The 265,048-nt window shown below is 40.0% G+C and overlaps 1 protein-coding gene, 1 long non-coding RNA gene and 1 pseudogene across 2 annotated transcripts; 1 reads left to right on the forward strand and 2 right to left on the reverse strand.

The window, feature by feature from the left end:
* Window positions 1–27,122: 27,122 nt before the first annotated feature.
* LOC108350991 (uncharacterized) lies at window positions 27,123–214,062 on the reverse strand. The gene is made up of 7 exons (XR_001837981.3): window positions 214,006–214,062; window positions 213,087–213,223; window positions 195,263–195,327; window positions 192,068–192,131; window positions 114,664–114,690; window positions 92,864–92,948; window positions 27,123–27,638 (listed from the first exon to the last, which is right to left on the reverse strand). It is a non-coding gene; the product is annotated as an uncharacterized LOC108350991 (long non-coding RNA).
* On the forward strand, window positions 55,406–64,999 carry LOC120102902 (protein PRRC2C-like; annotated as a pseudogene).
* LOC134479002 (uncharacterized) lies at window positions 162,636–165,955 on the reverse strand. The gene is made up of 2 exons (XM_063261304.1): window positions 164,748–165,955; window positions 162,636–164,561 (listed from the first exon to the last, which is right to left on the reverse strand). The coding sequence occupies exons 1-2, from the start codon at window positions 164,755–164,757 to the stop codon at window positions 163,882–163,884; spliced, it is 690 nt and encodes a 229-aa protein (XP_063117374.1). The 5' UTR covers window positions 164,758–165,955; the 3' UTR covers window positions 162,636–163,881.
* Window positions 214,063–265,048: the final 50,986 nt, after the last annotated feature.

The following is a 265,048-nucleotide window of genomic DNA, read 5'->3' on the forward strand; positions in this document are numbered from 1 at the left end:
GTACATTCATTATCTCTTGCGACATTTTCTCTTTTTTGTCTTACAGAGCCATGGTCACATCTGTTTCGTTGTTGTTACTGTTTGAACAGAATATCTTGTTTCTAACTATTTGCCTGCAGTCTATGCATATCCTTAACATAGTAGGAATTGTTGTGGACAGCATAAGTAGTATCTTGATGTTTTAAAATAAAAATTCAGTCATTTGGTTTATTCTTAAAAATTAAAAGGTATTTATTAATTTTCTGTAAATGGATGTTTTGCCTGTGTGTATGTCTGTTCCATATGCAGGCAAACAGATATACAGCATTCATCTGCACCAATGCTATTGCATCGATCCTTGGAAAGAAGGAAATGCTACTATATGCGATAATATGGAGCAATCTTGATGAGATTATGTTAAATGAAATAGGAGAGCCAAGAAAAGAGAAATATTGTATGATTTCAGTTCTGTCATGGAGCTTAAAGTAGTTAAAATAACTGAACCAGAGGCTAACATGGTGAAAGCAGGATCTAGGGTGAGAAATGAGTTACTATTTAACCACCAGAACATTCTGCACACTGATAAGGAAATCCTGGAGGCCCGATGTCCACCACTGTATTACACTTAGTCATACTGCACAGACAACTGCGCTTGTTAAATCACCAAATTCAATGCTGTCAATAAGATGGCTAATACTAACTGTTAGCTAGAAGACTCTAGAATCATCTAGGAGACAAGTCTTTCAGTATGGCTCTAAGGTGTTAGATAGATTAGCTTGGTCTCTGGAGTGTGCGTTGAGGATTTTAACTAAGGTAAAAAGATCCATCTTAAAATGTAGGCAGTGCCCTTTTCTGGACTGGAGTCCTAGGTTTAGGAAAAAGAGAACTGAAACTGAGCACCAGCATTCATCTTCCCGACTGTGGACACAATGTGAGCAGCCACCACAGGCCCCTGCTACCACTACCTCCTGGCCATGATGAAATGTGCCCAGAAACCGTGAGCCAAATAAACCAGACATCTAATTAAAGTAATAAGGCAAGCTATAGCTGTTTTATCTCTTTTCCAGATACTCATTTCGTGAATATTGACTCAATGCTCTGATTATATTAAATCTGTGTTCTCTAATTTCTTTTATTTATTTAGTATGTCACTTTGATCACAGAAAGCACTCTAAAGTTCTTTGGAATAAATTAATTTCTATATTATTAAAGGAAAACTCTATTAGTGTTCTCCAGATATGACCTGGTAGTTAACTTGAGGACTCAGTTGTAAGTAAGGCTGAACTCTTCTATTGGTGATGTTCACTGGAAACTCAGAGCAGCATGTTTCATATTAGAAATATTTTGGAAATAAACAAAGATGTTCCTTTTCACTATTTTGTGCTTCAGGTATACTGATGAACTACTGCTGGACACCTCCCTAGAGGGTGAAACTAGGCTCTCAATAGCCAGACAATATGTAATGAAGTAAAAGACAAAGAAGTTAGAGGATGTGTTCGTAACGCAACTAGGAGCCATCAATGTGCTAGGAACCTGCGAAAGGCTTTATATCTAATTGAATTTTAATGGAACAATAAATGTGGAGCAGATAACAAAGAAGTTCTACAGGCAAGGAAGCAATATGATCAAGGGAACAAACCTATTAATTAGGAAAGTTATAAAAAGTGCAGGAGATGTGAGGTTCAACACTGAGTTTAATAGAGGAAGAGTATATGCAGTGGTCAAATTGGAATGAGCTTAAGGTCTAGCCTCAGGAACTTAGTGAAACACAGATAAGTGAGAACCATTTCTACTTCACTGCCAGTCTTACGTGCACACAATACCAATAACAGCAACAAAAGCCTGTAGTGTGTACCTCATCTAGATCCTCACACATAAAAGCTATGCCCAGTGTAGAGGAAAGGGTATTTTTAAGAGTCCCTGTGCTTAGGGAGTATTGTAATTAAGTCCTACACAATGTACAGGATCTCAACATAGCATCTCTCCATTTTATATAGATTTTCCAGCATTTTATACTGTTCCATAATTCTTATTGCTTCACATCTGACTGTAGTCTGCACAGACTTGAACTGCCGTGCATGCCAACTGGTGGTATAGCCTCCTGTTGTATCTACAGAAAAAGTTGGGTGACTTGAATTACACAGATGTGAACTAAGGCATTATTTTTCATATTCTACAAGTTCATTTATGAATAGAGTCATAGAAAAGATAGCTTTCACAATATAACTAACTTACCTTCAAAGGAGAAGAATAAGAAAGAACGTAGTAAGTATTAGGTTACTGACACCTAAGTCTTTGTTTTCTTAGACTTGAGTCAGCAGAAACAAGAGGCCAGGTAAGAATGCTTGTGTTTTGGTTTTTGTCACCCTTGTTAATTTCCCTGACCTTTGTAAACTCTGACCCACTCATGTTCTTTTACAGCCTTTATTTTGTGAACCATGGATGAATTACTCCTATTTTGTAGAAATTTTGGAGATATGGATAACAGACATAGGATAATAATTTGCATTTCTTCTTATGAAAACCTTTCACTTTCATCAAGGTAATCTTTCCAAGTCCTAATCCAGATAGGAAGTGCTTAGTCTTCATGGAACTATTAAGATAAAGGATATACTTACCTCATGATCAATTACAGGATAACTCTCAAACTTGTATATACTGAGTGATTCAAATGGCTCACTGTAAAATACATATTACATGCTAAGTGAATATAATAATTACATTTGAAAAATCAAAGACAGATTTTAGATCGCATAGTAGTTTGAATGAAAATGACAACCATAGGCTCATATGTTTGGATATTTGGTTCCTAGGTGAAGATTTGCTCTTGGCAGTCTGTGCCAAGTGCTACAAATTTCAGTATTATAATATGAAAAGCTTGTGTCCCCAAGATACGGGCACGGAAGTGATGTTTGGTTGGAGGGTGAAGACAATGACCTTCACTTGGAAATACCATGCAAGAAAACACATGCATGCATGTATGCATGGATGGATGCATGCATGTATGCATGGATGGATGCATGCATGTATGCATGGATGGATGCATGCATGTATGCATGGATGGATGCATGCATATACACATTAAAAGAGGAAGAGATGGAAGGAGAGACAGAGGAAGTGAGCATATGCATACACACACACACACACACACACACACACACACACACACACACGAGCAATGGAAGTAACTTTCTGAATTCTTACGACCAAGCCTTAGATGGAAGACACATTTCAATGGCACGGTTTCCAATGCTAATCTGAAAAATAAATGGACCTCAGCTGAGGAGCCGTACAGACCATGTTCTAATTACATCATCTTCTGGGTCCTCTGGGTTTGCAGCATGAAGTATAATGTAACACACCCCGAGGCCAGAGGATGAACAGGCTTGAGTTACCACTGCATTATTTGGCTGCCCTCGTGAGAAACATAAACCGTCTCCACAATCTGCAAGATAAAACAGGAGAGGCTGATCGTTTGACTCAAACAAAGTCATCTTGGAAGCAACCGCTGTCTTCTACCTGACCCTGGGGTGACTCCTCATCAGGTCCAGCTGGAGACTGTACCCAGAAGGATTACAACTGGATTTTCTGAAGCTGCTCTTTTCCCTGACACACATATTGATATGACCATCTTGTTTTTGTTGAAGTGATGTGAGACAAATTACAACTAGGTGTTGAGAAATTCATCCCTGAGAAGTGCCACTTCAGACAATCCCTGAAAGACAAACGTCTCCTGGAGTTTACTGCCTGTTAATAATATTTCATCTAAATCTCTGTGGCCAAGATCAAGCCAAGCGATTTTCAGAGCATTCATATTTTTCCTTTCATGTGAAAATACAGTGGAAAAAACCATGTAATGCATTTGTTTAATGAAACATTTGGACATTTCTTTATAGAGATGACCACACATCTGTGACCATGAAAATACCTGAGCTTTGACATTTTTATTTTCTGTCTTAATATTGCAATCACTTATTTTTTCTGTTAATATTTTATTGCTCCACCTATTTTGTGATCTCAATGCAGAATAAATCAAATCTCCAAGCACACCATGTGTGCTTATCTAACAGTGTAAGCATGTACAAAAGTTTAAGATTCACCTCCCACTAGAAAAGGAGAGGTTATAAAAACAAAACTAAGAGAAAGATTTTCTAGCAGCTCAAGTTTGCAACCACTGGTATTTCAAAAAAGGGTGCATTTCCTTTTGCAAATATTTTAAGCTGAAAATATGCTTATTGTTCCAAAATAACATAGAAGTATATATGTTAGAAAGAGATATAGATGATAGATAAATTCATGCTTATTGTTATAAACAGTATAATATAAATAATTGATAGCTTAAGAAAAATACATCGATATGTGGGTATATCTAGCTATTCAGATGATAGAAGATATATGATAGAGATAGACAGACCTAGACAAATGATAGACATGTGATATATAGATTACATAGAGAAATAGATTATAGAGATAAAGAAATATGGAATAGATGATAGATAGATAGATAATAGATCAGATATATACTCACCAAGTCTAATGAGTTATTTGTAAAATTCAGGGGAGATAGTGATTTACTTCATTTTCTTATAACAACTATTCTAATGGTTTTTGTCCAATTAATTATTTGTTGAATGCTCATTCTATCCTAGGGCTGTGTTGAAAAGGATTATTATAATATTAATGTACTTAAATAATTAATTCAAATGTACATACATATTTATATCTGGATTTTATCTACACGTTAATGCACTCTCATATGTATATGCATGATAACAAGTGGGAAGACTGGGACAACATGTGAACAATAAGTCTTCTACGTGATTAGACTGATTAGGTTTTTGTGAGCTTGACACAGCAAAGGTCATTTGGGATGACCCTTAAAGGGACCTCAGATTGATCTGTATGCAAGTCTAGGGCACATTTCCTTGATTAATGATTGATGTGGGATAACTGAGTTAACCTGTGGTGGAACCACCCCTGGGCAGGGTTGTGTCCTGGGTTGTGTAAGACAAAACAGGCTGAGCAAGCCATGATGAACAAGCAGGCAAGCAGCGTTCTTCCATGGTCTCTGCTTGAGGTCTGGCCTCCAGGTTCTTGTCCTGACCTCATTTCATAATGTACTATGATGTGCAAGTGTAAGCCAAATAAATCCTTTTTGCTCCATAATGTTTTTTGTCATGCTGTTTATCATAGCAACAGAAAGCAGATGGCCTGCTTGACCTAGAACTCTTGCTGGTATTTTCAGACACATGAAGGATTCAGGTTTCCCTTTGTGCAGAGTTGAGAAAGGGTACTGGGGAATTCTTACAAAAGTAAATGAGATAATTAGACTGTTCATCTGCTCTGGTCATTTCTAATCTTTAGTTAAAAAATAAAACTCAAAAGAAAATCAAGGCAAACACTAGTGATTGGTAATCCTGTCTTTTATGTGGATTGATCTGGTGGTGTATTGACAATGTTATTAAGCTTTGTGGACTGAATTCCACACTGGACCATGACATTGTTTGTGGTAGGTCCAACAACCCCATTCCCCTAAATCCTCACTTGGCTCCTACTATCTGCAAGTTTTGCTGAGCCTCTGGTGTGCTCCAGCCAGGGGCATTAGGAAGGGGCCTATGGGCAGGTCTGGAGTCAGGTATGTGGGGTTCTCAGTGTCAACTGCCTCTTCCCCAAGAAATAGAAATTATTGGGAAAGAACAACCTCAGCATTCTTCCTAGAAAATATACAAAAGAGAAAAGCAACAGTCAACCATGGGCATATGCTTTAGAATCCCATTTAGAACTATCTCTGTCATGAATCAGTAAAGGTTTGCCCTTACCATCCCCTCTTCTCCCAACCCTCGCCTTGTGAAATAGCAAGCACTTAGTCTGTCTCTATTTTTCATTTGTGTATTTGAGATCCTACGGCATTCAGTATTCTGCACAAAACACTAGTGGAAGCAAACTGAAATGTTCCGAAGCTGTTCAGAAAACTTGCACGAAGAAACTAATCTGAACAATTAAAGTAAAAAGAGTCTTCCACCATCACCATTTTTCTTCTTAGTCCATTTGTTTTGTCTTGGCAATACTACATGAACAATTTTTTTTAATGCTCAGAGTACACCAAAAACTAACTGTAGTGAGTGATTTTTTTTTACTGTGAAGAATAGAATTTAATGTAAAGTCTTTTCCTTGTGTTGGAAAATATTTTGGAACTATTTTGTTGAGTGCCATGGCTTTACATTCTCTTAGTTTGCATACAAAACACAATTACTTCGTGTTTGTGCAAAGTAAGGCAAAAAAGGTGCAGTGAAAATTTGAGAATTTCCAAACCTTTAATCACCAGGGCCCTTTTCAGAGTTCCCTGGTTCCTGTTTACCTAATGGAGTCACCCTTGTCCTCCTAAAGTGCAACTCTTCATCAGATAAATACATTGTGCATTCCCTGTAGTATAACAGGGATTTGATACAATTTCTCCTGGGAAGAATACCTGCTATTTTATGCCAATTGTAGAACATGACAAGTGTTTGATGTTAGAAGCTCTGTATTAATTAAGTTTTGTATTTAGCAATGGCAATACATTCTACTATGTACAAAGAAAGCTCAACTGTGTGTTATTTACACAGAACACTTGCTGTTCTTGCTAGTAGTGGTGGCTGTTGATAATGGCTTTCATCAGGGCTGGGGATGCTGTGATGAAAATTGATATGATCCCTTACCTCGTTGCTGAAAGAAATCTGGGTCATTATGTAGTAAGCCAGGCAGGGGTCAGGAGTAATGACATTTCTGGGCTTTCTGTCTATCTTGTCCTCCCTCTCTTTTCTAACAATCCCTTTGTTATTTATCCCAGCTAATGTACTTCGGTGGAGTTGATAAATATTAGTATCCCCTTCCTTATACATAACCTTCACTAGGCCGAAGTTTAGTCCTTCTGAATGCCATGCAGTACTCTCTTGTGAGAAACTTTCCAGTGGTAACACAGAGCCTCTGATACAATTACACAATTACAATGGCAGGAAACAAACATAGCTCTCAACCTGCTCCCTACTTGTCTTCTTTACCTTTCACTTTATACTCTAGGAATGCAAGGTCAGCGAAGCTCTATAACATACACCAATGATGGATCATGACACTGTTGTCTACGGTATTTCCTCAGCTTGCAACAACACAAAAATTCACTTTATAGCTTGCAACCTACTTCATGAATTATTTGTCCAGAAAGCTCCTCATGAACCCTGACCTGTTTACACAAAACCAGGGCCCCTTCTTGATCCCATAGCACCCTCTGCTGTCTTACACTATAGAACATAGTACAGTGAGCTTCTTTTGTTCTCCTTAGAGAATCAAGGCTGGGAATGTCTTAAAGTCATGGGCAGATGTATGGAACAATATTTGATTCATTTTTTCCCATATTCCTACTAGGTTCCACCTTGCAGGATGAAAAGACTGAAGAGCAAAGGACAGGTTATAGCAATGAAAAACAGGAGTTTCTAGAGAAAGAATGACCGTGTTGGGTGGGAGGCTCTTAAGAGCAGATGAATTTCCTCAAAATAAAAGAGGCCCCATTACAGGAAATAGACTGTGTACTCTGCTGGTTGCAATAAGGAAGAGCAAAATAATAAAACATTATGTGTCTGTGGAGTAGCTTGAGATGAGTGACACGCTCCAAACGTCTTTAGCAGCCCTGCTACATCCTCCTAAGCATTTTCTTTTTTGGAATGTCTGCTTTGCTCTTTGGTACTCATTCACATCCCTTTAGGCCTGAGCAAAGTTCTTAGTGTCTATGAAGCCTTATCCAGTGACCAGAGGAAACATTTTTAACCTGTCTGAGACCTTAGAATATTGACTCATTCTTGACATTTGTAAATATTCCAGGGCTTTCTTCCTTTCATGTTAATTTAATCTCAAAGAGTGCTGTCTGGTTAACCAGATTGCTAGCTATATTGTGGCTGGCACACTAAGGCCTGTCCTTGGTATTGATGATAAATAGAATGGACACTTAATTGACTATTTCTGTTTTTCCTAAATTCACTCTTAGGCCAAAATATTTAACAAAATATATGTCTACAAAGAACAATTATAAAAGTTAAAATGTTTAAATTTGATTAGATCTGAACATATTTTAAGCATTTTAACCAACCATATGTTCTTATTAACAAACAAACAAACAAACAAACAAACAGACTCTTGCCATTCAAATGTCTGAGAATAGATAAAGGAGTTGATTAGTCCATAGAAATGTTACCTTCACTAAAATAATTGTAAGATATTTTCTGTTCAAATTTACCACAAATGCCTGACAATAAAAAGTTCTACATATAAGTGCTGAAATGTGTAAATTCATATTTTTATTAAATTGGTGATATGGAATATTAAATGCCTCTATTCAAAGTTACTGAGCACATATCATAGATTCGCATTTCAGCTCATAATTCAAACATCCAAGAAATATGTTTATTTTCTATATTCATGCAACGTAGAACGATTTCTACCTCGTGGAAGTAAAACTTATTTTTAACTAATTTGAGATTTCATCCTTTCTTTTTTTCCCAAGATGTGTCTAAGTCACCGAACTTAACAGAGTGGCAAGCCGTGAGAGCAAAGTGGGGTTGGTGCTCAAGGATGGCTCCCTACAGCTGTGCCTTACAAGATATCTGGCTAGCTTACTTTATCCCCACATACATGATTATCACTCATCTCCTACCTGAGATCTGCACACAGAGGGCCTCTTCCCAAGTCTCAGAGTGAAATGTTCTACATGGCACTCTCACACCCAAATCTTTGTGAAAACTCAGGTCTCTAAGCCATCTGCTCTTTTTCTTTTTTCTTTTTTTTAATCTTTTATTTTTTGATATTTTTATTTACATTTCAAATGTTATTCCCTTTCCCGGTTTCCCATCCATAAGCCCCCTATCCTATTCCCCTCCCCTTCTTCTATAAGGCTGTTCCACTCCCCATCCACCACCCTTTCCCACCCCCTCCCATTTCCCTACACTGAGGAGTCCACCATCAGCAGGACCAAAGCCTTCTCCTCCCATTTGTGCCCAGCAAGTCCATCCTCTGCTACATGTGCAGCTGGAGCCATGGGTCTGTCCATGTGTACTTTTTGGGTAGTGGTTTAGTCCCTGGGAGCTCTGGTTGGTTGGCATTGTTGTTCTCATGGGGTTGCAAGACCCTTCAGCTCCTTCAATCCTTTCTCTAATTCCTCCAACAGGGACCCCGTTCTCAGTTCAATGGTTGGCTGCTAGCATTCGCCTCTGTATTTGACATGCTCTGGCTGTGCCTCTTGGGAGACATCTATATCCAGTTCCTGTCACCATGCACTTCTTAGCTTCATCAACCTTATCTAGTTTTGCTGGCTGTGTGTTTGTGTGTGTGTGTGTGTGTGTGTGTGTGTGTGTGTGTGTGTGTGTGTATGAGCCACATGTGGGGCAGACTCTGAATAGCCATTCCTTCAGTCTCTGCTCCAAAATTTACCTTCATATCCCCTCCTATGAATATTTTTGTTCCCTCTTCTAAGAAGGAGTGAAGCATCCGAACTTTGGTCATCCTGCTTCTTGATCTTCATGAGGTCTGTGGATTACATCTTGGGTAATTCAAGCTTTGGGGTTAAAATCCACTTATCATTGAATGCATACCAAGTGTGTTTTTCTATGATTGGGTTACCTCACGGAGGATGATATTTTCTAGTTCATTCCATTTGCCTATGAATTTCATGAAGTTATTGTTTTTGATAGCTGAGTAGTACTCCTTTGTTTAGATGTACCACATTTTTTTCCTTTTCCTTTTTTTTTTTTCGGAGCTGGGGACCGAACCCAGGGCCTTGTGCTTCCTAGGCAAGCGCTCTACCACTGAGCTAAATCCCCAACCCCGTAGCACATTTTTTGAATCCATTCCTCTGTTGAAGGGCATCTGGGTTCTTTCTAGCATCTGGCTATTATAAATATGAACACAGTGGTGCATGTGTCTTTGTCATATGTTGGAGCATCTTTTGGGTATATGTCCAGGAGAGGTATAGCTGGGTCCTCAGGGAGTGGAATGTCCAATTTTCTGAGGAACCTCCAGAGTGGTTGTACCAGTTTGCAATCCCATCAACAATGGAGGAATGTTCCTCTTTCTCCACATTCTCGCTAGCATCTGCTGTCACCTGAGTTTTTGATCTTAGCCATTCTGACTGGTCTGAGCTGGAATCTCAAGGTTGTTTTGGTTTGCATTTACCTGATGACTAAGGATGTTGAACATTTCTTTAGGTACTTCTGAGCCATTTAATATTTCTCAGCTGAGAATTCTTTGCTTAGCTCTGTACCCCATTTTTAGTAGGGTTATTTGGCTCTCTGAAGTCTAACTTCTTGAGTTCTTGTATATTTTGGATATTAGTCCTTTATCAGATGTAGGATTGGTAAAGACATTTTCCCAATCTGTTGGTTGCTGTTTTGTCCTAATGACAGTGTCCTTTGCCTGACAGAAGCTTTGCAGTTTTATAAGATCCCATTTATCAATTCTTGATCTTAGAGCATAAGCCATTGGTGTTTTGTTCAGGAAATTTTCCTCAGTGCCCATGTTTTCAAGACTCTTCCCCACTTTTTCTTCTATTAGTTTGAGTGTATCTGGTTTGATGTGGAGGTCCTTGGTCCACTTGGACTTAAGATTTGTACAGGGTGATAAGAATGGATCGATCTGCATTCTTCTACATGCTGACCTCCAGTTGAGCCAGCAACATTTACTGAAAATGCTATCATATTTCCATTGGATGGTTTTGGCTCCTTTGTCAAAAATCAAGTGATCATATGTGTGTAGGTTCATTCTGAGTCTTCAATTCTATTCCATTGATCTACCCGCCTGTCTCTGTACCAATACCATACAGTTTTGTTTTGTTTTTTTTTATCACTATTGCTCTGTAATACAGCTTGAGGTCAGGACTGGTGATTTCCCCAGAAGATCTTTTATTGTTGAGAATAGTTTTTGTGATCCTGGGTTTTTTGTTATTCAAAATGAATTTGCAAATTGCTCTTTCTAATTTTATGAAGAATTGAGTTGAATTTTTGATGGGTATTGCATTCAGTATGTAGATTACTTTTGGCAAGATGGCCATTTTTATAATATTAATCATGCCACTCCATGAGCATGGGAGATCTTTCCATCTTCTGAGATCTTACTCAATTTCTTTCTTCAGAGACTTGAAGTTCTTGTCATACAGTGTGGGATGATGTCATTACACAGGTGTAGGCAGGTACAAAATAGAACAAGGCCTGTCAATGGACAAGAAGGAAGGACAGGTGGGAGAAAAGTTTGAGGGAAGAGGAGGAGACTGGAGAAGAAGCTGCAGAGAGAACATTGAGGCTGACATTAAGATTCCACTCTCTGTATTTACAGGTTGTTATGAATATTCTTAAGGGATGAATGTATATAGGGCTTTGTATGTTTAGGTGGGCAATTTTATGTTACCAATTGCATCAGAGGTTATTGTGTTGTGTGTTCTTTCTTGTGGTGAATTAAGTTTAAGAGTGTATGTGGCAGCTGGGACACTAAGTTGCCGTGGAATTGAGATGTATATTTCTGTCATGGTGGCTGCCTGTCTTGGGAAATGGATGGGTAGAGAGATTGTTGCCAGGCTCAGAAAGAGGTCATCAGCAGTGTTATATGGAATGGATCAAGGTGAGAGGCTTTGCTGACTGAGATTAAGATATCTATCAGATATCTTAGGGCACTACAGTGGCAGACTTTGTGGGGGTAAAAGACAGCCATATATATATATATATATATATATATATATATATATATATATAATTTTACAACAACAATACAGATCTTTTACTTGCTTGGTTAGAGTCATACCTCGGTATTTTATATTATTTTTGACTATTATGAAGGGTGTTGTTTCCCTAATTTCTTTCTCAGCCTGTTTATCTTTTGTGTAGAAGAAGGCTACTGATTTGTTTGAGTTAATTTTATACCCAGCCACGTTGCTGAAGGTGTTTATCAGGTTTAGTAGTTCTCTGGTGGAATTTTTGGGGTCCTTTAAGTATAGTATTATATCATCTGCAAATAGTGATATTTTGACTTCTTCCTTTCCAATTTGTATCCCTTTGACCTTTTGTTTTCTAATGACTCTGGCTAGGACTTTGAGTATTATACCGAATAATTAGAGAGAATTGACAGCCTTGTCTAATTCCTCATTTTAGTGGGATTGCTTCAAGTTTCTCTCCATTTAGTTTGATTTTGGCTACTAGTTTGCTGTATATTGCTTTTACTATGTTTAGGTATGTGTGGGGAGTGGGTGTGGCGGCAGTCCCAAGGTGGCGCCCGGGACTGCAGCTAAGTCTCTAGATATATCTTTTTTTTTTCCTTTTTTTTTTTTTTCGGAGCTGGGGACTGAACCCAGGGCCTTGCGCTTGCTAGGCAAGCACTCTACCGCTGAGCTAAATCCCCAACCCTGTAGCTAAGTCTCATGACTAGCACCTGACTTCCTCACACCCCAGAAACTAGCCATGTCCATTGTGAGAGCTGCGCAGGCGCACCATGACGCAAGATCAGGCCATGTGATGTGGACCTATGAACTGAGATTACACAGTCTGGACTGAGGAGGCGGAGTTGAGGAAGGATATAAGGGAGTGTACTTGGGGACTTGAGGGAGAGAGAAGAAAAGGAAAGAAAGATTCCTGTTCGCATGCGTTAGGGTTCCTGAATAAACTGCTTTGAGAAGAACGTCGTGGTGTCGCTCCTTTCTGCGAGACGGAGACGGAGACGGAGACGACAGGTATGGGCCTTGAATTCCTGATCTTTCCAAGACTTTTAACATGAAGGGGTGTTGAATTTTGTCAAATGCTTTCTCAGCATCTAATGAGATGATCATGTGTTTTTTTTCTTTGAGTTGCCATCTGTTCTTAAGCTCTGGGTTTCAAGTCCTTTGATGACGGAGAGACTCTTTGACAAGGGTCACTTAAGACCATCAGAAAACAAATATTTACATTATGATTCATAATAGTAGCAAGATAACAGTTATGAAATATCAGTTAAAAAATTTTACAGTTGGAGGCACCACAAACTGAGAAACTGTGTTTAAAGGTCCATAGCACCAGGAAGGTTGAGAGCCACTGATCTAAGTACACGCAGCCTTTTTTTTTTTTTTTTTTTTTTTGGTTCTTATTTTCGGAGCTGGGGACCGAACCCAGGGCCTTGCGCTTCCTAGGTAAGTGCTCTACCACTGAGCTAAATCCCCAGCCCCAACACGCAGCCTTTACTAGCTTTCCACCCCTTTGTTGAATATCATCCCTTAGGAAGACTCACCTCATTTCCCTATATTGAGACATATCAGCTCATGGTTCCCTAAAAATCATGGCTACATGTAATAAACGGTAAACTCCATACCCAAGCTGGAGTCTACCCCACCCCACTTTTGCAAAGGAACATCATGTTTGCTTGTACATAGACTCACTCATTTACATTCACTTTTTCTGTTCTCCTTTGTCTTCTTCACAATTTTTCTCTTCTATTCCCTTAATGCAGATTTTGTTGATACCTCCAGTGATTTCCTTTCCATCCAATCTTATCTTAAATCGACTATTTTAATTATTTATTTAAAATAACATAGGGATGCAGAAAAAGTCAGGGAAAAAACATGTAATAAATCCCATTAAGCAAACAGATAAACCAGGAAAGGAAACAGCATTTATAGTCACCCAGAAGTCCTACTTAACTGTTCTACCTTAACCTAAATCTTTCTTTGATTTGGTGACAGTGAGCAGTACAACCCTGGCCCTCCCGGCATTTGTTGTTGTTTTCATGATGCAAGTGTAAGTCCTTAGTCACTACCTGTTTTATACCATCTTGTACTTATGGCCTTTAATATAATTTAAAAGTTCTTTTGTATCTTTTCCTTTTTGTTATAATTTACCTAATTTCTCTCTTAGGGCTGGGGCAGGGCTCAGTTGGAGAACCTAGATCACAGGTACAAGGCTTTCCTTTTGACATATGGGTTCATTATACCAACTTGGCTCATAGTATCCATTCAAAGTTCTGAAACTACCTTTTTTCCCTAACAAAACCCCAATTCACAACCATTATTGTTCTTGGTTGTTGATATCCCTCCTTTTCTTTCAGGGTCATTCATTTCTTAGTCATCAGTGTTTTTGAAGACTTCAGATTATTGTAATTTAAAAAAAATTAACAAACTATCTTGTAGAGTTCCTTAGGTTTCCAGCAAAAAATGATCAGAAAGTAAGGGCATGAACTCCCTGCCTCCCCTTTAGCAATACCTCCCATCAGAGCAAAAGGTTATTGTGCACCTCTCCTAAGAACACCAGTTATGTTTCTTCTCTTTAAAATAATTAAGTGGTTACCCTAAAGTTTATCATGTAAACAATGGGAACTATCACAAGTCCACTTTAAGCAATGCTGCAGAAGTATAAGTACCCAATTAAAACACAAGCGATAAATATATATTGTAGAATGAACATCTAATTGGTTAATAGTGCTTGGATTTCAATTCAGAACAAAAGAAAATATGTATCATACTTTATCTAAAGTTAACAATTTAGATTCATTATAAATTATCCTATGATACAAAAGGCAACACAAAGACAAGCAATACTGGATGCTGCACAAGACCAGAACTTTATAGTTTATATTTAGCTATGAAATTTGATTTCAGAAAAGACTCATTCTTGGCTTCTTTTCTTCATATTTAAAAGCTTCAGGAAAAGGGCAGATTTTAACAAATTGCTTTTACCCAGAAATCCCCTAAGGAAAAAAAGTGGGTTATGTTCTTGTGTTGTGTTCCAGGATCAGTAAGTCATGGGTCTGGGTGACACAGGAAGTAGGAAGAATGAACATATTTGTTTGAAAGCTGTCTGTGTAAAATTTTCCCTCTTTGCTTCAATATTCAGTTTTAAATTTTTGGTGTGGTCCTTGGGTGTCAATGCCAAGATCTAAGTCTCATCACAGAAAGTGAAAATAAACTTCAGTCAAGCTGGTAGCTGGAAGAAGTGATGACCCTGAAGCCATTACTTTTTATTCTGTGATGTTCATTTTCCACTTCATGGGAACTGGCACAGGGTGTGTCTGGGTTCCATCCCTATGTCTTACAAAACTCTTACAGGAGTACAATTGGCTGATTTATTAGAAAGATTTAAGATTCTTATTTATTGTTTCTCTCTGGTTGTGGTTTGTCAAATAAGTCTCTATTACTTAAAACAAATTCAAGAAGTTGACTTAACAAATAGTTATCTTAATATAGTCATTATCTTCCCTTTTGCTGTGAAGATATACTTAACAAGAAGCGAGTTTAAAAGGTTAGGATGTACTTTTGCTTATAGTCTGAAAGGAGGATGCAGAACATGCTGGTAGAGAAGGCATGATGCCATGAGCATCAAATGGCTGCTCCCACTGCATCCAGTGGACAGGAAGTGAGCTAACAGTTAAAACTCATCAAGGCCTGTCCCTTATGATCTGCTCCATCCAACAAGGCTCCACCCCTTATAGATTCAACAACCTTCTGAACAGTTCCCAGAAGACTGCTTAAGGATCACATGTTCTACCAATTGGCCTTTCTTTTCTTGTAGGGTCAGTCTCCATACTTCTGCTTCTACTCTACCCACTTCTGCCATCTGAGATGAGTCATGTATACCTTCCTGACTCATGATGATAAGCCGTGAGAATCTTTTGACTCCAAAGAAGCTTTGCTTCTCAATATAGAGGTGTTACCTTGTCCCTGGACCACTTCTGATACCAAATTCAAACAACACTGGGTTACGCCAAGACTGAGTTATAAGCCCTGTTGAGCTGCTCTACAATCTGACAAGTTGGGATAACAACAAGCAGATCCAAATACTCGCTGAACATAAGCAAGACCAGAAATCCATACTAAGAAACAATACCAATCCCATCATAAAAACACAAACACCATGAATACCCAAGATAACATTTCCCCTCTAAAATTTAGTGTTCCCTGAGAAAAGAAACATTGATGAGTTAGAAGACATACATTTCAAAATAGTAGTAATAACTATGTTTAAGTGAATATGTATATATGCAGGATAATTCAAGATAAGAAAATAGAATTTAATAATGAGATAGAATATCTAAAGAAAAGCCAAGGTGAAATAAAATGCAAGATGAAAAATTTAAGAAGTCAAATAAAAAGTTCAGAGGAAACCTCATCAGTAGAATGGATCAAGTGGAAAAGAGAATATCAGATCTTTTATACAAGGTAAAAAAAATTGGATCACTCAGTCAAAGAAAATGTTACATCAATTTAAAATCAAACAAAAAAAATAAAAAAACATACAAGAACTCTGGGACACCATAAAAAGACCAAACCTACTAATTATAGGCATAGAAGGGCAAACTCAGGACAAGGCACAAAAAATAATTTCAACAAAATAAGAGGAATCCAAGGAAAGTGATGCATATCAAGGTGAAATATGCAAGCATATAGGGCACCAAATAGATTGGACCCTTTCAAAAGAACTTTCCATTTTATATAATAGTCAAATCACTAACTATATAGAACAAAGAAAGGCTATTGAAAAACTGTAGGAGAGACCAAGCTACAAATAAAGTAGGCCCATTAGAGTGACAGCTAATTTTACACTGAGAATTTTAAAGGCCAGAGATTTGGACTAGTATTTTACCAGTTATGAAAGACCATAGATAACAGGCTGGACTACTATACTCAGCAAAAATATCAGTCCTAATTGAAATAGAAAGGAAAATTGTGTAGGATAAAAACAGATTACAGGCATTGTTTAGCACTAAACTAGTTTTCCAAAGGATACTGAAATGAATTATTTGGCCCAAAGAGAAGGTTAAATACATCTAAGAGGATACTGGATATAAATAAAGAATTTTAGAACAGCTAATCAAAGGAGATTTAAAAGTCGATTATAATACAACAAAGTGACAGGAAAAACACATTGTTCAATAACTTTTCATATTAGTAGTATTAATCTTTCAATAAAGAAATAGAATGGATTAGAAAACAGAATGCATCTTTTTCTATATTCAAGCAAGGACTTGAGAGATATATACAAGAAAATTTTTAAGATAGTTGAAAAAAGAAATTGAAGATAGCAAGAATATAGAAAGACCTCTGATGCTCATGATTTGGTAGGATTAATATTGGTAAATAGACAGTCTACCAAAACCAGTCCATAGGCTCAACAAAATTCCAGTGCAATTACTCACAGAAATGAAAAAATTATCATCAATTCCATATGTAAGCACAAAAGATCTTTTAAAACATCCATAATAATATTTAAAAAAATCAACTCAAGGTACTACTATTTCAGATTCTAAGTTATAATATAAAGTTATAATAATAAAAATTGCATGGTACTGGCATAAAACAAAATCACTGATAAATGAACTTGAAAGCCTCCACATAATCTCATACTCCTAGAGCCTCCTGAGTTTTGATAAAGAGGCTAAAAAACGCATATTGAAGAAAAGACATCCTCTTCAGCAAAGGATGTCAGCCTAACTGGATAGCTCGGAAGAAGGAAACTAGATTCTTATCTCTCACCCAGTTCAAAACTTACCTCTAAATGGATCAAGTACCACAATCTAAGACTTGATATGATGAATCTGATAGAGGAGACAATAGGAAATAAACTTGGACCTAAAGATACAAGCACAGGCTTTCTGAATAGGATCCTAGTAACAAAGGCATTAAAGCCAACAATGATAATTAGAATTTCATAAGACTGAAAGTTCCTGTGTTGAAGGTACCATCGTCCAAGTGAAGAGGCAGCTGGTGACTAGGGAAAAACTGTGTACCAGCTATATGTTTAACACTGTCAGTCAATATAGAAATACATTTAAAAACAATAAATATTAAGAAATCAAATGGCTTGATTTAAAAATGAGGCATTGAACTAAACAAGCGTGTGGTATGGTCAAACATGCCTTTAATCCTAGTATTCTTGTGGCATAGGTAGGAAGATGTTTTAATTTGAGACCAGCCATGTCTGCATCATGAATTCTAGGAGAGATGGAACTACACACGGAGACTCTATTAAAATAAATTAGATACTTTTTTTCAAGTTTAACACTCATAGACATTGGGGAAATGAAAATTAAAACTACTTTGTGATATTATCTTATTCCAGTCACATGGCTAAGATAAAAAACAAGTGATTACCACAAATGCTGATGTGGGTGTAGGGAAAGGAAAACATTTATTGATTGCTGATGAGAGTGCAAATGGTGCAGTCATTATGGAAGTCAATATAGAGTTTCCTCAAAAAGCTAGAAATATATCTGCAAAATACATTTGCCACATGATCTAACCATACTACCCTTGGACTATTGGGCATATACCCAAAGAACTCTATATTCTGCTACAAAGATACTTGTTTATCTATATTCAGTGCTATTCTATTCACAATAGAAGGAAGTTGAAAAATCTTAATGCTTATCAGCTGATGAACGCATAATGAAATTGTGAAATGTTTACAGAATGAAATATTATTCAGCTATGAAAATTTCAGGTAAAATTGATGGAGCTTGAAACAAACATTCCGATTGAGGTGACAAGAAAGATAAATATTTGATGCTTTCTAGCTCTGTGACAGCTAGCTTTGTATCTTTAGATAGATGTGTTTTGTTTGTAATATCCATAAAGGTCATGAAACATGAAACATGAAACCTGGGGGCATGGTTCAGTGGAAAGGATATAGAATGCGTTGTTATAAGGAAGGAAAGTGGAATAAGGGAAGAAGACTGGTTGACTAGGACAGGAGATGAGACAGCAGGGTAGAGAACAGAATATAAGGAGCAATAACTATTTCTAAAGACCTTTTGAAAAAGCCATTTGAATGCAACTGACAGGGGTGCAGAGTTGATGGACACCCAACTCTAGGGCAAGACAGAGACCTGGCATAGGGGAGACATCCAAGAACCAATGGTCATAGGATAGCAGGGATAGCTTCCTACTATTAGTCTGCTAAATATTAAACTACTTCTTTTTTAAAATTTTTTATTAGATATATTTCTTTACTTACGTTTCAAACTTAAACAACTTCTAATGATGTAATGTTATATGCATAGATTAGTGTATCTGTGAACACGCACCAGAGGAGTATCTTGTGCTGGATGGCCATTAACATACAGCTCTACAACTTTTCAATATGGAGAAGATACAAACTAGGGAGCGATAAAACTCTAAAATGCTCATCTATATAATGCCCCCTCTGTCCCAAAGCAAGAGACCATCCAGGAAGAGGCTGGGATAAAAAAATTTAAGTCAGAGACAGCAGTGGATGACTAAAGAGAACATGTTTCTAGGAATTAATAAGGCAGTTGCACAAACTCAGAAAAGTTCTGACAATATGCACAGGACCCATCACATGCAAGCTAGATAAAAATCCCAGCATGGCAGAGAGCAGTTGTACACCAAGTTCCAACCAGAGATGAGAAGTGTGGCGAATGAAAATTCCCAAGAGAAGGAGAATCAATTATCTTTAAGGCTATAATGCCTAGTAGGCCAGCCGTTCTCCAGTGGATAGCCTCATAGCCAAAAGTATATGAATAAAACAATTTGAACTAAACAGGATTAAAAAAAATAAAATGATGTAGGCTGAAATACAAACCAGTGTTTCTCTTCCTATTTTGCAAAGGAACATTTTTGTGGTTTACAAAAAATATCAAACCTCTGGTCTGTCCGATTTGTCACTCTAGGTTAATATTGCCTCTGCCATTCATTTGGCACAGAAATAGTCATTTATATGGCTTAACCTTTCTTCTTCAACATTCCTCTTTAATTGCCCATAGGAATTTCCCATAGTTTAAACCTCACTTCATTCAAGCCACATTCTTTGGTTGGCCAAGGTTGTTTTTTCTGTTCTCTGTTTCTTCACATACTTTCTCCCCTGAAGCTTTTCCGAGTTCCCTCCTAGGCTCTCAAACACTGGTTCTTTTATTTTACAGGGTAAACTTGAGGTTATCTCTGAGTATGGATGGATGAGGTATGAGGAAACCAGAAGAGTGTTCAGAATAAGATGATAAAATCCACATTGGTAAAATTCCAAAAGTCTACAGGTAAATAAAAGAAATATTTCCCACAATTATGACTTCTCTTTTTTATGTATAAATATTTAAGCTGCAAGTGATGTTATTATACATTGACAGCCAAAAGCAGATCTCTAAGTTTCTAACAGGCAGACTTCATAAACATAGTATTTTAAGAATGTATGAGCATTAATTACGTGTTAGGCAGATAGAATATTGGTTAATAATGTATTTACAAAAGCTACAACAGCAAACATATCAGTAGAATAAGTGAAAAATAATGGCATGCAGACTTGGGGGGGTTGGCTATCTCAGCTAACCAGATTTTGGACACATGAGAACATTTACTTTGGTGTTTGAACCTTAACTTAGCTTTTATTTTTCTCCTCAATGTTTAATGGGAAAAGGCATCAACAACTGAGATGTGAGATAAAATCAAGGAGACACCTGACAAATCACTGCTCATCAAACCAACTTTGATAGTCAAGATTACTATCTCATGGAATTCAAAAATTGGTTGCAAACAACTTTCCAATGGAGAATATTCTTTGAAGATTATGGTGCCATTTAATAACATTGCTATGGCTGTGAAATACAAACAGAAAATTTTCAAAGGGAAGGTAACAGTGGGCTGTTGCCTTAGTTAGTTTTCTATTGTTATGACAAAATACCACGATGAAAGAAGCTGATAAATTGTTTGTTTGTTTTGTTGTTTTGATTTTGTCTGTCTTTCGTTTTGTTTTAGTTTTTTTTTTTACAATGACAGAATTAATGAACATCATGGTTATGAATAAAAGAGGGAACTTTTCTATGCCCTCCCTTGTTCCTGAATAATGACATGGAGGCTTATTTTTCTTAGGATGCTTTTGATCTTAGCTTAGGCTTGCTCCCCAACTAGGTAGTAACTCAATTATCCTACTAATACTAATCTAAGTTCTGTCATATGGTTAGTTTGTTACCTCTCCTGAGTTCCAGACTTTGACTTCCTCTGAGTCTGGGTGGCAAATCTGCTTCTCACTCTTTCCCAGAGTTCTCTCTGCCAAGTGCCCCATTTTACTATCCTTTTTGCTACAGACCAGAGGATTTTTATTTTAATCAATCAGAAAGTGCCTTAAGCAGACAAAGAAACATCTTCACACAGAGTACAAAAACATCACTCCAACAAGGAAGCAGCATCATGGTGCTGTACTACCTGAGAGCTTACATACTTATTCACAATGTAGGAAGCAGAGGGACAACTAATTATGAATTGGGTGGGCTTTTAAAAACACTAGACTCCTCTCCCAGTGAGATATACCTTCAACAAGGCCATACCTCTTAGTCCTTCCCAAATAGTTCTAGTAACTGGAGACCCAGTATTGAAACATTGAACCCATGGGGGCCATTCTCATTCAAACCATCATAGTTGTAAATGTTAGTTTTTTTGTATCTATGAGATTAATAACTACTAATAATGATACAATGTGATGCAGGAGTCTTGCACAGATTCCAAGGGTAAAGAGGGTAGTGAGTAGAGGCTAGTGATCAGAAAAGGACTTGTGTTGGGACATCGGTAAGATCAATGGAGATTAGAATTTGACTGCAGCATGTAGGCTCAGTAATACAAGATTCATATGCATCAAGGGATGATTCAGAGCCACTAAATTTCTGAAAAATAGATATACTAGCTCATAACAAAAGTAGACCTTTGAGGGTGACTCTAGTTGGGACTCCTGGGAATGGGGGATTTGGATCCTGAAGTGGCAAGACTTGCAGTAGAAGTATAAGGACAGTAATTCACCTACAATACCTTCAACTCAGAATGTGTCCTGCCTACAAGATTGTAGGAACAAAAATAGAGCAGAGAGGGAGAGTGTGGCCCACCAATGTCTGGCTCAAACCAAGATCCATCCCATGGGCAATAACCAATCTCTGATACTGTATTATGCTTAGAGATAGGAGCCTATCATAACTGTCCTCTGAGAGACATTGCTTAACAGCCAATGGAAAGAGATGCAGAGACCCATAGTCGAATACTAGATTGAGCTTAGGAAGTCTTGTGGAAGAGTTGGAGGAAGGATTATATGACCTGAGGAGACCAACAGAGTCAACTAATCTGGATCCTTGAGGACTTCCAGAGACAGAACCACCAACAAAGAGCAAGCAAGGGCAGGACCTAGACCCCCTGCAAATACGTAGTGGATGTGCAGTTTGGTCTTCATGTGGGTCCCCTGACAACTGGAGCGGGGCTTTCCCTAAGTTTGTTACCTTCCTGTTTGTAGATCCTGCTCTCCTAACTGGATTGCCTTGTCTGGCCTCACGGAAGGAGACTATGCCTAGTACTGCAGTAACTTGATGTGCAGGGCAGGGTAGGGGTACCCACAGGTGACCTACCCCTTCTCAGAAGAAAAGAGGAGGGAGAAATGAGGAGAGGATCTGTGTGAGGGTGTACAGGGAGAAGGGGAGGCTGATGTTGAGATATAAAGTGAATAAATAAGCAAACAAAACAAAGCAAAACCAAAAATGCAGGATTCAAAGGAATACCCTGATTTTTGAAGTTTAATTTCCTATATGGTAACTAAACTTCATAAGAGGGAAGCAGTGGACTTATCTTAAAAGAAATATTTTGACACTGTGAAGCTGATGAACCTATATCTGCCTTTGGAATTGACTTACGTACGACCTTGGGCTTAGTACTCTGTGTTCCACCATTTTTCTTCTCAAAGTTGGCCAGTTCTCTTCCACTGTCATATTTTCTTCATCCCTCCTTTCCTTTTTCATAGCATTTTAAATTTTAAGGAGGAGCAAGTATGTGATTTCATACCCCTTTCATATGGTATATCAAATTTTCACATCTAAAATTAGTATAAAATGTGTGTAGGTCCAAAAGCTGATTTCAAGGAAAAGGTAGAGTAAGCCTCCGTGCTACAGAACTGCTCATCAAAGAATATGCCTTGTGCCATGTGACAAAGGATTCTGTAAGCACAGGACTCACCCATTCATTACCCCTAAGACTCTTGACACATTTCCCATTTGGAAAATTGGGGATATATATATATGTATATATATATATATATATATATATATATATATATATATATATATGTATATATATATAAATACACACACACACACACACACTATGTCCCCCCCAACCTGAAATGGCTTAAAACTATCTCATCTTGCAGTCTCCTGCAGTCTCTCAGTTTAGATGTGGAAGGTAGTTGGATCTCTAGAGTGTGATAAGTACCACAGTTGGAGTTTTCGGTTGTACAAACTTTTGAATATGAGGGAACATTTCATTCTTTCTTTTCCTTCATCTTTATTAAATTGGGTATTTCTTATTTACATCTCAAATGTTATTCCCTTTCCCGGTTTCCAGGCCAACATCCCCCTAACACCTCCCCTTCTATGTGGGTGTTCCTGTCCCCCTCCTCCCCCTCCATTGCCACCCTCCCTCCAACAATCCCATTCACTGGGGGTCCAGCCTTGGCAGGGCCAAGGGCTTCCCCTTCCACTGGTGCCCTTACTAGTCTATTCATTGTTACCTATGAACTTTGAGCCCAGAGTCAGTCCATGTATAGTCTTTGGGTAATGGCTTAGTTCCTAGAAGCTCTGGTTGGTTGGCATTGTTGTTCATATGGGGTCTCAAGCCCCTTCAAGCTCTTTCAATTCTTTCTCTGATTCCTTCAATGGGGTTCCCGTTCTCAGTTCAGTGGTTTGTTGCTGGCATTTGCCTATGTACTTGCTGTATTCTGGCTGTGTCTTCCAGGAGATACATATCCGGTTCCTGTCAGCCTACACTTCTTTGCTTCATCCATCTTATCTAGTTTGGTGGCTGTATATGTATGGGTCACATGTGGGGCAGGCTCTGAATGGGCATTCCTTTAGTCTCTGTTCTAAACTTTGCCTCCCTATCCCCTTCCAAGGGTATTCTTGTTCCCCTTTTAAAGAAAGAATGAATCATCCGCACTTTCGTCATCCTTCTTGAGTTTCATGTGTTCTGTGCCTCTTGGGTAATTCGAGCATTTGGGCTAATAGCCACTTATCAATGAGTGCATACCATGTGATTCCACCTCACTCCAGTCAGAATGGCTAAGATCAAAAACTCTGGCGAGAGCAAATGCTGGCGAGGATGTGGAGAAAGAGGAACACTCCTCCATTGTTGGTGGGATTGCAGACTGGTACAACCATTCTGGAAATCAGTCTGGAGGTTCCTCAGAAAACTGGACATTGAACTGCCTGAGGATCCAGCTATACCTCTCTTGGGCATATACCCAAAAGATGCCCCAACATATAAAAAAGGATACATGTTCCACTATGTTCATAGCAGCCTTATTTATAATAGCCAGAAGCTGGAAAGAACCCAGATGCCCTTCAACAGAGGAATGGAGACAGAAAATGTGGTACATCTACACAATGGAATATTACCCAGCTATCAAAAACAATGACTATGAAATTCGTAGGCAAATGGATGGAACTGGAAAATATCATCCTGAGTGACATAACCCAATCACAGAGGGAACATTTTATTCTTAATGTCTGTAAGATTGAATTTTTTCTTAATCTACTTTATTTAGGGTTCTAAAATGCTTCAACCTCTCTTTTAACCCACTGACCAGAGGAAGGAGAAAACAGAAGGTTAATAGGAAAAGGGTGTTGTGGACCTATTTAGAAGTAGTTCATTAGAGCAATTGAACTCTTTGCTATTAGGATACCAGCAATCCAGTTCAATAGCAGACACCAAACCTGAATGTGGCAACATATCCAGCAGAAACAGGAAGGCCCTGTCTAATTAGCACAAGCCAGTGGAAGTAGCCAGAATCAGCCAGAATGCCACAAGTAGTTCATTGGGCATTTCTCTCTACAAAGTGAAGACCAATTAAGACTATCGAAGATGATCAAAGCCTTGCATGTCATAGCAATGTAAGAGCATCCTCTCACCCTTTATGAGATTCATTTTATATTCTTCCTAAGCATTACACACACACACACACACACACACACACACACACACACACACACACACACACTGTTTTCAGCAAAATGTATGTCCTCTCACAAGATCGTTTCCAGAAAAACATCATGTGATATAGCTAACCTGTTAAAGAAACCAGACATTTCCATTTCATATGACCTTCAAGTCTACTAATGCTTGACAAGCTACCTGGTACCATTCCTTGAAAAGAAGGGAAAAATCACACGCAGATGGCAGTAATACATTGTTGCTAATTTAGTTCAGAATAACTAAAATTTACTCTGATGTTAAGGAAAAAAAATCAAACATTCCTGAGCAACAGATCATAGAAGCTAGGGTCACAGTGCTTTAGGTGTTAGTCATATGTAGATTATTTAAACTGAAGCCATAGAATTAAAGTATCTGGTTTCTAAGCCACAATAATGGCATTCCAAGTTTTGCACAGACACATGAAAAACATAGACACATAGAGACATAGACATCAGCTACAGTCCTAGACAACACATGCTTATCAGAACATCATATTCTCAGGTAGAGTAGAAAAAAGATTTCTACAGTTTCTCTTTAGAAAACAGATTATTAGGTCTGGGACAGGATAGCTGGAGAATTTCTCATAGTCTAGGAAAACCCTAAGGTGCCATCTATGGTGATTGTCCTGGTTGGATTATTAGACATGGAAGAACTGCCCACTGGGGACGGTAATATTTCTTGGCTGGAATCTTGGACTGTGTAATTGGAGAAGGAGAACTGAGCAGAAGTAGTTTTTCAGCCTCCCTTCCTTCTTGACTGTGGGTGCAGTTTTATGGGCAATTTCAAGTTCTTGCTACTTAATTTCACCACCATGATCATGTAACGTTAAATTGTAAATCAAATTAAACACTTTTCCCTTAATTTTTTGAGCCAGATTATTTTATTTCAGTAACAGGAACAGTAAGGTATCTACCCACAACTGTCACATAGGGTCATAGGAAAGGAGACATTTTAGGAAAAGAGTAATACAGACAAGAAAACCTGCCATTGGTAGATAGCTGCTCTCAGAACAATTCTATCCCAATAGACAAAAAAGCACAAAACCTTGTTGACTCACTTCCATAAACGCCTGAGATCCTTAGAGAAAGACTGTTGAGATGCAAACAAATGAGTTTGGAAGCCAAAAGGACCCTGCTTCTTCATTGTTCAATTCATTTCCTCCTGTCTTGGAGTTGAGAACGAGTACTATTTCACTCAGACATATCAGAAACTAATAAACCTAGTAGAACTAATATTATGTATAAAAACTGGACCTCATAAAACTGTACATCTTTTTTAATACTTAAAACTATTCTATGAGTAAACCACAGGCATTTAGGATTAGGAAATGTATTTGAAGTTTTACAGTCAGATAACCTAGACACTATGCCATGTATGAGACTTATAACTTGAATTTTTCTAATACAAATTTATGTGATATGCCTTTCTCCTATATAACACAATCACAGATACATTCCAGAAGCTACTGTCAATGAAAGATAACCAAAGGCAGGTCGTGCTTCAGTCTACTGGTTTCTGGACTCCAACCCAGAAAGATGGTTCTCTGTCAGCATGGCTCTGCTTTATGACTAAGAACAAGTGTTACGGAATCCAAGTTTGTTGATATGTGGGACAAGTACCCTGGTTTGTAAGTGACCAGTATCTCATTATTCCAACTATTCAGCCTAAATCTGGATCCTCAGCTACATCTGGGACAGAAAAATGAATAATGCCCTAGGCTGGATCTAATCAATCCTATTAATATCCTATCCTATCCTATCCTATCCTATCCTATCCTATCCTATCCTATCCTATCAATGATTGCAACCCCTACATTTAATCCTAAAGCTAAATATCAGAGATTCTCAGCGGCCAATCCGGACGTCTGCAACTGATTAGTAGGCTGAAGGAGGAACTTAGATCACACTGCTACCTGCAACAGCCTGGGGAAGTGTTTGGTTTTTGGGTTTTGGTTTTTTTTTTTTTTTTTTTTTTTTAGAGATTACCACTCAAGTAAAGCCTGATAATCTTTTATTGGGGGGGCAACTTCTTACACGTATTTGATGTATTTTTAACACATTTATATTCACTACCCTCTTTTGTTTTCCTCCTGATGAACCACTTCTTCCAAAATAGTTTAGTCTTTTCCTCCTCTACTTCAGGTCTTTGTGTGTTTTGGGGGGTGAGAACATGAGAGAGAGAGAGAGAGAGAGAGAGAGAGAGAGAGAGAGAGAGAGATCGTTCAATTCGTTTACCTGCATGAACATGGATAACTGGTTATTTCTCAAGCATGTATAGGTCATCCTTTACATCATCAATGAAGTCTCTTCCTCTCCCGTAGACCAACTTCAGGTAATGAAGTTAAACTTAGTGAAGGATATCACTTCATAATCTACTCTCCTATGCCTGGAAGGAATTCGAAAGGCCCAATCTTGTGCAGATCACCATAGTTCATGAGTAGAATGGCCATGTCATGTCCAGAAGACAGCATGCCAGAGCATTCTTCCCCACCAATAGCTTAACATTCTTTCTATCACTCCTTCCTCAGCTTCCTGATTCTTATAGGCAGTCATATAGATGTTCCAATTAGGGTTGATCACTCAACAGTCATTACTTCTCAGCATGTTGGCAAGTTATGAGTCTTTGCAGTAGTCCCCATGCACTGAAGAAGGGGGCTTCTTTGGCTTTGGCACATAATGGAATGAACCTATAAGCATAAATAAAAATATTTAATAAAGTTGATGTCGATTTAGCAAACAACAGTAGTGGCTGTGGCATTATGGCTTATGGTATGCCTTGGACTCTTGACCAGATTAGCAATTCCAGTCATTAACTCTCTCCTGTGCAGTAGGTCTTAAATTCCATCAGAAATCAGTTGGTTAGTCTCATAACTTTTATATCATTATTATGCCAATGGGTACATCATGCCTGGCAGTTTAGCTGTGTAGCATAAAATCATGATCCTTGATCTCACCACAAATAATTTCACAGATACACAACAAGCCATTGTGAAACAGAATGCACTGAAATTTATTAAAAGGGAGTTTTAACATATTTAATAGGGAAGGGGCTATAGAAAGAGAAGTACTCAAAAGAAAGGATAGGACATATTCAAGTGTACACAGGTCCTCTTTAAAGACATACACATGATTGTCTTCACAATCTCCAAAGAGTCCTGGTTTGGAGATTAATATCTCCAAATAAGTTCAACTGTTTTGAACTTAGTATCTTTAAAGGGTTGCGAAGGAATTTAAATGAGATCATGGAGTGGTTTCTGAGGTACACCAGGGAGGATAGTGTAGATAAGATCGAACCTTCATCACAAGAGTTGCCTGGACACATCACACACTTCCATTATAAACAGAAGTTAATACCCTTCCTCGTGAGCTTCCCAGAAAGTGTCTGGGAAAGGGTAAGACTATACTTAAAAGCTGCACAGGCTTAGAACTTAGCATAGTTCATCGGCTTTTCAGAATCTTATTTGAAAATATCTTTATGTAGAAGGAGCATTATCTCCATGCAGACAATCTTTACATCAACCAAGGCTAATGATGCTGAAATACTTGATTCCCAGCTCTAGAGAGTCTTCACCCAGACACTGGAGCAAGAGGCTCTCATCCCTTATCCTGTCCCCACAATTCATCCTGCCATTCCGTCTTGCCTCAAAAGTACAGACATTGTTCTCTGTTGTCTGTCAACAGGAATCACTTTCTACTCTACCCTTTCATGTCTCAAATTATCAAGGATTAGGTTAAGATTACAGGATATACTTTTGATTAAAAATAGACTGAGAGGATTAGTGTGCTGGAAAACGAAACACAATATAGATGCTTAGTGAAGTTGATATTCGTTTTCTAAACCACAAAAACCACATTGCATTTTCTAAAAGTTCCAGGAATTTATGTTTATCTATAACTCACTTTTAATTATATTTGAATTTAACATGCTCATCACAATACTTCATTAAAACATAATATTCAGTTGATTTTCTTATAAACTCTACATAAAGTGTTGTATATAACATTAACAGACTTGACGGGACATTGTAACAAAAGCCAATAACATTGTAGGAGGCCTGTTATCTGATTTAGAAAACATGAATTACCTTTTGCTATTAATAAGACAAATTTAGATTATTTTGAAAAATTATGGAAAAGAAAAGGCGATATGGCCTCACCAAAAGGAAACTGTTCATGAACATGAGAGATATTGCTGAGAGAGGAATTAAAAATGAACTGATATATTATGAATAGGAATATGCTACATTGTGAAGATTATTAATAGGTATCTAAATCCTAAAGCTCAACAGATGATTAAATATTGAAGAACGTTATCTAAAATAACTTATCTATATGTAACTTACTATTATTTAATCAGTTCTTTCCTTTTTCTATCATGTGCTTATTTCTTCTTGTTATCTGTGTAAGTTCATCAAATCTACCAATTGCTGATATATTATTTCTCCTGGGGGAAGGAATTCATAGATATTCTTGTTGTCAAAGTGATTATAAGATTGTTGAGATTGGAAAGGCCGGGAAAACAGATACTTTAAAACATGGATTAAAAAAAGGAAGTCGATGAAGTTCAGAGTGTGAACTGATGCTCTGGAAATGTCAAACCAAGTTAAAGATTACACAAAACTGATTGTATATTAATGCACATTCATGATTGTGGTCAGCTGAAACATTACAGACCCAGAAACAAAGTTATCCTAAGCTATCTTTAGGTCTTTAACAGTCATCCATTGTCTACCTCTGTGCTTGACCTATTGTTCTTTTAACAATTAGGTGAAACTTTAAGAGAATGTATGCACTTAATAGAAACTAGCTGAAGCAGAGGCCGTGCACAGACTCTGTTTATTGTCTTCTCTTCATTACCCCATGCCAATTGCATTCTTATTCAACTCAGGACCTTCAAACTAAGGGTAGATTTGCCTTTATCGAGCTAGGCCCTCTCACATGAATCCTTAATGAAGAAAATGTCCCCAAAACATGTCCATATGCTTATCTTATGGAAACAATTCTTCAGGTGGGGTACCCTCTTCCCAGGTGAATGTATTTGTATCATTGGACCCCTTATCAGTTTGACATATAAACATGGCACTATTTAAACAATAACTTTTCATTTTTCTACTTATTTACAAGATCTCATGTGTCCAATATCCAACACTCATTCATGATATTCTTGGCTGCAAAGAACTTGGGTAGTCCCACCTCTCTGGCTCAACATCTACAGTGCACACATACACACACACACACACACACACACACACACACACACACACAGAGAGAGAGAGAGAGAGAGAGAGAGAGAGAGAGAGAGAGAGAGAGAGAGTTTGTCTTGCAGGCTCAGGTCAAGGTAGCTCTACTTCACACCTGCTGCTAGTCTTGGTGAGGATTTCACAGTCCTGACATGTCCAATATACAAGAGTATCCACTGGAACTTAATCTGCATTTTGACTAATGGCCTCTATGGTCATTTTAGAGATTCTGACCCTGCCACATGGTATGAAGCCTAAACACCTCTGCATGACGCTGTCAATCTGTGGGTATCAACTGCAACTGAGGTTACACCTTTACCAGTGGCTGCTCGTGATACCAAATCTCTAATTCTCTCTGTAATTCCTTTAATCTTGTATGTTTCATGTCAGAAAACCTAGTATTATTGTAAGATAGAGACCCAAAGACTACTCAGTACAACCAAAATATAAATTGAGAGTCTGAATTAAGTCATGTGGTGATGGCCTAGAGAACCCTATGAGAATACTCCCCATGGAGTAGACTCAATTGCATTTTACAGTGAGCTTATATAGGCAAAGAACACAGAAAAATGAAATCTTGGTTGGCATTTGTGAGTGAAGGAGGTGAGTAAAGCAAGAAAAGTTAAATCAAAGATGGCTTCTACTGAGACCATATGGAGGAATTTTTGCTCTGTCACATTATCACATGAAAGATTCTTACATTAAGCTTGGCTGCCAACTTGAGATGTACACTTACCACCACCATGCCCATGACCACTAACACACACACACACACACACACACACACACACACACACACATACACTCCCATGTGTTCTGGGAAATAATTCTAGAAGATTTCATTTTGGTCAATCTGGTCTCCTGCTGATCAGAGCTGATGTTTTAGCCCCCGCTAACCAGCATCAATTATCACATTAAAGCAAAGATTTCACTTCAGTGCTACTGATCTCTTATTAAACATAGCTAATTCTTCATCCCCAGTTGACCAGAAATCAGATGTTTCATTCAAACATGTCACATGTGTAGCCCTGGTAGAGTCTTCGGAGGTCTCTCCAACATCCCTCTGAAACTTCACAAGGCAAACTTCCATCATCTAAATTGTTCTTAGCATTATCTTCCAAGTTCCCATAGGGTAACCAACTAAGCTCTAATTTTTCATCCAAACCTCTAATATCTAATATCCATACTCTCCTTGCAGAAAACATAGTCAGTTCCATCACAGCATGACTACATTTCACTGCCAATTTTTGTATTAGTTTGTTTTTGTTGCTAAAATAAAATATTGTTGGGAGATGATGGTTTATTTCAGCTTAAAGGTTATATAGTCCATCATCCGTGGAAGCCAGAGCAGATAATGAAGAAGAGACCATGAAGGAACACTGCTTACAAACTTTCTCCATTGTTTGCTCATTCAGTTTTCTTAGAAAACCAAGGACCACTGCAAAGAAATGTTACTTCCCACACTGAGCTGGGGCCTCCCACTGGGCCCCTGGGCACTCAATTACTAATTAAGAAAATGTTCCTCAGACATCTCCACAGGCCAGTTTGATGGGGGGAATTTTTCAGTTGAGTATCTTTCTTCCCAAATGAGTCTAGTTTGTGTCAAGTTGACAGACAGCAACTAACCATCACATGAAGCCTCAGTATTTAGCAATATTAATTGCAAAGACAGATTTCCCTGATTAAGACTGAATGTAGCATCCATCTATGGGAATAAACATAACTAATTTCAAAGTAGTTTGATGGACTGAGCTTACATAGTCTTATTCAGCAGATATGGAACCAGTTTATTCAAATTTATTATCTATTTTTATTGGAATAATGGTGAAAGGGAATCAGGAATTTGTGGTCTAAGACTACTAAACCAAACCAGTCTTCCAAATGGTTATAGTGGCCTAAATTAGGAGTTGATCTGGTAGGTTTTCGCTTAAAGATATATAACTGGAGTTGCTTGGAAAATGTAGTTCCTGGAGCTGTGGGCCTTTTCCTGGATGGTAGTATTAGTATAATCCTTCTCCAAACTCAACCAGCCAAGCACGTAAAGCCCTTCTTGTGCTTAGAATCTAATTTTTTTCTTACTTCTCTATCACTACTTGGAGAAATTTTTCAAATTTTAATGTCTTTTGAAGTTGGATGGGACCACCTGGATGATCTCCTTTCCCCAAGGTCAACTGTTCAGTAAAAAAGGAATACAGCTGCAGATTTCCTGCCCCCCCACACACATAGGCAGGTTCAGGATGATGGGAAATGTTAACTACTTGGAATTAGTTTCTATTTAAAAAATATTGAAATATTGGACCCTGGTTAGGGAAATGAGCAAAGGAAAGCCTGCAGTGTAAGCTAGACAGTAAAGTAGCATGAGACCCAGACTAAAATGATCCCAGGAAACACCAGGTAGGCTCTAACTGTATGAAATAATATGTAGATAGATTTTTACATACTGAGACTTTTAGAGAACAGGGTTGTAAGAACACAGAAAACAAGTCAAAGGAGAAAGAAAAATACCTGAAAGGACAAACAAGTTTAACAGGCACTGAAATGTACAATCAGAACATGATCAGATCTCATGAACAATGGACCACATTTACATAATCACAACCTGGAAGATGTTGGGTACTCACTTTATCAAAAGGATAGCCTATTTGAAAAATGGATGGGAACAAAGTTTGGAGCAGAGACTTAAGGAATGGCCATTCAGAGCCTGCCTCACCTGGTATCCAGTCCATATACATACAGCCACTAAACCCAGACAATAGTGATGAAGCCAAGAAGTTCATGCTGACAAGAGTCTGATATAGCTGTCTCCTGAGAGACTCAACCAGAGTGTGACAAAAACAGAGGCAAATGATAGCAGCCAGCCATTGAACTGAGAAGGGGGTCCCCATTGGAGAAGTTAGAGAAAGGATTGATGGAGCTAAATGGGGCTTGCTACCCCATAAGAACAACAATACCAACCAACCAGAGCTCCCGGGGCTAAACCACCATCCAAAGACTACACATGGACAGACCCATGGCTCCATCTGCATATGTAGCAGAGGATGGTCTTATTGGGCACCAATAAAAGGAGAAGCCCTTGGTCTAGCCAAGGATGGACCCCCAGTGCAGGGGAATGTCAGAGGGGCAGGAAAGGGGGGGTATGGGGAGGGGAATACTTTTATAGAAGAAGGGGGATGGGGAAGGGATGGGGGCCTATGGATGGGAAACCGGGAAAGGGAATAACATTTGAAATGTAAATAAAACATATCCAATAAAAAAATGGATCGGAAAAGTGCATTTGTGCTATATGGTAAAATGTAATTCACAAAATAAGTAGAAATTGGCAAACAAACACATATGATTTAAAAATATAAGTATAATGACAAGAACTAAACAAGTTTAGCAATGTGACAAAGATACAAAAACTAACAACTGATAAAGCAGGGCAGAAAGCTTCTCCTTTCTTACTAACTTTATAGGTTTGAAAATCTAGACAGTAGAAATGCATTAACTTCCAAAAGTACAAATTACTAAAAGGATAACACGTTGATGGAATTAGTCTGTTTGCGCAGGTGATCAAATATCTAATGTGAAATCTAAGCAAAAAGACTTTTTTTTGGTATTCTGATCTTAAGGAATTATATTAATTTTGCTAATTTTGTCTCATTAATTTAATCTTCTCCACCTTTAAATATAATTCAAATAATTTAAAGTTATCAAATAAGATTAACTCTTTTGTTTCATTTCTTCTTTTCTTTTTTCTTTCTTCCTCTTATTTTTGTTGTTGTTCTCCCCCTCCTCCTCCTCCTCCTCCTCCTCCTCTTCCTCCTCCTCCTCCTCCTCCTCCTCCTTTTCCTCCTCCATTTTTACAGTCATATTACTTTATAAAGGTGTGGGGGCAGGATAAGGTGAGCATCACAATTGCCTCAGAACTACAGGATTACCAGGCTATTAAAGCAGACCTACAGTAATGTGAAATGATTACCAAGAATTCACAGTGAAAGAAAGAACATATTGGAGGCTTGATATTTAAAGTAAAATATTAAGAATTACCCATATTCTGAGCCCTAAATGGCAATTTTCCCTGTCTTCTATACATACCAATGAACATAGAGGCTCTTTACCTTATGGCTTCAGAAAAGCAACACAGGATTTGTTGAGTAGAGTATTAATGTCTTCCACTGTCAAAACACAGGTCAAGAATGGAATTGATTGAGGGGAATTCTGAGTGTTTGTGAGAAACTAAAAAAACAAGACAAGAATTTTGTGAGCTCACTGTCTTTAAAACTCAGACTTGTTCTTTGAAAGTACTTTGTGCTTCTCCCAGGCATAGCAGATAGGATTGAGTTTACTTCAGCTGTTGTTATTCATATGCTTCTATGGAAAAGTATGTTTTTGCCATGTGTGGCTTGGTTTTTTTTTCCCAGCAAAAACTTCACTTTTTTTTGAAACTTTATTTATTTTTCGTTAGATATATTTCTTTATTTACATTTCAAATGGTATTCCCTTTCCTGGTTTCCTGTCCATAAGACCCCCATCCCCTCCCCCTCCCTCATACAGGTGTTACCCCCCATAGACGCCTCTTCTGCCCCTCCTCCAACATTCCCCTGCAGTAGTTCAACCTTGGCAGGACAAAGGACTTCCCCTTCCACTGGTGCCCAAACAATGCTATTCTCTGCTACATATGCAGTTGGAACCCTGGGTCAGTCCATGTATATAGTCTTTGGGTAGTGGTTTAGTCCCTGGAAACTCTAGTTGGTTGGCATTGTTGCTCTTATGGGGTTGCAAACCCCTTCAGCTCTTTCAGTCCTTCCTCTAATTCCCCCAAAGGGGGTCCTGTTCTCAGTTCAGTTCAGTGGTATTTTATTCAGGGAAATTTCCCCAGTAACCATGTGTTTGAGACTATTCCCAAATTTTTTTCTATTAGATTGAGTGTATGTGGTTTGATGTGGATGGAAGTCCTTGATCCACTTGGATTTAAGCTTTGTATAGGGTGATAAGAATGAATCGATTTCCATTCTTCTACATGCTGACATCCAGCTGAACCAGCACCATTTGTTGAAAATGCTATCTTTCTTCCATTGGATGGTTTTAGCTCCTTTGTCAAAGATCAAGTGACCATAGGTGTGTGGGTTCATTTCTGGGTCTTTAATTCTGTTCCACTGATCTACCTGCCTGTCTCTGTACCAATACCATACAGTTTTTATCACTATTGCTCTGTAATATTGTTTGAGGTCAGGGATGGTGATTCCCTCAGAAGTTCTTTTATGGTTGAGGAGAGCTTTCATTATCCTGTTTTTTTTTTTTTGTTGTTATTCCAAATGAATTTGCAAATTGATCTTTCTATCTCTATAAAGAATTGAGTAGGAATTTTGATGGGTTGCATTGAATCTGTAGATTGCTTTTGGCAAAATGGCCATTTTTACTATATTAATCCTGCCAATCCATGAACATGGGAGATCTTTCCATCTTCTGAGATCTTCTTCAATTTCTTTCTTAAGAGACTTGAAGTTCCTGTCATGCAGATCTTTCACTTGCTTGGTTTAAGTCACACCAAGATATTTTATATTATTTGGGACTATTGTGAAGGGTGTCATTTCCCTAATTTCTTTCTCAGCCTGTTTATCCTTTGAGTAGAGGAAGGTTACTGATTTGTTTGAGTGAATTTTAAACCTTGACACTTTGCTGAAGTTGTTTATCAGGCTTAGTAGTTCTCTGGTAGAACTTTTGGGGTTACTTAAGTATACTATCATATTATCTACAAATAGTGATATTTTGACTTCTTTCTTTCCAATTAGTATCCCTTTGACCTCATTTTGTTGTCTGATTGCTCTGGCTAGGACTTTGAATACTATATTAAATAAGTAGGGAGAGAGTGGGCAGCCTTGTCTAGTTCCTGATTTTAGGGATTTCTTCAAGTTTCTCTCCATTTAGTCTAATTTTAGCAACTGGTTTGCTGTACATTGCTTTTGCTATGTTTAGGTATGGGTCTTGAATTCCTGATCTTTCCAAGACTTTTATCATGAAGGGGTGTTGAATTTTGTCAAATGCTTTCTCAGCATGTAAAGAAATGATCATGTAGTTTTTCCCTTTGAGTTTGCTATATATTGAATTATGTTGCTGGATTTCTGTATATTGAACCATCCCTGCATGCCTGGGATGAAGCCTACTTGATCATGATGGATAATCATCTTGATGTGTTCTTGGATTCGGTTCACGAGAATTTTATTGAATAATTTTGCATTGATATTCATAAGGGAAATTGATCTGAAATTCTCTTTCTTTGTTGGATCTTTGTGTGGTATACGTATAAGAGTAATTGTGGCTTCATAGAAGGAATTTGGTAGTGCTCTGTCTGTTTCTATTTTGTGGCATAGTTTGGACAGTATTGTTATGAGCTCTTCTATGAAGGTGTGATAGAATTCTGCATTAAACTCATCTGGTCCTGGGCTGATTTTGGTTGGGAGACTTTTAATAACGACTTCTATTTCTTTAAAAGTTATGGCACTGTTTAGATGGTTTATTTCTTTCTGATATAACTTTGGTAACTTGTTTTTGTCCAGAAAATTATCCATTTCCTCCAGATTTTTCAGTTTTGTTTAATATAGGCTTTGTAGTAGGATCTGATGATTTTTTGAATTTCCTTAGACTCTGTTGTTATGCCTTCCTTTGGACAAACTCTCTGTGCCCTCTGGTTACTCTGGCTAAGATTTTATCTATCTTGTTGATTTTCTCAAAGAAGCAGCTGTTTCTGTTGATTATTTGTATAGTCTTTTTTTGTTCCTACTTGGTTGATTTCAGTCCTGAGTTTGATTATTTCCTGCCTTCTACTCCTCTTGGGTATATTTGCTTCTTTTTATTCTAGAGATTTTAGGTGTTCTGTCAAGCTGCAGATATATGCTCTCTCCTGTTTCTTTTTGCAGGCACTCAAAGCTATGTATTTTCCTCTTACCACACCTTTCATTGTGTCTCATATGTTTCGGTATGTTATACCTTCATTTTCATTAAATTCTAAGAAATCTTTCACTTCTGTCTTTATTTCTTCCTTGCACAAGTTATCATTGAGTAGAGCATTGTTCAACTTCCAAGTATATGAGGGAGTTCTTTCCTTATTGTTGCTACTGAAGACCAGCCTTTGTCCCTGATGATCTGATGGGATACATGTGATTATTTCTATCTTCCTGTGTCTGTTGAGGCCTGTTTTGTGACTGATTACGTGGTCAATTTTGGAGAAAGTACCATGAGGTGCTGAGAAGAAGGTGTATCCTTTTGTTTTAGGATGGAATATTCTATAAATATCCGTTAAATCTATTTGGTTCATAACTTCTGTTAGTTTCTCTATGTCTCTGTTTAATTTTAGTTTCCAAGATCTGTCCATTAATGAGAGTGGGATTTTGAAATCTCCTACTATTATTGTGTGAGGTGCAATGTGTGTTTTGAGCTTTAGTAAGGTTTCTTTTATGAATGTAGGTGCCCTTGTATTTGGGGCATAGATATTTAGGATTGAGAGTTCATCTTGGTGGATTTTCCTTTGATGAGTGTGAAGTGACCTTCCTTATCTTTTTTGATGACTTTTGGTTGGCTTCTACTTCTTTACTTGTGTTTTCCTGCATTTCTTTAAGTGAGTTATTTACATCCTTCTTGAAGTCCTCCATTATTATCATAAAATGTGATTTTAAATCTAAATCTTGCTTTTCCGGTGTATTTGGATATCCAGTATTTTCTTTGGTGGGAGAATTGGGTTCTGATGATGCCAAGTGGTCTTGCCTTCTTCTTTCTTTTTTTTTTTCGGAGCTGGGAACCGAACCCAGGGCCTTGCACTTGCTAGGCAAGCGCTATACCACTGAGCTAAATCCCCAACCCCGGTTTCTATTTTTCTAATGTGATGTTCCCCCCACTTTTTTTTCTTTTTTTTTTCGGAGCTGGGGACCGAACCCAGGGCCTTGCACATGCTAGGCAAGTGCTCTACCACTGAGCTAAATCCCCAACCCCATTGGTCTTGGCTTCTTTTGCTTAGGTTCCTGCACTTGCCTCTAGCAGTTAGGTTGTCTCTGGTGTTTGCTTGTCTTGCTGTTTCTGACAGTGGCTTGACCATCCTGTAGTTCTCTGTGTCAGTACTCCTATAGAATTGTTTTCCTGTTTTCTTTCAGCCATTTCTGAGAACAGGTGCTCTGATTTCAGGTGTGTCGGTGCTCCTGGTGACTGTCTTTTAGCTCGAGGTGTGGGCAGGAATCACAAAGTTTCTGCTCTTAATTCTTCCTAGGTCCTTGTGCCCGGGGGCCTCAGTTGGCACGAGGCAATTCCCTCTTGGGTCTGGAATGTGGGTATAGGGTAGTCTCCTCTGATTTCTCAGGAGTGTCCACACTTCTGAGGGTCCAACTCCCTCCCTCACTGAATTTTGATGCAGGGAGATGTTTGGTCGGTTCAGTTCAGTCCTGGGCTCAGACCAGATCCACGGGTACTGGCGGCTGACTGTTCCTATGTTCCTGTGTCCAGAGGCACTGTGCAGTTTCCCCTTGGACCCGGGATGTGGGCAGAGGTGTGCAGAAGTGGCAATCTATCATGCAGTCTCAGGATATCTGCACTCCTGGGTGGTCAGCTCTTTTCCCCACGGGATTTGTGTGTGGCTTATTCTTGAGATTGAATGCCATACTCATCTGATTCTTCTTAGCCCTCAGAGTCTAAATTGCCTGATGCTCTGAATAAAGTTTACTATTGCATTGGATTTTAGTAAGCCCCATTTTTAGGTCTTGCTCTCCTGGGTTGACACTGCCAAGTACAGTAGTGAACTCTCTTCCTGTTAAGGACATCACATGTCTTGCTGAGATCTAAATTTAGTCAATGAGTAAAAATGACTTTAGAGCATAGGAGAGAGATATCATCCCCTTTTAGTCCTCAGAAAGTGACTGATGACATTTTCCAGGCACACAATTCCCCATCTGGATCTTCTTTGTTAAGTTCTAGAGTTCTTGTTCATGTTCCCACATGCTTGTGATTTACTGCATAGATCAAAGATCTTGACCAATCAGCGTTCCCTCACCATGGATATGAGTTCCTGTCAGGTGTTATGAATGTTCCTTTCCTTCAGTTTTACACTTTCCCTCATTATTTTAACATTTTTTCATTTTTTGAAACTATCTTATAAGTAATTATGACATTTTTTACATATCACAATAATTTCTAATCACTTAGAAATTATCAGCTAACCTTGCATCTCTTTTATATATCATTTTACTTATTTTTGAGAATTTCATACATGTGTACAATATGTTTTCATCAAATACATGGCTTTGTTGCCTTTCAACTCCTTTCAGAACCACCCAATTATGTCTTATATTTAACTTCATGAACTCCTTTGTTTGTTTTTTAATTTACTGAGCCTAATTAGTCCTGGTAGGTGTGTGCAAGTGTAGGGCCATCCATACCAACATAGGAAATCTGCCAATGTCCATATCTCAGAAGAAAACAGACTTGTCCTCTACTAGTCATTAACTACTAAACCTTTACAGCTGGGATGAGGCATCTTAATCCTTTCCTGTATTCATTGGGTGATATCCTATGAAGGACTATGGTAGTATGAATTTTTCTGAGACTTATGTGGAAAGTGAAATAGAATTATATATAGTTAATTTAATAATGAATATTTAGTATGTACATATTAAACTAACTTAAATATAGTTGTTGTTTCTCTTTTTTGTTAAACTTAGCATGGATGAAACATCTATAGTCTAAGGCCTTAACAAACATTAAACAGAAATAAAACAATTGAAACCAAACTTAGCTACATCTTCTGAGGCACTTGCTACTACGTTAGGGGATGCACCTGTAGATAGTGACCACAGTGTATGAGTGTGTTGGAGATAGCTTTCTGAAGAGGTCAAAGACTTAAGTCTATCACCATTAAGCTACAGTTGAATAGAGAGCCAGACTTAGTCATCAGCCTCTATAAGTACCTCAGAGATATTTTCCTTGGAAAGTGTTTTCTAAATCAAAAAACAAACAAATAAATGCTCTTTTTTTTTATTAACTTGAGTATTTCTTATATACATTTCAAGTGTTATTCCCTTTCCCGGTTTCCGGGCAAACATCCGCCTCCCCCCTCCCCTTCCCTATGGGTGTTCCCCTCCCCACCCTCCCCCCATTGCCGCCCTCCCGCCAACAGTCTATTTCACTGGGGGTTCAGTCTTAGCAGGACCCAGGGCTTCCCCTTCCACTGGTGCTCTTACTAGGATATTCATTGCTACCTATGAGGTCAGAGTCCAGGGTCAGTCCATGTATAGACTATAGGTAGTGGCTTAGTCCCTGGAAGCTTTGGTTGCTTGGCATTGTTGTACATATGGGGTCTCTAGCCCCTTCAAGCTCTTCCAGTTCTTTCTCTGATTCCTTCAACAGGGGTCCTATTCTCAGTTCAGTGGTTTGCTGCTGGCATTCGCCTCTGTATTTGCTGTATTCTGGCTGTGTCTCTCAGGAGCGATCTACATCCGGCTCCTGTCGGTCTGCACTTCTTTGCTTCATCCATCTTGTCTAATTGGGTGGCTGTATATGTATGGGCCACATGTGGGGCAAGCTCTGAATGGGTGTTCCTTCAGTCTCTGTTTTAATCTTTGCCTCTCTCTTCCCTGCCAACGGTATTCTTGTTCCCCTTTTAAAGAAGGAGTGAAGCATTCACATTCGGATCATCCGTCTTGAGTTTCATTTGTTCTAGGCATCTAGGGTAATTCAAGCATTTGGGCTAATAGCCACTTATCAATGAGTGCATACCATGTATGTCTTTCTGTGATTGGGTTAGCTCACTCAGGATGATATTTTCCAGTTCCAACCATTTGCCTACGAATTTCATAAAGTCGTTGTTTTTGATAGCTGAATAATATTCCATTGTGTAGATGTACCACATTTTCTGTATCCATTCCTCTGTTGAGGGCATCTGGGTTCTTTCCAGCTTCTGGCTATTATAAATAAGGCTGCAATGAACATAGTGGAGCATGTGTCTTTTTTATATGTTGGGGCATCTTTTGGGTATATGCCCAAGAGAGGTATAGCTGGATCCTCAGGCAGTTCAATGTCCAATTTTCTGAGGAACCTCCAGACTGATTTCCAGAATGGTTTTACCAGTCTGCAATCCCACCAACAATGAAGGAGTGTTCCTCTTTCTCCACATCCTCTCCAGCATCTGCTGTCACCTGAGTTTTTGATCTTAGCCATTCTCACTGGTGTGAGGTGAAATCTCAGGGTTGTTTTGATTTGCATTTCCCTGATAACTAAAGATGTTGAACATTTCTTTTTTTTTTATTTTTTTATTTTTTTATTTTTTTTTTATTATTAACTTGAGTATTTCTTATATACATTTCAAGTGTTATTCCCTTTCCCGGTTTCCGGACAAACATCACCCTCCCCCCTCCCCTTCCTTATGGGTGGATGTTGAACATTTCTTTAGGTGTTTCTCAGCCATTCGGCATTCCTCAGCTGTGAATTGTTTGTTTAGCTCTGAACCCCATTTTTTAATAGGGTTATTTGTCTCCCTGCGGTCTAACTTCTTGAGTTCTTTGTATATTTTGGATATAAGGCCTCTATCTGCTGTAGGATTGGTAAAGATCTTTTCCCAATTTGTTGGTTGCCATTTTGTCCTAACCACAGTGTCCTTTGCCTTACAGAAGCTTTGCAGTTTTATGAGATCCCATTTGTCGATTCTTGATCTTAGAGCATAAGCCATTGGTGTTTTGTTCAGGAAAATTTTTCCACAGCCCATATACTCTTAAAGTAGCTATTATTAGACAATCAGATGGTATTATGACATTTTGATTATAAGGAATGTTTAGGGCTTTCCTTTCCATCTGCTTCCCAAACACTAGGAGTTATAATGACACTATTCCTAGGGATATAAGAATAAACATCTTCTCACTCCAGATAGGGACCCAATGACAATTCAATGTAACGATACCACCAAAGCATGCCTATTCAATGTCTTTATTGATGGTTCTTACACAAAATATGGGTAAGGAGTTAGTTAGAGAAGCAAAGAGAGCCACATCACCAAAGCCCTACCTAGCGTGGTTGAAAGTTCATGAATACTGGAAACCTGAGGAGCACAGAACATGCTCAGATAGCTCAACAGGACAGTGTTCTTTCCAAGTGGCTCAATGGGTTTGAAGTACTTCTTGGGAGTTTAGTAGGTCTTTGCTTTTTCTTGGCAATTCATCTGGCTTCCATGTTTGAGCCTCTCTTAGGCAGCCCAACCTGTCTAAGAATATCTTAGCAGTTTTACTGCTTGTCTATGTTAGTAAAGGAGGGACCTAGTGAATTTTGTCAGTTTCAGGGACTTCCTGAAACTATTTTGAGTTGATTACTTCCTGAGTAATCAGGAAATGGCTTCCTTCCAGGATTTAATGTTTCACCTCTCCTCAGAATAGCTTGTTGTTTCATCTCTCTGTAAACATTCTGTACTTTAATAAGCTTCCCTCCAGGATGGAAAGTTTTTAAGTCAGAAGAAACTACTTTGTTGCAAACAAATTTATTCTTAAAGGAAATTGCAAAAAATATGATTCTCAGACATCAATGAAAGTGCTGAGGAGCAGAGTTAAGACAGAAGTGGAACAGAACAGATTATGGAAAATCAAAAGAAACTGCTTGGTCCTTTCAGCTGTGAATCAGCATCAAATCTGCTTGAGTGCTGCAGAAACTGATGCCCAAGCATCAGAACAGACAAGGAGGATGAAACTCCTTATGTTTTGCTTGTGTCTGAATTGAATACAACAACGGAATGCCAGATGCGTATAAACTACCTTTATATAACTGAAAAAATGCTGTTCTGAATATAATGACTTTGTTAAAACAACTTCAAAGCCTGGCAAGATCATCCCTGCTGCTTCTCAGGACTTTACATTACAGTATCTAGGACCTATTAAGATTTCTGCAAGGGATTCTTGTATGTTTCTTCTACAGAACTTGCACATATGCTGTGGTCAATCCTGACAGGTTTACCCCTTTCTTTCCAATTAATCTCTAGTTCCCCTTCAGATATTAGGATTGTTGTTGTTTTGTCATTTTAAATTTATTTTTAGAAAGTAAATCATAATAAATGAAAATCAAACTCTCTCACTACAATGTACAATAAGTGTCTTAGGGTTTTATTGCTGTGAACAGACACCATGACCAAGGCAACTCTTATAAGGACAACACTTAATTGGCTTACAAGTTCAGAGGTTCAGTCCATTATCATCAAGGTGAGAACATGGTACCATCCAGGCAGGCATGGTGCAGGAGGAGCTGAGAGTTCTACATCTTTATCTGAAGGCTGCTAGGAGAATACTGGCTTCCAGGCAGCTAGGGTGAGGTTCTTAAGTCCATGCCCACAGTGACACACCTACTCCAACAAGGCCACATTTCATAATAGTTCCACTCCCTGGCCCAAGTATATACGAACCACCACAATAACCATTATCACAATTAGTGAAATAGAGTGACATGGACAATACTCAAACTCATCATTCCATTTGTTTGGAGTCAGGAGTCCCACCTCTGAAGAGTTGTGTGTTTTTGGACAAGTCATTGGGACTACCTGGTTATTATTGCTAGAATAGCATGTTATCCAGTGGCCTCTTTCTGGAGATCCCCAGCAACTTCTTGGTCAGTGATGATCTTATTTTGATCAGTGGCTATCAACAGTAATTAAGAGAGAGCTCAAGTCCACGAGGAAAATATACAGAAGCCAAACTGTGTTGGTGAGAAATACTTTCCATGGGTTATAACACCTCCTGAGAATTTTGATTCTTACACTGATGCTTTCAAATGACTTTGAATTCTAAAGAGGAGTCTTTCTCCTGTCCCTCCTGATGTTCTTAGTGCTGTTCCCTTTGGCCTCTTTTAAAAGAAACACTTTCTCTAGAGCCTTGAAAGTATGCCATATACCCTACAGAAAGTGATCCTAATAAAGTTTCACCTTTGCTGTTTTTATTATAGTTGAAAATTTTAAGTTGTAAGGATTTTTTGTGTTTTGTTGTGCTGTTGTTGTTTTGTCTGTAGTATCTTCTTTCTTCAAGAACCACTGATTTTCTTCAAGTGAGAATATTCCTGTTAGGTAACTAAGAATATTTTACAGTGCTGACATTTATTATTGTTGGGTACATATAAGCAAATGAAAATCACACACAATTAAAATGTATCACTAAACAATAGCAAATGAAAAATGTGTTTATAACTGAATAAATACATCGTCTTTTTGAGTCAGATGATATTGAGGAAAGTACACATCTCTGTATTCTACTTGAGAGAGGTGAGGCAACCCTCAGTGTTGCTGAGCGATGGAAGAGCAGGCTCACGGAACCAATACCGGAAAACTCAGAAGAGGGAAGGATCCCAAGTTTCCGCAATGACAAGGGTGTCTGGCAGTACCAGCCAGGTACAAGCAACCACATCAACAGGGTGTGGCTACTGAGGACAAAAGGTGTCCAGGAATTGAATTGCTGGGAATTTCTTCAGGCATTCATCTTAGTCTGATGTTTTCCTCAGATGGTAAATCTGCAGGACTGTGGAATTCAAGGAATGACACCAGCAGACACTCAGTCCAAGACAGATGTTCCTCCATAACTGCATTAAGTGTTGTGTAAACTATTACCCACATCAGATTCATGTACCGAATAGAAGTTTGTACATGAGAGTCTAAAAGGGAAAGTGCACAAGACAATGCAGAGAGGAGAGAAAAATGTAGATGTAAGAGACTTGGCCCTCTGAATCCAAGATTTGCATTCTTACCAGTTTAGTATGTTGCGTGTTTATGTTTTGATCTGTACCCAGCAGAATGAAGTTGCCACAGAAGCAGAAATGCTTGCCAGTTTTTGTACAGTGCTGCCTCGGCAACCATAAAACAGTGCCCAGCACCATAACATATTCACTAGAGCTTTGTTGAATAAAAATTAAGATTTTTATTAAGATATCACTATTATTCAAAATAAGCCTTTTTAATAAAAACATTTTCCAGAGAATATAGATGGTCATTTTGAAACATTACTCCTCAAATAGAGTCACATTCATACTCCTTAAGCACCAATCTTTGAATATCCATATATAGTCACTGTTTGTTAGTGTAGTAGAAAATGTAAACATTTATCTATTCTTCAAGTGTTTGGAATACCAGTGTCCTTTGCTTGTGGCTTCATCTTTCTATATTACTAAAGAAGGTTGTCTTCTCTTATAGTACCCAAGTTATTGCCTGCATAGTAAAAACGTTTATAAATGTGAGCTTTAATATACAAAATATACAAAGAACTCAAGAAGTTAGACTCCAGAGAACCAAATAACCCTATTAAAAGATGGGGTACAGAGATAAACAAAATATTCTCAGCTGAGGATTATCGAATGGCCAAAAAGTACCTAAAGAAATGTTCAACATCCGTAGCATCAGGGAAATGCAAATCAAAACAACCCTGAGATTCCACCTCACACCAGTCTGAATGGCTAAGATAAAAAACTCCGCTGACAGCAGATGCTGGCGAGGATGTGGAAAAAGAGGAACAGTCCTCCATTGTTGGTGGGATTGCAAACTGTTACAACCACTCTGGAAATCTGTCTGGAGATTCCTCAGATAATTGAACATTCCACTACCTGAGGACCCAGCTATACCTCTCTTAGGCATATACCCAAAAGATGCTCCAACATACAACAAAGCCACATGCTCCACTCTGTTTATAGCAGCCTTATTTATAATAGCAAGAAGTTAGAAAGAACCCAGATGCCCTTCAACGGAAGAATGGATTCAAAATGTGGTACATCTACACCATGGAGTATTACTCAGCTATCAAAAACAATGACTTTATGAAATTCATAGGCAAATGGGATGAACTAGAAAATATCATCCTGAGTGAGGTTACTCAATCACAGAAAAACACACTTGGTATGCACTCATTGATAAGTGGATATTAGCCAAAAAGCTTGTATTACCCAAGATGCAATCCACAGACCTCATGAAGCTCAAGAAGAAGGATGACCAAAATGTCTATGCTCCCACTCCCTCTTAAAAGGGGAAAAATATATCCATAAGAGGGGATATAGAAGCAAAGTTTAAAGCAGTGACTCAAGGAATGTCCATTCAGAGCCTGACATACATGTGGTCCATATATATACAGTCACCAAAACTAGATAAGATTGATGAAGCTAGAAAATCCATGCTGAAAGGGACCGGATATAGATCTGTCCTGAGAGACACATCCAGAGCATGTCCAATACAGAGGTCAATGCTAGCAGCAAATCATTGAACTGAGAAGAGGACCCCCGGGGGGAATTAAGGGAAGTGTTGAAAGAGCTGAAGGAGCTTGCAACCCCAAAAAACAACAATGCCAACTAACCAGTACTTCCAGGGACTAAACCACTACTGAAAGAATATACATGAACTGACCCAGGACTCCAACTGCATTATGTAGCAGAGAATAGCCTTATTGGGGCACCCGGGGAAGGGGAAGCCCTTGGTCCTGCCAAGGTTGGACCCCCCAGTGCAGGGGAATATGGGGGGCAATAAGGAGGATGTATAGGGGGAATACTCATATGGGGGAGGTGGAGAGGAGGGACTAGGGGCTTATGGACAGGAACCTGGAAGGGGAATAATGTTTGAAATGTAAGTAAAGAAATATATCTAATAAAAATTTAAAAACTAAACGTGAGCTTTAACATCTCCTATTGATTACTAGAGTTAACTTTTTTTATTTTTTTTTATTAACTTGAGTATTTCTTATATACATTTCGAGTGTTATTCCCTTTCCCGGTTTCCGGGCAAACATCCCCCTAATCCCTCCCCCTTCCCTTCTTTATGGTTGTTCCCCTCCCCATCCTCCCCCCATTGCCGCCCTCCCCCCAACAATCACGTTCACTGGGGGTTCAGTCTTAGCAGGACCCAGGGCTTCCCCTTCCACTGGTGCTCTTACTAGGATATTCATTGCTACCTATGAGGTCAGAGTCCAGGGTCATTCCATGTATAGTCTTTAGGTAGTGGCTTAGTCCCTGGAAGCTCTGTTTGCTTGGCATTGTTGTACAGGAGGGGTCTTGAGCCCCTTCGAGCTCTTTCAGTTCTTTCTCTGATTCCTTCAACAGGGGTCCTATTCTCAGTTCAGTGGTTTGCTGCTGGCATTCGCCTCTGTATTTGCTGTATTATGGCTGTGTCTCTCAGGAGCGATCTACATCCGGCTCCTGTCAGTCTGCACTTCTTTGCTTCATCCATCTTGTCTAATTGGGTGGCTGTATATGTATGGGCCACATGTAGGGCAAGCTCTGAATGGGTGTTCCTTCAGTCTCTGTTTTAATCTTTGCCTCTCTCTTCCCTGCCAACGGTATTCTTGTTCCCCTTTTAAAGAAGGAGTGAAGCATTCACATTCGGATCATCCGTCTTGAGTTTCATTTGTTCTAGGCATCTAGGGTAATTCAAGCATTTGGGCTAATAGCCACTTATCAATGAGTGCATACCATGTATGTCTTTCTGTGATTGGGTTAGCTCACTCAGGATGATATTTTCCAGTTCCAACCATTTGCCTACGAATTTCATAAAGTCGTTGTTTTTGATAGCTGAATAATATTCCATTGTGTAGATGTACCACATTTTCTGTATCCATTCCTCTGTTGAGGGCATCTGGGTTCTTTCCAGCTTCTGGCTATTATAAATAAGGCTGCAATGAACATAGTGGAGCACGTGTCTTTTTTATATGTTGGGGCATCTTTTGGGTATATGCCCAAGAGAGGTATATCTGGATCCTCAGGCAGTTCAATGTCCAATTTTCTGAGGAACCTCCAGACTGATTTCCAGAATGTTTGTACCAGTCTGCAATCCCACCAACAATGGAGGAGTGTTCCTCTTTCTCCACATCCTCTCCAGCATCTGCTGTCACCTGAGTTTTTGATCTTAGCCATTCTCACTGGTGTGAGGTGAAATCTCAGGGTTGTTTTGATTTGCATTTCCCTTATGACTAAAGATGTTGAACATTTCTTTAGGTGTTTCTCAGCCATTCGGCATTCCTCAGCTGTGAATTCTTTGTTTAGCTCTGAACCCCATTTTTAATAGGGCTATTTGTCTCCCTGCGGTCTAACTTCTTGAGTTCTTTGTATATTTTGGATATAAGGCCTCTATCTGTTGTAGGATTGGTAAAGATCTTTTCCCAATCTGTTGGTTGCCGTTTTGTCCTAACCACAGTGTCCTTTGCCTTACAGAAGCTTTGCAGTTTCATGAGATCCCATTTGTCGATTCTTGATCTTAGAGCATAAGCCATTGGTGTTTTGTTCAGGAAATTTTTTCCAGTGCCCATGTGTTCCAGATGCTTCCCTAGTTTTTCTTCTATTAGTTTGAGTGTATCTGGTTTGATGTGGAGGTCCTTGATCCACTTGGACTTAAGCTTTGTACAGGGTGATAAGCATGGATTGATCTGCATTCTTCTACATGTTGACCTCCAGTTGAACCAGCACCATTTGCTGAAAATGCTATCTTTTTTCCATTTGATGGTTTTGGCTCCTTTGTCAAAAATCAAGTGACCATAGGTGTGTGGGTTCATTTCTGGGTCTTCAATTCTGTTCCATTGTACTAGAGTTAACTTAATGCCATGTTTTGTGTTGGCTATTTGAACGCCTCCAGAAATTAACTCTACCTGAACATAACATGCTGAAACACCAACAAGAGTCAGGAATGGATGAAGATCAAGATTCAAGAAAATATGCTTCTATCATCGATTTCACTTTAACATTGCAGTTACATTTCCTACATTGAATGCGAACAGATCAACTTTTAAAGGCAAAGAGAATTTCATCTCTGAATCAGGAAAGAAGAGTAGCTAAAGTGTTACCCTGCTACAGGTGATTATATTATTTAAAGAGTACAAAAAATTCACCTTTCCCCTTAATATGAATTAGAATTAGCATGACGAGAAAGTTCTAATTCTGCACACATCTTTCTTTTAATGAAGAATAAATGAATAATGTAAATTTTCTAGCACATGTAAGCATTAATGAGCATTACACTATATGTTATTTGATGATAACTTGGTGAGATAACATCATTGCTATATCATACGTCTTTAAAACAACCTGTAATAAATAATCAGTCAAGTAATAAAATGCAATCAAGTCAATAAACAAGCATATAAACATCACAATTCATAATCAGCCAAAACCTTTATTAAAAACTCCTTGCATAAGTAATTAATAGCCAGAGGAAGGATTGTGGTAGTAATAGTGATATAAGTTTTGTTGTTTTGGTCTTTTGTTTCGCCTATATCAAAAGAGAGATGACAAGGAAGACAATTTTTGTAGACCTAGACAAAGCACCTTAGCTAAGGACATACTATCAGCAGCTGTGGAAACCAATGTAAGAGAAGTCAAGAAACCTATAGTGAGACTGACAGCTAGAAATATGTCAAAAATGTCATCAGATTCTATTGGGTCCCATGGTCATTTCTAGAACGGTAGTAACTCTGAGGCCATCCTGGGGTACTGATTTGTAGACTGCCGTGATAAAATATTGACTCTTTTTAACGAACATTCTAAATCTAGATCTGCTACCTACCTACCTTCCTTCTTACCTTCTTCCTTCCTACTTTCTTCTTTCTCTTTTCACTCTTTGATAGTTTCATATATGTGCAAGAACAAATTTTGTGATTTCCACCCCAATTCCCCTCTCTTATCCCCCTGCCTTTCCTATTGAAACACTTCTTCCTATCATGTTTCTCTCCCATTTCAAGCCTTTTTCTCTTTTTATGAATCATTGAGAATAATTAAAGTTCATTGCATGAACATGGGTGGGAGCTTATTTATTGGAGCATGAGAAACTAATCAGAGCTATACCAATGAAGGGAGTCCCTTCTTAAAGTCTTTACCTACTAAATACAAGCACCCTTCTTTGTACAACAAAGTGGTGGCTGGCCCAATAGCGTGAAGGTAACTACAGTTGCACTGAAGTGACAAATGCAGGAGTCGTGCTATGTGTGTAGAAGAAAGCATCCTCTAGCTCTCTTCCCCATCTTCTGTCTTGGACATTCTTTTCTCTTCCTCTTTCTCCATGTTCTCTGAACCTTGGAGAGGGCAATATAGATGTTTGATTTAGGACAGTGCTCTACCATGATTTATGAGTACTACAACCAGTTCTGAGTGCCTCTATTAGCCATTACCTAGGGAATAAGAAGTTTTTCTGACCTAGGCTGAGAATAGCACTAATCTATAAACTCAAATATTCAGAAAACAGTTGGAAAAAATGTGCAAAACAGTAATAATAGTCTCTCCCCTAACACCCATGATACAGGTTCTTGTCCTGGTTTATAATGTCAATTCTCTCCTGTGGATCAAGCCTCAACTTCAATCAGAGAATTGTGGGGCACTCCCATCATAATCAAATCAAGATAAATGCCAACGGTTAAGTCTCTTTTTTTCTATTTTGGTAGTTTTTGTGGTTTGATTTGAATAAAAAACAGGCACGCAAAACATCTATTCATTTTCTTCGCTGTGTAACCTGTCCTTGGGGTTGGTGACTCTGATGGCCAGCTGTGCTGCTCTTTCTATGATGCTTTTTCGGTTCTTAGAGGACACATCTTGAGCAATCTCAGCACAGTAAGATTTAAATCTTATATGTTGCAGGCTTTTGCTGTAGCTCTCAGGGTTCGGGGACTGCAAATAACTTTTCTCCATCAGCAGCTTGCATAGCATATTCTGATACAACAAAAGTTTGTTCAAGTAGGTTTCTTGCTCAGATATGGTTTGATTTCTCTCTATGACTAAGGTATGTGGTGGTTTCTGGAGCAGTCTTATAATCAAGTTCTGGTTAGCGACCAAGAGCAGTGGTGATAGTCTATATTGTTCTGTGAGTCTGCAGGTCTGTTTCTTCCCTTCAGCTAACACATCAAAGGGAGGTATCCCATACCTGGCACCTGGTATTTTTTATTTAATAATCACTGGATTCTTGGGAGAGCACCATGAACACATGCAGGGCAACACCATTTAAATTCTTTTCAAAATATTAAACACAAATGTTGGGGGGGGGATAGAAAAAGAATTTTTACTTACTCCTTGACAATGTACCCAAGGTACCTTAATCGTATCTACCCCTAGCTCATTTCTCCCTCTTCCCTTGGATCCTCCCCTAGCACTCCTCCCCCAACATCTCACTCTCTCTCTCTCTCTCTCTCTCTCTCTCTCTCTCTCTCTCTCTTGATTTCATGTCATCTTTCTTAAATTAGAACCCAATGGATCAAATTATAGCTTTCCCCATGAGCGTGGGTATGGAGCCATCTGACAAGGCATGTCAACCTGCTAGTAGGCAAACATTCCTCAAGTAAAATGTACTATCTGATATTTGAATGTGTGTATGCACTAGATACATACCAATCAGTCAAAAATTCATCACCTTTCTTCCGAACCTTAAAGTATACTGTGCATCATTGCTACGCAGTTAATATGTTGAGTTTGACAGAACAAAATTCCTTCCTTCCTTCCTTCCTTCCTTCCTTCCTTCCTTCCTTCCTTCCTTCCTTCCTTCTTTCTTTCCTTTCTCTCTCATTTTTAGAAGGTTCTCACTATGTATCTCTAGCTGTTCTGGAAATTACTATGTAGATCATAGTGGCCTCGAGTTCACAGAGTTCGGCCTGCCTCTGGCAACTGAGTACTAGGTTTAGAGGTGGTCACCAGCACGCCCAGATGCTGCTTGCTTCTTTCAGACTACATTGTACTCACCGATGAATTCCTCCTCTTTCTTTCCCAAAAGGGAAAAATAATCACCGCTTATAAATATTTGACATAATGGGGATAACACTATCATGAAAATGATTAAAGAAAGTTCTTAACTTTTAGACATATGCATGGAAGTATTTATGAATTAACTTATGAGTTGTTGAAAAATGAGTTAACAGAAATAGTTGAGATTTAGAAGAAATGAATTGGTCATGAGTAAGTCACTGTTGAGTTGAATGATGGACATATGGAGTCCACTTACCATTTTAATCGGAATGTTTGAAGTTTGCAAAACAAAATGTAAAAAAGAGCAAGAAATAAATCTATTTCTATCATAAATTGAAAAACACCTAAGGGGTTTCCCTGCTGAAGATGGTGCTATGAGGTGTGGGATGAGGGGAGAGTAGAACTTCAGGCCCCCTTCTACAAAATTAGCACTAAGATGTGAATTTCAGAAAGCTTTGCTGGAGTTGGCCAGTTTTTCTTTTGGTCCAATGTTCAAGAATTTTATAAAGCATCTGGAGTGCAAGGATTTGGCTGGCTTTTCACCCATTGTAATAATGAGACATTTATTGAGAAAAGATGTCAAACAGAGGAGCCGTCCATGTGATCAAATGCATACATTAGCAACCAGTACTCTTAAAGCAAGCCACAACCCAGCGTACAGAATGACCAACGCGAAGTGTGAAGTGTCAACTCTGACCAGTTGACAATGTGTAAAACCAAACTTTGTACTCAGTGTTTAGAGTATAAAGTGAAGCTAGAATTTGGCCAACTATTTACTTTTCAGAAATAAAAGAGTCTAATAAAAGGACAACAATGTGAACTCATTTTCAAAACTTAGCAGTAATGCAAGAAGAAACAAACCAGTCTATTTTTAAGGCAGACACAAATAAACAGAATGTGTTTTCTTTTTTAATTTGTATCTAGGGTTCTAGAGATTTTTGTTTTCTCCACAAATCTCCAAGGACCATATCAGTCCTCTGATTATAAACTCTGGTCCAGTAGCACAGCTGGTTTCCTCCTGTCTTCTCACTGTGATCCATTTCCATCACCAAGACAGACTTCCAGCCACCACATGGAGCAAGAAGCCTGGGAAGGAAAGGATGTTCAAATACTATGTCGATGCACATTTGGTCAGACAATATGCCATGCTCCTCCTTCATGAATGTTATACCCATAAATCTTGTGAACAATCTTGTGAAGTATGTAAATATTTATCTAAATTTTATTGGCAAGGAAATTACAAAATTATGTTATTTAAGCCTTTCCATTCAACTCAACAAACCTTTACTGTGTATTTACTGTTTTTTTAAAGCAATGCAGATGGCATTGAAAATTCAGGGAATATGGTGCAGTACCTGCCCACAGTTTGTTCTAGGCATCAGAGAACCCAAAACAAGGAGGTACTGACTGTAAGCAATTGGATGGTAAGGCTTGATTTTACAAACATGAGCAAGCCCAGATGATTTCTAATTCCTTCTAGGGTCAGAAACACTTAAGAATGGAGAAATGTCCAGCTGGACAGCAGAGAGTGTCCAGAAGTTTTAGTCTAAGAGAGAAGAGCCAATCAGATTACACTAACCTCTGGCTTCCTTAAGTATATTTAATCAAGTGAGCTATTTCCATGATAGACAATCTTTTTCTCTCTTCATGGCTCCAAATATCGCAAAACTGCTGGGCCTTGCTAATGGCCTTTGCATTCTCAAGGAAGCTACTACAGATTGCTCCTGGTGCTGAGCTCCACCATTTTGGACAAAACTTTCTGTGCGTTCTTAAGTTCAGGATCCTGGACACCTACTTTCTGTGAAATGAGCAGCATCTTCTATGTATCTCCATAGGCTTAGGACAGATGAAGCCAACTTTGCCTTCTGTCATCTGATAGTTATTTTTACCCACTTAGTAGGCTTAAGTGTATTCTCTAAAATGCTGGGGGAATAATGTGGTAGTGGAAAAGATGATTTCAATATTAGGAGGAAAAGTACAGTTTTTGCTGCCAACTGGATCCCCTAATAAAACTGGAAAGCAAAGCACTTGGCTGAGAAGCCAGGTGAGAACACTTGGGGGAAGCCGGGCCCATTGGAGCCTCCTGTGAGTCTGGCACAGAACTGTGCTGCCAGGACCCACATGTGCATCTCTGGCTCACAGGCTTACACATGCTTTTGGAAAAAGCCAACGGAAAAAGAGCAAAGAACATTTGACAGCATTTGGCATTCCTCATCTCTGGATTTTACCGGCTCAGTTCCATTATTTGGACAAGTCTGGATTGTTGCAATTCTTAAGCACAGTCACCAGGGCTGATCACATGCTACCTTCAAGTGAAACATGTTTTAAAGTATAATGAGATATTAATGACAATGATTCCGAATGCTTAGTATGCCTGAGCTTTAAGACATAGTATAATTCTGTCAGTTTATTTCAATTTGGTGACCAAATCTTAACAGATTTTTCAATACTGTGGAAGCAAAATATTAAGCAAGAGGAACACCAAAGCTTGATATTTTCCTGATCTTCTCAGATGAGAGGGTCATGAGCATGATGCTGTGTTCCTCAGCCGAGAGCCTAGCCACTGAGGTGGGAATGCTGCGTGGATGTGCCAGCATTTCGTGCTGAAGTCTGCATTCCCAGCCTCGTTCCCTGGAGTGTGCAGATGAGAGCTGGGAAGACAGCTTGCATTCAAGTTAAGGGCGGGTGGCAGCCATGAGTGGGGAATGTAATGACATGAAGCCAAAGAAAACAGAATGCTCAGACAGCCAATAAAGATGAAGGTCTAAATGGACAGGAAGGAAGACCCAGGGACACTGCTGGAGTGAAGAACAAATGTTTGATTTTCATGCCGCTTCAGGTCCAGTGTGGATTCGCTGAGTCTATAGCTACAAGCAGCAAAATTACTCTGCTGTGATTTAAGATCCAGGCTCACATGACACAAACTCTGGACCTAGGCAGAATTCTTCGTTGACTTAGCTTTCTGCCTTGGCAGGGCTCCAGGTCCATGTCTTCAATGGCCTTCTGGACATTATTCTTATGACTACAGATGACTGTCCAGTAACTGTCCAGGACACAAACAGCACCTGTAGTTCCCTTAAACTGGGGAAGACGAAAACCTCTCCCAGAAATATATTGTTCATATAGATACCTCTATATAGATCAGGGTCCCCGGCGACACTGGAACTTTACTTACATTGACCCATGCCTTTCTCATTGATCACTATCATTATCATCCTGCCTCAAAATGCATGAAAAGCTGACCATAAACATAAGAACCGAGGGCTCAGCGATGATGCTAAGAATAAACCTGTGCCTTCTGTGATGGGGTTATGGTCTCACACCCTCTCCTATTCCTGCTCTTCTGGGAAACAGGATTGAGCTAGAGCAAATTTTGTGGGTTGGGACTCACGTGGAGAGCTGAACTGTATCTAGGAAAACTTTTCCCACTGGGATCAATTAGGTAAGAATACTTGGCAGAGATGTATCCAGAATGTCCAAAAGCAATGAGGCCAAAATCTATAGTTGGGAAATATTTCAAGGGTCAGTTCCCATCATTGAGACTAAACCCCAATTGAAAATATTAACTAGCAAGAGGTAGCGAAAGTGCTTTGGCAGTTTGTACGGCCGTGGCTCGGGCTTTCCGGACCGAGCGGCCCTGCGGACGATCTCTGGAAACTCCTTCCCCTTCCTTGCCCCTAATCCGTACCCGGCGAACCTCTGGAAGCGTGCAGACTTGGTTCTCACCCATGGCGGACTACTTTTAAGGGGTGTGGCAGGAGGTTTTGGACTAGATGAGTTTCCACCGAAATGTCGGAGAAGTCAGGCCAGAGCACAAAAGCAAAGGATGGGAAGAAGTACGCAACACTCAGTTTGTTTAATACTTACAAAGGAAAGTCCTTGGAAACACAGAAGACTACAGCTCGACAAGGGTTACAAAGTCTTGGAAAAGTTGGTATTTCACAGTGGATGCCCCCACCTGCTAACCTGCCAAGTCTTAAAGCAGAAAACAAAGGCAATGATCCTAATGTGAATATTGTGCCTAAAGATGGTACAGGATGGGCATCAAAACAAGAGCAGCACGAAGAAGAAAAAGCACCAGAAGTGTCACCAGCACAGCCCAAACCTGGGGTTGCAGCTCCCCCAGAAGTAGCACCTGCTCCCAAATCATGGGCCAGTAACAAGCAAGGTGGGCAAGGAGATGGAATCCAAGTGAATAGTCAATTTCAGCAGGAATTTCCCAGTCTGCAGGCAGCTGGAGATCAGGAAAAAAAAGAAAAGGAAGCAAATGATGAAAACTATGGACCTGGACCCAGTTTACGCCCACCAAATGTTGCTTGCTGGAGAGATGGTGGTAAGTCTGCTGGGTCACCTTCCTCTGATCAGGATGAAAAGCAACTTGCCCAGGATGAAAGCACGGCTATAACATCAGAACAAAATGACATTCTCAAAGTGGTGGAGAAGAGGATAGCGTGTGGTCCTCCACTGGCCAAACTGAATGGACAGCAGCCTGCCCTTGCTTCTCAGTATAGAGCTATGATGCCTCCATATATGTTTCAGCAGTACCCAAGGATGGCCTATCCTCCTCTACATGGTCCCATGAGGTTCCCACCTTCTCTATCGGAAACAAACAAAGGCCTTCGAGGACGAGGTCCTCCTCCTTCTTGGGCTTCTGAACCTGCACGCCCATCCATCCTTAGTGCATCAGAATTGAAGGAGCTGGATAAATTCGATAACCTAGATGCTGAAGCTGGTGAAGGCTGGGCAGGCGCGAAACAGTCCATTAAGTACTTTGCACTGGTTGGCGTTTAGTCTGACACAAGTGGTGGCGTGTGTATGAGCTCCTCTAAGCGTGTGCTCTTTGGCAGGCGCCCAGACGGAAGTAGACTACACAGAGCAGCTGAATTTCAGTGACGCCGACGAGCAAGGCAGTACCAGTCCTAAGGGAAACAGCGGTGAGGATCAAACTTCAAAAACACCTGAAAGCACAGAAAACCGAGAAGAAGGAGATGAAGCTTCCAGCACTGAGTCTTCTTCTCAGACACCTGCTCAGCCTCCAGTCACAAAAAGTCCTTATGGGAAGGGCCCGCCATTTAGTCAGGAGCGGACCTCATCCTCACACTTGCCACCGCCTCCCAAGTTGCTTGCACAGCAGCATCCCCCACCTCCAGATCGACAAATGCCTGGAAGACAGGGCCCCTCTCCTTCAAAGCCTCCAGTCCCTGATACCGATGAAATATGGAAGCAAAGACGAAAACAACAGTCTGAAATATCTGCAGCAGTGGAGCGTGCTCGTAAACGCCGTGAGGAGGAAGAGCGGAGGATGGAGGAACAGAGGAAGGCAGCGTGTGCAGAGAAATTGAAGCAACTGGATGAGAAGCTTGGGATCATAGAAAAGCAACCCTCCCCAGAGGAACTTAGAGAAAGGGAGAGAGAGAAGGAGCGGGAGCGGGAGAAAGAACTTGAAAAAGAAAAAGAACAGGAACGGGAGAGGGAGCGGGAGCTTGAGAAAGAGCAGGAAAAGCAAAGAGAAATGGAGAGGGCGAGACAGCAAGAGAAAGAGTTAGAACAACAGAGGGAAAAGGAGCAGGAACTACAAAGGCTGAAAGAACAAGAGAAGGAGGGCGAGTTGAAGGAAAAGGAAAGAGAGGAAAAAGTTGAACCCCAAGAACCTAATGTAGAGCCTGCAACAGAAAACCAAGAAAGTGAAAACAACTGTAAGAAAGAAGAACAACCAGTTTTCACTAGACAGGACAGCAATCGAAGTGAAAAGGAGACCACACAAGTGGTACAGGAAACAGAACCTGAGTCAGGGTCTCAACCCCGACCTGCTGTATTATCTGGCTATTTCAAACAGTTTCAGAAATCATTGCCACCACGATTTCAGCGGCAGCAGGAGCAAATGAAACAGCAACAGTGGCAGCAGCAGCAGCAGCAGCAGCAGCAACAACAACAACAACAACAAGGCGTACTTCCACAGACTGTGCCTTCACAGCCGTCTAATGGTTCAGTCCCTCCTCCACCACACAGACCCCTTTATCAGCCAATGCAGCCCCACCCCCAACATCTGGCTTCTATGGCTTTTGATCCAAGGTGGCTCATGATGCAGCCCTATATGGATCCACGAATGATATCAGGAAGGCCTGCTATGGACATCCCACCCATACATCCTGGAATGATTCCTCCTAAGCCGTTAATCAGAAGAGACCAGATGGAAGGGTCACCTAACACCTCTGAATCGTTTGAGCACATGACTCGATCTGCGAGAGATCATGGAATTTCACTTTCTGAGCCTCGAGTGATGTGGGGGTTAGACCCCTATCATGCTGAGCCTCAGCGGGCAGCTGCTTCCAAGTCTACTGAAGAAACTGGGGATGCAAGGCCTGAAACTGCAGTGGACCATGAGCATATGACTGCTACTTATCCTGTAGAACAGAGTCAGTTAGAAACCCACTCAAAAACAGATGTTGCTAGAGACTCAGCTGAAACAGAAGGACAAAATTGTTTAAGCAGATCCGTGGAAGATGTAAGACCTCACCATGTTGATACAAACAGTCAGTCTGCTTGTTTTCATGTAATCGATCAAAAGAGCCTACCTGCTCCTACAGACGAGCGGATCTCTGCACTGGAAAGTCAACCTGCCCGAAAAAGAAGTGTTTCCCACGGCTCTAACCATGCTCAGAATGCAGAGGAACAAAGAAACGAGCCATCTGTCAGCATACCTAAGGTCACCAGCAGATGTACTGATTCCAAAGAAACCGTAGAAAAGCCAGAGGAGAAGCCAAGAAAAGATGGCTTTCTGCGATCTTCTGAAGGACCTAAACCAGAGAAAGTCTATAAATCTAAATCAGAAACTCGGTGGTGTCCAAGACCAAGCTCTAACAGAAGAGAGGAAGGTAATGACAGGCCTGTGAGAAGGTCGGGTCCCATTAAAAAACCTGTACTTAGAGATATGAAAGAGGAGCGGGAACAGAGGAAGGAGAAAGAAGGTGAAAAGTTTGAAAAGGTCACTGAAAAAGTTGTTAAAGCAGAAAAAACAGAAAAGAAAGATCTTCCTCTTCCTCTACCACCTCCAGTTCCAGTTCAGCCCCAGTCATTGGTCTCACCACCAGTACAGCCAGAACCAGAGAAACTACCCTCAACAGAAATGTCAGCTTTGACTCAGAAGCCATCTCAGGATGAGAAACCTTTGGAACCTGTTGTCAGTGTCCAGGTAGAACCTATAGTTAAAACTACAAACCAACAAACTGTTGCAGCACCAACAGTCAAAGAAGAGAAGCCACCTGAGAAAGTCATCAACAAAGATGTTGGAGTAGAAAGACCTCGCCCAGACTCTAGAGTGGCAGTGAAAAAGGAGCCGCCTTTACCTGCTAGGCCCTATTGGAAGGAGGCCAGAGATAGAGATTGGTTTCCAGACCAAGGGTACCGAGGCAGGGGCAGAGGAGAGTATTACTCCAGAGGTCGGAGCTACAGAGGCTCTTACGGAGGGCGTGGCAGAGGTGGTAGAGGGCACACCCGAGATTACCCTCAGTATAGGGACAGTAAGCCAAGAGCAGAGCATGTGCCTTCCGGACCTCCCAGACAAAGAGAAGAGAGCGAGACACGCAGTGAGAGTTCTGATTTTGAAGTTGTTCCCAAAAGAAGGCGACAGAGGGGCTCAGAGACCGACACAGACAGTGAAGTTCATGAGAGTGCAAGTGACAAGGATAGTTTAAGCAAAGGGAGACTTCCCCTAAGAGAGGGACGGTCCGAAAACAAAAAACCTGTCAAGCCACAGCCGTCTTTTAAGCCTGAAAACCATGTCCGAATAGATAATAGGCAATTAGAGAAACCTTACATAAGAGATGAGGAGAAGTCTAAACCAGGTTTCCTTCCAAAAGGGGAGCCTACAAGGCGTGGCAGAGGAGGAACATTCAGACGAGGTGGGAGGGATCCTGGAGGCCGGCCATCCCGCCCTGCTACCTTAAGAAGACCGGCTTATCGGGACAATCAGTGGAACCCAAGGCAGGCAGAACCTCCTAAACCTGAGGATGGAGAGCCACCAAGAAGACACAAGCAGTTTATGCCCATACCTGCAGATAAACGACCTCCAAAATTTGAGCGAAAATTTGACCCAGCTAGAGAGAGGCCCCGAAGGCAGCGTCCTACCCGACCACCAAGGCAAGATAAGCCACCTAGATTTAGACGGCTGAGAGAGAGAGAGGCTGCTTCAAAGACAAATGAGGTGTTGGTACCCACAAATGGCAGAGTTAATGTTGTTCAAGAACCAGTTAATCCACCTGTGGACATTTCGGGAAATAAGACACCAGATTTGTCTAACCAGAACTCTTCGGATCAGGCAAATGAAGAATGGGAAACAGCCTCTGAAAGCAGTGATTTTAATGAGAGAAGAGAGAGGGACGAGAAAAAAAAATGCTGATATGAGTTCACAAGCAGTTGTAAAGACTGGAGAAAGTGTTTTGCCTCCAAAAAGGGAAATAGCAAAGCGAAGTTTTTCTAGTCAGAGACCTGGAGTTGATTGCCAGAATCGTCGTGGCAACAATGGTCCACCCAAATCAGGAAGGAATTTCTCAGGTCCTAGGAATGAAAGAAGAAATGGCCCACCATCAAAAAGTGGGAAGAGAGGGCCATTTGATGAGCAGTCCTCAGGCACAGCTGGTGTTGACCCTGTCAGTGGTAACTCTGCACATCACCAAGAAGGGGTGCCTAATGGTGCAGGACAAAAGAATTCCAAGGATGCTACTGGGAAAAAGAGAGAAGATACCAAACCCGGCCCTAAAAAACCAAAAGAGAAAGTAGATGCTCTCTCACAGTTTGATCTAAACAATTATGCAAGTGTTGTTATCATTGATGATCATCCTGAAGTAACTGTAGTTGAAGACCCCCAGTCAAATTTGAATGATGATGGCTTTACTGAAGTTGTATCTAAAAAACAGCAAAAGCGGCTACAGGATGAGGAACGCCGAAAGAAGGAAGAGCAAGTTGTACAGGTATGGAGCAAAAAAAATATAGGTGAAAAAGGAAGAAGTCAGACTTCTAAGCTTCCTCCAAGGTTTGCCAAAAAACAAGCTACTGGGACTCAGCAAGTTCAGGCCCCACCCTCTGCACCACTTCCAGTCTCTTCCTCAGCTCCAGCCTTAACATCCCTGGCACCTGCAGTTCCTGCATCCACCCCAGCTCCAGTTCCTGTGCTGGCATCAGCCACAGCTCTAGTTCCAGTGTCAACCCCAGCTCCGGTTCTGACTTCATGCCCAGCTCCAGTTCCAGCCTCAGCCTCAGCTCCTGTTCCAGAATCCACTTCATCTCCAGTCACAGCCTCTTCCTCATCCCAGCCGTCAGTCCCGGCTCCGACTCCTATCCTGGCCTCAGTCTCAACTACAGTCTCCATCCCTATTCTTGCCTCTGCTTCGATTCCTATCCTTGCTTCAGCCCTAGCACCAGCTTCAGTTTCTTCTCCACCCCCAGTGGTCTCAGCTACAGACGTGCCAGCTATTTCAACACCAGCTGCCCCAGCCTCAGCCCCAACAGCCTCAGTGCCACTTGCCCCAGCCTCAGCTGCATCCACTGCCCCAACCCCAGCCTCAACGGTACAGACGCAGACACAGAACCACAAACCAGTCCAGAGACCACTTCCACCTTCAATACCATCTTCAAAGCAGCCACCACCTTCGATTAGATTACCTTCAGCTCAGACATCTAATGGCACAGATTATGTAGCCACTGGGAAATCCATGCAGACTTCACAGTCACACAGCTCTCTAACAGCTGAGTTATGGGATAACAAAGTGACTGCTCCAGCTGTGCTCAATGACATTTCTAAAAAATTAGGTCCTATTAGTCCACCACAGCCACCTTCAGTCAGTGCATGGAATAAGCCCTTAACATCATTTGGATCAGCAACATCATCAGAGGGATCAAGAAATGGTCAAGAGAGTGGTGTTGAAATTGGAATTGACACAACTCAGTTTGGTGCTCCAGCCTCAAATGGGAATGAAAATGAGGTGGTTCCTGTGCTTTCAGAGAAACCAACTGACAAAGTTCCTGAACCTAAAGAGCAGCGTCAGAAACAGCCTCGGGCAGGGCCCATTAAAGCTCAGAAGCTTCCAGACTTGAGTCTGGTAGAAAACAAAGAACATAAACCTGGTCCCATTGGAAAGGAACGATCATTAAAAAAGAGAAAAGTGAAAGATGCCCAACAGGTTGAACCAGAAGGACAAGAGAAACCCAGCCCGGCTGTGGTCAGAAGCACAGACCCTGGAACAGCAAAGGAAACCAAAGCAGTCTCAGAAATGTCTGCTGAGATCGGAGCAATGATCTCGGTGTCCGCTCCAGAATATGGCACTGATGCAAAGGTGCCCCTGCCCAGCAGCCTTCCCCTCCCTAAGAGGGAGGCCATGCAACAGAGCTCCAGCCTGACCTCAGTTCCTCCTCCTACTTTCAGCCTCACCTTCAAGATGGAGTCTGCGCGGAAGGCATGGGAAAATTCTCCAAATCTAAGGGAAAAGGGGTCCCCAGTCACTTCTACAGCACCTCCAACTGTGCGTGGCGTCAGCAGTAGTGCCAGTGGACCAAGCACTGCTAATTACAACTCATTTTCCAGTGCATCAATGCCTCAGATCCCAGTTGCCTCGGTCACTCCTACAACATCGCTATCAGGAGCTGGTACTTACACTACCTCTTCATTGAGTACAAAATCTACAACCACGTCGGACCCTCCTAATATTTGTAAAGTAAAACCCCAACAATTACAGACCAGCAGCTTGCCTTCTGCCAGTCATTTTTCACAGTTAAGCTGTATGCCTTCCCTTATTGCACAGCAACAGCAGAGTCCACAAGTTTATGTGTCTCAGTCGGCAGCAGCTCAAATCCCAGCCTTCTATATGGATACAAGTCATTTATTCAATACCCAGCATGCGCGATTGGCTCCGCCATCCCTGGCCCAGCAGCAGGGCTTCCAACCTGGTCTGTCGCAGCCAACATCCGTTCAGCAGATTCCAATCCCTATCTATGCCCCACTACAAGGGCAGCATCAAGCCCAGCTGAGTTTGGGGGCTGGGCCTGCTGTTTCCCAGGCTCAGGAATTATTCAGTTCTTCAATTCAACCATATAGGTCGCAGCCAGCCTTTATGCAAAGCAGCCTTTCCCAGCCTTCTGTGGTCCTCTCTGGTACAGCTCTCCACAACTTCCCAGCAGTCCAGCACCAGGAGCTTGCCAAGGCACAGTCAGGTCTTGCCTTTCAGCAGACTTCAAATACTCAGCCCATCCCTATACTGTATGAACATCAGCTGGGTCAGGCATCAGGACTAGGAAGTTCTCAGCTGATTGATACACATCTTCTTCAGGCAAGAGCAAATCTTACTCAAGCGTCAAATCTTTACTCTGGACAAGTACAGCAGCCTGGTCAGACAAATTTTTATAACACTGCCCAATCACCAAGTGCTCTCCAGCAGGTTACAGTACCATTACCAGCATCCCAGCTTTCCTTGACTAATTTTGGATCTACAGGACAGCCTCTGATTGCCTTGCCTCAGACACTTCAGCCCCAGTTACAGCACACAACCCCACAAGCATAGGCTCAGAGCTTGAGCCTTCCTGCCCAAGTAAGCCAGCCTTTCAGAGGGTTAATCCCTGCTGGAACGCAGCATGGCATGATGGCAACCACAGGAAAAATGTCTGAAATGGAACTAAAAGCCTTTGGGAGTGGCATTGATATCAAACCAGGAACACCACCAATTGGTGGTCGAAGCACCACGCCAACATCTAGTCCATTCAGGGCTACATCAACAAGTCCAAACAGCCAGTCTAGCAAAATGAACAGCATTGTTTATCAGAAACAGTTCCAGTCAGCCCCTGCCACAGTGAGAATGGCACAGCCGTTTCCTGCACAGTTTGCACCCCAGAAGAGAGCTGTGGGAAGAGGACTCAGCCACAAGACATTTGGTCCTAGGTGTTGGCAAAGCAGAGAGCAGAGGTTCTTCAGTCCACGCAGCGGTTCTTCTCTGAGCAGCAACAGAGCAAACAGATAGGAGGCAAAGCCCAGAAAGTGGACAGTGATACAAGTAAACCTGAGACACTGAGTGACCCTCCTGGTACCTGTCAGGAAAAAGTAGAAGAAAAGCCACCCCCTGCACCCACCATAACCACCAAACCTGTTAGAACTGGACCAATCAAACCTCAGGTGATCAAAACCGAAGAAACAAAATCATAAAGGCTGTGGTTTATTGAGGGTGGGTGGGCAGGGAAAGTGAAGTCAAATAATGCCAGCAGCCACGGGGTGAAGTGATCTGTGACACTGTCCTGTGAGATACACAAGGGGCATAGAGCATTTTACACTGACAGCTGCTACACCGATTACAACAAGGCTCCACAGGCTCGCACCTCCCGTGTAACATTTGCATCTTCGGTTGGTTTATATACAAGTGTGCAAACAGTCTGTAAGTGCGCACAGTTTAATCTTAAGGAGCATGAAACACCAGAAGTAGGAGAAGAGTGATAACCACAGAGTAGCTCAGCTGGACACTGGGCAGTCCCATTGCCCCATCAGCTGTGGTTCTTTTGCTCCCTTGTGTTCTTTGGATATGTCTATGGCATTTGTAGGCTTGAAAGTAAAATGATGCTATCTGGTGCTGGATAGAGGAGCCTTATTTTTTTATTATGGCAGCTTGCTATTTTTGTAACATGATGATTTGGTTGAACACAATAAAGTACAGTAGTAACTGATCTCCCCTTCTTCCTGGATAAGTGAGCAGATGATTAAATGTTGGTGTCAGCATCCTTGAGCAGATTCAGATGAGCTTCTGCTTCTGTTGAAAAGGATGCTGTGTTTGATTGTGGTCCGAAGCTTTGAAGCACTACTTGGCATCTCCTTCCTTGGAGGTCTCACTGTATAAACGTAACAGATTTGATAGCTTGTTGGTAAGGTGAGGTCCAGCTTGTCTCCACTAGGTCATCTTCATGTGAATCCGGTGGTTATACGGTTTTGTTTTAGGGATATTTCATTTTTTTAATAACGGTTTTAGCTGACATTCATGGAGAGAATGAATCCTTAGAACTGTGCCACTAGTGAAAGGAAATCCTGTCTAGAGTATGTTTCTTTACAAAGCTGTGTCACACACCATCCTTTGGGCCCTCTGCTGGAAAAGTAGAATCAAGTCTCAAATAATGCCTTTTAAATTGTATCCTCTAGTATTATAGATGTAGGACAGTACTGTATCATACCTCTGTGGATGTAAAATAGCTTGTACCTGCTTTATGATACGTAGTAGTGACCGTGCTTTATCAGAGCTGTTGTTTTTTTTTTTTTTTTTTTTTTTTTAGTATAGCCTATTCTTTTATTTTTTATTGGATTTTTTAATTTACATTTCAAATGTTATTCCCTTTCCACATTTCCCGGACATAAGCCCATTTCCCATCCTCCCCTTCTTTTACAAGGGTGTTCCCCTCCCCATCCCAACCTTCCCACCTCCCCCGGCATTCCCCTATACTGGGGGTCTAACCTTGGCAGGACCAAGGGCTTCTCTTTCCATTGGTGCCTAACAAGGTCTTCCTTGCTACATATGGAGTTGGAACCATGGAGCAGTCCATGTATAGTCTTTGGGTAGTGATTTCATCCCTGGAGGCTCTGGTTGGTTGGTATTGTTGTTCTTAAGGGGTTGCAAGCCCCTCCAGCTCTTTCAGTCCTTTTATCAGAGCTGTTTTTAATGATGTTGCTCAGAATGTTTTCTTTCCAGATGATGATTGAGAAGCTAATTTAAAAAAAATGGTGCCAGGTACCACAAGAGTAACAGAACTGTGCTGTTTTCTGGGGTTTTGTTTTTTTACTTTTTTTTTAATGGAGTGTGCTGGATGTCTCTACAGTTTTGTTCAGATGACTGCAGAACCTGGAAAAGCTGTTGCTGCTGTTGATGCATAACACACTGCTATTATTGGTCTTTTTATATAAATATAAATATATATACAGATATATAATTTGAATTTTTGGAAACTTTAGCTGTGCTGTCAACTTTGGAAAAAAGTATCCCCGTTTACTGTGTTGAGTTGGCACTGTACAGAAATTAACAGCCATATTGGTCTAGAAATGTTGAACTTAAGTTTTTTCCATCTGTACAGGGGTAACGCACTGTATTAAATATGTAAGGTCTTATCTACGTGGGTTTGATTACAAAAACTAATAAAGTATTCTCTAAATAAAAAAAAGAAAATATTAACTAGCATTTGAAGTTTAAAGGATGTGGTAGACTAGATCAAGTGGTTAGTAAAATGTTTTAATATTTTTTCCGTAATGAAAATATATAAGACAGCATTCTATCTAAATCTCATAATTCATTCAATCTTCACACTATTTCACTTAAATTCTGAAACTCAGTACAGATGGCTCAGGTAAGAAATCTGTTAGAAGCTTCCCAACGTCACTTGACAAGCAAGTCGTGGAGCTAAGACTCAACGCAGGCAACAGATTTCACCAAACATAACTTTGTTCCCAGTAATCAAGGCATCAGAAATTCTAGAGCACTGATGGGTGACCTCATCATTATGGTCATTGTGTGGCTGTTGAGTGTGTATAAAAAGCCAAGCATCATCAGGTGGTCAGTCCTAATTCTTCTATTAGAATGAATGTGAAACATTTAAAAACTTAATCTATCTTAATGGAACAGGGTCGGGGAGCACACTCACCTTACACAAAATATACAGATAGAATTTTAAACGAAATTCTTGTCATTTCCCCAAAGTCTTAGGTATGATTCCTAATCTAGACAGCATCATGGGGATACCCTGCCATTGCACCCAGAGATGGGTATGTAGGGAGTTCATTCTACCCACCTGTGGCATTTGGAGATACAGGAAAGTGAGCCTTTCACTCTGAATAGAAAGGAAATATCCTTGAGCCAAAGAATGAAAATGAAGCTGGAAAAAGTGATAAATTTGGTCTCATATTCATCATTGTTAATAAACCTTACACAGTGGATGAATGCTGGGTACGGTAGAGGTAGGACAGCAGTCTACAAGCCAAGAACAAATATGAAATAAGCCGAGGAATGAGAATGAGGGCTATGCTCCAGGAGACTGGCAATGGGATAGCAGTGCTTCCAGATGAGGAGGATGTTAGGCAGGAAGTGAAGCATTCCTTCTGCGGTCTTGGGGTCAATGGAAATAGCCAAGTAGCTTCTATGTTCTCATTTATGATCATGAGACATCGAATATTAATGAACCAGGAAACCCCCAAACCCAAGTGGAAATATGAGTGATCTAGTAACTCAAGTGTTTAAATGAATATTCCTAGGATAAAAAGACAGCTTAGCTGATAATATGCTTGCTATACAATTGTAAGGATATGGTTCATCTGGGAAACTGACAAGGTTCCAGTGGAAGTGATCTGAAAATAGAGCTCTGCGACTTTGAGAGTTAATTTATTAGAAGCAATGGAATCTTCCTAAGTTCCTAGACAATGGATATAAAGCTATACCTCCAATTTCAGCTTTACCTTCCTTGAAGATGCACTCTAAGGAATTGAACCAGAACCTGAATGTTTCCCAGGACTTTCACTGGGGAAAGAGGAGAGAGGGAGAGAGGGAGAAACAGAGAGAGAGAGAGAGAGAGAGAGAGAGAGAGAGAGAGAGAGAGAAAAGAGGCCAGCCATGAACACATGGGGGTGGGGTGGGGAAAGAAGGGACAGAGAGGAAAGAGGATAAGAGAGCAAGAGCAGGGGATAATATTTGAAACGTAAATACATAAAATAGCCAAGAAAAATAAAATTATTTTTAAAAAAATCTCAGGGTTCTATTTTCAGATAGCTTCCACTGGGGCCTTGTCAGTTTCCCAGATGCTGAATGCCCATGTGTAGAACCATAGATTCAATGACAAGCATCTGGAGCCTTGGATTTCCATGTGACATCGATGTAAATTATTAGAATATACAGGGTAGTACATCTCCTAAAATACACAGTGCTTTCATTTCTGGAAAGTTGTAGAACATGGAGAGTATGAACACACTATAAACAAATCATCAAGTGTGGACCAAATAGGAAACAAGGTCGTTACCATTGATAACAACCAACAGTGGTCACTAATTATTTTAAGGTTTTAAAATTTATAGCATTTTTTTCCAGAAGAAAATTTACACAGATGAGAAAATTTACTTAGGAAACGCAAGTTATCAACTGAAAATGATGCTTTCATTTAATTAGATTTTAATTTAATTAGATTTTAGTTACGTTTAGAAGAACGGGGTTTGGATTCAGCTCACCCTCCTTGTGGATCCCAGGGTTGCTATGAATATGCACTACTTGGCTGTAACTCTTCCTGTCCTCTCAATCCTTGCCATTCTTTAATGTGGGAAGAGAAGCATTCCCTGACTTCGGGCTTGACCTGTGGCTTTCAGTAACTCTGGAATGTCATGAGGAAGAGATAATCTTCCAGTTTCCCATTATGTAGATCTTCTCTCCCAGTGGGTCTCTTCCTCTCTCCATAAGGACAGCAAACAAAGGATATGGTCCACTCTCTGAATCTTAGTGAGGAAAGGGCACTGGGAGAAGAGGAACCCAACTAGCATCCTGGACCAAGGCTTAGCTACTTCCCAACAAGTACAAGACATGCAGAGTAGCATAGCCAAACTCACAGATCTGTCAACAGGAAATAATGCAGGAAGATTCTGAAGTTTTTCATGTGGATGCTGTTGTACCAAAAGTCTAGATCATACATCTTTAGAAAAACTCCTCAGGATCCCTGAACCACTGTTTTCTTACCTCTAGAATGAAAATGACAATGGGACATAATGTATAGATTAGTTATGGTTAGAAATATAGTAAAAATGGCCATTTTACCAAAAGCGATCTACAGATTCAATGCAATCCCCATCAAAATACCAATCCAATTCTTCAAAGAGTTAGACAGAACAATTTGCAAATTCATCTGGAATAACAAAAAACCCAGGATAGCTAAAACTATCCTCAACAATAAAAGGACTTCAGGGGGAATCACTATCCCTGAACTCAAGCAGTATTACAGAGCAATAGTGATAAAAACTGCATGGTATTGGTACAGAGACAGACAGATAGACCAATGGAACAGAATTGAAGACCCAGAAATGAACCCACACACCTATGGTCACTTGATTTTTGACAAAGGAGCCAAAACCATCAAATGGAAAAAAGATAGCATTTTCAGCAAATGGTGCTGGTTCAACTGGAGGTCAACATGCAGAAGAATGCAGATCGATACATGCTTAACACCCTGTACAAAGCTTAAGTCCAAGTGGATCAAGGACCTCCACATCAAACCAGATACACTCAAACTAATAGAAGAAAAACTAGGGAAGCATCTGGAACACATGGGCACTGGAAAAATTTCCTGAACAAAACACCAATGGCTTATGCTCTAAGATCAAGAATCAACAAATGGGATCTCATGAAACTGCAAAGCTTCTGTAAGGCAAAGGACACTGTGGTTAGGACAAAATAGCAACCAACAAATTGGGAAAAGATCTTTACCAATCCTACAACAGATAGAGGCCTTATATCCAAAATATACAAAGAACTCAAGAAGTTAGACTGCAGGGAGACAAATAACCCTATTAAAAAATGGGGTTCAGAGCTAAACAAAGAATTCACAGCTGAGGAATGCCGAATGGCTGAGAAACACCTAAAGAAATGTTCAACATCTTTAGTTATAAGGGAAATGCAAATCAAAACAACCCTGAGATTTCACCTCACACCAGTGAGAATGGCTAAGATCAAAATCTCAGGTGACAGCAGATGCTGGCGAGGATGAGGAGAAAGAGGAACACTCCTCCATTGTTGGTGGGATTGCAGACTGGTACAACCATTCTGGAAATCAGTCTGGAGGTTCCTCAGAAAATTGGACATTGAACTGCCTGAGGATCCAGCTATACCTCTCTTGGGCATATACCCAAAAGATGCCTCAACATATTAAAAAAGTCACGTGCTCCACTCTGTTCCTCACAGCCTTATTTATAATAGCCAGAAGCTGGAAAGAACCCAGATGCCCTTCAACAGAGGAATGGATACAGAAAATGTGGTACATCTACACAATGGAATATTACTCAGCTATCAAAAACAATGACTTTATGAAATTCGTAGGCAAATGTTTGGAACTGGAAAATATCATCCTGAGTGAGCTAACCCAATCACAGAGAAACACACATGGTATGCACTCATTGATAAGTGGCTATTAGCCCAAATGCTTGAATTACCCTAGATGCCTAGGGGAAACTCAAGACGGATGATCAAAATGTGAATGCTTCACTCCTTCTTTAAAAGGGGAACTAGAATACCCTTGGCAGGGAATAGAGCGGCAAAGATGAAAACAGACACAGAAGGAACACCCATTCAGAGCCTGCCCCACATGTGGCCTATACAGCCATCCAATTAGACAAGATGGATGAAGCAAAGAAGTGCAGGCCGACAGGAGCCAGATGTAGATCTCTCCCGAGAGACACAGCCAGAATACAGCAAATACAGAGGCGAATGCCATCATTGAACCATTGAACTGAGAACGGCACTCCCGTTAAAGGAATCAGAGAAAGGACTGAAAGAGCTTGAAGGTGCTTGAGACCCCATATGTACAAGAATGCCAAGCAACCAGAGCTTCCAGGGACTAAGCCACTACCTAAAGACTATACATGGACTGACCCTGGAGTCTGACCTCATAGGTAGCAATGAATATCCTAGTAAGAGCACCAGCGGAAGGGGAAGCCCTGGGTCCTGCTAAGACTGAACCCCCAGTGAACGTGATTGTTGGGGGGAGGGTGGCAATGGGGGGAGGATGGGGAGGGGAACACCCATAAAGAAGGGGAGGGGGAGGGATTAGGTGGATGTTTGCCCGGAAACCGGGAAAGGGAATAACACTCGAAATGTATATAAGAAATACTCAAGTTAATAATAATAATAATAAAAAGAAATACTCAAGTTAATTTAAAAAAAAAGCAAAAGGAAATAATAGTGCATTGAGGCTTCTGCCCACAAAGTGGTTAAAGACTATCATAGGGAAACATACCTAAGTGCAGATAGAAGTGTAAAATTAAACAGATGAAATCATCTATTCTTCTCATTGTTCCACATAACGTTCTGGATGTTCTCTTCAAAAAGAGGTTGATGGCTTTGTTTCTTTGCTTTTTCTTTTCTTGTGTATATGTGTGCACTCCTTTTTAAAATGTAGCTATTTATTACTTGCCTAGGTGCTCCTAAACTATTACCAATTTAGACTTATGGTTTCAGCAGATGGTTTAAAGGAAAAAGATGTTTTAAAAAAATCTATATGCTTGATAATTTACATCCATGTTTAAGCTATTGGACTGAAGGTATTCTATTAGTCACAAACTATACATCAGCAGCTATAACCACAATGATTGTATTATTAATGACTTATGACAGTTAAGAACATTTGGCAGTGTCTTAATTCAAGTTTCTATTGCTATAGTAGCAATAAGAATAACATCAAGATAAAATGATTTGAGTAGAAAAGCTTTATTTCTTCTTTACAATTTTTTTAGATCACATTTCATTGTTTAGGGTAGTAAGAGCAGAAATTCAAGGCAGGAACTTGGACAGAGGAACTGACACGAAGGCCATGGAATAATTCTGCTTACTGACTTAGTTTTTATGGCTTGATCAGCCCATCAGCCCAATGACAGTGTCACCCATTGTGGGCTGGGTTTGCCCATATCAATCATTAATCAAGAAAATGCCCCCACAAATTTGTCCACAGGCAATATGAGGTAGGCTTTTTCTCAATTGATAACTCTCAGATAACTCTAATTTGTGTCAAATTGACAGAAATTAATCAGGACAGAATGTCAAGCTGGTATCTCTTTCAAACCTGAAGTTCTGTATAAGTGACTATTCACTACTATCTGCCAACATTCTGATTTCTTTCTTACATACTCTGTACATTGAACCAATATTCATCATCAAGTGTCATGGTAGCTATCTTAGCTCTCATGAAGAGCAAGATAGTCACAGTTCTTACATTACAGACAACTGACACATCCATTAAATAAGTAGACATATTATGTAACATATTTCCAGGTCCTTCATTCCGTTCCCACAGGAATAGTATAAAACATTTCTCATGATTGACTTTAAGTGATGTTTGCTACAAAATGCCTCCTGTTATTATAACTTGAGGAAAAACTGAATCTGTCTTGGTTGTATAATAACAATTCTATACCCTCAACAGAGCTCCAACCTGCTATTTTATAGTTTCAAGTAATATATACCTATATGTGGAGGATAGGGGGTTAGTGTAATGGAAGGCATAGTTTTGTTTTGTTTTGTTTTTTAATCAGTTTTTCCTTTTGGATATATTTGGTTTTAAATGCTTGGATTTTAATTCAATTAGGATTTATTTCAGTGAAAATTATTATACTTGTCAAACTTTGAACCAAGTTTTAAAGTATCTTTCTAGATAAACTAAAAATTTCATTTGTCTCATAAAACTTTTATAGCCTGTGCTATTTATGTCAGTTGTATTTTTCTTTCAAGTCCAATTATAGTCCTTATGCTTTAGCGCTGTCCTTTCCCCCATTTATAGTAGTTGGATGTCTGAATTGTTCTAAGGCAGTCCTTAGCACCCAAAACAATGTAATATAGAGCTCTGAATCACTTGTTTCTCCAAGAGTTTAATACAAGCCATTGGTAAGGCCCATTTTATTTATTCCAGCAATAGAAATAAAACTAGAACAATGGACAACCCAAAAAAGATAGTTTTAGGAATCTCTCCATTTGCTAAGTTTCATTGCTAGCTCATTTAATAACATAAAAACAGTCTTATGAAAATTCCCCTTTAAGCTGTATGAAGAGGCTTACAACATTTCTTCTTAGAAGCTCAGAAGACATGTCTACCTCTCTGTTAGTAAAATGTTGTTTCTTTTAATTTTCCTTTCTCTTATAGAGGCAAGTGTAGTCATCAAGGATAGATGCTTTGACGGAAATGCACATAGAACCAAATCTCATGGCACTACCTATATACTGATTACTCTCTTTTCCATATGAAATGAGAGGAAGGTACTTATTACCATATAGAATACAGAGAATTAAATTATGCTCACCATAAAACATCTTCAAATTTCCCTAACACAAGATTTCATGATTCCTAGTGTACATATTTAAAAACAAGTTCTGTGTTCTTTTCTATTAATATTTTCTGAATTCTGAAAAGGTAAATGTGCTTTGATGCTGTCAATAGACACAAAATCGACTTATTTTTCTAGTTGAAGACAATTTTCTATATGTGTTATTTGGCATACAGTAGTAGCACATAATTATAGTGTCTGAATATTTAGGACAGAATTAGGAAGCATAAAAATAGGACCAGGGAGATGGCTCAGTAATTAAAGAGCTTACCATGAAAGTCTAGGGACTAGTGTTAAGAATCCCCAGAATTCCACTTAAATGGCAGGTGGTATGGCAGCATATAATTTCAGCCTTAGAAAGTGGACAGAGGATCCCCTGAGCAAGCTGGCTAGTGAGACTAGCCATATCAGTGACTCAACAATGGGCTGGACTGATAAACTCAAAGAATAAGGTGAAAGAACAATGAGAATTATCCTGTCTATCAACTTGGGTCTGTAGATGCACAACACACAATACGCCCACATGCACACAAAATGTGCATAACACACACACACACATACACACACATACATGGTCACCACAGACACAGGAAAAATAGAAATTTTAAAAGAATCTATAAATGTCTGCACATATATAATATATTTTCACCTTCATCTCTTGATGCTTAAGAACAAAATGTTTAGAACTGAATAGCTATTAAACGAATAAAGGTTTTCTGAAATTTGATAATTTGAATATGTGATAATTTCTTTACCATAATCTAGTGGGTTATAATTTTTATATTTGCCTATATATTTATTATTGTTGAGTCACAATGAGCATTATAAAGGTTGATGCGACTATTGCTTCTTTTAAATTTACTTGAGCTTAGTTTATTTCAAACCTGAAATAAATCAGCACATTTTCTCGTGTGCTCAGGCTCCATGCTTCTTCTTCTTCAGAGCAGGTTTTTAGACCTATCCCACCATTTACAATAGCCGCAGTTTCCAATAAAACAGCACTAGCTCAAGGTAACTTAGACAAGAAAGAAAACTTTTCTTCTTACATAGCCTCAAATCTGGATGCATTTTGTATCTTTAAGGGGAGTGATGTGATCTTTAACCATGTTCTGAGTCTTGATCTGTGGTCCAAGTTCATCTACTGTACAAACTCCCTCTTAGTGTTAAACTCGCTCTCATCAGCTGTCAGCTCCATGGCTGTCTCAAGCATATCCTCAGGTTATACCAAAGAGAAGGATCCCTGAATTTCTCTCTGCTTGGCAATACTCAAGTAGTATGTCTTCTGAACTAATTACCATATAAAAGAGATAGTTTTGCTCCCACAGAATAAAATGAAGCCATCCCATGTCAGAAGTAGAGTATAGTTGGAACCCCATGCAATGAGCATAGAAGCTTTGCAATAGTGGAGGATGGTCCTGGAGTCAAGTGAATTCATTTCTGAATCACTGCCACTTTACGTCTTGAGCTTCTGACAATAAAACTATTATTGTAAAAGATAAAGCTATTGTGAACTAACAGGAATAAGTATAAGTCACTTTACTAGTTTGTCAAGTCGTTCATTACTTTACAGCACAGGTATTTACTGAAACCTTTATGCAGACAGCCATCATTAAGCAGCACTGATTAGATGTAGCGGGGCATATTTAGAAGGAAGAGGAGGAGAAGGAAGAGGAGGAAGAGGAGAAGGGAGAGAAGAGGTAATAATCATGAAATTGAAATGCAGATGTGTTGGAAAAAAATCTGGGTGTAATTAGAGACATGAGGTGTATGTGCAACCATAATATGCTGTGTCTTTCTACATAAAATGTGTCCTTGAGGAAAAAAAGACCCCAGGTGGTTCGTGTGGAGAGGTTATGAAATTGCAGGAGTTTTGTTTGTATGCTTGTATGCATGCTTATCTTATAAGCATGTTGCTTAATTCAGTTCTTCATTGACCACAGCAAAATTTCCCAAAGTAACTTAATATAATCATGTCAATTTTTATCTTTATGAACTAAGTATTGTTAGATATTTTCCCATGACATATGAGGTCTATTCTTGATGGCATTTGAAGCCTATTTCATTCATAATTTAGCAAAAAATAAATAAAGATTCTAGATCTTAAAATTGAGAGTTCTTTATTTTCCATGAGGTAACAATGAAACAAATTGTTCTACATTTTTGCATGGCCATTACACTTGTGAACTCACAGCTACTATGGTCACCTGCACAGGATTAAGTGAGTCAAATTCCAGCTCTGAATGGGGTGGGAGACCTCAGAACTCCTTCCTTTAGCTGAAGGGCTATTGTCAGTTGATGGCAACTGAGGGAGGGAAAGCACTTTTCATTTGAGGGTGTGGCCACTGATAGGCTATTCATCTACCAGTGTTTATGTGCTTATGGGTAATACTAATTGGATGCAGACAAATTGGGGTATATTTTAAAAAAAAGAAGAGAGAGTTGAAGAGGAGAATGTGAAAATAGGAATCAAATGTATTAAGGAGTTCTTGAGGGAGCTCAAGACATTGGGGGACATATACGATCATCATACATTGTATATACATGTGAAATAATAAAAATTTAAAAATATCATTTACCCAAGCTCTTCCTTGGTCTCCCAAGTCCGGGGTTGTGTCTATCACTCAGGGGATTTCCATGAATACTTTCATATTTTGTCACTGTCATCTACATGCCTATCTCTACCTTGTGTTATCAATTTCTTTAGAGCAAGAATGCTAGGAAAGGTTAGCATTTGGGCAGAGGATTTCTAGGCTCCTGGCCTCTTGTTTAAGAATGAAATAAAAGTCAACACAAATTACCAAGTAGTAAAAAAATTTCATTTAAAGCACAGCAACTGAACCATTCAGAATTCATTGCAAGCAGTCACCAGGCACCAGGACACTTGACTGAATATACTCAAGTGCCTTGATTATTGTTCCGGGATTCCTTTTATGGGGTTCAACAAGAGTTTCGTCACCAGTGATGGAATTTCAGTGGTTCTCTATTTTGATTGACATGTCTGGATTATATAAAGTCTTGCTCATTGTGCATATCTTTTCCCATAATGCATCTGAGTTTAATTATCTTCATGTCTGTCATACTGCATCCTGCTTCTCCACTGGAGTATTGGTGACGGAGCGAGGAGAGCTGGGCGCTGCTGGCAAGTCGCTTCTGGGAAGAAGGGTAAGATCCAAATCAGAGGTCTACATTTCGTGTTTTCCTCCGCCAGATTGGAAGGGGAAACAGTGGAGTCTGGGAGGTCTTCTTTCTGAGTACCAGGGAGCCACCACTGTACCTCCATAGGTCACTTATCTACTTGTCCACTTGCTGCAACCAGGTGCGAGGGGAGTCAAGCCCAGGATGAGTAGAACCTAGTCTGTTTGGGAATAAGTGCCTTGAGTACTTTCTGGGAGTGGCTGGGGGGAGAGAGTCAGCCTTCATTCGAAGGCCTTCCCCAAAGTGATAATGATCTAGCTCTCTGAGAAGATCCTTGCTTGTTCATATTGGCTTATTTGATGGTGGATGCAAATACATACACTTTATTCGGGTAGAACCAGGGAATGAATACTTTTTCCAGGAAGGAATACTCAGGAAGGAGGCTCATTGGCTGAAGGTTCAGGGCTATCTAGATACCTCATTCGCTTGGAGAAGAACTCCAGGCATTATACTATGTGACTCAGTGCCTATGGTCCTCACTGGGGTGTCATGGTTTTGTGTTCCAGGGTAGGTACACAGGTAGGAAGCAGCTCCATTCCTACGGGTCCCAGATCTCTGAGGTTTCTTGGGTCTGATCTCAATCAACCTTGCCAGTTCTTATGTCTGTCTGGCAACCCAGTCTCACATGCCCTACACATGTCAAACCATATATAGGCATAATATAATAAATAAGAGAGTCTTCATATAAGTTCCCTTGGAAATACAGTGTTGTGCATGCATTCAAAACTAGTGTAGGCTGGATTGATGTACTGGATTGGCCTATTGGCCTGTAGTCTGATGTTTTCAGGAAATGTTGGAAGAGAAATAGTGTTATTGAGACATAACAAAGAGTATTAACTTGTTTCCCTTGTTTTAAGCTAGTATGTGCATTTGATACAAGTAGGAGATCCTAGGTCACTAGGTACATTATTTGGAAAGGATGGGGGGTTTTGGCCTGAGTCAAGTGGAGTGTCAGGTTGCTAAGGTATTCCTTAGACTTGCTGTCCCTCAAAACTATTTGAACTTCAAAAATATTATACCAAATAGCTTAATGTATTTTAGGGAGCCAATTGCCACAAAAAAAAAGAAAGGGAGGAAGAAAAAGAGAGGAAAAAATATTATAATAAAATTCATGGGCTATTAAGCATCTGGAATTGTAACTTTATATTGCACCTGGGAAAGTTATGATTTCCGAGAGTATACCACAGAAAGAGTCCAAGGGGATGAATCATGATATGAAGAGTGTCCATAGCTGACTGTATTTGCTCTTAATGATAAAGAAAAAAACTGCACAGCTGTTTCCTCTCTATGCTCAGACTAAATGAGCACATCAGGTCTATTCAATCCTCTCTGCCTTTCTTTCATTCTCTAAGTAAAAAGTGGCCCAAATGAGACTTTCTCTTGTGCCTATGCAAGGAAAGAACATCCGTGTTGCCTATTTTTAACTAGCATTTCCTGCTGCCTCATCCATTTCCCTTACACTTATCTTCTTCCCATCTCCCTTCCTTTCCCTATCTCTCTCTCTCCTTTCCCTAGAATCCCAGATTTCCACTGATATGCTCAACAGCATAAAGCCTCAAATTCCTAAAGGGAACTCATGCTGCTTTTAGACTCCCTTATTTCTCTTATACCAAACAAGCAAAATGTTTATTTACTTCCTATTTATCTTGCCCCAGGATAATTAATTTTTATCAACTATTTCGAAGGTCTCTAAAGATCAAGACTCCTGGTGGAGACAATTCTCTTTGTCACTCATTACAGTAATTACACAGCTTTCATTCCCTGTGTATACTGTAGTGTCAGGGCCTCTCAGCTCCCAATATATAAAGAAGCTTAGCAGCTCCTCCAGATGCTCTGGAGAACATCTTGCTGTTGTTATTTCTACTTACATAGTATTTACTCTGACATGACAAATCCTTGGAGCCTTTTCTTGCTCCCTCCACACATACCATATTTATGTATTTACAGAAGATTTTTACTGGTTCTACAAACTTGACATCTCCCAAGTTCATGAGAATAGAATGTTAGATTCATCTCTAGGAATCATTTTCAGGGTATTAAATCTCATATTTTCAGAAAGAACTTCCAGACTTTAAAAACCCTTCCCCTAATATAATCTTATGTTTTTGATGATTCAGTATCCCTTAAGACCTTGATGACCTCGTCACTGGTCACTTTGCTTCATACATCATCTCTACATATTTCAGCACGATCTCCTTTCCTCCCCTCAGTCTTTCTATGAAGACCCTAGCTAGATTATTTTTGTGTGAGTTTACCCTAGTTACTGCTGTGCTGTCTAGGACTTCTGAAAAGTCTAGGACCTGGGGAGTTAGGTGGTATCTAGTAATATATAAGTGTTCATAATCTTCAGAAAGGGAGGAGAATCAGCTTCTAACGGGGAGAAATTAAGCACTGTTGGAGCCCTAGAATCTTCATAGGGAGAAAACTTAAAAATTATCAGTGCATGGACTTGGACACTCCTCCATCCCAGATGCCAAGCATTCAACATTTTTTCCTACTTAGAATCCAGGAGGCCCTCTGGTTTTACATTTACTTTTATGTTTTATTTTATGCTGGTTCTAGAGATTTTATTTCCACTGATTCTTTGAGAATTTCATACAATTTAAGTTGCCCATATTTACCCCCTTCTTTTCAGTTTTACCAGACCCATCTTGTTTCTTTACCTCTCCAATTTTGTGTCCCCTTTTCTTTTGTCAAGACCAATTTTGCTGCCCAAATATTCTTAGACATGTGCCTTTTCACTCGTTTGGTTGGTTTATCAAATACTACACTTCTAGGGAAAACAAGCTCTTCTTTTCCCAGCAGCTATCAATTACTAGTGGCTTTTCAGGTAGGGTGAGATTTCATGCCCAACTCCTCTCTCCATGTTGAAATTTGGGCTGGCTTTGGCTTGCCGAGGTTTTGAACATGCTGTCACAACTTCTGTGCATTCATATGTGCAGCTGCAGCTGTGTCTAAAAGCTACTGACCCCTTGTAGCCTAACACTGCCTTGGGCTCTTCCACTTTCCTTACCCCTCTTCAACAATGATGCCTGAGTCTAGGAATGGGGTACATGCAATAGTTATGTTCCCCTGAGGGCTGAGCATTGCACCATCTCTCATTCTTTGTATCTTGGCTAGTTGTGTGTCTCTGTACTAACTAATCACAATCTACTAAAAAGTAAAGGCTTCTCTGAAAAAGATTGTGAGATGGAGTGATCTATAAGTATAACAATAATTCATTGACCTTACATTAACTTTTTCAAATGCTTGACTATCTTCCAAAGAAATCATCTGACTTCATACTCCATCTAAATGCCATTTACTCCAAATCTCTCAGACACACCAATTCCACTTCTATTCATTCTTCATCTCATGGTGACTCCACCTTTTATACATCATTGATAAAAAAATGTTGCTATGGTACAGCATGGTTTGTGCTGTTCTTGCTTTGTGCCAGCAAGTGGGCAAGTCAGATAAAAGTTTATTTCCTCAAACCATTTCTATGTCAGATGTACTGTCATGTTTGCAGAAAACCAGCTCTGGGACATGTACTCATGGAGTTGTATGAAAGAGTTCTCTAGAAGCAACACATGCAAGGAAATAAGAGAAGTAGACATATATTAAAAGAAATTTGGACTGCAACGCAGATGAACCAGAGACCGTATGTGTCTCCTGAGAGCACTCTGGAGCAAGGACAGACTTTCTTAATTGCTCTGAATTAAAACAAGGGAACTAGCTTACATCTACAGTTCAAAACTTTTTTAGGATGGGTGAACCTCTTCAAAGGAGCCAACATTGGGTACCAGTGACTACTAAACAGTGGAGAATTATTTGATCAGAACTGATTTTAGTCTATACTTCCAGTTAAACAAATAGTGAAGAAGTAGATTACAGACTGCAGCACACCACTGTTCCACCTCTATGAACTCTTGACAGGAGATGTAGATGGACTTAAAATCTAGGAGGAGTTGAAAAGGGAATAAGGAAACTTTATAATAATGGATAAATCACATGAATGTAGAAAGGTATTAGTGTTCTGTAAGAATAAATATGTTATTTACAATAATATGCCGGTTGTGGTGGCACACTCCAGTAGGATTTGCTGAAAGAGGCAGAGGCAAGAAGATCATGAGTTCAAGGCCAGCCTGCGCTATACAATAATGTACAATAAAATTCATTGCAGTCAAAGTACAAACAAATTATACCCAAAGTACAAGTGGGTACAAGGGAGAAAGGAGTTACCAGTGAGAAGGGCTATCAACACTAGAAGAAAAAAATGATTTTATTTAATAAGCAGGTGAAACTTTTCTCCTTTTCCTTCTCTTTTTCCTCCTCCTCCTTCGGCTTATCTTCCTCCTCCTGCTCTTCCTTCTCCACACTTTCCTCTGCCCATAACCCATATTATTTCAGTTGGAGATAACATAAAAGCAGGAGTCAATGCAGGTGACCTTAGACAAGATGCCTAACAGTAGGGACATGGAACGTAAACAGGCCACCTCCTGTAGCCAGACAGGACCCCAAGTGGAAGAATAGAGACATCAACTCACCCATAAAACTACTGATATAAAATTTGTCCTGTCTGAAAGAAATGCAGGATTGGAACAGAGACTGAAGGAAAGGCCAACCAACAGCCAGCCCAACTCGAAACCTATCTCATGAGAAAGCACCAATCCCTGACACTATTAATGATACTCTGTTATGCTTGCAGAGAGGAGCTTAACATCACTGTCCCCTGAGAGGCTCTACCCAGCATCAGATTGAAACAAAAGCAGATAGCCACAACCAAACATTAGGTAAAAGTAGGGGACACTTATAGAACAGTTGGAGGAAGAAGTGAAGGGCCAGAAGTTGATGGGAAACCCACAGGAAGACCAATAGAGTCAACAAACCTAGACACCCAAGAGCTCTCAGAATCAGAGACACCAACTGAAGAACATACACAGATAAAAATGCAGCCCTGACACATATGTAGCAGTCAGGCAGCTCAATCTTCATGGCTGTCATGTCTGGTCTCAGTGGAAATATCTGCCTATCTCAGGCAGAGACTTGATCTGTCAAGCTAGGGGGATACCCGGGCAGGGTTGTGTGTGTGTGTGTGTGTGTGTGTGTGTGTGTGTGTGTGTGTGTGTGTCTCATCTTCTCAGAGGAGAAGGGAAGGAAGGATGGGAGGAAAGGACTTGGTGACAGAGGGTCTGGGAGGGAGAGCACCATTTGTGATATTAACTAATTAATTTTCAAGTTTGCTGGCTGTGGTCCATTGTTTGCCTAGTATCAGTGGCTATCCCATTTAACAAATATTTTAGGGCCTGGGGAGATGGCTAAGCATTTAACAGTACTGGCTGTTCCTGCAGTAGAACTGGGTTTAATTCGCAGTGCCCACATGGCAGTTTACAACTGTTTGCCACTCCAGTTCCAGGGAATTTGATGCCCTCATCTGGTCTGTATATCCATGCATGCAAATGGTGTGTGGACATAAATGCAAACAAAAAATATGTATGAACAAAATAAAATACAAATATAAATAAATTTTATAAATGCTTCCATTGCTAAAGGCTACCTCTTCTTTCCTTTTCTGTGCAGGCTATACACTGCACACTTCCTTTGATAGCAGGCAAAAGAGCTGGAAAGGGAGCCTTGCATCGGAACAGTCTCCTAGGAGAAATATATTTGACAACATTAAATAAGCAATAACGTGTGATGATTTTCATATTGTTCTTCAATTATCTGAGAAGTATAAAAACCATTACTCGAGTCATTAAAGTTAGAATGAACATTGGGGAATTCACTGTAGGAAGAGAATGTTTCCGTTGGCAGAATGCTGAAACAGTTGATCTCATAATTATGTAACTGCTCATTTCTGTTTAGCTAAACTTTATTTAAATTAATGTGACTTTTGCCTGTTGCCTGGGAGTGTGAACCTCTGCAGACATTTGGTTGCTGCACAGTGTAATCCAGCAGAGCACTTATTGAATTCCAATGTCTCCTACATTGGCTGTTAGTCAGGGATGTGCTAACATAATGTGCTAGAATTCAATCTCTGCTTTCATTGGGAACATGGAGATAATCACCAAGTCTTTAAAAAAATGCCGTCTAAATGATAAAACAAAACGTGATAGTTTAATACTAAGCACTAGGAAAATACCCTTGGCAGCAAGTTTATCTTCTTGTGTTCATTTCTCATTAGTAGACCCCAAACACAATTTCAGTTGGAATATTCTACAAATTACCAGTTTCTATGATGCTTATTGATATTTTACCCATTTAGAACAAATTTCTCAGATCTGTGGCTCTCCAGATCTGTCACTGATGGGGAGATAATTTACCATTCTCAGACATCACCATATTACAGTAAGAAGTTGTCTATGTTGGTTCATTAACAAAGAAACAGGTTGCGTCACAGCCCTTCACTCTGAAGAACACAAACACATCACCAAGCCAGCCTGGCTCCCTGTACCTGGGAAGTCGGAGCAGGAATTTAATGAGATTGAGATTCGCCTGGGCTATAGAATAAGAGCTTCTAACAGCAAGATCAAAGCCAACTAAACCAACACACAAAAGCCTGGGTAGTAGCTCAGCGGTAGAGTTCTTCCTGGGCATGAAAAAAGTTTGACCTGGTCCCCAATACAGTTACAGAAACAAGAAGACTGGAACATACTGATGAAGTACAATGTTCATTTTCAAAGAAAAATGAGAAAGCCCACAGGAAGAGGGAGAAGCAGACTATTAGCTAAATGGGCAAGGCTTTGAAAGGCAGTCAGGAATACTTTGGATACTGAATTTACTGGTAGCAAATAACTTTCATTATGCATCTCATCAAACTAGCACTAAAGCAAGAGTGCACTCTGACTGCGAAGTAACCTAGACTCCAAGAAGCACAGAGCACATCTTGCCCTTTGATGACTGTGATGACACCCTGGAATGGTAAGATTCAGCGTTATTCCATTGAATGAAACCAATGGAACCAAAGTTAGCTATCCAAAATGAAACAGTGGGAGCCAAGTCAATGTGAAAGCCTAACTCCCTCTCCTAAACTGTGCTAATCTCACTCTGTTTTCTCTGCTCTTGATGGCTAAGCCATTTGATTGAGCTAAATTGCAAGTTACAAGAAAATAATTATCTCATAATCTATTCTACTCATAACTAGAGGGAAAGTCTTTTAAGGAATGACATGTTCCTTTTCATTATATCTTTAGTTACAAGGTTAGAGACACAAAGGTTCCCACCTTAAAATTAAACCCCCACAGATAATCACATAGCCCATGTGCTCTTCTTACCCACTGTGGTAGCCACAATTTAAATGTGGAGTATTCTTCAAACATCTGGACTGGACCTTTCGAATTTTCCACTGTAATTAAACACAATATAGAAACAATTGTTCTTGATTAGGGGAGAGAGAGAGAGAGAGAGAGAGAGAGAGAGAGAGAGAGAGAGAATAACTACATTAACTCTGTTACTTCCAGAAAGAGAGCATTTGTTCATCTATTTCTGCATTCCTAGATTCAGCCAACTGTTAATCAATATTTTTTTATGCCTTGAAATTAAAAAAAATCAAAACGTGAGCTTATCAGACATGGAGCTGTATGGAAATAATCCATGTGATATAAGTGAAGAAGGACATGCCCCCCTGCAGATGCCTTCATTCATGCCTCTCAGCTCTGTCCTTTACCCCATGTTGGAGCTCTGCTTGCCTTGCCTCTGGTCCCTGTGCTGTGCTGTGAAACCTGTCCTGGTTGGGTACACCAGGTGGCTTCACACACTTTTTTATGCCTTTTCTCCTTAGAATGCAGGACAGACCTTTCCCACCTAGTATTGACATTATATTAGCTGTCATAAGAAACATGCAGCTCATTAAAGTGTACTGGAGGGTGTGAGTGAGTTATAGTAAAATACCATGCTGCTTTACACAGAACCTGAGCCTCTGTAAAGTTCGGTATCCATCCACTCAGGGTCCTAAACTAATTATAATAACTGTTTACTTAGTAGCAGTAAAATAAAAAAAATGTTGAGGGAAACAAGGCTTAACGGAAAACAGAGAAAATGGAAAAGACAACTACTGTGTTTTGGTTTATCAATTTTTTATTTGTTATAATTCCATGAATTCTCAAGAGTGACTCCCACACTATCCATAGAAGTCATCCTTATCCCCTCCTCCCTGTCCCTCTCTGCTCCTGCGATGTCTGTTTTCTAGATAAGGTTTATATGGTGCTAACCATGAAATGAGGTGAGGAAAAACTTTGTCCCATGTTTCTCTAACTTGGGAACAACTGGAGCACATTAGCAGGCTTTCCTCACTGTACCACAGAGGTGTTAGATGACGCTTCCTCTCCCTTAGCATCTCTTTAGCTCCATTCATGTATTTAGATGTCTTTGTCTCATAACTGAGGAACACTGAAAAGAAAGACCTAGGTGAAAAAAAAGAAGAGAGGCAGAAGTCCTGCCAGGTTTGCCTGCTCAGTCTTCTGCTTTTGGATTTGACAGCTCCTAATAAGTGATGGAATCTGTAAGAGAAACTTTTCCATAAAGAATCCTTGGGCCCTTACAAACATAGAGTCACAGCAAGGAGGTGAGCTGCCCAGAGCAAGAACCATTTCTGGCAGCACCTGTATGCTGCATCATGGACTTCTGAACACTAATTTCAAGGAGAGTAAGCCTCCCCGAGTAAGGTTACCAGTAATGGACAAGGCAGATGGAAATTAGAGAAGAAGGAAGAGGAAAGGCATGAGCATGCAGCAGAGGCCAACAGCAAGACCCTGGGCTTAGAAGCTACTCCTCTGTGGTCCCCTTCAGAAGCCCTGCTTTAATTTTAAGGTGGGCAAATGACAGGACAATCAGCACACTGATGTCATATGGCAGGAACCTCAACCCTCTATAATGGCTGGCTTTATTTTTAGCTCAGACTTCCAATAGCAGTTTGCTCTTCTGACCAAAATAATTGCCTGATGCTTTCCCATGTCTGGAGAATACAGTAAATAGACCCTGCTGTGAAAATGTCTTCTGAAACCTGAAACATCCTCTGACACTGATTCATTCTCTCTCTCTCTCTCTCTCTCTCTCTCTCTCTCTCTGTCACACACACACATACACAAACAGCACACACACACACACACACACACACACACACACACACACACACACATATATATATATGAATACACATGGGAGGGGGACAACTAACTTAGTTGGGAAAGCAGAGAACTGCGTTCACAGACAGAATGATAGATCTAGCAAACATTTATTGATCAGCAGAACACAGGACAAAGAAAGCTCTGGCAAAGGAAACCACTGAGGGCAGTTTTGTGTGAAAGCAGTTTGCTCTTCTGACCAAAATAATTGCCTGATGCTTTCCCATGTCTGGAGAATGCAGGAAATAGACCGTGCTCACTCTCAGGTCAGTTGCCTGGACAGAAAGAAAGGACATCTGGGTTTACAAGGTACTTCCTAAAGCAAGATGGTGACATTCAGCCCAGAAGGAAAAGGAAACATGGACCAAGCTAGAACACAGCCACAGTCAGAGAACGAAGTCCTCTGAGAAAGGCACATATTCTCAGAGTCGGGCAAGATTCTCCTAAGGAAAGCTGCTCTGCCACTGTCTCACCCACACGGTCCCAGAGAACGTTAGGGCAGCTTCTGGTATTGCTATTTCCCTTTAAGATGGCTAGGAGCGCCTGCCTCATGATTTGCTGTGAGAAAAGTAAGGATTTATCTTTCTAGTCTGTGCCTGGAACAAGGTAAGAACTAGGCAATGACAGAGAGCTGTCTCAAGCATCATTTTGGCCTGAGGGGACAAAACCAAGCTTTAAGTAGCAACCTGCCTCCCTCCGTCTTTATATTCCTCCTTCTGTTTGTGGTAGGAATGCATTTTTGGAGAGAGGGGGGTCTAGTCTCTTTCTTCTACATGGTCTTATCCATATTCCCTGGCACTATTTGCAAGAGGCTGACTTTTCTCCAATATATATTTTTGTTAAGTAGTGGGTGGCTGTAACTGTACAGTGTGAATTTATATCTGGGTCCTCTGTCATATTTTATTGCTCTGTGTGTCTATTTTGTTATGTTTTGTTTTGTTTACCATGGCTCTGTAGTATAGCTTAAAATCAGGCATGGTGTTGTCTCCAGCATGATTCTTTTTACCCAGGATTCCTTTTTATTACCTGGAGTCTTTTGTGCTTTGACTTTTACTTTTAATATTTTTTCTATTTCTGTGAAGAATGATATGGTATTTTTATTGGGATTGTATTAAATATGTAGGTTACTTTTAGTAGGATGATTGTTTTTCAGAATATCAGTTCTTCCTATCCCGGAGTGTGGGAGGTCTCTTTGTCTTCTAACATCTCCCCTACTTTCCTTTCTTCTGAATTTCAGAATTTTGACTGGAGATGTCTTTTACTTGCTTGGTTAGATTTATGTCAAGGTATTGTTCTGGGGCAATTGCGGATAGGCTTATTTCCTTGATTTTTTTCTTTGCACCAGTCATTAGTATACAGGAGGACCACTAAATTTACGCTTTAAGTTTTGTAACTGTGCTGCCCAGTTCTTTCTCAACCTGACACCAAATAGAAGATAAAGTCTCAATTGAGAAAAATGCCTCATATGGACATTTTCTTGATGACTGATTGATGTGGGCAGATGCAGCACACTGAGTAAAGCCACACCTCCGCAGGTGGTCCTGAGTTAGGAAAGCAGGCTGAGCAAGCTTTGGGGAGCAGGGTAGTAAGCATTACTGCTCCATGGATGTTTCCTTAATTATAGACTGTAAGGTTTAAGGCTGTATAAACCCTTTCCTTCAGACATGCTTTTGGTCAGATGTCTACTACGGCAACTAAACCACGTACCATTTTGTGCATGTGTTTATCAGGTCTAAGAGCCTTCTAGTAGCAATTTTGGGGTTTTTGTATAGAATTCTATTATCTACAAAATGATACTTTACTTCTCTTCCCACTTGTGCCTCCTATACTTCTTTCTCCTGTCTTACTGCTCTAGCTAAGACTTCAAAGACTGGATTGAGTAAGAGACAAGAGACTAGGCAGCTTTGTCTTCTACTGATCTTATCAGGCATGCTATGTCCCTTCCATTCCAAATGTCTTTCCAGATTATCATGAAGGAACGTTAGACTTTGTCAAAAGCCCTTTCTGCTTTTATTGAGAAAAAAAATCATGTGTTTTATTCTTCTTTGTACTTGAATCTATATATGTGACACATTATATTTTATATTTGACTGTGTTGAACTATTTCTGCATATCTGGAATGGAGCTGACATGATCAAGGCAAGTTACATTTTTAATTCATTATTAAATTTACCTTGCATGTGGAATATTGATCAGTTTTGCTTCTCCGTCTATTAGGAAGTGTTGTTTGTAATCCCCCCTTTTTTCTTTTTTCCTTTGTTTTTTTTTTCTTTTTTTAGTTGATTTTGGTAGCAGGATAATAACACCTTCATAAAAGAATTTGGAATTGTACCTTCCTTTTAAAATATGTAGAATAGTTTGCAGAACTGCCGGTCAGTCTTCTTTAAAGACATGTAAAATGCTACAGTTAATTCATTTGAGCCTGAAATTTTCTTAGTTGAGAGAATATTTACTACTAATTTAAATTGATTGTTTCTTTGTTATAAAATGTTTAAGTTATTTATCTCATCTTGGCTTAATTTTGGTAGGTAAAGTGTTTATAGAAATTCATTCGTTTCTTCTAGACTTTTCACCTTAGTGTAATATAGTTTTTATGTTTATGGTTTTTTGAATTTTATTGGTGTCTATTGCAATATCTTTTTCATTTCTCATTTTATTAACATGAATTTTGTCTCTCTTTATTTTTGGTAGGTTTGGCATATTTTTATTTGTTGTTTTTTATTTCAAGTAATATTTTAACCATCATTTCATTGATTACATATAGCTTTCTATTTCATTAATTTCTGCATTGATCCTAACTACCTTTTTATGTCTACTGCTTTTTGTTTGCTTTTCCTTTCTTTACCAAGACTGTAAGCTATATCATTAAGTTATTCATTAGAGTTCATTTTGATTTCCTAATATACAGACATAGCTATGAATTATCCTTTGAGGACTACTTTCATTGGATCCCAAAGTTTTTGGTTATTGTGTTTTCATTTTCACTTGTTTCTATGCAATTTTAAAATTTTCTTTTCAATTTTCTAGTAACCCAGTTTCCATCATTCCATAACCTGTTGTGTAATAACTGTGACTTTGCCTGGTTTTGTAGCATTTCTTGCTGTTGATTTATGGATAGTTCTGGTCTTGTCTTTTTTGAGAGAAGTGGCTATTGTGTATTGTGGGTGTTTTTTCTTTCACCAAATTTCTTGGAGAGGAACTTTAATCTATCACCTTACCCAGAATTCCTAGAAGAGTATTTTCTGAACACCATAAGCTCTTTACTCAGTACAAATAGCAATATGTGTGATTTAGGACTAGTGTTATTTATAAAAATAAGTATAAATGATGAATGCTTCTTGTCTTCTTTGTATTAATATAGGTGTGCCTGACCACTCATGTGCACATGGAGGCCAGAGGCTGATGTCACATATCTTCCTTTTTCATTCTCCACCTTATTTTTGAGACAGTGACTCTTGTGAATCTGGAATTCACTGATTTCCAGAGTGTGATATTGGGGCAGAACACCCTAGAATCCATCTTTACCCTTCTCACCTCAGCACTGGCTTATAAATGCTCCCTGCCATGCTTAGCATTTTATTGGATACCAAAAATCCAAACTCAAGTCCTCTTGCATGCACAGCAAGCACTTTAATGACTAGGCAACCTCTCAGTTCTTACTTTAGTTTTTTGTAGGTGGTATTTTTTTATGATCTGATTAAGAAAGCATGAAAACAGTAAAAAAAACCCACAAATTATTAAACAATAACATTATGTCTTAGCACCTATATGTGCTTGATTGCACTCCTAGAAAACTCAACAAACATAAGTTCTATTGCAACCAAGTAAACAATTTGCCTGAAGACAGAACTGGCCTTTACAACTTGGGGGAAAAAATCTCTACTAAAAATTGCCTCAACTTAATTATCTCCTTTAAAAATGGCCTGTGGCTTTGCCAAGGGTATGATAACTTGCCACATGGAAACACAGATTAAAGTTAGGTAATCGTAGAGCTGACAATTACAACAGACTTGGTGACTTAAATCAGTAAGAATGTGTTCCCTCACAGTTCTAGGGCCATGCTCCCTATGAGGGCTCTAGAGAGAGGAAGCCATCTTTGCTCTTGAGGCTTCTTCAGTTGCCAAGCATCTTCAGCTGAGCATCTTTTATTTCCACCTTTGTCTTCCCCAGACCTTCTCTCTCAGTGTTCGTGTGTCTCCACTGACGCTTTTATAAGGGCACCAGTTATTGCAGTCAATACACACAACAAGCTACTATGACTTCAGTTTAACTTGATTGCCTCCACACAACCCTATTTCTAACTAAAGTCATAATCGCTAGTGTGTCTAAATTTTGGCAGAATGCTACTCAGTTCATAACAAAACGTATACCCAGTTTGCTTCATTGTACCGTGTACCGACTGAATCACTTGCACTGGTGTCTGGCTATTCTTGTCCATCAATTTCAATCAATATTCTGTACCAAAAACTCCATAATTTAACTACAGCTTTAAGAAAGACAGCTTTTTTTTTTCATTCAGTAATGAATGTTAGCCCTCACTTGATACTACCCTTCCCTCTCAGATTCTGATTCGGTGAGACAGGGTTGGCAACGAGCTTTTAATTCTAATATGTAGCCCATTTGAAAGTTGTTGTCTTTTATTTTTAACTGTGCCTCCAACACAAGATAAACAGAATGATCATTTAAGATACATTAGCAATGTGCTTTCACAGCACTGATATAAAACACATACAATGGACTCATGCACCCTATGCATAAAAAGACTACTAATTCTATGTTATGTTTTATATGACTCTTGAACATAAAGAGTTAATAATCTACTTGATAAATAAGTTTAATATAATAAAGAAACTAAATAACTAAGCCAGCATTTAAGAAATATGTGAAATATCCTGAGTTATTAGTTGGAAGAGAGGAGGCCACCGTTGATGTCTTCACTTCTCAGGAAGATATCAAGAATTAAAATTAACTATGGAAAACTAAAGAAGAAAACCTATAGTCATGATATTATAGGTGGTTAATGAAAACTTTCATTTTCAAATAAATATTTATTTCCTGAATGATTTACAGAAAGAATATCTGCCTTCTAGGAACTCAGCATACAAAGGGAGCCGATATACAATATGAAGCAGATAGGACACTACCAGACATTATTGCAGCCATATATAAAACAGATTACAATTTCAACATCTCTCTGGCCTAGAAATCCCAGTTAGGGAGCTCGAGCAATAGATTTTTATGTACAGATATACACAGAATGTTTATGTGCTCATTATTAGTAAAAGGGAAAGGGACGATAACAGAAAATTGAGAAAAAGATTATGTCTCCTGTGACAAGCTGAATATGTTATGGAACTTATCTACAAAACTAATGAGGTACACCTATAACACACTGATCAAAAGGTCAGAAAATTACATAAGCATGAAGTACAATGATGAATGTATTTTTGTAAAAAAATAAATAAATAAGAAAATCTCTGCCTGTATTTTAATTGATTTCTTTAATTAAACCAAATTGCCAGTGGTATTCTGATGGGAGGAAATATAAATGCCTCTCTAGCTCTGTCTTAGTTATTGTTCTATTCATGTGATGAAACACTGTGACCAAGAAAACTTGTAAAAGAAAGATGGGTGGGGGTGGCTGACAGTTTCAGAGAGTGAGTACATAACCTCCATGGTGGGGTATATGGAGGCGGGGCAGGCAGGCAGTAGCTGAGAATTTACATATTATCTGAAGAAAGGAGAGAGAGAGAGAGAGAGAGAGAGAGAGAGAGAGAGAGAGAGAGAGAGAGAAGGTCCAGTGTGGAACTTTGAAATCATAAATCCCATCCCAGTGACCCACTTCTTCCAACAAGGTCACACATTGTAATGCTTCCCAAACATTTTGACGAACTAAGTACCAAGCATCCAAACATATGGTGGTCATTCTTATTCAAACTACCACAGTCTCACTTATCTCTTTCTTCCTCTCCCTCTTTTTCTCTTAGGAGAATGAGCACAGAGAAGGCTAGACACTGACTTACTACCTAACCCTATGCTTTGGATGAATAGTCCCATCTTTTTTTAAAGTTTTGACAATAGTATATATTAGCTTTATAATGTAAATCGCTAGTAAAATGAACTAAAGTCTGAAAACTCAGAGTGAATTCCTTCAGCAAAAAAGTGTGCTTCGAAATATTGATCTTTTGTGCAAAGTTTTTCTGCTTCATATGGCTTCAGAGTGTTGTAAACACAACAACAAAATCAGAAATGAGTTATCAACTAAGAGAGATTGCAGAAAATGAAAGTGCTAAGCACCAATTTTCAGATGACTGCATGGCAGGAGGAAATGGAGCTAGAGCTAAGACTGGTTTACTCTCCTTATATTGAGGCAAATGGTCTTAGCTACAATACATGGATTTTGGTGTTGCTTCTTTCTAAAGACAACACTGAGTCTATCTTATTTTGACAAAGCCACTCTGCTGACCATTAATGATTAAAATGTATGAGTGGAGCCCTGACAAGTTGTTAGAGACTTGCAGATGCCTTCCAACACCCTGAAAATCTCCAGTGGTTTCAGCTCCCCATGTTTTGTGGGTAGCACCAGAACACCTATTCTATTTCACTGGCTAAGGCACAAACAGAGGAGAGCATCCTACAACCAGTCCTCCATGCAGGGCTCCAGTCTTGGCAGAGCTCCCATTGACCAGAGAGTACTTGATTGCACTTCAGTTAGTACCCGCCTGCCATTCTGTAATATGGCTATTCTAGAACAGCAGAAGGCTAGCACTCATTCTTCCTCTTAAAGAGTAGCTTTATGTTTCAGAGAATTTTGTTAGCTGATTTAGTTATTACTGTTAAATTCATCAAACTTTAACAAATATGAGAAAACCAAATTTAGCTAACAAATTATTTCTTGTATCTTATAGTAATTTTACAATCTTTATCTGGGATATGGGCAGAGAGCACTCTCCCCTTCCTCCGCCTTCACAAGTTGGTTTCTGCTCGTCCCTGGTGCGCTGTTGCTGTGCATCCTCTGTGGATCCAGAGGCTCTAACTTGATCAAGTTTGAGTAAGAGATGACACATACTTTTTTTTAATGGCAGTGGTTTCTGAGCTTTGAACAACCCAAAACCAAATTTGAACAAATAAACTAGTATTGACTTCTGGACAATTCCAAGAAGTAAATAGAGTATTTCTAGAAAAATAAGACACATCAAAAATTGGAATTGGCTTTCAAATTGAAGCAAGAGCCAATATCATGAGTTTAATTTTTGTTGTAGGAGGCCACAAACTTACAGTAAAACCAAAGGCTAATTTAAAACATTGAATCTGTACATGAACTTGAAAGAAACTGCACTAGGCTGCATGGTTTACGATAAAGACATTGTTTGCTTTGGAACTCCTTTTAGTACTCATGAAGTCTAAATTAAAATTATGAAGTCTAACAAATTTAATTTTGAGTGAAGCTGAAAATTTTCAACCATTTTTAGTATCAACTACAATTATTTCAGCCCATGTGGATCATAATGTTGGCATATACCAGAGCTGAAATTTACTTTTAAAGAAACTACATCATTAAAAGAAAATGCTTATGTTCAATTCAGGTTACAACTGGAAAGGTGGCTTAGTGTTTAAAAGCATTGGTTGTTCTTCCAAAGTACCTGGGTTCAATTTTCAACACCCACATGGTGGCTCCTAACCATGTTTAATTCCAGTTCAGGGGCGTCTGATGTCCTCTTCTGACCCCTGCAGGAAGGAAGCACATATATGGTACACAAACATACATGCAAGAAAACATTTATACACATCTTTTTAAAACCCTAAGTTTCTTCTCCAGGATCTATGTTACATGCACATAAACAGACAGTTGGATCTTGAGGAACCATTTTCTCTTAATTGAAACATTTCTTTCTGGAATGATGGACAAGGTCTTAGAATGCTTGGGAACTTCCTGAGCTTATCAATTGTGTTTATTTTCTAAGATTAATAATGCTCCTCTCAAGGTTATGAACAGAATGAGCAATTGCTGGAGAGAAAAGGCTCCAATAAGCCAAGCTACCTGCCGCTTCTGCAGGAATTCCTGGGATGAAGCCTTCTTGAGTTCCTGCCTCGCTGGAGTAGACTTTTTAGTGATGCTGCCTTTGAGTCACCTATGTACTTATGAACAATCACTCATGTTTCTCAGAGTAATACCTCAAACCTGGTTCGTCATGCTAAACTTGGAGGAAATCATTGCCGTGGTCTGTCACTGGCATCCTATCTGAAATAAGCAGATATTTGTTCACATCTCTCCAGGAAAAGCCACACACCATTTAGATACATACATAGATAATGGACGACTGGGAGATGAGACATGTATATACAAATATACACTCTAGTTCATCCCATTTAAAGGCAGTAAAAGACAATAGTCAATAATACTTTTATAGCGATATGAACATGAGAGATGATCACCTTAGATGTACTATCATACAAACCACACAACAATCTTATGAAACAGCTACAATTTCACTTTGTTTTACAGATAAAACCAAATTGAAGCCGGAAAATGTCAAGCATTTTCACATAAGCAAAAAAGCTGGATCATTCTTCTTTTTGACAGAAGTCTATACTTTCATTCTTAAGCTAAGAGAATCGCAATGATAAAGCTATCAGTCTAGGACAAGAGTGACTTTGACCCATTTTAAATGGAGTTGCTTATGGATGGAATGGCCAGTGACCTTACAAAAAGAAAAAAAGGTACACATCAAAAGTTCAATTCAAATATTATCTAAAACACTAGAAGCAAATACCCAGGGGAAAAAAAGAATCAGAAAAATTAAGACTTGGAAGAAATGAGCACTCTGCCCCTCTCTGTAGAAGATATAATTTTCTAAAAATATATGGAATGCTAAAGCTAAACTCAAATAAAATCTAACTTATCTTGATTCCATTTTAAACATTATATGCCAACTTCTTTCTATAAAGCAAAAATGTATACAATGTTTTGCTTTTCCATATAAAGAAGTTGAATTCCATCATATCACCAACAGGAGTATAAGGTATTTCCATTCTACTGGAAAGTAACCAGAAGCTGGAGAAAAAGTAGTCTTCAAAGGCCTCAATAACATTTGCAGAAAAGAAATAATTACTTTACAGTTAAAGTAAACCTTTGAAATCTAAGATTCTGTGAAGGTCTAACAAAAACAGAATAGATTCCTATGAACAAAATATCCACTCACATATAACCATTGGATGTTATACCAGTCAAGAATAGAAAGTCTCTCAGGCCTACTCCTGCAAATGCTTGAGCCAGAGAAGCCATATGAATCCTTGGAAGGCAGTCAGTTTTAAAGGGAAAGGTCACAGTAACATTTTCCCATTTTCCCTTCTAAATGAATCCAGCATGCTGCTCCGTCTACATTTTAATGGCACACATTCAGCCCCAAAATATGTGTTACTTCTTTGAAATAAAAACTTACAAAATATTTTGTTATGCAATTTTGGGCCATTTGATTTTCAGCTAGAGTTTTTGCAAATATAACCCATTCATTGAAAAAAAAATGAAGAGAATTTAGGAAATAAATTATGAAAGTATTATTAAATTAACTGTTCACTTGGGGAGCGACAAAGCACAATAGAGCACACACCCACTGCCAAGTCATCTACTGTAACTGTAAGTTGTTTTCTTGGGAAATATTTCTTTGTTTTCTTTTCAATTTTGGTGATAGGGAATGGGAATTAGGCCTTTCCGATAGAGGTCTACTTCACTGACAATTAGTACTCATACACTGCTCACAAAATACAGAGGGAAAGTTTTGCATCATCTTGAATAGGCTGACAGATCACTAACAAAGTTCGCAAAGCATCATTTGAGGGGGTATCCCCCAAGGGTCGTGTTCTTAGTTAATGCTGACTGTACTGTATTGCTGCATTCCTCAAGAAAGGGGGGGGGGAATTTGTCTCTATCCACAGCTCTATCTCTTTATAAGGGCATCATCTAATACCGAAATGTTGACAGATAAGGATCACAATATATTCTTTGGGTGGGAAAAGTAAAATATAGCCCATCATAATGAAAATCCCCATGAAGCGACTTAAAATTCCTTTTTCTGGGCTCTCTTCCCAATCTCAGCCCAAAGGCTGAAAAGTCTTCCTGGAAGCAACATTTTCAGAAGTAGCTACAATGACTGTGGAGATATGATTATATAAATTATGCTGTGGACACCAATGGGCAGAACATGTGGATGATACTATGCGTAAAAAAAGTACTGAGTATCAGTTACTAACCGATCAGAAATCAACCCAGTCAATTACCTCCATGGGTGGCCTGTCTCCTCTGCCTCAGTCTCGGAGACCTTCAGAAAGTGTGTGTGCACATACTAAAACATGAGCCCTACTACTCATGGTGACCACCCTGCACCCCTTGAGCTGATTTTGAAACAACCTCTGTGGCCTTGAAATTCAGTGTCTTATACTTGGATTCTCTCCTATTTCCTAATTCTCACTGTGATATTTTGTGATAATTTTAAAAATGTATTTTAATGTTAATGAAATTAACTGAATCTCACATTTTATTCACATGCTGAGAAAATAGAAAAATAATTGGTCTCCTTTTTGGACAAAATTAGATACTAAATTTGTGGGCCTGTTAGCATTATAGAGCTACACTTCCCATCTCATCTAGAACCCTGTTGCCCTGCCTTTACTTTAATCTTAACAGTTCCTACATTTCAGTCTCCTCTCTTTGTGTTCCCTCATTTTGGGGGCCTAGTGCTCAGTCCATTCAGATATACTGTTTTCTATATGTGTTCCCTCTCCTATGGATCATGGAGAGAAATCCACCAGTAACTAGGAATGCTCAGTGTTTGGAATCTATTCACCTTTCTAGCACATCTTACTCTGTTTCTTCCTATCCTCCCCAGGATCTCTCTGGTATATAGGAGTAACCTCTTCTCTCTGTTCCTAGAGTTACCCAGTACTGTAGTTGTCTCTGCTCAACAGAACAAAAAAAATCACCATAAAACACATATGAAATGAAAACTGCTGGAGCACAAACCTTTTCTCCTACCTCTGACACAATAGCATTCTTTCTAGCAAGCTGATATTGAACTTCGTCCTTTCTCTTTTGGACTTAAGCCCAGGGGACAGGTTATTCAGTTCTTTCCTGGCTATCCTGGTAAAGAATATGATCTCCCTTCTGTTCTCTATCACATACTACACAGCCTGTAACAAGTTCCTTATTTTCTTACATATCTCCCCTACTGAAGTACAAATTCCATGAGGGAGGGAAGTGGTGTATGTCTGCTCTTCACTACCATCTACTTGGCAACTATCCCTGTTAATATCTGTTGAGTAAAAGAAAAAAGAGTATTCACTGTGTAATTATTATGACCATTTCTATACATGTATAAGACATCTCAAAACTACAGCTGTTTATATTATTGTAAAAGGCATTTAAGGATGAAACTATATTACACTGAATATATTACCTTTAATCTTTCCTGTGTTAAAGTGTATCCGACTTACAAATACACACCTCTAATAAAGGCAATAATTATCCTCCTCATATTAATAATATGCATGAAATACTAAACATATGCTAATGTTTTCCCCTTTCTCAGAAGTAGTAAATATTTTAGCTAAACTCTTGACCTCCTCCCAAAAGCCACTTGGTAGTTCCCAGCCTCCTTTCTATTTTTGTGTGACCCATGTGACAAAGGCACTGAAAATAGTGTGTGTGTGTGTGTGTGTGTGTGTGTGTGTGTGTGTTTGTGTACACTCACTTTTCTTTCCCACCCTCTACTGGTTGAGGATTTGTTGGATTAGTCAAGCCAGAAGATGAAGAACTTTGCCAATCATGTATTAGGAAAGTCTTTGTTCCTCTGAGTTGTTACCAGAAAGAGAAATAAAGTAACTCCAAATCTTGTTTATGCCAATATTTTCATTAGAGCAGCTTTTCCTGTGCTGTGCTAAATGAACTTGCTAATGTTGCAGGCAATAAAATTATAGCATGAATTAACAAAACAAGGATTTAAGTCCATGTCAATTAAGAACTTGAATAATAGAAACCTTTTAACTACAAACAGTTTCTTTGTGAGACTGTGTACATATTGTGTCATTTACTCCTTATAATAGCCTTCAAAGGTAGGTTTTATTGTCACATTTTGCAGGTATAACTGATAGGGCTTGAGAAGTTTAGATTTTTAAAGATAGCACAGTCAGTTATGGAGTTCTGTAAGCACAGCCCAACGTTTTCCTCCTTTCTGTTCTTTCCATTAGAAGTATGCCCTCGCTCTGGACAACTTGGAATTTAAAATGGGAGCTGTTGACTAACCCTTCTACAGACACATCTCTGTCCCTTCCTCTTCACATTGCTGTTCTGCAGAAGTAATGTGGTTCAAAGCCCTGAGCTGTACATGGAATAACTATCAATTTGCGACTTAATCTGCAATTTAGCCATGGATTTCCAGAGTGAGATATTTAATCTGTCTGGACCTGGTCTAGTTGTCGCCATAAGCTAGCTCCAGTAATGGAGTCTGCTGAAATAAACTACAAAAGCACTGGAGTGAAGTGGAAATGGATAGCCCCAGACAGAACCCCCATTTACTTGAGTAGTCTGGAGTCCGAACAAAATCTTAATCCAAAAAGCATATGCATTGTCCAGGTTTACAAATCCCCAGATGTGGTTATAAAAGATATTCAAAATTCACCCTTTTCCAGCTAGGAAAACAGAAGGGAGTTTGTTCAAGAATTGTAACAAAGTGGTAACAACAACCAGAAACCCTAAACTTGCAGTCACCAGAATCACCAGGTCTTTCTACGCATGTATGTTCATATGTTATACATTTACATATTGATGCCCATGTGGCATAGGTCATCCCTTGAATGCATGCAAGTAGCATTCTCACAGGTTAAAATGGGATCTTTCTGTTCTTCAGTGGCAATGTATTCAGCTGACTTCAAATCAACAAAAGTGACAGAGATAATCAAGTCCTGAATCTGGGTGTCTTTCCTATTGGCAAGGGCTCACCTTAGTTTGCTGAGAGTATGAAGAAAAGACACATTACCTGACCTTTCAATAGCTATCAAGATCTTGATATTACACTTGATTAAGGCTTGTCACTTTAGCATTAGGCTTTGTATTCAGAAATGACACTCAGGACTGGAGAGAGGGCTCAGGGGTTAAGAGAGCATACTTCTCTTCTGGAGGACTCATGCCAGGTGACTCACAGGAGCTAAAGCTTCCACCTCAGGGCATCTGGTACCCTCTTCTGGCCTCTGCATTCACATAGGGCGCACACACACACACACACACACACACACACACACACACACACACACACACACCTCCAGTTCATCATACTGCTCCATTCACCAATTCAAAATTCTCTTTCCCAGCCATCATTTCCAAAAGTGGTTGTCCTTAGTTCCCTTCCCATATATTTACTTTCCTCTTCTTCTTTTCCTTTTTAGTCCAACTTGTAAAGCATTCCCAAATTAAGTTTTTCTTCCCCTATAGAACACACTTCACAAAAGAAATATGTTAAGAAAAAGCTAAGTACAGGCTGCTGGAAAGCTGGATGCTCAGGGCCTCTCCCAAGCTGTCTACGACTGGATAGCTAGCTTTACCTTCCCTAACCACTTTTAGGTTTATCTAAAACATTTGGAAAGTCAAACGTACTGTTTCATCTCCAGCCAGTGCTGTTCCTATCATTCCACACTGGAACATTCATCCCACACTGGTAAAGTATTCATGATTCATGTACTGCACAGCTGTCAGAAGGCATCTATAACAAATACCTCTTGGCTAATTTATGATGTGAGCTATTGTATGTGTTACAAGTAATGAGAACCTGTTAGCAAGGGAAACCACAAAGATGCCCTGAAGAGTAATAATGTGTGCAAAACACCCTTAAGAGTTTATTTTCTCTTTGGGGATTTTATCTTACTCTTTATGTGTATGAGTATAAAAATTATAAATCATTCCATATGTACTATTGGAAATACTGAAAAATGCAAAAACGACATAGGAATGCAGAAAACAGATTAAAATGTTTAAAGAATTTTTTGGAGGAAAAGATGTGCCTAAAATACATCTTTATAGTTCAGTCTTAGTATATAAATTATGACATTTTTCTGTAAGGTGTTTCATATGGTTTTTTTTGGTTGTAGACTTTAGATACATTGTAGCTGTTATTTTCTGAATGTGTCCAAAAATTGAGGTATGTTAGAGTTACCATTTGAGCGTGAATAGGACCTACTAAATTTGGCTTGGTTATCTATATAAAAACTTGTGTGCTAACATTTTATGGTATCTTTTACAGCATGCTAATTCTACCTTAACAGTTATGCCCATAATTTCTTAGTGCTCAGACACCACAAAAAGACAGAAGAGCAAAAAGAGTTAGTTGATTGTCTTACAGTTTATCACACAAGGCAAGAAACTCTAAAATTCAAAACCACTTCACATGTAGTAATTTCTATTGTCTTAAATTACTGAGTGACTGAATTACTGAGTTACTGAGTTAAGGCTACTACACATATTTGAACACACATACACCCCCTCAGCACCCCCTCCCCAATAAAATCTCTCTCATCGGTGGATGAGGAAGGAATGAGAAGCAGTATTTCATACGTAAATGTCCTCTGGGCAGACTTGAATCCAAGTGTGCTGCTTATGTCTAGATGGCTACAGATTTCTTCTGTTTGGAAAAAAAAAGACACTCTGTCTTAGTTAAGGAATTGGGGTTTTAGTGCTGTCAATAGACACCATGACCAAGGCAACTCTTAAAACGGACAACCTTACTGGTTCTGAGGTTCATTCATTATCATCATGGCGTGAAGTAAAACAGCATCCAGGCACGGTGCCAGAGGAGCTGGCGGTTCTACATCTTGTTAAGAAGGCAAACAGGACAATAATGGCTTCCAGGAAGCCAAAAGAAAGTTCTCAAAGCCCACCCCATAGTGACACACTTCCTCCAACAAGGCCACACCTCCTAATCGTGCCACTCCCTGGGCCAATCATATACAAACCACCACAACTCAAAGCCAGTCAATCAATCCATACAGCCATCTTCTAAGTCACATCTTCAAAAGCGTGGGCAAGCATTTGGTGGCTTCTCAGCAGCATTCATCACACTAGTTTATAGAACCTTAAAGAAAATCGTTTACCTCTTCATCCATAAGGAAATCCTGTTAAATGACTACTCTAAAAAACCAAATATGTACCTAGCCATACCGAGAACAAAAACACTCTTGTCAAATTTTGGCAGGTATTTTGTTGCATTTCAGGAGTTGAAATTTGTGTCCAGGTTTCAGAGGAGCACTGCAAGACACAGTGATTCTGCCTCAGCAAACATCTGCGCATTACATAAGAACTATGTTTTTGTGTCCCATTTGAGAAGATGATGGTGATTTGTGGCTAGAACTCTCATGATTCAGCACCTTTCTTGGAAGAAGAGGTTAATTTTTGACTGCAGGCAGCATGATCTTAAGAATCAATGGGTACATGATCGTAAGCAGTGGATACAGACATACAGAATTCTAGGGACAACGGTAAAGGAAGCTTTGCTTCTTTTGAGAACTCCTGGACAACAGAAGCTTCCAGACTTTTAAGCTGCTACAGCATCTAGATAAACATATCATTAGCAAAGAACATATGAAGACTTTAGGACATTCCCATTGATAATGCACAAAAATAGAATTTTTTCCTTACTGCTGTTACTGTACCTCCAGCACATGAAAACCACGAGCTGGCTTGACTCAGAGAAAAGGGGTTTGTTTTGATTTTCAGATGCTTCAAATTTTTGGTGGCCTTGCTTTAAATTATGAAAGAAAGGTTCAGCTGTCTGCAGTTACTGATACTGGCTAACTAAGACACACAGCTTAACTTTTAATTTTCTTGTTCCTGGTTACTATCAAGCTGTGACTTCACCACATTCTTTCAAACCTAGTCTTCCTTGCTCAAAAGATGCTCTCAACAACACATGAAAAATTTCTAAGCTTCCAACAGAACAAATACAAATTCTGTACATTTAAAATTGAAAGCTATTTTTATTTAAAAGGCATGTACCATACCATTACATATATCTTCACAGTAGGAAATATACATATAAAGAAAGAAACGCAAGCATGTCTTGGCTCTATTGTGTAGCTCTTTTCTTCAAGTCAAAACATTCCTTCTTAGAGAAAGGCAGTCCTCCCAAACGTGGGAAGTAAAGGAAACACACATACAAGGCCTAGGAAGTGATAAAGTTTACAAGACTCAGGAAAGTCCTGAAAGTTACAAGACTTACAAGACCCATCCTCAAGGCTACATAAACAGTGACTGTTGCTGGGAAGAGGAGACACTGCTAGGATTTCCTGGTGGGGACTCTAAGAATTCTATTTCTGTTTTCAATACTTTCCAATTTAGATTAAACGCATTACTTAATGCAACTACAGTATAGATTTCATTTAATTCCTATAAACAGAAACCTATTATAGCAATTATAACATTTTATCATAATGATAATCAAACAAATTATAAACTAGCTTCTTTGGAGGCATCAAAATTATTTAGAATCAACCATAATTCTGGTAAGATGGTTTGATTATAAAAACATCTTTTAAAAAGATTATTTTAGTGAGTCAGGTAAAATACCTTAAGAAAGAAATATATAAAATTAAATGTGGCTCAGAGAGCCCTAATTAAACACCTCTGGGCTAAACAGGACCGCAGTACTTCCATTATTTGGTATTTTAAAGGAAACCAGGCTTAAAGTTTTATTTTAACTAAAGTTCCCTCTGTATTCAAGAGCACAGCTGTGTATACAGAACATACTTCTCCGTAACTGAACCACACTGTGAACTGACTCTTCCCCAAACACTCTGAACACTAATCATTGATTACCATTATTTGTACTACATGGTTTCCAAATTCATAAAGACCACTGAATCACTGAAAGCATCGAATTATGCACAATTATGTAGCTTGGCCAGTCTTGTGACTTTGAATCTGCCTTGTACTTTCTACCAGTTAATGTGGTGATCATCGTAACAGCCAATAAGAGGAAGCGTGTCTATCTCAACACACTCGTACACGTGTAGATCCTTAAATCGTACTGGCTAGAAGACACTTTCTAGGTTAAGTGAAATTTGCTTTAATATTGCCCATTGGGTGTAATCTGTTGCATTGTCTTAATGTTCCGTGTTTATTTCATCAGCCAGTGAAAGGCTATAACCTACAGATCACATAAGAGTAGTCTAATCCCCCAATAATGTATGACCTTCTAGTTCAAGCACATACTGGCAGATCTTACCCTTTGAGATTGTGTTTGATAATTTTATTTTCCTGAAGAATGTGATCAGAATACATTTAAATTTGAAAAATTTTATAATAAATGTATAATAAAAAGCTGTCCTTCTCAACAGGCGCATCTGTTGTGCAGAGCATGTTAGTTTTACATAATCAGCCTCAACACAGTACTTGTTATCGCTTGTTTCTGGTCTTCACAATAGCTGTGCGACGGACCTAGGCTAACAAGTAAGAAGTCACCAGTCATAGCCACTCACTGAGGAGAGAAGGAACAGTTTATCAGAAACTGGAGAGCCACCTCAAAAAGTAGAGGAAAGCAGCCACGGCCGAAGCTTGATGGTTTTATAAGGGTATACAGCCAGGGGAGGCTACACAAAAGCTGGATCAGCCAGGCACTTGCTTGGGGACTTCCTCAGGCAGATGAGGTGCTGACAGTTGCAGTTAGCAGCATTCAGCCAGCTGTTAAGGGCTTCTGAGAAACACTTGCTCGGTTTCTGTTTCCTAGCAAAATCTAACTCAGGTGGGGTTTCAACCTAGCAAACCCCAGCTCTGGGAGGGGGTCTGGTTACTGCCATCAGCTCTGTCATTTTCTGGGCCCGCTTTATGACCTAACATGCAAGTTGCATGTTTCCAATTTATGCCTGAGAAAAACAAGGCTCGAACCTGATCTCAGATTCCTCTCACACAGACACCTCGGATCCTTATTGCCTTGGCTGCTCTGGTTCTAACCTTTCCTCATTCACTAGGCATATGGAAAGTCACAAAATGGATCTTCTAAACCACTCAGTAAAATATAGGATGATTCCTCAAGTGTTTGAGACTTAGATTCAAAATACAGTTAGGCCCATTGATGAAACATATGTAAAGGGTATAAGTTTCTACTTAGACTTTAAAAATCTTCAAATTAGACTCTTTGATACAAGGACCATACCATAGCCATGTTCTAGAAGCAGAGAGATGAATGGATATGCAGATCAATTCAAATTTTCAGAAAAATTTGAATTTTAGGGCTGTGACACATAGCAGAAGGAGAATCACACATAGAGATTATAGATTTAAAAAAGCACACGGCATTTCAAAAGGTTGGGCAAGGCTTGTTTAGCTTGAAAGAAAAGGCTGGAGAAGAAGCAGAAGACCTGGGAAGGGCACCAAGTACAGCCATTGGTGGACAGCTCATACCAGTGAGCATGTCAGAAAGAAAACTCTGGGAAATGAACTTGGAACTCAAGGATCAACTACATGCCTCGTGAGACCAGATGCCACAATAAGAAATTCACACTAGATTCTCTGTCCTCTTTTTTAAAATACTTTTTCTATTTTACAAATTTCACTTGAAAGAGTAGATTTTTTGATTGAATCTCAGTTAATCAAAAAAAAAAGGACACAGTAAATGCCCCAACATACATCAACATCCCAACATTTAAACTTAACTGATTATACCAAGTAGCTATAAACTATAGCCACATAAGTAAATATGCAATGATAAATATGTATAAATGTGTATGTACCGATAAGCTTATATTATGTTAAGATGTTCAGATTTAATGCCATCCATTGTTTTTATAGTTCTGTAACATAGGACTTATGGTTTGATAGCAGCACAAAAACATAATATAAAGAAAGGGCACATTTACTATTCAAAGAATCTTCCAGTTGGAAATTGTAGGTAGAGGGAAACAGCTTTTTAACTAAAATATGTTTCATGAGTTACCTCTAAAGGAAACATGCCATCACTCAGACTATCAGGCTTACTGGTTAAACTGAGAGCTAAGTTAAATGCCCTCCCCCCCCATTTGTCATACTGTGTTCTGCCTGTCTGCCAACAGGAAGAAGGCAGAGCAGAGGCCGGAACGGAAAGTCCACAACTGTATTTCCCTTTGGGGCGTTAGACATTGCTACTCCTCTCTGGGTACCTGGGTACCACTGGTGTACTGCCTCGAGAGGAAGTTAGAAACAGGGATTTCAGGTCTATGTTTCTCCTGAGGGTATCTACACACCAGTCAGGAAGGGGAAACAGAGCTGGAGACAAACAGGTTCTGGTCTGATTGGAAGAGAGTATCCAGTACCAGGAGAGGAGGGAGAAGAGAAAAGCCATCTTTGGCAGTCTTACGCATGGTTCTTTTAGGCAAAGGGTTTCACAAGGTGATCCTTAATGAAACAGATCCCAAAGATGATCCTTACTTCTTCATATTGCTTTATGAGGGGTGAATGTTGGAGTATACACTTTATTCAGGGTGATCCAGGTTTTATAAACCTCTTGGAGGAAGGGTGTGAGAGTATTCAGGAAGGGAAGGTCTTTGGCAGAAGGCTAAGACTACCTAAATGCCTCATTAGCATGGAGAACTCCAGGTGCTATGCTATCTATGATTGACAGCCCATGATCTGCTCAGTTGGTGTCCTCGTTGTGTGTTCAGAGATAGGAAGAGGCTCTATTCCTGCCATTCTCAATTCTCCATGTTTGAGCTCTCTCAACCTTACCAGTTCTCATTCCTGTCTGGTAGCATGGTCCCACATGCCCTACACCCTTTCTCTCTTGTCCTCACATTTGGTTCCAACTCCAACCAGTCCATTGTCACAAATTAGAAAATAGATTAAATATTTTTAAAAAGTCCAATTATTCTTAAATATTTTGTATTTACCAGTATACAATATCCCTATCATGCTTCCGATGAGTATATTCCAATAAGCACACATTTCGGTTTGTCGGCCATAACTTCATTCCATTCCTTTATGAAAATCCAAACAAGCAGCAACGGTACAATCACAGATGCAACTACTAATCCACTTTAATTTATAAAGTATCCAGATACAAGCAATTGAAGCCAAGCATTACCTCTTGGTGAAGTCAAATGCCACATCCCTGTGTCTTACAATGCACATTTCAAATGAGGAGAAATACTAAGGGAAGCTTGTAATTGTGGGTGATCCCATGCTTTCTTATTCTAGCAAAGCAAATAACGGGAATCTTCCAACCCAGAAAGGATCTGGAAAGGACTTTGTTAAATGGGGTTCTCTCCTCCTTCCACCCGAGTCCTTCCCACTCTCTTAGCTTTGCTGCCCTCCTCTGGAATCCTTGTATCGCCTGCTTCTCTTTTTCAAATGACAGGAAATTCACACTTGATTTCTGATTCTTAATACAACTTCTGATTGATGATTAGAGGGTGCTCTGCAATCATTATCTTTCATCCCTGTGTTCTATTCCATGATGGCATGAGTGGGTTATTTTATATGAATTGGTCCCTGGTGAACACTTCAGAAAACTATTTTTCTGAGTATTTCTGTAAAAAGAGAACTTGACTTTTTTTTTATTATTAACTTGAGTGTTTCTTATTTACATTTCGAGTGTTATTCCCTTTCCCGGTTTCAAGAGAAACATCCCCCTAATCCCTCCCCCTCCCCTTCTTTATGGGTGTTCCCTTCCCCATCCTTCCCCCATTGCCGCCCTCCCCCCAACAATCACATTCACTGGGGGTTCACTCTTAACAGGAACAAGGGCTTCCCCTTCCACTGGTGATCTTACTAGAATATTCATTGCTACCTATGAGGTCAGAGTCCAGGGTCAGTCCATGTATAGTCTTTGGGTAGTGGCTTACTCCCTGGAAGCTCTGGTTGCTTGGCATTGTTGTTCATAAGGGGTCTCAACTCCTTCAAGCTCTTCCAGTTCTTTCTCTGATTCCTTCAACGGGGGTCCCGTTCTCAGTTCAGTGGTTTGCTGCAGGCATTCGCCTCTGTATTTGCTGTATTATGGCTGTGTCTCTCAGGAGCGATCTACATCCGGCTGCTGTCGGCCTGCACTTCTTTGCTTCATCCATCTTGTCTAATTGGGTGGCTGTATATGTATGGGCCACATGTGGGGCAGGCTCTGAATGGGTGTTCCATCTGTCTCTGTTTTAATCTTTGCCTCTCTCTTCCCTGCCAAGGGTATTCTTGTTCCCCTTTTAAAGAAGGAGTGAAGCATTCACATTTTGATCATCCGTCTTGAGTTTCATTTGTTCTAGGCATCTAGGGTAATTCAAGCATTTGGGCTAATAGCCACTTATCAATGAGTGCATACCATGTGTGTTTTTCTGTGATTGGGTTACCTCACTCAGGATGATATTTTCCAGTTCCAACCATTTGCCTACGAATTTCATAAAGTCATTGTTTTTGATAGCGGAGTAATATTCCATTGTGTAGATGTACCACATTTTCTGTATCCATTCTATTGTTGAAGGGCATCTGGGTTCTTTCCAGTTTCTGGCTATTATACATAAGGCTGCAATGAACGTAGTGGAGCACATGTCTTTTTTATATGTTGGGGCATCTTTTGGGTATATGCCCAAGAGAGGTATAGCTGGATCCTCAGGCAGTTCAATGTCCAATTTTCTGAGGAACCTCCAGACTGATTTCCAGAATGGTTGTACCAGTCTGCAATCCCACCAACAATGGAGGAGTGTTCCTCTTTCTCCTCATCCTCGCCAGCATCTGCTGTCACCTGAGTTTTTGATCTTGGCCATTCTAACTGGTGTGAGGTGAAATCTCAGGGTTGTTTTGATTTGCATTTCCCTTACGACTAAAGATGTTGAACATTTCTTTACGTGTTTCTCAACCATTCGGCATTCCTCAGCTGTGAATTGTTTGTTTAGCTCTGAACCCCATTTTTTAATAGGGTTATTGGTCTCCCTGCGGTCTAACTTCTTGAGTTCTTTGTATATTTTGGATATAAGGCCTCTATCTGTTGTAGGATTGGTAAAGATCTTTTCCCAAATTGTTGTTTGCCGTTTTGTCCTAACCACAGTGTCCTTTGCCTTACAGAAGCTTTGCAGTTTTATGAGATCCCATTTGTCGATTCATGATCTTAGAGCATAAGCCATTGGTGTTTTGTTCAGGAAATTTTTTCCAGTGCCCATGTGTTCCAGATGCTTCCCTAGTTTTTCATCTATTAGTTTGAGTGTATGTGGTTTGATGTGGAGGTCCTTGATCCACTTGGACTTAAGCTTTGTACAGGGTGATAAGAATATATCAGTCTGCATTCTTCTACATGTTGCCCGCCAGTTGAACCAGCACCATTTGCTGAAGATGCTATCTTTTTTCCATTTGATGGTTTGGGCTCCTTTGTCAAAAATCAAGTGCCCATAGGTGTGTGGGTTCATTTCTGGGTCTTCAATTCTGTTCCATTGGTCTATCTGTCTGTCTCTGTACCAATACCATGCAGGTTTTATCACTATTGCTCTGTAATACTGCTTGAGTTCAGGGATAGTGATTCCCCCTGAAGTCCTTTTATTGTTGAGGATAGTTTTAGCTATCCTGGGTTTTTTGTTATTCCAGATGAATTTGCAAATTGTTCTGTCTAACTCTTTGAAGAATTGGATTGGTATTTTGATGGGGATTGCATTGAATCTGTAGATCGCTTTTGGTAAAATGTCCATTTTTACTATATTAATCCTGCCAATCCATGAGCATGGGAGATCTTTCCATCTTCTGAGGTCTTCTTCAATTTCTTTCTTCAGAGTCTTGAAGTTCTTATTGTACAGATCTTTTACTTGCTTGGTTAAAGTCACACCGAGGTACTTTATATTATTTGGGTCTATTATGAAGGGTGTCGTTTCCCTAATTTCTTTTTCGGCTTGTTTCTCTTTTGTGTAGAGGAAGGCTACTGATTTATTTGAGTTAATTTTATACCCAGCCACTTTGCTGAAGTTGTTTATCAGCTTTAGTAGTTCTCTACTTTTGGTGGAACTTTTGGGATCACTTAAATAAACTATCATATCATCTGCAAATAGTGATATTTTGACCTCTTCTTTTCCGATCTGTATCCCCTTGACCTCCTTTTGTTGTCTGATTGCTCTGGCTAGAACTTCAAGAACTATATTGAATAAGTAGGGAGAGAGTGGGCAGCCTTGTCTAGTCCCTGATTTTAGTGGGATTGCTTCAAGTTTCTCTCCATTTAGTTTAATGTTAGCAACTGGTTTGCTGTATATGGCTTTTACTATGTTTAGGTATGGGCCTTGAATTCCTATTCTTTCCAGGACTTTTATCATGAAGGGGTGTTGAATTTTGTCAAATGCTTTTTCAGCATCTAATGAAATGATCATGTGGTTTTGTTCTTTCAGTTTGTTTATATAATGGATCATGTTGATGGTTTTCCGTATATTAAACCATCCCTGCATGCCTGGGATGAAGCCTACTTGATCATGGTGGATGATTGTTTTGATGTGCTCTTGGATTCGGTTTGCCAGAATTTTATTGAGTATTTTTGCGTCGATATTCATAAGGGAAATTGGTCTGAAGTTCTCTTTCTTTGTTGGGTCTTTGTGTGGTTTAGGTATAAGAGTAATTGTGGCTTCATAGAAGGAATTCAGTGGTGCTCAGTCTGGCCCTGGGCTCTTTTTGGTTGGGAGACCTTTAATGACTGCTTCTATTTCCTTAGGAGTTATGGGGTTGTTTAACTGGTTTATCTGTTCCTGATTTAACTTCGGTACCTGGTATCTGTCTAGGAAATTGTCCATTTCCTGCAGATTTTCAAGTTTTGTTGAATATAGGCGTTTATAGTAAGATCTGATGATTTTTTGAATATCCTCTGAATCTGTAGTTATGTCTCCCTTTTCTTTTCTGATTTTGTTAATTTGGACACACTCTCTGTGTCCTCTCGTTAGTCTGGCTAAGGGTTTATCTATCTTCTTGATTTTCTCAAAGAACCAACTTTTGTTTCTGTTGATTCCTTCTATGGTCCTTTCTGTTTCTACTTGGTTGATTTCAGCTCTGAGTTTGATTATTTCCTGCCTTCTACTCCTCCTGGGTGTATTTGCTTCTTTTTGTTCTAGAGCTTTTAGGTGTGCTGTCAAGCTGCTGACATATGCTCTTTCCTGTTTCTTTCTGCAGGCACTCGGCGCTATGAGTTTTCCTCTTAGCACAGCTTTCATTGTGTCCCATAAGTTTGGGTATGTTGTATCTTCATTTTCATTAAATTCTAAAAAGTTTTTAATTTCTTTCTTTATTTCTTCCTTGAACAGGTTATCATTGAGTAGAGCATTGTTCAATTTCCATGTATATGTGGGCATTCTTCCCTTATTGTTGTTGAAGACCAGTTTTAGGTCGTGGTGGTCTGATAGCACGCATGGGATTATTTCTATCTTTCTGTACCTGTTGAGGCCCGTTTTTTGACCAATTATATGGTCAATTTTGGAGAAAGTACCATGAGGAGCTGAGAAGAAGGTATATCCTTTTGCTTTAGGATAGAATGTTCTATAAATATCTGTTAAGTCCATTTGGCTCATGACTTCTCTTAGTCTGTCTACGTCTCTGTTTAATTTCTGTTTCCATGATCTGTCCATTGATGAGAGTGGGGTGTTGGAATCTCCTACTATTATTGTGTGAGGTACAATGTGTGTTTTGAGCTTTAGTAAGGTTTCTTTTCCGTATGTAGGTGCCCTTGTATTTGGGGCATAGATATTTAGGATTGAGAGTTCATCTTGGTGGATTTTTCCTTTGATGAATATGAAGTGTCCTTCCTTATCTTTTTTGATGACTTTTAGTTGAAAATTGATTTTATTTGATATTAGAATGGCTACTCCAGCTTGCTTCTTCTGACCATTTGCTTGGAAAGTTGTTTTCTAGCCTTTCACTCTGAGGTAGTGTCTGTCTTTGTCTCTGAGGTGTATTTCCTGTAGGCAGCAGAATGCAGGGTCCTCGTTGCGTATCCAGTTTGTTAATCTATGTCTTTTTATTGGGGAGTTGAGGCCATTGATGTTGAGAGATATTAAGGAATAGTGATTATTGCTTCCTGTTATATTCATATTTGGATATGAGGTTATGTTTGTGTGCTTTTCTTCTCTTTGTTCTGTTGCCAAGATGATTATTTCCTTGCTTCTTCTAGGGTATAGCTTGCCTCCTTATGTTTGGCTTTACCATTCATTATCCTTTATAGTGCTGGATTTGTAGAAAGATATTGTGTAAATTTGGTTTTGTCATGGAATATCTTGGTTTCTCCATCTATGTTAATTGAGAGTTTTGCAGGATACAGTAACCTGGGCTGGCATTTGTGGAGAAGTTGACATTTTAACCCTGCTGCTAAGACTCCTCTTTCCTCATCATACTTTTCCTAATAATTATCTTATATTTTCTTAGCTACTGACTTCATTTTTAATTACATTACAGTTGTTGAACCATATGTTAAGTAAGATCAATAGTGTCAAAGATTCAAACAAATTTTATTCTATTGATATGAATTTTATATTTATTCTGACATATTTTTATATATTTTATATAACTTATTCAATGAGATAATGCATCTATAGCACATAGCTCAGGGTAAAAAGAATGTGGGCTCACAAAGACAGAAGTGACAGTCACAGAGCCTGCATGGGTCTGAGCTTGGTCCTCCGCACATACGTTATAGTCGTGTAGCTTGGAGTTTTATGGGACTCAGTAGGAGTGGGGGATAGTGTTTCTGACTCTTTTGCCTGCTCTTGCTGTTTTCTTCTACTGGGTTATCTCATCCAACCTTGATATAGGGTTTGTGCCATGCCTTATTGTAACGTGTTATGCGTGTTCAGTTGATATCACTGAAAGACCTGGTCTTTTCTGAAGGGAAACAAAGGAGGAATCAATTGGAGGGCAGAGGGCAGATGGAAGGGGTAATGGGAGGAGAGGAAGAAAGGGAAACTATGGTCCATATGTATTGTATGAGAGAATTACAAAACACAGTATTAATCAATGAAATGTCTGGCTGTATTACTTTCCATGATGTTCTATCCTCCTCTGTGACTTTTCCACCCTAAAGCAGTTCTCAACAGTTAAGCAACATACAACATACTTGAGAAGCTTGGTACAAGAAATTTTTTATCTAAGAAAACCACGTGTTCTTCACTTCACACAAGCTTCCAAGTAGGACTACCCTGCTGTTCCAAGGAGGAAAACTACTTTTGGAATTGACTCATAGCAGAGCTGTTTGATAAAGGATAGTAGGGGTTATATGTGCAAGAGAATATCTTAAGAGGCACAATCCCAAGAGGTGACAAGAAATAACAGAACTGATTTTAATATTATATTAATATTGATCATTCTACATATTTAATTATACAGCTATTACAGCATATAAAAGAATGCAATTTATTAATCTAATGTGTCCCAATACTTTCTACATATAATTAATAACTTTTGCTTGTTGTTGTCTTCTTCTTTTTGTGGGAGGGGGAGGTACCAAGGATGGGGGCATGAGCCTGGGAGAACTGGAAAGTGAGTGTGCTCGTGGTACATGATGTGAAATTCCCAAATAATCAAATACTTCATAATACAAATATTATGAAAGAAAAGAAAGTTGCTGAAGTATCTTATATTTCTCTTCTTTACATCTGAAAAAATTTAAATATAGTGAACAAATTTTACATGTACAGCACATCACATCTCTATTTGGACCAGTGGCCACTGAAGTAACTAGAAGTGAGAATAGAGAGATGGTTCAGTGATTAAGAGCACTACAGGCTCCTGTAGAAGACCTAATTTTGGCTTCCAGCACTCACATGGCTGCTCACAACTGTCTGCACTCCAGCTTCAGGAGATCTCATGATGCCCTCTGGCTTCCACAAGCATAGCACATATGTATACAGACATACATGCAGGTATCCATGCACTCCACAGAATATAAAATAATATACTTAAAACAAGTCTTTAGGAACCCTGTGTAGATAACAGTTACCAAATACGACCAAGCAGTCCTAGAACAAAGTGTCAGGCACATAAGTTCTAAAGTAAAATTGTCTATTAACATTTAGAGCATTTTAATTTTGGTAATGCTATCTGAAAAAAATATGTATATGTATTTCATCTCAGCAAAGTATAGTAACTCACACATCTGCTCTCAGCCCTTAGAAAGCTGAGGCAGGGGCATTGCTTCAACTTTGAGGCCAATTTGGACTATGGTGTACAAATTTTCTCAAGACAACAGAAGAAGTCTCATTTCAACTTTCTGTATGCAGATGAATTTTGGGAGGTTGGTGCTTCTGCATGTATGCACTGCTGCTTGTCATTGTGCCTACAATGTGCAGCTGTGCTGGTTATTTGTCAGCTTGATGCAAACTAGCGTCAAGAGGAAGAGGGAGCCTTGTTGGAGGAACTGCCTCCATCAGATTAGCCTGTTGGTATATCTGTGGGGCATTTTCTTCATGATGGTTGATGTGGAAGAAACTAGCCTACTGTGCATGTTGCTGTCCCTAGGCAGTGGTCCTCAGTTGTAAAAGAAAGCAGGATGAGGAAGCCATGGGAAGCAAGGCAGTAAGCAGTATTCCTCCATGGTCTCTGATACAGTTTTGGCCTCCAGGTTCCTATACTGAGTTCCTGCTCTGACTTCCCTCAGTGACAGACTATGACCTCGGGGTTGTAACATGAAATAAACCCTTTGTCACCCAAGTTTTTATTTGCTCATGGTATTAATGACAGCAGCAGAGACGCAAACTGGGATGATAACCCATGTGCTTCACTCTTCTAAGGAAACCTATGAAATCTCTCATTGGAACTGCAATATAAATCACTTTAGAGAATGCAATTGTCCCTTCCAATCTTTGGTGCTGGTAGGAACCCCAGGGAACCTTTCTCAGGAAGTTCTGGTTCTCCTGATTTCCCAAGTCTGAGTAGGTATTAGCTAATAATTGCCAATGACTCCATGGCTAGGAGGGGGAAAGAACAGGTCTTCTGATGACAGCTCTATACCAATATCATGCTGCCTTCAAGTAGTTGGCATTGCAAGCATCACCAAGAGTTGAATGGATGCAAGAGACTGACAAAAGAGCAACTAAAAATAACATTAAAATAGTTTCCTCTTAAAATTATATCTAAAAAGACAGGGAATAATGAAGTAAAAACCCAAACTTTTTATTTTAGTAATATTTTCAAAACATGTATTATCAGAGTTAAAATATATTAAATACACTTATAATATTGAAGTTACACGTACACAAATATGCAGGCTGTGCACTCACAGTGATGTGTGGAGGGGTGTGGGAGGTTCTCTGGTAAAGTGCTGTCAATTGCTACTTCTGGATAGTTGGATTTGACATTTCAATTTTGCACATGTATATCTTTCCAATATTAATTCCTTTTATGTTGACAGAGTTTTGATTATATTCAGCTCTTCTTCCCTCAACTCTTCCAAAATCCACCCCTCTCCCTACCTACTCACCCGATTTTGTGTCCTGCTTTTTTGTTTTTCTTTTAAGTACTCAAGACCAATTTGTGCTGCCAAAAAATTATGGCTTCCCCCAGGCAACCCACACTGCAGTGCGTTACCTTGAACACTTAGAAAAAAGTGTTCCCTTTCCCAGCAGCTAGTAGTTATCAACACTGCATAGCTAGGAGTGTAAGAAATGGAGAACTCCTTCTTCGTGCCGGGATTTGATCTGGACTTGCACAGGTTTCGTGCATGCTGTTGAAATTCCTGAGTGCATATGTGTAGCTGTCCTGCTGTGTCCAGAAGATACTTTTTCCTTGAGGTCATCTATCTCTGGCTCATAAAGTCTTTCTGTCCCCCTTTCTGCAGCAACTCTTGGGAGTAGGATTGTGGTATATTTTTTCCCTTTGGGGCTAAGAATACTGCTGTCTCTTATTCTCTGCACCTTGCCCAGTTGTGGTTCTCTATTAATTACTACCTACTACAAGTAGAAGTTTCTCAGATGAGGATTGAGAGACACATTGACCTATGCATAATGATAAGTCATTAGGAATTGGTTTAACACTATGACAATTTAGCAGTATGATACTAGTAGGGTCTCTCCTAGGACATGAGACCCAGCTAACCATAGATACTTGGATTGATAATAATATGAGGATTGGGTTTCCTTTTGTAGACTCCAGCTAACCTTTTGTACATGCCATGAGTATGTCCACAATAGACACTTCTGGTCCATATTAAATCAATGTTAACTTCTTAACATGATTAGGAACATTTTGATTTCAAAGTTAATTTGAACAGTTTCTAGTAAAGGGTGAAATAAGAGTAAAGAGAAATAATCTAGTAAAAAATAAAACGTAGAGAATTTAGTACTACCCAGATAGACATCATGCTGGTCAGTATCTAGTATTTAGTTAGCCCTGGAGTGATACCAAGAGTCCTACTCAGTGAGAGATAACGTACAATAGCTAAACTAAAAATCAAAATTCATCAATAACAACAAAAGCTGGGATCATTTGTGCTTGAAATAGCTCACGTACCAGGATTCATGGGCCCAGATTTCTCACCTAAAATGTGAATGGAAACAGCATTCAATAAATACCATACAAGATGGAGCTAAATGCTAAAATACATAGTTTATTACAACCCCATTATTTAACAAAATTTGACTTACCAGTTGTATTTATGGATGTTCTAATTCCTGGTGATTTAACTATAACCAAAACATCCCACCAATACACTGATGGCGTTTCAGTGAAGGGAAATAATAAAACATAAAACCATGATCTGAAATCATATGGGAGGGAAGCCTTTGTTAATGGAGAATGACTGACAGCTACTACCCACTGACCTATGGGAGAAGTCACTTTAGAAGGCAGTGTCAAACAGAGAACTGAGGGAAACCATGGAGCAGGACACTGTGTGACAAATAAGCATAAAGAGGCTCAGCACCATTGAGCAATCAGCTGAATCTGGGCATCTCTTAAACGACGGTTTCACATTTCAACATCTAAAGGTTAATGTCCTAACTGCCCCTTCTAGGCCATATACTTCATGGAGGGAGGACTCTTCAGTGTTGACACATTTGAAATAGCTCATACTGCCAAGAATGCCGTGAGTCAGTTGATACAATATGTCACTTGCTCACTGGTCTGGCAGATGATACAGTAAAAAGTGGCATCAGGAAGAGCAGAATGTTAGCCGCCTCTGTGGGAAGATGCTCGTGAGGCACTTAACGTGCAGAAATGAACAGGAAGTGGCAGGACCATTTGCTCTTTCTAGTTTTCAGAATGAAGCATCTGGTGTTTACCAGGCTTGGTGTGCTCCTGAGTTGTCCCAGTGTTCTGCAGATGAGTTTGCTCATTATTGGGGACAAGGGGGGCGGGGGGCAAACAAACTCACTGTTGTAATTTCTCAAAGAAAGCACAAAGTTTCACTCTTTTTCAGACATTTGTCATGAGCCAACCATCACTGTGTTCTTTCAAAGCTGCCAGAAAAGCTGGAAATGGGAAGGGAATGATGACTGATGTATTGCTCACTTCTCTTCTGAACAGTCTACTTTGTCTGCTTTCATCCTTACAATAGCAAGTTTTGACTTTGCTTATTTTCATTTAACAAAATTGTTTTGAGCATTATTCATGTAACTTGTTTTGTTTGATATTCTTGATTGCCAATTTGACCTCATCTGGAACTATAACCCCAAAATGGAGGGCACCCAGAAGATTTTTTTTTTTTGCTTAATTTAAAGTAGGAAGATCTATTTCTACTCTGGATATTTGAGTTAGCAAGGCAAGTGCCTTTAAGCCAAATCTTGAGGTGGGATGACACACCTTTAATCTGGGCTACCCCTTCTGCTGAGAGCCAGTATAAGGACATGGAAGGAGAAGCTTTGCTCTTTGCCTGTTTGTTCTCACTTTGCCAGCAAATACATTCCTTCACTGGCATTAGAACCTCCTCCTCCTCCTTCTCCTCCTCTTCCTCCTCCTCCTTCTCCTCCTCCTCCTCCTCCTCCTCCTCCTTCAAATTCCAGTGTCTACTGAAGACCTGAGACAACCAGCCTTGTCAACTTCTGGATTCTTGGCCTTTGCATTCATATGTATAGGAGAACAAAACTGATTCAGTCTGTAAGTTTGGCTACTCTAGATAACCTTGACCAATATACATTTATAAATAGATAATTTATGTTATTGCACATAATGTTTCATTGTTTGGACATGCTCTAATTCTTTCCCTATCCATGATGGATCTGGGCTTTCAATTTAAGGCAGTTAGAAGCACATGGAAGTTTGCATAAGCCTGTGTCCTAGCAATGGAAATGATGGGCCATGCTGCGGTATATAAGCAACATTACCAGGAACTGCCCAGCTACCTCCTAGTGTCAGTTTTACTATTTCCATTCCCACCAGTAGCATGCGCAGTTTCAGGCACTCAAGTTCCTCACCAGGACTTGATCAGACTGGTATTTCATTTAGCCCACTGTAGTAGGCACATAAATTTTCTGGTGACAGTGACAATAACTAACTTTATGTGCTATTAAAATGTCTTAGCAAGTACCTGCTAGGGGGCTCAGTGGGCAAAAGCACTTGTCATGTAGACTTGGCATCCGAGGTTCAATCCCAGTGAAAGGAGAGAACAAACTCCCAAGGTTGTCCTCTGATCTCCACACTCATCACTTCACAGGTTCATCCCCCACGCAGACAAACATCACACACATACACATGAAGAGTGATAAAAATTTAAATTAGTAACTTGTTCCTGTACTCTTTGTCAAGAAAATGATTTTAACCCTGGGCTGCTTTTGCACTTTTGTCAAATATCAGGTGTCTTTTCTGTGTATCTGCTTATAGACTCTACTAGTGAAGAGTGTTTCTTATTGCCAAGTCATGATAAATATTAATAATTATTAATAAATATAATAAATAAATTTAAAAACAGTAACATGAAAGCTGGCAGCAAAGCAATGGTCCATACAATTGCAGTGTCTTAGTGATTTTTCAGTTGCTGTGATAAAACACTCCAAACAAAAGCACCTTACAGAAGAAAGGCTTTATTTTAGCTTATGGCTCCCTCATAGCCAAAAGACTTCCCACAGTAGTAGGAGCAAAATGCTGATGGAGGGAGGCAATGGAGCGAGGAGATGGAGGGAGGAAGGAAGAAGGAAGGGAGGAAGGGGGTCAACAAGAAACAAGACAAAACTATAAAACTTCAAATCTCTCACCAATGATAAACTTCTTCCAACAAGGTTCTGTCTCCTTAAGGTTATACAACCTTTTCAGTTGGTGCCACCAACTGGAAACCCAGTGTTCAAATGGATGAGCCAATGGGGACATTTCTCACTGACACACCCACAGGCTGCAATTGCAGATAAGGTAAGCTGTGGTTGCATTTTGAATCTCAGTGTTAATGATATCTGCATTGTTCATTTATTATAAGTGAATATGACAGAAAAACAGGTTTTGGTAGCAGAAGTTTAGTGTAAGCGATGAGAGAACAAAGATGTCACTTGGAAATATGGGAAAGAATTCATGAATAAAGAGTTTTGTGGAGATAATATTGCTGGTGCCAAGAAGTGCATGCTGACAGGAGCCTGATATAGCTGTCTCCTGAGAGACTCTGCCAGAGCATGACAAATACAGAGGTGAATGCTAGCAGCAAACCATTGAACTGAGAAACTGTGTCCCTATTGGAGGAGTTAGAGAAAGGATTGAAGGAGCTGAAGGAGCTGAAGGAGCTTGCAACTCCATAAAAACAACATCAACCAACCAGAGCTCCCAGGGACTAAACCACTACCCAAAGAGTATACATGGGGGTTTGGGGATTTAGCTCAGTGGTAGAGTGCTTGCCTAGGAAGCGCAAGGCCCTGGGTTCGGTCCCCAGCTCCAAAAAAAGGAACCAAAAAAAAAAGAGTATACATGGACTGACCCATGGTTCCAGCTGCATATGTAGCCTTGTTGGGCACCAATGGGAGGAGAAGCCCTTGGTCCTGCCAAGACTGGACTCCCCAGTGTAAGGGAATGTCAAGGTGGGGAGGCAGGAAGGCTTGGGTGTTTGGGGAGGAGGAACACCCTCATAGAAGAAGGGGAAGGGGGATGGGAGAGAGAGTTTATGGACAGGAAACTGAGAAAGGGGATAATATTTGAAATGTAAATAAAAGTAGCCAATTAAGCCCCCTCCAAAAAAAGTCAAAAGGTCCTAATGTCGACTCTGGGTGTTTTGAGTTTGACAGTCACAGAGAACATGTGAGTTGGGTGGGTGTTGGCTGGAGAGAGGAGAGCATAGTAGTGAAGACACTCAGGTAGATAAAACTAGACAGGACTATGTCAGAAACTAGGACCCAAAATTTGCCCAGCCTTCAAGATGCAGAGATTAAGAGTGAGTAGAGATTGAAGTAATGGCCAGCCAATGACTGCCCCATTCCATGGAAAAGAGCCAACGCTTGACACTATTAATGATACTATGCTATGCTTACATTGAGGACCCTAGTCTAACTGTCTTCTGAGAGACTTCATCCAGAAGCTGATGGAAACAGATGCAGAGACCCACAGCCAAATAATAGACAGAGGTCACGGAGTCTTGTGAAGGACTTGGGAAGGATTAAGGAAGCTGGATTAAGGAAGAAGACTAATGTAGGCCATGAGGGCTCACAGAGACTGAAACACCAACCAAAGAAGCACACATGGGCTGGATAGGTGCCCTACATATAAATAGCGGATGCGCAGCTTGGTCTTTATGTGGGTCTCCCAGCAATTGGAGTAGGACTGTCTGACTCTGCTGCCTGCCTTTGGATCTCTTCCCTCTAGCTGAGCGCCTTCCCTGGCCTCATTGGGAGAGGATGCACTTGTTCTTCTGAGACTTGATGTGCCAGGACAGTTTGATTCACTGAGTAGAAGGGGAAGGGAGAAAAGAGCTGGGAGGTGGTGGCAGGATGTTACTGGGAGGAGAGAAGGGATGGGGTACACTCAGAAGATAAAATGAATTAAGCAAACAAAGTTAAAGAAGCTTTGCACATTGACAAGTGCCTCCAACCTCAACACTAAGAAAGCTGAAGGAGGATAATGAGTTTGAATCCAAACTAAACTACACAAAGAAATCCTGTCTAAACTATCTCTTTGTATTAATAAGATCATCACAATGGCAAAAGTATAATGTTAAGGAGGAGAGACCAGAGAAAAAGTTCATGAAAGCACAATCAAAAGAAATTCAACTCATGCAGCTAATGAACAGATATTTCAAACTGGAAATCATTAGTACCAAATATTTTCAATCAGTTGAATAAGCCAGAGTTGAGAATTGATTCTTGGAGTGGATCTCCAACACTCACGTAAACAAGAGTTAGTTAGCATCGTTTATCTGCTACAGGAAGTCAGGGACAGGAGGCTCTCTGGCACTTGCTGCTTAGACAGTCTAGCCAATTTAGCAAGATGCAGGCTAATGAGAGATCCAGCATTAAAAAACACAAGATAAAGAGCAATCAAGAAAGACACCCAGCGGGGTTGGGGATTTGGCTCAGTGGTAGAGCCCTTGCCTAGCAACCGCAAGGCCCTGGGTTCGGTCCCCAGCTCCGAAAACAAAAACAAAAACAAAAACAAAAAAAAAACAACAAGAAAGACACCCAACATCAACCCTAGACTGCACACATACCTGTACAGTACTTTCCCCAACATCATCATTACAAGTTGTAACTTGTTTGTTTAGAGGGATAATGCTGCTACCATGGGAAAGCCTGGTACTGTGAAACACCAATGGAGAGATTTAAACAATCCAGCAGCTGAAAAGGTTCCCCATTACTTTATAAACATATGTATCTCGATGGTGTTTTCTAAGGTCTAGAGTGTTAGCTATCCATTCCCATACTCATTTATCTACCCTGTCCTGCCATCTGTACCCTTCCTTGTCCTTCTTGCTCTGTTATTTGCCATTCTCTCCTTCATACTTCCTATGGTTCTACTTACCCTCTTTGAGGCTCTCCACCAACTACCATAAGGCCTCCAACTCCAACCCACCTCCATCTAGAAGGTCCCTTTACTGTTTTTCTGCCTTCTGTGGAGATTCCAATTTAAACACATACAAATTTAAAGGTTCAAAGCAGATCCACACACAAAAAAGCATGCAACATTTGGTTTTTTCTAAATCTGGGAGACCTCCCTCAGGATATAATATTCCCAGGTTCTATCCATAGAACTTTCATAACTTCATTTTTCTTAGCACCTGAATATTTTTTGTGTGAATTATCACATTTTAATTACCCTATTGTGAATATAGCAATAATAAGGAGAATGCCTCTCCTAGACATCATAGGCAATAAAAGTGCAGTGCCCGGTACTGGTTACCTATTTTGAAGAAAATTTGTCTTTGGTATCAATGGGGACTCCTAGACCTATCCTCACTATTACAGTCTATTGCTATTCCTCTTGGTTACCCTCAATAACTTTCTATTTTTAGACACACCACACGTTTACATCATAGAACACAGAAAGATTGAAATTGCTACTGATTTATCCCTGTCGCCTGGCTTTCATGATGTTAGAAAGCACTGTGCATGTAATTAATAGTTTTTCCCAGCTGGGAATTCTGAAAGCCATGAATAACAGAAGGCCTAAAAAGGTATACAAACTGGTACAGTAGTGGCAGAATTGTTAGGGGAGTAACCAACCATTTTCTGATTGGTTTTAAGGCCACTGCTGTGGCTTTAAATGATCTACAAGTCAGAGCTCTCACCTACACCATTAATGAAACAAAAAACCCATAGTTAGCTAGATCATAACACCATGGAAAGAACTGCTAGATGGATACAATATGAATACAACTCCTAATAACTTTTTCTTATATTTATACTATTAAATTATATTTCAATATTAACCAGAAAAGTTCCTTTTTGCAGTACATGGTGACCAACATAGAGAAACACAACTGACCCAGGTAAGGGAAATAAAAGATTGTGGCCTATTCAGCCCTAAGTCAGACATTATACGTTCTACACTCAAGAGTTAAGGCTTGAGAAAGAGGAGGCAGAAAAATAGTAAAAGCCAAATCTAATGAATGATTACAGTAAAGCAGTGTTTTCACAACATGAGAGGACATTTGACATGGCAGCAAACACAAGACTTAAACAAGAACAAGCCAAACAAAAATCCCAGAATGGAGGACAGTGGCAATCCTGAAATGCCATGCCTATCTCAAGCAGCTGTGGATGCAGGGGAAGGGAGAATCAGTTGTCTGCAAGAATTTAGCCCCTGAGAGGTTATCTATGATCTAATATACGGCTGCAGATCTACACAGTAATGACAGCATATATGAACTCAGTAGGTTTACAGTTTTAACAAAACAAACACAGAAAATTGGAAGAGAATAGTGGTAGGCGTTGGGGAAGAAATGCAGAGGAGTTAATGGACAGTGGACTTGATCAATACACATTTCAGTTATACACAAACTTCTCAGACAACAAAAGAATAAATACAAGCATTCATGTCTCCTTAACTTCTTACCCATTATTTAAGCTTTCCATAGAAATATACAGTCACTAGTAAACTACAATTCAAAGCAGCTTTTGGCATTGACTTTAACCAATTAATGAAATGGTTTTTAATATCTCAGTCCTGGAAATTTTAGCATCTTTCAGCTAATGGGTTTTGACAAGTGTCCTTGGAGTGCTTTGGAGGAAATTAGAGTCAATGAGATGACAATAATGTCTTTTTTTCACCCTCAATTTCCATGGGTTATGTGAGCACATTCCGTGTTCTGTCAGTTACCGGAGAAGTGCGTGGTCTCCGTGGTCTTCTGCTACTTCCCTGAGTTCAGAACTGCTGCTGTCAGCCGTGGATTTCAACTGTGCTACACCTGAGAAATAGCCTTGATGTCAAATTACAAGTCATCATTTTTTAAAGTAATATACATCCCTTAAGAGATACTACATCAGTGAGAAAAGAGGTACTTGGTCCTGTGAAAGGTTTATGCTCCTGGAGAAGGGTGATTGATGCTAGAGAGGTCAGGAGAGAGTGGGTGGGAGGGTAGGTGGTGAAGCACCCTCTTAGAGGCAAATGGAAGAAAGATGGGGTGGGGAATTAATGGAAGGGAGACAGGGAAGAGGGCTAACATTTGAATTGTAAACAAATAAAATGATTAAGAATAAAAAAGAGATAATACGAAATTTCTTCTTGTCACTTGCATCCTTCCATCTTTAATTCTGTCTTCTTTCTAGCAAGGTCAACATTCAAGAAAATGCTCGAGTTTTGAAGTGGCAAAGGAAACCTTTATACCACTGCTTCACTGCCTGAAAAACCTCTTTTCTTCAGAAAGCATTGAAGTACTTGCTTGAAATCTGTCTTCAGATGTCCACAAGGGCCCTGAGCTCATTTGTTGATAAAGTGGAAGACTTCATTTGAAAACCTGTTCGACAAATGCAGGACAGATGATTTTTAAAGCATCAAATGTGTTCTTTTAAAGGATGTTTGAAATGTTCTCAATGACAAATATATTGGGGTGGAAGGAATATTCGTTATGTGGAAGTAGGTTAATCCAAATTGTCAGGGTTTCTACTGAGTCTCTGGGGTTCAGACTGGGCATAGATCACAGCTATGTCAGAAAGCAGATTTCCAAAAATTGAACTATAATTGTCCTCAGGCTGTGGCTGAGTCACACCGAATTGCCTCAGGTGACTTGCTCCTATGCATGACATTACATGCAACAGTTGGACATATAACAGACTAGCTTCTCTGACAAATTTTACTTCTTATAGGACTGCCTGAGAGTCGTCGTTACCTCTGTTGCCTATCTGATGAGGCTGGGTTGAATTTTCTCAACAGTGCTTTCATAGCTCTTGCTTGCACTTCATTCAAGTTCATGTCAAGCTAGCTGATGGGCAGTGAGACCTCTATGTCGCATGCACACCCTCCCTGTCAATGGCATTAATGCCACCTAGGCATGATGAGCAAAGCTTAAAGAAATATAAAGTCAAAATACATCAAAATATTTATTTCCTGCAGATCTACTTTTTAAAATAGATGAGTTTGATACTTCACAATATAAATAGAGGAACACTGTCTCAGAGAATGTAATTGCTAGCTGTGCCTTAAAATTATTGAACACATTTCATCAGAAAGCTCAAAGGATTTCCAAGGGTAATCATGTCCAGAGTGAAATAACAATGGAATTAATTGTGAGAGAAAACAGACAGGCCAAAGGCTCATGTGCTTTTCGTAGAATGTGTTGCAGGTGGCAGTTACCATGACACATTGTGGGACATGTTATGAGAAAGATGGCAGGCAGGCACAACTTAACAGAATCCAGAAGACTCACAATACTATTTACAACTGGTGCCAAGAAAACTGTTTTGCTCCTATCATTTTGTAATGTACATATTCATATGTTAACTAGGGAAATAGCTATGAAAGGAGAAATCTGGAGACATGACACTCTTCAAGTCAAAACTTCAAATTGGTGAAATGCTGTGTCAGCTCATAATAGTTATACACAAGAATGATCTGGGAAAAGGAAAGGTAGGGGACAGGAAATGAAGGAGGAGGTATGAGACCAAGATTGAAAAGGAAAAAAAGTAGAAAACAAAATGGAGATGAACTAAAATAGAAAATGTGTACTGTGGCTTAAAAACGTATATGATTATAATACTATTCTCTCTCTCTCTGCCTCTCTGTCTCTCTGTCTCTCTCTCTCTCTCTCTCTCTCTCTCTCTCTCTCTCTCTCCCTCCCTCCCTCCCTCCCTCCTCCCCCTCATTCTATCTTGCTTTGTCTCTCTCCATTTCTCTATCTCTGAAGTTTTAATCAGGCAGCCTTTGTACACACAGCTTCTTTTCAGGAATCTTTTCCACCAGCTTCTGGCTCTCTTTAGTTCCTTTCACCATTGACTATTAAGATTAAACTCTTAGATGTATTTTAGACACTGTACATGAACAAAGTCCTAGGAAGAAAGATACAAGGCATGAAAGTCTTTACTCAATATTCTCAGTGCTGGGCAAAAAAAAAAAGGCTTCACAGTAGCAAACACTCCATGCAGAAAAATGATGAGAAGTTATTAAATATGAGAAAAGTGTCAAAAATCTGGGGGTCTAATCCTTATGTGTTGTATTGATTCTCCAAGGCTTTGGCAATAAGTAACTACTAATTTAGCCATCTGCACCAAAGTTCGTTACTGAGAAGGAGCAGCAACATGGTAAGCTATGATGGGGCTCTGCTTTACATTTATTTAATATCCTTTCCCAACAGCCTTCCCAAATTTTATCTATTTCGGGTCTAACACTCTATACCATAATAAAACTATATAATCAAGAGCACACTTCCAGTGAATATTGACTAAGTCTGTTCCCTTTTCATTTGTTTTGTGTGTGTGTGCAGTTTTTTCCCCTTTTAAGGAATTCTAACACACATATAGGATAATGTATGTATGGCCTGTTATACAAGATGTAAGACATCTTGATGGAATACCTTGTTCCAGGAAAACAAAATAGGCTACTTTAAATATGATACTGGTGCTCTAGATAGAGTTAGTTTTAACTATCACCTTGAAACAGCCAGGAGTCACTTGAGAAGGGAACCTTGACTGAGAGATTGTGTAGATTGAATTGGCCTGTGCACATGTCTGAGGGGGCATGTAACTTGAGTGTTAATTGATGTAGGGGTGTCCAGCACTTGGTTTTCTGCACAATTCCCTGGGCAGGAGGTATAAAAAAGCTAACAAAGCATGAACCCGTGAGCAAACAAGCAGTGTTTCTTCCATGGTTTCTGTCTCAAGTCCCTGCTTCAGCTACTGTCCTGCCTGCTGTCCCCCAGTGATGAATTATGACTTGGGAGTGAAGAGAAATAAGCAATCCCATCCTCTAAGTTTTTTTGGTCATCGTGTTTTATCACAGCACCATAAAGACTAGAATAGCCAGTGTCTGTTTATGAAAAGGATAGGGAGGACTGCCTAACATGGAGCTTCCTAATGGCCTGATACTGGCACCCCATTAGAGGGCCTTCTGGAGCTAATTAGACTCAGGCCCTGAGCAAGAAGCTGGTAGTTGACTCCATGTGACAGAATGCCTCAGAAGGCCAAGCTGTTAGTGGTGTTCCCAGAAATGAAGTGGGAAAAACTTGACTAGAAAAAATTGATAGGAAGTGCTCCAAGAGTGATGGAGCAGGAAACAAGCTGTGCCCACAGAGACAAAGATCTGATTGTTGCTCTAATATCACATTGCCAGGGACAACAGAAGGACTGCTTCTAGAGAAGACTGGAGCAAAGGCTCTGGGTATAAAGGTGATCCTTGCATTGTTGTAGCAATGGTACACTAATGGAACTCCAATTTCTTAGCTAAGTGCATATTTCCCTAACACCTCAGGAAAGGCAGGAAGTAGGGGTTTAGAGTCCACTTGGAACTTTTTACAGTCTCAGTATTTTGCCTCTCTCCTAAGTTTAACAGCCCTTCTCTGATTTTTCCTTTTTGCTGTTTAACCTTATTTGCAGGCATGCACGTTCAGGAAGTCAGGAAGTAGTCTCCTCCGAGCACTGTTTGGATGAGATAAAAGACTTCAAAGTTCAGCTCTCAGCTGCTCCTGGCCAGGGGTCTAGCCTTCAGAAGATAAGAGAGGAAAGACTGCCTCAAAGAGTTTTGGAGAACAGCTCTCTTGAGGTTCATGGTGCCTAAGTCTTCTGCCTCAAGTAGAGAACTTGCTAGGGGCTAGCCTCTAGGGCTTGACTGCCATGGCAGGAAGGGAAATTCACTCTAGTCATAGCCTGCAAGACATTCAGCTGCAGATGGAGATGTACTAGCAGCCCAGAAACTCAGTGTTTATAAACTTACTTTTGGCATATGAGGAATGAAGAGGAGGGGGTTATTTAATCTCAGTAGGAAGTCTCTGTAGGGGGGTAATCTCAGGCTACAGTCATGCTGAATAGGAAGTAGGAAGCGGCTGTTGATGCTTTCTGCACACAGCATCTATACTTGTACCAGGAAAGATCTTGTCAATCCTCTGGGCCTGAACCAGGGAAGACCCTGTTATTCTCATGGGCTTGAAGCATTGATCCTTGACATGCTTACACTCATGTCAGTGATACACATTCACTCATCTACTGAAGCATTGACCCTTGACATGCTTACACTCATGTCAGTGATACACATTCACTCATCTACTCCCCGTTCTTAGCTCTGTTTCAGCTTCTTGTCTTAGAAATCTGCCCATTGTAAGGTTCGGAAGTACAGTGCTAAAGCAACTGAAGGTTTCTGGTAGGGGATACTCCCTGATGTTACTGGAAATATTCTTGATCAAACCTTCATTGTCTGCCTGCTAGGCAGGATATCAGGCAGAAAACATATCTTTCATATTTGCCTCAAATGGTGCTTGTACCATTTGGCCACACCCCCTTGGAGTTGGAGGATGTCATGCCATGAATAGTGAGTCAAACCAAGTACAAATTGCTATGCTGCAATCAACCCCAACAGGATTGCAGTGACTGCTAATTATAGAACGTAGGGGGACATGAGAGGTTATAAGGCGATGCCTGCAATTGGTTTCCCATCAGGAGTCTGCAGGAAGGTAGTAGTCTTATGATGTTGGGCCAGAACTTCATGGGAGGGTTAATGAAAAGCAGAGTAGCAGTGTGAGACTGTTGAGAAGGGTTAAGGGCATTATCCATCAAGAACATGGACTATTCTCAGTGCTTAATTCTTTACCACCTGTGGTCTGGAATCCAATGAAGAGGAGACTTATAGCTTTGGGATCTCCCTTCAAGGACAAGGCAGCCTTGATCCACTGTGGGGATGTGTTATTCCTGGAGACCAAGAACTAGCAATCTAAAATTCCAAAATAGAGGTGATTTCTACCTTCAATTCTGAAGACTTTCTCTGCAAGAGATTATGTTCAATCCACACCCCAAGATCCTCCCAAGAGGTTTTGAGCTATGACACTTGCCAACAACCTCTCAGCTGGCACTTGGAGGTCTGGTGACTATACAGGCCATAAGCCATAGCCTCCCTCAGCTGCCATGCTGCTGCCTCCAAGAAGTCTGAATTTCTACTTTTCTATTTAAACATTTACTTTCCCATTTAAACTGGTTCTTCCTCACAAATGAAATCCTCCTTATTATCCTTCCCACTCTTTTCTTGGAAAGAAGGCAAAACAAATACCCAAGATCAGAGAATCAGCTGTCTCACAGCAAGGTTGAGACAATGCCTCTCCTACATGGAAAAGCACTAACACAGAAAATGAAGTAAGACTTGAGAAGTGGTGAACCATGAGATATCAGTGAGATGGAATGACAAACCCCACACAAGTGGACTTTATGACCGTGCCATTACCCAGGATCTGTTCATTCTTTTAGGGTGATCAATATTTGTGTTCTCGCTTCTAATTGAGCTAATTTGACCTGAAGCATTTGTAACAAAAAAGGGACACTGTTCAGTTATGGCTTCACAATGTACCTTTTTAAAGCAGGGGGCACAAAAACTGTCTCATGAAACAGACAAATTCCATACCTGAAAAAGTTGTGCAGGGACAATGGAAAGCAATTGGTTTAGCTTCTTCTGAAAGAAGACCTGAACATCAGAGGGAACTTAGCAGCTAAAAGTGCAATCAACTAGAGGTTTCATGACTCATATATCAGAGGAAAAATCTGGTTATTTGCCAAAACTGCATTGTATCTGAGTAGTGTCTCTCCATACATAATCTTTCCACTTGGGCTCAATGGACCTCTAATGTAGAAGAATTTTAATCCAGCAACATGGCTGCCCTGGCAAAGTATCACAAAATACTTTTTACATCTGTGTAATCGGGCTGGAATACAGACGTGCCCTTGGTACACATCTTTGATCTCTCTAACTGTAATACAGACAAACCTTTAGTTCCTCTGGATGCAAGTAAAACATGCCCTTAGTATATACCTTAAAATAAAGTTAGTTTGTTGAAGGAAGCAGCCACGTTTGAAGATGACATCTAATTGAGGGCACACAAAATGATGATTCCGAGATTTAACAGAATGAGTCAGAAATAAGATAACCCAATTCTCACAAGGACAGGGAAGAGAGGCTACTTAAGAGCAGCACAGAGTTAGTCAGTTGAATGTAGTTGAGGTCAGTTCAGTCAGTATCATAGTTAGTGGACTCTGGGTTCCTTATTCAGTTTGTGCAGCCAGTTAGAGGAGTTGAAAGGCAGTTTTTAGTAGGACAGTTTTACAGAAGCAGGTTGCAGGGAGAACAAGCTATACACAAGTGAATACAAAACTAGACAGATAATAAAAAGGACACAGAATATTAGAACAGATTATCAGAGTTTGTTTGAGGCAAAGCAGAGCAATTCAGTGAGAAACCAAGATAAGCCAGCTTGAATCAGTCAGCTTGAAAGGGAGTTTGGGCCAGAGCAGCTGAGTTAAATGAGCCAGCCAGAGTTGAAAAAGAGCTTAGTTAGCTGTAGGCCAAGATGACAATTACATCTGCTGTTATATTTTGTTGTATTTTTTACAATCTAACCCAAGGTATCCCATATTATCTCTGACATACTCGAAAATGTCCTTATAAAGGTCTAGTTGTTGCAGAACAAAGTAGTGCCATTCTGTAAGGGGCAGATCAAGGTATGCTTGAATCTGAGACCACATAACAGCCATTACTGGAAAAATGTGATCTGACACAGAACTTGAGTGTAAGACAAAAGGTGGGTTGGAATTACATTCCAGAGACCTCTGTAACAAGTGGAAGATTTGGAGCCAGTTCTGAGTCCAGTGATTGAGAAGCAGTGGTTTTTGACCAGAAAAATGACAGAAGCATAAAACTGATAGAATATGGCTAGGTAGAGGAGAGCTGTGATATCCTAAAGTCATGCCATTTAACACAGGCAATGTTTCATTGTCTGGTGACTAATCTGTTTTTGAACACAAATTGAGTTGACATTGTTAGCTTTGTAAAATCCAGTCCTTGTAATATTGTATTACTATAAAAATTGCCTTAATATGGGATGGCATTAGTCCAGACCTGTAGTTCACAGTGTGCTTGCCAATGAGTAAACACACACAAGGTTTTGTGGACTTGACTTTAAGTTCATATTATTTCATTGTAGTGGGGAAATGATTCCCATATTTATTACAGCACTGACAGCACACAAAGGCGGTGCAACTTCCTCACCCCATTTAACCTCTACTGAGGAAGTTTAGTCTTAAAGTAAAATAATTTTAAACAACACGTGACATCCTCAAACACCCACACACTCTAAGTAAGACCTTAAGTTTAAAAGAAAAGCCTCAGGAGCTACAAAACTGGCCAAGGAGTTGATTGTCAGTGATGCAGAAGGGGACCATGGGTAGTTTTTGCTTTTTGCCAAGAATCCCCATGTTTACTTTTTATTCTTCAGGCATAGAACTTTTTTATTGTTGTTGTTGTTGTTAATATTGTTTTAAATTAATCATCAGTTTATTTCTTTTCTTTAATTGCACTTTTTAATTTACATTTTATGTATTATCCCAGTTTCCTCTCCAGAAACCTGCTATCTGACCCCCACGCTCCCTCCTGTTTCTATGATGATGCTCCCTCACACACCTATCCACTCCCTCCCAACCGCCCACCCCCACATTCTCCTACCCTGGAGCATCAAGTCTTGACAGGACCAAGGGAATATCCTCCCATTGATGCCCTACAAGGCTATCCTCTGCTACTTATGTAGATGGAGTCATAGGTCCATCCCTGTGTTTTCCAGGGATGGTGGTTTAGGTACTGAGAGTTCTGCTGGATCTGGTTGTTTGCTATATTTGAGTTCTTTTGCTAACTCCTCCATTGGGGACCCTGTTGCCAGTTCAATGCTTGGCTGTGAGCATCTGCCTCTGTATTTGTAAGGCTCTGGCAGGGACAACTATATCAGGAGACAACTATATCAGGCTCCTGTCAGCATGCACTTCTTGGCACACGCAATATTGACTAGGATTGGTGGCTGTATATGGGATGCATCTCTGTGTGAGACAGTCACTGGATAGCCTTTCCTTCAGCCTCTGCTCCACACTTTGTCTCCTTATTTCCTTCTGGGAGTATTTTCTAAGAAGGTCTGAAGCATTCACCTTTGGTCTTCCTTCTTTTTGAGCTTCATGTGGATTATGAATTGTATCTTGGGTATTCTGAACTTTTGAGCTAATATCCACTTATCAGTGAGTACATACCATGTGTGTTCTTTTGTTATTGGGTTACCTCACTCAGGAGGATATTTTCTAGTTCCATCCATTTGCCTGTGAACTTCATGATGTCATTGATTTTTTTTAATGCCTTGTTTACATTTTTATTTATGTTTATGAAATATAATTGTAAAGTTTTTAAAACATTTTAAAATTCAATGGCATGTAAATACAATGTTTGCCAACTGATTTTTCTTATTGTGGAAAAGAAAAAAGAGATATTAAAGTTTTACCCAAGGGAGGAAGTTTTTGTGTTTGTTAGAAGATACACACTTTTAATCTCAAGGTCACACTTTTTGCATAAGAAAGAGCACTTTAAGACCACTGTTTTTTTCTCTCAAACTAAATGAGAACAAGAAAGGAATAAACATTCATGGCTAATCTTTCATCTTCATTCTCGGGAATATTCTGGGCAAAGTAGTCGGTGCACTTTTGTAGAGACGATTTCCTGTGTACTGTGTAAAAATATTCATCACCAAGAAGATGCTGATTGGCCAATGAGCTAAGGCAGGATTAGAAGACGGGACTTCTGGCACAAAGAGATGAATTCTGGGATTGGTTGAGACAAGGGGAGATTCTCCTGGAGATGGTAACCTGAGGACCAGGTAGCTAGTTATGTGGAATGACTTAGACTACTTTAAATGGGATACTTGAGTTATGAGCAAGCAGAAATGATCCAAAGTTACTGGCCTAGGTATGTATCATACACAAGTCTCAGAATCATTATTTTGGGGAGCTTATGGGCAGGTGGGAAAATCACCAGTTACACTTCTTCCCAACAGTGTAGATCCCCCTGTACAAATCCACACCTCTGAGTTGTTCTCTTAAATACTACCATTATTCCTGCCTCACTTACGTAGGGACTTAGTTTTTCTGTTCAGCCCATCTGCTACAGCTTTTCTACAGAGCAAATGAGTTTTCCCCCTCTATGTCCATATCGTTGAGTTCTTTTCTGTTTAGTTTGGTTTCATAAAGATATGCCTTGACACAGGATGTAAACTGTACCCCAAAAATCAATAAACAGTTGGTTCTGTTTTTTAAGGGAAATATAAAATCTGTTTAGATAACATTTAAATTCATATCTATTTTTAGACACTCAACATAAAGAAATGGCAGTAAACCCTCTAAAACCAAATAAAACCCTCTAAAGCACAAACCAAAAAATAAAATCCTGTGAAAGCTGATAATTCACTATCTGGGATCAGGCATTAGTATCTCACAGTGGCACGAGTGCTTTCTTTCTTCTCTAGCTTACACTTTATACTATAACTATTTGTTTTTTATTAACTTGAGTATTTCTTATATACATTTCGAGAGTTATTCCCTTTCCCGGTTTCCGGGCAAACATCCCCCTCCCCCCTCCCCTTCCTTATCAGTGTTCCCCTCCCCACCCTCCCCCCATTGCCACCCTCCCCCCAACAGTCTAGTTCACTGGGGGTTCAGTCTTAGCAGGACCCAGGGCTTCCCCTTCCACTGGTGCTCTTACTAGGATATTCATTGCTACCTATGAGGTCAAAGTCCAAGGTCAGTCCATGTATAGTCTTTAGGTAGTGGCTTAGTCCCTGGAAGCTCTGGTTGCTTGGTATTGTTGTACATATGGGGTCTCGAGCCCCTTCAAGCTCTTCCAGTTCTTTCTCTGATTCCTTCAACGGGGGTCCTATTCTCAGTTCAGTGGTTTGCTGCTGGCATTCACCTCTGTATTTGCTGTATTCTGGCTGTGTCTCTCAGGAGCGATCTACATCCGGCTCCTGTCGGTCTGCACTTCTTTGCTTCATCCATCTTGTCTAATTGGGTGGCTGTATATGTATGGGCCACATGTGGGGCAGTCTTTGAAGGTGTTCTTTCAGTCTCTGTTTTAATCTTTGCCTCTCTATTCTCTGCCAAGGGTATTCTTGTTCCCCTTTTAAAGAAGGAGTGAAGCATTCACCTTTTGATCATCCGTCTTGAGTTTCATTTGTTGTAGGCATCTAGGGTAATTCAAGCATTTGGGCTAATAGCCACTTATCAATGAGTGCATACCATGTGTGTTTTTCTGTGATTGGGTTACCTCACTCAGGATGATATTTTCCAGTTCCAACCATTTGCCTACGAATTTCATAAACTCGTTGTTTTTGATAGCTGAGTAATATTCCATTGTGTAGATGTACCACATTTTCTGTATCCATTCCTCTGTTGAAGGGCATCTGGGTTCTTTCCAGCTTCTGGCTATTATACATAAGGCTGCGATGAACATCGTGGAGCACGTGTCTTTTTTATATGTTGGGGCATCTTTTGGGTATATGCCGAAGGGAGGTATAGCTGGATCCTCAGGCAGTTCAATGTCCAATTTTCTGAGGAACCTCCAGACTGATTTCCAGAATGGTTTTACCAGTCTGCAATCCCACCAACAATGGAGGAGTGTTCCTCTTTCTCCTCATCCTCTCCAGCATCTGCTGTCACCTGAGTTTTTGATTTTAGCCATTCTCACTGGTGTGAGGTGAAATCTCAGGGTTGTTTTGATTTGCATTTCCCTTATGATTAAAGATTTTGAACATTTCTTTAGGTGTTTCTCTGCCATTTGGGATTCCTCAGCTGTGAATTCTTTGTTTAGCTCTGAGCCCCATTTTTAATAGGGTTATTTGTCTCCCTGCGGTCTAACTTCTTGAGTTCTTTGTATATTTTGGATATAAGGCCTCTATCTGTTGTAGGATTGGTAAAGATCTTTTCCCAATCTGTTGGTTGCCGTTTTGTCCTAACAACAGTGTCCTTTGCCTTACAGAAGCTTTGCAGTTTTATGAGATCCCATTTGTCGATTCTTGATCTTAGAGCATAAGCCATTGGTGTTTTGTTCAGGAAATTTTTTCCAGTGCCCATGTGTTCCAGATGCTTCCCTAGTTTTTCATCTATTAGTTTGAGTGTATGTGGTTTGATGTGGAGGTCCTTGATCCACTTGGACTTAAGCTTTGTACAGGGTGATAAGAATAGATCAATCTGCATTCTTCTACATGTTGACCTCCAGTTGAACCAGCACCATTTGCTGAAAATGCTATCTTTTTTCCATTGGATGGTTTTGGCTCCTTTGTCAAAAATCAAGTGACCATAGGTGTGTGGGTTCATTTCTGGGTCTTCAATTCTATTCCATTGGTCTATCTGTCTGTCTCTGTACCAATACCATGCAGTTTTTATCACTATTGCTCTGTAATACTGCTTGAGTTCAGGGATAGTGATTCCCCCTGAAGTCCTTTTATTGTTAAGGATAGTTTTAGCTATCCTGGGTTTTTTGTTATTCCAGATGAATTTGCAAATCGTTCTCTCTAACTCTTTGAAGAATTGGATTGGTATTTTGATGGGGATTGCATTGAATCTGTAGATCGCTTTTGGTAAAATGGCCATTTTTACTATATTAATCCTGCCAATCCATGAGCATGGGAGATCTTTCCATCTTCTGAGGTCTTCTTCAATTTCTTTCTTCAGAGTCTTGAAGTTCTTATTGTACAAATCTTTTACTTGCTTGGTTAAAGTCACACCGAGGTACTTTATATTATTTGGGTCTATTAAGAAGGGTGTCGTTTCACTAATTTCTTTCTCGGCTTGTTTCTCTTTTGTGTAGAGGAAGGCTACTGATTTATTTGAGTTAATTTTATACCCAGCCACTTTGCTGAAGTTGTTTATCAGCTTTAGTAGTTCTCTACTTTTGGTGGAACTTTTGGGATCACTTAAATAAACTATCATATCATCTGCAAATAGTGATATTTTGACTTCTTCTTTTCCGATCTGTATCCCCTTGACCTCCTTTTGTTGTCTGATTGCTCTGGCTAGAACTTCAAGAACTATATTGAATAAGTAGGGAGAGAGTGGGCAGCCTTGTCTAGTCCCTGATTTTAGTGGGATTGCTTCAAGTTTCTCTCCATTTAGTTTAATGTTAGCAACTGGTTTGCTGTATATGGTTTTTACTATGTTTAGGTATGGGCCTTGAATTCCTATTCTTTCCACGACTTTTATCATGAAGGGGTGTTGAATTTTGTCAAATGCTTTCTCAGCATCTAATGAAATGATCATGTGGTTTTGTTCTTTCAGTTTGTTTATATAATGGATCACGTTGATGGTTTTCCGTATATTAAACCATCCCTGCAAGCCTGGGATGAAGCCTACTTGATCATGGTGGATGATTGTTTTGATGTGCTCTTGGATTCGGTTTGACAGAATTTTATTGAGTATTTTGCGTCGATATTCATAAGGAAAATTGGTCTGAAGTTCTCTTTCTTTATTAGGTCTTTGTGTGGTTTAGGTATAAGAGTAATTGTGGCTTCGTAGAAGGAATTCGGTAGTGCTCCATCTGTTTCAATTTTGTGGAATAGTTTGGATAATATTGGTATGAAGTCTTCTATGAAAGTCTGATAGAATTCTGCACTAAACCCATCTGGACCTGGGCTCTTTTTCGTTGGGAGAACTTTAATGACTGCTTCTGTTTCCTTAGGAGTTATGGGGTTGTTTAACTGCTTTATCTGTTCCTGATTTAACTTGGGTACCTGGTATCTGTCTAGGAAATTGTCCATTTCCTGCAGATTTTCAAGTTTTGTTGAATATAGGCTTTTATAGTAAGATCTGATGATTTTTTGAATTTCCTCTGAATCTGTAGTTATGTCTCCCTTTTCATTACTGATTTTGTTAATTTGGACACACTCTCTGTGTCCTCTCGTTAGTCTGGCTAAGGGTTTATCTATCTTGTTGATTTTCTCAAAGAACCAACTTTTGGTTCTGTTGATTCTTTCTATGGTCCTTTTTGTTTGTACTTGGTTGATTTCAGCTCTGAGTTTGATTATTTCCTGCCTTCTACTCTTCCAGGGTGTATTTGCTTCTTTTTGTTCTAGAGCTTTTAGATGTGCTGTCAAGCTGCTGACATATGCTCTTTCCTGTTTCTTTCTGCAGGCACTCAGCGCTCTGAGTTTTCCTCTTAGCACAGCTTTCATTGTGTCCCATAAGTTTGGGTATGTTGTACCTTCATTTTCATTAAATTCTAAAAAGTTTTTAATTTCTTTCTTTATTTCTTCCTTGACCAGGTTATCATTGAGTAGAGCATTGTTCAATTTCCATGTATATGTGGGCATTCTTCCCTTATTGTTATTGAAGACCAGTTTTAGGCCGTGGTGGTCTGATAGCACGCATGGGATTATTTCTATCTTTCTGTACCTGTTGAGGCCCGTTTTTTGACCAATTATATGGTCAATTTTGGAGAAAGTACCATGAAGAGCTGAGAAGAAGGTATATCCTTTTGCTTTAGGATAGAATGTTCTATAAATATCTGTTAAGTCCATTTGGCTCATGACTTCTCTTAGTCTGTCTACGTCTCTGTTTAATTTCTGTTTCCATGATCTGTCCATTGATGAGAGTGGGGTGTTGAGATCTCCTACTATTATTGTTTGAGGTGCAATGTGTGTTTTGAGCTTTAGTAAGGTTTCTTTTCCGTATGTAGGTGCCCTTGTATTTGGGGCATAGATATTTAGGATTGAGAGTTCATCTTGGTGGATTTTCCTTTGATGAATATGAAGTGTCCTTCCTTATCTTTTTTGATGACTTTTAGTTGAAAATTGATTTTATTTGATATTAGAATGGCTACTCCAGCTTGCTTCTTCTGACCATTTGCTTGGAAAGTTGTTTTCCAGCCTTTCACTCTGAGGTAGTGTCTGTCTTTGTCTCTGAGGTGTGTTTCCTGTAGGCAGCAGAATGCAGGGTCCTCGTTGCGTATCCAGTTTGTTAATCTCTGTCTTTTTATTGGGGAGTTGAGGCCATTGATGTTGAGAGATATTAAGGAATAGTGATTATTGCTTCCTGTTATATTCATATTTGGATGTGAGGTTATGTTTGTGTGCTTTTCTTCTCTTTGTTTTGTTGCCAAGACGATTAGTTTCTTGCTTCTTCTAGGGTATAGCTTGCCTCCTTATGTTGGGCTTTACCATTTATTATCCTTTGTAGTGCTGGATTTGTAGAAAGATATTGTGTAAATTTGGTTTTGTCATGGAATATCTTGTTTTCTCCATCTATGTTAACTGAGAGTTTTGCAGGATACAGTAACCTGGGCTGGCATTTGTGTTCTCTTAGGGTCTGTATGACATCAGTCCAGGATCTTCTGGCCTTCATAGTTTCTGGAGAAAAGTCTGGTGTGATTCTGATAGGTCTGCCTTTATTTGTTACTTGACCTTTTTCCCTTACTGCTTTTAATATTCTTTCTTTATTTTGTGCGGTTGGTGTTTTGACTATTATGTGACGGGAGGTGTTTCTTTTCTGGTCCGATCTATTTGGAGTTCTGTAGGCTTCTTGTATGCCTATGGGTGTCTCTTTTTTTAGGTTAGGGTAGTTTTCTTCTATGATTTTGTTGATGATATTTACTGGTCCTCTGAGCTGGGAGTCTTCACTCTCTTCTATACCTATTATCCTTAGGTTTGATCTTCTCATTGAGTCCTGGATTTCCTGTATGTTTTGGACCAGTAGCTTTTTCTGCTTTACATTATCTTTGACAGTTGAATCAATGATTTCTATGGAATCTTCTGCTCCTGAGATTCTCTCTTCCATCTCTTGTATTCTGTTGGTGATGCTTGTATCTACAGCTCCTTGTCTCTTTATTTGGTTTTCTATATCCAGGGTTGTTTTCATGTGTTCTTTCTTGATTGCTTCTATTTCCATTTTTAATTCCTTCAACTGTTTGATTGTGTTTTCCTGGAATTCTTTCAGGGATTTTTGCGATTCCTCTCTGTAGGCTTCTACTTGTTCTCTAAGGGATTTCTTCACGTCTTTCTTGAAGTCCTCCAGCATCATGATCAAATAGGATTTTGAAACTAGATCTTGGTTTTCTGGTGTGTTTGGACATTCCATGTTTGTTTTGTTGGGAGAATTGGGCTCCGATGATGCCATGTAGTCTTGGTTTCTGTTGCTTGGGTTCCTGCGCTTGCCTCTCGCCATCAGATTATCTCTAGTGTTACTTTGTTCTGCTATTTCTGACAGTGGCTAGACTGTCCTATAAGCCTGTGTGTCAGGAGTGCTGTAGACCTGTTTTCCTGTTTTCTTTCAGCCAGTTATGGGGACAGAGTGTTCTGCTTTCGGACATGTAGTTTTTCCTCTCTACAGGTCTTCAGCTGTTCCTGTGGGCCTGTGTCTTGAGTTCACCAGGCAGGTCACTTGCAGCAGAAAAGTTGGTCTTACCTGTGGTCCAGAGGCTCAAGGTCGCTCGCGGGGTGCTGCCCATGAGCTCTCTGTGGTGGCAGCAACCAGGAAGATCTTCGCCACCCTTTCTGGGAGCTTCCGTGCACCAGGGTTCCAGATGGCGTTTGGTGTTTTCCTCTGGCATCCGAGATGTGTGCAGAGTGCAGTCTCTTCTGGTTTCCCAGGCGTGTCTGCCTCTCTGAAGGTTTAGCTCTCCCTCCCACGGGATTTGGGTGCAGAGAACTGTTTATCCGGTCTGTTCCTTCACATTATGGTGGTGTCTCAGGCGGTGTCCTCCTGCTCCTGGGCCCTCCTCTGCAGGAACCCAGAGTAAGTATACAGTTTCCTCTTGGGCCAGGGATGTGGGCAGGGGTGGGCAGTGTTGGTGGTCTCTTCAGCTCTGCAGCCTCAGGAGTGCCGACCTGATCAGGCAGTGAGGTCTCTCTCCCACGGGGTCTGGGAGCAGAGAGCTGCTGTGGGCCGGGATCCGCGGGTTTGGGGATGTCATTGTTTTTGATAGCTGATTAGTTTCTATTATCTAAATGTACCACATTTTCTGTGTCCATTCCTCTGCTGAATGAACTGTGGAGCATGTGTCCTTCTTATACACTGGAGCATCATTTGGGTATATGCCTAGGAGTAGTATAGCGGGATCCTCAGGTAGTACTATGTCTAGTTTTCTGAGGAACCACCAGACTGATTTCCAGAGTGGCTGTACCTGTTTGCAATCCCACTAAAAATGCCTCCATTGTTAGTGTTCCTCTTTCTCCACATCTTCACCAGCATCTGCTGTCACCTGAGTTTTTTTTATCTTAGCCATTCTGACTGGTGTGATGGGGAATCCCAGAGTTGTTTTGATTTGCATTTCCCTGATGACTAAGGATGTTGAACATTTCTTTAGGTGCTTTTCTGCCATTTGTTATTCCTCAGTTGAGAATTCTTTGTTTAGCCATATAGTCCATTTTTTAAAAGTGTTATTTGATTCTCTGGAGTCTACTTTCTTGAGTTCTTTCTATGTATGGGATATTAGCCCTCTATTGAATGTAGGATTGGTAAAGATCTTCTTCCAATTTGTTGGTTGCTGTTTTGTCCTATTGAGAGTGTCCTTTGCCTTACAGAAACTTTGCAATTTTATGACTTCCCATTTGTCAATTCTTGATCTTAGAGGTTAAGCCATTAGTGATCTCAGGAAAATCTTCCCCAGGGCTGATGTGTTCAAGGCTCTTCCCTACTTACTCTTCTATTAGTTTCAGTGTATCTGGTTTTAGATGGAGGTCCAACATCCACTTGGACTTGATTTTTGAACAAGGTGAAAAGAATGGTTCAATTTGCATTCTTCTACATGCTGACCTCCAGTTGAACCAGCACCATTTGTTGAAAATGCTGTCTTTTTTCCACTGGATGGTTTCAGCTCCTTTGTCCAAATCAAGTGACCATAAGTGTGTGGGTTCATTCCAATTCTATTCCTTTGATCCTCCTACCTGTTTCTGTACCAATATCACGCAGATTTATTATGATTGCTCTGTAATACCACTTGAGGTCAGAGATGGTTATTCCCCAAAATACTTTTATTGTTAAGGGCAGTTTTAGCTATCCTGGTTTTTTCTTTTTATTTCAAATGAATTTGCAAATTGCTCTTTCTAACTCTGTAAAGAATTGAGTTGGGATTTTGATGGGGATTGCATTGAATCTGTAGATTGCTGTCAGCAAGATGGCCAGGTTTACTATATTAATCCTGCTAATCCATGGACATGGGAGGTCTTTCCATCTTTTGAGATCTTCAGTTTCTTCCTTCAGGGACTTGAAGTTCTTGCCATACAGATCTTTCACTTGCTTGCTAGAAGTCACACCAAGATATTTTATGTTATTTGGGACTATTGTAAAGGGAATCATTTCCCTAATTTCTTTTTCAGCCTGTTTATCCTTTGAATAGAGGAAGTTTACTAATTTGTTTGAGTTAATTTTATATCCAGTCACTTTGCTGAAATTGTTTATCTGAAGCTGTTCTCTGGAGGAATTTTTGGGGTCAATTAATTATAGTATCATATCATCTACAAATAGTGATATTTTGACTTCTTCTTTTCTAATCTGTATCCCTTTGATCTCCTTTTGTTGTCTGATTGCTCTGCCTAGAACTTCAAGAACTATATTGAATAGGTAGGGAGAGAGTGGGCAACCTTGTCTAGTTCCTGATTTTAGTGTGGCTGCTTCAAGTTTCTTTCCATTTAGTTTCATGTTGGCTACTGGTTTACTGTATATTGCTTTTATTATGGTTGGCTATGAGTCTTGAATTCCTAATATTTCTAAGACTTTTATCATGAAGGGGTGTTAAATGATTTCTCAGCATCTAATGAAAGGATCATTTTTTTCTTTGAATTGGTTTATATAGTGGATTACACTGATGGATTTCCATGTATTGAAACATCTCTGCATCCCTGGGATGAAGCCTACTTGATCATGGTGAATGATCATGTTGATGTGTCCTTGGATTTGGTTTGTGAGAATCTTATTGAGTATTTTGGCATAGATATTCATAAGGGAAATTTGTCTGAAGTTCTTTTTCTTTGTTGAGTTTTTGTGTGGTTTAGAAGTAAGTGTAATTGTGGCTTCATAGAACGAATTGGGTAGTGTTCCTTCAGTTTCTATTTTGTGGAATAGTTTGGAGAGTATTGGTATTAGGTCTTCTATGAAGGTGTGATAGAATTCAAGAGTAAACCCATCTGGTCCTGGACTTTTTTTGCTTGGGAGACTTTTAATGACTGCTTCTATTTCTTTAGGATTTGTGGGACTGTTAAGATGGTTTATCTCATCGTGATTTAACTTTGGTACCTGATATCTGTCTAGAAAATTGTCCATTTCATCCAGTTTTTCCAGTTTTCTTTTTGAGTATAGGCTTTTATAGGAGGATCTGATGATTTTTTTAATTTCCTCAGATTCTGTTGTTATGTCTCCATTTTCATTTCTGATTTTGTTAATTTGGATACTGTTTCTCTGCCTTCTGGTTAGTTTGGCTAAGAGTTTTTCTATCTTGTTGATTTTCTGGAAGAACCAGCTCCTGGTTCTGTTGATTCTTTGTATAGTTTTGTTTGTTTGTTTGTTTGTTTCTACTTGGTTGATTTCAGTTCTGAGTCTGATTATTTCCTGCTGTCTGCTCCTCTTGGGTGTATTTGCTTCTTTTTGTTCTAAAGCTATCAGATGCACTGTCAAGCTGCTAGGGTATGTTCTTTCTAGTTTATTTTTGGAGCCACTCAAAACTATGAGTGTTCCTTGTAGTACTGCTTTCACTGTGCCTCATAAGTTTGGGTATGTTGTACCTTCATCATCATTAAATTCTAAAAAGTCTTTAATTTCTTTATTTTTTCCTTGACCATGTTATCACTGAGTAGAGCATTGTTCAACTTCCATATGTATGTGGGCTTTCTGTCGTTTTTGTTTGTTTGTTTGTTTGTTTGTTTGTTTCGTTGGTTGGTTTGTTTTTGGTTTGGGGGTTTGTTTTTTTCTGTTTTTGTTTTTTGTTATTGAAGACCACCCTTAAGTCAATGGTCATCTTATAGGATGCATGGGATTATTTCTGTCATCTTGTATCTGTTGAGGCCTGTTTTGTGACAGATAATATGGGCTATTTTGGAGACGGTAGCATGAGGTGCAGAGAAGAAGGTATATTCTTTTGTTTTAAGATAAAATGTTCTATAGATGGCTTGCTTATGTATTTATTTATTTATTTATTTACTTACTTATTTATTACACTCTAAATTTTATTCCCCTCTAAGTCCACACCCTGACTGTTCCATTTCCTATACCTCAGCCCCCAGCCCCCTGCATCAACAAGTATGTCCCCACCCCACCCACCCCATCAGACCTCTAAACTTCCTGTGGTTTCCAGTTTCTTGAGGTTTAGGTGCATCTTCTCTGATTGAACGCAGACCCAGGAGTCCTCACCTGTATATGTGTTGGAGGCCTCATCTTAGCTGGTGTATGCTGCCTGGTTGTTGATCCAGTGTCCGAGAGATCTCAGGGGTCCAGGTTAATTGAGACTGCTGGTCCTTCTACAGGGTTGCCCTCCTCTGCAAATTCCTCCAGCTTTTCCCTAATTCAACCAGAGGGGTCAGTAGCTTTGTTCATTGGTTGAGTGCATATATCCGCATCTGACTCTTTTAGTTGCTTGTCTTTTGATAGGTCCTTTTTTGTGAAAGTCCTATAGCCTCTGTAATGGTGTCAGGTCTTGGGGCCTCCTCTTGAGCTGGATCCCAGTTTTTGGCCTGTTCCTGAACTTTCTTTTCCTCAGGCTCTTCTCCATTTCCATCCCTATATTTCTTTCAGACAGGAAGAATTATGGGTCAGAGCTTTGACTGTGGGATAGCAATCACATCACTTTTGATGCCCTGTCTTTCTGCTGGAGGTCGGCTCAGTAGTTTCCCTCTCTGCACTGTAGAGTATTTCATCTAGTGTCCCCCCTTTTGAGTCCTGAGGATCTCTCACTTCCCAGGTCTCTGGTACATTGTACACTGTCAACTCAACCTCTTTCCTCCTGAGGTTGCCTGTTTCCATTCTTTCTTCTGACCCTCAGGGCTTCAGTCATTTTTCCCCACCCAATACCAGATCATGTTCCCCTCTCCCCCGACTCCCATCCCCTTTTCCTCCCCTGTCACCTTCCCCCGACCCCCGTTGTTGCTTTCTTCTCCCTCCCAAGTGGAAAGAAAGAATTAGAGGCATTTTCCTCTAATTCTTTAGGGAATTTTTGTGTTTTCTCTTTAAGGACTTCTACCTGTTTACCTGTGTTGTCCTGTATTTCTTTAAGGGAGTTATTTATGTCCTTCTTAAAGTCATCTAACATCTTCATGAGATGTGATTTTAAATCAGAATCTTGCTTTTCCAGTGTGTTGGGATATACAGTATTTGCTGTAGAGGGAGAACTGGGTTCTGATGTTGCCAAGTGGCCTTGGTTTCTGTTGCTTAGGTTCTTGCACTTGCCTCTTGCCATCTGGTTGTCTCTGGTGTTAGCTGGTCTTGCTGCCTTTGGTAGTGGTTTGACCCTACTGTAAGTCTGAGTGTCAGTACTTCTGGGAGACCAGGTCTCTGAAGATGAGATCTAGGCATAGAGGGCTGTGGCACAGGGTCAAGTCAGACAGAGACCCCATCAGTTTATTTCTATTGCAGGTAAATGCCCTTAAAAATATCTGGAAGAGTGATATGAATTAAAGATAGTACACAGAATGGTTCAAATTCAAAGGACTTTTTAACTACATTTCTCCCTTCCATCCACTTCAGCTCCACCCACACACTCTAATCTGCTAGAAATTCGTCTATGTGCCTAAGTCCTCCATCTGCTCTGAAACACTATGTCTCCCAGGTTTCCTTCTCATTGTTCCTGGGTTTGCTCTGATTAATAAGAAGGCACGAGAAGATTCCTTCTACCAAGTATCTATCTTAAAGTATAAACGATGATTCTGGAAAAACAGAGACTAAATATATGTTAGACTTTTCTATTCACCACCTATAGAAATAGACTATGACTTCATGAAAGGCATCAGTTAAATAAGCTATGTGGAAGCAATAGTGTATTTAAGATTACTCTTCTTTAATAAAATAAAATAATAGATCTAGTCCTCTCACCTGATGTGTATAATGTATAAACAGGACTGACCTACAGATTTGATATCCTCAACCACCACATATAACTCACAGGGAAGTATTTTAACTTATTTTTTCACATGTAAAATCATTGTCTTTCTCTACCACATGTTTCTCATTTCTGGAAGCTTGAGATTGTTTCTCCTTGTAAAGATATTAAATATCTTTACAGAGCTGCTAGGTTTTGTACAGAGTGAAAGGTCTAAGCTTACTATCATTAGAGAACTGCATTAGGGGAATACATCCTATTTAATAATTAAAACACTCAAGGTTGTGCACAAAACTGCAAATTCATATCAAGTTCATGCACTGCAGTCTTTTTTTAAAAGATTTATTTATTTATTATATATAGGTACACTGTAGCTGTCTTCAGACATATCAGAAGAGGGCATCAGATCTCATTACAGATGGTTGTGAGCCACCGTGTGGTTGCTGGGATTTGAACTCAGGACCTCTGGAAGAGCAGTCAGTGCTCTTAACCACTGAGCCATCTCTCCAGCCCACACTGCAGTCTTTAAAGTCTTATTTATCATTTTTTATGTGACTGTGTGTATGCCTGCATGCATGTGTATGTGCCATGTTGTATACTAGTCTGTGGAGCCAGGAGAGGGTGCTAAGAGTGCCTGGAACCTGAAGTTGCAGGTAGGCATGAACTGAAGTCAGGTCCTCGACAAGAGCAGTAAGGTTACTAAGCTCCCTTAAATGAGCAAAGGAAATCTTTTATTATGTTACTTAGACTCAAAAACTGGACTCATCATGAGCAAACCTCCAATAGGAAATGAATTCCATTAAATCATAAGGCAGGAAATAAAATATAAATAAGAATATTGGCATAGTATTGTTAACAATCTGTCTAATGTATGACATATGACCCGTAACCCTGAAGCGTGGCCTGAGCGTCCATCCATCGATTGTTTACAGCTGCTAAACTCTTAGCAGTTTTGTTTTTATGATGAAAACAAATGAACAAGATGTTCTTCACAATGCAAAGACAATAGACCTGTAAGAAAGCTGAGTGTATCCAGTTACTCTCTTTTCTAGCTATTTGATTTAGGCAGATTATATATTCATGCTGAGCCCTGCTTTTTTTGGCTAAAACCGTAGTATGATATGAATGGAATTATGTGAATCCAATATATTCCTGTTTCTAAAGTACCTAGCAGTGTCTGGAAACACAAAGTACAGTAGACAGTACATGACGTCTGTGATTATGCTTCACTTAACAGTGAAGAGACTTTCTTCCTTCATTGCAAAGGTCTTATCAATAGCGACTTTCTATTTAATGAAGTCACACTCTCAGGAACGTCCTATTCCAGGGCAAGGAAAAGCAATCCCACACATGGGCTTCTGTGCCATAAGCCTTGTGCCCGGAGTAGAATCAAACCTGAGTTTGTTCCTTTCCTGCCTGGCCACAGAGCAGCAGCCATCCTACATGCAGACACCTGCCTGTCCAACACTTTGGTTTGGAGTAGGCCTACTGTGTGAAACTGTGGAAGCAAAGCATTGAAACGTGAGTTTGTGGGATAGAAGTGACAAGGTCTCTGCTCCACCTCACTCCAGTGACTCTCCAAAATGTTAGTCACAGGGATGAGAGACACGGTTTAAATAGAGAAGCTGTACTGGCATTTTTTTTGAAAAAAAATTTTTATTAGATATATTTCTTTATTTACATTTCAAATGGAATTCCCTTTCCCGGTTTCCTGTCCATAAGCCCCCATACCCTCCCTCTCACATGTAAGATACTGTCTTCAGGTGGGTGAGTTCCCTCAGTATTTGTGTGCTCTGTCATATAGATGGAGAGCTTTTCATTGTGACTTCTTTGTAATGAAATGAGATTGAAAGTCAAAATGGGCTCTTTTCTTTAATTTCTAGTGTAAGAATATTCCCTTGATGTGCAAATTTTTGGATTTTTGCCACAGTACTCAGTGCCTGTAGGTACATGGCAAACCAGAAGCCCTCAGGACACTCCACAGGGAACACAGATGTCTGTCTGTGTTACCACAATGTCCAGAGTTGGAAATGTCCACACTCTAGGGTAAAAATCTCTGTTGCTCACTTCTGTGTTTGAAAACCCACCAACCTCTGACCTTGGCCCAAGCTCAGGACTTAAAATCCCACAAATCTGCACCAGGAATTCTTCACTCTGGAAAACTCTACCCCCCAAAACCTAACATAAAACCCACCTAGTGCTCAGTTCTGCTGCTTTTCTCCCAAGCAGAGACAGAACCCTCTTGTGCCTTCCCCCAATAAATCTCTTACGTGATGTTTGTTAAACAGCATGACTTTGTGATGATATTCCTTGACTGCCACCTGTCAGGATATATTTTCCCTCAGAGCTAAATCACTTGCATTAGGGAAATCTTTCCCTCAGAACTGCAATACATATGTGTGTGTGCGTGTGTGTGCGTGTGCATGTGCGTGTGCGTGTACGTATACATATACATATACGTATACGTATATGTATATGTATATATCTCTTCCTCCTTAATGCTGGCCCCTTGATCTCTGGCCATATTTAGATATGAAATTTCCATCAAATTTACTCAAGGTGGCATCTTTTTTCTAATTGGATATATTTCTTTATTTACATTTAAAATGGTATTCCCTTTCCCGGTTTCCTGTCCATAAGCCCCCTATCCCCTTGACTTACCCCAAAAGGGGGTCCCCCCATCAAACCCCTCTTAAAGCCACTCTGACATTCCCCTGCACTGGGGCCCCAACCTTGGCAGGACCAAGGGCTTCCCCTTCCATTGGTGCCCTTACTAGGCTATTCATTGCTACCTATGCAGTTGGAGCCCAGGATCAGTCCAAGTATAGTCTTTGGGTAGTGGCTTAGTCCCTGGAAGCTCTGGTTGGTTGGTATTGTTGTTCATATGGGGTCTCAAGAACCTTCAAGCTCTTTCAGTCCTTTCTAAGATTCCTTCAGTGGGGGTCCCGATCTCAGTTCAGTGGTTTGCTGCTGACATTGACCTATGTATTTGCCATATTCTGGCTGTGTCTCTCAGGAGAGATCTACATCTGGTTCCTGTCAGTCTGCACTTCTTTGCTTCATCCATCTTATCTAGTTTGCTGGCTGTATATGTGTGGGCCACATGTGGGGCAGGCTCTGAATGGGCATTCCTTCGGTCTCTGTTCTAAACTTTGACTCCCTATCCCCTCCCAAGGGTATTCTTGTTCCACTTTTAAAGAAGGAGTGAAGCATCAGCATTTTGGTCATCCTTCTTCAGTTTCATGTGTTCTGTGCACTTAGGGTAATTCGAGCATTTGGGCTAATATACACTTATCAATGAGTGCATACCATGTGTGTTTTTCTGTGATTGGGTTACCTCACTCAGGATGATATTTTCCAGTTCCATCCATTTGCCTATGAATTTCTTAAAGTCATTGTTTTTGATAGTGGAGTAGTATTCCATTGTGTAGATGTACCACATTTTCTGTATCCATTCCTCTGTTGAAGGGCCATCTGGGTTCTTTCCAGCTTCTGGTTATTATAAATAAGACTGCATGAACATAGTGGAGCATGTGTCTTTTTTATATGTTGGGGCATCTTTTGGGTATATGCCCAAAGAGGTATAGCTGGGTCCTCAGATAGTTCAATGTCCAATTTGCTGAGGAGCCTCCAGATTAATTTCCAGAATGGTTGTACCAGTCTGCAATCCCACCAACAACGGAGGAGTGTTCCTTTTTCTCCACATCCTCGCCAGCATCTGCTGTCACCTGAGTTTTTGATCTTAGTCATTCTGACTGGTGTGAGGTGGAATCTCGGGGTTGTTTTGATTTGCATTCCCCTTATGACTAAAGATGTTGAACATATCTTTAGGTGCTTCTCAGCCATTCAGCATTCCTCAGCTGTGAATTCTTTGTTTAGCTCTGAACCACATTTGTTAAAAGGGTTATTTGTCTCCCTGCAGTCTAACTTCATGAGTTCTTTGTATATTTTAGGTATGAACCCTCTATCAGTTGTAGGATTGGTAAAGATCTTTTCCCAATCTGTTGGTTGCTGTTTTGTCCTAACAACAGTGTCCTTTGCCTTACAGAAGCTTTGTAATTTTATGAGATCCCATTTGTTGATTCTTGATCTCAGAGCATAAGTCATTGATGTTTTGTGCAGGAAATTTTCTCCAGTGCCCATGTGTTTGAGACTCTTCCCCACTTTTTCTTCTATTAGTTTGAGTGTATCTGGTTTCATGTGGAGGTCCTTAATCCACTTGGACTTAAACTTTCTACGGGGTGATAAGAATGGATCGATCTGCATTCTTCTACATGTTGACCTCCAGTTGAACCAGCACCATTTGCTGAAAATGCTATCTGTTTTCCATTGGATGGTTTTGGCTCCTTTGACAAAAATCAAGTGACCATAGGTGTGTGGGTTCATTTCTGGGTCTTCAATTCTGTTCCACTGATCTGTCTGTCTCTGTACCAATATCATAAAGGTTTTTTTTTAATCACTATTGCATTCTGACTGGTGTGAGGTAGAATCTCAGGGTTGTTTTGGTATTCATTTCCCTGATGACTAAAGATGTTGAACATTCTTTAGGTACTTCTCTGACATTCAATATTCCTTAGCTGAGAATGTTTTGTTTAGCTCTGTGTCCCATTTTTTAATAGGTTTATTTAGCTCTCTGGAGTCTAACATCTTGAGTTCTTTGTATATTTTGGATATTAGCCCTCTATCAGATGTAAGATTGGTAAAGACCATTTCCCAATCTGTGGTTTCCATTTTGTCCTAATGTCCTTTGCCTTACAGAAGCTTTGTAGCTTTATGAGGTCCCATTTGTTGATTCTTAATCTTAGAGAATAAGCCATTCGCGTTTTGTTCAGAAAATTTTCCCCAGTGCCCATGTGTTCGAGACTCTTCTCCACTTTTTCTTCTATTAGTTTGAGTGTATCTGGTTTGATGTGGAGGTCCTTGATCCACTTGGACCTAAGCTTTGTACAGGGTGATAAGAACGGATTGATTTGCATTCTTCTACATGCTGACCTACAGGTGAACCAGCACCATTTGTTGAAAATCCTATCTTTTTTACATTGGAGGGTTTTATCTCTTTTGTCAAAGATCAAGTGACCATGGGTGTGTGGGTTCATTTCTGCGTCTTCAATTGTGTTCCACGGATCTTGCTGCCTATCTCTTTACCAATAACACACAGATTTTATGACTATTGCTCAGTAATACTGCTTGATGTCAAGGATGGTGATTCCCCCAGAAGTTCTTTTATTGTTCAGGATAGTTTTTGCTATCCAGGGTATTTTCTTATTCCAAATGAATTTTCAAATTGCTCTTTCTATCTCTATACAGAATTATGTAGGAATTTTGAAGGGGATTGCATTGAATGTGTAGATTGCTTTTGGCAAAATGGCCATCTTTACTATATTAATCCTGTTAATCCATGAGCATGGGAGATATTTCCATCTTCTGAGTTCTTCAATTTCTTTCTTCAGAGACTTGAAGTTCTTGTCATACAGATCTTTCATTTGCTTGGTTAAAGTCACACCAAGATATTTTATATTATTTGGGCCTATTGTGAAGGGTGTGGTTTCCTTAATTTCTTTCTCAGCCTGTTTATCCTTTGAGTAGAGGAAGATTACTGATTTGTTTGAGTTAATTTTATACCCAGCCTGTGTGACAGCACTCCTGTAGAACTGATTTCCTATTTTCTTCCAACGATTTCTTGGAACAGGTGCTCTTCTCTCATGTGTGTAGGCACTCCTGGTGACTCTCTTTCAGTTCTTGACACAGACAGGAATCAGAAGGGTCCTGCCCCTGATTCCTCCTAGGTCCTTTCACCCAGGGGGCACAGCTGGCACTAGGCAACTCCCTCTTGGTTGGGAATGTGGGCAGAAGGTAGTCTCCTCTGGTTTCTCAGGAGAGTCTGCAACTCTGAGAGTCCAGCTCTTTCGCCTATGGGATTTGAGTGCAGGGAGCTGTTTGACTGGTTCAATTCAGTTCAATTCTGGATGATGACCAGAACCAGAATCTGACTGTTCCTATATTACTGTGTCCAGAGACACTATGCAGTTTCCTCTTGGACCAGGTATGTGGGCAGAGGTGGGCAGAAGTTGCATTCTGTCCTACGGTGTCAGAATGGTCTGCACTTCTGGGTGTTCAGCTCTCTTCCCCATGGAAACTGTGGGATGGTATCAGTTCCTCAAGGTGGCATCTTTATGTACATTTCTGTTCCTCTGTTTTTCTTAGGTTCCCAGGTGAGAAGAGCATGCTGTGTTTTTTTTAATCAGGATTTCAGATGTTTCTCAGTTTCCATATATCACCAACCACATGTTGCTAAGTATCTGCAGATGCATCAGTCATCTTTTATTGTTATAATAAAATACCACAAAGGGTACCTTATTAGAAGTATTTACTTGATATTATGATTCCAGAGGGTAGGAGTTATCGCCCATCATGGTGGGAAATTGTGGTAGCAAGAAGGCTTAGCATCTGCAGCAACGAGCTGAGAGCTCACATGCTAAACCTCAAACATGAAGCAGAGAGATTGAACTGGGAATGGTGTGATGACTTTTAAACTTCAAAGCCCACCCCAGTGGCATAGTTCCTCAAGTAAGGCTGTACATCCTAAAACTTCCTAAACAGTGCCACCAGCTGAGGATCAATTATTCAATCATATGAACCTGTCTTAGTTGGAGTTTTACTGCTGTGAACAGATACAATGACCAAGGAAACTCTTATAAGGACAACATTAAATTGAGGCTGGCTTACAGATTCAGAGGTTCTATCCATTATCATCAAGATAGAAACATGACAGTGCCCAGGTAGGTATGGTGCAGGAGGAGCTGAGAGTTCTACATCTTCACCAGAAAGTTGCTAGAAGACTGACATCCAGACAGCTAGGATAAGAGTCTTAAAGCCCATGCCCACAGTGACACACCTACTCCAGCAAGGCCACAACTTGGGCCAACAGTGCCACTGCCTGGGCCAAGCATATTCAAACTATCACAGGCCTATTCTAAGAAATTCTTATTCAGAAAACCATGGTGGACAAGAACCCCAAAACCCAACTGAATACTCGTCACACAAAGATTATTTTCCATGCCTATTTCAGTCAAGTGTAATTTCCTGAGCAAATTCAGGCAGCCATATCTAGGAATGGCATATACACATCCATGGAGGTATATGTTGGAGTTTTTCAGAGTCTTCATGAAGCCTTATCCTAGTGGATGTGGTATGTGAGCTGTGTCAGAAGTTGACTGCCACCTCCTTTGAAAAGACCTATTCTTTAGAGAACCTCCAATCTAAACATCTGATTCTCTTGAAGCTCCACTGCTTCGGATCTGTGAATGTGTCGAAATTAGGCAGACAATCATGTGTCCTTCCCAGACCTATAAAAGCAAGAGAAAAGTCAAAGATTTCTTAGCTCCTAAACTTTTTTTTCCACAGAAACTTCCTATTGATTTCTACAGGTGGATGGTTGTTTCTGGGTAGTTCGTCCCTTGATAGCAAATCCTAAATACTTCTGCAACCAGCTATCTTTTTACAATGGACAAACTAACATTTTGCTGTGTTATGCATTTGTCTATATTGTGTGGGTTTTCCTGGAGAGATGTAAACATACATATATCATAGACAGGGCAGGAGTAATGGACCAAAGAAGAAATTCCACACAGGTAGAGCTTAGTGAACTAGTGAGGTTACTGGGGGCTGTCGGCAAGTGTGAGGAGCTTCCTGAAACTGTTTTGTTTACAGACAGATATTGTAAATTTCTTTTATTTTCCAAGTCTCAATGAAGATTCCTCCAGACAGAAATATTTCAAATAAAAAAATTGTTATAAAACAGCCTTCCAGATTTTATTTTTGCTGGACAATTGGTCCTCAGTGTCATATGTTAATGTTATTTGAAGATGGACCTTTCAGGGAGTAGTTAGCATTAGATGAAGTCACCAATATTGTGACCTCATTACAGTGTGATTGCTCTAGATGAAGAGCAAGAGCCTGACTTTGCTGTGTTCCAACATAAAACCCATTTTGCTATGTGAAATTGCAGACAAAAGACCCTTATCTGATATTGAATGAGATCCAGCATTGTGTCTGTGGCTTTCACAGCCTCTAGCATCATAATCCAAAGTAAATTTGTTTCTTACATAAATTATCCAGTTTGGTGATTAAACAACAGGAAACATAGGATGACACTCATATTAACCAAATCTGAAATTTAGCTGGAATTCAAGGTAGAAGAAAAATTTCATATCAAATCCTGTTGTATACTATGAACATTATTTCTCTGTAATCTGAGTTGAGATACCAATAATTAATTCCCAAGATGCTATTATATACTACAAGAATCCAAGTGAGATTTTTGGCTTTTTCTTTTTCTCAAAAAGAATGTGTCTAAATAAAAATAAACATGAAGATTGTTCTTAGTTTTGGGTTCCTACTTTTGTGTGACTTTTCTTTAATTGTATCCCCACACATTCACCTTGACTAGAAGTCTGCCATGGTGGACCATGTCTGTAATCCATGTGCACAAAAAAGCCAAGCTGGGTAAATCACATGATTGAGACCAGCATGGATGACACAGATGAGAAGAAAGAAAGGAAAGAAGGAAGAAAGGAAGAAAGGAAGAAACAAAGAAACAAAGAAACAAAGAAGTAAATAAAGGAGGAAAGAAAGAAAAGGAAGGAAGGAAGGAAGGAAGGAAGGAAGGAAGGAGGGAGGGAGGGAGGGAGGGAGGGAGGGAGGAAGGAAGGAAGGAAGGAAGGAAGGAAGGAAGGAAGGACAGCTAAGACAAGAGGAAGCGTGAGTAGAAGAGGAAGAGGCAGAGGGAAAAGACAGAAAAGCAGCAGAGCCTTTGCAGTGGGAGGTAGGCAGAGACAGAAAGATAAAATCCTTATAGATTTCAAGACCAGAACTTTTAAATCATAATTTTAGCCTAGTTTTCTGAATTCTATATGCAACTTTTCTCCCCAAAGAATTACAAAACTAACTGAAAAGATGGTGGTTTGTACTTTCTGTGACATGACCTAGATCTCTCAGTAAATGTGTCCTTTAGTACTATTTTGGAAAGACCATATTTGAATTTATCCTGAATGACATTGGAAACACTCTTCTTCAGCCATATCATCTTATTTTGAGTAGGAACAATTGTTCCCATCTGAGACTCAATTCACTTTGAAATGCTAAGACTGGTTGACTGGTGACTGGTTCTATGATGGCCCTCAGGCATTTCTTTGCAAGAGCTGATAAGTCTGGGCACAGGGGAATCTTCAAAGATTTAGGTCAGGGACCCAGAGACTTTCAAAATACATAAGACAGGAGTAATAAAGATCATTAATATTTTATGTCAACCATAGTGGCAATATCAGTTGATGTCCTGAGCTGTGAGATTCTTAGAGATTTTCTAGCCTGTTGGTAATTTTACTAATTGTATCAGTCTTGAACCAGACAACTCTGTGTTCACATCATTAATAGACTTCTTTTAGTACATTTTTCTTCTCCATAAAAGTAGAAAATCTTTGAGTATTATTTCCATATTGCAAGCAAACTAGCTTGCCATCCACAGTTAAGTATAGCATTATTTTTTATATATTTGGTAGTGGGTTGTGAAGAATGGCTTATCAGATTTCTTTTTTTTTTTCTAATACACCAGTGCTCTGAACAATCTCTTTACACTTGGTTTAGATATCAGGTTTTTGTTGTATGAAACTCTTCCTAGGTAATATGTAAAAACAAGTACTTGTACCAGACTGGGAATCAATAACAGATCAAAGTATGGATAGCATGAAAGTTCATTAAGTTGGTGAACCACTTAAGTTTTATTGGGCCTTCTTACAGGAATATGGGTTAGGGGTTTCTTACAGAAGCAGAAATGATTCAAAGACAGCTGCATTACTCTAAGCCCAATGCTTGTCATGCAAATGCCTTCAGACCCTACCATCTATAAAAATGGTAGATGAGCTACCAGTACGAGCCACTGCTCTTACCTGTCAGATTGTCCAACCTAGGCTAACATGAGACTGGGAGTCTCACCAGTCTCTCTACTGTGGACTTTATTTTTTTTAATGTAATTAATTTTTTCTTGATGTACAGAAGAAGATGAAGAAAAAGAAAAGGAGGAGAAGAAAAGAAGAAGAAGAAGAAGAAGAAGAAGAAGAAGAAGAAGAAGAAGAACAACAACAACAACAAACAACAACAACAACGAGAGGAGGAAGAAGAAGTAGAAGTTGTTGTTACTAAGACTCTTAAAAATTCAAGATTTGTGTGTTGCAGCTCTATCATACAGAGAAAGTTGCACAAATCTTTTGAAGCAGTGTGTGAAACTCAAAGGCAGTCAGGTCACTATGGACAGGAGTCACGTGGATCACAGGCTGTATTGAAGATAAAACTGTAACATGAGCAAGATACAGCCCCAAACCATAGGAAAACTCCTGACAGGGATGGAAGCTTACGGAGCCCTTTTTTCATTCCCTCCTTGATTATTTACTACATACTTTTTTGGACCATAAACAAAAAGGATATTGTACAACAAAATTTATAATACAATGATGAATGGAGCTAAGCAAAAGTTCAGTAAGATAGTACTTGCCATGAATTCCTGAATATTTAAAAAATCTTTTATTATACCAAAAACTTTTCTGCGTTTTTATTTGGTGATTTAGGAAATTTTCTTTGATATTTGAGATGATAGCCTATAGCCCAGACTAGACAGTTATTTATTGATCCATTTAACTCTTGTTTGAGTTTGAAATTTTTCTATTTTAGGAATAATCTCAACACAAATATTTTTGTGTTTCTATGTTATTGTACAAACCTGTACTTTGAATTCTCTTAAATAATTACTTAGGAAGAGATGGCTGGATCAAGTAGTAGAGTCATTTTCTAAAACTCAGGTTCTATTTTCTGTTTTTACAAGATGTGTTTGGGTCACTTCATTTTTGCCAACACTTAGCCAATCTATTTGTATTAAACTTACCACAGCTCTAGTATTGTCCATGTGGTACAAAATTATATATTTTCTAATAATGTTCATTATATTTTCATGTACTTATTAGACCTTTATTTCAATTGGTGAAGTATCTTTGCAAACAACCAGGTCATTTTTACTTATTTATTTTGATATTTTTATTAAGTTTTGAGGTGTCTTTGTATATTTTAGATTTATAGTCTGTCAAGTATATATTTATCTCCTAGTAGGTTAATTTGTCTTGTTTTAATTTCTTCTTTTAGGAGAAATGTTCAGATTTTATAACATCTAATGTAATGTTTTATTTTCTGAATAATGTTTCTTATACCATATCTAAACATATTCTGCCATTGATCACTGAGGTTTTCCTCAAGGTTTTATTCAGAATCTTATACTTGAAAAAAAACCCATTTGCCTATAACTCATTTTACAAAGTTTGGGAGTACCATGGGAATGTAAAAACAACAACAACAAAACAACCAAGGAAAACAACAACAACAAAATGTTAAAATCTACTCTAAAAAAGGACAAAATTGGATTGGTGCTTGATTCAAGGACTTATAAATCTCCAGTAAATAAATTATATATAAATAAAAAGGATCTTAATATAACAGAGATGTATAGCAGGGGAAGTCATCCAGGAACAGATCCACTGTGCAATGACCAACAGACCAGCTATAAAGAACAGAGTTCAACAAGTCCTGACAGCATTAACACACACACACACACACACACACACACACACACACACACACACACACACACAAAACTTACCAGATAAAAGTTTATCTAAACCCCGTACTACCTGAAACTGGGCATTGTAATAGCATTTGGTGTTTTAAAATGTGATAAATAGAACCCTGACTGATAAGACAGAAGAATTCGTCAACATGTCTCAAAACTAAATTGGTGTTATCTAAAGAAAAAGACCAGAGAGGGAAAAAGTTTCACTAAGATAAAAATATCACACAGTTTGTAGACTTCAAAACAAAACAAAACAAAAACCCTCCATTTTACACTAAATCAAAAGGAAACATCATCATTTGAGAAAACAATATGTTCTTATCTCAATTGTGCTCAAGCTTATTTTTAGTCAGAGAATTCAATGTTCAAGGGAAATAATAAATCACATATAAAATTAAATAATTTGTAGGAAGCTAGGGTGAGTATACAACCAAAACTCACATTAGCCTCTCTCACCCTACCCCATCTCTCTGTGCATGCATATGAACAGCTATTATGGTGAGATCCCAGGATACCTCAAGAAGACTTAGCTTGAATTCAAGAAGTGATTTGTGTGGATATTGGGGAAACCATTAGGGTGAGCAAGAAATAAGGTCACCAGCATCCATGTCTTCAGTTTCATTAAATATTTTTTGATCACTGTAATATAATGTCTGAACCCATAATGTCTGATACAGGAGAAACCATTTTCCCAACAAAATTTCTAGTAATAACAGCCATCCCTTGTTGGGTGGCTACTTAACCATTTCTAACTCCATCTTTATGTGGCATGCTCCTTGTGCCCCTCTGTCGTCACATGGACAATTCACAAGAACTACTGATTTACTAGCTCCCCCACCCCAGTCTGTTATTGTACTAATACTTAGAACTGTAATAGCCACATTTACAAATAAGGTTCCATTGTGAGGAACTGGGAGAAGTAAAAAATTCAATATATTTATCTTGGAGTAAACATAAGTCAACCCATAAAACTGAGAAATTTCAAATTATTTAAGCTGATTGCAATAATTTTACTTCCAATCAAAATGTATTATAGTTCACCTTTTTTCCACGTGATAAGCATTATTAGACTTTTTTGTCTAATCTGATGGCAACCAAATGGTTCTTCCTAATTACAGTCTAATGATTAATAACGAAATTGGGCATATTTTATATATATTAAGCATTCTATTTTCCTCATTTATGAATTGCTTCCTTGTGTCCTTGATCATTGTTTCTACTGTACTGTTTCTTGTTCTTTATTGATTTGGAAGAAATACTTATAGTTTTCAATAGCAACAGTGGGCCCCTGAATATTTGTTGTATTTTATATGTTCAGCAACAAAAACTCAATTTTTATTAATTAAATGTGTTATTTTATAATTTCATGTATGAATATTCTAATTACTAATATACTAATAATTATGAATATACTAATTAACGTCCACCCCCTCTAGTGGCCTTCCTACCCCAAAAATCATCCCTCCTCCCTACAAATCACTTTTTATCCTTTTGTTTCTTCACCTGCTATCTGAATGAATGTTGGAACTTGGTAGCAAATCAGTGAGTACACAACTGAAGACAGTGATTCCTTTTTTCTCAGACTAATAGTTAATAGCCTAACATTCATGACTGATTGTTAACAGGGCCAGTCTTCTGCAGGCTCAGATTTTATGTAAAATATAGGAGAAATTATGGTTGGAGTAGGTAACTAAAACCAAGTATATATGAAAACCTACTACCATGTGATCTAATTTAATATATAACTAAGAAAAAGTGTAGAAAAGAGATACCCTTCATGACTGGATAATATTTCTCATAGAAGATATGGTATATCTCCATATGAGGTGCTGGACCAGAAGGTCCCAGAGATTCCCCACGTAATACAGGCATTTTTTTCATTCTTCTTGGTTTCCCAGCAGACCTAGTTGATAAGGCCACGTTGCTGAAGACAATATTTACTCTGGTACAAGATCTAGAGAAGTAATGCTGAGCTGAAACCTTCCCCACTGGATGAGTTTCACAATGTGGACCCACCACTGTCTTCATGAACATGATGCCTGTTCTCCATATGTATCTGAATCTGATCATGCCCTGCCCATTTCTCATGTGTCATTCAGTGGCATTTGGGATCCAAAGGATAGTCTTTTATCTTAAATCCACATCAAAACTGCAAAGATCTTTTTTATAAGTAAAGTATTCACAGGACTGAAACTTCTGAGGTCATTTATTGCACACAGTCTCTTGCCTAGCTTGAAACACAGTTGTCACACCCTCAGTATGTCTTTGTCAAACTGAAAAATAGCATCTGAGAACATGTTCTGTGTCCATTTCTCCTTCATTGCAACATTTCTTACTGCTTATCCCTCAGTATTGATTTTTTTTGTTCATTACCAATACTGATCCATAATATTGTGTTATCCATAATATCACTGCCACAGCCAACTTAAAGAACCTTTTGAGAAACATCACAGCTTTCTCTATTATTCATTACTAATAAGGACAACTTGAAACTAACATAAAAATTTATTTTAGTAAGTAATGAAGAAATAATATAAATTTATAAATAAATATAATTTACTGTCTCCCCACAGAAAACCACATTGTGAAATCCAAAAATAAAAAAGGAAACAAGGAAAAAAACAGAAATTCTATCTGAATCTTGCCAACAGACTGGAAATCCCCTTTAAGAAAATATTTTAAAATTAAGAAAGCAGCCGGGAGCATTTAGATTTTCCAACACACTTCAACATTCCTCATAGACTGTCATTTTAAGAGGATTTAAAAATCACATGCTTTAAAATGAGCAGATTTATCAGCAAACAGAGTTCTGGAAAGTGACTTTCTAATTTATAATCAAAGCAGAAATTGCACGCTTGTGTGCCTTTACCCAGCCCTTGTCTTCTGAATCTTTCAGATTCCTATCTAATGCTTTCTATTCCACACTCCTATTTTTAAAAGGAAACAGAGTACAAGGAAAGGTTTTCATCCCACATATATTGAACCAGTAATTAAGTAAAAACTTTTGTGGTATTTCTTTTCAACATCTTACGTGTAGTCTTTTTCTGGCTGTTTTATAGTTTAGACTTTATTTTTGATTTTTATTTATTTATGCACATTACACCACAATTGCACTCCTCCTCTCTTCCTGATCCCCACTCACACAGCATCTGCCCTCATTCTCCCTGCCCTTCTCCTGAGAAGAGGAAGGACTTGTAGGTATCAACCCACTCTGGTACATCAAATCACTGAAGCACTAGGCACACCCTCTCCCACTGAGTTCAGACAAGACAGCCCAGTTGGGGTAACAGGATCCACAGATAGGCAATGGCGTCAGGGACTGCTGTGCTGTTATTATTAGGGGACCTACATGAAGACCAAGCTGCACATATGTTACATATGTATAGAGAGGCCTAGGTCCTGCCCATGTTTGTACTTTGGTTTGTGATGCAAACTCTTGTAAACCCCAAGTGTCCAGATTGGTTGACTCTGATGGTCTTCTTGTGTAGTCCTTATCCCTGTCAGGTTCTTCAGTTCTTCCCCAACTCTTCCAAAGACTCTTAGAGCTTTATCTAATGTTTGACTGTGGGCCTCTGCATCTGTTTCCATTGGCTCCTAGGTGGAACCTCTCAGAGGACAGTCATGCTAGGCTCCTGACCAGCAAGCATAACAGAGTATCATTCATAGTATGAGGGATTGGCTCTTGCTCATGGGACAGGTCTAAGTTGGGGCAGTTATTGGTTGGCCAGTCCCTCAGTTTCTGCTTCATCTTTGTCTTTGCACAAGTTGTAGGTAAGACACATTTTGAATGAAAGGTTGTGTGGGTGGGTTTATGTCCTTATACATTCTCTAGGAATCCTGCCTGGCTACAAAAAGTGACCACTTCAGGCTCCTTATCTCTTACTGCTAGGAGTATAAGCTAGAGACATCTCCATGGTCTACCTGAGTCTTCCCCCATTCTGGGTCTCTGGCAAGTCCTAAAGATGCCCTGCAACCCAGTCCATCATCAATTTCCATTCTCTCTTCTATCCTTTCCCTGCACATGGTACCCCTGCCCTGTTCTCCTCCCAGCCCCTCTCCTACTTAGTTCCCTGCTTCCATCCACTTCTGATATCTATTTTATTTCCCCTTCTGACTAAAATTCAAACATCATCCCTTGGGCTTTGCTTGTTATTTGACATCTTTGGGTCTGTAGATTGTAGCATGGTTATACTGTACTTTATGGCTAACACCACTTATAGGTGATTATATACATGCATGTTACCTTACTCAGGATGATATTTTCTAGTTCCATCCATTTGCCTCCAAATGTCATGATGTCCTAATTAGTATTCCATTGTGTACATCTACCACGTTTCCTTTATCCATTATTCAGGTGAGGGATAACCCGGCTGTTTCTAGTTTCTGGCTATTACAAATAAAGCTACTATGACCACAGCTGAACAAATGCCCTTGAGGAACAAGTGTGGTAGAGCTTCTTTTGGTTATATGCCCAGAAGTGGTATAGCTGGGTCTTCTGAGGTAGAACTATTCCCAATTTCTGAGAAACTGCCAAATTGCTTTCCAGAGTGGTTATACAAGTTTGCACTCTTGCTAGCAAAGAAGGAATGTTCCCCCTTGAACCATATACTCCTCAGCATGTGCTGTTCCTTGAGTGTTTGCTCTTAGACACTCTTATTAGTGTAAGGTGGAATCTCAGAGTCGTTTTGATTTGAAATTCCCTAATAACTATGGATGTTGAAGAATTAAGTGCTCCTCAGCCATTAAAGATCCCTTTGTTGAGAATACTGTTTAACTCTATACTCCATTTTTAAATTGGGTTGTTTGGTCTGTAGGTGGCTAATTTCTTGAGTTCCTTATGTATTATATATATTAGCCCTCTATCAGATATAGAATTGGTGAAGATCTTTTCCTGTTCTGAAGGCTGTTGTTTTATCCTATTGACTTATAGAAGCTTTTTAGTTTCATGAAGTCCTGTTTATTAATTGTTGATTTTAGGGCCTGTTGATTGGTGCTCTGTTTAGGAAATTGTCTCCTGTACAAATGCATTCAAGGATATTCCCCAATTTGTCTTCTAGTACATTTAGTGTACCCAGTTTTGCATTGAGGTCTTTGATCCTCTTCAACTTGAGCTTTGTGCAGTGAGAAATATGGATCTATTTGCATTCTTCTACCTGCAGACATCCAGCTAGACAGCACCATTAGTTGAAGAAGCTCTCTCTTTTCCATTGTATAGTTTTGGCTTCTTTTTAAACAATCAAGTTTCCATAGGGGTGTGTGTGTGTGTGTGTGTGTGTGTGTGTGTGTGTGTGTGTGTGTGTGTTTAGTTCTGGAACTTGAATTTGATTCCATTGATCAACCTGTCTGCTTCTGTACCGAACCCTGCAGTTTTTCTTACTATTGTTTTGCAATATGTCTTGAAGTTGGGAATGGGGATAATTTCTTATTCAGTATTATTTTAGCTATCCTGGGATTTTTGTTTTTCCATATGAAGTTGAGAATTATTCTTTTGAGGTCTCTAAAGAATTATATTGGAATTTTGATGAAAATTGCATTGAATCTATAGATTGCTTTTAGTAAGATGGACATTTTTACCACGTTAAGCCTATTGATCCATGAACATGCGAGATCTTTCCATTTTCCAATATATTCTTCAATTTCTTTCTTGAAGGATGTGAAACTTTTATCATACAGGTCTTTCACTTGCTTAATTAGAGTTACACCAAGATATTTCATATTATTTGTGACTATTGTGAGTACTATTGTTTCTCTAATTCCTTTATCAGCCTATTTATTATTGTATAAAGGAGCACAAATGATTTTTTAGCTAATTTTACATCCAGCCACTTAGCTGAAGGTGTTTATCAGTTGTAGGAGTCCTCTGGTAGAATTTTTGGGGCCACTTACATATAATATGATATCATTTGTGAATATCAATAATTTGGCTTCCTTTCAAATTTGTATCCCCTTGAATTCCTTTAGTTGTCTTATTGCTCTAGCTAGGACTTCAAGTATTATATTGAAGAGATAGAGAGTGGACATCCTTAAAATGTAACTGATTTTAGTGGAATTGCTTTAAATTTCTTTCCATTGAATTTGATGTTGACTATTGATGTATTGTATACTGCCTTTATTGTGTTTAGATATGTGTCTTATATCCCTGATCTCTCCATGACTTTTAATATGAAGTTGTTGGTTGGATTTTGTCAAAGGCCTTTTCCTCCCCTGAGATGATCATGCATTTTTTTTCTTTCAGTTTGTTTATATTGATGGATTTTCATATATCAAACCACTCCTACATCCCTGAGATGAAGCCTACTTGATCATGGTGGTTAGCATCTTTAATATGTTCTTGAATTTGGTTTGTAAATATTTTATTGAGTAGTTTTGCATCAATGATCATAAGGAAAATTTTTCTGAAATTCTCTCTTTGTTGAGTCTTTGTGTAATTTAGGTAGCAGCATGGTTGTGATCTCAGAGAATGAGTTTGGCAATGTTGCTTCTAATTCTTTTTGGTAGAATAATTTGTCGAGTATTAGTATTAACTCTTCTTTAAAAACAAAGTAGGATTCACTGTTAAAACTATCTGGCACTGCCTTTTTGAGGGGGGAGAGAGTGTTAGGAGACATTTAATGACTGCTTCTATTTCCTCGGGTATTATTGGGCTATTTAGGTACTTTATCTGATCTTTTTGTAACTTTGGTAAGTGCTATTTATCTAGAAAATCATCCATTTCATTTAGATTTTCAAATATTGTAGAGTGTATAGCATTTTTAAGCCTTTGAAATGTCTGTTGTTATGTTTCCCTTTTTGTTTCTGATTTTGTTAATTTGGAGACTGTCTCTCTGCCATTTAGTTAGTTTGTCTTAGGGTTTTTCTATCTTATAAATTTTCTCAAAGATCCAGCTCTTGGTTTCATTGATTCTTTATATTGTTCTATTTGTTTCTAATTTACTGAGTTTGGCTCTGAATCTGATTATTTCTTACCTTCTAACTCTTCTTGGGTATGTTCTATTTTTTCCTAGAGCTTTTGGATGTATTTTTAAATGGCTAGTATGAAAACTCTCTAATTTCTTTATGAAGGCACTTAGTCTTATGAACTTTCATTTCAGCACTACTTTCATTGTGCCTCATAAGTTTGAGTATATTGTGCCATCATGTTCATTGAATTCTAGAAAGTATTTAATTTATTTATTTCTTTTTGACTCAGTAGTTATTGAGTAAAGAGTTGTTCAATTTCCATTAATTTCTAGGCTTTCTGCTGTTTCTTTTATGTTGAAGCCAAGCTTAAGTTCATGGTAATCTGGTATGATGCAAAGGGTTATTTCAATTGTCTTGTATCTGTTGAGGCTGGCTTTGTGACTGAGTATGTGTTTAATTTTTGGAGATGATTCCATTGGGTACTGAGGAAAAAGTGTATTCTTTTGTCCTGGGATGAAATGTTCTGTAGGCATCTGCTAAGTCCTGTTTAGGTTTGGTCTTTTGCTATTTAGTGTAATGAAATTAATAAAATTATTCAGCCAGTATGTTCGTTATAGCCTGGAATTTCATTGCTTTCTTTGTTACCTAATGAATTCCCTATCATAGATCTGAATGATCTGAATAACTGCCTTGTTACAATCCTTTTACAAGAACAAGATAGAGAGATCTGCCTTCAGAGTGCTGACATTTAATCACTCAATGCCAACCAAAAGGAAGCAATGGAAAGTCCTGCTAAAAGAAAAATAGACCGACATTGTGGCAATATTTTGTACAAGAGCCATTGGAAATAGTTTGTAAGCAATTTCCTCAATCCACAATTTACCATTATATGGATGATATTTTGTTGGCTGATTCAAATAGAGATATCTTAATGAAAAGCTCTCAGGGAGAACTTTCCCTCGGGATGGAGATCCTCTAACTCCAAAGACCAGACCGAGACACCACAGGATGTAATCAGCAAGAGGATTTGGTTTATTGTCGGGATACACAGGCACAGGCACCTGCGGGCGCTTCAGTCACTCGGGGGACTGGCGCGCCCCACAGAACCAAGGATGGGCTTTTATAGGATTTTGGGGAGCAGAAGCAAGCATACAGAAGCAGATGCATGGTTACAGGGATATAATTGGTGGATTCTAATATGGCAAGGGTTTAGCCCGGGGGCAAGTTTCCTAGCTACCTTCCTGAAACATAACGGCTGACTCGGCCCCCCAAGGGTTCAGCCCGGGGGCAAGTTTCTTAGCTACCTTCTTGGAACATAACGGCTGACTCGGCCCCCCACCAGGGTGTGGGACCTCTCCCGGGGCTTTTCTCATTGTCAGGTGTTCAACGGCAGTCCTCCTGTTGCCAGGCCTTCAACCAAACACATCTTGTTTGGCAGCCGCTGTGTACTCAGTGTTCTAACCTTTCCCTGAACCAGTCATCTTAAGTACAGCCTTGCAAAATGGCGTTACTGCTGCTAAGCTGGGGTCTTTCATTCCCCCATTTTTTTTTTGTTAACTTTGAGTGAAATCTTTCACTCGACTTGGTCAAGAAATTTCTGTCTGGTGGGGGCTTATTCCCCCACTGACTCTAGGCCACAAAAGGACTAGGAGGAGCCACGTAGGAGTTTTAACTTTAAGGGGTTTGGAGTGTGCTGAACTCTCCATGTCTGGGGTGTAGTGTTGTAATTCCTCAGACCGGACTGTCTTGACGTGTGATGTGTGGATCTAAGCCGCGACTCCGTCTACCTTTAGGGCGGTCGGGGTAGTCAGGAGGACGGTGTAGGGTCCTTTCCACCGTGGCTCGAGATTCTTGGTCTGGTGTCTGTGCACCCACACGGTGTCTCTAATCTGGAACGGGTGTGGCACCACCGGATGCTCAAGCTCGTCCTGGTAAGCAGCAGCCAAAGGTCTCCAGACGTCTCTCTGTACAATCTGTAGGGCCTGTAAATGGGCCCTCAGAGAAGGGCTGTCAGCAAAATCAGCAATGTTTGAATCAAAGAAATGGACAAATGGGGGTGGTGCTCTATATATTATTTTAAAAGGAGTTAGACCATGGGGGCCCGGGGTATTCCGGGCCCGATATAGAACTAGGGGAAGGAGGGCCACCCAATCCTTTGAGCCAGTTGTAAGCGTAAGTTTGGATAAAGTCTCCTTAATTGTTCTATTTATGTGTTTTATCTGACCTGAACTCTGGGGTCTATAGGCACAATGTAATTTTTAATTAATCCCCAACAATTTGGCCACCAACTGACTTACTTGGGAGACGAAAGCGGGCCCGTTGTCCGACCCCAACGCTTGAGACATGCCATACCTGGGAAAGATTTCCTCGAGGAGCTTCTTGGTGACCATTTTTGTAGTCTCGTGCTTTGTGGGGAAGGCTTCGACCCATCTTGAGAAGGTGTCTACAAACACTAGGAGATACTTGTATCCATATATACCTGGTTTAATTTCAGTAAAATCAATTTCCCAATGGATGTCGGGACGGTGTCCCCTAGGACGAACTCCTTGTCCAATCCTGGTCCTTCCCGGGTTAACCTGAGCGCACGCTTTGTAACTCTCAGTCACCTTTTGTATCGCTTTGTCCCAATTCAAAAAAAAACACAGATTTATCTCTTCTCGATCTAGTAAGGTTTTTATCTTCTTATGTAAAAAGGAGATCAATTCAAAAGTCCTTTGTAGACCCACTGTTTTAGTTGAGGGTGGTAGATGGCCCCCATTTTTTTCTAGGAGCTCTATGTCCTCATGGGCATAAACCCAACTGGTTTGTCCCACTGGTGGGGGCGTGGGTTGGTCTGGGCTATTTAAGGGCAAGATTTGTTTGCTCATGGCCGCTTTTCTCGCCGTGGCATCGGCCAGCCGGTTTCCTCGTGCCTCTGGGTTGTGCCCTTTCTGGTGTCCTGGACAATACATAATATTCAGTCTTTTGGGCAAGAATAGAGCTTCTAAGAGGGCCAGAATTTTAGCCTTATTTTTAATATCTTTACCCTCAGATGTGAGCAGCCCCCGCCTCCGGTAGATCTCCCCGTGGATGTGTACCGTGGCAAAGGCATAACGGCTGTCTGTATATATATTTAGCCTCTTACCTTTTGTCATCTTGAGCGCCTGAGTCAAGGCGATGAGTTCAGCCCGTTGTGCGGAGGTACCAGCAGGCAGGGCTTTCGCCCAAATCACTTTGTCCTCCGTAGTGACCGCAGCTCCAGCCTTTCACTCTCCCTCTGTCAAGAAGCTGTTGTCATCCGTGTACCATGTGTGGTCAGCATTCTGAAGAGGCTGGTCCGATAGGTCCGGCCTGGTTCCATGTACTTCTGTGAGGATTTGTAGGCAGTCATGCTGTTTTGTCTCCTCTGGTAGAGGAAGCAAGGTGGCAGGATTGAGGGCGACTACGGGCCCAAACTGAACCCGTTCTGCATCCAGTAACAAGGCTTGGTGTGAGAATTAGTGAGCCAGCGGTCTGGGGGCTGCTTTACCAAGGCCTCCACTGCGTGGGGTGCTAGGATGGTGAGTGGCTGTCCCAAAGTCAATTTTCCAGCGTCCTTGATCAGGACAGCAATAGCAGCCACCATCTTTAGGCACGGTGGCCAGCCGGAGGCCACAGGGTCCAATTTCTTAGACAGGTAGGCCACAGGGCGTTTTCAGAGTCCCAACCTTTGTGTTAGGACCCCTTTAGCATACCCCTGTTTCTCATCGATGAACAGTTACTGAGCAAATTGTAAGGGTTTGGAACAGTCGGATGAATATCTTCTATCCTCTTGTTGACCTTTCTCAAGTCTTGTACTGGCCTATAATCTCCAGTGTCGGGTTTTTTTAACAGGCAGAAGAGGCGTATTCCAAGGCGACCGGCAGGGGATTAGGATGCCTTGATCTAGAAGCCTCCTAATGTGAGGCCTTATACCTTGATAAGCTTCATGTGACAGGGGGTATTGTTTTATGGAGACTGGAGTTGTAGTGGCCTTTAACTGTGTAATTAAGGGGGGCTGTTGGAGTGCCAACCCCATCCCACCAGTCTCTGCCCAAGCCAGTGGAAAATTCGTGACCCAAGTGTCTATTTCTAGGGATTGTGGCTTGTCCTGTCCCAGTTCATATAGTCTATATTCATAGAACTTGAAGGGGAGTTCCGTGGGGGCCAGTTATTCGGGCCCCTCTTTCCTGAGAATGAATTTGTGCTTTTAGTTTGGTGAGCAGGTCACGGCCCAGCAGAGGGTACGGGCAGTCCGGAACATGTAAGAAGGAATGGGTCACCTTACCAGTAGCCAGCTAAACCCGGCGGTCCGTAGTCCATTGATCTCACCAGTAGCTCTTTATACCCAGGCCGTCCGGTCGCTGAGTTGTGTATCTACCAGGAAAGTAACCGGCTGCCCCCCAACTTTAAGCGTTACCCTGGGCTCAGGGGGGGGGCTCCTGGCCCTGACCTCCCTAATCTTTATCTAGAGCCAAGAGGGAGGTTCGTGGTCGAGGCTTTCGGGGTCCGCCAGGCTTCTTGGGGCACTCTCTGGCCCAGTGTCCTTTTTCTTTGTAATAGGCACATTGATCTTTATCTAGCTTTAGCCCCTTTCGAGCTCCCCCCTATCTCCCTTCCTTTCTTGGCCCTGAACTACGGCGGCCAAGATTTGACTCAATTCTCTCTCTTATTAAAAATCTTTTCAGCTTCTTTAAGTAAATCCTGTAATGTATAGCCCTGTAAATTTTTTAACCTCTGTAACTTAGTCTTGATATCTGGAGCAGCCTGCCAGATGAAGGACATAGAGACACTCGTCATTTGTCCTGGGTCATCTGGGTCATAGGGAGTGTACATACGGTAGGCCTCCTTAAGTCTCTCTAGAAAGGCGGAGGGAGTTTCCCCTGCTTCCTGTAATACCTGTTTTACCTGAGCCAAATTAGTAGGGCGTCGTATAGCCCCTCGGAGACCCGCTAGAAGCAACTGGCGATAAAGGCGTAGGTGTCCCTTACCTTCAGCTGTATTAAAATCCCAGTTTGGTCCTCAGGCAGCTGGGTGGGACGCCCATCATCTCCCAGAACATGCTTTCTGGCCTCTAGGAACACTCTTTGTTTTTTTTGTTTTTTTTTTTTTTTGTTTTTTTTTTTTTTTTTTGAGGTTAAGAGGGCCTGTAAGAGCTGTTGGAAGTAAAACAGATTCTATTAGGTCGGTGAGTGCCACCGGATCTTTGGAGAAAGAAGGGTTGTGTTGTTTCCAATTGTAAATGTCAGCTGCTGAAAACGGCCAGTATTGGGTCTGGCCACCGGTTCCCTGTCTAAGTGGGAAAGCCTGGGAGGTTGAATCTGGCATCACCTCGAGCTTATTGCGCAATCTCCCTGCGACAGGGGAGAAACCCTTATCAGACTGTGGCCCGGCAACTGATCTGGCCGGCGGCTCTGCCTCCTCCGTTTTAGCCGGGCCTGTCAGAGAGAAGATCTATGAGAGGGGAGTTTGGGTCTGCCGGGAGGACAGGTTTCTTAGAAGGCTCTGATTTCACAAAGGTAGAAAGAGGAAGACGTGGCCGGCGGACCGGGCGGGGCCGAGGGGACAGGCTGGGGGTTGAGGGGAGGCCAATTCGGGTCCACGAAGGGTTCCGCCCGGGGGGGGGGGTTAAGGCGAGACTCTCTCAAGTGATAATATAAGAAACCTGGTCAGGATGTCCGTGGACGACCCGATCTTTAACCTGTAAAATAATGATCTTATTAAATGTGTCATTCACTGGCCATCCCACTCCGAAAGTGGGCCACTCGGATGTGTAGAGAGTCTGTCATTTTCCTTTTTTAACCTCGACGGACTGGTTGTGTGCCCGGTCGTGGACGTCTTTCTAATGATCAAGAGTGAGACTTAGGGGCATTGTTAGGGACTGTCCCATGTTAGTTCTAAGGAAGATTAGAACACAGAGAAAACAAACAACACCAACAGTCAAACAAACAACAGACAGGCGTGCTGCACGGCTTTGGTACCAAACTGAAAGCAAAAAGTCAGATGGAGGTGGCAAAGGTCCGGGGCCCTCTGAAAGCCAAAAATACAGACAGAGTGCCGTTAGTCCGGATCTTTCTCCTCTCCCAGATTGGGCCCCGAAAAGTCGGGCCCCAACACCCTTGGAACGTCTTCCAGGGCTGCGGGGCGAGAAGTCCGAGCTCGTCAGCTCCTTCTTCGTCCCGCCCAAATTCCAAACAACCTGGCTGAGCGCTCACAGAACCTGGCTGAGCGCTCACAGAACAGACCTGGCTGAGCGCTCACAGAACAGACCTGGCTGAGTGCTCACAGAACAGACAGAATAAGGCAGAACGAGACAGAATCAGACAGACAGACAGACAAACAGACGCCGGCCGGCTTACCTCCCAGTGGGTGGTCGGTGGTCCCTGGGTGGAGGATCTCCTTTCCCGGCCCATGCACCAAATGAAAAGCTCTCAGGGAGAACTTTCCCTCGGGATGGAGACCCTCCAACTCCAAAGACCAGACCGAGACACCACAGGATGCAATCAGCAAGAGGATTTGGTTTATTGTCGGGATACACAGGCACAGGCACCTGTGGGCGCTTCAGTCACTCGGGGGACTGGCGCGCCCCACAGAACCAAGGATGGGCTTTTATAGGATTTTGGGGAGCAGAAGCAAGCATACAGAAGCAGATGCATGGTTACAGGGATATAATTGGTGGATTCTAATATGGCAAGGGTTTAGCCCGGGGGCAAGTTTCCTAGCTACCTTCCTGAAACATAACGGCTGACTCGGCCCCCCAAGGGTTCAGCCCGGGGGCAAGTTTCTTAGCTACCTTCTTGGAACATAACGGCTGACTCGGCCCCCCACCAGGGTGTGGGACCTCTCCCGGGGCTTTTCTCATTGTCAGGTGTTCAACGGCAGTCCTCCTGTTGCCAGGCCTTCAACCAAACACATCTTGTTTGGCAGCCGCTGTGTACTCAGTGTTCTAACCTTTCCCTGAACCAGTCATCTTAAGTACAGCCTTGCAAAATGGCGTTACTGCTGCTAAGCTGGGGTCTTTCATTAAAACAAATGTTTCATGAAGAAGAAAGAAAAAGAAAAGAAAAAAATGACCATTGGGGATTACAAATTGCTTCTGAAAAAACACAAAGAGGAGCTCCCGTTTTTTTACCTAGGATATAAGATAAATCTACAAGAAATCAGACCACAAACATTATAAATCAGGAGAGACCAGCTAAATGCTCTTAATGATTTTCAAAAATTATTAGGAGATAATAACTGGGTTTGGTCTACAATCCATTTGACCACTCAAGAGCTGAGTAATTCATTTCAAACCCTTCACAGTGATAAAGAATAGTGCAAGAATATAATTAGCTAAAGCTAAAAAGAAATTGGCTCTGATAGAACAAAATTACAAAATGCCAATAAGGATCACATTGACCCAAAGATGACTTGTATTTTCATTGTATTGCCTTTTACTCATTCTCCCATAGAGATTCTTAAGCAAAGGGAAGATTATATCTTAGAGTGAATATTTGTAGGACACAAACAGAGTAAAAAATTAAAGACCTATGTAGAAAAGGTCTGAAACCTGATTCTAAATGGTTAAACAAGATTTTCTCAATTAGCTGAAATAGATTCACTTGAGATTGTGGTACCTTTTTATTAATGCTGAGATTGCTTTATTCTGTACAGAAAATGAATATTGGCAAAAAAATTCAGAGTAATTTTTGGGAGAAATTAACATTAAATACACTAAAAAGTAAGCAACTTCAGCACACACACACACACACACACACACACACACACACACACACACATATATATATATATATATATATATATATATATATATATATATATGATTGAATTCTCCAAAAAGAACACAACTACTATTTGGAGCCCCTACATTTTATACTGATACAAGTAAATTATGAAAGGCAGAATATAAGTCAGAAAATATAACTAAAGTTGTTGAGAATTCTTATAATTCAGTTAAAAACAGAGTTATATGTAATTCTTATGGTGTTATTAAATGTTTAAGAATCTTGTATTATTGTAACTGACTCTTGATATGCAGAAAAATGTTTTGCATATAGAAACTGCTGAACTTATTCAGGATAATTCTGAATTTAGTTCTTTGTTTATTTAATTATAATAGGAGATCAGAAATAGAAATCATCTATTATATATAACACATATCAGATCTCATATGAGTCTACCAGTCCCTTTAGCACCAGGTAAGGATGAAATTGATCAGCTATTGATAGGAAGTGTGCTAGAGGCTTCAGAGTTTCATTTAAAAATCTACCATGTTAGCAAAGGTTTAAGAAAAGGAATTTTCTATCTCTTGGCAACTAGCCAAGGAAATTGTAATAACATGTCTACTTGTTCTATGTATAACCAAATTCCATTATCTACACAGAGTAACTCTAAACATACCCAAAAAATGAAATTTGGCAAATGGGTGTGTATTATTTTACAGAGTTTGGTAAACTGAAATGTGTGCATCATACTATAGACACATATTCTGGATTTCAAAGGGCAACTGCTTTAACTTCAGAAAAGGCTGATTCTACAATTATAAATTTATTAGAAATTGTGATCATTATGGGAATACTTAGACAAATTAAGTCTGACAATGCTCCAGCATATGGCTCTAATAAAATGAAATGATTTTTTCAAATTATGGTATAAAACACATTACAGGTATACTACTTAATCCTACAGGACAAGTAATCATAGAGAGACAAAATTTTATTTTAAAAGAGATTAACAACAAGCAATAATGGGTAACAAAGACACCCAGCGATAGATTACATAGTGCTTTAGTAACTTTAAATTGTTTGAATGCTGACAAATAAAAAAAAACTACAGCTGCCAAGAGACCTTGGATTATAGGAAAAATCTGTTGGACTAAACCAATCTGTTTATTTTAAAGATATCCTAACCTCAGAATGGAAAACATGAAATGTGTTATACTGGGGGACATGTTATGCTTATATTTCCACAGAAAAAGAAAAGCTATTGGTTCCTTCCAAATTGATTAAAATCAGACATGACATGGGAAAACTTCCTGAAGTACTCAACTACAGACAAGAAAGAATGAAAAGGGTCAAACAAACCCCGTTAGGTACAATGCCAAACTTTCTATTGAAACACCTCTGAAACTGAGACACATATGCACACACACATGCACATGCATACATGCACATGCACACACACAATATAATATTGTATATAGTATATATATGTATTACATAACCATAATTTCAGCTTGCATAGCACTAAATCTTGTTAGCTATAAGATTCTCATATCATACTGTGCAATGATTCATTAGTCATGCTGTTCTTTGCTGATTTATATTGGTCTTCACTGCATAGGGCTAAACACACCAAAGAAATTTTTGTGGTATTCCAGATGATTCTGTCTGTATCCACTGACGTTTGCTTATTCTCTGAAACTTTGCTGTTTCTGTTGGATTTTGCTGCTGCTACAGATTTGCCTTTAATATTTGCTATTGTAATGACTTGCTGATATCCTGACAATAAAGAATGGAGTCACCCTAAAAAATAAAAAAAGAAAGAAAAAAAGATTCTCATATCATCCTTCTATATGGTATGAATGGAGTTTTATATTGCAGTTTGATTTTATGACCAAAGTAACTTCTGAAGAAAGGAAATTGTCATTTACCTGCTCAAATAAAGAGCAGAAAAATCATCCTTAATTGAACTGTATAACCTGCACATTCCATACAAATGTCTTTATAGAACTATGTATTGCATGTAAGGTTTGTTTATTACAGAATGGAAGAATAAGAGGGCGTCCCTGACAGGATTCAGCCTTGGAGATGCTGAGATGCCGAGACCTGCTCTACCAGCTCCCTGATTGATTCTCCCTCTTAAGACTGACTGGGTTCTGAAGTATTTTCAGAACATCTATCTCATTTGTTCCAGCCTTTCAGACTATTTTCATTGAGAACTCATGTAAGCCTGGGCTTTCTCAACATACAGAGCCTGGACAACAAATGCTACAGCTATCTTCTTTTGACTTAACCATTTTTCCAATTTCTTTTTTGGGGATCCCAAACAGGATTTTTTTCTCCTTAATTCAGCAAGAAGCAACTATAAGAGGACTGTCATCCTAGTCACTTAATTTGGGGTGGATAGATCATTTTAGAAATTATACATGTTGTCATTTTAAGGGATTATTTACAAATAATTATGACTTTAGACAGGAAGGAAACTAAAGGGGGAGCTTAGAATCAAGGATGTTTATCCTTTCTTTCATTTTCTCTATCTTCCCTTCTTTCTTAGATAAAGGGAAAGGGGTTAAAAAGAAAAGGGGTGATATAAAAATATTATAGAAAATTAGACAAATAGAGGTAGATTGTCAATCTACTCTTAAACCAAAAACATTTTATAGCCACAATCTTACATTGGTAGAGATCTTTATAATTTGATGCAAAATAGAGGTAATATCTTGTTATAATGGTACAGATTTTTATATATTAAAATATATGTAGGTTTAAGACTTTAATTAGAATGAATTTTTGTATTTTGATACAAAATTTAAAGTTAATTTTATTATGACACAATATATGTGTGTTTTTGTATAGTTATTATTCCTATGAGACTCATTCAAAATACAAGATTTAGTCCCAGTCCTTTTAAAGCTGGTATTACAAAATGTTTAAGATAATTAAATAATGAAATTTAATAGTCAGCCAATCAAACTCATAAGTATATTAGATACTAATTTAGTTTATTACAATACAACATTTCCAATTTTATTCAGGCAATAAATATTTAAGAATAAACAATGTTTAACAATAGTTGGTCTTCATAAGCCTCAGAGAGCCATGGAATATGACATTTATAATTATATCATTATTAAAAGGTCTTTTGACTATGAGACAAGTCTGCTCCTGACTGTGCCCATATTCCACTTTAAAAAAGCTGATGAGCATCAATAACATCCATATGGAGTTGCTTTAATTATGGCAAGCTAGACATTAGGCAAAGAAAACACCCTAATTTTATCTGCAGACTAAATGCTATCTTAAAAGGACAAATGGATGCAGGATAGTAAATTGCCAAACTCTGCCAAGATAAGCAAGTCCTTCATAATTCTTGCTTTATATAAGATCTGTCAGATATTCTGGGCCAGAAGGTTGAAGATAGATGTTCCAACCTTATAGAAAATTGGAGACTGCCCAAATATTCAGCTATCTTTATTCTTTTTTTGGAAGCTGAATCCCAGCCCTTCATATATATTCAGGCAATATTTATTTCTTCTTGGGTCTCCAGTGGAATTGAAGACTAAATAATCATAGTCTTACTAGAAGCTTAAATCGTTTAGGATTTTAAAAGATGTTTTAAGTCTAAAAAAATGTTTTTAAGATGGCCATACAAGTTAAGATAGAAAATGATTTAGATACAAAACTCTGAACTCACCAAGATATGATTGATGGTAGAATGTTATCTATGTTGCCAAAAATAAATGGACTAAACATTATGAATATAACTCTTACTTAGTAATTTTTATAGTTATTTCACTATTGTTCCTACTGTATGTTGTTTATTAACATAAAAGAAAGAGCCTTTTTGTTTAGACAAAAAGAGGGAATTGTTATGATTTGGTCTTTTTGCTATGTGTTGTAATGCTAAATACTGGCCCCCAAGGCATTGTTGGCCCTAGGGACAGGAGAATATATATAGACCCAAGAGATGCTATGCAACCTTGCCGCACAAGTTATCTCTAATTGGTGAATAAGGAGGCCTACAGCCTATAGCTAGGCAGAATAGAGATAGGCAAAATTTTGATTCCTAGACTTGGGGGCTGAGGAGAAACATATAGAGAGAAGAAGGTTAAGAGAGAAGAAGATATTGTGGTATAAGAATCTTGAAGACATAACCATGAGTACTTGCAAACTCTCGGACTTAAGAACAGCCTAGATGGAACATAGCAAGTTATAACTCAGGGTTATTGATAAAGAAGTAGACATAATAGCATAGAGTGTAGTTCTAATGCATTATAGGCTAATTATAAATATAAAAAATTTTGTGTCATTTAAATGGGTAGGGTAGAAATTGAGATTATATATTTACAGCAACAAGTCCATTTGATTCATAATGCCTGTTAGTCTCATTATTTCTCTAATTTCTGCTTCAGTGATCTGTCCATTGGTGAGAGTGGGGCATTGAAGTCTCCCACTATTAGTGTATCAGGTTCAATTTGTTATTTAAGCTTTAGTAGTATTTATTTAATTATTGTGGTTGCCTTCGCATTTGGAACATAGATGCTCAGAACTGAGGTGTCATCTTGTTGGATTTTTCCTTTGATGAATATAAAGTGATCTTACCCATGTCTTTTGGTTACTTTTGATTGATATTCTATTTTATTAGATATTAGAATGGCTACTCCAGCTTGTTTCTTGGGTCTGTTTGGTTGGAAAACCTTTTGCTAGGTCTTTACTCTTAGATAGTATCTATTTTTGTTGCTGAGCTGTGTTTCTTGTATGCTGCAGAATGATGGATCTGGTTTTGATGTTGGTGACAGTAGTGGGTGTGTGCGGGGTGGGGGAACTCTTTTCTTTTGCATCTGTTGGTGTGAAAGTATTCATTTCTTGTGTTTTCATGGCTGGAATTAACCTTCTTGTGTTGAAGTTACCCTCGTGTTAGAGTTTTTCTTCTTATATCCTCTATGGGGCTGGATTAGTGGAAAGATGTTGTTTAAATTTTGTTTTGTCATGAAACATCTTGCTTTCTCAATGGTGCTGGAAGTTTTGCTGAGTATAGTAGTCTGGGCTGACATCCGTGGTCTCTTAGGGTATATATGACATCTGCCCAAGCCTTTCTGGCTTTTAGCATCTCTGTTGAGAAGTCATATATGATTCTGATAGGTCTCGCTTCATATGTTATTTGGCCTTTTTCCCTTACCACTTTTAATATTCTTTCTTTATTCTGTACATTTAGTGTTTGATTATTATATGGCAGGAGAATTTTCTTTTCTAGTTTAATCTATTTAGTGATGCTTCTATCTGTGGTAGTTCTTTCCTAGGTTTTCAATCTCCAGGGTGTTCTCAGTTTGTGTTTTCTTTATTGCTTCTAGTTCTGTTTTCAGGTTTTGAACAGTTTTATTCATTTCTTTCACCTGTTTGTATTTTTATTTCTTTAAAAGATTTATTTATTCCCTCTTTAAAGACCTCGAGGATCTTTGTAAGATGAGATTTAAGGCAAATGTCTTTCTCTTCAGGTGTGTTAGGGTATCCAAGGCTTGCTGTACTAGGATAGCTGGGTTCTGATGGTGCTATATTGCCCTGGTTTCTGTTAATTGTGTTCTTACACTGTCTGTTAGTCATCTGGTTGTCCCTGGCATTGGCAGGCCTGATAGTCACTGATGGCAGCAGGCCTCTGTGATTGCAGATAGAGTTCATTGTCCCAGGTCACAGCATGTTTTCAGGGCTACAGGCAGAGCTGGAAGTCCCTGGTGGTTTCAGGCCTCTGACTATCCCAGTTGGCAGCAGGCCTCAAGGGATGCAGTCAGAGTTGATGATTATTGATGGCTTTGGTTCTCAAAAATTGCAGATAGTGGTGTGGACCAGAAGATGGAGCACAGAGGGGATGTGGCAGATCTCACAGCCCATGGTCTGGCTGGGTCACTCAGCAGGCAGGAAATGGGGAATGAGGATCTTACTGAGTTGTCTCAGGTGACAGCCAGCCTTAGAGATGCAGGCAGAGTTGTGGCCAAGGAAATGGAGTGTAGATCCAGGATTCTAGTTCAGATTTTTAAAATAACTAGTTGCTCAAGAAGTTTACAAACACCTTTTAAAAGAAATGTCCCGAACAGTCTTGTTCAATTATTTTCAAAAATTTCTCAGGACTTTATTTTGCTGTCTGAAGGTAAAGAACTTAATAAGGGAGAAGGTAGTTTACATTCTATAGTGAGAATTAGCATATTCACTCAGCAGACTGCTCCATATAATGGTCTTTGTTATTTGAACTTCTCCATTTGCTCTCCTCCAAGTGACCACAGATTATATAGGACATGAAACTTGGTCCATGCAAATAAAGCTTATGATATTCTTTGTATGATTGTTTTCCCTAAGAGTTATCTTCAACATTTTACTGCATCTATAAATATAGTTCAGGAGGAAAACACCATGAATTCTTTCAGAAAAGACATTTTTTTCTGGTAAGACTTTCTATTCTTTCAGTTTTGATATTTCACTAACAAAGACTGGTTCAAAAATGACATGAAATTCAATGTAGTTTTAGAATCCTGATGGGAAGAAAGGCCAGATTAAGCAATAAATTTACTTTTATTTGTTCTGAATAATACTTTGCTTCTTTATGCAAGCAGGAGACTTGGTTGTTGTTAGAAAAATCTTAAACTGAGGGAAGTTCCTCAGGATTCCTCTTTGGAGAAGTATGATTTTATTCATACACCTTTTAGGCCCAGCACATTCTCGGTGGTTGCAATAGTGCATCCCACATCCACCAAGACTCTTTAGTAGGAACTCAGTGTCCATGTTCAGTTTGTCATGAGACAGAATAATTTAGTGACTTTTTATTTGTTTCTGCACAGTAGTGTTCATGAAAAGCTAAAGTAAATCTGTTACATTCAGTTGGACAAAGGATGTGTGAATGGCCCTCCATAAGATGCAAACATTTCTACCAAATTAAACAGACCACATTTCCCTTGAATTTCCACTAGTGGTTTATGGCAGAAACTTGATGGTGTAATAAACCAAGAATATCCAAGTAGGAGATCATCAGAGTTGAATTTCTTGGCAACTTGAAAGATGATGAAATCCAGAAAATAAATTTTTGTATGCATAGTCATCTTTTATTAGTGTCAAATAAACAAAAATGTCTACATTAAAGTTTAATGATTACATACCTTCTATATTTTACCATTTAGAAAATGAGAGGGAGGATGGGAGAAGGGAAAAAAAGAGAGAAGGGAGAGAGGGAGAATAGAGAAGCAGAAGTTGTAGGGGAGGGGTGGTGGTAACTTTTAATTGACAAGTTGACACAATGGAGATCCCCTCAGAATCTCAATGAGAAATTATTTAAATTAGGATGCCCTAGGAGGAATGTTCTTAACTGATCTGAGAAGACCCACCCACCATAAGCAGCACCGTTCCCTAGAAAGGAGATTCTGAACAGTGAATGAAAGTGATCTGAGCACAAGCATGTATGCATTCCTCCTCTGCTCTTGACTGCGGATGTGACCAATTACGTCAGGTTTCTGTTACCTTATTTTCCTAAAATGGCAGAAGATAATCTGCAATTTTGAGCTAAAATAAATACTTTTGCCCCTAAATTGTTTTTATCGAGGAAGAATGAGAGGGAACACAGCAGAGGCCATTTCTCTCCATTTATTCTTCATAGTCACAAAACTATTTGAGCATAAGTTGTTGAAGAAAACAGCAGAGAAAAATATTTCCAACTGGAGGATATTGCTGAGAATGTGAATTGGTGCAATCATTGAATAAAACACAGTGAAGCTTCCTCAAAAATTGCAACATAAACAGGCACAACAACATCAATTCCACTTATTGCTCCATGTCCAAGTGGAGTTAGTGCTCTGCAAAATCACCTGCTTTCTGGGAAACATAGTTGGACAGGGATTGCAAGGACAAACTCCTTTAAGAGAGCCAATTCTTATCCTAACCTGGGAACCATGAACCCTGAGAAAAAGAAGCCAGACCAAGGGTGGATAACCAGGCAGGATCAATAAAGGAGAAAGCATGTGCGGTCAGAAAAGGGCAGGGGACAGGGTCTCTATAAATCATCCTGATCCAGAGCCCACTCTGTGGCCTCTCAACTCTGAAGCTTCCCCAGTCCTGATCTTTTTGGACTTTTTAAGAAGTCTGTTGCTTCCTTTGCCTCTCAGTCTTCAGCCTCTTTGAGTACTATAATTCTTTGTCTCACAGAATGAACATGGCATCCTTAGACAACCAGTCTGCTTCCCAAGATTTCCCATAATACTCTTGTGTGTACAATAACACCATTTACAATAGTCACGATATGGCAATGGCTATAACTAGATGGAGAAATGGGGTATAAATAGGATATGATTCAGCCTTAAAAATAAATTCTGCTGTTAGTCACAGTATGAAAGAATATGGTCACTATTATGTCAAGTAAAATAAGCTTGAAACAGAAAGAAAAATGCTACATGATCTCCCTTAAAACTGTATCCTAAAAAAATTGAAGGCCACACAACAGATACTCACACCATGGTTGCCATTCGCTAGGGGGTAGTAGAAACAGAGATGTCAGTCAAAAGATTAATTTCATTTGAAGCATTAATTAATTCTTAAGATTTGATGTACATTAAAAAAAAATAAAAAAAAATAAAAAAAAAGATTTGATGTACATTATAGTTAACTAAAACAAATAATAATACTGTATTATATAGTTGCTGTTTTCTGAGACTAGATCTTAACTGTTTTCACCACATCAAAAATGGTAATAATAAAGTAATAGATATAATGATGGCAAGTTTGCCTTAAGCCATACCAAAGAAATAGCAGAATAATTATCATTTCAATTAAATACTGTCCAGCTTGTAGGAACTGTGCTATGGGTGTGAATTCCAGAAGAGAAAACTACAGTATCTGATTAAGACAATAATTATTCTGCCTATCTATTTGGCATGGTTTAAGGCAAACTTGCCTTCATATAGGGTGTTACTGCCTTCAGATTAAGGCTTAAAGACATATGTGTAGCTATTTCCTCTGAATGAACAGTCACTACTGGATGGATGAGAGACATCATAAAGACTGAGCAAGTACAAACAATTTCCAAAGCATAGGAAGTTCATGAAGCTTACAACACTCTCAAGGTTCTTTCTCAAGATGACATAAGTAGTAGACAGCTGCCAGGGAAGAGAAGATTCTGAGGTGGAGCCTACAAGCTTGTCAGGAGCTCTCAAGATGCAGCTTTCATTATCTCCACCCACTTTGGGATGGGTGTTAGAGGTTGCTGCTGCCTTTGACTCATCCATGCTCCTATAAGTAACCCTATACGCATGCATTCATGCATTGTGCAACAGCACAACAAACTCATTGCTTCAATCTAGACTTGTGTAGGGTTGTTTCTTAGGTCTGTGGTCAATGCTTTATGGGGTAGAGCAGACTTTTGTTTATATCTCCCCAGGAAGTTTCCAACAGGACAAAAGAGAAGACAAAAATGAGATACAAATGCCAATGACATAGCCAACCTAATTCATTTCTTTGTGAGTATGCCTTCGCTACGGTGAGATCATAAACAAGAATGAACACAGAACAAGACGTTCTTTACTCTATAACTGAAAAATAAAAAGGTGTTGCAACTAGTCTGTGTCTTACCTCCTGATGAATGTATTGAAAGAGACCATCCTTATTTTAAAGGAATCAGTGGGTTACTATGATTTAATTCTGGCGACTGAATGACTAGCAGTTACCAGTCTCCTACCACTACTTTCATGAGTTGTCTCATTGTTTTTACATCAGCAAATGCTTGGGATATGTGATGAATCCTTTTATCTTTCTTTGAAAGGTATTCAAGACAAATACAAGATTCAGAGTCTTTATGAGCAAAAGGAATTGGCTTGTTAGTTATGAGATCTGCTGACAGACTTGCTGACTTTATCCCAAAAGATGAATCTATGGAGCTGATAGATATGGTTTTCAGGTGTGTAGGCCCTGCAGCACTAACTGATGATAAGTGCCTACAGCCTGGTCCTGGAGCTGCAGAACAGCAGGTAACTTATCTTTGGGCTTTTGTTCCCATTCATTTTTTAACATCATTGTTAACTGAGGAAAAAAAATCTCTCCAATTCTCGTGCACACACAGTTTGACTCATTATTATGCTCTCTTACTTGGTTCCAAACACATTTAAACTTTTTTAAGTTTGGTTTTAATATGTTGTGAATGTTGGCTTACAGTCCCAGTTTTCACCAAAGTAGCTGCTGGATCCCAATACAGTTCAAGTTTTATATAAACACCAGGACTAAGTGGAGGCTTCTCTGCCTCTGCTCAGTAACTCAGCATGTGCACTGGCTGATGGAACGCGTTTCAAGAAACATCAAGTATCCTATTCAGGTTTACTGCTGCTACCATCAACCACCGTGACCAAAGAAGGAACAAGAGGCTTATGTGGTAATGCGTGCACACCGCAGTCCATCATCAAAAGAAGTAAAAACAGGAACCCAAACAGGATAGGAATATGGAGGCAGGACCCGATGCAGAGGCCTTGGAGGCTTGCTCCTTACTGGCTTGCTCCTTGTAGCTTGTTAAGTCTAATCACTTATAGATCCCAATACCATCATACCATCGGCCAAGGATGACCTCACTCACAATCAGCTGGACCCCCACCCCCACCCATCGCTAATTAAGAAAATACCCAATAGGTTTGCCATTTTATGGAGGCATTTTCTCAAATGAAGCTCCATCCTCTCCAGTGACTCGAGTTTGTACCAAGTTGACTTAAAACTACCCAACATATCATGTTAATCTTTTCTGCTTTCCTTGTATGCTTTTGCTGTATTACTTCAACATCTATCATGTCAAGCATTACTCTTAGCAACTCTTTACACTAAGGATGGCTGTTCTTTGGAAAGATACAACATCATTCACATGTACACATGTCAATATTAATGATGAGAAAGCTCCTGTATGAAACCAGTGGAAGTTTCCAAGCAACACATGCTAACATACTGACAGTGGGTGCTGGGTTCAGTGAATCAGAGAAAGCTCTCTGAAAATCTGTTGAAGGATGGGTCTGGTTTGGATGAATAGAAGATATAGGTGAATGTGTGTGTAGTAGAGAGACTAAACACTGAGATGTTAAGTAAGTGCAGTACAGTAGAACAGTGACTTTATCAGTCTAAGTAAATGCAGAGGTCAAAGGTAGGATGCTCAGCTCATAAATGTTGACTGTTTCTTACTTTGTGTTTATGGGAACTGTCTGTTAACATTATAACAGAGCATAATCTAGCACTGAAGCCCAGCTTATCAGGCTTGCTTTTTATTCTTCAGAGACATCCTAGGGTAAGCAGAATAATTGTAGGTTCTTTGAATCACTAGATAGGTGTGCTGGTTAGTGTTTTCATTATTCTTGTTGTCTAAGTTCTTTGTTTATTCGCTTGTTGATTTGTTTTTGTTGTTGTTCGAGTTTTGTTTTTTGTTTTTGTTTTTGTTTTGTCTTTTTTGTCTTTTTTGGCAACGTGTGTTATATAATAGATTCCTCCAAGATTGAAATGTTTCGTTCTGCAGGGAAACTCCTTAAACAGAAAGGTTTAACTCAAAATACTTCAGGAAGTTCCTGAAACTGACCACATTCACTAGGCCCCCTTTTGCCAGAATAAACAATGAAGCTGAGAATCCATCTTAGGCCAAAGGAAGCTCAGTTGCAAAGAAGACTCTTAGACAATATGGATAGACTCTTAATTTCTGAGAGGCAACCAAAGAGAACAACAACAGCCAATGTTGTTTCAGGAGTCACTTGGATTTCCATGACAAAGAACAAGAAAGTTCCCCATGACTAAGAAACAAAGATAGTTGGATAGTTTATGGCTTTGAGGGGCAATATCCTTACTCCAACTAGCATATATAGACTTGTTTAAACAGCCATATTATTGCGGTTTCATGAGTGTAGCTTCCCTGTCATATGTAGAAAACATTATCTCAAAAAGGACATTCTGCTTCTCAAATATACAATTTAAGTAACATAAGATGATATGATTCCCTCTGACTTTTTCAGACACTCTCAGTGTCCTCTATCCTTCCCCCCCCCACTACCCTCCTCTATTTCCCCATTCCACCACTTCATAGCATCTTTGTTTTACCCTACCCAGAGCCCCCTTTTATGGTCCCTTATTACTTTCCTGGCACCGAAGTTACTCCAGGTTACCTTTTGCAGAGCCTCTCAAAGCACAGGAGCTCTATAAACCTCTCCCTGTGAAGGAAGTCTGATGAGTGCCCACAGAGAAGTAGACACTTTTCATCTTCTGGCCCCAGCTAGGCAGAGGAAGGATGGTCTGAGACAGGCTGAAACAAGCCCATCACTGCATTCCACACGATCCTGACTCTTCGAAGAAGTCTGCTCCAAATCACACCCCACTCAGCTATGTGACTGGACACGCAGAGGATGGATTGACTTTTATCATGTGGAATGCTTCATATGTGGCGTGCTACATCATTGCACAAATGTTCCAAATGAAATAAAATTCTCTTGGGGGAAGAAATTGAATTGTGTGTTGAAACACACAGAAGCTATAAATCTCTAACTCTTTCAGGCTTCCCTCTTTCAACCCCCACCTCCCACCAAAAAAAAAAAAAAAAGTACAGGGAAGAGTCTGTCTCCAGATGGTCTGAACTCAGAACATTCAAAGAACAAATGCTTTAATCTGTCTTGGGAAAGAACATCTCATTTTGAAATGAATTCAAGTAATGGAATTTTTGTGACAGTTTTCAAGTGGATTAATGTTTAAGTGACTTACCTGGAATACCTGTGACAATTGCTTTGTAATGCATCTCAGTGAATGTCAGAGCTGCCCTTGTATTCACATGATACACACAGAAAACAAGACTTTCCAATCTCCTCTTACTATTTGCCACAGACCTATTTTCCCCTCACAGATTCCCTATGAAATTTCAACTATAACTGTTTCATTCTTAGAAAGGAAAGAACCTGGAGATTAGGATTTAGAGCCTGTCCAGAAAGCAGAACTCACTATGTGTATTTGATTCCATATTTTAAGTCTCTTGGCCATGAAGGACAAGCTTGATCATAAATGTGTTGCATATTTTTTCTCTGTTATATAGTACATAAAATGACATGTATGGAAACATTTTTGAATTAATGTAGATTATGTATTTCAGAAAAGAGCATGTTCCCTAAGCAGCCTGCATTATTCAAGTTAAAATCTTTTATTTTTAGTTTATGTGCATTGGAGTTTTGCTTGCATGTATATTTATGTATTATGTGCTCATAGAGGGCATTGGATCCTTTGGAAATGGAATTACAGATGGTTGTCAACTGCCATGTGGAAGCTGAGAATTCAACTCAGGTCCGTTGGAGAAGCAGCTCGAGTTAACAGCTGAACTAACTCTCCTTCTCACACAAATTTCTAGATGGTTACATATGCAAGATTATGTTTCTGGAAGCTAATGCAAATTTTCCTTTAGTCTCCTAAAAGGTCTGATCTGATTCCTTTCCTTCTTTTAGATGTCAAACTATGAGACTTCTTTCCTGCCTCTGCTTAATAGTGAATAAATCTGTGACCAGCAGAAGAGACATAGAAGTGAGACTGCTGGGACACTCTTGCCTTCCAATCATGGCTAAGGCCTCTTTTTCGATGCCTCACTCCCTGGCCTTGAAGCAAGCAGTCACGTTATACTTAGTTCCCCAGTCAGGATCCTGCCTCCCCCATAGGCCCAGAGCACCAGAGTCAATCCACAAAAGAGTGAGGCTTCTGAAACCATGGGACAAAACAAACCCTTCTGCTCTGTCAATCTGTTACCTCAGACATTTGTGGTAGGATCCAATGCTCTAAACAAAGTGCTCAGGGAGGCCTTCCTGGACAATAGGCTCAAAACAGAGACAAGGCAGAGAGCTATAGGGTAGATTTCTTTTATTTTTACATATATTTGTCTTTACTTTACATCCCAATAATAGTCCCCTCCTTCCTCTCTTCCCAGTTCCACCCCTACAAGTCCTTCCTCCAATTACCTTCTCCTCTTGGGTACCACCCAACCCTGGGTATTCTAGTCCCAGGAGGACTAGACATAATCTTTCCCACTGTGGCCCAACCAGCAAGTCCAAGTAGGTGGAAGGGGATCCAATAACAGGGAACAGAGACCATGACAGCACTGTCCACTTGTTAGGGGACCCACATGAAGGCCAAGCTGCAAATTTGCAGCAAATGTGAATGGGGTCTATATTCAGCTCCTGAATGTTCTCTGGTTGGTGACTCAGGCTTTGTGAGCCCCCAAGGTCACAGGTTAGTTCACTCAGGCCCTTGATCCTGCATCTCTTGCAAGTGGTACTCTGGGGAGGAAGGACACCCTGTGCTACTCTGCGGCGAGGACAGTCGGCCTCTCTGGCGGATGGTGTCTCTCTGGGGGTTGGCACGAGTGAGAACTGGGCAGCTTCTTTTTACAAAGGAAAAAATGAAAACATTTGTTTGTATCCACAAAACCCCCAGTAATAACAGAGCAATGGATATTTTTTGATGAATTGTTAGAGTCTGAGAAATACATATATATTATGTAAAATACATTATTTATATAAGGATTCATTTCACTTCATCTTGTGCCAATGATATCCATAATATTCTAAAATTTTACAAAACTTTAGCTATTGTATCTTATGTAGAAATACATATAGGTTTGATTGATGTCTTTTAAAGTTTGATTCAGAGAACATAGACATCATTCACATTTCGTGTGTTTTGTCAAATTCAAATGTAGATTCTCAGTTTTTTTTTTAAAAATTGGGGTTTTCAAACATATTTCAAATTGAATCTAGGCAGAGGACATTTAGTGACTGATTGCAAACTAAATAGAGTTCTAAATCGAGTTCACTTTCTCTCAAATGATAGTGTGAGTAGAAAGACATTGTTGTCAAACCACAAACAGCATAAGACTTGTGATGATCAACCAATAAAGGAAGTGGATCCCAACAGGCCGAACTTGAAATTATATTTTACAAGCAAGAGCATGCCAACTCTATTTGGCTTCAGTTTTATCTCAGTTTTCCTGCAAATTTGGGTTCAAAATGAGAGGACTCTCCCAGAGAAAATGAACTGAAATCTGGTGTGGTCACAAGCATAGGGTGCTGTATTGTGGGTTGATCCACCAAAGAAGGAGGCAACTCTGAAAGGGGACCTAGGAGCACTCCTCCCCATCTACTAGACCTTGACATCCACAATATGTCACAAGCTGGATGGTAAATATATTCTCAAGTTACTTCTTTATGTCTGTGGACATAAGCCCAATGGCACAACATAAGGGTGGGATTGCAGTTCAGCTCACAGTTTCAAGGCTTTCAGTCAATAACAGGAGCGGGAGGGTGTTAGGGCAGAGAAACAGCAGGCAAAAATAGGAAAGGGGGCTTGTTACTACAAACTGACTTTCTCCTTTCTTCCTTTTTATTCTGTTTGGGGTCCCAGCCAATTGAATGGATGCTGCTGTCCACATCCAGGTGGATTTTTAACCTCAGCCCTCTCAGGGCAATGTTCTCACAGACAATCCTAATCTTCTAGTGGACTCTAGAAGGGACTATCTCAAGCATGGTGGACATGGCTCTAACAGGTCTTGCCTTTCTCTCCCATCCCCCTTGCCTGACTAAAACAGCGAGATTATTTTCCTAAAGCTAGCCACCAAGGTCTATTCATATTTGACCACTTCCTCCTCCTGAGGCTGACTACCAAGGTATTATCGAAGTACTGAAGCCCAGCAATCAAAAGTCCCCTTTTGCTAACTTAATTAACATACCCAATTAAAATTCAACACCTCATCCAAACACAGGGTTTCCCCTCCAACTTTCATAAACTGACATTTTCCTGTGGACCACATCTGTCTCTTTATCAGAGGCAGACCTTTGCCCCATACCTAGACAGATTTCCCTGTCCCCTCTGCCCTGATTCCCTCTCCTTCTCTCTGTCCTCTATCTCCTGTCTTTGTTTCTTATCTCCTGACCTTTGTCTCTCTGGGCCAAATACATCTCCTTTGAGCTGAGAATTTGGTCTTTGGGGTCCTGAGCTGAAACCATTTCTTTTTAATATAAATCTTGTCACGTTTACAATGAAGCCAGAGGACCAGGGAGTATATTCTCAATGGACTTGGCAGAGGGATGACCTCAGCGTAGACATCAACCTTTAGCACAAATATAAACAAGAAGGGAATACACTAACAGGATGAGGCATACATGATTAGTGAAGCGTCTTAGCTCCTTAAGGGCATAACCATAAATTATGGTGACAGTTTGATTTCCAGTAATTGTTAACAAATCTGCTGTGTTCATTAAGATCTCGTCTTCCGGCTTGTTACACGGCTCGTCTAATTACCTGTGTTTTCCTGGTTTGGGGTTGTTAGAGCAGTTGTCTCCCAGTCCAGCGCCAAAGCGCTGGCTACAGGCACAGAGAGTGACTTCCTGTGTGCATCTGGGAGCTCTTCTCTCCCAGAGGTTATGGCGCTAGGCCTGGAGGCTGGTGTGAGCCCGTATCTTTCCAGCTTCCTATTGTCTGCTATTTTGGATCTAAACTTCTGGGCCATTGTCCTTATGACAGCCATGACTACACAGTGGCAGAGACACCGAGAGAGGAGAGTGAGCCCCACTCATGAAAAGAAGGTAGAAATTCTTAGGCAAATGGATGGAACAAGAAAATATCCTGAGGGAGGTAACCCAATCACAAAAGAATGCACATGATGATAAGTGGATATTAGCCCAAAAGCTCAGAATACCCAAGATAAAATCCACAGACCACATGAAGCTCAAGAAGAAGGACACCAAAGTGCAGATGCTTCAGTCCTCCTTAGAAGGGCGAACAAAAACACTCACAGGAGGGAATATGAGACAAAGTGCAGAGCAGAGACTGAAGGAAAGGCCACCCAGAGACTGCTCCACCCAGGGATGCATCCCATATAGTGACCAAACCCAGACAGTATTGTGTGTGCCAAGAAGTGTATGTTGACAGGAGCTTGATATAGCTGTCTCCTGAGAGACTTTGCCGGAGCATGACAAATACAGAGGTGGATGCTTGCAGCTAACCATTGAATGGAGAATGGGGTCCCCATGAAGGACCCCAAAGGAGGAGTTAGAGAAAGGACTGAAGGAGCTGAAGGGGTTTGCAACCCCACAAGAAGAACAACAACATTAACCAACCAGACCCCCCAGAGCTTCCAGGGACTAAACCACCATCCCAAGAGTACACAGGGCTGGACCTTGACTCCATCCATATATGTAGCAGAGGATGGCCTTGTCGGGCATCAATGGGAGGAGAAGCCCTTGGTCCAGTCAAGGCTCAATGCTCCAGTGTAGGGGAATGTCAGGGCAGGTAGGTGGGTAGGAGTTGAGGGAGCACCCTCTTAGGAGTAGGGGGAGACAGCGGGTTTCTGGAGGGGAAACCAGGAAAGGGGATACCATTTGAAATGTAGATAAACAATATCTAATAAAAGAAAAAATTTTAAAAAATTAAAAATTAAATAAAAAACAACAAAGGAAAAAGAAAAAAGAAAAGATAGTAGAGCCCCGTTAGGTTCACCTCAAAGTTTAACGGACACAAATGGCCCTGTGCACAACAGGGCGTCAAGCACATCCCCTAAGTCCTTGAAAAAGCCTTGTTTATTTAACTTCTCAGTCTAACTTGAAGCAGTTTTAGAACTGTTGTTTACATTGTACGAACTGGAGAATGCATAAGCACTGTGGTTACAGGAAGTGACAGCAACAAAAACAGGCAAGGTGCCGGAACTCAGCTATGAGTAACAGCGGATTGAACACTGTTTTTTCCTTGAACGGTCTCTTCCTGCACACAGCAGTCACACTAACAACAGGATGGTTTCCTGGTCTGTTTGTGAACGCCAGCAGCAGTAGCAGACAGAGAACAGACTCTGGGCTCACCATTACTAAGGCATCAATCGCTGTGCCCACCGTGGGTGGGAGGAGTGCCGATTTCTATGTAAATGTAAAGGCTGACTGCCCCCCGACACGCCTTTCTTTGCCTCACTGAAGTCCTTGTCTTATGGTGATCATCTCGCCGTTCATATGCCCCAGTGGACCTCCGTGTGATGCCTACCTGCTCAGTTCAATGACAGGCACATGGCGTCAAGTAATATTTGATAAGTGCAGAAACAAATACCAAGTGCCTAGACAGCGAACATTCCAGATGGCTTACTAACTGAGCTGTTGGGAAATCTCTGACACTTTTAGATGAAAAAGAGCTGGAGGATGCTCTTTCTCAAGGATTTCCCAGGCCTTTGAACAGTTCTGTGCTCTGTAAATGTGTTGAGAATCGGTTTCTCCCGCTGATGCGCCACAGATGGCCACATGGTGGCGCTGGCGCTGCACCAGAGACACGGAGCTCAGGCTGCAGCCGAGGCTCTAGCCTCCCTCACTGTTTTTCAGCCCCCCCCCCCCCCCCAGCCCTGTGCTTCCCCTCAGGACTTCCTTCCCATCCAGTCAAGCTTGATGCCAGGGCTCTTGCCAAGAAGCTGTCAGGCCAGAACTGGAGCTGGGGTACTGCCCACCTGAAGCTGGAATTTTCTTTGTTCTTCAACAGACTCAAAAAAAAAAAAAAAAAAAAAAAAATCTCGACCACACTTTTAATGCTTTTAAATGCATGCTTTCCTAGTTTTGAGATGCAGGTATTTTTATTCTGCACTTGATTAGCCACTGCAAGTGACCCAGTGCTGCCTAAATAAAATCGCCTACAAGACAAATGCCCTGATATGTTTTTATGATCCTCACAGCTAGACCGTGGAAGGCCCTGTTCCCTATCCCTACCATAAGGCATGTGGACTTGTGCGTTCACACCTGACTGGAGAACAAGAAAGCAGAAATAAATTACTTGAAAATCACCTACTCACTCTAAATGACAGCTAAGCACAGAAACTAACAGCAGCTTTCAGAAGTGAAAATACTTTGAGGAAATTAGATCTGCCATTCTTTTCTCTACACGTGTTTGGTATACACATCTGTGCACGCACGTGTGTCTGTGTCGGGTGTGCCTGTCTGTGCATAAGGACTACCCTGTCATCTTTACAGTCCACCTTAATGTTTGAAACATGGGCTTTCACTATACCTAGAGCTCACTGATTGTCTGGGCAAACTGGCCACTGAGCTCTCAAAGCTACCACTTCTGGCATGATAACTCTACCATACCGAGCATTTATGTAGGTGCACCTACTCGGGCCCTCAAAAGCATCGTATCCAATAAGCCCTCTTCCTATCTCCCCTTTGCTTTTACTTAGCAAAGTCTTGTGTTGCTTAAGATGAAACAATCTGAAGTTATACTTACGTATGGCAACATTATTAATAATTTAAATCTAATAAATAAAATGCGTGTTCGTAGGTGAGCAGTCCTTTGAATCAGGACAAGCGTACATGACTAATGCAAGCTCTGTCACAAGACATGCAAGGAGAGAATTGTGAGTCCAAAATGTGTGAGAGCAGAAATAGTGTAGCTTTCTGTTGCCTTCGCAGCTCGTAGTATTTTCATAGACGAAAGGAGATAGCTTGGAGATGGGACCCAAGTTTAGACATAAAGTTTTGCAACCTCAGCCAGGATGTATGAGCTTTTGAAGCAGCACATCCTTGCCAAACCGGGGAATGTTATTGACCATCTTTTAAAAAAAGATTTATTTTATGTCTATGAGTCCACTGTAGCTGTCTTCAGACACACCAGAAGAGGGCATCGGATCCCATTACAGATGGTTGCGAGCCACCATGTGGTTGCTGGGACATGAACTCAGGACCTCTGGAAGAGCAGTCAGCACTCAGTAACCACTGAGCCATCTCTCCAGCCCCTGGCCATCATTTGTTAATGTTAATTTGCCCACTATATAGTATATCTGCAGATTGGTACCATGTGTGGATTTTAATTTTTCAGTTCTCTGCGGTTGAGACTTCCTTCATACAATCACAGGTAGTTATGGGTCTTCTGTGACATGACCATCCAGGAACTGCGCTTTCTAAAAATCCATAAGTAAGCTTTTCATGTAATGTGGGTTTAAGTTTTCTGTTATTAAATGGGCTATTATATGGGTTGGAGAATTATCTTCTTCAGTCTGAGACTGTCACTTGGTGTTCCCTGTTGTTTCTTTGGATAAGCAGAAATTGAATTTAGATGAAAGCATCACTTACAGCTTCCTTCACATTACTGGCGCGTGTCTGTTTCTCCAGTCTGCCTTGTTGAAGAGCCTCTTTCTCCAGTTAGCAGCCTTGACTCAGAACTTCTACACTGGGTTGCGTTGAAAGTCAACTGATGGTGCGTGTTTTGTTCCAGTTTACCCCTGGCCCATTCTCACCATGTTGTGTGTGTAACTGTTCATCTTCAGGCTTGGATTAGATCACATGGATGCCCCCACTCTGTTCTTTGAAGAGATCCCTTTGACCTTATTCAGGAGTTGTGTTTCCCAAATAAGTTTCAAAGTTAACTTCACTGTTTCCAAAACACACACATGCACACACACACACACACACACACACACACACACACACACACACACACACACATCGGGGCAGGGGAGAGATGATTGGATTTTTTTTCCTATTGAATGGACTCTACTGGGCTTTAAACAGTTAATTTGTAAGATCTATTTCTTGTTAAGAAAGCTTCATTTTTCTAACTTTTGAAAATTTTCTCAAAATGTTCTTGTCTTTGAAAAATATTTAAAACTGTCTTAAACCAGATCAAAACTCATTTTGAAAATCTTGGAAACAATCCAGTCTATTTTGAGCCACTCTGCCTGGAAAAAAAGAAACTTCTTCCCTATGATTCAAGTCTGGGAAAGGATTTTTCTGACATTAGAAAAGTATATAATTATGATAAGTAAGTTTTTAACTTCAGAAATATTTTATATGCTTTTCAAAAAAACACTAATTCTCATGTTATTTAACTATTAGCTTTTTAAAAACTTCTGTGTAGATTCTATCTGATGGGAAAATAATCTCAATCATTAATTATATTCAAATCATTAAAAATTAAAATCAAAATTGGTGTTCACATCTTTCACTCTCATATCTGGTCAACTGCATAGTCATGACATGTGACTACAGAATCCCGAAAAAATTAGCCACACAGAAGAAAACAAGTGGCCCATTTCACTGTTGAAGTGATTTTAGTTGTAGGGTTTCAGTCTAGTTTGGTTTTTCTCTCTACGTGAGCCGCTTGAAACTCTTAATTATTGTGTTATATTTTGCTTAAAATCTTGTCCCACAGCAGAGTGCCGAGAGAGAGGCAGAGTCCTGTGTCAGCCACGTCTCCGGTCACTACCTGTGTCTCATAAGTCCTCCCACTTAATGGATAGGAGAGTCTGGAATGTAGTGTACAATGCTTATCTCTCCAAACCCAAATCTATAGAGCTCAGACTAAGGCACAGCTGCACACATCATCACAGTCATTTGCAAATAAACACAGCCTTCACTGTGCTTCAGAACCTGTCATATTTGAAGATGCTTGCCGCTGGGCTTGTCAGAGATCAACAGCAACAAATTAAGTAACATAAAATACAAAAATGCCATATCCTGCAGCACAATTACCATACTCTTTCCATTGCGAGGTGTATTTTCCACCTCACTATAGTATTCTGAAGTTAGGATATATACATAAATCTATACTACAACTGCACATAAATGTTTGTCGCTCAAATCAAAGCAATTCATAACAGAGATGACCGTAGTGAAACCAAGAAAACAAGGCTTGTGAGAATAGACTTGTTTAGCATACCAGAAGCACACTGAAAAGAGAACAACTACATTATTTATTTAAAAATCCATAAAATGAATAATTCAAGATTATTAAATATGTCTGTGAAAATGGTCAGTGACACGTGGAATTATTTATACTATAAATGGCCACAAATAGGCAGTAAAACCTACAGACCATTTACACTCATGTGAATGTTCTCTCTCACACTGGCTAAGAATTCAAGATTTAGCTTGGACTGTAAATTTTTCCCTCTTTGGAACCTCAGAGTCTGCAGGCCATCTGACATTCAGACTCTCCCTGTGAAGATCTAGAAGGAGCTATTTGGGGATTTTTCTAGTTCTTTGATATGATTTTGCTTTTATTTAGAGCATAGAATAAGATTGTCTGTTTTAGCTAAGGAAAAGTAAAATAACATAAATAATACTTTTTTCTTTCTATAAACTCCGACTTCCTACTTCCTGAATAAGACCTCAAGTTTATATTTATAAAAAAGAAATAAACATATCTACTTTTTACTTTTATTTTAGTAAAACAAAACTCAATGCCCACTCCACCCAGATCAGTCAACTTGAATAGCCCCAGGGACTTATGGGAGAGGAAAGTGGAATAAAATGTGAATCTTCTTACATCTGACTGTGTGATTCATAATTACTCTTCAGTGACCTTTGCCAGGACAAAGTAATTCACAAAGCAAAGCACAGGATGAAAATGCAGAACCCCAAATTGAAGACTGTTTAAATCAAAAGATTTACTGTGTTTTCTTTTCAATAAAATGCTGCTGTATCTTTTACTATGAATATTTACTCTCTCTCTCTCTCTCTCTCTCTCTCTCTCTCTCTCTCTCTGTGTGTGTGTGTGTGTGTGTGTGTGTGTGTGTGTGTGTGTGTATGCATGTACATGCACTCTTATGCACTTATATGTGTGTACATGGAGGGGGAGAGGTGTTTGCCACAAAGCCCATGTGGACATCACAACTTCGTGGAGTCATTTCTTTCCTTTTACCTTCAGTTGAGCTATGGGGATTGAACTCAAATCCTCAGGTTTGCACAGTCAGTACCTTCATTCTGCTGAGCCATATTGCCGACCGATGTCCCTGTCTCTTACCGATAACTAGCAAAGAGCTGAAAAAGGAGACAGAGAAATTAATTTAATTCTTCTTGAAGGAAATGTTTTTATTTACTTGTGGCATTAATAAAGAGAAGTGTTTAAAGTAAAGCAAATAAATGCATATATTTACCAGAAAATGTGGAGTCCTGTTTTTAATAATTACTAAGAGTTTCAGCAATTTAACTGCATTGTATTAAATCAGCAGGAATCACTCTAAGTATCAGACCATGTGCAATGGCCCAACCCCTATACTCTACAAGGTGGTCGTGACACCTGTCTTGTATTATACCATGTTCCTTGACTATTATTCAACAGCCTCATAAGTAAGGTACCTTTCTTAGATCTCCCTCCCTTCAGTATTATTCTGAGCAAACCCTATAAGAAATAGAGTTGGTCTTCTCACCTCCCTACTTATCCCTCCAATTAAACTCCTAAAAAGCCACATCTAAGTTCAAACATGAATCTTAAGGTTCTTCTTGATATGGTCTTGATTAGTCACCTCCTTTTCTTCCCATTGCTGTGTCACAGGCTATGCTAACCCCCAAATCAATGGATAAATGTCATCCATTTTTACTATCATGGGTTCAATCCCCAAACAACCAAAGACATGAAGGCAAGGTTGGGCAATGCTCTTCACCAAGATTTTTGTATGTTGGTGATGGTCTGTCCTTTAAGAGTGACATAATGTCAGTTTCTCAGAGCATCAGATTCAAAGGTCAGACATGGAAGATGCTTACATGTTGGAACTATGAAGTCACTTTCAATGCCATTATTTCTAACAGTGCTATTCTAGTGACTCTAAATGTCCTGAAGTGTGGGTATTTATTCATCCATGTCACCTTTGTTTTGTGATACTTGGAAGAGATTGTGATTGTACACATGTATGTTTGTCTTTTGGACAGGTGTAGAAAGGTCCCAGAAAGATACATGGGACCTGACATTCAAGCAGAAGACAAATGTGTTTACAAGGAAGTTTTAGCATAGTCCACGGCAAACATGTATCAAGTCAAGTACATGTATGTATATATCATATCATAATGCCAATCGTTATTAAATTTAAACATTTCTATTATTCGATAAATAGAAAACCTGTGACTCTATAAGTAAAAGGAATTCAGTGTAGGACTTAGTTTATATGATAGGATTTGGATCAAAGTTTCTTTATTTCTAAAGCTCTATTCCTACCACAACGTGGTGGTGCCCCACCCTGTATATTCTGAGAACGATGATATAATTCAAGTATGAACAAGTGGCCATACAGTTTTACCTGGGATTAACTACCAGACTGGAAGAAAGTAAAAAGTGATTTGTCTGATGAGCCAGGAGCATGATGGTCCATGCCAATGAATGTCAGATTTTAGAATTTTGATAAGGATCATATTGTAAGGGATTGTAACACATGGAAACAGAAAGTTAGACAAAAGACCATATCATGAACTCTGTTGACCATTTGAAGGTGTTGGGCTTTGCTCAGTGAATGGTTTAGGGTCACTGGTGAGAGTTAAATGGGAAATTATGGATCAGGTCCGATTTTAAATTAAGATTTAGATTTCTTTAAAGAGCCAATGTGGAGAACACATCCTAGAAGAAAGAGACCAGAATCAAGAACGTTGTAGCAAATGTTTTGAAAAAACGAAGGAGCATGGAAAAGTAAGTGCTGTTCTGTACAGTACAGAGTGCTAAGGGGATTGTGGGAAAATCAGTTGTGATTTTGTAGATGTCTCTGATACGATGAATTACCATAGGTATCTAGGGGTTCCTGACCAAACTATTTGAGCCAATGCCTCTTGAATTCAGGTATCCACTAAGATATACAAAGTGACAAATCTAAAAAGATGGCCCTTAAACATTTTCTTCTGTTGTGATTTTCCATTTCAGAAGCCACTCTTACAGGTTTCCTGTGTATTTTTCTTCATGACTGTCTTTTGTGGAGAGACACCATGAGGAAGACAAGCCTTACAAAGATAAACATTTAGTTGGGGCTGGCTTACAGCTTTCAGTCCATTATCATCATAGCAGGAAGCATGACTTTGTCCAGGTAAATATGGTGCTGGAGAAGGAGCTGGAAGTTCTGCGTCTTGATTCTAAGACAGCCAGGAGGAGACTGTCTTCTCTAGGCAACTCTAAAGAGGTTCTCTTCTGCGCTGAATGGAGCCTAAGCATAAGCCCTCAAAGTTTACCCTCACAGCCTTACCTCACATTGACACATTTGCTGCAAAAAAGCTACTCCAATCAGGCCACACCTCTTAATAGTGCCACATCCCACAGGCCAGCCAGCATATTCAAACCACCACAGTAGCTAATGTAAGCTTTGATCTCTGTTGAGGTTTAGTCTGTTGCTGTGTTGTAATGCTAAATACTGACCCGCAAGATCTAATTACCTCATGTTCAGCAAGTGATGCTACGAAGCCTGGTTCCTTGATTTAAAACAGTTGATTGAATAAAGATGTTTGTAGCCTATAGCTGGGTAGAAGAGAGGTAGGTGGAGGTTTGGTTCTTAGGGTTGAGCTCTGAGGCGAGACCATGAGGAGCAGAGCAGATAGTGAAGAGACAGGGAAGATGCCATGGGGTAGATGGGCCATGAGAACTGGCTATGGGTGCTGGTCAGTCAGAGGAAGAGCTGCCCAGGGAGAGCATGGCACATTATATCCCAGGGTTACTGATAGGAAAGTAGGCATAAGAGCTTAGAGGGCTAATATCTGCCCAGGTCTATTATTATTAAAGTTTACTATAAATATAAAGGTTTGTGTCTTTTATCTGGGAACTAAACGATCCTGGTAGGGTAGAAACCTCCAATTTCTAATACAATAACCCCTCTTCCCTAAAGGACTTTGTATAGACTCCCAGGACGAGCTCAGTAATTGATCATACATTTTGGATTCTTTCTTCTACGTTAAAAAGTCAGTGCTATACCAGGTAATATGACCCAGAACACATGTACAGGGGAAGCCCTTGCCTGACTTAGCTCTCCTCAGACATAAACATTTCCGTAAGTACTTTTAGCTGATTCCTTTTGAATCAGGGGGACAGAAAACCAAGCCCTGTATTCAAAATGAAGAAAATAAATATCTCAGAGGGATTCCGATCTTGACACTTAACAGTTAGAGACAGAACCAAGGCAATGGACTCAAGAAAATGGACTCACTGATCACCTCCAACCTCCTCCTCTCTCGGTCTTCAGTCATCAGTCACAAAAAGACCTGAAGTGCCCTGTAACAGAGAGCCTTTTTAGAAAGTAAGGAATCTATGACTTTTGGAAAATGCTCGTACTAAGGCCTAAGCCAGTTTCTATCAGATGAAGATCCGTGTGCGGTCTTTTGAGCACCTCCTGTCTCTGCCATTCTTTACACTGTGTGTGATTGCATTCGGGCACCTCACACAGGGCAGTGGATCTGCTCATTGCTCCTTTGCCTGCGATCAGCACAGTTGGCTACACTGGTTAGAAACCCAACCAAGAGACTAGGCTTCGAAATTGGTATTGAAGCTTTGGCGGCAGACTCACTGACAAGGCTACTGAACGCAAAACTGAAACAAAGCACGGCTTGTTCTGTTTGTTTGTTTGTTTGTTTGTTCATTTCAAGCACTAATTTCTAATGGCAGAGACAGATGTTTCTTAAGTGTCAAGAGATTTGCAAAGCACGATGTCCTACCACTTTACAGTAATTGCTTTACTAATATTGCATGTGTTTATGGCTTCTGTCTTCTGGCTGTGTCACGTCTTACATGAAATGACTTCAGGTCCTGTGATGATTAGCATATCAGCTCGACCTCAGATATCCTTCAGGTCACAGGTCCAGCTTTGCGCCTGCCTATACGGTGCATCAGTTCATAGGAAGCTTCACCTTGCTCTCTTTTCTTTTGCTGCATGCAGAAACCTGTGCGAGCCCTGGAACACTATTAGAGACATCAGTGTGTACCTGCAAAGGAACTTTTTTTTCCCAACTTTATTAACTTGAGTATTTCTTATTTACATTTCGATTGTCATTCCCCTTCCCAGTTTCTGGGCCAACATCCCCCTAACCCCTCCCCTTCTATATGGGTGTTCCCCTCCCCATCTTCCCCCCATTACCTCCCTCCTCCCAAAAATCACGTTCACTGGGGGTTCAGTCTTGGCAGGACCAAGGGCTTCCCCGTCCACTGGTGCTCTTACTAGAATATACATTGCTACCTATGAGGTCTGAGTCCAGGGTCAGTCCATGTATAGTCTTTAGGTAGTGGCTTAGTCCCTGGAAGCTGTGGTTGCTTGGCATTGTTGTTCATAAGGGGTCTCGAGCCCCTTCGAGCTCTTCCAGTTCTGTCTCTGATTCCTTCAACGGGGGTCCTATTCTCAATTCAGTGGTTTGCTGCTGGCATTCGCCTTTGTATTTGCTGTATTCTGGCTGTGTCTCTCAGGAGAGATCTACATCCAGTTCCTGTCGGCCTGCACTTCTTTGCTTCATCCATTTTATCTAGTTTGGTGGCTGTATATGTATGGGCCACATGTGGGGCAGGCTCTGAATGTGTGTTCCTTCTGCCTCTGTTCTAAACTTTGCCTCCCTATTCCCTGCCAAGGGTATTCTTGTTCCCCTTTTAAAGAAGGAGTGAAGCATTCGCATTTTGGTCATCCTTCTTGAGTTTCATGTGTTCTGTGCATCTAGGGTAATTCGAGCATTTGGGTTAATAGCCACTTATCAATGAGTGCATACCATGTGTGTTTTTCTGTGATTGGGTTACCTCACTCAGGATGATATTTTCCAGTTCCATCCATTTGCCTATGAATTTCATAAAGTCATTGTTTTTAATAGCTGAGTAATATCCCATTGTGGAGATGTACCATTGAGATTTCACCTCACACCAGTGAGAATGGCTAAGATCAAAAGCTCAGGTGACAGCAAATGCTGTCGAGGATGCGGAGAAAGAGGAACACTCCTCCATTGTTGGTGGGATTGCAGACTGGTACAACCATTCTGGAAATCAGTCTGGAGGTTCCTCAGAAAATTGGACATTGAACTGCCTGAGGATCCAGCTATACCTCTCTTGGGCATATACCCAAAAGATGCCCCAACATATAAAAAAGACACGTGCTCCACTATGTTCATCGCAGCCTTATTTATAATAGCCAGAAGCTGGAAAGAACCCAGATGCCCTTCAACAGAGGAATGGATACAGGAACTTTTAGCTTAGAATAAGTACTCAGTTATACAGGCCTCCCTGGGACAGAAAAGACCATTTCTAATAGACACACACTGACACTGGAACCCAGTATCTCAGAAAGACCGAGTCTTTCTTCCAGTTATTTGCAATTGACCTAACCTAAACAAATAATCCTGTTCTTGGCCTTTGGCTTATTTCACACCGAAAAGTGTGGATGGTGTCTTAATTGTCTCGAATATGCCACTAAAGATGAGAAGCTACTAAGAAAATAAGTGAAAAAGAAAAGCTACACCGAGGGCTTCTGAAAGGTCTGTTAGTACCTTAGGTGTGACTCATGTGTCCTTCTGTCCCTTCCCCAGCCTCCCAAAGTGACTTTCGTCTTGACCACACGGTCTGTTCCAAGGCTATGCCTGTTACGTGCCTGCTTCCTGTCCCCTCCTGAGTGAGGAGTGGACAGTGGGTTCTGACAGTTTGTGGTCAACATCAAGATTGCCATTTGCTTTCAAGAATGGCTCTGGTGTTCAGTGCAGGCCTCACCCAGCCACCAACTCTCAGAGTTAATGTGGGAAAACCTGAAAACCTTGCACAAAGTGGACTCTCGGGTCTTTTCTGAATACCCGTGGGATTCACTACTGAAACCAGTGAGCAGCTGGGGGTGGGGGAAGCATTATGCATTCGGTGTTCTGTGCCATATTGGGATCAGTCAAATTCCTTCATGCAAGCACATTTCAGGTGGAGGCTCCCATACTTGACTAGTACCAAAATAAATAAATAAATAAATATAAAAGAAAAAAAAGACTTTCTTTAATCTGTGTTGCTAGGAGACAGCCTACTCAATATTTAATTTTAATCTGACATATCACATCTTTTCATGCCAAGAAATAGCCTGGCAGTAATGCATAATTCATCGCAGTGGACAAACTGATCTCAGTTCTGGAGGCCATGTTCGTAGGATCTGTGGGGCTGCAGCTGGCCTTCCAAGAGTAGGTTGAAGTCAGCTGGTGTAAATGATTCGTGCGTTTTAAAAGTTATTTAGTGGAAAGGGGAAAGTAGAAAATAATGCAAATAAATATAGAGATTTGGAAGGAAGCCTTTCACGAGGATGATGACCGCCGGTCAGAGTTCCTTCTTGGGCTCTCTTCAGCTCAGCCCTCAGCTGGCCATTTTTTACCTCTGTGCGGTGATAGCTAGAATAACAAAAAAGGAAGAATCAGGTCTGAGAGCATTTTCCTAAACCCTGATTTGGTTTGCAAATGTGAAATCCAGCCAATATTTCATTTTAATCCTTATAAAAATATCAGATTAAAAAAAAAAAACACTTGAGCCCATGTCAAGGATGATAAATCTACAGGTACCTGCTTATATCCAGAATCAATATTCCTCCCTCCCTAAAATCAAATCTAAGTCCTCTTCTTAAAGAAGGCTTCAATGTCACTTTACTAATAAATTTTAAAACAAAACAAAATAACAACAACAAAAAAAAACATTTTTAAAAAGCCTAGAAAAAATGTCTGTGGAAATGACACTGTGGACTTAGGCTGGCACACCTGGCTGGTAAGCAGAGACTTCACAAAGGCCAGGTTAACGCATACCATTATTACAGCATTTCCATCCCCTTCAGTTACTGAGCTCACAGTCAAGCTAGCACAGGAACATGCTACACCGTTGAGCGACTCTGCTCACGGCATTTCTCCAGATTTTGTTTCATCTAAAATATTGTATACGGAGAGAAGCCAAGGTGGAGTCTGCGTATTCACAACATCCGGGATTGTTTGACAGCTCTGGGACTCTTCAGAAGCAAAGTCGAGTATACATTCATTTCTTCTCCCTCCTGATGTTGTTGTTGTTTGTTGTTGTTGTGTCAAACCAGTCTCCAATACTCTACATCTCCCTATGGTTCACTGTGGTTCTTTCTTTTTGGAGCAAGGAATCTTCCTGGGGCACACAGTTTCCTTATCTTCCCTCTGGCACCCAGAGTGAAATGTGTTTCCTTTATGAAAACACGAGATTAAAAAAAAGAAAGGAGGAGAAGAAAAAAGTAACTCGTGGATATTTTCAATGTAATTTTTCGTTTTCTCCAGTGCCATGATGTGCAATTCTCAAGAATATTATGTTTCTTGGCTGATTCGTAGTCTCTTTCATTAAAACCACAGGACATAGCCGCTGGGCACAGAAGCTAAATGTCACGCATTCAGTGCCCTGCTCCTTGGCAGAGAACTCTGGCAGCATGATTTTTTCGTCCTTTCTTTTTGCTACCTTCCCTCTTTTATTGTGCATTTTCAACAAAAGTTAGGCAGTAATAACTACTACATTTACACACCACAGTTAATGATCGTAATAGTGTAAGGTAAGAGGATAAATGCTCACTAACACACAAAAGTACAGTGTTACTCTTTATTGAAGAGAAAAAAATAATTTCAGCAGTTAATGAAAACATGGATACTTTTTGACAGAATTACATAGGGAAGAAAATGACTTGTAAGACTCCTGGGGACAAAATTAAGTGGGTGTGTGTGTTTAATCCTTTCAAGATTTCGCCTAATAGTTATGCACTGCCTCCTTACTTGACTCCTGCCCAAGTCTGACGAGGCACCCCCAGCTCTGTCTAACCTTCCCATAGCTAATTTGAGTTTCTCTTCCCAAGATGCACTGCCAGTTAGGAAAGATGGTTAATAATGCCTTCCTAGGAAATTTTAGATTTTGTCCCATGGGGTTAATAATTGAGAGAATAATAGCCATTTGGGTGAAGAGGAAGGAGGGCTTGTAGTTAAGAACAGAATAAGGAAAACAGAACACCAGAAAATACTTCATCTTTTATTACTAACACTTTCTTTTTATGTCTTTTGATATGGAACTATCATATCAACTTACTGACATAAAGTAAACGTTAGCATATATGAACTAATTATATATGCTAACATATATATGTGCTGATGTTTGTTTATTCCATATATATACATATACACACATATATATTATACATATAATATATACACACACATATATATATGTGTATATATATATATATATATATATATATATATGGCTTTCTGTGACTACTTTCTTATTAATCTAGGCATTGACAAAGAACTTTCCCAGAAATAGGTAGAGTATATTCCCTCAAGGAAAAGGCTATCATCATCTACAGGGAATTAATCTATCCAACCTTAGATGAGTTAAATAATCATAGTTAAATACATTAGGAAGTAATTTAATAAGATTAGTAGATGAGGAGCAGAGCGAGGCCCTGAGGCTCTCTGATGAAAAAAGTGCCACAAAATAAAGAACGCTGTAGAGATGATTAACATAGGAGGGCAGTTAACTTTACAGCTCTCCCAATTGGAGGTGAGTCACCTAACCCCTCTGGCTCTGGGAACCCATAAAGAACAGGGCTGGGCACGGTAGGTACAAATTGAATTACTTTATTTGGGTTGCATCTTAAACCCGTGATTGTAAAATATAGTAGAAAACAAGAATGTATATAGTTCACCTCAAAAGTTCTTGGCGACATACACATCAGTCGCTTAGATTTTTAGCAGATCCGTTGTACAAGAATGTGGGATTCTAAGTCTATAGAATCTGAGTATTTCCCTGAGAAATCAGGAAGACACTGAAACATCAGGCAATCGGGAAAGAGTAAGAAAGAGGAAGTATTAAGGAGTGATGCCACTTAGAAGCAGGAGTAAAACAAAACTAATACAGCAGAAAGTTTCCTGGGGGTGAATGGGGGGTGATAATGCCTAAGGAAGTTAAGAGAAGCCTAGAGCAGGTCTGGGCAGAAAAAGGCATTGGACCTCAGTGCAGCTCTGAACCTCCTGAGTCAAAGCCAGAGGTACAGAAAGAGTGGGGGACACAAAGAGTGGGGGGACACAAAGAGTGGGGGAGCATCGGAGAAGCTCAAGCAGCCTCCAGGAGCTGCAGGCCGAAGAGTGATAATAAGCCAGGCCCTGGAAACATGGGCAAGTCCTACAGTACCGCCATCCTCAGCTACCGGCTCACTCGGGTCTGCTCAGAGAGAAGGCAGCTTTGAATGAAAAGCATGGAGGACCCTGGATAGGCCAGGTGGCCATCCTCCTTGAAATTGAGTGACGAGTGTCTCTTTGCCATCTCCTGCAGTTTCCTTCCTGCTAGATGCTGTTTTAAAAGAACTGAGCTCAGCTATGGATGGCTCATCTGTATCAACCTCCCATCATCGGAGGCTCAGAAAAGCCCATGGAAGACCGGGAGGAGAGAATATAAGAGCTGGTAGACTGGGGGGAAAGCTGAATTCAGGCTACTGGGTAGGGCATGGATGCAGCATCCATCAGCTCACAGTGGCGGAGGTTACTTACAAGCCTTGCACTAAACCGGCCAGTCAACATCCCGCAAAGGGTAAGGGAGGGACTCCCAAGGCCCTTCCCCTACTGTAGGTGTTTAAGGTTGTTGGTGGCTGTCTCAATCACTTTCCTTTGGTTAAGTGGCAGGTTCATATCTCAGCACAGATAAGCAGCACTTAGCTGGTAGTATTAAGAATAGATAAAGAGAATATGAAGCTTGGTGGGAGATGTAATGGAGACACTAGAGGAGTTAGAAAGAGACAGATATGATCGATATATAAAGTATAAATACGTGAAACTTACAAAGAATACAGATAGTATTTGAAAACACGTGTAAAGCCAGAAAGTAAACAAAATGAAAATGAAACAAAATGAAAATCCCAGGAGATGGGAAGGCGCTATTAATAAAGAGTTGCAGAGCCCGGGGCGGGAGCACATGAGAGAGCAGGATCAGGAACATCAAAACAAGGCTGTGGAAAGCTCTCAATAGCCAGTCAAGGAAATGGTTCAAGCCAGCAAGCAGATGAAAAGCTTAGGAACTTAGAACTAAAGATTTATGGTTGTGATTTCCCAAAAGAGTAAAGAGCCAAATGCATAAGAGTAGAAACAAGGTTGGGTAGAAGCAAGAGAAGCAAAAACTCTAGGCAAGGCCTCTGTGGGGATCAGTTCACTCCAGATGGGCGCCATCATTTGAACACCCCGTGTTGCAGAACGCACAGGAATTCCAAAGAAGGCCTGACCGAGATAAAAGAGTATTTTGAAAGTAAAGAAATAAATACTAGAGCTTTGCTCCACCTAGAAAGAAAAACCTAATATATTTTTACATGTCTGAACCTTATATGTAAATGTAGAACAGACACAAGGTGATTAAAAATTAAAGAGTACATTAGTAGAATTAGTTTTAATAATACATTTCAATTAACTCAATATATGGAAAATGCAACATGTAGTCAATATAAATAATAAAAGAGGTTTTTAAGTGTTCTAAGTCTTCAAATTTTGATGTATGTCTTATTTCAAAATAACTCAATTTGGATGCTAATTTTTCATTCCAAATACTTAATCTCCAGTTTGCTTCTTAAAACATACACTATCAAAAGAAGATTCACACACTCAAGTTGTTTCCAATATAGGAAAGGGGTTATTTCTTTTCTGTAAAGTGACTCAAGTCCTAAAAGATATATTTCCTTTAACATTCGACTGTATGCTGACAACACTGGCTCATTCTCTGACTCCCCTCTCTCTGTTTCTTTCTGTCTCTCTGTCTCTCTATCTCGTGTGTGTGTGTGTGTGTGTGTGTGTGTGTGTGTGTGTGTGTGTGTGTGTGTGGTGTGTGTGTGCTGTGTGTGTGTGTGGTGTGTGTGTGGTGTGTGTGTGTGTGTGGTGTGTGTGTGTGTATGTAGAGACAGAGACATATGTAGATAGTTATAATTCTTTAGATATAATCACACGATATATAGTTATCTAGTTACACACACTTAATATATATGTGTGTATATAGTTATTTCATTACACACACACACACACACACACACACACACTGCTGAGTAGCAGTTTCATTAAAGATTAAAATATTAAATCTTGGAGAGAAGCTCATTAAAACACAGGATGCTTACCACATTCATAACAAGCTGATCAAGGGGAAGATGAAGTATTTCATCCTACAGGGAGGTTCCTTAAACTCAGAAAGTAAACAATTAAAAATAGCTTCAGAAGTCCCTCAAACTGACCAGATTCATTAGGGCCCCCCATTTCCCCAAGAACGTATAAGCAGTAAGAACTGTGTAGGACACGCCCAGAAAGCTGAGCAGCCAGGAAGAGAATCAGTTGACCTGAGCCACCTGGAAAGAACACTCTCCAACCTGTAGATCAGCCTACAAGCTGCACAGTGCACTCCAGCCTTCTAGCTTTCTGAGCTTTTACCCATGCCGGGGAGGCCTTTAGTGATGCAGGTCTTTTTCATTCACTTCTGAATCTGTACAAACCCTATACCCATATTCCTATAAGCTACCACAATAAAACTCCTTAGTTCACAAAGTCGGACTTTGGTGGTGTTTGTAGTTTGGTCTATCATAGATTGCCTATCTGGATATAATAGCTGTTTTTTTCCACATTTCTCCAGAAAGTCTGTCGTGAAACACATACATCTCTACAAAGAATTTAAATGGAGTCATTCCCTATAAGAAGTGAAAATGCTCCAACCACAAGACAGGGGCACTACAGGATAACAAAAAGCCTCATGACACAAATGCGTTTTCTCTTGTGGAGTTGTCGGCATGAGTTCTCCTATATCCCCAATACTCTTGCCAATAGAATTGGTTATGCCCCAGAACTTGATGGTAAGACACCACATATTTGAGCTATAAAACACAGATAAATCAAACTTGTCCTGGCATAAATGTTTCATCCCTACTGGCTTTCTTTTATAACTCTGGTTCTATGCCCACCATCACAATAAAAATCATTAGCTTTACCAAGATATCAACCCTGCAGTCTATTGACTGGCTTGGCAAAACATGCCCATTGGTGTAATCGTGGCATGAACATTATGAAAATAAACAGCCACTTTCTGATTGGATTTAATTCCCTCTCTACAAAATGAAGCCCATACCTGGTAGCATTATCAAGCCAAGAACGTATGACTAGACAAGTCATAGACCCTATGGAAGAGACTAAGACTATTATTCTGTTAGATGGACAGACTAGTAAATTAACTGTTAATCATTATTGCTGTTACAGCCATAGATGATTGCATCTTTCAAGCATTAAAAGAGAAGCTTTTATTTGCAGTGGATATTATTAACAAAGCTCCACAATTTGTCAAAATGCAGATACCAAGAGACTATAGAATGTTCAACCCTAAATGGGATATCTACCTCCCACGCCCCTCCCCCGGAGAGTCAGGGGTTTCTGAGGAGAGGATAAGCAGAATGATTGTAAGAGCCATAAACAGTAGAGTACAAGAAAAGATGTGTTTTCTGGACACAGCATAACATTTGCATATATGAGCTCACAACACTTGGGAAATTATGCAGATGGCCTGTGTAGGCTCAGTTCAGACAAAAATCTCAGCATGGAAAAGGGAAGTAGGCATGATGTCTAACTCCTAGATGAATAAGTATTGTCAATTGATAGCTTCCAAGAGAGAAAGAATCAATTTTCTTTAACAGTTGAGGCACTAATAGCTCAATCATGCTCCTTCAGTGGAAGGCCACACATCTAAGACTACATGAGCAGCATATAGAATGAACCTGATGTATTTAAAAAGAAGAGGACGGAAGCTGGGTAAGTAGGAAAGGGAAGATAAGTTAGAGGGTAGTTGGGAGAGGTAGTGAATATCGCCAAAACACATGGCATGAAATTCTCAAAGAATAAAAATATTCTAAAATAGTGTAGGACTTTGAGTAAAGGAGCTGGCTGTCCTTCATAGAAGTAGCCATCACTGATAAAGTGGAGGCCAGAGTACAATAAATGACTGGCTTTCCCAATGAAGACATCATCTCCTAGCCAGACTCCAGATATAAGCCAAAATGCCAGTCCCTAGGCCTCCAAACTGGAATTGCATCCTACAGACGCTGCCATTGCAAATGCCCAGACATCAGCTATGTCCTTACTGGCTTTATTTTTCTGGAGCATACAGATTTATGCTACATCTCACACTATCCACAGTGAACAAACCTCACTGAACTCTCCATTACTCGTCATCCTATGTGATTAAAGTAGGGACTGTAAGAATGTCCAGGGCTTTGGCCTCCTTTCTGTGGACCTCTATTCACTTACCTCAGAACCGGACCTTTCATCATCCACCAAAGGGTGTATATTCAAGTCTTCCTAAAAAGGAGTGTTACAAAGCACATAGTACCAATAATGTTCTTGCTGAATAAAATAAAAGAGTGTTTTCTTTTTATAAGAAATTGTAAAAAACAATGTTCCTCACAGCGGGTAAAATGTTCCATGTAGAAATTGAAACACTGGCGTTATCGGTTGCCTGCACTTTGTCAGGGCACTGCAGTCACATGACATACAGAGTTGGACATTGAAGTCGAGATCAATCATGAGCTGTGATGGGCATCACTGTGTTTTCCAAAAATACCTACAACCTAAGACATTACATCTCTCATGAATACAAATGAACATACAGGACAGCGTTTCATTTACTGGGGAAGTTTTAATGTTTTACATAAATATTTTATATATTTGTGAAAATGTGTTTTCAAAATCAAAATTCAGTAAAATGACTTAGAACACTACAGTGTTTATTTTGTTTTGTAATGGGACAAGGTCTCCTACATGTCAAGATGGCTTCTAATTTGCTATGTAGCTGAGACTCTTAAATGTCTACCTTGTCCTTCGCCTAACATACCTGTTAGGACTGCTTTCTTTTAGAGTCCAATATTTCTGAGCTTCACTCAGGGTCTAATGTCCACCTTTTTATGTCACGTAGCTTTCCCTGAAACCATGTACCTGGGGCTTTGTTTCAGACTGGAGAGATCTAAATGTACGGTGGTGGTCGCTGTTTGCCCTCTTCCCTCTATCAAAAGTTTTGAAAGTGAAGTTTGCCCATTCGCTTATCGTCAGTCCAATAGAGTTACCCGAACTTTGAGCCGAATGCATTGGGAAAAATGGAAGTAAGAAAAAACAAAACAAATAAGCATACAACAATAAAACCCTTTGTTTGGTAAGGTGCTGTCAATTTTAGAAGTTTTGATTGAATCAAAATATAAACTTGTCCTCCATGTTTGGAAATTTGATTGAGATCCATTTTCTTCTTTCAAGCCCTACTGAGTCTCAGTCTTTCCAGTTATCAATCCACACACAGAAACATTTTAGGATTTTTAGATGCAATAGGAGCAAGGATTGTATATATAGACATAAAAGTCAGTGGAATGTGGGCATGGTGTCAAACAGTTCTGGAATCCCAGCATCTGGGAGACTGAGGCAGGAGGATTGCTGTGAGTGGGAGAACACCTATAGCTACATAGTAAATTCTAGGCCAGCCTGGCATACCAAATGAGATATGTTTGCAAACACGAACAAAAACAAAATTTCACAAAACAAAATTTAAAGCCCAGTGGAGAGAGCTTGGAAGCCGCCATCCTGGAACTCAGCTGAAGCCTGTGCAGTAAAGCCTATTTCAGATCTACTGTTGAACGGAAAAATTTCTCTTCTCATTCAAAGCCCTACCCTAACAGTTCCCCATTCAGTGTGTCCCTCACACTGGCAGAACCCTGTCCTGGCAGACGTCTTTTATCTAGAAAGCTGCTGGTGTTCAGAGCTCATTTTATTCTCTGACAAAGGGTGGTTCTTGGAAGTCAAGCATGCTGCGGTGTGAAGGGACAGCATGTCCCCAAACTTTAACAAAGGCTTCCCTAGAACCCAGCTCGTGCAGCCATCTACTTCTTTTAACAGGGTTGCAGTTTTCAGGATTTCCTCTTTCCAAATGTCAACATTTGGTGTTCTACTCTTTTGGGATTGTGATCATCAGGAGTTTGATCTTTAGAGATTTTATACTTTAGGGATTTGACTGTTTTAGGATTTCAACATCTGAGATTAGGGCAGATTGCATATCCTTCAGGGTTCTGGTTGGCAGGGTGTGATCTGGCAGAAGGTTGCTTGTTTGTGTCCCACCTTTGATCCTCTTCCTGGCTCTCTGCATTGCTGCTGAAATATGGGTGGGTGGGGGATCATGAACCTTAGGCTTGCACACCCCCCCAGCAAGAACATTTGTTATTTATGAATAATCTGCATTTCTAGGTTGCATCAAAATACTTAATTTTCTCATTGTAAAAGTGAATATAACAATTTTCCTACATTTCCTCTCTTGAAAATCCCTGGTGATGTTCCCTTCATGAGGTCCTTAATGGTTAGGCCCCTCCTAAAGAAGGGAAGACTCTTGGACTGTTATGGACATATCCCTGCCATCCACTAGACATGGATGTGGCAGCATCTAAGCAGTGTGAACAATGACTTCCATGCCAGTCCTAGACACCTAAGATGAACACAGCCACTGATAACCAATGTGTAGAAAACACATTTGCACAGTTGTACACATCACTGGGAGCTCCTCATTAACTAATGCAGCATTCCCAATTAGCAAGAGAGGAGATCTCCCCCCGGGAAGGTCTACCAGCGCAGGTTGATGGGCTGGGAGGTCTTTGCGGGAGTCTATGCCCACTCTTCTCTTTTCTGTCCAAGTTATTGCTCATGAACGGTGGTGCTCTACTAGTTCGTAGGAGTTTCCTTCTCAAAGATGTTATAGAAAAGCAGAATAAGAGAAAAAAACAAAATTCCTTTTTGGGGGGAGCGGAACCTCAGTAACTCTAACCTGATCTTGATGAATTTTTTTCCCTTAAAGCTGGTTGGAAAAAAAAAGGAATCATGACCTCAAGAGGATGTAGAATATCATGCAATATCCCAGGAAACAGATTTCAGGTTCTCTAGGAACAAATGTAACTTAGAAGGAAAAAGCCAATCTCTATCACCTTAAGCACATTGTGCCCGCAGACACCTGGGCGCTGAGACCACACCCCGTAAGTCCTTGTGGAGCTACAGCAAGAAGTTCTGAGGCTGCATAGAGGTTGGGAAGATAAGAGCAGAGATGTGAATCTATTGATACAAAACTTTCCCTAGACTCAGGTGTTGTCCAGTCCATCCTTTAACATATCATTTAACATAACAATAACATAACATAACATAACATAACATAACATAACATAACATAACATAACATAACAACATAACAAAACAAAACATTTGTTGCAGATCTTGGCTTTGGACATAGTTACTTTTCAGGCTGACAATCTGAAATTTATGTTACAACTTGTACCAATGGTACAACATGTTTGGTCTTAATACATCTTTTATATATATATATATATATATATATATATATATATATATATATATAATTTTTCCTTTTTATTTACATTTCAAATGTTATTCCCTATCCAGGTTTCCTGTCCATAAACCCCCTATACCATTCCCCTCCCCTTCTTCTATAAGGGTATTTCCCTCCCCATTCACCCCCATTCCTTTCCCCCTCTGACATTTCCCTACACTGGGGGTCCAACCTTGGCAGGACCAAGAGCCTCTCCTTCCATTAGTGCCTCAACAAGGCCATCCTCTGCTACATACGCAGTTGGAACCATGGGTCAGTCCATGTACAGTCTTTAGGTAGTGGTTTAGTCCCTGGAAGCTCTGGTTGGTTGGCATTGTTGTTCTTATGGGGTTGCAAGCTCCTTCAACTCTTTCAATCCTTTTTCTAACTCCTCCAACGGGGGTCCTGTTCTCAGTTCAGTGGTTTGCTGCTAGCATTCACCTCTGTATTTGACATGCTTTGGCCATGTCTCTCAGGAAATATCTATATCTGGTTCCTGTCAGCATGCACTTCTCTGAATGAGCCATTCCTTCAGTCTCTGCTCTAAACTTTGCCTCCATATCCTCTCCTATGGATATTTTTGTTCCTCTTTTAAAGAAGGAGTGAAACGTCTGCATTTTGGTCATGCTTCTTCTTGAGCTTCATGTAGTCTGTGGATTGCATATTGGGTTATTCGAGATTTTTGGGCCAATAGCCACTTACCACTGAGTGCATACCTTGTGTGTTTTTTTGTGATTGGGTTACTTCACTCAGGATGATATTTTCTAGTTCCATCCATTTGCCTATGAATTTCATGAAGTCATTGTTTTTGATAGCTGAGTAATATTCCATTGTGTAGATGTACCACATTTTCTTTATCCATTCCTCTGTTGAAGGGCATCTGGGCTCTTTCTAGCTTATGACTATTATAAATAAGGCTGCTATGAACATAGTGGAGCATGTGTCTTTGTTGTATGTTGGAGCATCCTTTGGAAATATGCCCAGGAGAGTTATAGCTGGGTCCTCAGGTAGTTCAATGTCCAATTTTCTGAGGAACCTCCAGACTGATTTCCAGAGTGGTTGTACCAGTTTGCAATTCCACCAACAATGGAGGAGTGTTCCTCTTTCTCCACATCCTCACCAGCATCTGCTGTTGCCTGAGTTTTTTATCTGAGTCATACTGACTGGTGTGAAGTGAAATCTCAGGGTTGTTTTGATTTGCATTTCCCTGATGACTAAAGATGTTGAACATTTCTTTAGATGCTTCTCAGCCATTTGATATTCCTCAGCTGAGAATTCTTTGTTTAGCTCTGAACCCCATTTTTAATAGGGTTATTTGGCTCTCTGGAATCTAACTTCTTGAGTTCTTTGTATATTTTGGATATTCGCCCTCTATCAGATGTAGGATTGATAAAGATCTTTTCCCAATCTGTTGGTTGCCGTTTTGTCCTAAAAACAATGTCCTTTGCCTTACAGAAGCTCTGCAGCTTTATGAGATCTCATTTGTTGATTCTTGATCTTAGAGCATAAGCCATTGGTGTTTTGTTCAGGAAATTTTCCTCAGTGCCCATGTGTTCCAGACTCTTCCCCACTTTTTCTTCTATTAGTTTAAGTGTATCTGGTTTAATGTGGAGGTCCTGGATCCACTTGGACTTAAGCTTTCTACATATCTTTTTTATCCTTGCACAAACCCAGCTCAATCTCCTTCCAAGCCTGTAAACTCTGTAACACTTTTATAAAAAGTATTAGCGAACAAAGATTTTAATTATCCTGCACATATGGTGAAGGGAGACAGGACACACAGCCCATCCTCCTATTACCTGCATCCTCATCCACATGGCTTTTCTCCATCAAAGTCCTTTTTAGGATCTTAACCTGGTCCCTATGTGTACTCACACAGGGCCCAATCCCGCTGGTTCTTTTATCACCACTGTTCCATACTGTTCTATAATGTTCTTGTTTCTCACAGAGCATGGCAGCTCTCCCAGATCTCCAACCCATCTGGAAAGCCAGGGACATCCTGATTTGGAGACTCAGCTTTTTAAGAGAGAAATTGGAGCCATATAGACCTCCATTTGTAGACATGATTTTAGTCACAACAGTATGTAATCAAAAATTGTATATTCTGTTTTTTCCATATAGTCGATAACATATTATCTACATATTTTCAATAGCTATTGACAATTTATAGATTGTTTACATATATATCATATGAGTGTGTTGTAGTATATGTGGATACTGCTTTCTTGAAGGCTGTTTCTTCTCACTGAGTTCTCACACAGAGGAAGGAATAGGGTATCACTCTGAATTCTTAAGAGAACATTAATCCAGACTGTGAGTGCCTTGCCTTCAACAGAAAACCATTTTTTTTAAAAGATCCCACTTCTTCTTATAAGCGCCATGACTATAAGGATTTCTGCATGTAGATTTGGGTAGAACATGAGTATTCAGACCACAGCAGGTACATTCTCAAGTCTTCCAATCTTCAGCTATGTTTCTGCTCAGCAAAGCCCTGTTTGACTCTTAGCTGAACAAAACACTACAATACTAGAAATAGCCTTCACATTTTGAGCAAAAACAAGCTCTAGCAACTGCTTCCAGATGGGAAAACAGCGCTGTGAAATAGTTCATCAGATGCTTTCATCAAAAATGTCAGTCATGAAAGAAATAAATTCTGTGGCTGCCTTAGGTAATAGGAGACTTATGAAGATTGTGGGCAAGTACAATCCATGACACTTGCTGGGTCCTGTGTGATGCTAAATGTTCTCAGCGCTTGGCATCCCTGAGTAAGTTCACTGTTCAAGAGATGTATTGGCTTGTCCTAATCAACAACTCCTAGGCAGTTTCTCTTGCCTGGTAATGGAATTTTTGTTCCTCTATGGCTCTTGAGGGGAACATTAACACCCCAAGTGGTATAACTTCATTCAAACTATATATGTATAACATGTAATTGTAGGTAAATATAAAATAATGATTCTCTGTGGCCTTTTCAAATATCATGGTTATTTACTGTCCATTCCCTCAGTTAAAGCCTTTCCCCCATTTTTCCTTCCATAGAATCCATGTCTTGCTATTTCCCTCTCTAGCAACCCATCCTCACCCCATGTTCCTTTTTGCTCTGCTGGGTCCTATTATTATTTCAGGTTATATACATCATCCAAAACTTGGCTCTAGGAACCACAAATCAGAGAAAGCGTCTGCCTTTTGTCTGGCTTTGACTTATCTCACTACAAATGAATAGGATTCAGTTGTGAACCACCTTTTACTATCCATTGATCAGCTGAACAATATTTAGGTCTTTCCTATCTCCTGGCTGTTGTGAATAGAACAGCAATAAGCACTTCTGTGCTTCTGCTAACCTTATATGCATTGAGAACCACACTATGGGTGTTCTTTCTCTTGGCTTTTGGCGTATACCTGAATATTCAGAAAGAATCCCTGCAAATATGTTCCAGTCAGTTTTATGTCAACCCAATACAAGCTAAAGTTCTTTGAGAAAAGGGAACCTCAACTGAGAAAAGGCCCCTACCAAGTGGGACTGTGGGCAAACCTGTGGTACATTTCATTAATAGGTGCTTAACCCTACAAGGTGCAGTGAAACTCCTGGGTGGGGTTATTTTTGTATGGTGTGAGAAATCAAGCTGAGCAAGCCATGAGGAGCAAGCCCATAAATAGCATTCATCCACAACTTCGGCATCAATTCCTGCTTCCAGGTTCCTGACTTGAGCTCCTGTCTTGACTTCTCTGGATGACGGACTATACAAAACGATAGCAGTGGTTTTCAACCTTCCTAATGCTGGTGACCTTGAATGTGATTCCTCATGTGTAGTAACTCCTAACCAGAAAATTATTTTTGTGTGACTTCATAACTGATTTTGCTACTATTATGAATTATAATGTAAATATATATGCTTGTGGTCATCTTAGGCAGCCCCTGTTGAAGGGTCACTTACCCTCAAAGGAGTGGTAACCCACATGCAGAACCATGTGCTCTGTGCCGAAATTAACCCTTTCTTCCCCAAGTAGCTTCTGGTCACAGTGTTCATTACAGCAACAGAAACCTTAAGACCGCATGTAACTGAGTTTCAGAACTTCAAAGCAGGGTAGCGTTTGCATACACAGCGATTTGGAATCAGTTAGAAACAAAATAAATCTGAGTAAAAAATATTGGGTTATTCTGATTTGTTGTTTAAAACCTTTTATTTTATAATCCATGTATATTATGTGTCTGCTCGGGTGCATGTATGTGTGTTGGGGGGAGTGGTAACCACAGAGGCCTGCAAAGATTACTGGATCCCCTGGAACTGGAGTTAGAAGTGATTGTGAGATGCCAGTCAGGGGTGATAGGAAATGAACTTGAGTTCTCTAAAAAATCATCAAGGGCTCTTAAGTGCTGGGCAACCTTTCCAGCACATGTTCATTCTTTAAAAAAAAATCAATTCTAGCAATTTCTGGGTTTCAAATCATTTCCTAATAAATGGTTCTGCACAAATGACTGGATCTTTATGATCTCAGTGAACACTGGCACGAAGAAACTTTAGTGGTCATAGCTATCATTCTCACACCCAGACCCCCAAAGTGAGGCATTCCAGTTTTCAAACAGCCTTATTAGACTCTATCTGAGGCAAAAACTGAGGCCATAGTGTACTCCTTATATTTCTTACCTTATTAATGAAGCTTTTCAGAATTACTAGAATCAGCATCAAAAGGACAGCTGCGAAATCAAAATGGATGCCATGCATAAAAATGGCATTCCATTTATCTCAGGGCCCCAGGCTTTGTTCTTCTACATACTAGCTACCTGCGATGGAAAACAACATTGTATCACTTACTTAGTCAAATCTTTACATGGGAAGTGTTTAGTGATGTGGTAAGTGGCAGTCATGATTAAGATGGGGGCTGAGGAGACAGCTCAATGGGAAAGAGCAATCGCTCCACAAGTGCAGAAACCTGAGTTCAGAGCCACATCTCAGCATCCTTATAGGGATAAGAAAGACAGAGAGGATAATTCCCATAAGCTTGAAGGCCAGGTGGCTTGGTATAGAGCAGTAGAAAATTAATGGAGGACCTGCCTCAAGCAAGGTGGATGGCAAGGATCAACACCAGAAGTCGGACTCTGACTGACTACTACACTCACACCTAGGCACACATGTGCCTCCACTAGTGCACGCATGCACACAGAATCAATATTTTTGTATTGACTGAGATAATAGAAATCCCCAGTGTAATCCAGTGTGAAAGCATCTTCCTCGTTGTCAATGAAACAAGCTTCTGCCATAGACCTCTGTGCTACATATCATCGAGTGACCTTCCTTAGCTACAGAAGGAAACAATACCAAGACTTTGACACTAGGTACAGCAGCTGTAAACATCCCAATCGCAGGTGCCTCAGGAAAAGCTTCATTTGGAAGCAGCCTTATTTTTGGCTGCAAATACAAATTTTCCAGATGTTACTTTTAAGGGATCATAGGGAGACTTCGCATCTCAGGACACGGTTGGAACAAAATTATATCCAAGAAACAAGAAAGCCTTTCCAAATAAGAATGTCACTAGAAATGTAATCGGGTTTATTTTGTGTCTCACCTTTAAAAGAATCCCAGTGGCTAGCCAACTGACTCCTTGGGAATGCTTAGCTGTTAGAACTGCTTGACCCTATGACCTTCATTGTCAGTTGCTTCTTGGACTTCTGGGAACGGGAGACAATATAAAAAGCCAGCAGTGGCTGAGAGAGATAGGATTGGAGGAGGATCAGGGAAGGATGGGAGTAAGGTCTCTAGGTGGCAGGAGTGTAGAGTCAGAAAGGAGAGTTAGAGAGGAGTAAAGAAAGATTGACACAGGAAGAAGGAAGGTTGGGTAGGGCTAGGGAAGAGATTGAGCAGAGTGAAAATGTCAGGAGATGTCAGGAGACATCTGTGCTAGGAGAAGCTGAACTGAGCCAGAGAAGAAAGTGTTTACAGACAGCTACATGAAGAACCCACGAAGATCCCACAAAGTAGTGAAAAAATAAGAAAAGATACAGCTTCCTTGGAACGAAATCATCTCCAAGAAACAAAAACCCCTTTCCACATAGCAACAGAACTGGAAAATACCATGAAAGCTCTGTCTACTGCCTTCCTCTATCCCCCTAATAGAGAATCGTTTATTACTTTTATTTCCATAAGATAAGGGACTTCCAGAAGGGAACATAGGAATCCAAAAATGTATATCAGAACGTGAGAATGAACTAGGGGTACACAATTTAACCCTGTACTTTATAGAATAAAGGTTGAGACCTGTGGAGTTTTTCTCAAAACACACATTAGTGTCCGGTTGAGTCTCCTTCCATGACCTTTCTTTCCTATCTCTTTGACCCTCTTGTCCACTCTAACCTTTCCACCCTCAGTATTTCTCCATTTTCAAATTGGATGTTGTTACAGTAAAAATTAAAAATGATCGGTTTCTATCAGTTCCTGCAAACCAGATCTGCTCGCTCCAGCCAGCTGCTAGCCTGCCGCACAGAGCACAAGCCGCCCCTCCCAGCTGTCTCCCTTTTAGCCACATACATACACATACACCTACACCTACACACACACACACACACACACACACACACACACACACACACACACACCTCATCTTATTCTGAGGGCCGTGCGAGTTCTCACTCCACGCGGGCAACAGAACCAGATCTGTACACTCCAACTGCCTCAGCCATTTCTTTAGCCCAGTAAGTCAAAGTTCCAGAAACTTGTAATTTACATGTAAATTCTCAATCCACAATTCGTGCGCACAATAAATTCACTGCCAATTGATAAAGCTATAAACTACCCACCTAGACAAGTTAAATCATTTAGTTCACCTAAACCTGAACCATCCTCCTCCCTAGACTCCATCTTTAATCATTGGATATTTGTTTTACTTAACATTTCAAATGTTATTCCCTTTCCCGGTTTCCCATCTATAAGCCCCCTATCCATCCCCCTACCCATTCTTCTATGAGGTTGTGCCTCCACCCATCCACCAACCACTTTCTGACATTCCTTATACTGGCTTCTCCTCCCATTGGTGCCCAACAAGGCCCTTCTCTGCTACACATACAGCTGGAGCCGTGGGTCTGTCCATCTGTACACTTTGGATGGTGGTTTTGTCCCTGGGAGCTTTGGTTGGTTGGTATTGTTGTTCTTACGGGGTTGCAAGCCCCTTCAGCTCCTTCAATCTTTTCTCTAACTCTTCCAATGGGGACCTCGTTCTTGGTTCAATGGTTGGCTGTGAGCATCTGCCTCTGTACTTGTCATGCTCTGGCAGAGCCTCTCAGGAGACAGCTATATCAGGCTCCTGCCAGCATGTGCATCTTGGCATGAGCAATATTGTCTGGGTTTGGTGGCTGTATGTATATGGGCTGGATCCCCAGGCGGGGCAGTCTCCGGATGGCCTTTTCTTCAGTTTCTACTCCAAGCTTTGCATAGACTCCATATTCATCCCCCTTCTTCCTCTTCTCTCCTGCCTTACAAAAACTTTGTCACCACCACACTATCTACTGTCCAATCATGTATTGCCTTGACATCAACATACAGATCGCCCTTTCTGTTTAATTAAAAAAAAATCAAAAAACTTTTCTTTCAAATGTAAGCTGTGCACAACTATTACCATTTGAAAAACATTGAAGGAGGAGAAGAGGAAGACGATTCCAATCCAGGTGGTCTAGGTCAGTTTTCTCTAGGGGGGCCGTTTCTATCTTTATTAAATGGCAGTGAATCTATTCTGTGGATGTATTGTAGATTGAGAATTTAACCCATAAATCTGTTGGGTTACAATTTGTTGAGCCTTGATATTACCGGGTAGCTGGGACCTGAGTTCCCAGCTGCCCAGGGCTGGTCAGGGCGACTAACAATGGGGGTGGAGAGATCACTGGGGCTAGAAGATAGCTAGGCTAACGTAGTGTGGTGCCACACTGGAACCAGCCACGGCTGAGATAAATTAATGTTAGTTCTATATGGCCCTACGGTGCCAGAACTAGTGCTAGGGAGTGACCACCCGGGCCCGAGAGTACCAGGGGGCCAGCGTGGAGCGGTGACGCATGGGAACCGGTCGTGCCCCTTTTTAAAATATTTTCAATGCACTAGGATGTTTTCTATTAACCCCCTTCTCCTTAAAGAATCTTTTCTCAACCTGCTCCATGTATACCTTTCTACTTAACTCCCACACCATCAAAGTTACAAGCTAGGGCCCAGATAGGAGACAGAACCCATGGTGGTTTTCTGTCTGTCTGAGCTGAGTTGTCTCATTGAATGTATTTTCCAATTCTACGCCATTTTCCTTTACATTTGGGAACCATTTTTCTCTATGTTGAATACATGACACATTTTCATTGGGCTTTCAGCTTGTGGATATCTGGGATGATTCCATTTCCCTTCTTCTGTGAATAGAGTAGCACTGAACATTACTGTGCATGTACTCGTGTGCTTGGACATAGAAGTAGTCACGTAGGAGTTGTGTAGATGGGTCATATGTTTTTCCCCCTTGGGTATACTTTTGAGAGGTGTACAAACTGGTTCCCAAAGTGGCTGCATTAACTTGCCACTAACAGTCGATGAAGAATCATCTTTCCGACCTGTTTGTCAGCATTAGCAGTCTTTTTGTCTTCTTGATGACAGTCGTTCTAAGTTTTATTTATCCCCAATGGTTAAGGATATTAAATACTTTTTAAAAGCTTTTATCAGCCACCTGGGCTGCTCCTGAGAATTTCCTGCCTCCATTTCTTAATTCACATTCTGGGTTCTGGTTGGCCATTTGTTTCCTTGGTTTCCAGAGTGTTTTTGTTTGTTTTTGTATATTGTGCATTCTAACCCTCTGTCAGATGCTTAGCAAGCAAAGATTTTATTTCATTCTGTAAAAGTTCTGTAGGATTGTTTCTTTGTGGCACAGAAGGACTTCTAATTTCATAAGGGCCCATTTGCTGATTGTTTGCCTTATTTTCTGAACAACTGGAATTCTATTCAGCAAGCCCTTGCATGTATTGATACAACTTTGTAGTTTAACTTAAAACCAGGTACTGTCATACTTGCTGCATTATTTCCTTTGCTCAGGATTGCATTAGCTATCCAGGTTTGCACGTCAAGTTTAAGGGGTTTTGTTGCTATTGTAGTTGTTGTTGTCATCGTCATCGCCATTGTTGTTTATCTGTTTCTATTAAGAATGGCATTGTGATTTTGATGCAGAGTGCACTGAATCTGGAGATTGCTTTGGGTAGGATGGCCATTTTCGTGCAATCATTTATTTGAGTCCATAAGCATAGAAAGTCTTCTAGTATTTTCTTTGATTTTCTTATGCAGGATTCTAAAGTGTTCATTGTAGAGGGCTTTCACTTCTTTGGTTAGCTTTATTGCATGTCTGGGTTGGTTTTGTTTAGTTTAGGGATTTTTGATCTTGCTTGTTTTGGTTTGTTTTTTGTCTTTGTTTTTGTGAGGGGCAGGATTTATGACTATTGGGAGCAAAGTCATTTCCCCATTTCGTCCTCAGCAAGTTTGTCATCAGTATATTGACAGGCTACTGGTTGTGTTTATTATGTATCTTGTCACTTTGTTGAAAGCGTTTTTTAGCTCTAAGAGTTTTCTAGTGGGGTCCTAGAGGGTCTCTTGAATACAGAATTATATTGTTTGTAAATAGTTTGACTTCTTTTTTATTTGTATTGCTTCATTTCCTTCTCATGTCTTATAGCTTTAGCTAAGACTTTAAGTGCTATATTGAGTACACATAAAGAGAGAGGAACCCTTGTATTGTTTCTAATCTAAAGGAAATGCTTTGGAGTTTCTCTCCAGTTAGCATGACATTTACTTTGTCTGTGTCATTAAATAGCTCTTATTAACATATGTTTACCTACTCAAACATCTTTTTGATGTTATTATCACGAAGATACTTTATTGTGTGAAACATGTCATTGAGATGATCATGTGATTTTTGTCCTTGATTCCATTTATTTAATACAGTACATTATTTTATCTGCATAAATTGAGACATCATTTCATCTTTATGATGACATCAACTTGATCACAATATGTGATTTTTAAAAAAATTTAAAAAAACACAATAATGGTGTGTGTGTGTGTGTGTGTGTGTGTGTGTGTGTGTTTCCTTATCCAATGTTCCCCTGAGAGTAGACTACTGTCTGTCCCACTAGTCAGTATTCATGGGTAGAGTAAAGCTCAATCACAAAACAGTTTTGTGATTAAGTGCTAATCATTGGGGGGGGAGTAAAGGGACACTGATGGCACTGTGTGTGCTAATTTACTACTGGGTATAAAACAGCCTGATTGGTGATTTGATTTGCATTGGGATGATGGAAAATAGAGGAGAGAAGTGTAATAGAAAGGACAACTGCAGAGCCAAAAAAATGTTGAAGAGGATGGGAGAGTTTTGTTGGACAGCTGGCTAAAAAGAGAAGTAAGTATGTACTTTCTTGTAATGCAGAACAGTCTTCTCAGCTTTCAGGAGAGTGAGGTATGCCTGACCAGAGTACTTTGTTTGGGAGAGAAAAAGGCAAAGGAAAAAACTCTGTCAACATCATCATCATCATCATCATCATCAACAACAACAACAACATCACCACCACTACCACCACCACCACCACTACCACCACCACCACCACTACGACCACCACCACCACCACTACGACCACCACCATCACCATCATCTAAAACAGAGTAAAGCTGTGATGGGTTCTAAAATGACAAATGGTATTAAACAAAGACAAGACAGATGTAGAGGGAGCTGGATGAAGACATAGGATCTGAAACCCAATTCATCTGAGTCTTTGTTCTCCCAGGTTACCCTGCTACTAGGAAACAGTCTGTGTTGGACAGTATTATTCACCCCTCTAAGCCTTCATTTGAATGATTAGATAACCATTGAAGTATGTCCTGGGCCATACTTCAGAAGCGTCATCTCAAATCTGGGCACACCTTCTAAATTCCTTCAGGGACCAAATTGGGCATGTGGGCCCCACCTCTGTGCCTAAAGTGGTTTTTACTAACATGTTGAATATGTTTCTTCTGTTATGTGAAGATTCTTTAGATTGTACTGGATAAATACCATTCTTGTTTTTTCAAATATATCACCAGTCTTTCCTTCCCCTCTTCCTTTCTCCTGACTTCCAGTTATTTAATATTCACTGAAGTGTATAAGAGGAATTGTGGAGTGGTTCATGTTATGACAAAGCTCCCAACAGAAAGATTTGTCTACCCTTTAGCTATTTCCTCTGTTCTTACAGAGAGCATAACCCTCCTATTAGTTTTTGTTGTTGCTTTGACTCATCTTTTATCTATTTGACATGAACATGATCATGCTAACATTAGCTGCTATTTTCACATGGGGATAGCTAGTCCATGGCCATCTATCAATTCATCTATTCTTCCATCTACCCGTTTACTCATTCATCTGTCCATTCACTTCATCGTAACTTGCCTGATTTGCTGGAGATCAGCACACATGTTTAATTTTATCACCACTTCTTATAATTAGTTGTCTTTTTATCCACAGGGTAAATAACACTTTTGAGTTATATACAAAGACTAGCTGCCAAATGCTAGCTGTTATCCTTGTCCCTCCAGGATGATCATTTTGTTAAGCCACTTCCTCTGTCATTTCTTAAAACCATAAAATGATATTTTAAAATAGTACCATATAATCAAATCTTCACAAAACACTGGAAAAGAATTAGTAAACCTCTTGAAACTTGAGTCTTCATGTTCTTAATGGTTGCCCTCTTAATTAACAGCTTTGAGCTCCCACCTGCTGTCAAAATAATTGTTCCATTTTCTCAGTTAATTTTTACACAACCTCGAAACCTCCCAGGTTTTTCCTCCTTGGAGCTTTGCATTGCTTTTCGCCTCCCCCTTCTCATCATGTGTTTCCATCCACAATCTAACTGAAGGAGGACTGGGAAGGAAAGCTGTTTTCTCTGTGAAAGCACAAGAGTCTTCTTGTCAGGGAGGGGCGAGAAAATAAAAGGCACAGGCAGTTAAACTGTGAGCTGTGCTTGAACACATCCGAAAACGATTAAATTGTCTGTTCCGGATATAAATTATAAGCTGAGTAATTTAAAGCTGACTCCCACTGACTATTAAAGTGGGAGCTGTGAGTTAGGCCAGATCATAGTTTTCTGTGAACTGCTTCTTTATGAATCGCATTGCTAAACGTTCAACCCGAACGGCAGTAAACAAAAGTCAGATTTAAGAACTGCCTGGAGGGTACGTGCGTCACAGTAATTACGGACTCTAGCTCTGCCTTCAGATAAGGTCTACTAGTAAATTATGAGCATATTAAATGTAGCTACTTATGCATTAATAAATATTGAAGCAAAACAAAACTTGAAATATCTCCTCTTCAACCTGCCTACTGCAGCTCAGACTGGCTACTATACATCACTCAGCGTCAGTCGGAAAATAAATCTATTTTCAGATACAACAGCAACAACCAGAAGCTCTGCTTTTATTTGATAATAAGGCATCAGATGAAGTGAATGGACAGATGAATGAGTAAACGGGTAGATAGAAGGATAGATGAATTGATAGATGGCCATGGAGTAGCTATCCCCATGTGAAAATAGCAGCTAATGTTAGCATGATCATGTTCATGTCAAATAGACATTTAGAGGAAGACCAGGACTTGTAAAATTATAAATTCTCCAAGACGTCAAATAATCTATACCTCTAAACCAGAGTGTCCTATGATAACACTTTCTCATGCCTTTAGGAGCACCATTCTAAGTGAACAGTGAAAGGAGAGGGGTTCCTGATGTTACACAAAAATGAAAAAAGAATTTAAGAATCTTGAAAAGTCTGCCCCCTTTTCCAGTTGATTAAATGTAATATTTCCTGTTATAAGTACTTTTGTTTAAAAATCTAGGATGAAGAAGTTCTTTGTGTATGGCTTTGCTCATTGCCGGAAATCTGAAAAGCAGTGTGCAGTCTCCAGGGTGGAGATTGGACAACCTGGATTATACTCAGGCTCCTGCCTCACGTTCTAGCTGGGAGGCCTTGGGAAAGTCATTTGGCACTGCTCGTACCCTCATCCACACACAGGAAGTGAGACTACTGAGCCAGACGCCATCAGCTAAGTGCTTCAAAGATAGCCTCAGAGGCACCAAAATCCATCTGTGTCACTTTAAGGAAAGTCAGCATGGCACTTCTCTTTGGACTACTCTGAACAGGAGTCAGTGTAAGCTTGAATTCTCCCTGATTTTCCATCTTGCCTTAGTCTGTGTTGCTGGCGTTTCTGGAGTTTGTCAACTGTGTGTATCATATCTGTCTGTATTACCAGTGCGTTCCAATCAAAAGGCATTACTTTCAATTTCTTAAACAACAAACACAGAAGGCATCACATGTGGAAGGAGTAAAGGATTCTTTACAGAAATCCTTAACAAATTTTTAGAGGGGACGTTATTAACTCCAGATGACCCATCCGATTGAGATAACAAACAGCACTGTAAACATACTGTGCTCAAGCCAGTGTGTGTGTGTGTGTGTGTGTGTGTGTGTGTGTGTGTGTGTGTGTGTGTGTGTTCCTTCCAACATTTGTGGGGCTATTTGTTAGGTAAGATGGCTTCTGACATTTCTGATTATTTGGTATATGACTTCCACAACACTCACATGTTCCATACACACATATTTTTCTGAGTCAGGGCCTGGAGGATACATGGGAAACTCAAAACAAGTAAATGCTACTAAAGGCATGAGAAAGACTGGGTAAGTACACAGTAGGATACCATCCTGAGTCTCAAGCAACCTCAAGATATATTGTAAACTTGGCCATGAACTTCAGCAAAAGTTTTAGACTCTGGCAAGGTAAGTAAAATTTTCATAAAATTGTATCACCACAGTACAGTCTGGATAGATACAGTGGTGATGTGTGGCTCAAAAGCCTTGGCTTACACCCTAAACACAGAGAAGTTGGACCTGGAAAGATGGCTCATTGGTTAAGAGCAATTTCCGCTTTTGCAGAAGACTTCGTTTGATTCCCAGCAACCAGTAGACAGCTCACCCCCCAGTTCTAGAGTATCTGACACCCTCTTCTGACCTCTATTCATTTGGAGCTCTTACATCTACTGAGGCACACACACACACACACACACACACACACACACACACACACACATACACACACACAATAATTAACTAATTAATTCATTAAATTAAAAAGTCAGTAAATGAATAAATAAATAGATTCTGGCAGCCTGGCTTACCTTCCTCATTTTCAATGTTAACATGTGCCCTAGCTGACGAAACCAGGCCTTCATTTAACTTTTCTCAGTATTGCCAATACAGAAGAGGCTATTTTCCAATCAGAGTCACAGACTCCAAGCACTTTCTCTAGTTATCCTGACTGGTGACAGGCGATTGTCCTGTAACAAAGATGTTATGCTCTGTGTCCTATTTTCCAAAACCCGCTCTTCCTAATTTCCTCACACCTGTGTCCCCGCCTGACTGAAGAATCTCTTTTCTTACCTGTTTCAGCACTGTGAGCACCCAGTTCTTTGCCCACACTGCTCAAACCTTTCCTAACTCCTTCTTGACTTGCAGTAGTATACATCTTCTCTTCTTCATCTCTCAATTAGGTGTGACACTGACTTGATATTGTCATCTCAAAGGTCCATGCTTAGTAATCAAGTAGCCAAACAAGTCACAGAATCTTTCATTTGTTTGTACACCTATACAAATACCTTGCGGGACATGGTATGCAGGGGGACATGGTATGCAGGGGGACATGGTGTGCAGGGGGACATGGTATGCAGGGGGACATGGTGTGCAGGGGGACATGGTGTGCAGGGGGACATGGTGTGCAGGGGGACATGGTGTGCAGGGGGACATGGTGTGCAGGGGGACATGGTGTGCAGGGGGACATGGTGTGCAGGGGGACATGGTGTGCAGGGGGACATGGTGTGCAGGGGGACATGGTGTGCAGGGGGACATGGTGTGCAGGGGGACATGGTGTGCAGGGGGACATGGTGTGCAGGGGGACATGGTGTGCAGGGGGACATGGTGTGCAGGGGGACATGGTGTGCAGGGGGACATGGTGTGCAGGGGGACATGGTGTGCAGAGGCCGGAGGTTGATTCCAGGTCATTGGTCATCCTCACAAATGCTCCATATTATTTTTTGACATGGAGTCTTGTACGGGCTCTGAAGATTGTTAATTCAGGTAAATTGTCTGGCTAGCAAACTCCAAGGATCCTCCTGTCTCTGCAGTACCTGAAGTATAGGTCCATGATATATTTGGCTTTTTTATGTGTTCGTGATCAAGTTGGGGTCCTCGTACATGGCAGACACTTTAGCAACTGGGCCATCTTCCTGACCCCTCTTGATGTTTTAAGAAAGTTTATGATTCTGTGCTGAGCTGCATTCCTATCTACCCGGGGAACATGGAGCCTGGAGCCACTGCTTGAAAGCGTCATTGTTGGGGGCAGGGTGGTAATGGGGGGAGGATGGGGAGGGGAAGCCCATATAGGAGGGGAGGAGGAGGGGCTAGGGGGATGTTGGCCCGGAAACCGGGAAGGGCAATAACAATCGAAATGTAAATAAGAAATACTAAAGTTAATAAAGATAAAAAAAACTTATTTGGAAAATGCTTAGAACTAACCAATAGGAAGACAGTAGAGATTCAAATTCTGTGTAATTTATATTACTTTTTCACTAGCCACTCTGTGACTAGCCACACGTGACTCTTTTTTTTTTTTTTGGTTCTTTTTTTTTTTTTTTTTTCCGGAGCTGGGGACCGAACCCAGGACCTTGCGCTTCCTAGGCAAGCGCTCTACCACTGAGCTAAATCCCCAACTCGCACACGTGACTCTTAAATGCTTAAAATATGATTAGGCACTTGAATTCAAATTTGATTTAATTACCATTCCTGTGGCCAGTGCTAATGTACTGTGTAGTGTCAGCCCATGGCCCTACTAGAAGTCTGGCTCGCAGGTCACTTTCTATTGTGTAGGTATTATTAAAATGACTTTCAAGAACATAAAAAAGAGATTCCGAAAGCCTGTTCTTGGAGTTTCTGATTAACTGATATGGGCTTGTGTCTGAGCATTAATGTTTTTAAGTGTGTCCCCAACAGACTGTATTAAGCGGCCAGGGCTGATAGCCCTGGCTGTAGTCCCTAACCCCACACGACTCCTATTCTCAGTTCTTGTTTGACACCTCAGACACCCCTCAGTACATCACCGAACTTAGCATTTCTTTCTATACTTATCTTCAGGTTTCCTCACTGGATAATGAAATGTTTCCATTTCTTCCACTGAATTAAAACTGAATGGGGCTGGCTCTGGTGACAGTGTATGATCACACCATTTTCACTGTATTTATGTACTTTTATAAACCGTAAATGAGGTTACGCCTCTGTGAGCTTGAATGCTATATCCAAACCATTAACTTTAACCAAAGCTGCATATTAGACTCCTAGACTAAACTGTAAGTTCTTAGAAAGCAAGGGCTTCCACTATTTATCATACTATCCATGGTACTCAGGACCTAGTATGTCACAGAGGCAATGGATACGTCATTGTTTAATGAATGATCTACACCAAAAATATAACAAAAGAGTACATCCTTGAAAATTGCATTTAAAACCATCACCTTCATGGAAAGGATCTATATTCTCCAAATGTCAAAATGGTAGACAGACGTTCTTAAACTGAATTCATGTTGTGCCACGCGTCACATATGCGTGTCGTGTGTTCAAGCATGAGGTACATGATTTACTCTGCACATCTGTAAGACAATCCAGGAGTTGATGCATACACCAAAGGATCTCACGGCAGCTTCTGGGTGTGCACAGCTGGTTGCTGTGCTCTCCCTCACTTGCATCCTGGGAAATATGGTGTTAAGGCTGAGAGAACAGATGGCGCAGGGTGTGTTCCTTGAGACAGTTTTGCCAGGAGGTAAATTTATGCTTTATAAATGTACTTCAAAACTGCGCTATTTGATTTAATCACTTAATGCAAAGACAGCTGCATACTATATTTGCCTTAACTGTGGTTATATGGGTTATCTGCCAATCTGTTAATTATAGTATTTTGAAAGACTTTTGGAGGAAAAAAAACAGTAATTATACAGATTGGGGTGGGGGAAAGGAATATTTTTTTGAGGCCTAAATTCAGACCTTCATTCCAGCTAACGTAAACGTATTGATGCTTTAGAAAAACCTGTTAAGAATTGGGAGTCCATGTGATGGCTCAGCTCTGAATTACCTGTGTGTTCTCACTGCGTAGGTAACTATGGGCAACCGCAGTGAGCAGTGTGGCCCCTCTGCAGGCCTGTGCTCCAGCCTGCCCTCTAAGGTCTTCTGGCAACTGTTCAACCCTTTAAAAGACAGAAGAGGAGGTTCAAACTTGATTCTGCCCTTGACTTTCTCATATTTTCCCACACCCTTCTTCTCTCTGCCTTCCATACCTGTTTTGTCTGCCCATGGTTGCAGTAATGATTAACAGATTTAAATAGTGCTGCAGTGGGGATGGGCCACATTTTCAGCTTACTCTCACAGCTTAGTCTTACTCCATTTAAGATTTATAAAATAAAGGAGCCTTTCTTGCCTAAGACTAAAAGCCACACATTTGCAGGAAAGTCTGGCCCATTTCCCTTACCCACTGGGAACTTGTGTTCAATGAATTTTATTGTCTTTTGGGATTTCCTGTCTGTGGGCAGTACTGGGATAAAAGGAATGAATCAAACTGTAGATCAAAGAACTGTGAGAAAACACTAACGCCTATCTGGCAGAGACTTATTTCACAGGTGAAGAAACTGAGGAGCCAAAATACTTTTTTCTTGAGACTGTAATTTAATTAAAACATTGCTGCTTGCGAACCCTCCACATGCCCCTTCCTTCTCTCCTTTAAATGTGTGTCTTCTTTCTCCTCTTCTTCCTCTTCCTCTCCTTCATTGTCTTCATTATCAATTGTTATTCCATACATATATGTATTTGTATATAGATGGATATTCCTAAATATAACCTATTGTGTCCATATAGTGTTAATTGTATGTATGTTTTTTAGGACTGAAACTTTGGCACTGCAAAACCAACTAGGGGAACACTTCTTCTGCTCCCAGCTTTCATCGGTAGCCTATGGTTCTCTGATTAGAGTTGAGGCCTTGTAGGCGCTGAACTTCAAGTTTGGTATGTTCATTAGTCTGCAGGTCACGCTGGTGAAACGTTATGGCAACCACTTGTGGTGTTCAAAGGAGACACAATTTTATAGCAAATGTCCGAAGTCCTCTAGCTCTCTCTTCCCTGTCTTCTGCAGTGTTTCCTGAGTCCTAGATGCAGAAGTGACTGTTTTGTAGATAAATCCATCGGGACTGGACTTCACAACTCAAGCTTCTATTGGCTATGATTTTCTTGTAATGGTCTTAGTCTATCGCAAAAAATAGAAAAAAAATAGTTTTCTCCATGAAGGGTAAAGATTACAGTTATCTGTGGACAATGTTTAAAGGTGGACGTTAGGGCTTATGCCTCCTTAGTTAATTAGTGGTTGGGGATTTGCTTTCTCTATCAGTTGAGGGAAAATGAGGAACGTCTCCTTTCCACAGCTCCCAGTGACTTCCCCACTGAGAAGAGGGACCCTGGGATTAAGCATCACAACCTGAAAGGACATAGGCAACCTACTATGTGCTAGGACCAGAGATAAGGGTTTTCTAAGCATCATCTCCATGAAAACTTACAACAGGCTATGAGGTAAGTATCATTTCATACATTTCACCAGGGGTGAAAGTGGCTTTCAATGGGTGGGCTTTCTGCTTAAGGCCACACTGTATATTTCTAATGGAGTTCCCCAATCAGAGGTGGACTTACATATGGACCCAAAAGTCTTGCCTTTCCCAAAATGTCTAACTGTCTGGAATCTTCCTTCCAAAACCAAGCAAAACACTTGTTACTAATTCTCCAAGGCCCTGCTTCAGATCATGCTTAGTCATTTTGGCTTGTTTGTCCTGGTAATCCTCTGCCTCAAAATTCTTCTGATGACTATGTCATAGGCCTACTACAAAAGGTCCAACAAACCGTAGCCAGTTAACTGATATGTGCATAAACCAAATCATCTCAAAAACCATCCAGTCCTACGTCCTTACTCACAGAAGACAGGTGCTGCTTGCATGAAAACTGAAACATGGGAGCCAGTGTGCCCAAAGTGTGACTGATGGCCACATTTTCTGTAAGTCGATGAAAGGGATATTGACAAGCAGAGTTAGAGGAACACTCTTGGCTTCTGATGTTTCTTTTAAGTGATTGTTATATTTAATGTATGTGACTTCTCTCTTCATTGCTGCCAAACAGTTCTATGTCTGTTAAAACTATTAAGATCAAAGGAGGCTGGCACAGCAGTGTAGGCCTTTAATCGGGGCACTCAGGAGGCAGGGGCAAGCACATCTGAGTTCCAGGCCAGCCTGGTCTACAGAGTGAGTTCCAGGACAGCCAGGGCTACACAGAGAAACTTAGTCTTCAAAAACAAAACAAACAAACAAAAACACAAAGCAAATGAGCGAAAAGCAAAAGAATGAATGCTGGACCAGTGGCGATCTTCCTAGGCCTCAGCCTCTGCTTTGAGACCTTTATTAACATACAGAGGCAAATGTTTTGTTAAATGTCTAGCATGCACACTTAGTTGAAGAACAATTTTCATGTTTTGATGCAGCATTTTTTTAAAATTAATATTCTTTGGTTTCCATATATTTGTGCTCCCTTTCTGATGTTTTTTAATATTAGCAGGTTAAAAAACCAAACAAATGGGCTGGAGAGGTGGCTTAGTGGTTAAGAACATTGACTACTCTTCCAGAGATCCCAAGTTCAAATCCCGGCCACCACATGGTAGCTCGCAACCATTTATAATGGGATCTGATGCCCTCTTCTGGTGTGTCTGAAGACAGTTACAGTGTACTCTTATAAATAAAATGAATAAATCTTTAAAAACAAACAACCCTGTTTAACACCTAAAATGAGGAGACTGAATTTCCATTCGTCAAAAACACCTTATGTATTGGATGGAGGTCTCGGAGCTAAAATGGGAGAAAGACTTTGTAATTTATGTTAAATTTAAGAGAGGAAAGAAGTCTCCGTGTACTCTTAGGGAGTAAAACAGCTACCAGGGATGCTCTGTACCTATTTCAGTACTCCTAGGTCAGGTCAAAGCTAGGGAATTTCATAGCACCACAGACAACATCAAGGCATCTCCTGGTATCATCCTATCCATCAGCACTGATTTTACTATCCCCAAACACCATGATTTCAAATATTTTCCAAAATGTTTCTACTGTCATCAGGCATATAAATCTGCCTTGAATCATTCTAATTTTTGACAGTGATTTAATTAAATTAGGGAAGAATAATAACTATCGAAACAGTGTAAGACCTGCTTTATTCATTGTTTTTTTCCTACTTTTCATATTATTTTTAAAATCTACAAAACGTCATAAAAGACACAAAATGAAATAAAAGACAAACTATAATACCCACTGAAATGTAACAGAACTAGTAAATCCAGGCAATCATTTCAAGAAAAAGGACAATTATTTTTTCAGTAAATGAAGATAGAAATTTGTGTATCCATGTGTAAGAATATAGGTCTACCAAGCAAGTAAAAGATCTGTACAATAAGAACTTCAAGACACTGAGGAAAGAAATTGAAGAAGACCTCAGAAGATGGAAAGATCTCCCATGCTCATGGATTGGCAGGATTAATATAGTAAAAATGGCCATTTTACCAAAAGCAATCTACAGATTCAATGCAATCCCCATCAAAATACCAATCCAATTCTTCAAAGAGTTAGACAGAACAATTTGCAAATTCATCTGGAATAACAAAAAACCCAAGATAGCTAAAGCTATCCTCAACAATAAAAGGACTTCAGGGGGAATCACTATCCCTGAACTCAAGCAGTATTACAGAGCAATAGTGATAAAAACTGCATGGTATTGGTACAGAGACAGACAGATAGACCAATGGAATAGAATTGAAGACCCAGAAATGAACCCACACACCTATGGTCACTTGATTTTTGACAAAGGAGCCAAAACCATCCAATGGAAAAAAGATAGCATTTTCAGCAAATGGTGCTGGTTCAACTGGAGGGCAACATGTAGAAGAATGCAGATCGATCCATGCTTATCACCCTGTACAAAGCTTAAGTCCAAGTGGATCAAGGACCTCCACATCAAACCAGACACACTCAAACTAATAGAAGAAAAACTAGGGAAGCATCTGGAACACATGGGCACTGGAAAAAATTTCCTGAACAAAACACCAATGGCTTATGCTCTAAGATCAAGAATCGACAAATGGGATCTCATAAAACTGCAAAGCTTCTGTAAGGCAAAGAACACTGTGGTTAGGACAAAACAGCAACCAACAGATTGGGAAAAGATCTTTACCAATCCTACAACAGATAGAGGCCTTATATCCAAAATATACAAAGAACTCAAGAAGTTAGACCGCAGGGAAACAAATAACCCTATTAAAAAATGGGGTTCAGAGCTAAACAAAGAATTCACAGCTGAGGAATGCCGAATGGCTGAGAAACACCTAAAGAAATGTTCAACATCTTTAGTCATAAGGGAAATGCAAATCAAAACAACCCTGAGATTTCACCTCACACCAGTGCGATTGGCTAAGATCAAAAACTCAGGTGACAGCAGATGCTGGCGAGGATGTGGAGAAAGAGGAACACTCCTCCATTGTTGGTGGGATTGCAGACTGGTAAAACCATTCTGGAAATCAGTCTGGAGGTTCCTCAGAAAATTGGACATTGAACTGCCTGAGGATCCAGCTATACCTCTCTTGGGCATATACCCAAAAGATGCCTCAACATACAAAAGAGACACGTGCTCCACTATGTTCATCGCAGCCTTATTTATAATAGCCAGAAAATGGAAAGAACCCAGATGCCCTTCAACAGAGGAATGGATACAGAAAATGTGGTACATCTACACAATGGAATATTACTCAGCTATCAAAAACAACGAGTTTATGAAATTCGTAGGCAAATGGTTGGAACTGGAAAATATCATCCTGAGTGAGCTAACCCAATCACAGAAAGGCATTCATGGTATGCACTCATTGATAAGTGGCTATTAGCCCAAATGCTTGAATTACCCTAGATCCCTAGAACAAACGAAACTCAAGACGGATGATCAAAATGTGAATGCTTCACTCCTTCTTTAAATGAGGAAAAAGAATACCCTTGGTAGGGAAGGGAGAGGCAAAGATTAAAACAGAGACTGAAGGAACACCCATTCAGAGCCTGCCCCACATGTGGCCCATACATATACAGCCACCCAATTAGACAAGATGGATGAAGCAAAGAAGTGCAGACCGACAGGAGCCGGATGTAGATCGCTCCTGAGAGACACAGCCAGAATACAGCAAATATAGAGGCGAATGCCAGCAGCAAACCACTGAACTGAGAATAGGTCCCCTATTGAAGGAATCAGAGAAAGAACTGGAAGAGCTTGAAGGGGCTCGAGACCCCAAAAGTACAACAATGTCAAGCAACCAGAGCTTCCAGGGACTAAGCCACTACCTAAAGACTATACATGGACTGACCCTGGACTCTGACCCCATAGGTAGCAATGAATATCCTAGTAAGAGCACCAGTGGAAGGGGAAGCCCTGGGTCCTGCTAAGACTGAACCCCCAGTGAACTAGTCTATGGGGGGAGGGCGGCAATGGGGGGAGGGTTGGGAGGGGAACACCCATAAGGAAGGGGAGGGGGGAGGGGGATGTTTGCCCGGAAACCGGGAAAGGGAATAACACTCGAAATGTATATAAGAAATACTCAAGTTAATAAAAAAAAAAAAAAAAAGAAGTATTTCAGTAGTGTTAGGAACAGTTCACTGCTTTGCTCAAAACTAGCCGAGATGCTTTCAAAATAGTGGTCTTCTTGCCTGAAGTTTAATTCTTTTTTTTTTTAATGATGTTACCCAACACCATTTTCTTAGGAAAGCAATGAAAAAGATAAATATAATTTGAATTTCTCAAGGTTTACCTTATTGTGAACATCCTCAAACCAACAAAAGATGCAGAATTATATTTCTCTTGCATAAAGAATCACTGAGACAATAATAGACAAATGGTGTCTACTTTTTCTTAGAGACAATAAGGATCTAAGGATATTGAATACAATCCTAACTTTTATTTCAGTTCAACAATATTAAAATGTAGCAATATATGAAATTATAAATATATGCATAGTCCAATAAAATTATACAAAACGTTTTGCAGCTTAAAAAAAAAAGAATATAGGTCTAGACAGGAGTTACATTTTTCTCAAAAATAATCCTATATGGCCACAAGCCTAACTGTGACAAGTACAACTGAAAAACTCTTAGAACATGACACAGGAGAGAATGTGGGTGAGGTTTTACATATGACCCAGAAATGACCAAAAAAGAAAAGAATGATAAAACTGACCAAGAGCAACAAAAACTACTAACGTGAGAAAAAGTTTGAACAGATATCTCAATAAAGAAGATATATACATAACCAGTATTACATATAATATTAGCAATATTTTAAAAATAATATATTAATATATACAACCAATATTCTAGAATGTCAGAAAAGGAACAAAAGTATAAAGGACTAAAAAAATCAGAACTAAAAGTATTTGCAATATGTTGGCAAGTAAACATATCCAAATTCTTTTCATATTTCCTGTCATTAGAGAAATAAAAATTTTAGATAATTGTGAATTAACACTACATAAACATTAGAGTGGAAAAAGTCAAAACTGCTGGCAACATAAGATGGAGAGAAACAGAGAGTAGATTTTTATTGCCTGTGGGAATGTAAAAGGATGTTGCACTTCAGTCTAAAAATGTGTCATTTCTTAGAGATATGTGCAACCTGTATATATAACCCACTGAGTCCAGGCATGATCCCTTGGGTTTAGACCAGCCTGCCCCAGGAAGACATTGGTCCCACTGACTCACTGTAGCTCTTCATCTAGGCATGAAACCATGAGAAAACTTCCCTGTCCATGCTTCTGTGTCAATGAACCTTGTCATTCTGCTGACTTTGTTCAGACAACCAAATTCTTGGCAGTTCATGGGTGCAGTTTCTCTGTCACTGTCTCTCGGGAGACTTCCCAATCATCTGTTCCTACAAGCTTTCTTGCCCCTCTACTGCGATTTTCTCTGTGCCTTGCATTGGAGGCGCATCTGCTAGGGTGGTGTACTCCTGTCACCTGACCTCTATATTTGTCTCGTCGTTGTGTATCTCTGTCATAGTCTCCATTTGCTGGGGAAAAGCTTCCCTGATAAAGGGTAAGAGTTACACTTATCTGTGAGCCTGGGGATAAGTATTTAGAATACTATGAGGCTTTATATTAGGAAAATGGCAGGAGAAGATCCTTCTCAAGTCTATGACATCTCCAGCCATGTGTATTTGACTAAGTTTACAGTATCCATTATGAATTCCCTCCTGCTGTATGGCCTTTAAGTCCAATGAAACAGTTCTTAGTCACCCCCAAGCTAAAAGTGCCACTAATGTACCATTGTGGATATAGTGCCAGTCCAGTCATGTTTGTGGACCACAGGCTTCTCATCCGACTAAGGATACCAATTGATTGTCTCTGTTAGCAGCTTGTGTAGCAACTTCATGTAGTGTGAGAGACAGTCTTCAGGGAGGAGGCTTCCAGGTAAGTTCCAGCTCTATTCCTTGAAGTTCTGTGTCTGAAGTGTGTAGTGCCATTTTGCAACCAGCAATAGGGTCTTACCTTCAAATTGAGAGATGAATCAAAGGGCAATGACAATATTGTTTTGAGAGTCTTTTAGATTTTACTGACCAATAAGTTACAAAGAGGTTTCCTGTGGGCAGTGGACTGTGCCATCAGACAGAAAACCTGGTAAGGTCAAGGAGATTCAGGAACCCTAGCAATTCCTATAATTGAGAACAGTAAACATCTACTCCCAGCCAGGTTCCTGTCCTGGACACCTGACCAAGACACACTGTGGAGAGGACTGTAACAATCAGTCACATAGGGACAACATCTGAAGCTCTTCCAATAATTTGACAATACGTTCAAAAACTCAAAAAAGGTAAAAGGATGAATGGTTGCTAGATCCAGGAAGCACACGAAGTTTTAGGTAATGAACATACCATCTATATTGATATAAAGGTGGATAAATGGCATCCTCATCTGAGATATTAGGTGAGGTATCCCTAAAATCTCAGACCAAGCCAATAGACAGCATCTGCCTCTAGAACCCAATCCACCTCAAAATGTTTAATAAGGTCCCATGTACAAGGAGTAAAGCGTGAGTTATTTCATCAACGATCGTATGAGAGTGCCTGTCTTATTGAGCTCTAATTGGTCACTGGAAGTTGCTCCAGTCTACGGCAGCCACATTCAGCTCAGTGGCCCCAGACCTTTTCTCTTAGCTGCCTGCTGTGTCCTGCCCCCTGCCACTGGCTCTGGGGGCAGTGGTGGTGGTGGAAGAGGCCTGGCAACCAGCCTTGCTTTGGCTCGCCCTCTGAGAGCTGTAATTCTTTGGTTGATCCAGCAGGGTCAGAGCCTTCAGATTCCCGTGGATAGCACCCATTATGCAGCTGGGCAGTTGCATAACCTGGCACATGTGTTTTGTTGGCAAGTCTATGACTTTTGCATGGAATAGCATAACCCGTGTTATCCCTTCACTCAATTATATATACATATACATTCAATTATATTCAATGATATATACACACACATATATATGTGTGTGTACATATGTATATATGTACATGTATGTTATATATGTATCTTTAAGTGTGTGTACATAAATGCTATATATGTATTTCTAAGTAAACATAAAATGTTTTCTTACAGCGTTTTCAATCATCTTCGGTGTCTTTAGCCCCCTCCACGCCTCAATGTTTCTCTCCTTTATCACAGACAAATCTACCCCTGATTTTTCTCATTCCCGCTTCATTTCACCCATGTCCTACTAAACCTATGTCTACCATCTAAGTAAAAGAAGCCAGCCAAGGAAAGAGCAGAAACAATAAAATTCCAATAATTTGACAATGCGTTCAAAAACTCAAAGAAAGTAAAAGGATGAGTGGTTGCGAGATCAGCGAAGCACACGACGCTTTGGGTAATAAAACACCGTTCATATTGATACAACAGTAGACGTCATGCACTTGTCAACACACACGGGATTGTCCAACATAGACAATGAGCTTTACTATAAACTGTGGGGTTCAGTTATTGCATCAGCACTTTATTCTCTAGGAGTGCCATGGAGGGGCTGGTATAGTTGCTCAATGTTTAAAGACACTTGCCACCAAGTTTGACAACCTGGATTTGATCCCTGGAGTACACATGACAGAAGGAAAGAACTGACTTCCACAAGTTGATCTCTTACCTCCACATGTGTACCATGGCATATGGAAACATACACACACACACACACACACACACACACACACACACACACACACACACTGCACATACATACATTTCAAAAAATGTTAAAAATAAAAGAACATCCAGAAGACAAGGCTCCCATTCTGTCTGTTGACTGCTCTGAGTTCTATTTCCATTAGACAAGGATCTACTCCAGCCCACCATCGGGCCCCACCCCTACCTGCAAATAGTCTCTTAAGTTCAGCACCCACCCCTTCCTGAGAGCTTCTACCCCTACCTACAAATCAATACCATCTCTCTACATGACAGGACGTCATATGCGTGTCCCTTTGGAAGAATGTCCCTCAGATCCTGAGAAACAAAAATAGGGAGTACCTGTGTTGTGCTCAGTCATAAATGGGACATCTATATGGCCCTCCTCCCAAAGTACAAAAATCATTGTAGAAGAGGGTGTTAGAAGATTGTATGAGCCAGAGATCAGGGAGGAGAAGACCAAAACAGTGTCTTCTGGGAACGAAAGGATGGCTGCATTCATACAACATAGGGGTCAGGGTCAGGGCCGGGGAGGGGGGGTGAGCTTATATGGCTGCATTGCTAACTGAGAAACTGATGGAAGGTGATGATACTAGGGGAAGGTGTCAGTTTTCTTTACTACTGAGAACTCTGTTAGCTCCACCATGTTTCATTACATGCTTCCAGTCCCCTGAGTGTGTGGACAGGACAGATTGGACTGTGGATTATAACATATAGAGAGAATGATGTTGGGAGGTATTCTGGGAAGGATGTTCTGGGAGGAGTTAGGGAAGGAATGGGTGATGAATATGACTAAAATACAATGGTATGCTTATATGCAAATCTCAAAAACCTAGTAACAATATCATATTTTAAAAATAACCAATTTCACAGAGGATATAAGCTACCATGAGCTGAAGAGTGGGGGACCACCGAAGAAGTTAAGACAGGTGAGGTAGCATCTGCTTACTACTAAGACATTTTACATTATACTAAAGAACAGTATTTCCGGTTTTCAATTACTTTGCAATGTTCAGGCTGACCTCATTTGTTATAACATATAAACTATTCTCTGCTAATTACAGAAATAAATTACGCATATCAAATAACATTGGGGTGACACTCCCTGCTGATCAGTATGCTCGGGGGCAAGATTACATATCTTTGTTCACAAAATATCCCTTTCCCTTGCATTCTGGTCACATAGAGCCACGCCTTCGGTACTAGAGTACTTCGGATGCCTATAGACAGAAAAACTTCAAATAAACGATTTAGTGGATTAAGAGAACAAAGGCTGCTACCCAGTGCATGCCTGTGGCTGTATAAAACTCATGTTAGGGCAGGGTTTAGGAAGCAGCTTCTGTCTGTGTAAGCCCCTCTTGGTGGTTTACACACAGAAGCAGGAAGAATGTCAGGAGGAACACCACTCCTCTCTGAAGAAAAGTGCAGCCCAGCCCGGCGCTATGATAGCACCGTGTGTGGCTTAAAGTCTCAAGAAAGTAAATTAATTCCAGTGAATCCCATTGGATACTCGTGACAGAAAGATGGTAAAAGTGCTGAGCTCCACACAGACTCTAGATCAGGGTCTATCGCTGATGTGCACTCACTGTCTCATTGCTGCTTTACTTAACTAGATGAGAAGTTTTTAGTCAAGCCCTAAGCATCAACATGTGACAAGCACAGTATGCTGAAAAATGCTTCATGGTTTATATTTTCATTTGAATGGACTATATTTATATAGAAACATTATATATATAATATATTATATATATATATGGAATTTATTGCAGAGTCTTAAATTCAATTCCAAAACCATGTCACAAAAGAAACACTAAGTCCTGTATCCTATATCCTCCAAAAGTTACCCATATTCCATAGATTGCACCTCTAGGCAACTGCGCTCTTGATACAAGCTCAAGGTTATATGAATATAGCTATTGTAACGCATGGTCCCATGGAATTCTGGAATTTCTACATATTCTGAGTGACACACATAATTTGTATGGTAATGCTAATTCTTATTTGTCTTGGGTAACAATGTATCAAAAAATAACATAAAAATTGACAAACAGGAAAATACCCTTATGATTGGAGGTCACCACAGCATAAGGAACTGAACCTAAGGATTGCAGCATTTGGAATCTTGAGAAGCACTGCTGTGGAGGAAAAACTACTGTGGCCAATCACAACGTGTCAGAAAATACAGTTCAGAAAATGTCAAGCTGATACGGCAGTCACTTCACTACCTTTGAGAACTAACTCCAGCACTTACTAGGAAGAAATGATCTAATCAAAACAATTGTGCCTGAGAAATGACTCAGCACTTATCAGCACCAGCTGAAGGACCCAAGTTCGATTCTCATCACCTACACAGCAGCTCATAACTATCTGTTAACTCCCAGAGAATAGAGCCCTCCTTTCTGGCTTCCTCGAGCATTGAGTACTCAAATGGTACACAGATGTATATGCAAAACACCAGGTGTCATAAATAAGTAATTTAAAAACATAATTGTTTTTGTGTGGAAATTATTTCTATCAAATTAGATATGCAGTAAGGTAGGCAATGTGGTATCATTTAAAAGAAAGGATAAACCAGTTACTAGAAATGGTTCAGAAATTAAAGTGATGATGAAATTAGCAAAAGTTTTAAGTGAATTATAATATACATTAAAACTATAAATGCCAGTGTAGTGTTATGAAGAGAAAGGTGTGAAGAATTAGAATGTTAATCCTAGAACTGAAATATATGAGACATGAAATTTGAAATTCAATGGACATGGTGAGCAACATGCCCTGCCATAGAAAAGACACCAGAATTCAAGATAGAAACTCAGAAACCTGAAATCAGCCAACAAACAACCAGAACACACACACCTGCCCATGGCTTAATGTCAAGTGACTTGAGTGACTCAAGTCCTCCCCCAAAAGTGGTGTTATGAATGCTTCCTTCATAATGATCTTTTTCCTTCAAGCTTGGTGGAATCTAAGAAAAAAGACACACAAACAAACAGTATAGTAGAGAGAATCTCTTGTACTATATGGACGCATCACTTGTCACTAAAATGCTGTTACGTTAGGCAGGAGGTAGGGAAGTGAAAGAGAAAGAGAGGGTTTCTGGAAATAGAGCCTGGTGCGACAAGATTCACCCCCAAACTCTCTAGGAAGACAGTTTTCTGAAACTGAGGACCAAGTAACCATCCATGAGGCAGAACGTAAAATAGAATAACAGAATATTTGAGATATGAGCTTGTCAGGGAACACAGAGCCAAAGCTATTGGTCTAAGCACTTATTCATATGTAAGAAACCTTAGAGTTGTTATTTTGGGGAAGCAAGTGGAGAAACGCAGGGTGACAGAAAGATTAAACTACACAGTATAAATCTTAAGAAAACATTAAGGTAAACTATCTGCAGCAAAAAATAGTCAGGAAACACAATTCCCTAAATGCCAGAGGGAACACAGCATTTTACACACTAAAAGTGAGAATAACGCCCAATTTGTCAGAAACTGCAAGTTATACATACAAGCTGTATGTAGTTACCTCTGGGTGACTGTGGTCTGCTTTCTGGAGTGGGTGTCTACAATGACAGAAGTGCATTTCTTCATAGTTCTTGGGGTGAGAAATATTTCTGAGGTTTTTTATTTTCCCTGAAAATCTTTTGCTTGTTTGTACCAAGATCATTTCATTACTTAGGGTTTTCAGAGAAACAAAACAAACTGGATATATCAGATATGTATGACATAACATAAATTATCTCTATCTAACATGAATGCACACTGCATGAACTATTATGCATCTATGTATATATGCATGCATGCATGTATGTAAGTATGTATATTGTATATTTAATTGTGGATTGTTCTGTGCTGTTTGTATTTTGATGTTAATTCTGCTTCCTTGAGAGGGACCACCCCTGATGAGGAGTAGATCATGTACTCAGTTGCTCTCACTGGGCCTTCTCCCCACCCTGACTGGTCAAATTCAGTCTATAATGTCAGATAATAGGAAGGTGTTTTGAAATGATGGATAAAAATAAAATACTTAACTCTATATAAAAATGAGATTATAGATCTAAAATCCAAGACTGATAGTTTGGCCTTCTATGAGAGCATTAAGTGACTGTGGTAAAGTCATGGAGCAACACAGAAAGAATGGCCACATCACAAACAGGAATCCTGAGAGAGCTAGGTGAACTAGGTTCATTGCTTATCACAGCCCTCTTAGGAGAACTGCCAAAAGGTCACATGAAATTTGCCTACATGAAAAATACAGTGTGGTAAGGGTTAATACCGACTGTCACCCTGGCAGGATCTTAGATAACTTAGGAGACTGTCACTGGGCAGGCCTGTGAGATATGAAGATCAGGTTGAGTGAAGCGGGAAGATGTACACCACCCGGCAAACTGCGTAGAACGGAGGCCTGAGGCTGAGCGCTGGCGTGATCTCTCTGTGCTTCCTAGCAGTGACCAGCTGCCTGCCATCGGGCTCCTGCCTCCTGCTCCCGCCCCTGACATCACACTTCCACAGTGTAACAGACTGAGCCATCAATGATGAGGCCAAATCAACGTTCCTTCTTAAACTTCATCAGAGCAACAAGGAAAATGACTAATACACATAATTAAGTATATGAGACTTGTTTCTAATTACTTAAGTCATAACTGGCTGCTTAGAAAATACTAACAAGGTACAGTGCTACTTGTAGCATCAACAAACACACATGATTTGTGTTAACACAAACATTAGGGTGGGAGAATAGAAGCATACTAGTATATTATCAAAGTAAAATTAAAGTGATAGAGTTTAAAACTACATATAATTGGTGTGGAAGTTTGAATAGGTTTCTTCTCCAGAGACTCATGTGTTTGGATGCATGGCCCATAGGTAGTGGCACTATTAGAAAGTTTGACCTTGGAATAAGTGTGGCCTTGTTGGAGAAGGTGTGTCACTATGGGGGTGGGTTTTAAGGTCTCATATGCTCAAGCTTCACCTAGTATGACACACAATCTCTTCTTGCTGCTTTTGGATCAAGATGTAGAACTCTTGACACCAGCTCCTGCAGCACCGTATCTGCCTGCACACTGCCATGTTTCCCACCATGATGATAATGGACTGTATTTCTAAAGTTGAACCTAGCCTCAATTAAATGTTATCCTTTATAAAGGCTTCTGTGGGTATGGTGTGTCGTCATAGCGATCGAAATTCTAGGATAATGGGTTAATGAGAAACACTAAAAATTACCAAAAGAGGTAGTTATATGGGGCAAATGCATAGTGACTGCTGTCTGAACATTTGTGACTCTCAAAATCAATGTTTTAAACTTTCACTTTTAAAGTTGTAGAAGAATATTGGGTCATAAGAGAAAAGGCCTTGTGAATGTGCTTAGTAATCTTATAAAGACCAAATAAAACATGATGTTCTTCCATTTGAAGAATCATAGAAAATACCATCTACAAAGCAGTTTCTACTCATCAAGTACAAAACTTGTGTACATGGTGATATTGAACTTTCCAGATTATGTAACTGAGGCAAGTAGATTCCTATTTGTTCATTATTTTGTTTATATTATTTTTATAATGGCAGCTTGTAATAACTAAAACAGAATTAAAGTAAAATTATAAGAAATAAAGGCAAAAGGAGGATGGTGCTGATCTAACTGATGGCCTGTATGTAGGAGAATGAAAATAGATCCATATTTATCACCCTGCACAAAGCTTAAGTCCAAGTGGATCAAGGACCTCAACATAAAACCAGATACAGTTAATCTAATAGAAGAGAAAGTGGGAAAGTGTTGGGACTAATGCCCTTAAAACCCTCCATTATTGGTGTTAATATTATAGAGTTAGGTATGACTGGGTTCATGGAAAATCTCCAGCCAGCAGCAGAAGACTAAACAAATCTAGTGGTCAGGTTGCCTAGTGATATGACAAACTTATGACCTTCCTAACATCCTGTTGACAGCAGCTGACCACAGGAGCACTGTGTCCTTGGCCTGCCTAAATGTTTCCCACTTCCCCCCTCCCTCTGTTACCCCTGCTATGGTATAAATTCAGCCTTGGGAAAAAATAAAATTGTCACCTTGATCAGACTCTTGTCTTGGCGTCCTTCTTCATGTCTCTTGTCCCCCATTCTCTCCTAGGTGGTCCCCAACTTCCACTGACTGCCCTGCGGACTGGGGCAGAAAAGAGCCTCAAACTCATTGGCAAAGAGGATTATACTCTGAACAGAGCACCAATATCTCAGGGTCTAAGATCAAGAATTGATGAATGGGACCTCATGAAACTGAAAAGGTTCTCTAAGGCAAAGAACTCTGTCAATAAAACTAAAGAGCAAACTATAGATTTGGAAAGAATATTCACTAACCCCACATTTTACAGAGGGATAATATCCAAAATATATAAAGAACTCAAGAAGTTAACCTTTAAAGCACCAAATAACCCAATTAACAGATGGGGTACAAGCTAAACAGAGAATTCAGAACAGAAAAATTTTGAATAGCTGAGAAACACTTACAGAAATGTTGAAAGGTCACTGTCTATAGGACAAAATGGCAACTAACAGATTGGGGAAAGATCTTTACCAATCCTACGTTAGATAGAGGGCTAATATCCAATATATACAAAGAACTCAAGAAGTTAGAATCAAATAACCCTATTAAAAATGGGATACAGAGCTAAACAAAGAATTCCCAACTGAGGAATATAGAATGGTCCTGAAGTGTCTAAAGACATGTTCAACATCCTTAGTCATCAGAGAAATGCAAATCAAATGACTGAGATTCTACCTCACACCAATCAAAATGGCTAAGATAAAAAAATTCAAGTCACAGCAGATGCTGGTGAAGGTGTGGAGAAAGAGGAATACTCCCTCATGCTGGTGGGATTGGGAACTGGTGCAACCACTCTGGCAGTCAATTTGGAGGTTCCTCAGAAAATTGGAAATAGTTCTACCTTAAAACCCAGCTATACTATGCCTGGGCATATACGCAAAAGATGTCCCACCATACCACAAGGACACATGTTCCACCATGTTTATAGAAGAAGCTGGAAACAACCCTGATGTCCCTTGACTGAAGAATGGATACAGAAAATGTGGTTCCTTTGCAAAATGGAACACTATTCAGATATTAAAAACAAGGACATCATGAATTTTGCAGGCAAACGGATGGAACTAGAGCTAACACAGAAACAAAAGAACATGCATGGTATATATTCACTGATAAGTGGATATTAGCCAAATCCTAGAATACCTAGGATGCAACCCACAGAAGTGTAACAAGCAGAGAGGCCCAAGTGAGGCCTTTAGCCGAAATGTTTCAGTTCAACTTAGAAAGGCAAAAGAAATAATCACAGGAGGCAGAGGGAGGGAGGAACCTAGGTGGGAGAGGGGAGGGAGAGGGAAAAGGGGAACAGGGTCAGGTATGGAGGTGGTGGACAGGAAGGAAGCCCAGAGGGCCAACAGAATGAGTGGAAATAAGCAGCCTGAGGGAGAGGGGACCCTTGAGAAAGTACAAGAGACCCAGGAGGTGAGATCCTCTAAGGACTCAAGGGGGTAACCTTAGTCAAAAATACCCAACACTGGGGAGAGGGAACTCGAAAAGTCAGTAGATAGACAGGTCCTCTAGCTGAGGGACAGGGTAATTAACCCACTGTCAAAATTTCTGAGCCACAACTGTTACTGTGTAAAAGAACTGCAGGGACAAAAACTCAGAAGAGACTGAAGGAAAGGGAATCCATCCCATGGGGAGGCCCCAAGGCCTTACACTATTACTAATGCTATGGTGTACTTACTTACAGATGGGATCCTGGCATGGCTGTCCTCTGAGAGGCCCTACCAGCAACTGACTGAAACAGAAGCAGATATTAACACCCAGCCACTGAACTGGAGTCAGGGACCACTATGGTTGAAGGGGGAGGATGGAGGAAGCTGAGGGGAGAGTGACCCCATAGGAAGACCAGCAGTGTCAGTTTACCCAGACCCAGGGACCTCCTAGAGACTGAGCCACCAACCAGAATCATACACAGGCTGGTCCAAGGTCCCTGGCACAAATATAGCAGAAGTCTACGTGGTCAGGCCTCAGTGAGAGAATATGCTGTTAATCCTCCAGAGACTTGAGGCCCCTGAAAAGAGGGAGGTCTGGTGGTGGGAGCACCCTCTTGGAGGCAATAGGGAGGAGGAATGGGATGAGAAACTATGAAGGGGGGACCAAGAGGGGAGTGGCAACAATTGGAAGGTACATAAATAAAATAATAAAAAACAAAAAACCAAAGGCCAATGAATTGTAAAAGTAAAGGGAATAATTTATAAAAGGACATAGACTTCCTAAATATTTATGTGCTGAAAGTATAGCTTCAAAACACATAAAAAGATCATTGAAATACATAAGAAATCATGCACATAAGAAGTCTAACAGTATTTAAAGTGATGTACTATGTAAAAAGACATCAGTAGTAACACAGAATATCGGCCTACTTGATCTAATTGGCATTCTTAGATCACTGACATAAGAATAAAATACATATCCATTTCTGTTGCACTCAAACATTACCCAAAATGGAACTTGAAAAAAGTTTCTAAAACTCTAAAAATATTTACAAGTTGGCCGAAGAATGTAATCTTCCAAAGTGGAATTAGATTAGAAGTAAACAGAATGATCAGGGGCAATCACAGGATATTTTGATGTAAAATAACACATGGAATGAAGAAGCAATTACATCTGAGCTGAATAAAAGTACATTTGCTGTGAATATACAAATATAAAAGATGTACAGAACTATAAAAATTCCTCTGTACTTACCTACGCCCTTCCACTGCTAATTTGCTCCTAGTAAACACATTACTATTCACCTTGGTTCATGTTCTAACTGCTACTTATTGAAATTATGTGGCTCACTGCTTGCTTTTTTTAAAAAAAGATTTATTTCTTTATTTTATATGTTTACACTGTAGCTGTCTTCAGACGCACCAGAAGATGGCATAGGATCCCATTACAGATGGTTGTGAGCAACCATACGGTTGCTGGGAATTGAACGCAGGACCTCTGGAAGAACAGCCAGTGTTCTTAGGCTTTGTGCCATTTCCCCAGCCCTCACTGCTTGTTTTTAACTGACTAATACAGCATTTGCACTGTGGTCCTATCCAGCAACCTTGGTTATTTCTGCAGTGAAAATTCTACTCAGGGACAAATACAGGTGTCCTGCCAGGCACCCTGAGCCTGTGGACCAAGGCCAACTTATCCCCACTTGAACATTGTCAATACATCAGCTGAGAAAACGTAGCTGATTACAAACAAAACAACAACAAAAAATCCCTGAAAAAATTTTCAGCTAAGTATATAAGAAACAGAAAAAAAAAAAACCCAAACCAGCATAACTCATCTCCAATGCTAGTTCTACAATGGTGGTGGTTTAGGAGAATGAACTGTATGAAATCATAAACGATAATTTAAAAGAATGGTGATAAAGATGATCAAAGAAATCAAAGAATATCCAAATAAATATTTGAATGAAATAAAAAAGTTAATATAGTGTATGAATCAGAAATTATTGAAGATATAAACATACTGGGGAAAAAATCAAAGAAGTGAAGAATTCAGTAAGTAAAAAAAATAATTGAGTATTATTCCTTACCAATAGAATAGATAAGTAGGAGACAGAATATCATGGATAGAAGACAAGATAGGCAAATTGGAGTTCTGAGACATTAACCAAGAAACTGTGAATGGTGCACATATGTGAGTTCTACAGGGCACCATTAAAGGATCGAATTTATGTAACGTAAAGATAGAAGAAGATGAGCTTCAAGCCAAAGACATAAAATGGGTTAAAGACAAAATTCATAATAGGTTCTATTTTTCTATTTTTTTCACAAAATCTAACATTTCTTCATTATAAAAGCCAGAAACAGACATGGAATAGAAGGAACATATTTCAACTTAATGAAGGCTATATACAACAAATCTACAATCAATATTATACAAAATGGGGAAAAACTGAAATCATTTAAATTAAAATCAGGAACAAGACACAAACTCTTTTTAGTTGTTTACTCTTATTCAATATAGTATCTGGTCTTAGCTAGAACAGTGAACAATGAAAATAATAGAATAAAAAGGAAGGGAAGATTAGCTTAACTTTATGTGCAGATAATACAATTCTCTATATGACTCATAAAGACTCCAATAGAAAACTCTGAGAACTAATAAATCCTGTAACCTGGAGGCACAGAAATAAACACAGAAAAAGCAATAGCCGGCTTATCTATGAAGATCAAGAAAGACATTCTGGAAAATCCCCCTTCCACCATTGCCCAAAGCATAACAAAATGAAAACTACATTAGAAGAAACCTAACCTTGGAAATAAAAGAACTCTACAATGGACATTTAAAACAAAAGAATAAAAATAAAAATAAAAATTGAGGAAGATACTAGATAATGGAAGGGCCCTCCACGCTGATGGATCACAAGAATTAACATTATGAGAAGGGCTATCATACCAAAGTACCAGAAGTCCCAGCATGGCTTCCTTCTGTATCCATACAATGCTATTGTCCATGAAAAGAGATCTTTACATTCTTCAGATGTATATGGAAGCACAGCTGAGCAAAGACCAGTACCAGAAGTTTTGTTATTCCCAATTTCAGGTTATACCAAGAGCCACCGTAACACCATGGTATTATTACCACAACACTACATACATGTGCGGATCCATGACATGGAATGGATTACCCAGACACACACCCACACAGCACAAATGTACACTGGAGAAGAAGTAGCGTCTTTTGTTTGTTTGTTTTATCAATGGTGCTGAGAAAACTGGATATCCACACAGAGAAGAGTCAAACTAAGTCCCTATCTCTCATCCTGCGCAAAACCAACTCCAAAGACGTGAAAGACCTTAGAACAAAACCTGGAACTGGGGAAATGAGAGAGGAAAAAGTCAGCGAACCCGTTGGAGACAGAGACAGAACAAACAATAACATTCTTGCCATAACTGAGGTTGTGAAAGCAATAGAACCAATGAGTGACTAAGTGAACCTCACGGTACTGAAGGGCTCACCCTGTCAACATGGCTCTTTGCTCCAAACTGACTGCCACACTCAACACCATTCCATCCTAAATATGTACAGGATTATTTGGTAGAATTTGAAAAGCGGAGCCGACAACTTAGATGAAACGGAACAGGAACGAAAGCAGTCAAAACACTTTGTACATTGAGGACAAGCGCAGACTTATGCTGCACATTTTAAAGTGTAGCCTGCAAATAACTGAGGTGGTGCATTAGAATATTAAGACAGAAGAAGGAAACAAAAGGGGAGAAGTAATTTTGCAGCTATGTGGATAAATGAATGTCCTCAAAGATAAAAAAACAAGGCCGTAGAGAAAGGACAGCTTTCTTAGAAAGGACACCAGTGTGATTGACTTCTACAAACAACACATAAGCAGTAAACACTTGGATGTATACCTCACAGCACACACAGAAGCTGCTCAACACGAATTTCATGGCTACAACTAAAACTGCTGACATTTTAGAAGAAAATGTTGCAAATTAGATGTAGGTCAGGATTTGTTTACATGGTCTTCAAGTTAATGATCCATGAAAGAACAGAGCAATAGCCAGTCTTCCAAAGTCAATCTCCAGTCTCGAAGAGACACTGAGGAAGGAGCAGACAACTGTGACACAGGCCTGTCACTCTGCCTCAAGAGGCTGAGGATCAGGAGTTCCCTGCTAGTCTGGGACATACGGTTAGACCTTGTTTCGAGAAAACACCAAGTTGGGCTGTTTAAGAGCACTTGTTGCTCTTGGAGAGTGTTTAATTAAGACTTCAAAAATTCAGAGTTCTTACATTAATCAATGGAGTTCTGATAAACTATTAGCCCACTGTAAAACATTCCACTCTATGATCCACTATCATAGTCACAAGTTGAAGATTTTAAGCTCCCTTTGGTTGTCTTTTAACTATGGTCTTAAAGGCATTCCTCACTATGCTAAATTTATGTGCATCCAGTCTTCCAGATGGAGAAAAAAATGCTCCTCTTGACCCTTCTGTTCCATGAAAGCTGTATGTCTTCCTTGAGCTCACTTTAGTGACTGCCCACACTTTTAACAAAAATCGTTTACCATACCTCGACTGTGACACAAATATGCTATCTACTACCCTTTTCTACAATGTGGAGTTCAATAGAGACTACAATTTAACACCTATTTTTGTAAACTTGAAAAGATAATTGTAAGCTTCAGGAAACTCGCTTTGATCAATCTCCCACGGGTCAAATATACTTCGTCCCGATAAGTACCTCGGTCAATCAATAGCCTAACTTTCCCACCTGTTACCTATGCCAGAGGATGGGATTCTTTCCACATTCCTCAGTTTTGGGACCCCCTGTCCTCAACTACTAAGACCATACACCTAAAGGTTTCAAATGTACTCCTAAGGACATTTTTTCTCCCTAAATTACTTTATTTTCTCCCTCCAATGTGTGTTTGTGTTTCAGCATCCTGGCAAGTCCAGGAGGTTACTCAAAATCTGCATCCAGAACAGCATCAGGAAAGCTACCCACAGGTGCTACAGTCTGCCTCCCAGAATCGTCTATTGGGCCTGCATTTTCCTAGCCACAGATGGTTCCACAGATCCTGGACAGCAATGAAAAAGCCAGCTCTCCCAGAAGTTGATCAGCATCCCAATTTTCTTAGGTTTCTCGAAGACAGAAAGTCAGCAAAAAGTAAATCTTACTCCTGCCCCACAATTACCTCTTCCTAGTTCCTCACTTTTTATTTTTTGATTTATTTTTTATTGGATATTTTATGTATTTATATTTTAAATGTTATCCCTCTTCTCCCATCCCATCTCCTCCTGCTCTTATGAAGATGCTCCCACTCCCACCCACTCCCACCTCAATTTCCTGGCATTCCCCTACGCTGGGGAAACAAGCTTTCACAGGACCAAGGACTTCTTTTCCTATTGATGCCAGACAATGTCATCCTCTGCTATATATGTGCCTGGAGCCATCAGTCCCTTCGTATGTATTCTTTGGTTGGTGGTGTAGTCCCTGGCTCTGTGGTGTCTGGTTGGTTGATATTGTTGTTCTTCCTATGGAGTTGCAAACCCCTTCAGCTCCTTCAGTCCTTTCTTTAACTCCTCCATTGGGGTCCCTGTGTTCAGTCTGATGGTTAGCTGCAAGCATCCTCATCTGTATGAGTAAGACTCTGCCAGAGCCTCTCAGGACACATCCATGTCAGACTCCTGTCAGCAAGCACTTCTTGGCCATCAGCAACAGTGACTGGGTTTGATGGCAGAGAAATGTTGGGTAACAGAGGATTCTGCTAGACCCCTCTCAGGGACCTGGGCTTGCATCATCACTCACCACCTACCAGGAACAAGACAGGTGAGGAAGCATATAAAGCAGATTGCTTGTTACCCCAGCCCTCCTTCTCTCCCCAAGCCCCTCTCTCTCTTCCTCTTTCCCCCCTCTCTCTCTATTTCCATGTGTTCCTAATTGGCCTATCTTCCCCTCTTTCTCTCTTTTTGTCCTTCTATGCCCCCTTTTCTGCCCTCATAGCTCTGCTCCTGTCTTTATGTCCCCTACCCTTTCTCCAAGTATTCCCTCCCCCACCTTTCCCAAATAAACCCCTCTTTTACCAGGTCTGTTGCATGGTATAATTTCTCAGGGAGACACTTTGTCATGGGTCCACAAGGTACCTCTGTACTGCTGTCATTGCATTTATATTTCATAACAGAGAGGATCAATTTTCAGTTACCAGTATCCACGAGGGAGCTAACAACAATCTTTAATTCTTAACCCTCATCTGACCTCCACAGGCACCAGACACTCTTGTGGTACATGTACATACATGTAGGCAATGCACTCATACACATAGCATAAAAATAAATACTATTTTTTTTAAAAAATGGAAACAAAAAGAGAAACTGATAAACCACAAGGAAATAGACACACAATCTCTCTCTGTCTTTCTCCTCCCTCCCCCATATACCTAACAATCACGACAATTTGTTTTTAAAGGGTATAAGATATATGGAGAGCTTAACCAAAATTGCTCTACAGATAGCCACAGGCACAACCATTGGTCATCATCAGATGTGATAGAAGCCACTATCTACCCATTGGGATAACTGAACTCAGAAGACAGACCTCACCAAATGCTGGTAGGACACTGAGGCCATCAGCCTTTGTCAGTTAGAATTTAAGGGTGTACAGGTGCTACTGAAAGGGCAAACTGTCTCACAGTGTCAAGGATGTACTTCATTCCCACATAGCAGTCTTACTACATTCTTCTAAAGAGAAGTATGTGCTACATTGATAAGAAAACTCTCATGCATTGTTAATAGGTACATTCATGGTAACTGGACACTTGAAACAAAGATACATTGTAATTAAACTGAATATTTTCACAAAGGAATGCTACTCAGGAGCGGGATAAACACACAATGTAGACAATCTCCCACACATTGGACAACAAAAGAAACCAATATACAAAAACATGCTTTGTGATTTAATTGCTAGGAATTTCTAATAAGGAAATTTTATCTACAGTGTTAGAAAACAGCATAGCTTCCAGGTGACAAGGGGCCTTCATGATTGAAAATGGACATAGTCAAAAGGGGAATGGGGTATATCTGACTGAATATAAATTAAGCTTACTCAAGTTGATGTTTAGGAATTCCAGACTACAGCTGGCAACAGGACTCCACAGATAAAGCATTGCCTGTGCTAGCATGAGGACGGGAGTTTGGAACCCACATAAACACTATGCGGGCTCTGTGGCTGCCCGCAATCCCAATACTCTGAGGACAGAGACAAGTGACATGGTGAGCTAGCTGGGTTCACTGAAAAATTATGACTCAAGTAATCAAGTGGGGAGGAATGGAGAAAGACACTGCTACCAATCTGTAGCTTCTGATCTACACTTGCGAGCATGTGTGCACACACGCGCACATGCATGCATGCAGTGAACACACAACACACTTGCAAAAAAACCAGTCTAGACTATAATTGGCTGACATCACAAACTATCTAAACAGCACATCTAATCACAAGCAGAGAGAATACATACTCAATAATTTACATCATTTGATATATTTAATTTTCTATATTAGTGGCTTTTTATGAGGAAGGGAGTGGTGAGGAAAGGAGAGAGGGAAAGGGAGAGGTTATTTACTGGAAATCAAAGGAAGGGGTTTGAGATGTGCCAGCTTGCTTTCAAAACAAACATTTATATAACTGAGATTAAAATGTAACCAGCCCCTTTCAGCAAAGCAGATAAAGATCTAGGTTGTCTGAACTTGTTTTGCAGCACCATAAAATGCTACAGTGTGCCTGACACTTGGGCAGGATCCTGTGGCAGATCTGTGTAAAGGCTCTGCAGAACGGATATCTTGTTGAAACTGAGATCAGGGTAGAGGTCTGGAGACAAAAAACTCCATTAGGAGGTACCTGTCATTGTTATTACCAATGTGACTTCTGCTTCAAACTCTTTTTTAGTTTACTGCTACCCCCTCCACTAGCCTTGAAACTTCAACTATACTTTTACCCAAAATAGAAGTGTTTATTAACTTTGAAAGATAGGGCTTTGTCACCCTGTTCTATTTACAGTGAGGCTCTTGCCTCTCAATTTAAGTAGATCAAGATGGATGGACGGAGGTGGTTATCCCCAGTGTTTTGGGTATCCATACTCAAAATGTATATGCGGGACCAGTGCGTGACATGTGCTGAATAAGTGATGGCTGAATTAAGAAACCAGAGCTTTTAACAACAACAACAAAAGGTTAAAATGCTGACATCCCCACCCCAACCCACATATCAACTAAAGAGAGACAGTACCACATTAGAAGGATTTAAATGACTTTTATTTTCCATGCAGGGTGGGCCTCGTGTCCAATAGAGGGAATCTTGACAGCTCATACTGGAGTGTTACCTGAAGTGGATTAATAATAGATTAACTAAGGTCACTACATTTCAAGCTTAACATTGTCAAATGATCTCTTTTACTTAAAATCCTATCCAAAGGAGAGAATCGGCTACTCCAGAAGAGTGCTGTTCCTCATAGAAAGTCAAGTTTTGTGAAGTCAGTCACTGGGGGAGTCAGTAGCTGACTGAACAGGAGTTGGGACAGGTTTCCGTTTGAAAAAAGCCACGAGGCAAATTCAGGACTTCAAGGGCTGTTCCAAGGTTCATGAAGTTTTTCTTTTGCTCCAAGGAAATAAAGATACCGTCTTTGCGGTTAACACAGACTGCCAGCCAAAGCAGATTCCACGACAGTAGGAACGCATGGCGGTGGTGGCCTTCCAAGGACTTTCCTTTAGGTGCAGCAGAGCAGGAGGGGTGTTTTCGTTTGTTTTGCTTCTGCTTTGCTTGTTTTCTGTTTTACTACTGGATTCTTGCGGTTCCCCAAAGATCAGTGTAGACTGAACCACCGCGTGAGTAATAGTTGACCTACACACTAAGGGGAAAGCTAAGCTGAGCCAGGAGCCCTAAGCTTAAAGTGGGGCTTCAGCAAAGCCTTCCGGGAAGTTGCCCTGGGCTACATCTATGCCCAGCAAAGTTTTAATCCCTCCCTGAAGGACAGAAGCTACCAACGAAAAATTGGGAGAAAACACACAAGGATTCTGCAGAAATGCCTTGTTTTTGCTAGAAATTGCCAGCACTGTTTGTCACAGTACAGCGTTAGCCATCTCGGCTTAAAAACCTACTTACTGTAAAGTGTCAGAAAGCTTCTGTGAAGGGGCAGACTTTAACAAAAACTAGGCAGATACCAGGAGTGTTAATAATACCTGATATTTATTAATTTAGTGACTTTTGGCTCTTATCTAAGGGTAATATGCCTTAGTTTTCAGACTTTCCCATGGTCAATGGATACAAATTGCCATTAAACAAAATGAAGTCTACTTTGGTGACCTTAAGAGCTAGAGTATGTGTAGCTTTATGTGCATGTTCTCCAGAAGAAAAAAAGATGTTTCTCAAATCATACTCTTCTACAGCAAGGAAAGTTAGGAGGTTCATTTGACTATAGCAATGTAATTCCAAGTGTCCCGAGTCAAAGATGTCAGGTAAGCTTACTTCTGTTTGTTCTAAAAATGAAACCTAACCGAAAAGGATGCTGAAGGATGGGAGAGAGGGAGACAGGCTTCGCTAAATCCTTTCCACTAAAGCACCGAAGCAGCACACTCAAACGGACTTCAACGTAAGTCACAAAAAACTCAACCAAATCTTTCACTCTATCGGAATAAAAGCTTTATTGAGAGAGCAGGGGTGGTGGGGGTGGTGGGGTGGGGAGAAAAGTATGAAATATATTTTTAAAGTTATCTTAAAATTCTGTGAAGAAGTAGTGATATTAACAAAAGGCCTTGCTTCTGGCACTTAGTGTGGATTTTTTTTTATTTTTTTAGTTTGGGATATAATTAGCTACATTTTAAAATTGTCTTTAAAATTGTCCCATTTTAAATTAGATTTTCATAAAGAAGGTTTTTTTTAAAGAATTAGCTGATTTGGTGAGTCTATTTAAAAGCAAAACAAACAAAAAAGGGCAAAACAAAACAAAAACATGTAAGCCTGTGGCTTTATCCTTTTCTCTCCAAGCAAAGTTCCACAGAACCAGAAACAATGTAATCTGTATGGAACATACTTGCTTTCTGTTTCTGTACAAGTCTCTGGGGGAACTGTAACAGACTGGTACTTTAGAAGCCAGAATGGAGACCTTTCCTGCAGAAACCATTTAACCAGTCAGGGGGCGTGGACCAGGTGGTGAGGGGCTCCGTTGCCCGGGGGACTGTTGCAAAACAGAAGTAGCAGGGCTCTCCTGCCCTCTAGTGGTTCGACCTCGGAAATGCAACCTCCTTAATGGATTTGTTTTATTCTCTCTCTCCCGGGTTTACTTTGGATTATTTCAAGTACATTTAATTAAAGACAACTTTACGCCGGTATCAGGGACAGCAGAGATCTGGCTGGTCCTTCGGTAATTTAGATTACTCCGATTCAATAATTTAGATCATTTGCATTGGCACTAAAATGATATCACTAAGATCTCGTCTCGCTCCCCGACACACCCTAAATACCCCTGTTTTGCCTAATTGCCTGCATCACTTCCTTCTGTTCACCTTGAAAGGTAGAAAAGGAAGAGAAAGTGTGCCTAGTGGGGTCACTGTTGCACTGTATGTGCGGAAACCAGTGCTGGCTGAGGATGACAGTCCCCCGTGAGCCACATATTTGAATGTGAATTTCTCATCTATCATTTTTATTTACTGCAGTTAATTCTAACTTTTCAGTTTCTAACGTTTCCTTTTGAAACGTACACTATACACTTACACATATAAACAAAGACATTGATGGTGCTCAGACCAGTCTTAATTTCACCCATTTTTTTTCTGTTTATTCACTCAGAGGATTGCTCTCTAGTTCCACATGCTTCAAATGATAGTGCACACGTGCTTTATACACTGTCCAAACCGTAAAGTAGTGCAAAACCTGATATTGCAATCACTATTACACAAATATGGAGAATGTATCAAGTGTGTGTTAGCGTATCAGTACTAAACACAGCAGTAATCGAAATGCGTCTTTGGCTTAGTCTTTCTGTTTTTCTCTTTCTTTAAATGTCCCAATATTAGCATGTGGCAATATTCTATGAGAATTTGCTTCACACAGCTGCGGGCACAGCCACAGAGCAACTTTGAGTCATAGGCACAAAGGAGTTGCTGGGAAGGTTGCTCACCTGCAGAGGCGTGCTCCGTGAAGGAGAAAGAAGTTGCTCCTGGTGGAAATGTATGTACCGATGGCTGGAAGCTGGGAGGGTTTAATGTCTGGATTGTGGAGAGTGCAGCTAAGCAAGCACCTGCTAATGACATCTCCAGCTGTTCTCCATTCATCCCCTTCACCCCAGCTTCCAATATGCACGCTTAATGCTTGCCTGCTAATTCCCTTAACGTAAAACATGGGGAGATCGATGTTAAATTATTTAATCCTTTAAAGAAACCCACTTTTACACGCTTCAGTTAAATTAAGAATCATTTGATAGAAAATATAGTTTTCAATGGCAGCTTTTATACTAATTTATAAAATTAGGGAAGTAAATTATTTCCCACTTTGTTTGTTGGTTCTGACAGTGCTTTGCCGTGTAGCCCAGGCTCACCTCAAGTTCATGATCCTCTTCACTCAGCCTCCTTAGTGTTGGGCTAGCAGGCAGGTGCTGAAATGTGCAGCCTGTTTAATCTCATTGGCAGTGAAGGATGGTCAGGCCTGATAATTATTAAGCTTGGAATATTAGCATATTTACCTTATTACTGCGTGGCCGGTGTTCAGGTAAAATTCAACAATAAAGATGGCAGAGGATTAGAATACTACAACAAAAACAAACACACACATACAAGAATGAACACTGTGAGAACAGCCAGGCAGCCAGGAACCATCAAAGGACGGGTTTGTACACTTGCTCTGACTTTTCAACGTCAAGTTGAGTTACTTGTCGTAACTTAGTGAGTAGACATTGCTGATCTGTCTTTTTCCTCTCCAGTCCTGTGTCTCCTCAATGTCCCTCACACTGAGAGTTTCTTTCATGCTACTCAGATGAAAGTCTGGCGCCACAGAAGTAGCTTTCCTGAAACATGGTGTTCTGAACTTTAATCCCTTCAGATATTTTTATCAAAGAGATTTAGAAAATGATATTCATCACTCAATGATGAGTTGTTATGATATATTGCTATGTTTGATGTTTTGATGTTTCCCAAAAAACCCACATCTCTATGTGAAACCAATGTTCAAACATTTTATTTTTGAACCTTATAGGATTTTTTTTAAATAAGTAAAAATATATAAGCACATGTGTACATTATACTTTGTATTCGTGGATTTTACACATGACACACTTCAGTGCATATGATCTCATTAAGCAGAGGACATAATGCAGGTAGAGGGTCTGGAGGAGAGGCTAACGGTAGCCCAGTGAGGACCAGGTCGTCCTAGAGAAAGGCAGAAACTCAAAGCTAAGCAATAGGTGCCCTTAATACTTATAAGATAATAGCATTTGTCTCTCACTCAATCAGCAGGCTGAGGCAAGCTGCAGCAGGAAATGGGAAGATTGAACAACTGAGCCCCACACATGTTCACGTGTATATCAAATGAAATCTATGCCACATAGTGGGAAGGGAAATTAGGATTATAGGATTATAATTCAATGTACAGCATTAGAATGCCCAAGGACTTTCTTCCGGACCTGCACACTTCTTTTCTACATGTGGCTTCCCACAAACACATCCAATTAACCCCAATTCTAGCTTCTCTAGGAAGCTTGAGTTCATCAGCATATATAAGATCAGTGTTTGTTATTCAACCAACCATAAAAACCTTAACCCATTTTCTGAGCAAATGTTTGGGGGGAGACCAAGAAGACCCAGAGGAATTTAGTGAAAACCAAAGGGTCTTCACTCAGGAAAGATGGATGCACTACTGCTAGTGTCAGCGGACAGGCAGAGAGTGTCGACGTAAGCTTTGTTTCCAACCCTATAAAGAGAGAGCAAAGAGGGAGAAGAGACTAAATATTGCACTCTTTCCAGAGCATGGGCAGATGCTGGCAATAAATTTGGGTCATACTAAAAAAATATAAAGGACATTATGCTTGGGTGCTGGGTGAGGGGTGGTTTGGGCATATGAGAGTGAGAGAGAGAGAGAGAAAGAGAGAGAGAGAGAGAGAGAGAGAGAGAGAGAGAGAGAGAGAGAAACACAGAGACAGACACAGAGAGACAGACAGAGACAGAGAGACAGAGACAGAGACAGACAGAGGTAGACAGAGAGAGAGAGAGAGAAACACAGAGACAGACACAGAGAGACAGACAGAGACAGAGAGACAGAGACAGAGAAAGACAGAGACAGACAGAGGTAGACAGAGAGAGAGAGAGAGAGAGAGAGAGAGAGAGAGAGAGAGAGAGAGAGAGAGAACATTTTCCTTGAGTTCCTGTGCCAAAGGACAGGTTAGCAACAGAGGACACACATGTACAGAGCATGCTATCTATGACACTGGAGTCTTCATTTGGAATTTCTGCCCTAGGTGTGGTAAGTGGAGAGCTATGAGAAAAGGTGGTAGGACAAAGAGAAGTGTGGCTTATGGGAAGAACACTGGGGAAAGTTACAAAGGCCATTGGCCAGATTTCCCAGGGTGCCCCTTTCTTCGAACTAAGAATGCAAATTTCCACTCAAGCTCAAGGGAGAAAAGTTATTCCCTTTTTAACTCAGTCTATACTCAAAAAACCTAACCATTAAGTATATCAGTGGCAAACTAGGTTCTATTTTCTGTCTCCAACTACTGTGCCCCCGTATTAGTCAATTTTCCTTTACTGCAATGAAATCCCAGAGGGCAACTGTATTATAGAGATAAGTTTATCTAGATCACAGTCTTGTAAGCTGAAGGCCGTGAGATCATCTCAGCCGTGCATCAGGTCAGTGTGGTGACGAATACTGAAGACGACCCAGCAAGTGTCACCATAGTGGTAGGGAGATATAAGTGTATGTGCATATAAGGGAAGCGAACACAACACACACACACACACACACACACACACACACACACACACAGAGAGAGAGAGAGAGAGAGAGAGAGACAGAGACAGAGACAGAGACAGAGACAGAGAGACAGAGACAGACAAAGACAGACAGACAGAGTGTAAAAGGCACATATTCACATATTTTCACTTGAAGACATACTGTGCAGCAGGCCATGGTTTTTCCAAGCAGTTTTTCTTTTTGGGACAGAATTTAATGTTTTTAGCTCAAGGTGGCCTTGAGCTTATGATCCTCCTGCCTTAGCAGATTTTATGGTTCAGATTCTAGCTTTCATTCACTTGTATGCTGAATCTCCTTTTAAAAAAGCACCCATCGTAAAATGCTGCCCTAGTTGTAGAGTATGTTGAGTGTGTTACAGACAAAGAGTAAGTATGTACCTGGCAGGCAGAAGGGGCCACCCCCACGTGAGGTGGAGGAGAGAATGAGGCAGCACCAGATGTGAGGAGACTCCTGTGGGCTGACCTGAGTGGGGACATACTTTCATACCCCTGCTCTCTGAGTGTGGCAGTCTAAGGACATAATACTTGTAGGACCTTAAAGGTTTAACAGCTATGATTTAATAAAGGAATCAATGTGCTTCCTTGCTAGTCTGTGTTTCTTTGAAGTAAATGTTATGACTAAACCACTGATTATGCCCTGGTGAAAGGCCTTAGACTCCAGCTCCAGGGAACAAGGAGTTTTCAGATGCCAGGGTTCGAAAGAGAACAAAAGTGACGTGACAAACAGTCAAATAATGGCAGGCAGGAATATACCAGTGGTAACTCCTTTGGGAGCTGCACTTGGTGGGAGTGGACATTCTGAAGAAAATTGAGGTTTCACCAAAATGCTGAAGAAGTTACCTGACGGAAAGTCTTTCCTTAGTAAACACAGTGTAGGTAAGCGAGGCCTCCTTATTCTGTACTTCCGAGCTTCGCCTATGCACAGTATTTAGGAGTGCCCTGAGGTTGACCCTGGAGAGTACTTTATCTACAGAATCACAGGGCCTAGCCTGAGACAGTTAAAGTAAATTGCAACGTTCCTGTTAGGGGAAAAAAGTTCATGCCTGAAATGATGAAGACTGTACTATGCAATACTGGGTTCCCTAAGACTGTCTTTGGGGGAAAAGGTAACTCCCTCTATTTTCTCAGGACATAGGCCCTTGAAATAAGCATGGTTTTATTCTAACCAACTGTTGTCCCCAGATGTTCACTTTAAAGCAGTCAGGAATATTAGAATTTCCTGCAGATGGAAACGTAAGGTGGGGAGAGTCAGCCGTGGTATTACCTGATGCCTGACCTCATTGGTTTCATCATCTATTAAGAAGGGGTTGCAGACATTATGGGCCGGTGACAGTGGGACAGATCCAAGCATGTTCTCCAGCTTATGCAGTTAAACAGCGGCCCTGCCCTGCTGGCCTCCCATCGTCAGCTCGGCTGCAGTCAGTGGTCTGTCCTTTCTTATCATCCTAACCATCTATACTCCACTTTCAGGAAGAGGTGTTGGTGAAGATGTTCTCTCTATGACCAGAGCAAGAATACAGACAGTCACAGAGACAAAGGCATGCTGGAGTGACACGGGACCAACTGCAATGTGGTATGAATGACAAGGGCATGCCCTGTCTCTATGTCAGGGTAGTTTCATTGGTGAAGGAGAAAGTGGAGCGAAGATAATATCAGTGCTGTCCTTACAGTCCATACTCTGCCATCTGTTTCTGGAAAATATTGTCTACAATGTTCATGCGGGATACTGGAGAAAATTGTCCCTCAGACCAACTGACTATCAACTCAGATACAAAACTCATTGCCATGTATGGTCAATATTTGTTAAAACTTTAGTTTTATTATACCTCTAGCCAAGTCTACTCTCGAGAACTGTTCCTAACCATAGGCCAATGTGGTTGATAGTTAATAAAAAGTATTATCTGTATTACTTAAATTTGGGCTTTGTTTCTCTCATACCACCTCCCATAAGTTTCTAAAGCCTTTACATTTTAAACCCAAGGGCAGTGGGCCATGCTGGCCAGGAGCCAGTCTTGGAACCACTCTCCTGGCTGGGGTACCTCTACTTGGGTCAAGGGAGTATACAGGTAGCCTGGGATCTCCTGACTGGCTTGATGTAAGATGAAACCAATCCCAGTGGACAGTGCCTCAGTTTCCATCCATTTTCTTCCGTAAGATCCATTAAAAACTAAGTGGGTCAGGGCAACCTGGCTGCTTTTCTCACGGGGATCCCCTCCCACTCCTGAGAATCCTTTCTCAGTTTCCCTGAATCATTTTGCTTGTTGTACGGATTCCATGACTGTGTTATCTTACTCTTCCTGGGTGTGAGATAACAAAGTCCAAGGCTCAGGGTAGCTTTGGTGACCACTGAGGGTCTGACATCAAATTGACCCATGGGAAACTCAGCAAGAGCTGAGAAATAAAAAAGCCATCATGGGACCAATGGATTGTACTATTGTGGTTATCTTCACTATTGTCCAGGGTAAGATCAAGGAGAAAGCAGTGCCCAGATGGTGATTTCTAGAAAGACATACAGTCAGTAGATGCTGCGTTTACTTTGGAAATGAGCTTAAGTAAGGTACATATCACACAGTTGTTGGTTTGGTAAGCAAGACCATCTTGGAAGCAGATTCAATTCAAAACACTCGCTATTCTGAAAGGCTGGAACCATGATGCCAGCATCTGCTCACACCACGAGTTCACAATGGAGACCAGCTGCCGGGCCTTGCTTCAGGAATCTCTGCAAAAGGCAAACAGCAGTTGCTTTCTGAAACGCATGTGCTGGGGACAATGCACAATTCTCGCTTCTTCACTGTGTGAAACAAATCCACAACACTCTGAGATTCAGTTTTTTCTTCATAAATTAAAAAGTTTTTACAAAGGAATAGAAGAGACAGCAGATGAAAACTATTATTGGTCCAATTTGCATTATCCTTGGGTTCTTTTCCCTTTTTTTTTCTATTTTCAAGTCTGTCCTGAAATGATTCTATCATGTATTTATAACCTTTAATTCACATTTGTTGTTTAGCAAGTGTTTATAAAGTTAGTAATTGTATGCAAGATTTTATAAGTTCTGTCTTTCATCTAAAATTATAATTAGAAAATGGGCTCGCTCCCTGACTGAGGAAGTCCACTTTTATAGCCGGGGGCAGAAATATCAAGAGAAGATTTGAAGCAGATGCCCTCACCTTCATCTGACTTCCCCTCTCCTCCTCGTCCTCTTCGTCCTCCTCATCCTCTTCCTCGTCCTCATCCCCCACCCCATCCGGATCTTACCTCCTGCCAACACTTGCACTGAGGAGAATTCTTGCATTAATATTGTGTCTAATGTAAACCGAGAGGAAGATGTAGATTAATGACAGTACAAACTGTTATAAATCACCCATATCTAAGATAGAGGACGGATAAAGATGATATGCAAGCCATGCTATAGGTGAATATGGGCCTTTTTCTTCAATTGGCCTCTTGTGGTTTTTTTTTTAGCACTCCATATTCACGATGAATGATGCGAAATATAATCCCAAAGACCAGCAGATATCCCAGAGGAGTGAGGGAAGACCCAAGTCATCATCAGCTGACACGTACCTGTGGGCTGATCAACCACGAGACTATGATACTCCTGGATGCAGGTCAAAAACCTCAACACAAACCCTACACAGGTGACGAGCAGGCCTGGGGCCACGTCACCGTGTAATCAACTCTAGGCTATTCTAATCACAATGTGTCCGGAAGCAACACATAGCTTTCCTTAGAGATTATCCTCTTGGCCCTAAACATTTTCTGATTCACTCCTCCCACCTCTTGATCCATAGCCATGTGGAGATTCAATGCAGACAATGTTTTGCTTGTGTGTGTTTTTGTTACAATCGTATGCTAGCTCCTGTGCTGGTCTGCCGAGCTCGGATGAGGAGCTCTTCTGAGGCAGTTGCAGATATGGTCCTGGGCATGAACTTTTTCTGGCTGGAATCTCAAAAGGGCTCACAAGCCTACTTACATCAGAGAGCCTTAGTTCTCAGACTTCTGGCTTCATGACTAGAAATAAGTTATATTTCACCTCATATTTCTGCAGAATTATTGTGGCATGTTATTTACTAATTATTGAACAGGTATTAAGATTTCATTTTTAGATTATGTAGCAGGGAAATGACAGATGATATTTGTAGAGTTGTGCTTTGTATGTCGATGTAATGGTTTTTTAATCAAACTAGCTATAAACCCATGGTAGAAATACTGCATATGTCTGAACAGTGACCTACATTGCTGTAATGGACCATGGAAATGATCCCAATAATACAGTGTTCTGTTTCTTTCAAAGTTCATGGTTGTTGGGGGCTGGTGAGATGGCTCAGCTGTCCATTGCTCTTCCAGAGGACCTGAGTTCAGTTCCCAGCACCCAATTCAGGCAGCTCACAATCGTCTGTAACTACAGGTCCATGGAATCTGACCTCTTTAGGCTCCTGTACTCATGTAGTACCCTCACCCACATATACTTGGAACTAATAAATATGTTTTTTTAAAATCACATTTGTTACATAGTTAAGACTCTAATGTCTCAGGACTGCAAATCTTTAATGTTTCGAAAACATTCTTTGGTCTTGCACTGCCTTTCACTACTTGAAATGCATGGTTTCTTGGGCAGATATTCACAAAACACTTGACTCTCAACTAGGGGTCGAGACTGTTTGTAGCCCATTTTAAAGACACAGAACCCAGGCATTTTATTTACAAGCGGTGAGCCTAGGTTGGGCAGATTTTGGAAGCTATTCTAACTTACATCCAGCCATATGTCCCTTGGTACTTGCTGTTTCTCCCGGCCATGTGCTCATGGTCCATCTCTTCTCATGGCTGCTTCCTCTTCTTTCCCTATCTTTTCTTCTCCACACTCTCTACCTGTGACCCTAGCCTAGTAACTGAACACCCACTTACCTCTAGTGCTCAATCACAGGCTTGACCCTTTATTGATCAATGAACTTGGGAAGTAACATTCCCACAACAAAGCTGGTGTGTGTGACCATATCTCAGGAGCCAGGATTTACCATTTGAATACATAGAAACCCCAGATCAGCCCCTTACACTACCCCACCTAATCTCAGAGCTAGAAAGGTGGCTTGTGGAGTGTTTGGAAAGCTAAGGATGTGACTTTGACTAATCGGCATGGCCTGTCTAGGGTCTAGTCATTACAAGTAGACCTAAAGTTCTCTTTGGCTTTCTCTACTGTAGTATCAATCTGCAGCATAAACAATAGTGACAGAAAACCCAAAGGCCTCCTCATCGACGTATGAAAAAGAGCCCAATGTCGAAGAAAGCCAATGTTTGGCAGACAGCTAGGTCTCACTCAGTATCTTCTAGAAGACTATTAAGTCGAACAATCTCATTTCCTCTGTTTCCCTGCTTTTACAATGACTGTATCTAAAAAAGGCGGCATGGAAATGGATTTACTTCGTCTAATTAATCTAACACAGAGGACTGGGCAAATGTGATATAAATGACACCCATCGTACAATTTCCTGGTTAGTTTGCACACTAAGTATCTGGCTTATTATGTAAGTACTGACACTTCAATCATCGATAGAAACTCTTGCTGGGTTTAAGAAACTCCCACTGAAAGCAATTCTTTCTTATAATACTAAGGCACAGTCATGCAACCAAGGGAAGAGGCCGCACGGCCCAGGCTGGGATTCTTTGTATTTTGGCTTCCCCTTCTAAGCAGTAATTATGAAGAGACAGAATGACATTAGGAATAGCGTTATCACACTGCCTGTGACATCTCCTACAATGGCACTCTGCGCATCACAGCCCTTGGTGCACACTGACATTTTACTAGTAGCATATGCAGACATTTACTGTCATTTGATAAAAAACACAACCTGAGGAAGCTGTGATCAAATGAGCCTGCAGACCCATTTCACAGACAGGCACAGAGGCTTTCAAGTGAGGAGCCAAGCCAAGGCTCAAAGAGCCAAAGGTCTGACTCTTCATTCTGCACTTCTGAGTAACTTCTAGTTCAAAGGAATGCATAAGGCATTTGGGAGGGATGCTTCACAGTAAATGCAAACACCGGAAGGCAAGTGTTGGGGGAGGGTACAGATGACAGCATTTGCTGGAAATGTTACAATATACAGACAGGAAAAAATCAGAAGAAAGTACAAACTATCTGCAAACAGATGTGGAGGATGGGTGACTGTTATCCTACTGGTAATAACTATTATGAATTTTGTTTAAATGTATAATTTAACAAGATTAGGACTAAACGCCCCTTGAGTCTCCAAGCAAACCACTTGTTCTTTAAAAACACCCACAGTCCTTTACTGCAAACACCTGACAGCACATTCTCTATTTGGGTGGGAATCCATGGAATCAGAGTTTACTTGTGTTAGCTATTGCTGTGACAGAAACACTTGACTCACAAGAAAGGGGTCTTTATGATGGCTCAAGGTCTTGCAGGTCTCAGTCTGAGCTCACTTTGCCCCATTGTTTCTAGGACTGTACTGAGGCAGGGTAACAGGGTGGAAGCCCCAAGGAGAGAAAGGGCCAGGTCACAGTACATGTTTCAAGGGCATTCCTCAAATGATTTAGTTTCCGTCTGTTAGGCAAACCCTGCCTCCTACAACATTTTTATCACCTTCAGTGGCACAGACTGGTACCAGGAACTCCATGCATAACTGTTGAAAGGCATCTAAGATCCAAACCAGAACATTTAACCTCTTATGCACTTAGTGCATAGTTAGTATATGTACGTTTGTGTGGATGTGTACAAGTGTGCGTGCCAGTGTGTGTGTGTGTGCAGGTGTGGAGACCAGAGGGCACAGTTGAGTGCCTTCCTCTATCCCTCTGCACATTATTTTTAATAGGGCTGAAGCCTGAACCCAAAACTCACTGGTTGGGTAGGCTGCCAGGCCATGGATTTGTCTGTTTCTGCTCCACTACCCTGCCACAGGGCTGACATTACATATGTGTCTAAACACGCCTGGCACTTCCATAGGTGCTGAGGATCTAAGCTCAGGCCCTCTTGCTTTTGCAGCAGGAAGTTCATTGACAGAGTCCTCTCCTCAGCTTCTTGTCCTTTACTTTGAAGATAGAAGTGAGCAACATATATCTAGTTATAAGAAAAAATAAGTATCCAATATATATCTAAGTACAAGAAAGCTGAGTGTGTGTACCAAGTATTTTTACAAAAGTGACTTAAACCATGATTCTGAAATTGAAAGAAGCACTTAGCGCTCTCTCTCTCTCTCTCTCTCTCTCTCTCTCTCTCTCTCTCTCTCTGTGTGTGTGTGTGTGTGTGTGTGTGTGTGTATGTGTGTGTGTGTGACACATGTGTGGAGTCAATGCTCAGTCTTTTTGCAAATTCTGTAGCAAACCATTGCCTAGGCACTAAATTGTAATTATTGGAACATGTGTTCTAGAGAAGTCACTTGTTGGTGGGAGGGAGAGCATCCTCATAGAAGCAAGGGGAGGGGGCATGGGAGAGGGGGGAACCTGGAAAGGGGATAACATTTGAAATGTAAATACATAAATTATCCAGTAAAAAAAATAAGCAAAAACATGCGCCAAGTGAAGAGACAATAAAGTTTAACTATGGTCTTGTTCAAAAAAAAAAAAAAGAATTAGGTTTATAAACATCTTAGCAATAACTGACCAATTTAACTTAAACCTAGAAAATTAACTTATTTAGAATTCTACTAGCAAATTATTCCTTTTAGTAAGAATATGCTTGCAGTTAAGTACTTCCTTACTGGCTTGAGGGAAATCATTTTCAGACAACATTCACAGAAAAGACAATGATTGTAATGGTTTGTTTTAAAAAATCATACAAATATTTATCTCACTTAAAGAATTGTACTTTTTCATAAACGTAACATTTGTGTATTGGCTGTCTCCATCAACCTTTCCTGGAGCCAGCAAGTGCATATTATATACTCAGTGCACTTAAAAGCAGCAGGGTGTGTAATTAGGAACACCCACCATCTGCAGAGCCCTCCAGGTGCAAAAGGCACTTGCTTTATTTAATATTAGCATTAATTTTACTTCATTAATTTATGTCATTTGTCCTTTATTTCAAATTCAGATTGCTCAAACTAAATCAATAGATATCGTGTCCTGATTTCATTTTAGGAACATATTATAGTGTGGACAGTATTAAGCAACCTTTGTAGCTAAGAAATGACTGGCTACGCTTTCACAACTGCAAAAGAAAAGTGCATTCAACAGAGTTTCCTTGCGTTGGAACAGTTTTTCTAAGGGGAAGCACAGCACTTTGGGTAGCCTAGCAAGTATAGCATCCCAGAAGAAAATACTTTCAGTTTCTTAAGTCCAGGAAAAATCTCCACTGAGCTGATGTCATGCTAACAATGGCAGTACCCCTTACTAAGGAAGAACAAGTTTCAACTTAACCAATAGCACTTGGGTATAACTTCTACTTTTATTGTTTGTATTTATGGCAGGTCATGCTGACTTCTCAGATAAAGTAATGAGATAAGCTTCCTTCCAAGACAATTTATGTTGAAAGTCATCTTCTTGGGGTCATTATTGTGTTGATGGAACATCATGGCCAAAGCAACTTGGGAGGAAAGTGTTTATCTACACTTCCCCATCACTGTTTATCAGTGAAGGGAGTCAGGACAGGAACTCAGACAGGGCAGAAACCTGGAGGCAGGAGCTGAGGCAGAGGCCTCAGAGGGGTGCTGCTTACTGGCTTGTTCAGCCTGCTTTC

This window comes from Rattus norvegicus, chromosome 5 (genome assembly GCF_036323735.1).
Source record: "Rattus norvegicus strain BN/NHsdMcwi chromosome 5, GRCr8, whole genome shotgun sequence".
Classification (NCBI taxonomy): Eukaryota; Metazoa; Chordata; class Mammalia; order Rodentia; family Muridae; genus Rattus; species Rattus norvegicus.